This window comes from Ascidia mentula, chromosome 3 (genome assembly GCF_947561715.1).
Source record: "Ascidia mentula chromosome 3, kaAscMent1.1, whole genome shotgun sequence".
In the NCBI taxonomy this organism is placed as follows: Eukaryota; Metazoa; Chordata; class Ascidiacea; order Phlebobranchia; family Ascidiidae; genus Ascidia; species Ascidia mentula.
This window is the reverse complement of record NC_138568.1, coordinates 19,291,027-19,548,185: the sequence shown is the minus strand read 5'-3', so window position 1 is coordinate 19,548,185 and position 257,159 is coordinate 19,291,027. Positions and strand designations below refer to the sequence as shown.

The following is a 257,159-nucleotide window of genomic DNA, read 5'->3' as shown; positions in this document are numbered from 1 at the left end:
ATACTCTAATGTGGGTTGGGCCTAGATTTTAGTTATGGTGTACCATGGAAGCATTAAATACTGTAATGTGGATTGGGCCTAGATTTCAGTTATGGTGTAGCCTGGAAGCATTAAATACTCTAATGTGGGTTGGCCCTAGATTTCAGTTATGGTGTAGCCTGGAAGCATTAAATACTCTAATGTGGGTTGGCCCTAGATTTCAGTTATGGTGTAGCCTGGAAGCATTAAATACTTTAATGTGGGTTGGCGCTAGATTTCAGTTATGGTGTGGCCTGGAAGCATTAAATACTCTAATGTGGGTTGGCCCTAGATTTCAGTTATGGTGTAGCCTGGAAGCATTAAATACTCTAATGTGGGTTGGCCCTAGATTTCAGTTATGGTGTAGCCTGGAAGCATTAAATACTCTAATGTGGGTTGGTGCTAGATTTCAGTTATGGTGTAGCCTGGAAGCATTAAATACTCTAATGTGGGTTGGCGCTAGATTTCAGTTATGTTGTAGCGTGGAAGCATTACATACTCTAATGTAGGTTGGGCTTAGATTTCAGTTATGGTGTAGCGTGGAAGCATTAAATACTCTAATGTGGTTTGGGCCTAGATTTCAGTTATGGTGTAGCGTGGAAGCATTAAATACTCTAATGTGGGTTGGCCCTAGATTTCAGTTATGGTGTAGCCTGGAAGCATTAAATACTCTAATGTGGGGTGGGCCTAGATTTCAGTTATGGTGTAGCGTGGAAGCATTAAATACTCTAATGTGGGTTGGGCCTAGATTTCAGTTATGGTGTAGCTTGGAAGCATTAAATACTCTAATGTGGTTTGGGCCTAGATTTCAGTTATGGTGTAGCATGGAAGCATTAAATACTCCAATGTGGTTTGGGCCTAGATTTTAGTTATGGTGTAGCCTGGAAGCATTAAATACTCTAATGTGGGTTGGGCCTAGATTTTAGTTATGGTGTACCATAGAAGCATTAAATACTGTAATGTGGATTGGGCCTAGATTTCAGTTATGGTGTAGCCTGGAAGCATTAAATACTCTAATGTGGGTTGGCCCTAGATTTCAGTTATGGTGTAGCCTGGAAGCATTAAATACTCTAATGTGGGTTGGCCCTAGATTTCAGTTATGGTGTAGCCTGGAAGCATTAAATACTCCAATGTGGGTTGGCGCTAGATTTCAGTTATGGTGTAGCCTGGAAGCATTAAATACTCTAATGTGGGTTGGGCCTAGATTTCAGTTATAGTGTAGCGAGGAAGCATTAAATACTCTAATGTGGGTTGTGCCTAGATTTCAGTTATGGTGTAGCGAGGAAGCATTAAATACTCTAATGTGGTTTGGGCCTAGATTTCAGTTATGTTGTAGCGTGGAAGCATTACATACTCTAATGTAGGCTGGGCTTAGATTTCAGTTATGGTGTAGCATGGAAGCATTAAATACTCTAATGTGGTTTGGGCCTAGATTTCAGTTATGGTGTAGCGTGGAAGCATTAAATACTCTAATGTGGTTTGGGCCTAGATTTCAGTTATGGTGTAGCATGGAAGCATTAAATACTCCAATGTGGTTTGGGCCTAGATTTTAGTTATGGTGTAGCCTGGAAGCATTAAATACTCTAATGTGGGTTGGGCCTAGATTTTAGTTATGGTGTACCATGGAAGCATTAAATACTGTAATGTGGATTGGGCCTAGATTTCAGTTATGGTGTAGCCTGGAAGCATTAAATACTCCAATGTGGGTTGGCCCTAGATTTCAGTTATGGTGTAGCCTGGAAGCATTAAATACTCTAATGTGGGTTGGCCCTAGATTTCAGTTATGGTGTAGCCTGGAAGCATTAAATACTCTAATGTGGGTTGGCCCTAGATTTCAGTTATGGTGTAGCCTGGAAGCATTAAATACTCTAATGTGGGTTGGCCCTAGATTTCAGTTATGGTGTAGCCTGGAAGCATTAAATACTCTAATGTGGGTTGGGCCTAGATTTCAGTTATGGTGTAGCCTGGAAGCATTAAATACTCTAATGTGGGTTGGCCCTAGATTTCAGTTATGGTGTAGCCTGGAAGCATTAAATACTCTAATGTGGGTTGGCCCTAGATTTCAGTTATGGTGTAGCCTGGAAGCATTAAATACTCTAATGTGGGTTGGCCCTAGATTTCAGTTATGGTGTAGCCTGGAAGCATTAAATACTCTAATGTGGGTTGGGCCTAGATTTCAGTTATGGTGTAGCTTGGAAGCATTAAATACTCTAATGTGGTTTGGGCCTAGATTTCAGTTATGGTGTAGCGTGGAAGCATTAAATACTCTAATGTGGTTTGGGCCTAGATTTCAGTTATGGTGTAGCCTGGAAGCATTAAATACTCTAATGTGGGTTGGGCCTGGATTTCAGTTATGGTGTAGCGTGGAAGCATTAAATACTCTAATGTGGTTTGGGCCTAGATTTCAGTTATGGTGTAGCATGGAAGCATTAAATACTCCAATGTGGTTTGGGCCTAGATTTCAGTTATGGTGTAGCCTGGAAGCATTAAATACTCTAATGTGGGGTGGGCCTAGATTTCAGTTATGGTGTAGCGTGGAAGCATTAAATACTCTAATGTGGTTTGGGCCTAGATTTCAGTTATGGTGTAGCATGGAAGCATTAAATACTCCAATGTGGTTTGGGCCTAGATTTCAGTTATGGTGTAGCGTGGAAGCATTAAATACTCTAATGTGGGTTGGGCCTAGATTTCAGTTATGGTGTAGCTTGGAAGCATTAAATACTCTAATGTGGTTTGGGCCTAGATTTCAGTTATGTTGTAGCGTGGAAGCATTAAATACTCTAATGTGGTTTGGGCCTAGATTTCAGTTATGTTGTAGCTTGGAAGCATTAAATACTCTAATGTGGTTTGGGCCTAGATTTCAGTTATGGTGTAGCTTGGAAGCATTAAATACTCTAATGTGGTTTGGGCCTAGATTTCAGTTATGTTGTAGCTTGGAAGCATTAAATACTCTAATGTAGGTTGGGCTTAGATTTCAGTTATGGTGTAGCTTGGAAGCATTAAATACTCTAATGTGGTTTGGGCCTAGATTTCAGTTATGGTGTAGCTTGGAAGCATTAAATACTCTAATGTGGTTTGGGCCTAGATTTCAGTTATGTTGTAGCTTGGAAGCATTAAATACTCTAATGTAGGTTGGGCTTAGATTTCAGTTATGGTGTAGCCTGGAAGCATTAAATACTCTAATGTGGTTTGGGCCTAGATTTCAGTTATGGTGTAGCTTGGAAGCATTAAATACTCTAATGTAGGTTGGGCTTAGATTTCAGTTATGGTGTAGCATGGAAGCATTAAATACTCTAATGTGGTTTGGGCCTAGATTTCAGTTATGGTGTAGCTTGGAAGCATTAAATACTCTAATGTGGTTTGGGCCTAGATTTCAGTTATGGTGTAGCTTGGAAGCATTAAATACTCTAATGTGGTTTGGGCCTAGATTTCAGTTATGTTGTAGCTTGGAAGCATTAAATACTCTAATGTAGGTTGGGCTTAGATTTCAGTTATGGTGTAGCTTGGAAGCATTAAATACTCTAATGTGGTTTGGGCCTAGATTTTAGTTATGTTGTAGCGTGGAAGCATTACATACTCTAATGTAGGTTGGGCTTAGATTTCAGTTATGGTGTAGCGTGGAAGCATTAAATACTCTAATGTGGTTTGGGCCTAGATTTCAGTTATGGTGTAGCTTGGAAGCATTAAATACTCCAATGTGGTTTGGGCCTAGATTTCAGTTATGGTGTAGCCTGGAAGCATTAAATACTCTAATGTGGGTTGGGCCTAGAGTTTAGTATGGTGTACCATGGAAGCATTAAATACTCTAATGTGGATTGGGCCAAGATTTCAGTTATGGTGTAGCACAATAACTTTATACTCTGTGGGTTGGTGTATGACTGGAACTATTATATTTTGGTTTTGCTTGGCTTACTTTGCACAAACTCAGACCATCAGAACGAAGCATGTTGTCAATGTGTTTGGATCCATTAACATAATTTAGGTCATTCTATTTTGACTATGTTGGTTTCAACAAAAGACAAACATTGACATTTGGAGCGACAAGTCAAACAGAAGACACAAATCTGATATATATATCCTGAACAGGAAGGCACCAGCTTTTGTTTAATATGTTATGCGGTGCTTTGGAGCCTCCACTGTGTTTTGACAAAATTAACAGGTTTATGATGAAGAAGATGGTAAATTTATTTCTTGTATTTTAGTTTGTGGCAACGGGAAAATTAAATAAACTTGTAGATCCCAAATACAAATTAATTTAAAGTTAATTTTGAAATAAATGCGATGGTTTTAAACAAAACAAACAAAATTACGATTTGTATTTTGTGGACCGCAGACTTGAATTGTTCACATCATTAGGACATGCGTTGATAGGTTTCAATGAAATTTCTGAACAACTTGGCTCACGGTTTTGAATGATTAAATGACTAAATTGCTGCGTTTTCGGAGTGTACTTCACTCGTTCTTTAAGCTATTGAATGATTCACTTTGCACCCAACATGCACATTTAACCACATAACGCATTTTTTCACATCCTGCTTTATTTTTCGTAAATAGAAATGAACATACAGTTATAACACATCACATTATAACACTGAAAGAGTTGACTGCACTCTTAGCTTTCATATCAAGGCAATTAACCTCAAAAATGTTGCAAAAGGTGGTTAGTATTCAACATTGCAAAAACAAAATAGGGCTAAAAGTGTTTCAAACGCCAAGAGAATGTCATATCCAACTCCCACTGGTGTATGGTCCATTCATATTTTAGTCGTACAGTTCTTTGGACTTGTTCCAAGCATATTTGGCCACGTTGACGCCTGCCTTTTTCCTCAACCCAATGCTTTGGCAGGATTGTTTGACCAGCATTCTTAATTCTGTTCGCATGTGACTTTAACTAGTATAGTATCTAGGTAAACAAGACATATAATTAAGATAAAGTGTCCCTGTCAAACAAAAACTCTCCCAATGATGGAACACGGTAAAGAGTTCTTATCAAAACAGCTTCCAGCTGCGGCGTTGTCCTACATGCGGCTTTGTAATGCAATCGCGAGCACATTCTCACTCCCTCAAAACAGTTACTCACACATCAAAGACGGTTCACCGCACACGATCACAATTCCGAACGAATGACGCTGCAATGATCATCTTTATTTAACTGATTAATTATAATTTATTAGTACAAAATAACAAATTAACTTAGGCTACTTCTCAATTACATCTTCATAGTATCGTCAATTTACTGTTTATCCTTCAAAACGGTAGCAGCTCTTCAATACTAAATCGTTAAATCTCTGCCTTCGACGTTTCAAATGGACTAGCTTACGCTAAACGGATAATTTCTATCAATAATCCAACTTAGTGATAATGCTCGGGCCTTCAAAAATCATATCCCGCAGTTTTCGCGCAATAAATATGTGAAGTGAATGGCGTAATTCAATTTCGATTTCCTCCTTTGCGCCAGTCAATCACGTTGTCGATTGCGGAGCGCGCGATTTTAAAAAAGAGACAAAGGTTCTTCTATTTCGATGCGAGAAAACGAGTAAGCGACTGGCGGGAATTTCGCTGACTGCCTCGCGCCGGAGAGAAGAAAGGAGCAAGTTTTTTGTAGTGACTTAAATTATTGCTGCTTTCATGGTACAAGCTTGGCCGTAAAGTTTGTTATGAAATGACGTAGGAAAAGTTAAGTTTTAAAAAAGGATAAAGTTTGCGGAGTGGTTTTCACACTCAATACAGGATGCAAACTTATAGAGCAAGTTCATCGGAGTTTATATCAGATACTTCTTTAAATGACACAAATAGTATTCTTGTGACCTTTGATCGTTAAATATTGCAGGAAAACAAACGAATTCTTAACAATGCTTTTCACTTCCAGGATATATTTAGCGCAGGTTCTTATATAAGTGACATTGTGCAAAGTGAAATCAGAGAGTAGGGGTTGATCATATGTTGTCTGGAAATATGAGTACATTCTTGTAACGCGGAGTAAACAAAAAACTTTACACAAGCAGACAAACCCATAATTTGTGAAAAAACGTGCACTCAAATGGAAATTCAAACAACAGCAAATCGTTTTCGCTGTGATATTTGTGAAAAGTTGTTTAGCAGTGGAAAATGTCTGAGGAAGCATATTCAAGTGCACACTAGAGAAACATCATTCCGCTGCAACGTATGAGAAAAAACATTTCCCTCATCAAGCCGTCTAAACAAGCACTTTCGGACACATACTGGTGAGAAACCATACCAATGCACGTTTTGTTCAAAGAGATTTTCCCAAAAAGGCTAAAGAAACACGGTAAAACTCACACTGGAGAGAAACCGTTCAAGTGCAACATATGTGATCATTCTTTTTCTGAACAAGGCAGTCTTGGAACGCACTTTCGAACTCATACTGGTGAAAAGTCGTTTAAATGTGAAATATGTGATCAATCTTTTTCTGCAATAGGCGGTCTTAGAACGCACTTTCGAACTCATACTGGGGAAAAGCCGTTCAAATGTGAAATATGTGATCAATCTCTTTCTGTAATAGCCGGTCTTAGAACGCACTTTCGAACTCATACTGGAGAAAGGCCTTTCAAATGCGAAATATGTGATAAATCTTTTTCTATAAAAAGCAATTTGAAAAGGTACATTCTATTTCATACCGGAGAAAGGCCGTTGAGATGTGACATTTGCGAAAAAACATTTCGAGAGAAAAGCAAGAGAGATATTCACCTTCAAACTCATACCAGGGAAAAATCATTGAAAATCATACAAGATATGTAATGGACGTTTTCTGTAAGGAATGCATCGTGAACGTTTTCCGTCGGATCCACTCTGGAGAAACATCGTGAAGAAGGGATGAAACCTGATCAACACAGCCTCGAGATTTGCATCGTCCAACTTGCTTTTGACACAAGAGAAAAACCAGCGGATTGCAACATGTCAGATAAAGTTTTCAAGGAACTTAAACAGCACAAAATATCGTTTTCTGAAATTCTCCGCTGAATTTTGTCATTTCCTTTCTTTCTTTCAAATGTTTGCTTCTAAGTTCTGTGACAGGTGTTCTTTTTTGTTAATGCTCGCAACGTGGACTGCTATGTAACAGGAGATAAGTTATCGTACCTGTATTGTGTCTGTTACGTCTTTTTAATGTCTGACTGATAGGTTTTCTATAGTCGCGGGTAAATTGCGAAGTCAACTTTTAATGCCAACATAACACGTCCACACATTAGCCACTCAAACATAGAATGAATCATAAACAATGAACCTTGAAATGCTTTACAAGTGACTCTGTTACGTCACAGATTGATGCGTCAACAACACATGTATGTATATGTACAAGATATATATGCGATGTATATCATTCCCCCCGCACAATTTAGTACTACAGCGGAGAATAAAAATCGGGTCGCCTTCGCTCGCGTGTGGGATAACGTCCAGCGCGGTTGTGTTGTTGGGCGTCCTCACTAGGACACTTTTCTGCGTGGTCCTGACCAGCATTATCACTTGTATCGCTGGAAATCTCCGGCAATCGTGGTTGAAGTTGGTTCACGTGTCTTTTCCACTTACCTCTGTCGGTTTGTACTAAGTAGAGAACATTTCCTCGTTTTTTAATGATTTTGCCAGGTAGCCATTTTGGTTGAGTAGTTGCGGGCATACACAAGCGGACCGATGGCTTGTTTCATTTCTGGCGTATATTGATCTCGCCTGTGATGAGGTGCGAAAAGTGATAGCAGAGTTCGCGGTTGACGCCCATGTAGAATTTCAGCTGGAGTTTTAAATTCCAGCGCCGGATGGGGCGTACACCTGTACGTTGTAATGAGACATCGAGTTGCTGTAGTAAGATCATCTCCTGATGTCTTTCCTCCCGCACAAATTTTCTGCATTCCCCGCTTAAATGTCTGCACGAAGCGTTCTGCTTCTCCGTTCGAAGCGGGGTGAAATGGGGGTGATGTGACATGACGAATATCCAACTTGGTACAAAAATCTTGAAACTCTTGTGACGTAAACTGAGGTCCATTTTCGCTTACGATAGTTTTGTGAAACCCTTCAATGGCAAAAATATCTTTCAGTGCGGCAATGGTGTGGTCGGACTGAAATCGGGACACGTAAGGATACTTCGAGTGCGCGTCTACGCACACCAACCACATCTTGTTCAAGAAAGGCCCGGCATAATCCACATGTATGCGCTCCCAGGGCTTGGATGTCTTCGGCCAACTTCTGTATTGTTTGTCTGGCGCTTTTGCTGCTTGTCGACAAGGTGTGCAGCCTTTCACGAGATTCTCAATATCAGCATTGATACGCGGCCACCAGACGTAACGGCGGGCCATTTGTTTCATACGTGAAATGCCCCAATGTGCTTGGTGCAACATTTCTAATATTTTGGAACGAAGTACCTTTGGCACAACCACTCGGGTGTTGTTGTCTCGTTGCAATATAATCACATTGTCGTGGATCCAAAGCGACTGAGCGTAATTATAGTAAGTGCTTAGCTCGTCATTCGTAGTTAAGCGTTCTGGCCAGTTCCCAGTAGAGATCCACTTTGCAACTTTATTCAAGTTGGCGTCAAGCTGGGTGCTCTTTGCTATTGTTTCAAGTGTAAGCGGCATGCCATCCATTGAATCTTCCACAGCATGCGAAATTTCTTCATTTTGTAGACGGTCCATGTCGTCGAACTTTTTATCCGGACCAAAAGGCAAACGTGACAAGCCATCTGCATTCCCATGCTCTTGCGTTGCCTTGTATCGAATGTCGTACTGGTACGCCATTAACTTTATCGACCATCGCTGCAATCTTTGCGCAGCGAGAACGGGAATGTTTTTGTCTGGCGAGAAAATAGCCAGCAGCGGTTTGTGGTCGGTGACCAAGGTGAATTTCCTTCCGTACAGGAACTGATGGAACTTTGTTACACCGTAAATTATCGAGAGCGCTTCTTTTTCTATTTGTGAGTACCTTTTTTGATGCTCGTTGAGCGTCTTTGACGCATGAGCGATCGGATGCTCGATACCATTCTGTTCCTGCATCAGCACGGCACCTATTCCATACTGCGATGCGTCGGTTGCCAGGATGAGATGCTTCGATGCGTCATAGTGACCCAGAGTCGTTGCATTGACAACATCGTCTTTGAGACGTCGGAAGGCGTCGTTGCACGCTTTGCTCCAGTAAAATGATTGCGATTTGCGCAAGAGAGCGTATAGGGGTGCTGCTTTCTCGGAGAGGCTTGCAATAAAACGGCCATAATAGTTGACTTTCCCGAGGAAGGCCTTCAGTTGGTGAAGGTCCTTGGGACATGGTAGCTCACGTACGGCTTTGATTGATGAATCTGACGGACGTTTTCCGTCTTTGTCGATGATATGTCCAAGATATTCCACTGAATCTTTAAAGAATTCACATTTGTCCAAACGAACCCGGAATCCAAATTCTTGCAGGCGTTTAAGCAGATTTTCGAGGTTCTGAGCGTGTTCATTTTCCGTTGAACCTGTAACAATGAGATCGTCCAAGTATGCCGCAACACCGGATAGTCCAGCAATAACAGTGTCCATGCAACGCTGGAACTGTGCGGGGCTAGAGGCCACCCCGAAACACATGCGATTGTACTTGAACAACCCAAAAGGTGTGTTGATCACACAAAGTTTCTTGGCATTTTCTTCGAGCTCGAGCTGCATATATGCGTCAGCTAAATCCAGTTTTGAGAATTTGGTGCCTCCTCTCAATTTTTCAAACAACTCGTCGAGGTTGGGAAGAGGATGCTGATCCACTTCAATTTGTTTATTCAGTGCTTTAAAATCCCCACAAATGCGCACAGAACCGTTGGGTTTGCTAACTGCAACGATTGGTGCAGCCCACTCACTGTAATCCACGTGATCCAAAACGCCAAGCTTCACTTTTCGTTCAATTTCTTCTTTTACAGCTTCTCTTCGAGTAAACGGAATTGGTCTATGCTTTGAAAAAACCGGCCGTGCGCCAGGCTTTAAACGTATTGGCACTTTCATCTTCGTGCAGAGACCTAGATGTTTGGAAGCAAAAACCTTGGGATAACGGCGAATTAGTTGAAGAACCTTATCTTTTGCCGTCGGGCTTTGCTTTACGAAAGCACACATATTAACCTCGTCTGTAGAGACGGAAAATCCGATGGCTTTTTGTGAAAGCTGCGTTGGCGACGTTGGGTTGTTGTGAAACCACCCAAAGGCATCACTCCAGGTAAAACCAAACAAATTGGTGGCTTTTTCGTCGTCGACCACCAGCAGACGCATGCTTTCCTTGCTACGTACTCCAACAGTTACGGAAACAAAGCATTGGCCTTTTAGCGGTAACTGTTTGCCCGAATATACCTTCAAAGAAGTTTCCGTTGGACAACATGGCGGTGATCCAAGTTTGCGATATCCTACTAGTCCAACCATTGAGCAGGTAGCTCCAGTATCCCACTGGAAATCTATTCGCTTGCCGTTGACTGTGGCACGGATCCACATCTGATTACCTCTTCGGTAGAACACGGCAGGTTTGGTTGTGCGGCTCATATTCGGTTCCTTACGAGATGACACGTATGCAGTGTACTCCGAATTACTATTTGGACTATGTGGGCGGTCTCCAATTCGACTTGTCATTTCCTTAGATTGACATACAGATTGAATGTGACCTTTTCTGCCACATCTATGGCAAATTGAGTTTCGCCTTGGACAGTCTTTTCTTTGGTGCTTCGCGAAGCACTGTGGACAAGATTTGTATTTTCCTTTATTTTGAGTCTTTGAGGGCTTGATATCCTCCTTTCTTCGCTGCCGCGGCTTATAACCTGAACTCATTTTGTGGACAACCACGGGATCTTTCATATTTTCCCCTTTTAAGACCTGGTCTGTCTCCAGGGTCCTGACGTAAGTTGAAGCCTTCTTCAATACGTCCTCTAATGATGGGTCAAGATTCAACAAACATTGACGGCGCACATCTGCGTGTGGTGTCGAATTGATAATGACATCTCTGATTTGTTTGTCGGCATAGCTCTGACTACATTCGTTTCTTTCGCAAATGAATCGGCAGTTGCTTGCCAGTCCACGAAGCTTCGCAGCCCAATCGCTGTAGGATTGTCCAGGCTCCATTTTGCAGTTGTAGAACTCTCGGCGTGCAGCTTGGATATGCACAGTGTCTTTGAAATGCCGTGACAGTCGTTCTGTCAGATCATCAAAAGATTTGGACGTGATGTCTTCTCCCCCATAAAGGTTTTGCAGCAGTGAGTAGGTGTCTGATCCTACCCATGACAAAAAGTTGGCACGCTTCTTTTCTGCACTTGATATGTCATATACAGTGAAATACTGGTTGAAACGTTGCAAATATTGCTCCCACTTCTCTTTCGTTTTATCAAATTGTTCAAATTTGGGTGCAGTTTTCTCTTGTACGGGTTGCACGTTATGAGTTGTCTCCAGAAGCTTCAGCATCAATTCTTGTTGCTTTGCCATCTGCTGCATAATAGCTTTGACTTCGGCGTCGATTGGCATGTTGTTTCTGAATCCCCTGTCACCACTGTTACGTCTTTTTAATGTCTGACTGATAGGTTTTCTATAGTCGCGGGTAAATTGCGAAGTCAACTTTTAATGCCAATATAACACGTCCACACATTAGCCACTCAAACATAGAATGAATCATAAACAATGAACCTTGAATGCTTTACAAGTGACTCTGTTACGTCACCGATTGATGCGTCAACAACACATGTATGTATATGTACAAGATATATATGCGATGTATATCAGTGTCCTGTTAAACGGAACTAAGTAAGAATAAAATTGTACGTATTATTTGGAAGACTGGGATCATTCATAATCGAATAAGGTCAGACTGAATGACCAAAAATATAGCTTTGCAGAAAGCGAAGTGACACCTACTGTGCCGATTGTTATATGCTGCATGTTGTGCAACGTTTGTTAGCCTAAATATTCATTTAAATTTTCGTATCAAGCACATATAACCCTGTACGACTAATTTGAACTTGTTGTTTGCAAATTCATTTAGAATGCTGAAAATTCACCTCAGATATAAAAGTCACTTTGTATGTGCCTACAAACATTACACTACTTTATATATAAATAATGGGTGTGGTTTAGATTTCCAACAATTCATCGAACCAGCGTGAGTTTGGCTTTCGAAATGCTTCAAATTAGTTAGGGGCCATTTAACTGTAGTTTTTTGATATTTGGTTCGTATGTCAAGCAAACGCTCAACGTGCTGGCATAAGTGAAGCGGTATGTATGTGTTTAAATGCACGATGCAGCGCACTGAATAATGTGGTTTATAAATTTAGTTAATTGAAAAATCCAACACTGAATCGTTAAAAAAATCAATCCACCGAAAATGTCAATCACAATTAAACGATGAATATTTGAGGAAAAATTTGATAAGATGCGAGGACATTGCATGCTATGTGGTAAATTAAACGATAATTACGCAAACCTGATGGATCCAAACATTTAATGTGAACATTCTTAAATAGATTTATAATATGTGAACGGCGAACTTAAATTGTTCACATAATTGGCACATGCGTTGATACGGTTCGATGATTTTCTGCCTCTGGCGGTTGTAAAGTTGTGTGAGCTATCGCCACTGATCACAAATTCAATTATGGCTGCTTTTCACGGTACGAGCTTGGCAGTAAATTTTGTTACTGAAATGACGTGGGAATTAAACTTAGGTTTCAAACAAAGTATAAAGTGGTTTGAACAAGACAGTTTGGACAAACTTATAGAGCAAGTTTATCAGAAGTAATATCAAATACATATTTAGATGACAAAAATAGTATTTTTTGTGACATTTGATCGTTAAATATTGCAGGAAAACAAACAAATTTTTTAACAATGCTTTTCACTTCCAGGATATATTTAGCGCAGGTTCTTATGTAAGTGACATTGTGCAAAGTGAAAACAGAGGGTAGGGGTTGATCATATGCTGTCTGGAAATATGAGTAGATTCTTATAACGCAGAGAAACCAGAAAATCTTTACACAAGCAGCAAACCCATAAAAAGTGAAAAGTCAAATGGAATTTGAAACAACAGCAAATAGTTTTCGCTGCGATATCTGTGAAAAGTTATTTAGCAGTGGAAAAATACTAAGGAAGCATATTCAAGTGCACACTAGAGAAACATCATTCCGCTGTAACATATGTGAAAAAACATTTCCTTCACCAAGCCATCTAAACAAGCACTTTCGGACACATACTGGTGAGAAACCATACGAATGCACGTTTTGTTTAAAAAGGTTTTCCCGTAAAGATGCTCTGAGGCGACATTGTCAACCTCACACTGGAGAAAAGCCGTTCAAGTGTGAAATATGTAATCAATCTTTTTCTTCAAAAGACAATCTTAGAACGCACTTTCGAACTCATACTGGAGAAAAGTCGTTCAAATGTGAAATATGTAATCAATCTTTTTCCACAAAATGCAGTCTTAGAACGCACTTTCGAACTCATACTGGAGAAAGGCCGTTCAAATGTGAAATATGTAATCAATCTTTTTCTTCAAAAGACAATCTTAGAACGCACTTTCGAACTCATACTGGAGAAAAGTCGTTTAAATGTGAAATATGTAATCAATCTTTTTCCACAAAATGCAGTCTTAGAACGCACTTTCGAACTCATACTGGAGAAAGGCCGTTCAAATGTGAAATATGTGATCAATCTTTTTCTTTGAAAGACAGTCTGATAAAGCACTTTCGAACTCATACTGGAGAAAAGCCGTTCAAATGTGAAATATGTGATAAATCTTTTTCTGTAAAAGGCAATCTTAGAATGCACTTTCGAACTCATACTGGAGAAAAGCCATTCAAATGTGAAATATGTAATCAATCTTTTTCTCAAAAAGGCAGTCTTAGAACGCACTTTCGAACTCATACTGGAGAAAAGCCGTTCAAATGTGAAATATGTGATCAATCTTTTTCTTTAAAAGGCAGTCTGATAAAGCACTTTCGAACTCATACTGGAGAAAAGCCGTTCAATTGTGAAATATGTGATAAATCTTTTTCTGTAAAAGGCAGTCTGATAAAGCACTTTCGAACTCATACTGGGGAAAAGCCATTCAAATGTGAAATATGTGATCAATCTTTTTCTCAAAAAGGCAGTCTTAGAACGCACTTTCGAACTCATACTGGAGAAAAGCCTTTCAAATGTGAAATATGTGATCAATCTTTTTCTGCAATAGGCGGTCTTAGAATGCACTTTCGAACTCATACTGGAGAAAAGCCGTTCAAATGTGAAATGTGTGATAAATCTTTTTCTGCAAAAAGCAATCTTAATACTCACTTTCGAACTCATACTGGAGAAAAGCCGTTCAAATGTGAAATATGTGATCAATCTTTTTCTTTAAAAGGCAGTCTGATAAGGCACTTTCGAACTCATACTGGAGAAAAGCCGTTCAAATGTGAAATATGTAATCAATCTTTTTCTGAAAAATCCAGTCTTAAAACTCACTTTCGAACTCATACTGGAGAAAAGCCATTCAAATGTGAAATATGTGATCATTCTTTTTCTCAAAAAGGCAGTCTTAGTACGCATTTTCGAACTCATACTGGGGAAAGGCCTTTCAAATGTGAAATATGTGATCAATCTTTTTCTGCAATAGGCGGTCTTAGAATGCACTTTCGAACTCATACTGGAGAAAAGCCGTTCAAATGTGAAATGTGTGATAAATCTTTTTCTGCAAAAAGCAATCTTAAAACTCACTTTCGAACTCATACTGGAGAAAAGCCGTTCAAATGTGAAATATGTGATCAATCTTTTTCTGTAATAGGCGGTCTTAGAATGCACTTTCGAACTCATACTGGAGAAAAGCCGTTCAAATGTGAAATGTGTGATAAATCTTTTTCTGCAAAAAGCAATCTTAAAACTCACTTTCGAACTCATACTGGGGAAAGGCCTTTCAAATGTGAAATATGTGATCAATCTTTTTCTGCAATAGGCGGTCTTAGAATGCACTTTCGAACTCATACTGGAGAAAAGCCGTTCAAATGTGAAATGTGTGATAAATCTTTTTCTGCAAAAAGCAATCTTAAAACTCACTTTCGAACTCATACTGGAGAAAAGCCGTTCAAATGTGAAATATGTGATCAATCTTTTTCTGTAATAGCCGGTCTTAGAACGCACTTTCGAACTCATACTGGAGAAAGGCCTTTCAAATGCGAAATATGTGATAAATCTTTTTCTATAAAAAGCACTCTAAAAAGACACATTCTAATTCATACCGGAGAAAAGCCGTTTAGATGTGACATTTGCGAAAAAACATTTCGAGAGAAAAGCAAGAGAGATGATCACCTTCAAACTCATACCAGGGAGAAATCATTGAAAAACATACAAGATATGTAATGGACGTTTTCTGCAAGGAATTCATCGTGGAAGTTTACCGTCGGATCCACACTGGAGAAACATCGTGATGAAGGGGTGAAACCTGATCAACACAGCCTCGAGATTTGCATCGTCCAACTTGCTTTTGACACAAGAGAAAAACCAGCGGATTGCAACATGTCAGATAAAGTTTTCAAGGAACTTAAACAGCACAAAATATCGTTTTCTGAAATTCTCCGCTGAATTTTGTCATTTCCTTTCTTTCTTTCAAATGTTTGCTTCTGAGTTCTGTGACAGGTGTTCTTTTTTGTTAATGCTCGCAACGTGGACTGCTGTGTAACAGGAGAGAAGTTATCGTACCTGTATTGTGTCCTGTTAAACGGAACTAAGTAAGAATAAAATTGTACGTATTATTTGGAAGACTGGGATCATTCATAATCGAATAAGGTCAGACTGTATGACCAAAAATATATCTTTACAGAAAGCGAAGTGACACCTAATGTGCCGATTGTTGTATGCTACGTGTTTTATAACGTTTGTTAGCCTAAATCTTCATTTAAATTTTCATATTAGGCACAGATAAACCTGTACGACTAATTTGAATTAGTTTTTAAAAAATTCATTTAGAATGCTGAAAATTCATCTGTGATATAAAAGTCAATTTGTATGTGCCTACAAACATTACACTACTTATATATAAAAATAATGGGTGTGGTTTAGATTTCATACAATTCATCGAACCAGCTTGAGTTTGGCTTTCAAAATATTATCAGTTAGGGGCCATTTAACTATAGCTTTTTGGTATTTCATCCGCATGTCAACAAACGCCCAAAGTGCTAGCATAAGTGAAGAGGTATGTATGTGTTTCAAGACACGATGCAGCGCATTGTATAATGTGGTTTATAAATTTAGTCGAACGTCCGACATTGAATCGTTAGAAAAATCAATCCACCGCAAAATGTCAATCACAATTAAACGATGAATATTTGAGGAAAAAGTTGATAAGCTGCGAGGACATTGCATGATATGTGGTAAATTAAACGATAATTACGCAAACCTGATGGATCCAAACATTTAATGTGAACATTCTTAAATTGATTTATAATATGTGAACGGCGAACTTAAATTGTTCACATAATTGGCACATGCGTTGATACGGTTCGATGATTTTCTGCCTCTGGCGGTTGTAAGGTTGTGTGAGTTATCGCCACTGATCCCAACTTCAATTATGGCTGCTTTCCACGGTATGAGCTTGGCCGTAAACTTTGTTACTGAAATGACGTAGGAATCAAAGTTAGGTTTTAAAAAAAGTTAAGTTTGCGAAGCGTTTATAACAATCAATACAGAATAGACAAACTTATAGAGCAAGTTTATCAGAAGTAAAATCAAATACTTCTTTAGATGACACAAATAGTATTTTTTGCGACCTTTAATCGTTAAATACTCCAGGAAAACAAACGAATTCTTAACAATGCTTTTCACTTCCAGGATGTATTTAGCGCAGGTTCTTATATAAGTGACATTGTGCAAAGTGAAAACAGAGAGTAGGGGTTGATCATATGTTGCCTGGAAATATGAATACATTCTTGTAACGCGGAGAAAAACAGAAAAACTTTACACAAGCAGCAAACCCATATTTTGTGAAAAACGTCAAACTCAAATGGAAATTGAAACAACAGCAAATACTTTTCGCTGTGATATTTGTGAAAAGTTATTTAGCAGTGGAAAATCCCTGAAAAAGCATATTCAAGTGCACACTAAAGAAACATCATTCCGCTGTGACGTATGTGAAAAAACATTTCCTTCACCAAGCCGTCTAAACAAGCACTTTCGGACACATACTGGTGAGAAACCATTCAAATGTGAAATATGTGGTCAATCTTTTTCTTTAAAAGACAGTCTGATAAAGCACCTTCGAACTCATACTGGAGAAAAGCCGTTCAAATGTGAAATATGCAATCAATCTTTTTCTGTAAAATGCAATCTGATAAAGCACTTTCGAACTCATACTGGAGAAAAGCCGTTCAAATGTGAAATATGTGATCAATCTTTTTCTGAAAAAGGCAGTCTAAGAACGCACTTTCGAATTCATACTGGAGAAAAGCCGTTCAAATGTGAAATATGTGAGAAATGTTTTTCTGAAAAAGGCAGTCTTAGAACGCACTTTCGAACTCATACTGGAGAAAAGCCGTTCAAATGTGAAATATGTAATCAATCTTTTTCTGCAACAGGCAGTCTTAGAAGGCACTTTCGAACTCATACTGGAGAAAAGCCGTTCAAATGTGAAATATGTGAGAAATCTTTTTCTGAAAAAGGCAGTCTTAGAACGCACTTTCGAACTCATACTGGAGAAAAGCCGTTCAAATGTGAAATATGTGATCAATCATTTTCTGAAAAAGGCAGTCTTAGAAAGCACTTTCGAACTCATACAGGAGAAAAGCCGTTCAAATGTGAAATATGTGATCAATCGTTTTCTTCAAAATGCAGTCTTAGAACTCACTTTCGGGTTCATACTGGAGAAAAGCCCTTTAAGTGCGACGTATGTGATAAATCTTTTTCTGTTAAAGGCAGTCTAAGAAGTCACATTCTAATTCATACCGGAGAAAAGCCCTTTAGATGTGAAATTTGCGACAAAACATTTCGACATAGAAGCACGAGAGGTATTCACCTTCAAACTCATACCTTGGAGAAATCATTGAAAAACGTACAAGATATGTAATGGACGTTTTCTGCAAGGAATGCATCCTGAACTTTTAACGTCGGATCTACACTGGAGAAACATCGTGAAGAAGGGGTGAAACCTGATCAACACAACCTCGAGACTTGCATCGTCCAACTTGCTTTTGACACAAGAGAAAATCCAGCGGATTGCAACATGTCAGATAAAGTTTTCCAGGAACTTATATAGACAGCACAAAATTTCGTTTTCTAATAATATATGTCTGATGCAATATGTTTTTAAAACACGTTGCTTATAATGCTATATATGGATTGATAATTGTTTTTGATGTTTTCCAAATAGTCATGATGTTACGTAACCGGTAACATCTGTGGCAACGCGAGCGTAAACACAGTGTTATAGTGTCTTCAGACGCTGTTGACATTCTCCGCTGAATTTTGTCATTTCCTTCCTTTCTTTTAAATGTTTGCTTCTAAGTTCTGTGACAGGTGTTCTTTTTTGTTAATGCTCGCCACGTGAACTGCCATGTAACAAGGGATAAGTTATCGTGGCTGTCTTGTGTCCTATTAAAAGGAACTTAGTAAGAATAAAATTGTACGTATTGTTTGGAAGACTGGGATCATTTATAATCGAAAAAGATCAGACTATATGAACAAAAATATAGCTTTGCAGAAAGCGAAGTGCCACCTACTGTGCCTATTGTTGTATGTTGCATGTTGTACAACGTTTGGTAGCCTAAATCTTCATTTAAATTTTCATATTAGGCACATATAAACCTGTACGACTAATTTGAATTCGTTGTTTGCAAATTCATTTAGAATGCTGAAAATTCATCTGTGATATAAAAGTCACTTTGTATGTGCCTACAAACATTACACTATTTATATATAAATAATGGGTGTGTTTTAGATTTCATACAATTCATCGAACCAGCGTGAGTTTGGTTTTCAAAATGTTACAAGTTAGTTGGGACCCATTTAACTATAGCTTTTTGGTATTTCATCCGTATGTCAACAAACGCCTAAGGTGTTGGCATAAGTGAAGCGGTATGTATGTGTTTCCACACTGAATCGTCAAAAAAACAAATCCTTCACAAAATGTCAATAATTATTAAACGATGAAAATGTGAGGAAAAGTTGATGAGATGATACGCGTGTGACCCGTTCACATTCATTCTGCCACCCAGTTAGACTCGGACACTTAACTAACTGCCTATAGCACAGCAGTTATTCGCTCAGTCAGTCTAGTGTTTCGCATTATCGCGCTCTTACTCAAGCACGTGTTACGGTAATTAGCTCGTTACAATTCTGTCACGTGTTTCATTCTTTAAAATTTACTCGTTAAGTCATTAACGCGCTTGGACAATTTAACACACTCTAACTGATACTGCAATGTGTTGTTCAATTGATATATAACTCTGCTCACGGATTCAATTTCAGTAGCCTAAAGTAAAGAACACGCACAACAGACTTAGTTTGAGTTATAACAGCATCAAGCAAAACATTTGAAAGGTGCAGAACTGATAGATTGAATTGAAGAGTAATTTTTGCCAGCTTTATTCGTTAAATATTACAGGAAGGTGTACAATTCTTGAAAAATGTAATTATATATTAAATTCCACGAAGGGATTTGTGGACAGCTCAGACAGAAAGGAAAAAGTTACAAGTACCTAATGAGAAAAGTTACGAAAATTAAAAATAAATAAAAAATTAAATAAAAAGTAAAAAAAGTATTCGATTTTTAAGCAACAACTAAGAAATAATAAAAGTATGCAATAACTGCATGGGGTTCAACCCGTGATTTTAATGTCAGATTATCCATCACCCAGATGCTTTTATAAGTGACATTGTTCCAAGTGAAAATAGATTTCATGGGTTGATCGCATGTTGTCTGGAAGTAAATGTGTGTTCTGGTAACGCAGTGAAAACAAATTACTTTTTTGGCATACCGGTAAAATACACGCTGCCAGATCCAAATTATCCGGATTTGATTGATAACTATCCGGATTTGGCCGACCCGGGTAATTTGGAACTGGTAACATGACTAGTAAAGATACAAACTTTTTAAAATGCCAGCTTTACATGTGCCAAAGGAGACTAATATAGTCACTTACCCTCATAGATTAAACCAGGGATAAGCAACCTTTAGCACAGCCGGGCCAAAGCTGCACTTGATTTGGTGACAACAATATGATGACTTGGTCTGTAAATCTTACATTTACGAACCGCTTGGTAAAATATCTGTGTAATTTAACTGTGCAATATTGTCAAACTATAAAGATTTAATACGTCGCAATTTCATTGTGTTGTGTTCGCCAAAGGCAGAGTTGATTGCAGTAAAACCTCACGTTGCAAGTTCCTGCTGGGGTCACCAGACATTAGGAATATTTATTGTCATTCGCGCCAACTCTGCCTTTGGCGAATATTTATTGTCAGTCGCAAAAAAATGCGGAGTGGTCTAGACTAACAACAAAGTAAACGGCGCGAACTACAGACTATAGATGGATACATGAGTGATATTTGCAAAAGTGAAAGCAGAAAACATGATGACAGTATAAGTAACTTTACCTACGATTATGTCACTATCGACCAACTGAACATGTGCTCACGTTAATTAGTTACGAGCACGTTAATAAGTTGCATGTTCGTTAATTAGGTACGCGTACATGAGTTTGACATATGACACGGTTGGCCATGAAATGCATCCTATTAAGGTACATGTACACTAATAGCAAACGTGCTGCTTATTAACGCGCGCGTACCTTATTATTCCACATGATGTCGCTCTTATTCGGATTTTGACAATGTTAATTTGTAGTTTTGCACGCTTCAATGGTTTTAAGGACACCATCTCTATTTTTAGTGTTGGTTGTATTCGCACTTGCAGGGAATTCGACTTGTCATAATTTTGTCGCGTAATTACAGCATTTATCTATTTGTTTCTGCCTCATCTTTGATGTCTTCCTATATATTTGCGACTCTTTCCACAAATAAACAGATCATGGTTTTCGGACTAACAGAATACAATGTGATCTCTCAGATCAGGTGTTCGGTCCCAGATCTCGGTTTTGTTCTGACAGGTTTGATGTTGAGTTTGCGGTAATGCAATTCCGTCTACACCTTTCGACATACCAACTGCGACCCTTCATTTCCGGTGCTGCCCTCTGTGATCTCGAACACAACGCCTTCTGATGCTGGAGTCTGATCAAATCAAGCGCGATGCCTTCTGATGCCGGAGTCAATTCAAGGGCAACGCAAAACAGCTTTGAAGTTTGTTTTGTAATGTTAAAGAACTATATTTTCCTTCTTTTCGTCACAAAATGTCTTTCTTAACTTTACTACTTTTCCCTTCTAGGTAATTTTAAGGTATAGGTTTGTTAACGCATGTCGCCGAAACGGTATTTTTTGATTTTTTTACTGCGTGTTATATTTCCTCACATAATTTTATGCCAGAAGTCCACATGCCTTAAACAAGCGGACCAAAGTGCCGCGATGGGTATGCTTTCGAAAGCTTTCCGAAAGCGAGAAGCACTGCTGCAAGGCCACCTCTTCACTGCCTGCATTTTTACAATTTTTTTGCCTCATAGGGATCAAATTTCTTGCTCCATTTTTAGTTAGGGATTGACCAGTTGTCACAGCCAAGGTCAACGGGCTGTGGACGGCAAAAGTTGTGCTGTTGATATATTCCATGTATGTTTTTTAACGATTGGGCAATTTTGTTTACCTGCATGCGTGAAGCTAATCTAGCCTAAAATTATCACCTTTCCTATTTTTTGTTAATGGACGTTTTACTCTTTCGTACCATTTTGCCCTCTCAAGTTAAACTTCACCCGTTTCAAAGCATTTTTACGACGATCGACTACGCCTATTCCACTCCAGTTTCCCCGAAACCGCGGCGCAAAATCGACACATCCACGTCCAAGCAACACAGATTAAGTTGTGGTGCTCGTGAATTCCCACTTTACGGCCTTCGTGAATAAAGGCCTCGTTACGATAAAGTTATTTATACCTACGACGCGCTATGTAGGGATTTGGGCTTGTCATAATTCGAAACATTTTAATATTTTGTTTAAATCTGGTCTTGTCGAGACCTGCTGCCAACATGGTGTCAGAAGCTTGATGTCGGGTTTTGACCCACGCAGAACCCTTCACACTCATCTGTATTGAACACTATGGGACCCTTATCAGTATTAAATGTCCCAAATCAAGTTTTCTTGTGTTGTTGTATTTTCCATGTTCAGTTGCCTGCCTACCTCAGCGCTTTCTTGGTTGAAACTCTTTCTGAAATTGCACTGATGATGGACGCAGTCGTGTTCGAAACGTTTGCGCATAATGTATAGCACCTACATTAGCTTTGGCTTTCATGTTTAAAGTTTTGAGGCTTTTCAGCATTGATACACATACTGAGTAACTTGCGTTTTTGCCAAAGAATGTAAATTCGGCTTGTCATACTTTGAAACATTTTATTATTTTGTCTTTCAAAACTGCTTTCTACTCATTTACATTTACATCCCGTCTTTCTGACGTCATCGCTAGTTATCTCGCTTGCCTAACTTCTGATAGTTCACCTTTATGGCGTAATCGCAGCAATTAAGTGGGTGTTTCTGCTTTGATATCTCTCTATATATTTGCGACTCTTTGTACAAATAAACAGATCCTAACATTCGGTCCAACTCAGGTCGCAATGTGGTATCTTGGGTAACAACATTTGGTCTCCTAGATACTAACATGGTGTCAGACCAAGACTTTCTTGGCATACTTGCTGATGGGTCGCACTTTTTAAAAACATTTTGCTGTGGCTTTAGGCTCACTAGTACTAAATATTCAAAGGAAAAAAAAAACAATAATTGCAGCTGCATTGGAAAAATACTGCAAGGATCTGAGGAGCCTTCAGGGGGATTTTATGCCCTATCTATGGGATAGCAGAAACAGCTCCCAGGGGCCAACCAAAGTAACTTTCCAAGCAAAAATGTTTTTGCCATTGCATAGAATAGGGCTTGAGGCCAACATTGAATTGCAAATTGCATGAGGTTTTTGTTCATTGACTTTTTCACAATCGACACTATTGAAGCCTTTTTAACTAAATTAATGTCCTCCTTGAGGCAAAATACTACTTTTACCCGATTACGTAGACAAGAGGCGGGCCTAACTCGGCAAGTCAAATCAAGGCATACTTCTGTAATTCAATTTCTACGAAACTTTACTCTCTCCATGCCATCTACATTCTGCCATGAAATGTACCCGACAGACGCATCAGACGCGTCTGTTTCCTCCACAACTGCTGTGTTAAGGTTATTACATTGGAGTGTATGAGGTCTAACCTTGGGAGGTCACAAGAAAATGATTTGTGTGGGAAAGCCAAAGATTGTATGCTACTCATGTCTAAGCAAACGTTTTAAACACCACTGTTATATTCATCATCAGTGCCAGGTAAGAATGAGTTGCAGCAAGGTGTGGGCAGAGGTAGGCAGGTAACTGAACAGACAAAAACAACAAAACAAATAAAACACGTGACAGACGCCACTCGAAGGCCCACGACCGTGACGTCATAATTTGGGCAGCAATGGGGGCCTGGGTGTTGACAAAAAACCTTGTTACACAATTTACCCTCACATAAAACCTTTTCCAAAAGTCGGTGAAATTACGCCGCGATATCCGCGCATTTCTGTAAATATTTGCGTGAATGCATGTTTGGGGATTTACTGACATTCTCGAATCAGAAATCAACTGTCAAATCTGATGGATCAATGTTTATATTTACATGGATTATCAACATACAGCATAGAAACATTGTTTGCGATATTACAACAACGACATGATATACAAGGAATGATAAAACGGAATGTGTTGTCAATATCTAATCGACACGTTAACATAATTCTATGGAAGAAGTGGCATCCGAAACACACAAAATGTTATGATAAGTAGTGTTGACGTCATATTTGCAATTATTATGTTGTGTTTTTCTGGCATCAACCGGCTTTTTTATTAACGTCGGATAATAATCACTCTGTAAACCAAGTTCAACTCATTTACGGCGAACGTGCTATTCGTTCGTTGACACTTCCAGCAACAAGCCGCCTTTACAAATGAGTCACGTGGTAATCTGAACTTAAACAACCTGGTATGCATTTTCTATATAGGCTACATGTGTTTTTAGTAAAAAAGATACGAAGAGACAGGACAAAGGACATACAGGACAGAGAATTTTTGTACGCGTGGTTTGTAACGTCTTATTGTTAATCCACGTGCGCTTGTTTATTATGTAATAAGTAACGCCCTATACAACTACCACGATAATAACAAACATGCAGCAAGGAGAAGTTCGCTATTAACACAAAAATTGTAAGGATTTGTGAAATAAATTCGGTTTGGTACAATTGCTTTCCTCTTATTTACGATTTAAAGCCTTTATCAAAACTGGTGAAAGTATTTACAATGTCTGTCAATAATTGTAAATCAACACAACGTTGCCATGGTTACTAACGACGCAATGTTAATTTTCGTCACTTTAAACCTCCCCAACAATTATTCGCATTTCACTTTCATCTTAGAGCTCATAATTTTTCCAAATGAGTTCTTCCAATAAAACCAAGTCATAGTGTTGTGATGAGCAGAAGTTCTCGACCACAGACCATTGAGTCGGGCACGCGCACAATTTTTACGATGCCACCAAGCTCCGCCACCATCCAAAGTACATTTACCTCCTACCCACCTACAATTATAATTAAGTCGGTTGTCAACAACTCTGTGTCACAACTTATTTGAACTCAGTAAAAACTTGCGTTTAACTAAAACTTTAACGCAACCCCCTGTTTCAGAGCAACTGATTTTTACAATTGTTGATTTAGGGTAGGCGGTTAACTTTGTCAACGAAAATCAACTATTTGAGGAAATGCATTTCATATTTTATTAAAAACATCTCTAATTACTTCGTTAGTAAAACAGAAATTTAATCATACACGTTGTATCATTATTACTCACGCATCATTGTCTCTGTTGCGAGTTGAAAATCTCACCCCGTTTAGACTTTGGTGCGACTTATCAGTCATGGAATCTGATACATTCCCCGAATATCCGGATATAGTAATTGTGTAAGAACTTCCTTCATCGCCAATGCTGAACTTACTGAAATCAACAATGTCATAATGCTTGATTTAATGCTAAGTTTAAATCAACTCGCTTACATTGGTTCGGAAATTATAGTTAAAAATAAAACACTTTATGACGTAATATACGAGTGTCATAAGATGTCAATCAAGCCTACGATGCTGACATTGCAAGATATATTTGGAGAAGCAAAAGTTAAATGAGTTTTTGCCGAGACTATTCTGTAACCCACATTTAACTATGTTGTTTGTGACAGAGTTTCTTGATGTTTCTGATCCTACGTCACTTGCAGGGTACGTGTACCTCGGTTAAACGTTCATTTAAGGCGATTACAAAGAGGTTTTATTGTAGCTGAAGAACAAAGCGGATAATTCCAACTTTCCAGTCAAGATGCAACGTTTTGGTAAAGGATCAGTACAAGATTTTATACAGATCATTATATTTCTTTTCGACTACTTTCGTGTATTTCGGTGCCGACTAAGTATCAACCTACAACCCTAAAATTTCCCACTGGATAAGAACCACTGGCCTATGAGGAATTAACTCTGCAGGCCAATGCCCCATTTTCTTGCATAGAGGCCCAACAATATCCAATCAACCACGCAACGACCAGCAGCTAACCCAGGGGTGGGCAAAGGGAACACAGAGAGTTTACGCTATACAACTTATACACTGACAATCAAGTTGCGCCAGCGTCTTACACGTCGCGATTACGGGATTTTTGTTGCCCCATTCAAAACATTGGGAGCCGCAGAAAATCAAAACACTGGATTATGCATGGGTGTTAGCTGGAGAATATAATAATATTTTTATCCCATATATCGATGCGGGACACAGCATTAGTATTCACTGGACTGCTGCCACCAATTGTGAAACGGCTTGGCCGTGGTTAATTTCGCTTGAACTGTCTTCCAGATGCTTACGTTCCAAAAGATTTGGAATCAAGGGAAAGAAAATTTTCTGCAGCCACATTCTCTAAGCGCACAAAGGTGGCGTTCGACCCAATCCGAGCCCCACTGAGCTCGGTCCCGGCAATCCGCGACCAAGCGATCGCACAAACCTCAAGAGCGGTGATGTGGGGTCGTTACGAGTTGATTACCATCCCTATGTGTGTGCGGTATCTAAACTTTTTATTTCATAATTATTCCGAACCGAATAAATGCATTGAAACACAGCAAGAATATTCTGGGTTGCTTTAAACGTTTTTAGGAATCTGGCATAATAAGGGGGGTATTCCCCTAATGTGTTTTAAGATTTTGTTAGTTATGACGACCTGGCAGCATCGGGTAAATTATCGTTGGAACAATGACATTAAATTGAAAACGTTAAATACGTCATAGTCTTACCTATACTCGGCAAATCCTTGACCTCCGAAAAAATCCTGTAGGTCAACACGAAGGCGACATCTAGCGGACGAATTGGTGATTTGATGCAGTTTCTCCAAACCTGATAAAATTTGTTCGTTGTAATAATTTTGCTAAAAACACTGGAATTTAAATTGGATTAGCTATACTGTTATATTGACTCTAGTATTGTTACGTAGCGTGCTTGAAACGTTTTGCTACTTAGGCCAGTATATTTAACTGGGTGTGCACAAGCTGTAACACTCAGTAAATGTTCAGTAAATGCATTAAATTTAAAAACAACTATTATTCAAAATTTAACATCAGTTGTGTTTAGTTTTTATTTAAACTTGTAAGACGTTTAGTTACGGATTGCTTTTTTGGAATACAAACCCATCCAAAATTCTGTTGATAGATTCCCAAACCCGTTCTTGTAATCCACCCAATCTCTATCGAAACTCACAGATCCATCATAACGACGCTGGAACACCTGGTATTTATCATAACCAAGGTAAGGTGTTCAGACGTTAACTTTACATGTAAACGACCACCGAACGCTTCCCAACCATTAAACTTAGGATACAGTTCTAGCCTCGAGAGGCAAACTCACCAGCCAACCGCCATCCATGTCGCAATATCCCTGGAAAGTCAGAGGAGAATTTAAGTTGTAGACTCCGCTTACGTTATGGCCGTTTTGTAATGCATCCTTGCAGGTTGGAAACGAGCCTATGTTTTGAACACCATTAACATTGTTAATAAATTGCATCCTTTTATCCAAATAAATCAAACACAAAAACTACAAAATCTTACGTTTTTCGCAATGTGGTCCTCTGTACCCGTGGGCACATGAACAATTGTAGGAGGTTTTTGTGTCAATGCATGTTCCGTTGTTCTGGCAAATACCAGGATTTTGTGCACAGAAATCTGGATCTAAAATGAATCAAGATTAATAATCAGAATTGGCAGTCTTACTCACATGAAAGAGTTGAATATAACGACATTCCGGCCCTGCAGAACACCAGAGTTATTAGTTGTGAAAAAGTAGTTTATTAAGTCTGTGATTCCATTATAACCACAGTTAGGCACCCGAGGTAATTTCGTTTAGCTGATCGTCATACAGCATGTGATATTCTCAAGTGGAGGCCTTCATTTTGCTCTTCTACTGACCGATTACAAATGCATCACGGACCCAAACTGGTTCGTGGCCCGGAGGTTGGAATCCCTGTATTTGAATATTGTAAAAACGACGTCAAACTTACAACAATCAATGCCATCTCCGGTGTAGTTTGCGTTGCAAGAACATTGAAAACTGCCGACGGTGTTGATGCAAGTTGCATGTTGATGACAGTTGTGCATTACTTTCACGCATTCGTTTATATCTGAATATGATAATTACGATCAATTTTTGTGGACTGTCACATACTGAGTGGCATTTATCTTCGAAGAAAACGCAAGCATGAACTTCAACAAGAACAGCACTTTCAATTACGGTGAAAGTTTGTAAGGTCGAAAGTTCAAAACTATCAAATATTCTGCTGCTTAAACATGAAAAACATGAAATGATTATCATTTTGTTGGTTAACGTCAGCTAATAATTTATTGGCGCCAGAATCAATGTGAGTTGTAGCGTAACCTTTTAAGCAGAATTTGCATTTTTAAGTATTTTGCGATTTTCCTGGCACATTTCTCTTAGTGCCAAACATTCCAGCTTTCAGGGCAGTTTCTCACCTATGTCACAGTCAGAACCGGTCAATCCGGGGTTGCAAGAACAGCAATGTTGGTCGTTAACTCCAGACAAACATTCACCGTCGTTAGAACAAGTTGTCAAATAATCTTCATCTGAAATATTGATTGGAAAACGAGCGTTATTTCATTTATCACGTATTTTCTCTTTCAATTCCTGTTTTTTCGGTTAGAAGGTTAATTTACGAGTGAACGAAAAGTATTGACTTGATGAACCACACGATTTGCTGGTTACACCACCCTTGGTCGAACTAATAAATGCGCGTCTTCCGTTTCTTGAATAAAACGTCACGTATCCTCCACTTTCTGAAAATATTCATGGTTGATTCAAACAAACCACAAAGTGTTAATTACACCAACTTACGCGACAAGATACCAGCGTGAATGGCAGAGGCACAAACCGATGAATTCTTGGTGTACGAATTTGTTCCACAGACGTCTTTGGACGAACAACCAGGTGGACAAAATACATCAGTTACAGAAAACTCACTGTTTCCTGTCGTGCTGCATTTCACTATATTCAGATAAAAGTGATTATTTTTTCTAACCAAAACGCTACCCGGAGCATAGCTTACTTTCAAATGTGTACGACCATCTTGCAGACGAACAAGATTTGCTTCTCAATCCGTTCCTGTCCAATCCTTTATATTCATGTATTGGTTCACTTTTGTATACTTCAAAGTAGCCTCCATCATCTTTACAAAAATATTTGGTTTGAGTTCATATCAAAGAAAATCCGGTAAACATGCCAGGGTACTGTCACTGTAACTTACTATCCATCAGTCCTGCATGCATTGCAGCCAGACAAAGTGGACCAGAGGCGTAATTATCACTTCCACACAAATCCGAATATTCTCTCAAGCAGTTGGGTGGGCAGATTACTTTTGAAATTGAGTGATTTAAATCTGATAACTTTGTGTCACACGTTGCTGTGGAAACGAAATATTTAGTAGACTTATAAGCAGTACATATAAAAATTTATGAGTAAATTTGGAACGCAGCTTACCTGTCAACGAATTGCATTGATTCTTAAATTGCAGATAACAAAGCAGGAAAGCTTGCAAATAATACTTTAACATCATTGCTACACAAAATAAAACAACATACGCTACAAGTAAATGAGAAATTTAAAGGTTTAAAGCAAATTAAAAATCACAATATTAATAGTGCTATCTCGTATATATTTCCGAAAATGAGTTTGCTTTGTTATGTTTCTCTCCTAAATATTCCTCTGTTTATAAAAAGCTCTGTACACTGAGTTCAAAGCTTCGTATCTATTGCAAAACCTTAACCTACTGATATCTGTTCATTTGTTTCAATAAGCTTTAACCGTTAATTGCAATTGTTTATAAAGATGACGAAACAACCAAATCATTCTAAGCTGACATAATGATTTTTGATTTAATTTGCCAAATATAAGAATATATTAAATAGGTTTAATTTCCCACAATTCATTATTCAGCCATATTCGATCTGACCTATTAATCGTCCGCAATTTCACTGATACTTTCAACCAGCACACAGAACATAACACACTCTTGCATTCAACAGATAACCGACAGCAAGTCACCGGAACTGGAGAGGTTTCTAATTAAACCAGAAACACAATGTACGCACAACCACCTTTAAGCTGAACAAAATGGCACATTGACCAAACTGTTTTGCTAAATCATGTGATGCAAAACATTTGTTCCATTCAACGAAAATTTTTTGCAAACGCGCCTAAAACACCTCCCAGAGCATTACCCAGAATATAGAACACAACATAGAATTACTTTGGACATTTTGTGATTTAAATCTGACAACATTGTATCACATGATGATGCGTTTAAAGAAGTAAAAGCTTTAATTACTTCATAATTATTTAACAGGTTTCTGCGCCATCGCTATTTTCTCGACTAAATTTACACATTGCTGACCGATCAATGGACGTTCATTCGCTTCGGTACAGTGAGTAAACCGTCAGGATTTGAATAATTTGCAAGTAATACTTTTTGATTAGAAAAAGGAATCCTGTCTCTCCATAAATATTTCAAACCCAATAACCATATTACCAAAGTGATGGTTTATTACGTTGTAATCACATCGCATACGTTTCACAATAGAATTTGATCCAACCACTCAGTTGAAAGCAACGTATATCCATAATCAACTTATTTTAATTTTTATGCAAATTATCGCAACTTCAAGCTTAATTTTATTGATAATTATTTATTTATTAAGATATTGAATTCCATGTGAGGGCAGTAACTATTATGAGTGAAATAATTTATTAGGAAACCATTAAATCATGTTACTTTTGATCTCACAATGTGTTCAGTTTAATCTTCTCTATAAATCATAGATGTTGTTTGTACACGGCAACATTATAAAGTGTTCATTATTTGACTGATCGGTAACCCCACGCGCCACACTGCGCTTCCCGTGTTTTCATCGCAAAATGTCTTGCAAACGCGCTCTAAAATTCCACTTATGCCTTCACCCAGCACACAGAACATAACACAATTTTCAGAACAGATTAGCGGAACGCGACAACCAGACACCGGAACTGGAGAGGTTTCTAATTAAACCAGAAACACACTGTATACTCCCAGGACCACCTTTAAACTGAACAAAAATTGCACATTCACCAAGCTGTTTTGCGAAATAGTCTGACGTAAAACGATTGTTCCATTCAACGAAAAATGTGATGCAAGCGCGCCTAAAACACCCCCAGGACATTATTCAGAATATAAAACACAACATACAATTACTTTGGACATTTAAGGATTTAAATCCGACAATATTTTGACACACGATGATACGTTTAAAGGTAATCAGACTGAAGCGTTGCCAGTAACTTGGCAATTACTTTTGAAATTAAGAGAATTCTCGCGATGCTGCGTTAACGTAAAGAAAGTAATTGGAGCTTTGAACTCTAATCTTTCAAATTTAAAACCATGTCTTCCCTACCAAAGAATTGCATTCATTTTGGTGTTGCGACAATAAACTAAATATCTTGCAAACGCGCTCCAAAGTTCCACTTATACTTTCACCCAGCAGACAAAGCAGAACATACAACGCAATATGATGGCTGCATAAAATGACGGAACATCGGATACAAGTAAACAGGAAACTTAAAGACATAAAGCAAATTATAAAGTTGTATTGCGCTGAAATAAAGGAAAAGCTCTCTTTAAATATTTTCAATTCACCAAGCAAGCAATCGCAATATTAATAGTTTTATCTTATATTTTGTTTCGAAATTGAGTGATTTAAATCTGATAACTTTGTGTCACACGTTGCTGTGGAAACGAAATATTTGGTAGACTTATAAGCAGTACATATAAAAATTTATGAGTAAATTTGAAACGCAGCTTACCTCTCAACGAATTGCATTGATTCTTGAATTGCAGATAACAAAGCAGGAAAGCTTGCAAAAAATACTTTAACATCATTGCTACATAAAATACGCAAAACCTTAACCTACTAATACCTGTTCATTTGTTTCCATAAGCTTTATCCGTTAATTGCAATTGTTTATAAAGATGACGAAACGACCGAATCATTTGCACCTGACGGACTGATTTTTGATTTAATTAACGCCAACTGAAATTGTTAATCATCATCACTCATTCGGGAAAGGCGCTGTGTGTATAACTATAAGTTCAATCAATTACGTTGGTTCACGCAACGTACATTTGATGATGTTTATTTCAAACGGATGAGGTTTGCCAAATATAAGTATATATTGAATAAGTTTAACTTCCCACAATTCATCATTCAACCATATTCGATCTCACCCAATATTCGTCTACATTTAAACAATTTCTTCCACATCAACGAATTGCATTCATTTTGGTGCTGCGACAAAAACTAAATGTCTTGCAAACGCGCTCCGTAATTTCACTGACACTTTCAACCAGCACACAAAACATAACACACTCTTGCATTCAACAGATAACCGACAGCAAGTCACCGGAACTGGAGAGGTTTCTAATTAAACCAGAAACACAATGTACGCACAACCACCTTTAAGCTGAACAAAATGGCACATTGACCAAACTGTTTTGCTAAATCATGTGATGCAAAACGTTGTTCCATGCAACGAAAATTGAACACCTCCCAGAGCATTGTCCAGAATATAGAACACAACATAGAATTACTTTGGACATTTTGTGATTTAAATCTGACAACATTGCATCACAGGATGATGCATTTAAAGAAGTAAAAGCTTTAATTACTTCATAATTATTTAACAGGTTTCTGCGCCATCATTATTTTCTCGACTAAATTTACACATTGCTGACCGATCAATGGACGTTCATTCGCTTCGGTAGAGTGAGTAAACCGTCAGGATTTGAATAATTTGCAAGTAATACTTTTTGATTAGAAAAAGGTATCCTGTCTCTCCATAAATATTTCAAACCCAATAACCATATTAACAAAGTGATGGCATATTACGTTGTAATCACATCGCATACGTTTCACAATAGAATTTTATCCAACCACTCAGTTGAAAGCAACGTATATCCATAATCAACTTATTTTAATTTTATGCAAATTATCGCAACTTCAAGCTTAATTTTATTGATAATTATTTATTTAATAAGATATTGAATTCCATGTGAGGGAAGTAACTATTATGATTGAAATAATTTATTAGGAAACCATTAAATCATGTTACTTTTGATCTCACAATGTGCTCAATCGAACCTTCTCTATAAATCATAGATGTTGTTTGTACGCGGCAACATTATAACGTGTTCATTATTTGACTGATCGGTAACCCCACGCGTCACACTGCGCTTCCCGTGTTTTCATCGCAAAATGTCTTGCAAACGCGCTCTGAAATTCCATTTATGCCTTCACCCAGCACACAGAACATAACACAATTTTCAGAACAGATTAGCGGAACGCGACAACCAGACACCGGAACTGGAAAGGTTTGTAATTAAACCGGAAACACACAGTATACTCCCAGCACCACCTTTAACCTGAACAAAAATAGCATATTCACCCAGCTGTTTGGCGAAACCATCTGACGTAAAACGATTGTTTTCCATTCGACGAAAAATGTGATGCAAGCGCGCCTAAAACACCCCCAGGACATTATTCAGAATATAAAACACAACATACAATTACTTTGGACATTTAAGGATTTAAATCCGACAATATTTTGACACACGATGATACTTAAAGACATAAAGCAAATTATAAAGTTGCATTGCGCTTAAATAAAGGAAAAGCTCTCTTTAAATATTTTCAATTCGCCAAGCAGGCAATCGTAATATCAATAGTTTTATCTCGTATTTATCCCGAAAATGGGTTTGCGATGCATATTTTTTCATAAAAATGTTTCTCTGTTTATGAAATGCTCTGTACACTGAGTTCAAAGCTTCGTATATCTACTGGCAAACCTTAACCTACTGATATCTGTTCATTTGTTTCAATAAGTTTGAAGATGAAAGCCAAAGCTAAAATGCTGTTATACATTAGTAATAGTAAACGTTTCGAACACTAACTGCGTTCATCATCAGTACTACAATGAGTGCATGCAAGAAAAGCGTCAGGGTAATAAAGGACTGAGCAGGCAGAAGGTTTCAATAAGCTTTACCCGTTAATTGCAATTGTTTATACAGATGACGAAACTACCAAATCATTTTCACCTGACGGACTGATTCTTGATTTAATTAACTCTAACTGAAATTGTTAATCATCATCACCCATTAGGGACAGGCGCTGTGTGTTTAACTATTAATTCAATCAATTAGTTTAGTTCACGCGACGTACATTTCATGACGTATATTTCAAATAGATGAGGTTTGCTAAATATAAGCATATATTGAGTAGGTTTGATGTCCCACAATTCATCATTCAGTCATATTCGAAAGTATCAGTGAATCGAAAATTTGGAAACTGTGGAAAGAAGGTTTAATTTCCCACAATTCATTATTCAGCCATATTCGATCTGACCTATTAATCGTCCGCAATTTCACTGATACTTTCAACCAGCACACAGAACATAACACACTCTTGCATTCAACAGATAACCGACAGCAAGTCACCGGAACTGGAGAGGTTTCTAATTAAACCAGAAACACAATGTACGCACAACCACCTTTAAGCTGAACAAAATGGCACATTGACCAAACTGTTTTGCTAAATCATGTGATGCAAAACATTTGTTCCATTCAACGAAAATTTTTTGCAAACGCGCCTAAAACACCTCCCAGAGCATTACCCAGAATATAGAACACAACATAGAATTACTTTGGACATTTTGTGATTTAAATCTGACAACATTGTATCACATGATGATGCGTTTAAAGAAGTAAAAGCTTTAATTACTTCATAATTATTTAACAGGTTTCTGCGCCATCGCTATTTTCTCGACTAAATTTACACATTGCTGACCGATCAATGGACGTTCATTCGCTTCGGTACAGTGAGTAAACCGTCAGGATTTGAATAATTTGCAAGTAATACTTTTTGATTAGAAAAAGGAATCCTGTCTCTCCATAAATATTTCAAACCCAATAACCATATTACCAAAGTGATGGTTTATTACGTTGTAATCACATCGCATACGTTTCACAATAGAATTTGATCCAACCACTCAGTTGAAAGCAACGTATATCCATAATCAACTTATTTTAATTTTTATGCAAATTATCGCAACTTCAAGCTTAATTTTATTGATAATTATTTATTTATTAAGATATTGAATTCCATGTGAGGGCAGTAACTATTATGAGTGAAATAATTTATTAGGAAACCATTAAATCATGTTACTTTTGATCTCACAATGTGTTCAGTTTAATCTTCTCTATAAATCATAGATGTTGTTTGTACACGGCAACATTATAAAGTGTTCATTATTTGACTGATCGGTAACCCCACGCGCCACACTGCGCTTCCCGTGTTTTCATCGCAAAATGTCTTGCAAACGCGCTCTAAAATTCCACTTATGCCTTCACCCAGCACACAGAACATAACACAATTTTCAGAACAGATTAGCGGAACGCGACAACCAGACACCGGAACTGGAGAGGTTTCTAATTAAACCAGAAACACACTGTATACTCCCAGGACCACCTTTAAACTGAACAAAAATTGCACATTCACCAAGCTGTTTTGCGAAATAGTCTGACGTAAAACGATTGTTCCATTCAACGAAAAATGTGATGCAAGCGCGCCTAAAACACCCCCAGGACATTATTCAGAATATAAAACACAACATACAATTACTTTGGACATTTAAGGATTTAAATCCGACAATATTTTGACACACGATGATACGTTTAAAGGTAATCAGACTGAAGCGTTGCCAGTAACTTGGCAATTACTTTTGAAATTAAGAGAATTCTCGCGATGCTGCGTTAACGTAAAGAAAGTAATTGGAGCTTTGAACTCTAATCTTTCAAATTTAAAACCATGTCTTCCCTACCAAAGAATTGCATTCATTTTGGTGTTGCGACAATAAACTAAATATCTTGCAAACGCGCTCCAAAGTTCCACTTATACTTTCACCCAGCAGACAAAGCAGAACATACAACGCAATATGATGGCTGCATAAAATGACGGAACATCGGATACAAGTAAACAGGAAACTTAAAGACATAAAGCAAATTATAAAGTTGTATTGCGCTGAAATAAAGGAAAAGCTCTCTTTAAATATTTTCAATTCACCAAGCAAGCAATCGCAATATTAATAGTTTTATCTTATATTTTGTTTCGAAATTGAGTGATTTAAATCTGATAACTTTGTGTCACACGTTGCTGTGGAAACGAAATATTTGGTAGACTTATAAGCAGTACATATAAAAATTTATGAGTAAATTTGAAACGCAGCTTACCTCTCAACGAATTGCATTGATTCTTGAATTGCAGATAACAAAGCAGGAAAGCTTGCAAAAAATACTTTAACATCATTGCTACATAAAATACGCAAAACCTTAACCTACTAATACCTGTTCATTTGTTTCCATAAGCTTTATCCGTTAATTGCAATTGTTTATAAAGATGACGAAACGACCGAATCATTTGCACCTGACGGACTGATTTTTGATTTAATTAACGCCAACTGAAATTGTTAATCATCATCACTCATTCGGGAAAGGCGCTGTGTGTATAACTATAAGTTCAATCAATTACGTTGGTTCACGCAACGTACATTTGATGATGTTTATTTCAAACGGATGAGGTTTGCCAAATATAAGTATATATTGAATAAGTTTAACTTCCCACAATTCATCATTCAACCATATTCGATCTCACCCAATATTCGTCTACATTTAAACAATTTCTTCCACATCAACGAATTGCATTCATTTTGGTGCTGCGACAAAAACTAAATGTCTTGCAAACGCGCTCCGTAATTTCACTGACACTTTCAACCAGCACACAAAACATAACACACTCTTGCATTCAACAGATAACCGACAGCAAGTCACCGGAACTGGAGAGGTTTCTAATTAAACCAGAAACACAATGTACGCACAACCACCTTTAAGCTGAACAAAATGGCACATTGACCAAACTGTTTTGCTAAATCATGTGATGCAAAACGTTGTTCCATGCAACGAAAATTGAACACCTCCCAGAGCATTGTCCAGAATATAGAACACAACATAGAATTACTTTGGACATTTTGTGATTTAAATCTGACAACATTGCATCACAGGATGATGCATTTAAAGAAGTAAAAGCTTTAATTACTTCATAATTATTTAACAGGTTTCTGCGCCATCATTATTTTCTCGACTAAATTTACACATTGCTGACCGATCAATGGACGTTCATTCGCTTCGGTAGAGTGAGTAAACCGTCAGGATTTGAATAATTTGCAAGTAATACTTTTTGATTAGAAAAAGGTATCCTGTCTCTCCATAAATATTTCAAACCCAATAACCATATTAACAAAGTGATGGCATATTACGTTGTAATCACATCGCATACGTTTCACAATAGAATTTTATCCAACCACTCAGTTGAAAGCAACGTATATCCATAATCAACTTATTTTAATTTTATGCAAATTATCGCAACTTCAAGCTTAATTTTATTGATAATTATTTATTTAATAAGATATTGAATTCCATGTGAGGGAAGTAACTATTATGATTGAAATAATTTATTAGGAAACCATTAAATCATGTTACTTTTGATCTCACAATGTGCTCAATCGAACCTTCTCTATAAATCATAGATGTTGTTTGTACGCGGCAACATTATAACGTGTTCATTATTTGACTGATCGGTAACCCCACGCGTCACACTGCGCTTCCCGTGTTTTCATCGCAAAATGTCTTGCAAACGCGCTCTGAAATTCCATTTATGCCTTCACCCAGCACACAGAACATAACACAATTTTCAGAACAGATTAGCGGAACGCGACAACCAGACACCGGAACTGGAAAGGTTTGTAATTAAACCGGAAACACACAGTATACTCCCAGCACCACCTTTAACCTGAACAAAAATAGCATATTCACCCAGCTGTTTGGCGAAACCATCTGACGTAAAACGATTGTTTTCCATTCGACGAAAAATGTGATGCAAGCGCGCCTAAAACACCCCCAGGACATTATTCAGAATATAAAACACAACATACAATTACTTTGGACATTTAAGGATTTAAATCCGACAATATTTTGACACACGATGATACTTAAAGACATAAAGCAAATTATAAAGTTGCATTGCGCTTAAATAAAGGAAAAGCTCTCTTTAAATATTTTCAATTCGCCAAGCAGGCAATCGTAATATCAATAGTTTTATCTCGTATTTATCCCGAAAATGGGTTTGCGATGCATATTTTTTCATAAAAATGTTTCTCTGTTTATGAAATGCTCTGTACACTGAGTTCAAAGCTTCGTATATCTACTGGCAAACCTTAACCTACTGATATCTGTTCATTTGTTTCAATAAGTTTGAAGATGAAAGCCAAAGCTAAAATGCTGTTATACATTAGTAATAGTAAACGTTTCGAACACTAACTGCGTTCATCATCAGTACTACAATGAGTGCATGCAAGAAAAGCGTCAGGGTAATAAAGGACTGAGCAGGCAGAAGGTTTCAATAAGCTTTACCCGTTAATTGCAATTGTTTATACAGATGACGAAACTACCAAATCATTTTCACCTGACGGACTGATTCTTGATTTAATTAACTCTAACTGAAATTGTTAATCATCATCACCCATTAGGGACAGGCGCTGTGTGTTTAACTATTAATTCAATCAATTAGTTTAGTTCACGCGACGTACATTTCATGACGTATATTTCAAATAGATGAGGTTTGCTAAATATAAGCATATATTGAGTAGGTTTGATGTCCCACAATTCATCATTCAGTCATATTCGAAAGTATCAGTGAATCGAAAATTTGGAAACTGTGGAAAGAAGGTTTAATTTCCCACAATTCATTATTCAGCCATATTCGATCTGACCTATTAATCGTCCGCAATTTCACTGATACTTTCAACCAGCACACAGAACATAACACACTCTTGCATTCAACAGATAACCGACAGCAAGTCACCGGAACTGGAGAGGTTTCTAATTAAACCAGAAACACAATGTACGCACAACCACCTTTAAGCTGAACAAAATGGCACATTGACCAAACTGTTTTGCTAAATCATGTGATGCAAAACATTTGTTCCATTCAACGAAAATTTTTTGCAAACGCGCCTAAAACACCTCCCAGAGCATTACCCAGAATATAGAACACAACATAGAATTACTTTGGACATTTTGTGATTTAAATCTGACAACATTGTATCACATGATGATGCGTTTAAAGAAGTAAAAGCTTTAATTACTTCATAATTATTTAACAGGTTTCTGCGCCATCGCTATTTTCTCGACTAAATTTACACATTGCTGACCGATCAATGGACGTTCATTCGCTTCGGTACAGTGAGTAAACCGTCAGGATTTGAATAATTTGCAAGTAATACTTTTTGATTAGAAAAAGGAATCCTGTCTCTCCATAAATATTTCAAACCCAATAACCATATTACCAAAGTGATGGTTTATTACGTTGTAATCACATCGCATACGTTTCACAATAGAATTTGATCCAACCACTCAGTTGAAAGCAACGTATATCCATAATCAACTTATTTTAATTTTTATGCAAATTATCGCAACTTCAAGCTTAATTTTATTGATAATTATTTATTTATTAAGATATTGAATTCCATGTGAGGGCAGTAACTATTATGAGTGAAATAATTTATTAGGAAACCATTAAATCATGTTACTTTTGATCTCACAATGTGTTCAGTTTAATCTTCTCTATAAATCATAGATGTTGTTTGTACACGGCAACATTATAAAGTGTTCATTATTTGACTGATCGGTAACCCCACGCGCCACACTGCGCTTCCCGTGTTTTCATCGCAAAATGTCTTGCAAACGCGCTCTAAAATTCCACTTATGCCTTCACCCAGCACACAGAACATAACACAATTTTCAGAACAGATTAGCGGAACGCGACAACCAGACACCGGAACTGGAGAGGTTTCTAATTAAACCAGAAACACACTGTATACTCCCAGGACCACCTTTAAACTGAACAAAAATTGCACATTCACCAAGCTGTTTTGCGAAATAATCTGACGTAAAACGATTGTTCCATTCAACGAAAAATGTGATGCAAGCGCGCCTAAAACACCCCCAGGACATTATTCAGAATATAAAACACAACATACAATTACTTTGGACATTTAAGGATTTAAATCCGACAATATTTTGACACACGATGATACGTTTAAAGGTAATCAGACTGAAGCGTTGCCAGTAACTTGGCAATTACTTTTGAAATTAAGAGAATTCTCGCGATGCTGCGTTAACGTAAAGAAAGTAATTGGAGCTTTGAACTCTAATCTTTCAAATTTAAAACCATGTCTTCCCTACCAAAGAATTGCATTCATTTTGGTGTTGCGACAATAAACTAAATATCTTGCAAACGCGCTCCAAAGTTCCACTTATACTTTCACCCAGCAGACAAAGCAGAACATACAACGCAATATGATGGCTGCATAAAATGACGGAACATCGGATACAAGTAAACAGGAAACTTAAAGACATAAAGCAAATTATAAAGTTGTATTGCGCTGAAATAAAGGAAAAGCTCTCTTTAAATATTTTCAATTCACCAAGCAAGCAATCGCAATATTAATAGTTTTATCTTATATTTTGTTTCGAAATTGAGTGATTTAAATCTGATAACTTTGTGTCACACGTTGCTGTGGAAACGAAATATTTGGTAGACTTATAAGCAGTACATATAAAAATTTATGAGTAAATTTGAAACGCAGCTTACCTCTCAACGAATTGCATTGATTCTTGAATTGCAGATAACAAAGCAGGAAAGCTTGCAAAAAATACTTTAACATCATTGCTACATAAAATACGCAAAACCTTAACCTACTAATACCTGTTCATTTGTTTCCATAAGCTTTATCCGTTAATTGCAATTGTTTATAAAGATGACGAAACGACCGAATCATTTGCACCTGACGGACTGATTTTTGATTTAATTAACGCCAACTGAAATTGTTAATCATCATCACTCATTCGGGAAAGGCGCTGTGTGTATAACTATAAGTTCAATCAATTACGTTGGTTCACGCAACGTACATTTGATGATGTTTATTTCAAACGGATGAGGTTTGCCAAATATAAGTATATATTGAATAAGTTTAACTTCCCACAATTCATCATTCAACCATATTCGATCTCACCCAATATTCGTCTACATTTAAACAATTTCTTCCACATCAACGAATTGCATTCATTTTGGTGCTGCGACAAAAACTAAATGTCTTGCAAACGCGCTCCGTAATTTCACTGACACTTTCAACCAGCACACAAAACATAACACACTCTTGCATTCAACAGATAACCGACAGCAAGTCACCGGAACTGGAGAGGTTTCTAATTAAACCAGAAACACAATGTACGCACAACCACCTTTAAGCTGAACAAAATGGCACATTGACCAAACTGTTTTGCTAAATCATGTGATGCAAAACGTTGTTCCATGCAACGAAAATTGAACACCTCCCAGAGCATTGTCCAGAATATAGAACACAACATAGAATTACTTTGGACATTTTGTGATTTAAATCTGACAACATTGCATCACAGGATGATGCATTTAAAGAAGTAAAAGCTTTAATTACTTCATAATTATTTAACAGGTTTCTGCGCCATCATTATTTTCTCGACTAAATTTACACATTGCTGACCGATCAATGGACGTTCATTCGCTTCGGTAGAGTGAGTAAACCGTCAGGATTTGAATAATTTGCAAGTAATACTTTTTGATTAGAAAAAGGTATCCTGTCTCTCCATAAATATTTCAAACCCAATAACCATATTAACAAAGTGATGGCATATTAAGTTGTAATCACATCGCATACGTTTCACAATAGAATTTGATCCAACCACTCAGTTGAAAGCAACGTATATCCATAATCAACTTATTTTAATTTTATGCAAATTATCGCAACTTCAAGCTTAATTTTATTGATAATTATTTATTTAATAAGATATTGAATTCCATGTGAGGGAAGTAACTATTATGATTGAAATAATTTATTAGGAAACCATTAAATCATGTTACTTTTGATCTCACAATGTGCTCAATCGAACCTTCTCTATAAATCATAGATGTTGTTTGTACGCGGCAACATTATAACGTGTTCATTATTTGACTGATCGGTAACCCCACGCGTCACACTGCGCTTCCCGTGTTTTCATCGCAAAATGTCTTGCAAACGCGCTCTGAAATTCCATTTATGCCTTCACCCAGCACACAAAACATAACACAATTTTCAGAACAGATTAGCGGAACGCGACAACCAGACACCGGAACTGGAAAGGTTTGTAATTAAACCGGAAACACACAGTATACTCCCAGCACCACCTTTAACCTGAACAAAAATAGCATATTCACCCAGCTGTTTGGCGAAACCATCTGACGTAAAACGATTGTTTTCCATTCGACGAAAAATGTGATGCAAGCGCGCCTAAAACACCCCCAGGACATTATTCAGAATATAAAACACAACATACAATTACTTTGGACATTTAAGGATTTAAATCCGACAATATTTTGACACACGATGATACTTAAAGACATAAAGCAAATTATAAAGTTGCATTGCGCTTAAATAAAGGAAAAGCTCTCTTTAAATATTTTCAATTCGCCAAGCAGGCAATCGTAATATCAATAGTTTTATCTCGTATTTATCCCGAAAATGGGTTTGCGATGCATATTTTTTCATAAAAATGTTTCTCTGTTTATGAAATGCTCTGTACACTGAGTTCAAAGCTTCGTATATCTACTGGCAAACCTTAACCTACTGATATCTGTTCATTTGTTTCAATAAGTTTGAAGATGAAAGCCAAAGCTAAAATGCTGTTATACATTAGTAATAGTAAACGTTTCGAACACTAACTGCGTTCATCATCAGTACTACAATGAGTGCATGCAAGAAAAGCGTCAGGGTAATAAAGGACTGAGCAGGCAGAAGGTTTCAATAAGCTTTACCCGTTAATTGCAATTGTTTATACAGATGACGAAACTACCAAATCATTTTCACCTGACGGACTGATTCTTGATTTAATTAACTCTAACTGAAATTGTTAATCATCATCACCCATTAGGGACAGGCGCTGTGTGTTTAACTATTAATTCAATCAATTAGTTTAGTTCACGCGACGTACATTTCATGACGTATATTTCAAATAGATGAGGTTTGCTAAATATAAGCATATATTGAGTAGGTTTGATGTCCCACAATTCATCATTCAGTCATATGCTATCTCACCCATTCTAATATCCAAAGTGGCAAAAAGACAAACTTCTTCAAAATCGTTCGTTCTATTGCTATAAAAGGCCTTTTCGAAACTGGATACATGCGAAACTTCGCACAAACAACTATTGCGTGACGCCATCTTTCCGAACTCCTATTATGTCTAAACCATTCTACCAAGTTTCGCTGCTTTTCACTTTTGCAGGGTTGTCGATAGTCAGTTGCTTTCTTGTGTAAGTTGATAACAGTTTTCAACAAGATTGGAAAGATGAAGAAAGAAATGTTGATGTTATTTTTGTTGGCAACTCTTTGCAGTGCTCACATGTGAGTGTGTGCCATTTTGAAATCAGTTAACTATGTTTTACATGCTGACAATTTTGATGCAACAGCAAAACACATTGATCTTTTAACCGTATACGCAATTGTCGATTAGATTATTCTACCCAGGAATGTCATTGCTAGTGCATGTATGACATTACAATATTACTTGTTTGCACTCCTAAACTCGATAGAGCATCGTTATCCTTGCCGCCCAACATAAAATCAGGTGATAAGCCATTTGTCAAAGATTAACCACTGATATAATGGTGAGGATATCGGTCCGAGGCAGAACGTAGTAAATGTTTAAAACCCAAGGCTGAATCGGAAAGTTTAAGAACCTTAAGACAATGGTTCTTAACCAGTGGTGTTGTTGGTGCAAGGCCTGCTCCTAGGGGGTGTACGGAGGCAAAGGGTTGATCATATAAATACTTTTTAATAACATAACAGAAGGGAATGCGACAACTGGTTGGTGGTTTTAAAGGTACATGGAAAAAGGCAAAGAATCAATGCCTCAATATAGCAATAGCCAATTAACGGTTAAACCCTAGTGAACAACATGTTTCAAGCAACGCTTAAATTTAACTATAAAACGAGTAACGAAACTACTTGTAACTATGGTCGGATGAAAGCAAGCCGTTGGGAAAACGACGTCACGCATTTTTAATCGTGTGAAGTTTTGCATCTAAAGACGCCGTTTATTTCAGTATAGAACGTATGACAGGAATAGTGTGAATGATAACCCTGATTAAAACTTAAACGCAGTAATATATCATGCAATGGCATGATTGGCAAGATCGCTCCACTACGCTGGCGATCATTATTAAGAATGTTTACAGCAAACGTTTGGGTTCATTAGGTTTGAAAGCTTGACAGCCCAGGCATTGCAGCCAAGCTGGATCAGTCACTTTTTCCGACGGAGCAAGATTTAAAAAATCAAGCTCCCGGTGAGGTTTAAACTCACGACCCTGGAGCAATCAGGCCCAACGCTCCTCCAACTCAGCTACAGGAGCTTGTCAGGAAAAATTGACTGATCCAGCCAGGCTGCAATGCCTGTGCTGCCAAGCCTGCAAACCTAATGGGCCCAAACAACTCTGCAAACATTCCTAATACGTTATAATTAACTTACTCCCTTACTTTTCTAGCATTTTAAACTTTTATTTCGGTTTGATGGAACAAAAAATTGCATCATAACAAAAATATTGCAACAAAAAAGCAAAACACAGTGAAACAAAAAAGGAATCGAAAATTTGGAAACTGTGGAAAAGGTTTTTTGATAAACCGAAACCATAACATATTCTGTGGCAAAAGCATGGCGGTTTCTAAAGCAATCGTATATTTTAAATCTTTTCGCAGAGATGACAAGTTTACGGCCTATATAGTTTGGTTTGGTGTAACGAGAGAGGAAATCGACGTAAATCATTTCAATTTGAATTTTTTTTTATAAATTGAAGTTCGCTACGCCTACAGGTAGTGACGTAAGTTCTCTTCGCTTTAGCACAAATGTTAAAAACATTTTTTGATCAAAAACTGTGCAAAGTATTTGAACACCAAAACTTGTAATTGGTGGTGGGGTTATGATGAGTTAGGCTACTGGTTTTCGAGCACGTGAACAAGACGAAAGTAGGCTTTATTTGGCGAGTAAGGCGAGATAATTTCTTCGCACTCACGCAGCCAGCGTTCTTCGTTGTAGCGATTTGTAACCGCGGTGCTCATCGACTCATTGTGGACACCTAGCGGCGAGTGGTATGCCTCGTTTTTCATGTAATCCTCGTACAACTCCAAGGAACTGACGTCTTCGAGCAGCGTGTGGTAACCGGAAGACTGAAAATCGTCATCCTCCTCGAAACATGACGTCACTGGAAGGAAATTGGGGGGCGTTCGAGTGCGCTGATTGTTCGTTGCTTCTAATTCGTTTGTGCTGGCTGTGTCTGAATCGTTACCCGTCGAACGCGTTTCTGTAAATCATATATCCTCGTAAATATTCGGTAAACCAAGTAAAAGTCATTCTGCTATAAATTCGGTTCAGTAATACCTAATCGAAAATAATAGAGGGATCCCCTTTAGTGCAAAGGTCATTCGCAACAAATTGAGCAATTGTAAATGTTACACAGGAAGTGTAATTGCTTGTTTTGCAACGGCAGTAAGATAAACAAGCAGGTGACATACAGATATAAGTGCCGGATTAACCATAAGGCCTTACAAGGAAAATGCCTTTAGAGCCAAGCAAAAATCCAGGCCAATAAAAATGACGTAGAATCAGGATCAAAGAAATCTAACGGTTATCAAAGTCTTCCTCACTTTAAAAATTATTTCTTTACAACAGTGATTCCCAACCTTTTTGTGGTTGTACACCACTTAGAGGTAAACAATTTCGACGCGTACCACCTAGTTGAATGTTACAAAGTAACTTAAGGGATGAAGTAACGAACATTTCGAGATCACTTACGATTTTTAAAATTCGAACTATATCCGCAAATTTAAGGAAAGGTGCTCACGTACCACCTGGAATGTCACCGTTCAGGAAACAATGCTTGACAACCTTGACTTCTAAAATTGATTGACAAATTCGCTTGTGGTTTTCCCCTTATTGTCCGTGAACACAATATATGTGTTTTTAGGTCACTTTTGCAGAGCTTTAATCTGGTCACGAGGAAACCATTGTGATCTACCTCGGTTTCAATTACGCGACAATGTTTGTACGCCTGATAACAGGTTTCAGGAAATCTGGCAAGACAATATTGTTGGTGTTACGTCATGTTTCGATCGCGCTAGAGGTCGTGTTTAGGTTTTATTAACATCGATTTTTTGTAGTTGTACTTGGTTTTCCGGCACCGGCACGGAATTGGCCTACAAGCAATTCCGAATCAATTATTCGGACTGTAATCTGGTAATGGATTATTGGACGGAGTGTGGGCAATCCTCTGAAGTCTAATCGAAACACGGAGGAAGTCAAGTTTGGACAAATCTCTACGGCACCACGCGGCAGTTGCACACAATAACAATTTACAATCAAGGAACAGAAAGCTGGTGTTCAGCTTGGGATTGAAAGTTTAGACGCCGATACAATTTGAACCACTTTAATTTGTTACAAATTTGCCATTTTAATCGTAATGTTAACCGTTATAGGGAAGTTGTCGGATATTTCCGATATTTTTCATACAACAGTTCTACTAAAAAAAAACATATAAGATACATTTCCGAAGAAATGTCGACAAAACAAACCGATGTTAACTGCATTGTGGGCCAGCATTTTATTACCAACTAACCCTCGTATAAGTCTAAATTTTGAAGACTCCAATCTCCTCCGATATAACCACCACCACCTCTAGCCTTGAGATAGGAAAGGGGAAAATATCGCCGTTCGTGCTTGAGTAAATTTGTATACACATTATGTACTTTTATGTGAAAGCTTACCAACGCTTTCTCCAAGTGAGTCCCGACTGTTATCGTTGCTTATTATCGTGTGACGATTGATGTAGTTTTGATTGTCGACCTCGCGCATCTCGTAAAAATCAAGGACATTTTCATGGCGTGAATACTGAAACAAATGCACTTGTTGGGGGCGGGAGTTTATTTTTATTGCTAATAAATTTAAAACAAGTATGAAGATTGAAAAAGAAACGTTTTATAAAAGGTCTCCGATTACCAAAAGAAAGACCACCTTATGTTGTGTATTTTAAACAAAATTAATTATCATAAAAATTGAGGTCAAATTGTGTAAATATATTAAGTCGACTTATTGAAGCAAGTTTGGAACAATTTACCTGAGTCGGAAGACGGATAAGCGCTCGTAAAAAGGAATCAACAGCGGCCTGGTGGCGTACCATAAGTTTAACAGTGCTCCAATCAAAAAAACCTCTACCTGTGCAAAATGCAACAAATCTTGATGAAATCTCGCCCAATAAAATGAGTTGTTGCAAAACTCGTTTCTTCGTCGATAGACATTATTTTTGATGTAACTCATTTTCAAGAACAATTTTATTATTAACCATTATTATTAGCTTGGTAGGAATACACGGATATACGCATACCTGGAACTTTAGGTAGCTCCTTAAGAAATCTGCTTTTTTGCTTTTCGCCCGACAGAAGTTTGTACAGGAAAGTGTAGAGGCCAGCAACTTCGCCATAGGAACGAAATATCTAAACAAAAGTTTCTGTTACCAAAGGGATGCGTGCTTTGAGGAAGAAACATGGCGCAATCGTTTTTAGTGTAATTGAGTGGACAAGATGAAAATGATCTGTTAGCAATGTTGCTGCAAATTTCGACTTAGAACTATAGTTAATGTGATTCTGTACGGTGTGTACAGTTTATCTTTACAGTAATAACAATAATGTCCAGATGACGCCTTTCTTATGAGGTTTTGAATTTTCGATTTATTCGTTTTTAACTTGTTTTTTGTTAATTTTAACTCACTTTGTTTTCTCTTGTGTCCGACCACGTGACCCCGACTACGTACATCCATTCGCTGTAGCGATTTTTATCCGTCTTGACCTCGACAATGTCCAGCACAGTGACTTGTTGCACAAAAACGTTGATCAGCGACCGACTTCGACACAATGACGAGGCCATGACGTCACGCGTTACGTCATAACCACAGATTTTCAATCAAAGTGTCGGTGTTAAATCTGTACATTGTTTTTTTTTGTATATCCTAATGCATCTGAATCAGAGTGAATTTGAAACAAAAGACTCAATGTTAAACAACAATATTTTTCACGCTTTCTTTACTCCTCAGGTGTTGCACTACAAGACTCCCCACTGCATGATACAGTGATATGAACAGTTGTAACTTCCTCATTTATTACGTTATCTGTCACACCTCAAAGGCCGTGGAAACACTACTTGCATAACACCAGTCCGCGGTGCAAAAAAGTTTGGAGATCTCTGCGGTACTGCATGCCGGTACAAGTTTACGAATATCACAGCAAAAGTGACTAAGCAGTATTGATCCTGTATCGACGTCGAAGCCGTAACATGCCGACATGTGACGTCATGAAGCCAGCAAAGGTTACATTGTGACCTACATTAGAACCCGTTTGCTTTGCTATTGATCGAGCAAGTAGCTTCTTTATGGCTCAAGCGTAATATGTCTGTCGGATGCGATTACTGTCAAATGATCTTGCCTCCATCCAGCAATTTGTTCATGACAAAACATTTCAGGAACCACGTGGTTGTTTTTAAGTTTTAACTATTTTTCTTGCTAAAAAAAGTGCTGACTTTTGTTTTTGGTTCGGTCAATGTCTTATTTTACATCTTCAAAACCCTACTGTCAAGCAAGTCCTTATTCTGATGCAGAATTGGTGTAATTTTCACATACGCCCACGTGAAGCATTTATCAACAGGGTGGCCAATGCCAAGATAACAACAGTACCATGTTCGCAAAGTGCTGGCACAACAAATGCGAAAATTTGCTCGACAAGATCTTAACAGAGTTGCTTTTTAGCTGCATAGAGCAATAATTATACAGCTTTACTGGGATAAGGAAAAGGCACTGTTCCTTGCAAAGCTAAAACAAACTGTCAAAATAATGCAAGGCTTACGTTTCTTCGGCAGCATTATTGTAGTTACAACTTGTCAGACTGAAGTAAATCAACTGCATTAACATCTAGCGGGTACATGTCGCAATCAAAACATTAAACTGTAAAAGCAAATCACGACGATGATTCATAATTACGTAAAACAGTTCACCCTATCGACATGTAAGCATCGAAAAACAAAATTCAATCTGCGTCATCAACATAGTATAAAGCAAAACTGCATTCAAATTCAATCCAATAAAATGTCTATACGCCAAGATGCATCACGTTCATATTAAAGGCACAGCGGCGAGCAGGATCAAATGATCGATCGGCTCGTCCCAAGGGTAAGTCTGCGACGTTGCGTTCTTTCAACGCAAGCGCCAGGATCGAAATTCACTGCCACAAAAAACTTACATCGCCCACCGGAAAAGCTTTCAAAGGACGAATGCGGGTTCCCTGGTACCGGGAAATTCCTCCGGGAAACACTAATAAGGCGTTGATTATGCATGGATAAACGCTCAAGAGGAGGCACATCAACATTGCAAGGCTTTTAGCTTGTTCGTCAAAACCAGTGTTTCCTAAACTTTTTTCACTTATAAATTTAAAGGTTCGAACACTGTTCGCGAACACAACCGAAAATTCTCTTTAAAATATGTAATTCAAAGCGTAAACAAGTAAGCTATATAATGCAATCTCGAAAAAAAGCCTTTGTGTTTCTGTTAATCAACGTTCAACGTGTAAAAAAAAAAAATAATGACACAATAACTAGGTTTGCAGGCTTGGCAGCCCAGGCATTGCAGCCTATAGCTGGATCAGCCACTTTTTCCTGACAAGTCGAAGCAAGATGCCATTGCATGAAATATTACTGCGTGACACAATAACTATCGCAGATTCTATTACTTTGTTCAAATTCTTGTTAGTGTAAGGAGCTCGCGCAACGGAAAGACCTTTGCAAAACTAGTTTAAAAACGGCAGAGTCAAGACGGTGTGACTGGTCTGGTTGGGCATCAATGGCAGTGTTTGCACCACATATTCACCTGAACATCTTCATAGAAAATTAATGAAACTAATGAATTTCAGTGCATATTTCCCATCAAAAGAATATTGTTTTATGCAAGATACGCACAATACACACTATGAGCCTTGGACGCCAAGTAATAGACGAGAAGTTCTTTTATTACAATCTCATTACAAAACATGTAAACACATCTACTACCGACCTATCACACTTTGAACGGCATTTCATGACCTGCTAAAGTCACTTGCGTCGGTTTGCGCTTCTGTCCATGCATCACTACATTATACGCTTTTAATTATGACGGTATTCCGGTGAGTTATAATTAACACTTTAAAGCGACCACTTTTCAAGTAATCACTGTATAAGTTGGTTTGTAGCCTACGATTCTGGTTACATGGCAGTGACATAGACTTATCATCAGAAAAAAATCAAATTGCCAAACACTGCAGCCGTATTAGAATGACCTGACTATTTTTTTCTTGCATTGATTGATAAAAGCATAAAAGCTGTATTGCAAATTAACACTTATTGTTCTGCTATACTTTGCTAATGAATTATAAGTACAACAACATACACTCATTTGACATTGAACACATTCCATGAAAACCGCACGAGACTAAGGTTTTGACTTGACAGTGCCAATGTGCAGCATCTCTACTTAATCAATAACGCATTAGACGGGTCGATATTTCCTTAGCTATGTTAACGTAAAATACGAAGCTTTTACCGTATTATGGCTGGGTTAATTCGATGAAAAGCGCAGTGGCCTAATGTGACATCATCATGTGACATATAAAGATCCATTCGCCGAGTCTAATCGATGAAATCATACAGCAGGTCACAGTTAGTTTGGACGTTTCGTATATTTTGCACTCACTAATTTTAGACAATTGGTCGCTGACGCTACCAGGCATAATGTTCAATATTTTTAATTTTAACCATTCTTTCATGAGCCCTAATCATCGCAGTAATTGCGCAACGCGAATTATTTCAAACGTTTTAAACTGCCTGAAATATTACCCATGTTATAAAATTCTCTGATACACCACTTGTCAAAGGAATTTTGCCTGCTAATGCATCGTCTTGCTCTGCCAACCAGCCCCAAACACAAAACCGTTTGCACAGAAACAAGTTGTTAAACGGCTGACTCTAGTGTCGTAACTTCAGGTTCATGCTAAAGAATCAGGGTAACACTTTAATGCGATAATCCCCTGTGACAAGCAAAAACAAATTGAAACAACGCTTTGCTTGACAATTCATTAATTATTTACCACTGCTGGCGCCGATTTTAACGAAGTGGTGGCTGTTGTTTGTTTAATGACTGATTGACTGGCACTGCCCGGCGCAGTTCGTTTCACACCTTCTAGTGTTGACACACAATGCCCTTTCTCAAAATATTATCAGTTAGGTTCAACCTTTGACCGTCTTGAAGGCTTCAAGGGCATCAAAATGAACTAAACCTTGCCATTCTTACATATGGTGAAAACCCCAGGCCTTTACACATGCGTGTTTAACTATGACGTTATTCACTATTTGTGTAACGGAGCCACATCTGCTTACAAAGGGTGCTTCATTTTTGATCACGAAGGCGAAACCTAGGCACTAACCCTGTTGTTACTCGGCCTCCCTGACAATCATGACTCAATACCAGATGTCTCAGGAAAATCGTGATAACTCTGCAAGGCTGTATTTGATAACTTCAATTCTGTTATAAACCGATAGAAAATGACGATGACTGTAGTTGTTAAATTTTTTGCTGCAAAAGATTCCATTGGTTAGGTCAGCTTTTGACACACTTTATGTCGTATGAACAAGTACAATACCTAAACACTTTCTTTCAGAGCACACGATACTGATACATTATAGCTGTACCTGTGTAGTTAGATCAAATCACTTGAATCGCGCTCATCTGTTCTGTCACAATGGCGCTTTGTTAGGCGACTGAACCCACAACAATGATGACAGTTACGTCACATAAATATGTCTTTAGCGACGATGCGCCTGATCAATTGCCTCACAGCTAAGCCCTTATGACTGCGTAGTCGATGAATAACTTAATGCTTAGGATTGTGTGTACACATAGGGTAAAATCAACATTCGCCATTTTTTTCTGGTTCAAACGTGTGAGGTGGAATCACCGTGCAAGTGAATGTAAGGAATTTGACTGCAACAAGCAAGTGCGGATCCAGAATTTTTCTATAAGGGGCGGTTGCTTCCAAAACTCATTGCGACGTCCCGTTGCATCAGGAACACAAGCACGCTAGTGATAATCGGAAATTAATCTCAAGACATGCCCTTTGTTTTGGTGTATATAACATATTCTACGGGGGCTTCCAGACATTAAAACCGCAAAGCCGAAAGCGTCACAGACTTTTTTTTTTAACGAAAAACATAATAATAGAACAACTGTATTCAAAGTAGAAGTCCAGGTTGGAGGCCATCCACAGTGTTTTCAAATGTATGTGTGCAGACAGCACGCAATCTCAAGTTAACGATTGGTTTGTTGCCATTCCTGGGCTTTTCCCTAGCACTTGGTCTACCAGTAGCCGCTATTATCATTATTCGACAACGAAAGCGACCACAACAAAACGCATGTTTTTATTCTGTTTTCTGCTTCTGCGCCAGAATTTGCCTCCGAGAATCAAACAACAATACACTGGCTGATGTCATCACACTTGGTTTGTCTGTCGGTGACGTCACAGGTAACGTCACGGCTTTACATTGTGTACCGAGCGATCGCTGGGTGATGCAGAAGTTATAGCCGTCGCGATCAATCCGCCCAATAACAATGATGTTGGATTTGGGGGAGAGCGCCATCTCGTGGTAGGGAATACTGGGAATTTTTCCGCTCACGATGTCAGCGTCGTCCGTTTTTTCGTTCGCATCTCCCACTATATCGCGATACAGGCTAAAAAATAAGTGAAATAGAGAAAGTTTAGCAAACCAGTATTTGTGCGCTGACAAGCTGGTGTAAATTACACCGTCAAGGGGGCTAACAGATAGCTGATAACTCGTCCCAACGGCAATAGTTTGCAAATTGATCCACATACCTCGTTCTTTCCACTATATCCTCGTATTGCGATTCCGACGTAACGTCTTGTAACGATATCCCATCCAAGTTATTGCTTGCGATGAACAGGTTATCGGGCTTCTGAATTTTCGCAATTTTTTCCATTTTCTCCCAGTCCATTGAACTGTGAACAGGAATATTGAAATGGGCTCCGTTTCCTGTTTTCAAAACCTCCATATTCCAAATGTCGACGCATCCATCCATGACGTAAACCTAATGTGGAGAAGGCAGTGAAGCGGTTCAGTTTTGTAGGCGTTCATGTTAACTACACATTATTCTTGCAGTAACATGTCATCAACGTATTTGTACATTTCGACAAACCCTCTATAGTCCTTTTCTATCACAACACATGTACAGCAAAAACGTATTGCAGGTAAAGTGAACAAGGACAATTCGCTTACCTCTTTGCATCCAGTAACGTTGGCAACACCAAGCACACATCCCATAGTTCTGGCGTCCAATATTCCAGTGCAAATTAACGTCAATGGAAGGTATATCGCTTCTTTGTTCTCTGCTCTCCTGCAAAACATTCATATTCTTCAACGAAACGTATACTTGGTGGTAAAACTTTCCATGGATTACTATTGGAACTATTGGAACCTAGAGTTTATTGCACCTAACATGTATTTCAACAACAAACAGTGTAAACCAGTGCTTCTCAATCTCTTTCGCGGGTGTTAAGCATTTGTAAAGATTCATAGCACTTGACACACAAATAATATATCTATTAGGGAGATTAAAAAATTCTGTCCTATCGTGATAAATTGGTGTCGCTGACAGAAAGACTATTTCCAGTGGAGGACTAGATTCTGGAAAATTGAGAAATCAGTCTATCTGGGAAATTTGTTTACAGAGCATCGTAAAGCAGGAATGCTATATTGGATGAAGTTACTTGTCAACGATTTTCTTTCTGGTAACTTCGTCTTGTTGCGTCATCAACGCATAAACCCCTTCAACGTTTTTACTTGAGAATTCGTCAAGAACCCTTTGTGACACCATAAACAGGTTTGTCTTGCGTAGAACGTCGATAGGGAGACCCTGTAGGAGATAAAAAAAAACTACGTTGTTACTTTTGCTAGTTTTCACTGGTATCTTGGTTCTTTATATAACAAGCACTTTGGAAGCACGTCAATCGCCCCGTCGTCAAATCTGAGCCTTTTTATGCACGTGATAATATGCAAGCATAACTGTTGAAGTGTTTTTTTTTCAGATTTCCTTACTAAGACAAGTACATGTTGTTATAAGGGCATCGCCTGGTGTCTTACTAAAACACATTATATAAAATTGGTCCAAGAGGTGAAAATCGTCGTGTTACCATGCTTTCGCATAGTAAGGCAGAATCGCCCAACTGCGCAGGCCCTTTATATTTGGCGATCTCAGCTCTGGTATTTCGATCATCAGGTTCACTGGCATCCAGCCAACCTGGATCAGCCATTCTTCCCGACAAGTCAGAGCGAGGTACGAAAAATCAAGCTCCCGGTGAGGTTTAAACTTATGACCCTGGGCAAACCAGGCCCAACGCTCTACTGACTGAGCTACAGGAGCACAGCGGTTTCACGGAGTATATTGTGGCCAGATATGGAAAATGATATAGTCTTATGTAAATACACATAAGTACTACGTGACGTACATACAACATCTAATCAATATGCTGAAATCCAATACCTCGAGATGTTCAAAGCGACTGAAGTAGACACATCTCACGTACGACCCGCTCCTCATCGCTTCTCTGATTAGGGACTTCCCATGCAAAGCGCATACTTTGTGCGTGCTCCGGTATCTCGACGTTTTTACGTTGCACATCATGTTGGAAAACTTATTCCGCGAGTCTTTCCCCAAATTTTCGTAGCGGAGATCAAGAAGGCTGGTTGCTATCGGTGGCTTTTCTTTCTTCTGTTGTTCTGGTTGCTTCGCTTTTGCCTTTTTAAGTTTTTTCGCTTCAAGTTCGGACTCGTATTGTTCGATGTTCTCGTATGCTCCGTACACTTTTCGACTCACACTGAGGCGTTTGTGTCGTGAACACGTGACCACACCGGTCCGCAGTGACGTCAGCAGGTTGGATAACACACCTAAGCTTGTCATTTTATATGTAATATAGTGCGCGGCCTATAGAAACAAAGGTATATTGTTGAGGGATTATTAAGCAATAGAAGTGATCGACTGAAGCAAATACTACTTTTTCTACAGCAAGGGGAAAATAAAAACTTACTAGACAAAAACATAGATAGCTTTTGTTGCAATTCAAGCAACCTCTCTTTATAGAAGTAAAGTTAAATATACACATGGCTCACACACGTAAAGTCTTGATAATGATGGTATTACAGGTTACACAAGCTTTAACCTCCGTTTGATGTCACATAGCTCCAAGACATCGTAAATGGATAAAACAAGCCGTAACACACATATGAACCTGACCATAACTTACTATCTGAAACTTTAGGCCAACATTTTTAGGCATGTGTTTACTAAAAGAAACACAGGTCATGTAATGTCGGCCACTACTGGCGTGGAACACATCACCACATGCAAAACAACTTGTTCTTTAATAGGCGCGGACAACTTTAAAATATATATTGCACGCACTGAAACTATATACGTAAACACATACATACTGAATACTGTGTTGGTAATAACAAGTCTACCAGCACTTGAAATTTTTAATGAAAAAGTTATGGCTTGGGATGCAGCAACAAGTACACGTATGATCTTACTAATGCTGTTCCTTTGCAAACGTTACGTTTTCACGATATATAACATGTACATATTTGTATTAAAAATCGACGTTTATAGGGTATAGCTACCATGAGAAGCAGGGGTTATTAACTTGAAGTTGAAATGAGTGTTTAAATGACACAAAAATAAACAGCAAGACAACTAAGTTGGGAACTGGAAAGCATTGTCAATGGCAACAGATATAGCTTCAAATTTGTATGTGCAAACGGCTGCGGTGGCAAAAAGTTTAGGATACCGGTGTGCGTTGAAGCCTTTCAGGCTCAATAACTACACGATGCATATGTTTTCCCTTTGCACTTTTCTGTAAGAAAGAATTTTGCGTGAATTCCCTTCACAAGGCAGCGGCCAAAATACGGCTTGGAAAGGAGAAGAATGTTTCCATCAAACACTTGTTCCAAAACAAGTTCACCCACTAAATCATGAATTACAAAACCGAAAGCAAATGTTTCAAATTCACTGAAATGTTCACTGGTACTTGGTCTACTGAATTGTGATGAATATTATCAGCAGACCAAACATCTTCAGCACGAATTGCAAGCATTAGTACACACGACTGTTTGACATGGTGTTACAACACTGACTAACCAAAATGCGAAACACAAATCTTCAATTAGAAAAGATCGAGATGATTTTTTATAATAGCTACGTCATCTCTTCAATTAGAAAAGATCGAGATGAAGTAGCTAACCGGCAAGTCCATATACCAGGTGAACTGGTGCATTGATGGCTCGAACAATTGATACTGTGGAAAGCTCTTCCGATTTGCTTTGTAATTTGAAATGGAAATAAAACCTTTGACCGACAAACCAGTTTCTTGTAGCATTAAGTAGTATGACCGGCACCGTCTGTTAATTCGAGTTACGGCAAGACTTGGTGCAAGTACATGAGAACTTCCTTCACAATTAAAGCAGAGCAACAGCTTCCAAAACGAGTTCCACGACTATCTCTGTGCCAAATCCGCCCATTCATAAAAATACATAAGCGGGACTTTCCCAATGGGAAAAAACCAACGAGAAGGAAACAGTAGTTTGTTCATTCGTCAATTTTGTTGCGCAGAAAAACTTCCATGAATTTGTTGGAGCGAATCCGTTCCATTCTGGCCTCGTGTCCGGCCCGCCGATTATTGTTCTGAGTTCTTAGAAGCAACCCACTAAAAATTGTGGCTGCAACAATGTATGGAGAAAAGCTTATTTTGCGATCACCATAAAGAAAGTTACTTTTAAGCTGAGCAACATTCTTAATGGGTCGAAATTTTAGTTTGTTGACAGCACTTGCGGGCGTTGTTTAACCAACGTCTAAATTTTTTTTTTTGCTGATGTAGAAATGTAAAATGACAAAATGTAAGTGTTTTTTTTGTAACTACAACGTTTTGAACAAAAAATTACGCCCATTCCTGTAGGAATCATAATTATGTGAGTGATATGACATTGAAAGCAAGCGGTTACATCTAAACATTACTACATTACCTATACAAATAGATTATTACGCCTAAAACAAACACTGCCATCTGTCGTTTAAACGAAACGCAAGTATATGTTGTACCTGTTTGATATACAGTGAGACCGTTGTCGTCTTTATATTTAATGAGTTCTTGAAGAAAGGCGAGCAGGTAGTTGAATACATTCCTGTGTCTTATCGGCATGGTTTTCACCAGTTCTTTGGCGCGGTTGAAATCATCGGCCACGCTAATGCAGGGGGTGTAATAATTGAATGGAATCACTGGTTCGGGGAGGGCAACGAGGAAATGTAATAGCGTCTCGGCTATCGAATGGTTGGAACCTGAAGATAAATATTTTGAATTGATTGTCGTTACTGATGTGAAAGGAGGTGTCTGAGGTGGTACCTGGTAATGTGGTATCTGTTGATGGAAGACTGGAATCAAGAATTTCTTCGATTTTCTGAACTTCGTGATGCAGTCCAGGTTGCTGGAACAGGTCAGACTGAAATACAGAATATAAATTTCATTTCGATTATGGTTTTATGGCCTGCATGTTGCACCTTGTATTTAAATCAGCCTTAAGGAATAGAAGGTCAACTAAAAACCTTTTTGTTCAAAAAAAATTTTTTTCGAGAACTTATTGATTTCTCACTTCAATAGAAATCATACCTGATGTTTTGCATGTCTATGGAGATGATCCAGGATCCACCAAAGCTCCTTGGGTACTTGAAGGGCTTTGTCTGATGCGTCATACTGATCAATAGAGCACTGTGACAAAAAAATAAACCAGTGAAACTACACAAACAAACCAGAACTAAAAATCCATATAAAAGATGGGCCAGACTTTTTGTTCTCAGAATCATGAGTATATCTGCAATAGTGTTCCTATTTTTGTAAGAAATGTCTAATTTTTACAAATTTTTACACAGGGCTAAGCCAAAAAATGTTAACAGTTACTTGAACAATGGATGTCTTACAGGACAAAGTTTTTTATGACGATAACTCACCAATCTTGTTATCTCCTTGCGATCTGTTTGCTGAATCGGTTTGTTCATTCGACAGAGAGCTTCAATTGACATTCCAAAACAGCTCGGAACATATTTACCAGTTAGCGTGATGAAAAAGTCCTTACCTGTGTCAAGTAAAAACTATTCTAAAACAAATGGACGAAAAAAAGTAGCTAACATTTATTCAATGAAACAAATTTTGCTATGGGTGCAAAATAAGTGGAGTTAATAACTTTCATTATACTTAAAATGATTAACAGCATTTTAGCTTTGGCTTTTTTTTTCAAAATTTTGCTAAGTTTAGCATTATTGTTCCAAAAAATATGTCATATATTTTTAAAACTGCATTTATCAACCAGTAAAAACTGACGATCCACCTGTTTATCCCACATTGAAAAAACAGCTATGGTTAACTTTGAACATACCGTACTTAGATTTGCTTAAAACTGGTCTACATATAAACCTTATTTAAATGCAAGCACCAAGCACATTGTTATAACTGCCAATCATCCTAATATAATTTGCAATAAGTGTGTGCAACATTACTTTACAAAACTGTTGATAGAATTGGAAAACATGTTTTTACCTCCAACAAGATGCAATATAAGAATATCATCCAGTTGTTCTAGACCTTTGTTTAATGCTGGGGCAGTAATTTTATTGACGTAAACCTCAAATTCCAGCTCTAGTTTTTCACCTTCAACAACAATGAAGTGCATTTTTTTTCAATGGACAGTGGTCCAGGTGTCAGTCACAATATTCATTTGTTGAGGATTACATACCAGGCATAACATAACCCTGGCTTTTGGATACCGTCAGCCATGGTTTGCAGAAAGTTTTGTCCCCGAGTTTGCTGATGAACTCAAAGTGGCAAGGAGTCTGTCCTGTGTTATGTAACTCAACTGTTTGTGTCGAGGGCTGGTGAAACTTAACTGTACCAAAATCAACCTAAAAACAAAAATATGTTCTCTTAAATGCACATTTTGATTTTTAATCTTCAATTTACTAAATCAGTGTCTCATTTTTGTTCGTTTTGTCTCATTCGGTTACGGTGGCAATGACACTTTTAACCGGAAATATGTAAAAAAATCATAAATATTTTTGACATAACATAACACAACTTAATTTAAAGATTTTTCATTTCGTTATATACGCGAATTGAGCAATTGATAAAAAAGTTTAACCCAGCTTTCATGGACACATTATTTACAGTGTGTTGACTTAAAGTCATGGTGGGGAGCCAATCGTTTTCCAGGCGATCAAGTTTACGAATTTCCTCCTCGTAAACTCTGCGGTGCTTGTCTTGATCAATAATTTTTACCTGTTTAGTTAAAAATATGATTGTTCTTCGTTTATAATCAATGTCACAATAACAACAACAACTTTGGTTTTGCCAAGTTGGCGACTACACTAGCTATGAAATCAATACACTGGTGCATTGAACTATCAGGGTTTAAAGTAAACAGTTATCAACATTATCATGGATAAAAAAGTAAATGCAAACATATATGATGCAGGCATAAAATTCAAAGCAACATTTGCTGAAAGGTAACTGCCAAGAAAAACACAATACCTGTGTATTCTGTGTGCTGTACCACGCAACAAGTAACAAAATCAATTCTAATCTTATCAACTATGTTAATAAGGAGACTTGCCTATTTATCATTCAACACAACTTGTCTCACAATCATTTGTACACATGTTATACTATTAAACTTATCTCTTTTATATACTGTGTGGTAAATTTAGGTTTCTGCAGATAACTTATAGATAAGACTTACCGCAATATCAAACAACACGCTGACTGGCTTATGGTCACTGATCTTTAAGGCAGGATGTGATCGATATTTCAGGAGATTCACTGCCTTTGTTGGCTTCTTAGCTGCAAAAACATGCAAATAATATGCATATTTGGTGGCTAATGTTTTGTTTCAATGGACGGCACTTAACAGTCTTGTAAATGTATTTAATGTGTATTTGAATAATAATACAGCTTGGGAGGGATTGGAAACAATATGAGGTATAAATATATTGGCATATTGCTGAGTAAAACTTTTAAGTCAATCTTTTAGAAATATTAGCATTGTATTTCAATTAATCTGTTCTTTTCGCAATTAAACAAATATTTTTATACACTGATGTTTTGTCTGTTATTCAACTAGGCGTCACCAGGGTTACAGATTAGTTGAATAAGTATAAACATATGAATGGAAATATGTGTCAAAAATCCATAGCAATCAGTATGTGAAATTTCTCATGTTGTAACACCTTAGAGTGGATTAAACCACCAAATCATGATCCCTTGCAATATTTGAGCAAATTGACAGAAACTTCCTTTCATAAGAAATGTTTTAGTAGGGATTTGAGGTGAACACTTTTTAGTAGGCAACCAACAATAAAAACTTGTTTTAAGTTTCAGTACAAGTAGAGAGAGAGATGACATTTTATGGCACACTTGGAAATTTAAGATGTGTTGTAACAGTGAGCAAACAAAGAGTCCATAAGTTGTGAATGTTACAAAAACTGTAACCAACGTTTGGTCAGGAAAAACTATGTTGCACTTAATCAAACCTTCGAAAAGGCTGGACACAATGCCACTTACCGGATGTATTATTTTGCTGGAGGGCAACCTCCCTCCAAAGTATTCGGTCGCACCAAGCAGGTGCTCGACATTTTTCGCTTGTATCCCATTGGTCAGTACCAGGGTCATATTTGTATGTTGGTCTGAATTTTATGTCACCTTCTTCAAAACCTTTGAATACGGTGCCCAAACCCCTCTGGCATTGCAACTGCAAATAACATAACTCTGCTATCAGTTTAACATTTGAAAATATTGACACCAAAACATCAATACTAATTAAGCTTTTATAAAGTGGCCATCATTAAATTACACAAGATCTTATTTAGGTTTTCTATATTGGGAACTTGCTTTAATCAGCAGACCAAAGCAAATATTTTGTGCATGAGGCCACTATTGTTTTTCTAAACACACCTGATCATTTTCAAGCATAGGTTTATAATGCTCTTCAGTGGCAAGTTCCTTAACAAGGTCCGGATGCATGCTATCAATCCTGTAGTTAAGATCTCCAAGCCAGATCAGCACACTGCCAATAAAATAACCTTGGTTATTGTGCAAAGCTTGGAAAAGGGGGCCTGTTGACATAATGTGTTTAAAGTTTCAATGCGCACAGCACAACAATGGAAGAATGCACTTTTAGATACCATGTACTTTTTTTATAGTTGACTTTTCATCACATTATAACTGATATATAATATGTGTTAACTGGCATTGTTATTAATGCAACTGTTTATAGCTCACAGATGACTTGCAGCAAAGGTAACAAACCACAAGAATCATGTCAAAACACAGGATGAGGGCATGGGTAGGCTTGCCAAACATTTATTACTGTTTGCTAAACTAAGTTGAACTCCGCAAAACATGTCCATAGGGCCATAGATAATGCTACAAGTAAAGTTACAGGTGTTATGCATATGGGTAAAATTATTTCAATTGTAACTTTTTTCACTTTTAATGCATTGCATAATCCTAATTTTGTTGGGATTTAAGATAATTTAATTGTACAGCCCTGTTAAAAACCTTCTGTTTATTAAGTTCAGTGGGTGGTTTAGAAACGACAATAAATAAAAATGAATTGGGGGTAACCCACGCTTGCCCTGATTAAACTTACCATTTTTCGCCTATTACAATAGGGTAATAAATCATTTTGTCAGGCAAATTGTTGGAAAATAATGGGAAGTCAGTTAAGAATAGGTGTGTGCAGTCAGTTATTATCCATTATAACACAAATAGTCACACTATTTTTAAGAAAAGCAATTTTTACAAGTTAGCCCAACAGATTTTGTTAATGTGCTGTTTGGAAATAATATATTACATGCATCAATTTGGATACATAACAAACAAAACAAGTTTCAATTAAACCCTCATCAATTTGTTACATTTGTCACATGAAAATGTGTAATAAGGCAGTGTTCCTTACTCATGTTGAAACACTGTCAGGTTGTTTTCTTGTATGGAGTCAACAAATCTCATTCTGGAACAGATATCGGAATAATCCTGATTGCGTCGTTGCACTTCCTCAGAATGTGCAGCGAGGTGAGAATTGACTGCACATATTGTGGTGCTGTGTATGTTGAACCGCACTCCAACTCCGCCCTTATTACCCTGGAAAACAAAATGCAAGAAACCTCTCGAGACTGTTTATACTTGCACATAAAAGGTAGAGTAAAAAAGATGCAATTTTCTATTTTATTTTTACACTACTTCAGTGCATACCAGTGTCTACTGAAAGGGTTATAGTATACATACATATATATATAAATTTGTTATTGGCAATTCTAAATTACTTTAAATAAAATCTCTTTTACAAAAACAAATATATTGTTGTTTAATCAAGGTGGTTAAAAAAAAACAGGAAAACTATGCAAAACTGCACACATGTGCATCATGAACTTATTCTTCTACTTTAAACAAGTAAGGAAAATTGAGGTCCTTCCGAGGTCAAAACCCACCATTTTTCCAAGCAGTCCCGTCCCAACCTGATGTGCGATGACGTTGGTAATGTGTGGTACATGATGTTTCGATGCAAATACCAATAACATCATACCAACTAACCGGTTGAGTTTCATCTGCAAATGTAATCAGGTAAGAGGAGGAAACGAAAATGTCAAACAGTATTGGGGGCAGTGGATGATGTAGGGGGAGTGTTTTGTTTTCAGAACACTTAACTCAGCAATTTGGCACATTTTTTTAAATGGGTGTAAAAGTGTCCACGCAGGAACGAACTCTACAGCCGAGTGTTCGTCTCCGCAGTTGCTTTGTTTTTCGGTTGTGCGTGCTGCATTCATGTGGCGATGACCTCTTATGAAACTATCATTTGTTGTGCAACTAAAAAGTTTTGTATTTTGCAGAAGTTGTTCCATATTTCGCTTAACTACTGTAATGCACTACCTGTTTTTTAAAGCTTAATTTACATAGTAAATGTCGAAAATTTTTTTTAAATGCATCTACTGGCTTCATAAATTAAATACCGAAACCGAACATCCACCTTATATTTTCTAGATCAACCACTTAGGGGTGTTTATTTATTAAAGTAAGGAAGTAAAAGCAAGTGGCACCACTTCCCTTGGCTAAAAAACGATGAATAAATAAAATTTAGTTTCTGTTTGGCACCATCACAACCCGAACTACATATGACAGTGCCACATATGAATAAAATATGTATATATGGAAGGCAAATGCTAGTCATTTAGTCCATATTAACTGTATGTACCAGGACATATTCTCCTTTTGGGTGAAGGGCTTGTCGTACACGTTTAAGCCATTCATCCTCACGAGCAGATTCTGCAAACACAAATGCTTCTTTGCTCAAATCAAGTTCCTGGAACCTGGAAAAGTAAAATCACTTCATGTTAAAATGAGTGGCAGAAGTTGTCATTTTGTAACAATTTAACTGGTTTCAAAGAAAAAATAGCACAAAAAATAGGGTAGCATTGTTTACATAAGCAGGCAAACCATTATATCGGCAAATAATATTTGATATATTAACAATAAAATATGTATATACCCAATAATGTAAATATCAGGTGGCTCTTCATCGCAAGCAGTCCAAGGACCCAAAGCTTCTGCTGGAAATTGGCCGTTCACATTCCAAGTTCCAACAAATATTCTGAATTATACACATATTTTTTAGGGCATTTATAGAAAAATATGTGTCCGGAGTTAAAATCTATTGACTTTCGTGTAAGACAAATATATTTCAATAAAAATGCATCATCAGTGTCTAACTCAAATAGAAACTTGTTGATTTGCTTTTTTCTTCAAGAATATTTATGTGGTAATAGTAAGTCAAAGTTCAGGTTTGTCAAACACCACCCATTTCAAATTCTCGAATGTTAGCATGAAATAGAGTAAACACAAACAACACTTTTACTTGAACGGTTTCCTCTTCGTGTAGTCATCCTGTCTTTTTGCCATGTACAGCTGCATGAGTTGTTCTCGTTGCCCAAGAAACTTGCTTGCCATCTCATTTTGACCGGTTGCTCCACTAAAAGGTCCGACGTTGAAGTGAGATTTTCCTATGTGCTGGACATCAGGGGTTGAAACACTGACAATGTGAAACAGAACAATTAATTTCAGCAAAACAGCTACCTTTATTTTGCAACAATCCGAATAGATGTAAAACTGCATTATGTGTAATACATGCTAAAATATGTAATTAAGTACCTCCGGTTTGATTCAAAACTTTTTTGTTGAGTTACACTGTCGGAGATGTGGTTGTCATTGTCATTAGAGTTCAAGTAACTCACAAATGATGAAGACTTATTTTTGAAACTACCCAGATCATCTTTTTCATTTTGAGTTCTGGATGGCTGTCTGCTGATAACCGCCTTGTTGTCAAACTCCAGTAAAATAGAATCAGCTGAAGTTCCGCTTACTGTTTGCGAACGTGGTGAAAGAGGAGGGGCTCTTGAAGTTGGGGGTGGTGGCGGGGGCCTAACGGGCCTTCTTGGTTGAGTTGGTTTTACTTCATTTGATTTCAGTGGGTCAAATTCTGACAGGTCATTTAGGTTATGAAGGTCAGCCAGTTCAATCAGATTGCTGCTCGGAGCTCCATTGTTTTGGTTAGTAGAACTTGTATTTTCCATTATGTCAATATCATTTCAAGTAGCTTTGTGCGATATTGTTTGATTGGATCTACATCCCATGAATAAGCTATTTTATACCTATAGGTTTTATCCAAAAAATAAGTTATTTGAATCTATAGATTAAATTCAACAACATGCATAAGAATAAGATCCAACCAACGCTTTGTCAACTGAAAATTCAAGTAAACAACAGTTGTATTCGACTTCTCTTCAACATGAAAGCAATATATAAACACCTACCAACTGGCCTCAACATTCGTTTCTCACTCAGCAGCAATTCTTGTCACGCCTGAAATTGTTTTCTTTTCTCAATTTCCACTGAAACTAAACCTTCTTAAACTTGTAAACACAAACCACCGCAGATTAATATTCCGATACTGCAGGACTGCAACAAAATATTTTCAATGTAATGTTTTAACGAATATTCATTTTTTATTTGTAATCTTTTATATGAATATTGCAACAAAAATTTGTTTTAAGTAAATATTTTTGTAAGGATATGTCGGTCGTTTGAAGGCAAAATCCAAGTAATCGGTTTAATGCTCATAAAAAATTTCGTAGTTTATTTTCAACGAACTATTTACGGGTACAAAAAATAAATCGCACACAGCTACACCATAGTATACTCTTATGATAAGAGTATACTATGGCTACACAACATCCAACATGTTTTTTTGCCTTCGAAAATTACTTTTTTACCCCAGATAAAAAAATTCCAATCTTCGTTTCCATAACAACCAAACACTATTCTATTCTGTTCCTTTTGTTTGTGTTGGCACAGGTTTAGTGTGTTTTTAACTTTTTCATGCAAATGGGGTAATTGGAAATGTTGATCTGACACAAGGCTAAACAAAATGTCAAAACAATTAACTTTCAAGTGCTTTGTTTTTATCTTGCATCTCGTTTTGTATTGATGGGATTTTGAAATATAAAACAACTGTAAAACCATCTGACTTCAATCTAAAACTTTTGAAAGTTTAAAATTATTGACAGTCTTAAAACTTGGTTTTTAGGTTGCTAACTCAAGCCTTTGTATGTAAGTAATTTCAGCGTAATAAAATGTAGTAATCTGTTTGCAACTGGGACACAACTACAATGAGTTCCAATCTTACGAACAACGATGACGCTTACGAGGAAGATTCACCTCATGACAGTCGGCCCATCTCAGCGTTGGCACCCACTGTTCGCATACAAGAAGAAAGTCAAGTTGAAGTAACAGCCAGCCCTGCATTCCAATGCCTCGAAGAGGTACTGTAGGGATTTTACAACAAATTTTTCTGTAAAAAAAAATTATTTTGTCTGTTTTTTGTGTGATAGACCTATTAATCTCTGGCTTGCGCTAAAAATGTAATGATTTGATTATTTTTAAATATTAAAAAATCAATAAAAATACTGACATATGCAAAAATGAACTTAGCTTTAAATGAATGATGCTGCAAACATTTCATAATTTTTTAGAAAAATGTCAGCACTATAAGTGGCCAAAATTTCTTATAACTTGATGGTCTGTGTATAATCGATATATACAATGTTTTATATTCTAGCTATTTGAAGCTGGCAAAGTAACAGGAACAAGGATGGCTGAACTGAAAGCCAAATACACAGCTTTGCATGATATGCTAAAACAGTAAGAAAAATTTTTGCATCAGTATGTTATGTTGCATTGTGAGCCATTGGTATTTTTTTCTGTGTATTGATAAAGTAAACTCTGCACTGACACATATGCATTCTGAGGATATAATTTTTTCGCATGTCAATAGGCATGGTTAGTAAATTTACAGAATGTTTTAGGATATTTATATATGTGGCCATTTATTTTTTTGCTTTAGTTTGGCTTAACTTATGTGGTGTTCTGTGGGGGTATATTTGTTTTTACTAAGTGCTCTTAGTAAAATACTTGACATACAATGTATTTTAACACATGAAGGACAAGAGATTCTGAGAGCCAGTTATTACAAGATGCAAAAAGCTTCACAGTTGAGCTGGAAGGCCAAAGACAAGAACTTGAAAGGGTATGATTGTTGGAAAATTTCTTTTATTTACTGAATCATATTATTTATAAAAAAAGTTCTAAGTTCCTAAAAACGTATTTAAAAAAGTTGTTTTTAAGCTGTAGGATTAAAAAAGCACAAGGACAAATTAAACCATACAGCATTGTACGTCAGGTTTCCAGAATTTTGAGCCTGTCATACACAGAAATGACATCATACAAAATTTACAATTGTAAAAATATTTCCCCTCTGATGCAGGCTGACCACTTTCCTGAAAATATTGATACTGAAGTCGGCAAACTGCGACAGGAATTACTAAAGCGTCACAATGAAATTCAACAAATAGAGGAAAGAGAATATGAATTGCAATATAAAATCACAGCGTGAGTATCATTGCATATGTATGAATACCCAAACAGTCAAGTTTATGTTTTAAAACACCAACAGGCAAAAATTTTGTATCTTGGTACTTTAGTATGTTTTAAGTTGTTTATATCCTTGATATACTAAAAATGCGGAAAAATATACTATTGATATACTAATGTTACTGAAAACTGGGTTGAAACATACACCATTGTTTAGAAAAATATGTACCTTTCTGTCCTTTGATTATCTAAGCTTGTACAGAAAGTAAAACAAACACACAATCCTCTCAGAATCGAACATACCCCTTTTTTCAGACTCCAAGAGGAGAACCGGCTGCTCAAGCGAGAATATGAGCGAATTCCAAAACACGATGAAGTCGAAGCCAAAAAGCGTGAAATTGAAAATCAGACAGATTTGGCACGAAAAGAAAACTCCCAGAGAATAATTGAACTCAAAAACCTGAAGGTAAAACTCTGTTTATGTTTTTTATCTCTTATATCTTATAAAGATCTTAAACCTATTTCTGCGACTGAGGGAGAACTGATTATGTGAGATACGAGTTTGGATATGTTTAAAAATTTTTGGAAAAACATTCTTTGTTTAAAAATAGTTAACAGATATTAGTTGTGGTGCTGGATTCAGACCATGTGATTTTCATTTAACACCAAACTTTTAAAAATAAATTTTAAATTAAATGCAATAGAGCCGATAAGCTTATCATGTCTGCAGCTTCGATGTTGTATTGTTTTGGTTGTTGTTAATGCTTTAAAGAGCGTCATGTTTTTTTTAAATATTTCGTTAAAAAAAAATATTTTATTATTTGAAACAGGAAGATCTGGAGGCCAAGCAAAGGCAAAATGCATTTGATGCCAAAGAATTAGAAGCGAAACATGAAGAAATGGAAGTAATCAAGAATGATCTTGTTCAAATTCATGGCATTCCCACACAGATATCCAAAGAAATTGACAAAATTAATCGCCAAAAAGTGTATGACAATAAATTTTACATTTTTAAGTTTTATTTTAGTTTCTACAAAACAATTTGCCTGATTTTTATTACCTTTATATCAATAAATTTATCAATGCTAAGAGTTGACGAATCCATAAGCAACAACAGGTTGACTATATTGCTGAAACAAAATGTGGCTTTTGTAATTACTTAAAATGTGCACGTGACTGTTTTAAATTTCTTAAAATTGAACTTGATTTGGTTGCAGGGAATTAAACAAGAAACAAACAAGCCTGAATGTTACATGTAAAAATCTCGAGGCTGAAATTAAAGTTATTGAAGACAAAAAGTTTAAAATTGAAGAAGAAAAACGGGAGGTAGGTTTTGAGCTAAATATCCCAAATTTATCCACTTTGTGAACAAAACGGTTGTTTGTTGCCACTGTGATTTCAATGTTTTGCTTTGCCAAAAAGTATTAATTTTTTTAAACAATCACACCGCTCTTAACATGATCTTTTAGTGCAAGTGAACCACACTCCCGAATTTATTGTAAAATTTCGTGCCACACCAACCTTAAAAATATCAAAAAAACTAAGACATTTAAAAAATATCAGCAATAAATATCTGTGTCTGCATATGCGTAGTCTACAATTTTGCCAAAACACACACTGTCCAAATAAACTTTACAAACTTTTCAACTGTTAGGTGGAGGATGAGCTTGATTACCAGAGATCATTATTGGAGGGCAAGGAGCGTGAATTGAATAAACTGATGAGGGATTTTGATTTCGAAAAAGAAAGGGAGGCTGTGTTGATTAACGACAGGTAAAAGATAGGCTCCTAAAAATGTCATTGACAAAAGTTAACTTTTTTCCTATTCCTATTAGTACCAGACCATTGGGATTTAAAGATATTTGTGAGGACTGATTTGCTTTATGTATGGAAACTATTCCTGCAGAACATTAAAATTAATTTTTTCGCATGTTGTGGTGTAAAGGAACTCACGAATACATCATTTCTTTTTAAATTCATACGATGGCCGAACGCTTAGTCAACATTATTTAATTTAACCTCAAAGAAGTATCAAATCCCTAATATAACTAGATTATTGACTAATTTACATCACATTTATGAGTTTTATTTGCATAGGGCATCGTTAGACCTCTCCCTGCGTCACTCCCAGCTTGACAAGAAGACAGGCCACGACACACTGACCAGAAAGCAACGAGAGAAAGACAGAGACTTGCGACAGTTGAAAAAGTTGGAACAGCAGCTGAAAGTTGCCACTGACGCACTTTCCCATCAACAAACCATATACGAGAAAGTGAAAGACCAGGTAACAAAAAACTACCACCCAAGTTTATTTCCAACATACCACCAGAGGGTTTTGTGCATTTTTTGGAATATTTTGTGGCACTTACAACGACATAAGGCTGTGTACAGAAATAGGACCGTGTTATGAACACGTCAATGCTCTTAAGTTTGGCCGTAGATTTGGACTCAGTTCAAACTTGTTTTAATTCTTGTGATGTGTTTTTACCCTGAAGGTGATTTGTTTTTTTGCAACTTGCCTTAAACTCCACACAGGTCTAACTATGCCCTAACACTTTTTTTTCATTTTTTACAATTGTCATGATGGAAATGTTTATTAACCGTTTCGTCTTACTTACAGATCGATATTCTTCCGAAGGACGACGGTTCGTTGCAGGACAAACGAAAACAGTTACAGGCTGAAGTGGACGAGGCTAAACGGAAGCTTGGGCAACAGGCGAGGCTTAATACCTAATGCAACGACAAGTTTTCAACAGTGTGATCGAATGTTTTTAAAATAATGCAGTATTGTTTCATGCAATCGCATGATTGACAGGATCGCCCACTCCGCAGGTCCTTACTTTTTAGTATAAGGCTCGATTAGCTTTTCTGGACTCAAACTGTGCCGAAAATGTACCAAACGGAATACCGATTTTTCTTGATTAATAATCGTTGAAAATATGCACAGTTCTACATTGTGGTGATAAATGTGTGACACTTTTCGTGACCTGTATTTATTAATTTCGCATCCTGTAACACATTCCAACACTAATTGAATTGCCTGGTTTTCTTGTACACGGACTCAGGCTAGATAAAGACAAGAATACAATGTACATAAACAACAACGTTATCTGACCTTAGCTTACTAAATGCAAACGATGCTTTTTCTTTGCAGAACTCGTTGACGTCAGTAGAACAGGTGAAAGTGGACGACTGCGTTCATGAAGAGGAAAGATTGATAAAAGAACAGGAGAACCTTCGCTCTGTCGTCGGAGATTTAACTCGACTCTCCCAGATTAAAGCGGATGAGAGGGAACAGAAGTCACGAGACTACATGAGAGCAGAGGTTAGTCACCACCAATGTAAATGCTTTCGTGTTACCGGGATGTTTTTGCCTTCGTACGTCCCTCTAACCATAAGTTTCCTGCTGTTTGGACATCAAGCATGTCCACTGACTTGCTTAAAAACACGAAATGTTATGAACTACATGGGAATTCTTCATTATCTCATCATATATTGCATATTAGCGTTATTGCAGATGTTCGAATATTGCGTGATTTAAACTGGCAAAATTGCAAAAGGCAGCAGTCTTTGTACTCCATAAGTAAGCGGAAATTTTGTCTGCTGTTCGCCAAAATACAATTTCTCAGTCTTGCGCTGTGCGTACAAACGCGGATGACCTGATTTTTTGCCTTCGTGCAGCAACGAGCCAAACGAGCAGAGCAGGAATACAAGAGCAAAGTTCTCGCCATCACCGATCACAAGAAAAAGTGCGCAGAAGTGCAAGTCAGACTCCAAGAGTTCGCCAAACTCTACGACGTCATCAAGGCAAGTTGTTTCCCGCCCTTACGCTGTTCATGACGTCACAGTGACGTAAAAATCATCCCGTCTTTTGTCGTACAGAACGAACGCAACAAGTGCGTAAACCAAATACAAGCAAGTTCACAGAAGTCGGCGGAAATGAAAGAGAAAATTAAGATTCTGGCGAACGAAATTGAGATTCTAAGAACAACTGTGACCAATATCGAAAGGTGTGTGTTGATAGAATCTAACTAATTATCATATATGTTCGTGATGACGGTATGTTAAGATATTAGGATATTATGAAAGCCGTTTCACCTCATTAGCAGCTACTTTCAGTACATTTTTTTCTAATTTTAACTAAAAACAAATTTTTATCACCAACAACGACATTTCGTTTGGCATGTAGAGCAATTATATTGATGCTTATCCTTCATAGCAATAGCTTCATACGTGGTTCAATTTAATCGCACAACATTAAGTGAAGGTCATAGACTTATAATGAACTCATAGGTCGAAACAGTGTACATACCGACTGTAACTCTCAATCATTATTATAGCTCTTTTGCATATATGTAAAAAAAACCTGTTTACCGCTTCCTACAGAAACTTGCAGAAGGCGAAGTTGAAGAAGATGAATTCTCTCGTCCTCCGGGACTCCCTGAGGAACGAAAGAGCGAAGGCTCTCGCACTGGAGAACGAACTCAACGAGAAGAGGGAGCAACTGAAGATGCAGATCGGAAAGCTTAACACTCTCAACAATCAAGCCGAGGAGGGAATGGTTCAACTAAGGAAGAAATATGAAACTGCAGTCCAGCATAGAAACGATAGGTCAGTTTTTAAACTTTGATGATGTTGGATTTTATGGGATCTTCTTGCTTGAAACACAGTGTGCAGTGTTTGCCGCTCCATTATTATGATATGCTCATTGGCTCCTTGAAGTTTCTTTTTACCTTCAAGTAATTTATGCATTAAAACGTAAAGTAAATCATTTGCCTTGACAAAAATTCCTCGATATTTTTACGTGACCGGAAAAATACAACAAAATTAAGAAAGGACAGAAATTTCTTGATTGTCATTGCCAACATTGTGTAACTAAATATAAGCAACTTTTTTTACCCTCAACAACATGTGTTTAAAGTTGTCTTGATGATTCTTACAAGGTGGTTGTCCGCCGCAGCCATGCTAACAGTTATATAAATAGACAATAAAGATATACATGTATGTGATAAAAGTTTAATGATTTTACAGAGGAGTGCAGCTTGTTGAACGTGAAGAGGAAGTCTGCATCTTCTATGAGAAGTTCAACATCCAGGAGACGATGATAAGGAACGGGAACGTTTCAGTGCAAGCAATGGAAGAGGAGATCAGGTACAATTCATACTAAATATGCACACCCTGTAACCGTACTTACATTCCTGTAGTTTGTCAGGTTGTTTTTTTGCTTTGATTAGCTTATTAGCTTAATATTAATAATAATTGTTCTCTGGCACATAAGTCACACGAGTAACCAACATTTTTTCCACCATCCGGCTAGACTTCCTCAGGGTTATGTGGCAACAATAATACATCAAGTGTATAAAACACAAAAAAAACATAAAAAAAGAATAGCACACTATAAATTGTTATCATTCTTAGTTTAATCGCCGCAAAAGACGTCTTAGTCTCACTGGCGTTTGTTGTGCTTTTCTTCTGTAACTTATCAATGTGCTTGAAACTTGTATAAAACACTTTTCCCCCTTGCAGGTTTTTGAAAATGCAATCAGCAGAGGAACAGAGGCAGATCAACCTTGGTATAAAGAACAAACCCAATATCAAACACCTCCACGACGAGATGGCCACTCTGCAAATACAGGTTGGGGGTTTGTAACAGTTGGTTGCTTTTATTGATTTCAAAGCTTCCAAACATTTAAACAAGAACGCCAAAGATAAAATATACATTATGTGCTAACGTTTCGAGCACGACTGCGTCCATCATCAGTGCAATTTCACCATATTAGCTTTGCTTTCTTGTTTAAATTAATAAACTACAAGTTTTTTGCACCTAAGTACTTCTAAACATTTGCACAAAATTCCTAAATCTGTGGTTTTGCAGCTCTCCCAGTGTCAGGATCGGATGCGAGACCTTGAAAAGCAGCTGGAGGACCCGGATAAACCGGGAAGAGTCAGACTCCTCCAGGGTAGAGATCCAACACCGACCGACCTCCGCGCAATGATTGAAAAGGTCATTTGATTGTTTCAATGGATTTTGTTCAATCCCAATTATCATTCTCCGCAGAAAATAATCTTATTTGTATTTTGCGCGAAACGAAACTATTAGGATAAACGATAAGCACAAGAAATAAAATGACATCGGCACCGATAAAATCACAGAGTTTGTGGAGCCATACAGGCGCCCATAAGAATGTGATTTCCTCACGGAGAATCACCACCTGTCGCAATACCACAGCGAGTTGCACTGGGAGTTCACCGCAAGAAAACCTTGTTGTTTGTAATGCTGTGGATATGAAAATCAAAAATTTTGCTGCACATTTCAGCTTGAAATCCGATTGGCTGAGAAAGAGGAACATTTACTGGAGCGTGACCTCGTGTTCGAACAGTCGTCACGGCTGACTGAACGTGTCAACAATAAAGTGAATGTTGGCAAAGACGATTCTCTTGTGCTGGCTAAAAAGGCGAGTCTCGCAATGTTATTGGGTACAACACCACTGAGGCGTTTTTTGTGCCTCTTTAGCATACAGATACGATATTCATACATGTACAATCATGCATATAATATATGGTGGTGTGTGCAAAATGATTCGAACTGCTCATAACTCCCTAGAGAGGATTTTCTGAATAGTCTTGTCTTGTTGCAACATTTGAATGTTTTGGACGCAATACGGGCTCGCAAAGCTTTTAATTATACTTGGATAAAGACGGAACAAAATTATTGCTGTGCTAATTGGTCGATTAACTCTCCTCACTCTCCTATACCACAGGTTAACAATTACCAATCCCGCATCAAAGATGTAACTCGCAAAATGATGAGTCTGGTATCAGAGCTCGCCATGAAGCAAGCCGATGCAATGAAACTCCAACAGCAATCAAAACAAATGACCAACGACCTCGAGCAATGTTACGTCAGAATGGAGCAGGTGTGTTGCTATGGTGACCTGCCAAATCGGTCCACCGTGATGTTTCGAGATGATATTGAGTAACTGCATCTGTTTTTAAAACCTTGCATTCCTTACATTTTTGGATGTTGCTGCTTCAGTAATATTAGAATGGTAGTTTATACATAAAACATTTGTAAGAATACTGGAACACACTGTTAACCTTATAGTGAACCTGTATAAATTCTAGTGCTGAAAAAATGGTTCATATTTTGTGTTTTGTCTAACCTCATGTATTCTGTTTGCTTTAAAGGGTGAAGCCCCCAACGAGGAAATAGCGATTGAATGGGAAAAATCCCTTCGATCTGATGACCAACGTAGAGTGCAAGCTGCTGAGAAGGCTATGGTATGTTTTTGTTTGTACTTGACTGTTTTCCTCTGCAAAGATAATGTGTAGCGCATTATTCAGCCAATATAATAGCCGCAGTTTTCCCACAGAATACTAAACTTTAGCAGTTGTTTTTGCCCGGTTGCAAGGCGATCCGTTAGAAATATATTTTTGGGCAAAACAATCTGTTTCGCATACATTTAACACGACTTTAAATATCCGCTAGGTGGAGCAAGAGGAGCAGCAGTATCAGCTGGCCGGAGGTTCGACCACGACTGCAGAACCTCGACCGAACGCTTACATACCAGACGATGAGGCGGAATTGCCGATACCCCGTCCTTACGGCTCCCTCGCCCCATTCAAACCCACTGAACCAGGATCATCCATGCGTCACATCCGGAAACCTGTTCTACGACCGATCGAGATATGATTTCTATGCGTGTTATTGTGTTTCGATTTAAACAAGTCGACATTTTTGATTTTTTGATGTCTTTTATTGAAATTTATTTTGAGGAAATTATTTTTAGGAAAAACCTGGTAATATGGTTGAAATTTTAAATAAAAGAGCCAAAGCTAAGATGCTGTTAATCATTTTTTAGTGAACGTTTCGAACCTATAGGCCTACTTGGTTCATCATCAGTACCACTACAGCTGACGTTTACTAAAAAATGATTAACATCGTCTTAACTTTGGCTTTTTTATTCAAAGTTATTAACTCCACTTATTTTGCACCCATGGTTGAAATTGATTTACGTTTTTGAAAAGTTTGTGAATTTTTCATGACAGCGTAATACTAAAGTTATCGCCCTGCAGAAACTGATGTGCTCGCTGTGGTACAATATTCCAAACACTCTGTTGCATATGTAATACAACGATTTTTACGATTAGTGTTATTCAGTACAAAACAGCTTGTCAAATTGCTTGTCCGCCTCCTCCAATTGGCGTTACTGGTAAAAGTTTCTCAAGATAGGTTCTTCAAAATGTCAAACTTTTAGCTACCGTAATACTATAGTCGTTTATACTTTATTTGACCAAGAAATTTTAAAACTTGCTTGCCTACACTTGTAGGATACTTTCCCCCATCCCAGCATTTAGGGCTGATTACGCCACTGCCTACACTAACCCTTTTTGGGTAACACAAGAAGCCGATCAGCTGCAAATTCTAACTAGGCATTTTGCAGTTACCACACAAGGCGGAAGTCAATGCAATGCACAAAATAGCTCTGATTTGTTGCCGATCCAAACGTCGATGACGAAGATATGACATTATGCGATTGAACAATTTCTTTCGGAAGCAGTGAAATGGACTTCGGTGTCATGACTTTAACTTTGTAGTTGGGAGTTGCAATACTTTTAACAATTCATACATAGAAAAATGAAATGGGTTCTGTACAGATTCTACATGACAAAGAGGGAAACATTTATTTTAATATATTTGTAAAACAAGTATTTGAATAGAATGATCAGATGGAAATCCCAAACACAACGGAGTTTTGATACATATAGCCTACACCTTATATAATGGCTCATGTCCTAAATACCATTCCACAGGTAGTGTTGCAACACTGCACTAAGGTAAACAATCCTCACATTTATATACGCTGTGGAATTGTGATTGGTTTGCTATCTTGAATCGGACTTTTAATAAACATACTTTCAGTAATGCAAATTGGTTTTGCTGTTTTGTTTGCTTGGTGCATTTTCCCACTTCCGCTGAAAATGTAAACAATTCTTTCCTTAATTCTCAAAGCATGATTCATTTTTTCACACCTTTTCATTTATTACATTTCCTAAACCACGTTGATTATAAAGACGAGTAATAAGATCGTTTCGCAAAGGTAAAGCATATAGCCTATATAGCAAATTTGATTAAGCGTAAAGCAGCAAATGTGTTTTCGTGAGACAATATGACGTACTTCAGCACAAACAACAAATATATTTGGCTAACAAGTGCTACCGTGACAAAAACAGGAAACGCTGGTTTGGTAACCGTCAAGTTATCTTTTATCTTATTGTAAATGCCGCTGTTGGAGTAGGTAATAAAGTTATAATTTTGCACAAAATAAATATGATAGTGAAAGGATTCACAAATTACAAGAACAATATAGTCTTTGTCACGGCAATACTTCACTACAAGTATATACATTTTTCGAAAATTTGCCAGTTTTAATTATTAAAAATATTTGGAACGTGCTATACAGTGAATATATTAATACTTCTAACACAACAGTGCAATCTAAAAGCTTTCTTCAATTTATTAATTATATAGTGTCAACGCAGCTACGATGGATTGGGCGGTCGCGCCATGCGCAAGCATTGTTAATGCACTTTCTACCAGTGACATGTATATCAGTGATATGATATTGTTAATTAGAGGGAAATCGTATTACTTTGGTTGAACAATGGCACGGAACCACGTTAAATCAAATGAATTATAAAGAAAATATGTACCTAAAAATGCTACACGCAGTTTCTGAACCTCGGCCGAACGCCTACATACCAGACGATGAGGCAGAATTGCCGATACCCCGCCCTATGGCTCCGTCGTCCCATTCAAACCCACTGAACCAAGATCATCCATGCGTCACATCAGGGAACCTGTTCTACGACCGATCGAGATATGATTTTTATATTGTCTGCAAAACTATAATCACTACGATAAATATGCACAAGCTACAAGAGTTGGTCAACTAACTGTTTAAATATTTAAAAAAAATGTAAGTAACTGAACAAACTGCATTAGTACTGGTGCATTAAAGGAATGTTCAATTGATTCGAAAGAAGCATTTAATGAGAAAAAGGCATTTGTTGCTTTTGATGAGAAAAAGGGCATTTATTAATTTGGTTAGGAAGATGTGTAGGGCGTTAATTAAAACGTCTACACAAAATATTAACACTGCCGTATATCTGACTCCTGTAAAAAGGCTACTCTCTAACCCAAAGTCAATCTGTCAGTTTAATACATAAATAACAGTCGCACGAGTATTACAACAAAACATTACAAACCACGCGAACTAAAGTTTATGTCTGTTTGGCTTGAAAATTATCGACTTAATAACTCTAAAATGACTCTATCTTTTACCAAAAGATGTGTGGCTTATATAGAAAATACATACAGGGTCGTTTGGGTTCGGCCCGATCCGTGACTCATTTGAAAAAGACAGCTTGTTGCTCGAAGTGTCACGAAATAGGCCGACCGGATATTTAGCTGTCTTCCGTGCATACAAATGAACAGCGCGTTCGCCGTATGGGTTGAAATGGGTTCGTGGCGTATTACTCGACGTTTATAAAAATACAGTTCATGCCACGAAAGCACAACATAATATACGATTAATATGACGTCGGATACATATACATTTTCTGCATTTCAATAGGAAGAGGCACTTGCTGCATTTGAATAGGAAGAGGCACTTGCTGAGATAAAGACATTTGTTGCATGTGACCATTAAGAGACATTTGTTGCATGTGACCATTAAGATACATTTGTTGCATGTGACCATTAAGAGACATTTGTTGCATGTGACCATTAATATACATTTGTTGCATGTGATTAGGAGGAAGTGGAGCGTAGTTGCTTGGTGTTCCATACATAAAACCTGCCAATGAATTTTTTTTCGTGATTTCCTCAATTGTTTTGGAGGGCTTTGAATCTTGAACCATGTGGGGAATTACCGAGGGAATTTGGTTCAGCTTACAGCATGCAAAGACCTTTTTTTCACTTTGTGAGGATTGTGCCATGGCGTTTCGAAAAGGATGCTCAAACTCCGAAAGTGGTGTTGGGCATCTACGTGGAGCACTGGATTTTACTCCAGGATTTAAACTGTAATTATCTTCTGATGTTGTATGTGGAGTAGTAATTTCAAATACGACATCCAGGGTTGAAGAAACTACAAAACCTTGGTATTAAAATTAATTTCATATTACTAAAAATTAACTATTTTTGCAAAATTAACTACCTTCACCGAAAGTGGGACGATTAGAGGGATGTACGTCCCAACACTTCTCCATGAGATCGCAAATTCTTGGGCCAATAAAATTTTCACTGAACGGTCTGACACCCAATATAATAATGTCACGCAGAAGACTCTCATTTTCTGTTCTTTCGTCATAAACTTTGCTTCCACAGATAATTTCGTACAAAACCATACCGTAACTGTAAGTAAAAAATATAGAATTTCAAATCATGTTAGAAATTTGTTAAGAATGGTTGACTAAGTTTCCCAAACACATCAGCGTTTTAAATGAAACAATACATTTGCATTTTGTAATGAACGACGTACCTGTAAATATCCATTGATGGTTGTAGTTTGGCACCAAGAAGAAATTCGGGTGCTTGATATAACTGGGTAGAAGGATTTGTGAGAGAGAAGCATTCATTAGGCATTGGATCTTTTTTCAGGGTGAAAGAAGTAAAATCAGTCAATTTTACTTCCAAAGTTGAAGTTAGCAAAACATTTTGTGTTGTCACTCCTCCATGACACAGGCCATTCGTGCCATTTTTGTATGTATGTAAATACTCCACAGCATTTATTAAACCTTTGGCAAATCGGTACTGCAAATCATACCCGATTTGATTTCCCTGTATATTCTTGGAACTTAGGAAGTCAGCAAGGTTTGAATCTGTTTTCTCCAGAATGTAAGCAAAATTATCTTTCCAAATAGTAAAGCCAAAAATCCTCACTATGTTTGTGTTTGTAATTTGTGCCAACACCTTCGCCTCATGCTCAGCACTACAATATAAAAATTAAACAGGTCCTAAGTTAGCTATTTAGTATTATTACATGTTTACTTACTTGTTTATAATGTTTTTACTAGTGGCAGCGAAACAATTTACCATTACATCTGATTTATTATGTTGGCCAAAGCGTTTGGTGCCAAATGCTCCAGGTCCAACATAATCAGTTTCATCGCAGCTTGTGCAAATTTCCGAGGCATTATATTTGTTATTCTCCTGAGGAAAATATAGTTTCAATTTTGACTTGACTGGCAATAATCAGTAAACTTACCATGGCTGGTCCATCAAGAATTATAATCTCTACATAAAGTCTTAACCCTCTATGGACAGTATTTTTAAATTTAGAGAAAGAAATAATTCTGTGTAATAATGATTCAATGACAGACTAATATACCTGCATAAGACAAATTATTAATCTGGGGTGGGGGGTTGGGGTTTTTTGTAACATGACAAATTTGTCACACACATCCATTAAGGGACAAATTTCAATGAAAAAAAATTAATTCCTGCATTTCTAAAATAGTAAAATGACCTTGAAAATGGAACAAAAAATGATACAACACTTGAGGTACTATATATTATAATTATTATGTTTGTTTACTTGTATTATTTTTTTTTGTCATGTGCAGTCGTGCATAACATTTCAAAACGCATATATGAAACTTGCATTTGCCACAAGAAAATAATAGAAAAAGGAAAATTAATTGTTTATGATCCAATTGCCACAGCATCCTTTAGCAAAACAACCATTCTGGTGATGGCAGTCATATAGAAAAGTGGAAAAATGTTATGCCAATATTTTCAACCAAGTTGTATTCTGCTCAGACCAATGTGAAAGGCCAATCAATTGACTCCTCCCATGAATGGCTGTAATTTAGGATGTCTTGTTTTCCATTTTGTTTCCTTGTTCCATCTTACAGGCCGCATCTCACAATTAAATCCTAAAAATTGAGTTTTAGAAGTCATTTGTCATTGTGCACCTGGTTACAGTTTCTCTTGTTTGCCAAAAACTATTTCCGGATCTGATGACTCATGAATGGGGGACTACTATTGCTGAACAGAAAAAAATTGATTGCAGAAGCATTAAGACAGCACTGTAGGATACAGATCCTTAATTGCCGTGTACTTTTTTATATGCGTGCAATTCTCAACCTTTTATTCCAATTTGCAGTTTCACAGCAAACAGATAAATAAAACTAGAATAAACACGATTTAAAACTAAATGCCTACACGGCTCCACCTTATTCAAATAGAATGCAACTTATCACAGCCAAGAAGGCATTAAAATAACGTAGAAATAACTAGATTGCAATGGATACACTAACTCAACATCACAAGCACGCGCACAACCCAAACACAAAATAAGTTTCCGCGCATGAGTGCACCCACAGAAATCATACTCAGTTCTGTCCATTACATTCCGACCCCTAAATAATAACCACATAATTATTTACAATCAATAAAACGGCAGAACAAACACTAAACAACACCACACACAAGTCATGCTGCCTCCAGGAGACAAATCTTACGTACATCGCGTTTGAATACAGCACGCGCAGTACGAACACACACTCTGCGAACAGATCCTTCCTTGTCGGGGAAGACCTCTTCCAAGCTAAACACAGAGAGGCCCCATATAATCTACACCAGTACTTGAAAACGGAGGTTTTCCAATTGTAACTCGCTCCAGAGGCACCTGTCCCAATATCTGCGTCCCGGGTTTAGCGCTCCTTAATTTGCACAAAAGGCATTTCCGCAAAACACTCCTCACCGCGGAATGTCCTTTAATTATCCAGTACTTGAGTCTTAGAGAAGCAAGAACATGTAGCACCCCACAATGTCCTTCTCTAATGTGGCAGTCCATGACTAGCAATTCGGTGACATGGTGCCGATACGGCATGATGATTTGATGCATACGTTCTTGGTCCAAATTCGCTCGTTGCAGTCGTCCTCCAACATACAGTACATCCTTAACGCGACACGGGTTGAGAGGACACAAATTAGATTTGTAATTGGGTGTAGTAGTATGGTGCAAAGCTTCTGCAAAACTCTCATAGTTCAACAAACATCTTACATCCTCCGGAAATGACTTTCGTTGCACAAGTCGAACAATGCTCAGTGTCGCATTTGTTATCTCGTGGGTTGTAAGTCCCTCAACTTCAAATGTTGGTCTTCTATCCTCTCGGCGAGAGAATTTCCAAATTATCCACCGTTTAAAACGCAGCAACCACGCGACCGCCTTCTGTAGCCTTTTGAAACACGAATAGCGAAGCAGCAAAAGATGCAGCACATCGGGAGACGCAATCGTGACATACACACGCCCCTGCCTCTTTATCTCCAAATCGTCCTGGAATAAACCAATTTCCAAATTCGGCCGGCTTGGCCAAAATTTCGCCTCCTTCTGCAAGAACTCCGGTCCTTCAAACCACGTCCGTACATTACTGTATTCCTTCGGCATTACACCACGCGAAGCAATATCCGCCGGGTTATCCTTGGTACCAACGTGATGCCACTGTGAAGGCTTCGACAAGTCATGAATCACAGCAAGACGGTTGGCGACAAATGTCTGAAATCTTGTTGAAGTGTTGTGGATATAGTGCAACACGGTCAACGAATCGGTCCAAAACATCACGTTGTCGATGACGTAATCCAACTCGCGCACCACCATAGCACCGAGCTTCGCTGTAATAACAGCAGCTACCAACTCCAGCCGCGGAACGGTAACGGGCTTTAAGGGAGTGACTCGGCTTTTGCCGCAAACTAATGAAATACTGACATGACCAACCGAGTCAACAAATCGAAGGTAGGACACCAAACCATATCCTAAATTACTAGCATCCCCAAAGCAATGTAATTGTACAGAAGTAAACCCTAAAGGTGGCCTTAAACAACGAGGAATGTGCAGGTGCTCCAACAGAGGCAATTGTCTAAGCCACTCTTCCCAGTGCACTAATGCATCTGAAGGAAGGGGGTCATCCCATCCTAAACTTAAGTTACAAAGACCCTGCAGAAGGCACATGGGCAGAAGAAAAGGCTGCATGAAACCTAAGGGGTCGTACACTTGACTCATCATTGACAAAACCCCTCTACGGGTATATGGCTTGGGTGATATGTTTACTCTAAACCCAAAAGAATCCTTAACTATGTCCCATCGGACACCCAGTGTACGACCAACTAACTGGTGTTCAAAGTCTAAATCAAGGAAGGAAATATTGTGGTTTGAGCCAGGAAGTGACTCAAGAACCTCTGAAGAATTGCTTACAAATTTAGTCAAATGAAAGCCCCCCATATCCAATATTGTGGTAACGTCCCTTACCAAAGTAATTGCTTGCTTCGTAGAAGCGACTGACACCAGCCAATCATCCACATAAAAATTGTTTGAAACACTCTTTGCAGCATCTTCACCAACAAGATGGCTGTTATCCGACACGGTCTTTTTCAATGCAAAACTTACACAGCTGGGAGAACTTGTTGCTCCAAACAGGTGGACCATCATTTGATAATCAACTGGTGGCTTTGTGAAATCACCTGCAGGCCACCAAAGAAACCGCAAAGAGTCACAATCCACAGGCAGGACTCTAACCTGATGAAACATGGCTTTAATATCCGCTATAATTGCCACAGGGTCTTGGCGAAAGCGTAAAAGCACACCAACAAGAGAGTTGGTCAAATCAGGGCCGTGAAACAGATTGTCATTAAGAGATGTTCCTTTGAACGTTGCTGCACAGTCAAATACAATGCGAAACTTCTTCCCAGTGGCATGATGAGGAATATACCACGTTTTATCAGTACGCTTCAGACATTCATCCGGAATCCGACGAGCAAATCCGTTTTCAATGTAATTGGCAATCTTCTTCTTATATTGCTCACAAAGCTTCTCGTCATTCTGTAAGCGACGCATAAGGTTCTTTAGTCTCCTCTCTGCCATATTTCTATTGTACGGCAGCTTTAGGTTATCAGACTTCCAGGGCAGGCTCATTTGGTAATGTCCATCCACCAAAGTGGCCGTGCTTTCCATCACAGCAAGAGCCTGCTTGTCCTCCAATGAGTATGTGGGCTTATGACCTCCCTGATCCATGAAGTCTCGTCCAAATATTTCATCAAGTTGACCACACTGATCACAGCTAGTCTGTACAAAATTTACTGATGCTTGAGGCTCTCCCCTGTTGCGTTCTGTACCAAACAGACACCATCCAAGCGGTGTATGTAATGCATCAGGTTCTCCATGACCTCCACGGATAATCTCTGTATATTCATGAACTTCAGGCAGATCAGCTGCCAGCAATAAATCAACCACACCATCTCGAACCACGGGTAAGTCTAAATGGCTAATATGTGGGTATCTTAAACTGTCTTCGCCAACAGGAATGCTCCCAGCCAAGCTGGGTAATTTCGGAACAACCCTAACATCAGTTAGGTCATAGGCAACATCAGCGTGTTGTCCCACACCATGAACAGAAAGAGTCACACAACAACTATCAATCTTATGCGTCCCTGCTATAGTTTCAATAGACAAAGGATTCAACCTGCCACTAAGCCCTGAAGCAACAACACCGACCCCATTTACCGTATCTGGGTCAATGGAGTTTCGCCCCTTCTGTGACTGTCCCAATGCATTGTTAATCTTGCTCCAATGTAGCAGTGTATGATGCGACTTGCTACAACCTTTTACTTGGCATGTCTCTTCAGATGGACATGCATCAATGTAGTGTCCAGTCCCAAGGCACTTAAAGCACAGTCTGCAACGACGGGCCAACTGGTATTTCTCCTTGAGGGACCGTCCTATAAATGACTTGCAATCCTTTAAGCTATGTCGTCCACTGCAATCTCGACATTCCACCAACCCTTTACAATGATGTCCATCAGACTCCGTGTTCGCTACAACCGTATTAAACACACTTCGAGATTGTTTACCAAACTGTTTCCTAACCTTTGTCTTTTGAGTGTCCCGTACAAGGTATTTCATCATCGGCGACAGAATGTCTTCACACTTAACTTCCAAGAAATTAAGCAAAGTCTGGAACGTTGGAGATATTCCTTTGAGTCTAAGTTTCGAACACTTTGTAATGAACTGTGCAATATAATCCGGTGGCATTCTCTGAGCCACAGCCTCCAAATTCTGTGGCAAGTCCAGCGTGTAGCGACAACTCCATCTTCCAAACAATTTGTAACTTTCGGCTGCCTGCGCACGAAACATTTGCAAACCTCGAAAGTCATTTTCTCGCAGCTGGTTCCTTCCAATCAGTTTGTCCATATGTGCACGTACCACCAATTCAATTCGTCCATGACGATGGTGAAGTATTTTCAATGCTTCAGAATAGCCCATATCAGATGGCAAACTTTTGCATTCTACAATGTTAGACCTTGCACGTCCAGTGCAAAATTCACAAAGGTAACTAAGTTTTTCAGAGTTACTTAGGTTCGTTTGATTGATCTGACGATCAAAGTCATTCAGGAATTTGTGATAGTTGTACGGGTCACCATCAAACTTCTCTATGGTCAAGCTTGGCAAATTAAAACTTTGTTTGATCATTTCAGCAAAAAACACCATATCTGAAGTCGGTCTAGTACCTGATACTGCAGGTCCAAGAGGTTGGTTCATAGGGCTTTGATCAAGAGTCCCATATTCCACGTCAGCGTTTCTCCCTTTGCCTGGAATATTAGTATCGGTTGGAGGCAAAATACCAGTTTCCCTCCGAGACGGCGGCAAATCTTTATGCGCCTCGTCCAATTCTAACAGTGGACCCAACGAGTTTGATGCAACAAGTGGTGATTCGTGATCAGCACGAACATTTATAGATGCAGCATTAACATGTGGTCTTCCTAGTAGAAATGGTGATGTTGGCGAAACATCATGAACCGAAACTTTTCCGCCACGCCGCTCATCGAAAGCCTTAGTCAAGCACGTCAAACGTTTCATTGGCAACCTTTTGCTGGTGTACCATCTAACGCAATATCAGACAAAGATTCTGATGAAGAGCAACTTTCACTGACATGTTCAGCAGCCAGTGTGGCCTGTGCCACCTCTTCCCTGGCTTTAGCCATTTGCTTTTTCAATTCAAAGCTCTTTATTTTACCTTCAAGTTCTATACGTCGACGCTCAGATTCCATAGTTAAACGACGTTGTTCATCTCTCAACGTTAAACGACGTTGTTCATCATCCAACGTTAAACGACGTTGTTCATCATCCAACGTTAAACGACGTTGTTCAGCTTCAACAAGCAGTTTTTCTTCCTCAATGGCAACTTGTTCCTGAGCATACTTTAGTGCCAGTGATTTTTCATCAACAAGTCTACGTGCAGGCGAGCTGTTGGAACGCAAACTTTTTCCAAAGGAACCACGGTTTGTTGAAGCGTTTGATCTCCCTACAGAACCATTTCCCGAGCGCACAACGTCCAGTATTTTAAACAGTTCCTTAGAAACATTGGGCTCCTCGCCTGATTCATCCATTCCAATCAACTATGCACGTTGCGTATTACGTCACAATGTGAACAGATCACAGACGTAACTCAAAACAATGCAGTTTTGACTTTAGTTTTAAATTCAATGTAGGATACAGATCCTTAATTGCCGTGTACTTTTTTATATGCGTGCAATTCTCAACCTTTTATTCCAATTTGCAGTTTCACAGCAAACAGATAAATAAAACTAGAATAAACACGATTTAAAGGACGCATATTGGTATTTCTATGAAAATTAGTTTTGGTGCTGGGAAATGCCCACCGTGTAGACCTGTGTCACAATGCAAAGTCATGCATCACCAAGCAAAGCAGTGACGCAATTAAGTTAAATTTACGGTTGAATGAGCGCACATGTGCGTGCTGTTGTCATGGCGAATTTTAAGGTGTTTGGGGCAGTTTTAGTGTGGTTTTGAGCTATTCCAATTAGGTAGTAACTTGCTGGTGGGTGCTGCTGAAATTTATGTTGAAAATGGAGCAAAAAAATCAGGCTGTGTTTGTGGCAAAATGAATCGTTTAAGTGTCCAATCATTTGTGATTTTATGAAAGATCCATTTCATATCTACAAATCTTGATCAAAATTAGTCTCCGAAAAAATGGTTTAGCCACCCCCCTAGGGCCATTTGCCCCCCTGGTTACTCAATATTTTGGTTAAAAGAGCAACCAAAAATGGAACTGGATTTTGCAGAAAAATGAATCGTTCAACTACCCACTCATTTGCATTTTTTTGTAAGTTCCAACTCTTCTCTATGCGATGGCATCAAATTTAGTTGTTGAAAAAGTGTCAATGCCCTCCCCCAAGGGCTGGGTATACCCCCCTGTTGGTCATATGATCTTCCAGGAGGCCCAAAAAGTCCTTGCTCTGTACAGTCTCATCCAGGAGCAATTTTTTTTTTTTCAACTTTGTAGAATTCCAGGTCCCTATGTAAGTCACAAGACCCATCAACGGTCATTGGGAAACAAGCGGAACAGTCGCTAGATGCATTACAGCCGAGGGCCTTGAACACAGGATTTCTCCTATCTAATACCCATATAGGTCCTTAAATAGAAGGTCAATGGACCAGATTCCCAATTGGCCTAAGCCGCAAAGTATATGGGACATTCACCTATCACAATGTGAAGTTTCACACCTGGTTGATCATCGATCCCAGAGTTATGGCTGTTTTTGCCAACACCCCCTAAACAACAGAAAATGGCCTTATCAGCAGGGCTACAAGCAGTACAGCTAATAGGCAGAAAATGATGCCACCGACCTTAAGCGGTTCACATAAATTACACCGAAACATCATGCACCAGTCATGGCAACACCCATTTGTATGCACACATGCTCAATGACACAACAAAAGTTTCAATTAATCAATATTCGAGGCTAATTAGTCACATGCATAATGGCAAGAAATCATGGCTATCTCCAAAGCATGAAAATGACATGAAAAAAGTGCTGTTAAGTGGCCCACAAGACCTTGCAAAGTGTTTTGTATTGAAATTTAATGGCCCAAACACAATTAGGAACTACTGTACATGTCAACAAGTGCAGTACATACAGGAAATACATTGTTGGTTGCGGCAGTTTCAGCAGTGGGTTTATTGGAATCCTTTCGTCTGAAGTATCACCCACCGGCATTGGACCACTTCTTTCTGTGGCAATAAATACAGTACTTAGGCCACAAAATAATTATATTTCATGTATTATGACTATACAAGATGAAAAAGCCTTTAATTCAAGATTTTGCAAAATAGGTCAACAAAAGAATGGATGCTGTGAAAGACAGCACATGCAACAAATGCCATGACGAATGAACAATACATTGCAAAAACTATGTGTTATAAATGACTCAAAATGTGTTGCGGAATGACAATAGAGGAAATGCCTGCATTTTAAGCTATATTTCAAGTTGTTTGAAAGCTGAAAGTCAAGCAACAGACCCCATACTTTATGTACATTAGGGCATTGAAAAAATTCATTTTTGTCACTAGGTGGCGACTGATGACTGGAGCTGGTTTAAAATCCTCCTATGATGTTTAACTTACATAAATAAACATATTTCAGTGTAAATTTAATGTCTATTTCACCATTTAAAAAATTTGACATTTCGCCAGGACGCATATTGGTATTTCTATGAAAATTAGTTTTGGTGCTGGGAAATGCCCACCGTGTAGACCTGTGTCACAATGCAAAGTCATGCATCACCAAGCAAAGCAGTGACGCAATTAAGTTAAATTTACGGTTGAATGAGCGCACATGTGCGTGCTGTTGTCATGGCGAATTTTAAGGTGTTTGGGGCAGTTTTAGTGTGGTTTTGAGCTATTCCAATTAGGTAGTAACTTGCTGGTGGGTGCTGCTGAAATTTATGTTGAAAATGGAGCAAAAAAATCAGGCTGTGTTTGTGGCAAAATGAATCGTTTAAGTGTCCAATCATTTGTGATTTTATGAAAGATCCATTTCATATCTACAAATCTTGATCAAAATTAGTCTCCGAAAAAATGGTTTAGCCACCCCCCTAGGGCCATTTGCCCCCCTGGTTACTCAATATTTTGGTTAAAAGAGCAACCAAAAATGGAACTGGATTTTGCAGAAAAATGAATCGTTCAACTACCCACTCATTTGCATTTTTTTGTAAGTTCCAACTCTTCTCTATGCGATGGCATCAAATTTAGTTGTTGAAAAAGTGTCAATGCCCTCCCCCAAGGGCTGGGTATACCCCCCTGTTGGTCATATGATCTTCCAGGAGGCCCAAAAAGTCCTTGCTCTGTACAGTCTCATCCAGGAGCAATTTTTTTTTTTTCAACTTTGTAGAATTCCAGGTCCCTATGTAAGTCACAAGACCCATCAACGGTCATTGGGAAACAAGCGGAACAGTCGCTAGATGCATTACAGCCGAGGGCCTTGAACACAGGATTTCTCCTATCTAATACCCATATAGGTCCTTAAATAGAAGGTCAATGGACCAGATTCCCAATTGGAGTAGTTATCTCGATTAAAAATTTTGCCAGAATTCCTAGACAAGGGTCGGGACTAACAGAAAATCACAAATTGACCATACTTTCTGTGATTCATTTTTCCACAAAATCTACGTCAATATTTGGGAAGTTTTCAGCTACACCACTTTACTGCCTGACTAATAACCCTGAAAACCATAGTAAAACTGCCCCAAACACGCTGAAAATCGCCCTGGCAACAGCCTGTTCATCTGCTCATTCAATCAAAACACTGGCGCCCATTGCATTGTTACACATAATTTTACTCTGTTACGCAGGACACAGTTCGAGAAGGGCATTTCCCAACCAGTTACCATAACCGACTTCCCGTCTGACGCAACCCTTTCATATTCGTTCACCGCGTGGCACGACGACACTATCGCGAAACCCGGCCACGATTCTAGAATATTCTTTCAGACGTCACACCTGATTCTAGAAATTTGATTTAGCTCTTGTATCACAGGGCGGCCTAAATCCGCACACAAGAAGTTGCTAAAGACCATGACCGCTGCGCCTGGTAGCAATAACAATAGTTTTCCAAATATCTGACGTTGTTCTGGGCGTTGTACGGTTTACAAAACTCCAAACAAAACGTGTAGAATATTCCAATCCGACCTTACCAGACTTGCCGGTATTATCTTGTAATAAATATTATCACTTGGCAACGTTACAATTTTACTGCCAAATCGTAATTCTTTTCTTTTGTTCCCTCCATAATGCCTCGTTATAGAAAACCTCCCAAAACGGTTGAAAAGTTTAATAATTCCCTGCACAAAACCCAGCATCTCGACAATGAACTCCAATGTAAGTTGTTCGCTATTGGACCAATTACGGCCTGGCGTTCCAGCGTTCGTGGTTACGTCATATCAACCAAAATCGCCGGTGTAAAACACCGAGTCAGTCTTTTCAACCGTTTTCAATTTAATCGTAATTTTCATAAACTGCGAACTTATACCAGTAGCCTTTCTGCAGCGCTCTAAAATATACAAAATCAGGGGTTTAAATGTCCGTTTAACTATCACGTCAAAGGTGGCACCACTTTGTGCAGTGACGTTTTGTAAAACACACAAAAAGAAACACTACCGTATATCTGACTCCTGCTAAAATAAGTCTATTATCAACCCAAGGTCAATCAAATAATTTAATTCTACATTGTCAAACGCACAACGACACTTTAAAACCTCACTAAGTACATCCAGATTATATGACACCGTTTAAACAGTCGGTCGCACTCACAATATAACACGTTGCTATAATGCTGTGAGGTAGGTAAGTGTAGTTCACCACTCGAAACCTGCGATGCTGTCATGATTATTGCCTAGCAGGTGCTGTACGGTGTCTACCGCTGGACATGCGGCCGAACTTACGAGAGGAGCAGGTCTGGTCGCACGGAAGTGGTTCCGCGTTTGTGAACATTTGTCTCTCTGTGTAAAATCCTGGACACCATAAAGTATTAAAAAATCTCCAAGTTCGTTAAAAATATCACAACGCATTAAATCTCTGCATAAAACCCAAGCAGACAAACAACAACCCATATTAGACGAGGGTTCATTTTTAAGGCTGGTCACACATGGCTTAGCAAGCTTGCCCAACGCAGAAACCTAACACATTTTGCTCCTCTCAAAATCGTTTCTCTTTTTGCATTATCTATTAAACAACGCATCGCAACTCTGTTGTATCCTCTCTCTAGCCCATTGCTTTCCACACGTGTGGTAGCGAGCCAAAGCTTGGATACCTGAATTTTGAGTTTACGAACTATGTTTTCTGGTATGTGTTTTCTACTTAAATGCGCACTACATTCAACTGCTAACACATTTAATAACATATCATCCAAGTTGCGTTGACAAACCGGTTGAGACACATAGTTTTGGGACCCTGATCTTACCATAACCGACTTCCCGTCTGTCGCAACCCTTTCATATTCGTTCACCGCGTGGCACGACGACACTATCGCGAAACCCGGCCACGATTCTAGAAATTTCTTTCAGACGTCACACCTGATTCTAGAAATTTCTTTCGGATGCCACACCCTTTTTCTCTTGCCGCCCCCATGATTTAGCTCTCGTATCACTGGGCGGCCTAAATCCGCACACAAGAAGTTGCTAAAGGCCATGACCGCTGCGCCTGGTAGCAATAACAATATTTTTCCAAATATCTGACGTTGTTCTGGGCGTTGTACGGTTTACAAAACTCCAAACAAAATGTGCAGAATATTCCAATCCGATCTTACGAGATATGCCGGTATTATCTTGTAACAAATATTATCACTTGGCAACGTTACAGTTTTACTCCCAAATCGTAATTCTTTTCTTTTGTTCCCTCCATAATGCCTAGACAGCATCTTCGTTTCATTTAATCTTTGTGCGGACCTTCATCAAGTTATGGCTAAAACAAAATTCATAACAAACTTCACATGGCAACAAAACAAGTAGCTTGGGCAAAACAATATTATTGTAACGCTACAGGTTAGGAACTTGTACAAACAGTCGCGCGGGGATCTGATTCAATCCTAGACATATTGCCTTAGTCTGCAAACGAAGCGGAAATTGTCTTTGAAACGTTCACAACGTCTCTTTTATTTGGTTCCTTGAGTGGATGCGTCTCCTCCATGCTGCCGAAGCAACGCGGCGATAAATCAGCCTGTTTACAACTGTGTGGACTGAGCCTCTTGTCAGGCTGGTAACTGTTTTTGTTGAGGTTTGGTTTCAAAGAGGTAATAATCGCAAAAAAATAAGTCATAGTTTACATTTAACGAGTTCGTCATCGTAGCCTCAATAAAACGTTACTCCATTGAACCTGTGTCTGTATGAGATTTTCGTGTTGTTTATTGAGCCTTTCAATGTCAGAAGGTGTGTTAAACAATCTACCTGCTGCTATTGCGCAACAAAAACGCCCAAAATGTTTGTGTCACTTTGTCAAACTTTCATAGTTCCATAAACACACGCAACAACTTTCAAGGGTATGTAATATCACTTCACACATTTTAAATGGCACGATTCTGGTGCAGCAGCACCACCAAGCGGTTGAAAATTTTTATATATCGTTGTGCTATTATTTGTTGATCATACGAGTTGAATTTCAATGGAAAACGACAATTTTAGTGAAAAATTTTGTCTTTTTTTCTGAAATAGTGATTAAAACGATCCCTTTTAAAGTAAATGAAGTCGATATAGGCCATTATAATGTTTGATTGTGGGTAAAATTTGCTGCGGAAAACCCGTTGTTGTTACAATACAAAAACTTCAACTAAATACGGAATGAAAATTTCAAGATTTCAAGATTGCCATTGACGCTATTCCTACGTATGTCATGTTTGGTATATATTTGATTGTGATAGATGCCAGAATTAGCAGAAGAATTACTAGGGAGCATACAAGTAGCCCGAAAATGAGCATTATGCGAACTCCATACTTGCTCAGTAAAAGAGTACCAAGTAAGGTTGCTTGTATCATAAATCCAAAGATACCTTTTTCAGACGTTACCACGTGACTGCTCATTATTCGGTCGTACGATTTTTTTGAACCCCAGCATTAAAAAATGCCTTCGCGTTCACAACGCTTGAGTGGCAAAAAAAATATACTTTGCGTTACACAGCTTTATTCCGTTGCAAAGTTAGAATGACTCAACGAGTCTACGCAACAGCGGCAAAAGAGAAACGCGGCGAAAAAGGCAATTAATCCGCTTCGCTAAAATGCGGTAAAGTGAGCGCTACATAACCCCCCGCCAGAAGCGGACAACAAAATTTACAAACAAAAACGGGCAGGAGGGCGAGTAATGCGACCAGAGCGCGTGCGTTGAATAGAGTCTGGTGATAATGTTGGTTGCCCGTTGGACGGAACTCGACCCTGTTTGCAAGGCCTTCCTCGACGCGGTGGTTGAGCCGTTCGGACCGGTTGTGTCAGGTCGACGTGGGCAGGTTTTAAACGGTCAACAGAAACTGTCTGTTGGCGTCCACCGAAGTCCAGCGTGAACGTTTTGTGTGTTCTTGCTATGACCCGGTATGGCCCTTCATACGGAGGTGTCAAAGGCCGGCGATGTTTGTCTGTGCGCAAGAATACATAAGCGCTAGTGTCCAATGACTTTGGAACATTATCATGCGGATGTGAGTGACGCGACATTGGTGTCGGCAGGAACCTGCCAACAGCCGACCGCAAAGCGGGCAAAAGTTGACGCGGGGACGGTTCGGTGGGTGTTGAACCAATGAAATCGCCAGGTACAGTCAACGGTGAACGGTAAACGAGCTCAGCAGACGATGTCCCGAGATCTTCTTTTGGAGCGGTGCGGATTCCAAGCATAACCCAGGGCAGAGCGTCCATCCAATTGCTGTCGGTGAGCCGAGCCATAAGGGCACTCTTCAAGTGTCGATGGAAACGTTCGACCAGACCATTTGATTGGGCATGATAAGCCGTCGTGCGATGAACCTTGACACCAAGAAACCTATTGAAAGATGTCCATAAATCAGACGTGAATTGTGGACCACGGTCGGAGGAAATGTCCAAAGGTACACCAAAACGCGACACCCAGTGGTAAACAAATGCCCTAGCACACGTTGGCGTGGTAGCATCAGGAAGAGGCACAGCTTCTGGCCATCTCGTAAAGCGGTCGACCATTGTAAACAAATAGGTATTGCCCTGTGAAGACGGAAGTGGACCGACTATGTCCACATTAACATGAGCAAAACGAGCCCGTGGAGGCGGGTAGTTTTCGAGCGGTGAACGTACATGTTGTTGGATTTTCGATTTTTGACATTGTATGCAGTTCCGTGCCCATAATCCAACCTGCTGTTTCATCCCATGCCACACGAATTTGGAAGCAATTAGCTGGCGGGTGGCTCGAATAGATGGGTGCGACAAACCATGCACAATTTCAAAAATTTTACGCTGCCAAGACTTGGGTACAATGGGGCGTGGGACGTTTTTAGAAACATCACAGAGTATGGTGTCCTCGGAAATACCATACTGTATGTCTTGCAACTTGAGATTGGTCACAGCCGTGCGGTATGCTTGAACTTCCGGATCAAGCTGCGCGGTTGCTAAAGCGGAGTAATCCAAGTCCAAAGGAAATTCAATGGAGTCGATGGAGGCTCGGGATAGAGCATCTGCGACCTGATTTTGCTTTCCTTTGATGTATCGCACATCGGTAGTGAACTCGGAAATGGCGGTCAAGTGACGTTGTTGTCGCGCAGACCAAGGTTGGGAAACTTTTGTGAAGGCAAAAATCAACGGTTTGTGGTCAGTGTAAGCCGCAAAACAGCGACCTTCCAGAAAGTAGCGAAAATGTCTGATGGACAAATGCAAAGCGAGAAGTTCTCTGTCAAATGCACTATACTTTACTTCTGGTGGTCGAAGACGTTTACTAAAAAATGCTAACGGTCGCCAGACACCATCAATGAATTGCTGCAACACTGCTCCAACCGATGTTTGTGACGCGTCAGTAGTGAGGGCAGTTGGCGCTTGAGGCAGAGGGTGGTGTAAAAGCGTCGCGCGCACAAGTGCTGCCTTCGCTTTTTCAAATGCTGAAATCAGGCGATTGTTCCAGACGAGTTGTGTTGCTTTGCCCGAAAACGCTTCATAGATTGGGGACATTATGCGTGCTGCGTTTGGTATGAACCTGTGGTAGAAATTTATCATACCCGCGAATTCCTGAAGGCCCTTGATGGTTGTAGGACGAGGAAACTGCTGGATTGCTTTCACTTTGTGAGGCAACGGACACGCACCATGCATATTGACTCTGTGACCGAGGAAATCAATTTGGTCAACGCCAAACTGACACTTGGCTACGTTGATGACCAGACCATGATCTGCCAACCGTGTAAAAAGTCGTTTTAAATGGTTGTAGTGATCAGCAGGTGTTTTGCAGGCTACTAAGATGTCATCTAGGTACACAAATACAAAATCAAGAGACTGGCAAACTGTGTCAATTAAACGTTGAAATGTTTGGGCGGCATTTTTTAACCCAAATGGCATGCGCAGAAATTCAAAAAGACCGAAAGGTGTAATTACCGCCGTTTTGGCAACATCCGCGGGGGCAACTGAAACTTGGTGGTAGCCACGCACAAGGTCGATTTTGGAAAAAATGGTAGATCCTGCCAAACTTGCTGAAAAGTCCTGAATGTGAGGAATAGAATAACGATCTGGCAGAGTAGCAGCATTTAATCGCCACACGGCCTCCAACCGCCTGTAGACTTTGGAACCATGTGTAGTGGCGAAGCCCAGGGGCTGGACGAGCGTCTGACAATCCCCATTTTTAACATATTGGCGAACTCATTTCTTGCCAAAGTGAGTTTCTCAGGAGGAAGGCGCCGAGCACGCGCGTGAACTGGAGCTCCACTTGTTGTGATGAAATGCTGCACGCCGTGCCTGGGGAGCAATTCAGAGAAGTGAGGCGCTGTAACTGCGGGAAATGCGGCCAGCAAACGCGCGTAATCACACTTGTCTGAGGTAAGAACATTTATGCGTTGAAATAAAGATCCGGCTTTTCGAATAGGAAAACTTGCAAACGTTTGTGCGCTGACCAAACGCTGTCGTTGAAGATCAACTAACAAAGAATGTGCTCTCAAGAAGTCGGCGCCGAGCAGTGGCCTGGAGACATCCGCCAAAACAAAATTCCATTTAAACTTCCCAGCGGGCAAATTAAGCGAGATCAGACGTGAGCCGTACGTCCGAATACTGCTGCCGTTCGCAGCCACAAGGGTTTTGCCGGGCCTGTTTGTGTGGCGCTCAAAGCGAGTCGGTGGAAAAACGCTGATTTCTGCCCCCGTGTCGACAAGAAAATTACGCCCAGATATGCGGTCCATTAAAAAAAAGAGGCTGCTCGTTTTGCCGGCCGTCGCAGCAGCTAAAGACGGTCGGCGTGCTCGTTTCCCCGAAACGCACATGGAGGACAACACTGACGTGCGTTTTTACCGAAACGACGGTGGTAAAAGCAAAATTTTTGAGCGTTTCTTACTTGTTGTGGTGTAGTAGAACTGAACCTCGAGCGTCGCACCTTTAATACCTCGTATTCCTCGTCTTTTCTACTAGCCAAGAGCAGAGCATCCGCCTGTTGCGCTAAAACGCGAGCACAAGGAAAATCCTTTCCAGCCAAACCCGTGCGTACGGCAGCGGGCATCTTCTCCAGGAATAATTCTTTGAACAAAAAACAAGGTTCCTCACTCCCAAGCAACGCCAGCATTTCGTCCATTAGGGCAGTTGGCAGCCGGTCACCCAAAGTTGGCATGTGGAGTAATTGTTGAGCTCTTTGTGACGGTGTTAAAGTAAAAGTAGTCAGCAATCGCTCCTTAATTGCTGCATACTTGTCTTCATGCGGCGGTTGTTCAAGTAAATCAATCAAACGACTAGCTGTGTTCTGATCGAGAGCTGTCACAACGTAAAAGTACTTGGTTTCGTCAGCTGTCACTTTCTTCAAAGCAAATTGAGCTTCCGCTTGCTGGAACCAAACACGTGGCTGCGACATCCAAAATGTGGGGAGTTTAATAGCCACAGCGTTTTGATCACTACCATCCATCTTAACTTGAAATTTATGTCAAGAAATATACGTTTCTGACTCGTCGGGGTCACCACTAATGCGTTACACAGCTTTATTCCGTTGCAAAGTTAGAATGACTCAACGAGTCTACGCAACAGCGGCAAAAGAGAAACGCGGCGAAAAAGGCAATTAATCCGCTTCGCTAAAATGCGGTAAAGTGAGCGCTACAACACAAGCATTAAAAAATCAACGCTTCTTAAACAATTTATTTGTAAAATGAAAGGTATAACATAAGCGATGTTTTTCGTTATTGGGATACAGTTGTCGATCGATACAATGTAACACTTTCTTACTGAATATTTTCTGATGCATTTCACTGATCGCGTCACTTTAGTTGAACAATGGAATCGCACCACGGTAAAACAAACAGGTTATAAAGAAAATGTTGACCTAAAAATACAGCGCGCAGTTTCTAAACCACGCTTACATATGAGGCAGAATTACCGATAGCCCTACGGCTCTTTCGCCCCATTCAAACCCACTGAACCAGGATCATCCATGCGTCACATCCGGAAACCTGTTCTGCGACCGATCGAGATATGATTTCTATGCGTGTAAATGTGCGTTGGGTAAAATATTGAATCTTGACTTTTTGTGTCATTTTTAAGTTCCAGACTATATCAAATATTCGAAAAAAATACAAGGTAGATTGGACAAATAATTTTTACAGCTTAGTTTTATATTTTTTGAATCCCGCAGCTTTATTTGCTGTCGTACGCATATGTAATGCGATTTCACCACTAATGTTAATTACATCGACGAAGCAGGTACTTTTTACGCAACTTTTAAATTCAGAATGTCTTCCAAGCTAGGATTTAATTTAAGCAAATGTTCATTTGTTACAGCAAGACAACAAACTCGGAAATGTCAGTTTAAATTGTCAGACGGGAAAATCACACGTCGAAAATCAACTTTTTTCATCCCATATTGTTTTCTTCCATAAGTAAATATGTCCAACCCTACGGCCTTGAAACCGCTACGAAGAATTTGCATGTTGCTCTGTCAGTTATAAAAGGCTTTGTTGAACGACACAAAAACTAATGCAAGTTTAGTTTATCACACTGATTGTAGAAAGCAATGGAGTACACATGTTTAAGGTTTATCACTAAATACATTTATATAATACAAAAAAACGCGAAAATTTTATATATTGCTCATCTTGATTGTGAAAGTCAAATATCAAAATATAAAAAGATCATTTAGCGCTTAAATTTGGTTTCGCAAACTCGTATTGTTAATAACGTTTTGACGCTGTATTGATACTTATGATTAGTTTGGTAATTTTGGAATACTGAATCGGTTTCTTTTATCTTCCTCATCAAGCAGGGGAACTTCCTGTGATACATCTACCTTCTTTCCATCCGATGAGCGATTGCTGTGAGTTATTTTCAGAAATTTGGGGAATCGAAAGATCTGGCTTTCGTTTGGTTTATTTTCACTTCTGAAAGAAAAATTTGCCATGGATTTACATTTTCAGATATTTCTTTGCCAATCATTTAGAATTAAATAACAAATATGGCCTGTCTAGTTACTCTAGCACACATGAACGTCACCTGTGCGGCGAAGGAAGGTAGTTGGATGCTACTTTTGTTGGCTTTGTAGCGGGTGCCCTAGACTGAACATGATCCAACTGATTGGATGCATGGGCATCTGTCGTAAGGCTTTCACTTCTCTGCTGGATCGATTCCGACGATTGGTTTAAGCTTGCCGACCTGAAGGGGTAAGTGAAATTGCTGAGGCTGGTCATACGACTTTCTGCAGGACTTGGTGGGCGTGGTTGCTGATTTACGTGTTTTGCTTCTCCCAATTGTTTGCATTCCAATTGCTGCAAAACTGAAAAGTGCTTCACATTAGCTGGTAAAGTTGCTGAAAAATTATTCACAGATAACGCTTTCTTAGAAGTGAGGATAATTCTAAATTCGTGTTGAAATCTACTCAAGCTATCAAACCGTTTAAAATTTGGGAATTACAAAAATAAAAAAAGTATTTAATTTGTAACTTTCTGGTTTACTTTCTTTGGCCTTGGGTCGCATTGCAGCGTCACCGTTCCAACATTTTTTCATGAAGTTTGTGAGCAGATCAAAAACACATCTGTCGTTATTATCTTGTATGGTAACACCAGTGTTTTCCAAATGCTTCTCGTCTGGTCTTACACCACTACAGATCCGAAGCATTAGCATGTGGATCGGGACAGTGTGACCGCCAAAGATGGGCTCAGTGGTTATAATTTCATACAACACCATTCCGTAACTGCAATGTAAGACTTTTCTGACGTCCTTTTAATAAACAGTGTAAGAGCTTGGACAAAACAACATTTTTTTCCGACAGTGATTTGAAAACTTTGAAACATTTTTTTCGGCACTAGGATTCGAAAATATTTATTATCACGTTTTCGTTGCCCTCCACAGGCATAAAAATAAATCATCAGAAAACAACAATTTCAATACCCATACCCATTTAGTTTACCGTATAGCTTTCTGTGTTTACTTGCAATTTCGTATTTGCAGAAACTGAGGATGCCCGTGCAGGCGAAATTGATTTTTTAAGATTGTTAATAATTCAGCTGACTGCAGTTTGAAACATCTGATAGTTTCATAACATTCACTTATTATCAAAATAGAAAATTCGTGTCGCTGACAAAATAAAACGCCAACCAGAGGGCTAAATTCTGCAAAAACTTTTGGAACCAGTCATTCCATACCAAGTGTTCTTATTTTAATGACTACACGTTTGGAGCAGCGTTATGCTTACTGAACCAATGCCTGATGTACGCCAACACGATCGCCTTCCCCACAATAGAATAATCAATAAAATGGGTCATTAATTTTAACAGAATTATTTGGTCATCAAACCTGTATATATCGCCAGAAGGTGAAGCAGTCTCGCCGTTATAAACTTCTGGTGGGACATAGAGCAGCGAATATTGCCTCTGTGGGGTCATTCTCATTGAAGTTGTTGCCATACCCGAAGCTTTAATTACATTAACTGCACCAAAGTCGGTCAGTTTCACATCCAAACCAATAGTAAGCAGAATATTTTCGGGCTTTAGGTCACCGTGGCAGAAAGAGGTCCCATCATTGTAGTTATGCAGATAGACCAACGCGGCAACAATTTGTCGTGCGAACCGATGTCTTAAGTTCCAACAGAGTTGTTGGCCTCTGTGTTTCTTAAGGAAGGTGTGCAGACTGCCACCGTCCACGTACTCGAGTATTATGGCGAACTCGTTGTTCCAATTCGTAAAACCACAAATGCGCACGACATGAGGGTGCTGAAATCGCGCTAACGCTGCTGCCTCTCGTTCAGCGCTGTGCAAACATCAGACAATTAGTCCAAAGTTAGCAACGACTCGTTGCGCTGTCGTAAAAAAGTCGACGCCCTTCTATCGTCATATCTCTTTTAGTATTTAAAAGATGTTTTTTTGTATATAATTTGGAAGTTGCAATAAAACGTTTTTACTTCATGAAATCCACCTAACCAGCAACACTTCTTTCGTCGCGTCTTTCGCAACATGTTTTCTAAAACTAGGAGCGTGAACACAAAGTTGTTCTAGTAACGTTTAAAAATTCATGGTAACAAACCTCGCAATCCGTTTGCGTATGTCGTCACTGGTTCCAACCACCACAAAGCATTTTGCGGCCACTTTTCCCAAAGTTTTGTGTCGACATTTCCTCACTGCTCCAAATCCCCCCACTCCTATAAAATCTTGCTCATCTGTGCTCGTTAAAATCTCCTTTGCATTGTAACATTTAATTTTTGAGGATATCCGTACTGGCAGTGACATTTGAAAGGTATCCGCACTGGCAGAAGACAAGAGGTATTACCATATGGTTGCTGCTTGTACTAAATTCACATCATTGTCCGACTGTGGTAATCAAAATAAACCTTCTAACGATCCGGCCTGAAAAGCGGTAGAATTGTTGCAGGCCTGCAAACAAACAAGTTGCTCATGTACAAGTTAATGGTTAACAAAAAAAAAACACGTTTGTATTTAGAATTTGACGAGTGATCTTTGAATTCGCCAATATTTTATTATACGCAGACGTACAGAAAAACCTTGGACAGGAAACTATAAAGTACAATACCTTATAATGCTGTGGTATATTCTGCATTTATACAAAACTCTGTCGATTAATAGTGGTTAACTTTCGTAAGGCCACCAAACACTTCCATGGTCGTGTCCATCTAATTTGAATGCGAATGTTTTGAAACCTGCGTTACAATGATGTGGTCAAATTATCACGGGCAGTGTCCTGCTAAATATGTGATCAGAGAAGGTGAAACACGTACTTTTTACTTTCACAGAATGCCGCACAAGGTATGTGATGAAACAGTACCGAGTTGTATGTGGTACAATTACGTCGTTTAGGTTGTAAGAAAGGCGCTATGCAGCGATGTAGTATAGAGCGCTAAACGGGTTCTAATCCTCTTGCGTATAGTGACAAGAACCCAGGGCAGCTTGCTGATCCAATTCTGATTAACCAATCTTGTCATGAAGCTGCTTACAGGCCTGCCTCTATCTGCAAGAAGATATAGCGACACAGGTGTAGGTACAGATTTGCAACGAAGTGATTCAGCTGCCAGTTCCGGGTTCAGGTTTCATCCTAAGGTATTCACTCTGTTGGCAATATGGATACCACTAACATAGGCCTCCATGCCTGGGTCGCCTTGATCAACTAACAATATTGGGACGTGTTGTTTTATCAAAAATGCACGTGATTTGTGCAGCCATATGCTGATCGTAGAACCCTGTAGCGGTAATTTTTTTTTATATATAGAGAGGTATTGATTCGGATTTTTTTATTGCTACGCTATTCCATTAACCAATTGAATGAACATACGAAGTATTTGGGATCGAACGGCAGTAGGTTGGATGATGTTGCCGAAATAAAAAAAAAAGAAATAAGTGATTAGAAATGAATGTAAGCGTTACATACGATACAATGTTAAAACAATGCGACTTAAAACATGCTTTGATAAGAGGATAGTCACAAATATTTTCATTTCACATCCAATAGAACGAATTAACTAGTAGTTTTTTGCAATTTAGTTTTATTGTGACACAGGCCTGAAAGGAACCACTGGTTGAGCTTCCCTTGGCCATAGTGTTTCCAACTTGTTTCTCCGTGTTTGTATATTCACCACAAAGTGGAAGCCTTTGCTTGGGTATTTGGCGAGCAGGATTGTCCATTGTATACAAAGATGTACCGACGATACATTGGACGTTTGTTTGTGCCTCGGAAAGTTATACGTTACTCTGCTGTGGATGAGGAATATTTCAAATGCTGGGCTTCGCTTCCTCGCATTCTTCCAATTTGGTTCTCTTGGAAGCAGTGAGAAGTGAATCCGACGACACTTCTTGTAGTTGACCGACAATTGTTGTTAATTTTTCCACAAGACTTCTTGATAAGGACATTCGATTTTTTAAAGCCATGCGACAGAGCGTTTCGCTTGTTTTCACATTAGCAGTCAGATTTCCGCGCATTACCGCCCTCGCGTGGTTGCAGCAAGCCCACGGAAATGAAGTGGTAACTTCAGGGGGGCGTTTAAGCCTTTCATTACTTAAAGCGAGTTCAAATTCCTCTACAGCTCTACTGTAATCTTTTTTGGAGGCCCAGTATTTTCCACAATATACCAAACACTTTGGGGAAACCACCCACTCGTCGATATGTTTAACTGCAAGTTCGTGCAAGCGTTGACATTCGTTGTCTGCTTCGTTGTGATTGAAATCATCTCCAGGACCCAGAGAGATAAGTTTCGTGTTAATTCTCACCACAGATCGCCTGTGACGCATAAAATCCAAGTCATCCAATCCCATTCTCTTGAAAATCCCGTGTTCCGAGAAACTGGTCTGGCGACAATCGTCCCCAAGAAGGTTCTCTACGATGAATGCTTTAGTTGATTGAAGAATGTCTTTTCGTTCGCCAGGCGGAAACGTTTTCCACCCTTTAAGCTTGATGCTGACCAAACTTTCGGCCGCCAGACGAAGAAACAGGAGAGATATTCCAGATTTGTTTAAAACGTCTTCGCAAATGGACAAAGACAATTTAGAAAACCAAGTAAACTTTTTGGTGATGTCTGACGTAATTTCTCCGTAATGGTGTTCTATTAAGCGACTCATAAAATACAGGACTGAGGCCACACGTTCTGCAAAATATGATTCAAACAGAAATCTGTTGCCTAAAAACGGTTGCTCACTGTCTGATCTGTACTTTTTTAACTGTTTAGGATCCATTGGCATTTCATTATCCCAACTTGCTTTTAGATATTCCAATACTTCTTGCTTAGTTTGGGAAGCGTAGTATTGCATCATGTTTACATCAGGATGTATTACAATTGTGATGTAGCTTTCAATGTCAAAACCCTGTTGCTTAATTTTTTTTCCAGCTTCAATGCATTCACTCACAATACTTTGGGTAAGAGGGTGTACGTTTTCATCTGTCTCCCACTGAGTCAGAAAATCGTGCGATATTTCACTGCCAGTTAGACTTCTCACTACATCCAGCCAACTCTTTATAGATTTAAGAAGAAATTGTTCTGCTTCAGATATATTTTCATCAGGTTTTTGATGGGCATCAAGCACAACTCCCATAACTTCGTAAATATGACACAATGATAATCGCATAATAAGACAATTGTTCTTTCTTTCATTGCAGAGGAGAGCTCGCATATGAGGAACCATTTCTATCATGAACTCGTTGACCTTTGGCTTGCTCAAATTCGTTTGTACGACGCTTGCAAGAGCTTTGGTGGCGACATGGAGAGCTGTTTTGTTGTTCTGCTTAACGTGGAGGTTGATGGCGATGAAAACTACCTGATGAAAAGTGACTCGTTTGTCAGCATTTCCGTTCCTTTCAGTCACTTTGCACAAGCCAGAATCAACCAATTTTGCAATTAGATTGTCCGTGTCTGCTGAGAGAAAGTAGTAAATCGATTCTTCATCTGTCTCACTCTGCTCCAAATAGTACATGACTCGCTTAACCAATATCAATGGTATATTTCCGTGGTGAAAACACGATAAAGCACAAACGGCTTTCCACATTTTTTCCGCTGCTCCTCCTTCGCTGTCCGGTTTCAAAAGTATTAACAAGGCTTTGTAAATATGGATTTGTTTAGAGAATTTCTCCTCTCGCTCTATTACTCTGTGGGCACATGTCTCGTTTTCCAAATGGTTAAGATACATCTGGTAACTGATAGACAGTGTTTTCGCAGCTTTTACGGCACATAAACCCAATGGATTACCACTTAACCTTTCAACGATACAAGATGCTGCTTGTCTTGCTTCATCTTCGATGGAAGTTGCAACTCCAAGAAGCTGAAGGCCTTCCGGAATAGTAAGTCCAGTTATTTCCAGCAGTAAAAAACAGCTCGAATGTATCATGTCACACGTGCTTTTGTACCTGGACGTGATGTACACGTGAAACTTTTCGCTTCTTGTCTCGATATCGGCCTCACACGATAGAAAGTTGGTTAAAAATTCTTTGTCGTTTTCACTTGGATCTTCAACCACGATAAGAATAGGATATGGAGACTGTACCAAAAGATTAACAAACTGTGTGCTTCTATTTTGTTTCATGCTATCCAAAGCCGTTTCCAGTACACCTATGGGGTTGTTTAACATACCATGTTTAACCATGCAGTCCAGTAGTCTTTCAAGTTGATCTTTGATAACATGCTGCTCGTCGCTGCACTGAATGTGCCATTTTATTTTACATTTTTGCTCTTCGTAAGGAAATTCAGCGCCCAGCTTACGAACTATTTCGGACTTCCCCGATCCGGGCATCCCTTGAAGGTGCAGCACCGAAACTATTTTATTTTGTTGACTTCGTATTGCATCCAGGTAGTCTTCACTCTCAATGAATCGTTGGGTAACTTTACCGACGTTGTCAATGGGGACGTTGGTGCTCTCGTGTGAAGTCCCTATAAATAAAAACGTTTAAGGGCAGGAGACAGGTTTATGTGACCAATGTTTGGCATTGATCTCAGGAAATTACCTGGTATTTCCTCTATACTGCTACCTGAGCCGATTCTGGAGGAGTGGAAACTTGAATCACTGATTGTTATAAACGTTTGACCTAAAAAAATGAGGAATTACATTTGGTACTTGTTCATTTGTAATACTCCCAACTCATCGTTTTTGTAAATGCTGGACATTTGATGGGAAAAGGCATACTTGATTTATTTCTTTAGAAGAAAAACTCGAGGGAATTAAATGATTACTTTTTGATTTTTGTATTACAATGGGCCAACCGCAGACCTGTACATGTATCATCTTTCAACTGTGTCCTATTGTTCGGTGAATAACGAAGTGTGTCTAGTTGTGTGACCGGGGTTGAAAGGAAACAATATTCTTTCCAGAAAGATTAAATTTTCAAAAGAAAAGAACATTGTGTTTTTGCGAAATACGAGTGATTTCCTAAATAAGTGAATAAATTTACTAAATTTAAGTTTCTAATAAGTATTTGGGCCACTACAGCCAGAACGATGTACTGGTAAGAATTATATTACATAAGACCGAGCAAATTGCAATAAACTGTGTTGTTATCCCCTCCACAAATTCTTCTTAAACGAGCAAAAAAATTATCATCGGATGAAAGGAAATGTGTTGTCAGCGAATTTGGCCAAAGCTTAACCATCAAAACTCTTTTTTGCTGTGTAGTTTTTTACCCAAAACCTGACAAAATTGCACGTTCTACAGTTCAAAACCAGCTAACGTGGCGAAGTAGTTGTGCCGCAATCACTGGGTTTTGACAAATAATTGTACATAGTAGGACAATAATAAGAAGCCACTAACCTGGTGGCGAAGAGTTCATTCCGTATCAGCTGATTTCGGTATGATTCTACTTGAATAAGAAACTGTTGCCAGTGTAGACGAAATTGATTTTTCGACGACGTCAGTGACTTCAACCTGAAACTTCCGAAAGTTTTCAAATTACTAATTCCGGTTTGCGACAGTTCGGGACAATGTTTGCCGGAGCCCAATAGGTTGCTTGCAAACTTCATTAAGCGCAATATCGAAGGCAGAGGTAGCCCGACGAAACAACATTTCCGCCTTGAAATATGCTCTTGGATGGAACCTAACAAAAACAGGCGCTTCGGTTTCTTTTTGTCCGCTGATGGGTTTGGAACGAGGAACAAATGACTTTTGTTAGTCAACAAAGCGCAGGATAATATTTCAACACCAGCACGCGCGACCAAGCTTTGAACTTTCTCATTGCAACGAAGGTGGAAAAAGTGTAGAGCTCTGCGTGATATATTGCGTTTTATATCTTGTATTTCATTTCATATGTTGCATTATGCAATGACCTACCAATGTCAGAGGGAATGATATTACAACATGTTTTTTCGCTACAGTACGAGAGATGTGGGAAAAAATAGGAAGTGCCTTTTTCCTTTTTTTAACCTTCTTCGCAGACTTCAGGAAGATACTGTTACACCCGGTCACAAATTTTTCGCCAAACTTGATCCACATATAAGCCTATGGAACATAGAAATCTGTGCGAATATTTAACGCTACGATTGTGTAGTATTTCAATTCAAATACATGACCATAAATAACAGGTGCTGGTTTCCCTGTTTACACCTAACAATTAAAATTCGCACAGATTACTATTAATCACAGACTTATTCGTGGATCAAGTTTTCGAAAAGTTTTGACCTGGGTGTAGTGGTATTTCCCGACTTCTCACGCTTGCCACTTGTTGCGGTTCGGTTGAGCCCAAAACGTTTGGTCCGTGTTTTGCGTGTAGGGATAATTCCGTCTGTGCTGCTACCACCCCCACTTTTCAGTGCGATGCCGTGTTTTTTTGCTACTCCCATGAAGCGCTATATGTAATCATACCACACTCTCCAAGTGTCTTAAAACAGTTTAGATGTATTGCAATTAAATGGTTTTTGTACTTGCTGTTGTTTAAGCAGAAAACACTTTTGTGTTTTTAATCGGAGATATGTAGTATATTTGTTGTGAGGCATTTTAAAACATCAGCATACACATCAGTGTAACCTTCAAATTGAACATGGCGAGTAATTATTAACCTCTGATCATGTGCTGTCGGGTGAACAGCATTAATAATTTGTTCCAGCCAGGTTGAAGTGTCATAGTAAATATCACAAGGTAAACAGCAATAATCGACAGAGTGCCAGGCTTTTTGTGTTGCGACTTTAGTTTATGGGTTTATCTAACAAAGGTGTATTTAAAAATATTATTTCATTTATGCTTTTGGAATGTAACGAACTTCCAAAGTTTTATCTTAAAAAACACTTAACCTGTCCTGGTTTAAATTTACAGCCAAGGTATACCTTTGCCGCTTATCAAATGCCTATTTACAATGCGTATGAAGCACTGTGCAAACACTACACTGGAAATATTACCTTGAACTTTGCTCTTATGCGTGCTTTGCGTTTAATTTAAAGAGCTTATAACGTCATGCAGTATAGTCTCATGGTTCAATCCTGAATAGCCGAACGACTTTTGCTTGTATAGGACTGCTTGCACTGCGCGCAGCTCCACCGACAAAAGCCTGTGAATCGTAAAATATCGAGTTCTGCTGCGGAAGCACTGCTGTCACCGGAGGCAAAATGAGTTCTCAACAGGGTAAGTGGCTGCTTAGTGATATAAACAAATGTTTTTAGGGGTACTGGTTACCGTGCAGTAAAATCAGAAGCAGAAATCGGAATAAATAAAACAGTATATTGGAAAGCATTACCACAAGATTAGTGTACGTATGTCGATGCCCAAAATAATTTTACCTTTGTTTGTTTCAGTTGGAACAGAAATACACATTACAAATTCCAACATCACCTCTTCTCAAATTGGCCCAAGCGGTGAGAGAGGCGGTAACGAACATGGTATTTTTATTTTTAATTGATGTTTATTTACACGAAAAAAATTTTGATTACATACAAACCAATTTCGTGCAAATAAATTAAGTGCCTATATATCCACTTGTTTACAGTGGCAACGACGGTGACCATCAAGGATTCAGTTTTATTCTGTCCTCAAATCGCACCAGGATGGAATGAACCCGGTAATTGTTTGTTTTAGTTTTTATGTATGAACAATCAAATTCAAGAGGGAGTTTCCACAAAAACAAAAACTTGCAGCGTATGATGTTTTTTTCATCAAGGTACTTCACGTGACATCGAGCCTGTCCCCATTGACAACGTCGGTAAACCCAACCAACGATTCATTGAGAGTGCAGAATACTTCAATGCAAAACTAAGTCAAGAAAACAAAATAGTTTCGGTGCTGCACCTACAGGGGTTGCCCGGTATGGGAAAGTCCGAAATAGTTCGTAAGCTGGGTGCTAAATTTCCTTACGAAGAGCACAGATGTATAATAAAATGGCACATTCAGTGCAGCGACAAGCATCACGTTATTAAAGATCAACTGGAAACACTACTGGACTCTATGGGTAAAAACGGTATGTTGACTAATATGGGTGGTGTAATGGAAACGGCTTTGGAAAACTTAAAACAAAATAGAAACACTCAGTTTGTGCAACTTTTAGCACTGTCTCCATATCCTATTCTTATCGTGGTTGAAGATCCAAGTGAAAACGATAGGGAGTTTTTGACAGATTTTTTATCATGCGTTGTGGATTTCCAGACAAGAAGCAAAAAGTTTCACGTGTACATCACGTCCAGGTACAAAAGCACGTGTGACATGATACATTCGACCTGTTTTTTATTGCACCCGTTAGAAGGTCTTACCAAGAATGAAGGCTTACAGCTCCTTAAAGTTACTGATGGCACTGAAGGAGAATTCAAAGCAGCATGCCGTATCTGGAAAAGGTTAAAGGGGAATCCATTGGGTTTATATGCTGTAAGAGCTGCAAAAACACCGTCTATAACTTTCCAGGAATACGAAGAACGTCACAAGGCGTGTATTCTCAGTGTTATAAAAAGAGAGGAAAAAAAGATCAAACAACCCCATGTTTTCAAAGCTATTTTGATGCTCCTGGAACCGCAAAAGGCTGACGAAAACGAAGAAAGAATTTGGGAAGCCGTTTGTTCTCTTGCTTGCTTCCACCACGGAAATATACCATTACGATGTATATACAGGGTCTTGCACTACTTGGAGGAAAGCCAAACGGACGAATATCATGTCAAAACAGTGACAGACGACCTTATTTCAAAGTTGACAGACTCTAGTTTGTGCAAAGTTACCGGAGATGATCTAAATGACAAAAGAGTTACTTTTCACGAGCTGGTATTCGATGCTGTCAATCTAAAAACACAAAACAATAAAAGAGTTTTTTACGTCGCCACCAAAGCCCTGGCAAGCGTTGTACAAACGAATTTGAGCAAGCCAAAGGTCAACGAGTTTATGATAGAAATGGTGCCTCATATGCGAGCTCTTCTACGTCATGAAACAAACAATAGTTGTCTACTAATTCGATTGTGTTTTTGTCATATTTATGAAGTTATGGGAGTTGTACTTGATGCCCATCAAAAGCCTGATGAAAATATATCTGAAGCAGAACAATTTCTCCGGCAATCTATTAAGAGTTGGCTGGATGTAGTGGGAAGTCTAACTGGCAGTGAAATGTCGCACGATTTTCTGACTCAGTGGGAGACAGATGAAAACGTACACCTTCTTACTCAAAGTATTGTGAGTAAATGCATTGAAGCGGGAAAAAAACTTGAGCAACAGAAATTTGACATTGAAAGCTACATCACAATTGTGTTGCATCCCGCGGAATACATGTTGAAGTATTACAAGAAGGAATCGCAGCCGGATGTTGTGGAATATCTACAGGAAGGTGTTGATAGCATATTGCCTTTGCACCCCAAAAAGATAAACAAGTTTAGAAGAGACAAGCTCCAACCGTTTTTAGAAAGCAAAGTTCTGTTTGAATCGTATTTCGCAGAACGCGTGGCTTCAGTTTTGTATGTTATGAGTCGACTTATAGAACATCATTACGGGAATATCACTTCAGATATCATGAAGAAATTTGCATGGTATTCGAAATTATCGCTCGAGATTTGCGAGGAAGTTTTGCAAAGAGTGAAGGTTTCTCCTCTGTTTTTTCGCCTGGCAGCCGAAAGTTTGGTCAGCATTGGGCTTAAAGGTTGGAAAACATTGCCAGCAGAAAAACAAAAACATTTTCTTCAACTTAATAAGAAATTCGTTCTAAATCACCTCCTTGGAGAAGTTGGAGGTCAAAATAGTTTTTCCGAGCATGGAATTTTCAAAACAATGAGATCGGATGACTTGGATTTTATGCGTCACAGGCGATCTGTGGTGAGAATTAACACGAAACTTATCTCTCTTTGTCCTGGAGAAGATTTCAATCACAGCGAAGCAGACGACGAATGTCAACGCTTGCACGAACTTGCTGTTAAACATATCGACGAGTGGGTGGTTTCCCCAAAGTGTTTGGTATATTGTGGGAAATACTGGGCCTCAAAAAAAGATTACAGTAAAGCCGAGGATGCGTTTGAAAACGCTTTAAACAACGAAAGACTTGAACGTCCCCCTGAGGTCACCACTTCGTTTCCATGGGCTTGTTACAACCACGCGAGGGCAGTAGTGTGTGGAAAGCTTACTAGTCATGCGGAAAGGAGCAGAGTACACTGTCAAAAGGCTTTGGAACAGCAAAAGTCAATTTCAAGCAATCTTGTAGAAAAACTGACGGGTATCGTTAGTCAACTGCAGCAGGTGCCGTCGGATTCTGTACCCCATGTCTGCAAGACAACAACATTGGACTTACGCGAAGAACCAGGGGATGCTGTTTGAACACTCCTTACCAGCACCAGGATAATTTAAAGCGAAATGTTTACCTGTTTCTGAACACGATTAAAAATATTAATTGATTCGTTATTATCACTGATCGTGTATCATGTCGTGTTCACCAGCTGAAGTTTATTTCATGTCGCAATTGTTTCAACCTTTTTCTTCCATTGTATATTACGCATTTGTCCATATTTACGCATTAATTTGCCAGCAAAGCCCTGGGAAATTCAACGCACTGTTGTTCGCCAACAAATGTTTTGTGTGTTGGTTCAACGGATTAATGATTAGTGGTCATGTGTAAATGTAATACACGTTATTGTAGATTTGGTGGTTGGTGTACAGAATTAAAACTGTGCTGAACGTTAACAAAACGTTGTACATATGTTTAACAAAGAACTGGAAACCTTGAGACTATCCATTGTTATTTGTACATAAGACGACGATCAATCAGAAACAACAATAATCAGTTACTTTTTGAGAATTTACAAAGCGTTTATTTCAATGTAGATTGCTTTCTGGTCCTGACCTAAGTTGCGCGTCTGTCTTCGACTTTCCCATCCAGTCTTTTTAGTGCCTATAACAGTGTCTTTTCATAACGTTCTTGGACCAGGTCATGCGGGCTCATACAAGCTGCTCGATAAAAACGTTGTGGCAGAGAAAACGGCAAGTTACACGTCAATGCGGTTTATGCTTCAACTTTTCCCGTTTTAGCAGTTTCGTTGCAAGCACGTAGAAAAGAATGCCAGACATAGCACTTGCAAAAGTGAACAACAGTCAGAGAGGAAATGAACGCGCCTGTCGGGACTGTGAAACCGAGTTTTTTAAACATACAAGCTTGCGTTTGCATGGCAGATTTGGTTTTAAACTTCTTGGATGGAATTTCTCCTCACTTGTTCATTGCGAACGTTTTCTTCTCTGATCTGATATATAGCCCAGTGAAACGCAGACTCGCTTTTTTTATCCTCCCAAAACCTCCGTCTAGATACGCAGGAAAACGCCAGGCAGAAACACTACGAAAGAAACGTCATAAAGAAAAAGCAGCATAAAAGATAACAAAGCAGAAAACACCAGAAATTTTTGACATGCATAGCAAAGTACGTTCAAATCTTATCATACGTTTTATTGTTTTGTATTTTTCAACAAAACTTACAGAACCACACTCCCAAAATTGGGGAAAAAGTAAATGCACGACACTGCCATTCGTGGCGTTAAAATCAACGCCATACATGATCCGAACAATACGAAAGGTTCGATAAAGACTGCATAGCCACCGAAACGTTGATAAATATAATATTGCCACAAAACCCTTTTATTGACATAATTTGTTGTAGCAAGTGTAAAAAATAAAAATCTGAACTGAACTTCCGGCAGACTTAAAACGTTGATTTTATTCAACCGATTTTATTTTGTTGTCCACGAAGTATCAGATATTGCAACATGCCCGACAGCACCACAATATAAATGGACAAATTCATTTAGGCGGTACATTATTGCATCTACATAGCAAAAACACAACTCAAAATCCTAAATAAAGTTCTTGGTCGATTTTGGTGTCTAACGCATGAGTGTTACAAGCTATCGCATGCCTCGACAGCGATGCCAGTGCACCTTATTTCGGTATCCAAGCACCTTCACTTGCGAACATGCTCCGTAGCGCACCAAGTGTCGATTAGTTTGGAGCAAATACGTCCACTGTGATGTTTGTGTATGTTGCATGCAAATCACGTGATACAAGCTGCAAATAAAAGTATACGGTTTTGATTTTTTTGGAGGGAAATGGGAAAGGTTTTATGCACAATAATCTCCCAACATGTCATTAATAATAACTTAATTCGCTTATCAAATGTGCCGTATCAGTCTTGTTTCTTTGAACTGAAATATCCTGGTTTGGCATTCATTTACAACGGATGATGCGAGAAATACTCGCAAAAGCTGTGTATTTTTCCAAACACAACCTCTTCTTAAAGAGTATCAAACCGCTTAGTTTCTTGTACGAAACGGACAAAAAAATCCAAACAGGTTTTATAAGTCTTGAGAAAGTCAACTTCTCTCAGTCCAAACAGTCATGAGCGCGGCAGCAATATTATATTAAAACGTATTAAGTGAGAAAAGCGATGAAAAACATCCCAATGAGGATGGTGCTGTGTGTAACCGGAAGGCGGAATCAGTTCTTTTAATCTTTCCTTTGTTACTTTTGAAACGAACAAATTCAACTGATAGTAATGATCTTATTTTAATCCTTGGGGTTTGTGTAAAAAACAGTTGGCCTTTGTCAATTATAAAGCGCTTCCAGTAAAGGAAACTTGTTAATTGTTTCACGTTTCGGTCGTCATACAACCGACCTTCTACAGGGCAAAGTGTGTTGCATGACGTCAGAAAGGTAGATCAAATCAATAGTTTCCTTCACCAGAATGTTTAAAATTGACTAAATACTACGCCTGGTAGCGGTTTACTTGGCGTTGTTTAACTTACTGTATAGTTAAGGTTGTTCAATCCATCCTCTCGCATCATCTGCTTAGTTAATTCCATCATTTTGAATCTTTCGGGATTAGCTTCGTTGGCGCTATCCCGTTCATGAGATATCATCTTGTAACTAAAAAGGGTAACCGAACAATAAATGCACAACTGACGACGAGTATCATCCAAATCTCATTGAAATTGTGGATACAAAGTTGACAAACCGCGCAATGTCGACGGAATATTTAATAACTTTCATTCCCACGGCTTCGATCCGTTGGCAAATGCTCTCGTCCTCTCCGCCCCACCCCCAGAAAGAGTTTGGATACCCGTTCACCTCCAAAAACTGACATTTCGTCATTGCAGTAACGCCACCTGTAAAATATCGTGGCAATGTTTATGTGTTAATGCACCACTATTTGTAAAACAAACGATAAAATACCACTAGAATTGCCTATTGAGATTTGCAGACAGTAGTTCAGTATAGGCACCAAACAACAGACCCGAACCATCGTGTGCACGCACCACTGTCTGCAGCTTTCAATGTTTGTTATGGCTCTTATGCATATGTATGATTTTGAGTGAAACCCGAGCCGGAAGCACTGCCGATTATTAAGCAGTCGTTTGGCCATAGTGCTCTCCACGGTGGTTCGTCTCTGTTGTTTGGTACCCAACGGATAGAGGTTGACCAAAAAGTAACACAAAGTGAAACATTGTGTACTGTTGTCTGCAGCTCACAATTATAATTATGTTTTTTTGCACAAAGTCTGGGTGGATAACTTACCAAACCTTGCATTGTTTGCATTGTATTTGAACTTGTCAACAGCAACGGACAAGTGTCTTGGACTGGGAGGGCAGGTATACAGGCACTTGTCATTCTCTAAGATTAAGTCAACATCATGAAATACGAAGCACTCGAAGTCATAATCTTCGAGCGCTTCAGCGAATCCAATGTTCATAAGCTTGGCTCTGTTGAACTTCCCACTTCCAAACTGTAAAACAGAAACCATGTTTATATTCATCTGGTACAATTCGGCATAATTAGTATTACTTATTCCTGGATAATTTTTTTCTAATTTATATGTAAATAAGTGATACTGATGTTGCTTAATTGTAGGCGAAATGTATATATCAGAAATAAAAACACCAGATTTTGATATTTTATCTAAACTTATAATTTTTTAAAATAGACATGGACAAACTACATTCCGAGGGCCAAATTTGGTCTGTCAGGTTCTTAAATTTGGCCCCCAGGGTTTGGTAGAACTGAAAATGCCGCTTACAAGAACATTTTCCATACTGAAGCCAAACGTTAGTTTGTGCGCGTTATTTTGCTTTTCAGTTACAAGTTTCAAACGTTAATTATTGGAAATGTTGGTCAGTTTATTTACTGTGATTTAAACACTCTTCGTACACTTTACATTTGTATGGATAATTTTTTTGTTTATTACTGGCCCTTGAGTCGAAAAGCTGGCCAAACTTATAGATTAACTTTATATGGTTTGAATACCTGATTAATTATGTATATCCTAAAGTCCAATTGCTGTCGCCGCAGAGTAGGAAGCATAAATTGCAAAAAATATTTAAAATGTTGTTCACGATTTCGGTAAGGGATTATGACGGCGACCTAAAAATACATTGTAGTTATTAAAACATACATCAGACAATTCGGTAGGGAAGTAACATTAAAGTCCTCGGTGTCTTGATTTGCTGTGAAAACAACTTGTGAGTTGCGAAAATCCATATACAAACAATGAGCCAATAATGATCAGTGAGCTGTAGACGGCTGTCCAAACTGTCGGGTCTCATCAGTGAAGCAGGTGATTAACGACCGTTTTGCACCTAGCTGGCCTGACCTAAAAGAATATTCTACTTTTCTGGTGACTTTGAATTCGGCGTTGTTCCGCCAGAATCCCAAACAGCTCTTGTGCCATAGTGTAATCTACTGTGGTTCCTCTTCGGTAGTTTGTGACTAGTTTGGAATCTAGCGGCTCTACGTCGACTGCAAAGTCACCACAAGTCTCTTTCTGGCGAGATACCTGACTAGTTCTTTGCTAGTTACCAGCTGCACTGATGGCGCCTGACAGGTTCAATTAATTTAAAGTTGATCGTTAAAGGATAGTTGTTGCTGCATAAACACCACCTGCCATTTCTTAAAACCTTTGAAAAAAACTAACCTTAGAGCGAGCTTGGCAGAATTGTGGTTTGTAATGCCCTCCTTCGCCACCTAGTGGGTTGTCAGTAGCAATGGTTTCAAAGGACAACGTGTCGTTAGTGAACGAGATATTAAGGTTACCCTGAAAAGTAGTTTCGTATAATGACGTCATTATTAAACCAACTAAAATTACCATAAATACCTGAAGATTTGGAGGTTCTTCTGGACAGTCTGGCAATAATTGAGCACTTCTGTTATTTCCAGTAGCTAATGGGCACGACCAATTTTTTGTCCGCCCCTGGTTTTTAACCAACCTAATTGGGTGCAGCCGAGCATCCAACTGCAAACAGTACATGTTCAAAAGACAGAACCTTAACTCATACAAATATTGCGAAAACTCACCGTATAAATAGCCCACAAACCATAAAGTACAGGCACTAAAATGATCACATACACGAAAAGTGCGATTTGTTTTCGTGTACATAAAAAGCATGCTGCGGTCACGTTTCTTTTCCTTGTTTTTCCGGACTCGACACGAACATACGACATGTTGCGATGCACTGTATACGTAATACATAATATTTAGATATGCATTAATGTTCTCACGAATCAAAACTTTTTTTCTCAATTGCAACATTCAGTAAAATTAAATTTATTTCTGCATTGTGTGGAGACCATATGCAACGAGTAGTAACATGTTTTATTTAGCCTTATCTATACGGCCTGTGAAGTCGAACAGGTCAGCTGTAACTGTAGAGCCGGACTAACCACGCCATTTTAAACTGATAATGTTTAAACCGTTGAAATAAATGCAACATGTCAATATTTTCAGCACGTTGGGATAGTCTGTTGATTTTTTTTGAGTAAATCCGTTATTAGTGCTCATAACGATTATTAAATAATGGTGATATTACACCTAAAAGATAATTTTAAAACCTGTTACCGCCCAGGTATACAGTTGAATCTCTAATCCCATGCATGCCTAACCTGGTGCAGTCTTTCATCTGTGAGAAAGCTGAATTTCAGCAAATCATGCGGAACTTGCAACTTTTACTGCAAACAACATGCACTTCCTAACATGCTCTGCGAATACATATCAACAAGTTGTAGGCTGTAAACAGGTTATAAAAACACTGCCTGGTAAAACCATCAGCCAGCTGACTGGCAATTGCTCAAAAACGTGTCTAAAAAGTTCAAACCAGACGTTTTAACAAAAAGTTCAAACAGTACCGTGAATGCATATGTTCTGATGTGAACATTTCTTTGCCTACTTGTTCTGTAACAATTAGCGAGCAAGGCTGCTGGAAGCGTTGGTTTGAACCAGGGTTGCCATTTGGCCGTCTTCACGGCCAAATTCCAGAAATTTGGCCGTTTGAAAATCGGCATGGCCGCGAAAAAATCGTTTGGCCGTAAGGCAGATATTTGGCCGAATTTGGCCGAATTTCACTTGGTACTATATAAATCCACAAAAGGCATTGCTGGTTTCAGGTTATCAATAGATTTGTGGACGATTGTGTTGTCATAAATATGTCTCCGAAAAATTGTTACGTCATAAACTAATCTTGACTGAGTTTGTGAAGAATTATGCTGCAATCGTAATGCTTTAGCAACATAACCGGTTTTGAAACCACTGATGAGCATATAGATGACAGTGTTTTAAACATACAATTTACGAATTTATTTCCGGCTATATAGTCGTTTCTATAGAAATCATCAAACTTTTAACGTGATTTGGCCGTAAGAGAAAAAAAAATCAAAAAAGTGATTTGGCCGAATTTTGGCCGTGAGAGAAAAAAAAATTGGCCGTCAAGTGTTTTGACCATCTGGCAGCCCTGGTTTGAACAATAAACAATGAAAATTGAACCTGTTCGACGCCAAAGCGCCCTTTTTCCTTTTGATCCAGGATTGACAAACCCATTGCATGCGTGACAATTATCCATGGTAAGATTAAAATGTACAAATTCATCGCCCAAAATCGTTTAAATGTAATTAAAATTGAAACTATTTCAGTCGTGATTTTCTGTCACATTTTGTCACATATCAATTTTGTCACTTAATTGCACACGACCATGGAATCAAAATAAACATAGCGGGATAAACTCGAGTGGAAGCGAATACCCTACTTGTCTGAATAAAATAAATATAATCTCGACCAAGCAAATCTCATATGGCATCTAAAAGTGTGTTTAATTCCTACCATGTGGCATAACCTCAACGCTCACTAAACGTTTCACTGACATTTGGATACAGCAACAGTAACGACATCTTCTTGCAACAAAACACTGTGCCTTTCATAACATAACACTGTCCTTGTGCTTTTCTCGTTGCGGGTTTGCTCTGACAGTATGACGTTTCTTCGCTAAAACCAACGGACTTACACAATCGGCCTGCGTCATTTGAGTCACTGCCATATTTGGAACATGGCACGAAAGCATGGACAAAAGTCGATACAAGTAAACGTGGCATTTTTAACAAAACCGAAACTGTCTCAACGCCGCTGAATGTTCAAGGCGCATACGTGGCATGCTTCAAGCAGGCGATACAAACTAGAGGTGCGTGATACCCACATATACACTGAATGAAGGCATGTTATACAGGTTAACTGCTCAGAATGTGTTCGTACTGGGATAGAAGAGAACTTCATGCCAGCAAAGTCTATCGGTCATTGGGTAGGTAACGGCTTAGAGTTTTTCTCGAAACTTCGTACCAGCTGTCGTTTTTACAATGCCTGATTTGAACAATTCTTTGCAAAATTACTGTATTACAATCAGCAAACATGACTCCTATTCGTTTGTGGCAAGCTCCGTTTTACTCGACAACGCAGGTGTATTGTCTGTGTTTTGACTTCCATTCCTATTTTGTCATAATACCTTTGGTTCCTACTTTTTCGATGAATCCCTTACTTTTTCAGAACCTCTTATTTATTTTGACATTAGTTGTTGATTTGCGTCTTTAAAAATAACTCATGCTCAACCTTGAAACAAAAACGTTATTGTGGCTTTAGTTGACGTTGGCTGAAGACGAGACCAGTTCAATTGACAGACAGGGAACTGCGCTATCACCGTACGTATGTGCTGTAATAGCCTTAGCCGTATAGCACACATGCTTCCTTGCCTAAGCTAGAACGCAGGCAGAACCACAGATGTAGACGGCGTTAGGCTTTCCTCAAGAACTAGCGCAGCCTTTTGGCATCCGGACTGATGACAGGCGATTTTTAACGCAAATGGTTATAAATAAGGTTCACAGGCTTCGCAGTCAAAGCATTGCAGCCAACCTGGATCAGCCACACTTTAAAATAAAATACGAAAGCTGAGATCGACAAATATAAAAGGCCTGCGCAGTTGGGCGATCCTATCTTGCTATGCAAAAGCATGGTATTACATCAACGTTGTTATAAATGTCTGATGTGTTACCCGTTGGCAAACAGAACACACAATAGCCTGACATTAACGACCTAACTGGCACTCGCTTACTTGAATAGAAGTAGCATCCGGTCGCTATTGCATTATAACGCGCTAGGATACTTTAATTGACCCTACTCATGTTGCAACGCGTATTTCTATTCAATAAAGTAAGTCTGCTCACTGAGTCTCGTTTAGTTGGTTATGTAGACTTAGTTAAAGCAGCCAAACGAAAACCATCGAAATCGCCCGCCACCAATTATGAAAAGCGCTGATTGCATGGCAAACATTTCCATCTTGCCGTAGGTATTTGTCAATATCGTTTGTGACGAAAATTGTATGACTGCATGATCACTAAACTATTAACTACTTCGCAGTGCAAATCAATAGTTAATTTTTTTTAATTGCGATGCCGAACTACCATAACCACGAGTATGAGTTAATTTACACAAAAACCGATCATTGAAGTCATCTCGGGCACAGTTTCTGGAATTTCGGCAATGTTTCCTGGAATGTAGAGCTCGTTGGTCCTTGCTCTCACGATCACAAAAACTTTTTTTTTATTACGACGTATGGATACGCATCATCGCTCGCCAAACGTCACTAAGAAACAAAATACCAAGAATTTTGTGAGCAGCATATAGATGGCCATTGTTTCGACCTGTAAGGGCTCATCAGTGCAGCTTGTGACTGTAGACAATCTTGCGGCTCCATGAAAAGAAAAAAGTACCACGAAAGGAAATACATCACCAAGCACAGTGCAGCAATCTTTTTTGACGTTTATTGCAAAGTACCAACGCGCTCATACCCACGTTTCTCAACATAAGCCTATAGTTCCACAAACCCGGGAGTACTCAAAAACACACGACGCTGACATTTCTGACATTCCAAAATCAACGCACAGTTATACGACGAGAAAGATTAAGCCGTAGAAAAATTCATTTGTTATTTTAACAGTAAAAGGATTTCTTATGGTGCAAAGTGCTTACTTTTGCCTTTCGTAAATTTCTTTTGCAATTCATGCGTTGTTTTCATTACATTTGAGCTTATATTTTACAAATTTGGAAGTTTGCACAAACTTACAGTTTAAAATATAAGTATTTGGTATATTATATAAAAAACGGGGCTTCAAAATGAGTACAAAAAGCTACAGAAGACTTCGAAGGCGCTTTACGCAATGAAAGACTCAAAAGACCCCATGAGGTAGCACCTTCATTTCCGTGGGCTTGTTACAACCACGCGAAGGCGATCGTGCGCCGAAACTTGACAAGCGTGTAGGGAAACCCATATACCAAGAAAAAAAACTGATCGGGATTCGTGCCCAGGATATCCTGAGTTCAAATCCCGGTGCGGTCAAAAAAAAAAATAAAAAAAAAATAAAAAAATAAAAAATAAATAAAAAAAAGGCAGTGTCATCCTGGGTGATTTGCAGCATTGGTAAGCGACCGACCCGTATACCAAGAAGAAAACCTGATCGGAATTCGTGCCTAGGACATCCAGGGTTCAAATATGTTGTGGCCAAGAAAAAAAAGGGCAGTGTCTTAGGGCACGGATAAACGAATGGTAATTTTAAAAGCCGTAAACACCACCAATTATTGATCAAATGATCCAGGAAAACGAAACTGGTTCTAATCATGGTAAGAAAACAAACGTATTTTTTGTTTTCATATTGAATTATAATTTAACTGGCTGATTCTTTTACAAAAATCTTGCACATTTAGCATTGTGTACTCAAATTGTGACTTAACTTGTACGATTTTTCCTCTTTACGGTTCGTTGCATTTTTTGGCGTCGCGTATCGTGTGACGTGTACATTCAGATGTTGGACTTGCTCGCGAGTTTTGTCAGGTTTTGGGCGACATATATTTTTTGTTGGAATTATACTGGCAGTCAGTTACTAGTTCTTTTCTTACATATCCAGGTTTTTATTTGCATTCTCTAATTTTTAATTTTTTAATATTAATTTTTTAATTTTTATCAAGGTTCTTTCCTTTATGTGGCAGACGTCTACTTAGTTATTTTACGCTGTTTTGTACACTTTGCAGAAACTGATGATGCCCTGTTCAGGGCGAAATATATTTTTCTGATAAAAATAAAAACATTTTAAAAGAGCTGTCTGAAAGATTGACTTAAAAGTTTTAATCAGCTACTACAGATACGGTATCGATCGACAGCCTACCAGGGTGGCTTGGTTTACCGATCCGGTGTTGTTTATTGTTTTTTCATTAACTTGTACGAGTTATCAAAAACATTCTGTGTAGAAGTACAAGAGAAGAAAATCGATAAATGATTTATTTTTATTCCCCAAATGTGCGGTCGTTTTAGTGCACTTATGTCCCAAACCCATATAGCACCCTACATAAAGGGTAAACGCACCAACTTGTTCACTGAAAGTGCGTCCCACGATTGTGAGCGTTTTCACTTGTTTTTTTTGTGTGGTAGAACTGCCTGGAAATTAAAAACATTTCTTTGACTGACTCTTGATTGGGAATTTCCTGTCGACTTCACACGTGTAAGATAAAAGTTATCGATAACTTTTTGTTTATTGGCTTTGTGCCGAGGAATTGTAAACCCCGCATTACTTGCACAAGACGCCATGGAAAGTAAAGTTTTGAGACTTGGAGACAGCAATGTAAAGTAATATAATCCAATTACACCAATGACAATGCGTAGGCAGCCGAACCTTATTCGTGGCATAATAAAAACAGCAAGCAAAGGCTTACATGACATTTGCAACTACATCTAAAACAACTTTTTATCCAATATATTAAGCACATTTAATGTCTTCCACTATCTCAGAAACTTTCGTTTCATGCTGAAATCTGTCAGTCTTGTTAAATGACACACATTTAATGTTTATCATTTAACTGATGCAATGTCACAAACTTAACAAAACCGCACATCTACAACCCTTCGAATTCGTCTGTTCCAAGTGGATTGAAAGCAAAGCGAATTCAATACACCTCCTTGGAACGAAAAATGCGCTTCGTCGCTCCTCTATGTCTTGCCCAAATAACGGAAGGGGCGATTGATTTATGCGCATTCGATTTCGCTTTAATTGTTCATGTAAACGGGTTTGTTCACTGTCACGTGACTGCACATAAATGACGCAACTATACGGTTTCCTATACGTCATTTACTTCAGTACTTCTTCCGGGTTTGCTTATCCCCACGCACGTTTGCCGATTTAATTCAGCCAAATGTTGTATACGCTGCAGTTTTCTGTTCAATACACATAACTTATGTGCAAAATAACATCAGATATTTTTCGACCTTTCTTGGAAGTGATGAACGTTACCAGTTGTCGCAATGTTAAAATGATAAAATGTCGGTAATTCTAATTGTAATCTGATTTGGAAAAACTGAGTTGGCTCCAGTTCTTGTTCTAATTTAACATTTCGGTGCTACTTTTTATTCGGGATGATTTGCCACCAAAACCGGTGAATTGTACAGGATAAAACCTGCCAATATTGGCATATGAATCGTTTCCACTCTCGTTGTAATGCCAATATAATATGATTGAAATTGACGTTTTAATGGTAATTCTAATCTAATTTATAAACTCCAAAATAACGCTTGTTCCAGTTTGCTCGATATGCAGGAAAAGGCGCTCAAATACAGTGAGAATGATTGATACGCGAAATACACACATTCAGTTCAAAGTCGCTACAAGCAGCAAATATATCAAGTTTGAATTTGGTAGGGCGTTTCACGGACAAACGAACGTTTAAAAATGCGGCATAATACAACAGCAGACAGAATTAAAAAAATGACAATCATTGCAACTAATGGTAATCCGATCAACAGAGCGCTGGTTGTTGGCGTTGCAATCGCTTGCGCTGTTGTTTCCTCGGTGTGATGGTGCTCGAATGACTTTCCCTCCAATGCTGTAACAGCCTTGAATAAACACATGCTTGACAACAGAATCGCAATGCAATTTTTCATAGCGCACTTCATATTTACTCTGTTGCTCGTAACGTCTTCTGGAACTGTTAGTATGAGAAGTCCACCCACAGGTTTTACGCCATTCGTCACGTTGTTTATAGTTCGTGGTACACCTGGTGCTGATTTATTGAAAAGTGTGATTAATGATAGAGAGTGATCAGGTCATGAAGAGACTTACGCCACGATGAGCAGGTTCAACATCCATCAACCATGTGCTCCAAAACCCAGCAACCTATGAGAGAGGAAAGTGGTCGCCAACATGGATCAAACACAACACTCCAAGTAACATGATATAGAAAGACTACCCACGCAGCAAATTGTGGCACTGACAACTTTCGTTTGCGAGTACAACAGGCGCTTCCGCATAGATGACATTTTGTGCGGTTCAACAATCTTGGAATTATTTAAAACTTAGTTTTGATACAACTATGTCGATAGCATAAGCGCCCAACTCGAAATTTTTCGTGGGGCCAACAGTTTTATTGGTTAAAGTTTTGGCTTTAAAAATTGCGCAACGCAACATTAAACGATTATTTTATCATATATTTAGCAGCAAATTGTTCACTTCGAAAAACGCAAATATTTGCTTCAAGCGCCGCAAAGGCTCGCTGTATACGCTTTGACGAACAATGCGCTGACGGGATTTACCCAGCGTGACCGCGGTCAAACCCATTTCATTGCGGTATACTTTATAGGTGTTCAAAAAACGCAATGGTAATGTCATATACATGTTCTAAGTCTTAAATAAGTAGGGCCTACATGCAGTCAATTGCATATAAAATCTACCTGGGCATGATAAACTAAAAAAACGGAATTTTGGTGTAAAAGAATTGACAGAAAAAGGAACCTGCTACAGTTATACGTCAACAGACAACCGCAAGTGTTCAATGTCATTTTAGGATTTCTATGGTGAATAACCGTAACATTCCGTGGTTGTAACGTCATAGACTCTAAACTTTGGATTTGAGACCAACAAACGAATGCATTGAGGCGTTAATAAAGTGCAAATATAACACAAAATACCTTACCTTTAACCATATTACTTAAAGCTGGTCACCACGGAGTAGAACATGTCATGACGTCAGCATTGATTATGTTGAAGAAAGTGATACCAATAAAAAAAAACAGCTCAATATGTTCACTATGTCGAGCGTATGATACCCTCTAAAATGTCCACTTCAAATTGCCCTCAATTGTAAGACTGCAAATACATATACGGAGTAAAGTCGATGACCAAATTTCTTCCTTTACATAGTAGACATATGGGGTAATTTTGTTCACATTGTCAATCGAAACCAAAGAGATCGAAATGAAATCAATGGCGCAACAAAAAACAACGCCTTTTTTTGCATAATCTTGTCTGGGGACCGTTAAAATATTTGTTTGTGGCTTGGGGAACTTCCCGTGTGTGATTTAGGTGATTTTTTTTGGGACTACACGAAGTGGTGAAGATGGGGATTTCTCGCCGTCTTTGCTATTAAAGCAGTCTGTCGAAATGCGGAACTAAGGCTTATGTATGAGTTGTTGCAAGGGAACTGGATAAATGTACTGCATTTTTGTTGCAGGTGACTTGCGGTTTATAAACTTTTTATATCCTAACATATGCTATCCACCATGCCGCGGTAATTTTTACATTAAATTGTTGAGTAGGCTACAGGGTCTGGACTTGATTAAATGCAGATTTATAGCAAGTAAATTTTTGTTACCAAACAACCTTGTTGGACTTCATACAATGGATCAAACTGCAGGTACTTGAACAAAATAACAATTGTATGCTTGTTTTTGCATTTCTACTTAGTCACAACACAATAGTCTGCAAGTCACAAGTCAGTGCTTTTTGACATGGGTTTGATAAAATTATTTTACTTGAGCTGTTTCAAGACATGAGCAAATAGTCTCAGGGTCGCAAAGATAGTGTCTTTTAGTTTGTCTGCTTTTGGTTAGCATTTTGCAAAAGTCCAAGGAATGCTTAAAAGTAGGTGATCATAACATGTAGATCTGGATTTTGAAGCACAAACGCTCTATTAAGATTGGTGTTAATGTATTAAAAAGCTGCCCTTTTCTATATCCCTTTGTCACCTTTTTTTGACGAGTTTTTTTGTCTTTTTGTTTTATTTTCAATAATTGTTTCATGAATTGCAATGAAATTTATATAAAATCATCAAACAATTTAAAATTATTATGCTTAATTGTTTAAAGGTTGTGCGGCAAACCTCCAAGGTCAAGCGGGATATGTGCAATCTGCTTCTATTGTGGCATCCAGTGACTCAAACTATATCACCCAAATATCAAGTAAGTGAAAGTGATCATTTTAGAAACACTGATCATCTGTGTTCTTGATTTGTGGTTACGAAAATACTTGTTGTATTTTGCATGGTGATTTTCAAGTCTATTCCAGGGACGTTAAACATATTTAGTGCTGTTGGCCTGATTTGCCCGACAAGAACTTCTTAAACCTTGCAAATAGTCACGCTTATTTTTTATTTTATGTGGTTCTAATGCAAGCGAACATTCCTGTTGCCACAAAACAGGGCAGTGTGGCCCAGAACCATACAATGCAAGTTTGACACCCCTGGCCTACAGTATCCTTGGTACCTATATGTACGATTTTGATGAATTGGCAATATATAGAGTTTCTGTTTGCTGCAAACAATTTTAGCAAAAATACTCTGTACTACCAATATTTACTTTGTACGGTTTATGCCAGGGGTGTCAAAAACTTTTAGTGCTGTTGGTATCATTTGCCCACTCAGAAATTGTAAAACTTAACGGGTAGTTACTCTTGTTTTGATTATCTTTTGTTCTAACAGAGGGATGCACAACTCAAACAGTGATACATACTGTTTTTGTTGTGCACAACTTACCTTGTGACAAATATTTTTGTGAAGTTTGCAATCTAAATGCACTGATAAGAATAAAACTAATGTTAATTTGGACCTTCCTGTTTCATGTCTATATTTACATTGTCCAGGTGCTTTCAGCGAGAGCGTTGTGCTGGACCTGACTTCAATAGACAATGTTGGACAAGTCAGCCCTCACTACATCGACAATGAAAACTACAATAAAGCAAAACGAAAGCTGGCAGAAAAACTTGTGTCAATTCTTCACTTGTATGGAATTCCAAGCTCCGGGAAGTCTGAGATTGCCAGAAAGTTGGCATGTGACTTCTCCGCGGACCCTCAAACAATCGTTATTAAATGGCACATTCAATGCAGTGACAACAATCATGACATTAAACTTCAACTGAAGAAACTCCTGGAGAATATCGATAAACATGGTATGCTGAAAGTATCCAAAGGTGTAACAGAAACAGCTCTTGAAAATTTGCAAAATAACAAGTGCAAAGAATTTGTCAATCTTCTTGTTGCGACCCCGTTCCCAATTCTTCTTATAGTGGAGGACCCAAGACCATCAGACAAGACGCTTCTAAATGATTTTCTTACTTGCATCACTCTAGTCAAAGGCAGAAACAAAAAGTTCCACATCTGTCTAACTTCAAACTTTAAAAGTACGTGCAACTTGCCAATATCTGACTGCTTCGACGAGGAAAACATTGATGGTCTTGATCAGGAAGAAGGGTTAAAATTGCTCGGTGTGACAGAAAGTTATTCCCATGACGAAAGACTTGCAGCTGCAAAAATCATTAAAATGTTGAGTGGTTCTCCCTTGGGTTTGCTAGCTGTCAAAGCATCAAAAATGTCTGGTTTTGTAGAATACCTTGAAGAGTTGGAAAAGGACGATTTAACCTACATCATTGCACGTGAGGAGAAAAAAATTGAACAAAGGCATGTCTACAGATCAATACTAATTCTACTCAAACCCAAAATAGGTGACGAAGAAGCACAAAAGTTTTGGGATGCAATTTGTTCTATTTCTTGTTTTCACCATGGCAACATTCCTCAAATCCTTGTCAGCAGAGTCATGCACTATTTAAGAGAAAACACAGATGATCTTGATGCCTGTGGTCTCTACAATAAAGCAGAATCAACTGACTTCATCGCGCAGTTAACCAACTGTGGCATGTGCAAAGCATCGGGCAATAGAGAAAATGTAACTTTCCACCAAGTTGTGTTTATCGCTGTCAGGTTGCATCTTCAAGAAATGAAATTACTTCAGCCTGCTATGGATACCAGTACAAAAGCGCTGGCCAGTGTAGTGCACAAAGATATAAGGAGACCAGAAAATCACAATTTTATGAGAGAAATGGTCCCACATATGTACTCAGTGCTAAAGAGTGAAGATGATTATCAGTCCTCTGACTTTCTTATTCAGTTGTGCCAGAGTCATTTACATGAAGTGATTGGAATAGTTTTGGGACCACAACAAAATCTTGGGGATGGAATGTCCAAGGCTGAGGAGAACCTGACCAAATCCCTAACTATTTTGTTTGGTATAGTTAGTGTCTTAAATGGCAACAGGATTGGTGTTGAAAGAGTGACTGATCCAGTTGGAAAGGACTTAATTGCTACAAGGACAAAAAATATTGTAGACCAATTTGTAAATGCTGGAAGGAAGATGCGGGGCAGTACTTTCAATATCAATGATTTCATTTCTATTATTCTGAAGCCACAACAGAATGAAATGGACCATTACTCGAGTGAATCAAACCCGACAGTTGTCAGCTACTTCAAAAAGGCACTGAAAAATCAAGTTCCATTGCATCCATCTGCTATTAGTAGCTATCGCACAACCAATGTTGCACTCTTTTTGGAAGAAACTTTGTTGTATTTAACCTATCTTCTGGAAAAGGTAGTATCTGTGCTTCACACAATGGGTCGCTTGATTCTTTACCACGATGGAAAGTTAAGTGTGAAGCAAAGGGAAAAATTTCACTGGTTTTCCACAATTGGCATTGCTATTTGTGAGGAAGTTAAGTTCAAATTTGGAATTGCTCCTATATTTCTGCGACTTACCACATCAAGTGTGGCAAGCATCAGACTGAAGGGCCTGCAAGATATTCCAGTAATTCAGAAGCTGGCGATTCTGAAAGATCTGAAACAATTTATCAAAGAAAAGCTCATGGATCCAGAAACATATGGAACCCTTTTTTATGAACATGGAATTTCGAAGAGGGTTACGGTGAGAGAGTTTGACGCTTTGGCCTACATTAGGTCAGTGGTGAGGATCAACGCAAGGCTTATAGCACTTGGTGTAAATGACGGAGATGACTTTGATATGAATGAAGCAGATACATTGTGTTGGCGCTTCTATACCACAGCACGTTCCAACATGGAATGGGAGATCTCTCATAAATGCCTGGTGTATTGTGGGAAATATTGGGCTGCAAAAGAGGATTACAACAAGGCGATTGAAATCATCGAGGAAGCATTAGAAAGTGATGGAGTTAAAAGTGGGGCTGAGCGAACAAGGTCATTTCCGTGGGCTTGCTACAACCACGCGAGGGCAGTAGTGTGTGGGAATATACTGAATCATGCATTTTGGAGCAAACAGAAATGTGAAAAGGCACTTGAGCAACGGGTCGGCATTTCAAAGGACCTTGTAAAAAAACTCGATGAGAGTGTGAAAAAGCTGGATGAAATGTTGTCCGTTACCAAGGCAAAGGTGGTTGCCTAAATTCAATTTGTCAGGCCAGAAATACTTTTCCTGGTGTAAGTTGTATGCAATGAGTGCTGAACTTTTTTAATGGTCCGTAGATTACAATTAGTGAATTATATGTGCCTATTGTTTGTTTTGTATATTTTATGCCATTGCATGTATGAGATGTTGCAATCCCCTCTTTCATTGTAGTGGTGTTTGATGCCAGTCCCTGTATGTATAAATTTATTTCTAAATTTTTTTGGGCAGTTCCTGATGCATTTTCACTTTAATAAACCTCAAGAAGAAAAAAAATTACACAAAGCAACGCAGTTTTTTTTTATTTGGTTTGGGTTACTTTCGCTGTTTGTATGAATCATATATTGTACCACATTGTTTTGTGCTGTTTGTGTAGCATTTACATTCTGCGCCTACTCTCTTCATCTCTGTGTTTTTATTATCTCTTCAATTCTTGCCGTCTTCTTTTTATGAACTGATTGAAATGCTTAAGATGACAATTTGTAGCAAAGCATAAAATAAAGTGTGCTTTCTATTATACAGAAAACCTTTTTTAGCATTTGTTAAGTTATTCATTTTCAGTAAACCTGACTAATCCATTGAGGAACGGTAAAGTTATGGGCGTTTAATGTTTTGTTGACCAGTTTCCCTTTTGTAAATTTTGTTCCAGTAATGAGGATTGACTTTTGGCCAAGTAATATCAACAGCATTGTAATTACAATAGGCAACTACTTGTTATTGATCACTGCATACCATAGTGATTTTCACTTTAGCTCGTTTGTTAGTGTGTCCTATTCATGGTTCCAAACCCACGTCATCAATGGGTCTGACGTCACTATGCCGCAGATAAAGGACTAAAATTGCAATGGTTTAGCCAGGAGTTAAAAAAAGGATTTGCTGTTGCGCTAAACGCGTTATGTGGAAGAACACCTATCAAAACCATTTTTTGCTCGGAGAGGGATATTACAAGTTACAGTTTGTCTCGCAACTATGGTCTTAAAAAGTTCCTTTACAAATCTTGAGATTTTTGTTCCAGTCGCTCAATATGCTTTGGAAAAGATGGAACACTTCGGAACAACTGTGGCTATGGTAGATCCCATCTACGATCAATCATGGACCTTTAGACAGCTCTGTCCATAGTCCATTGATGTTGCGCTCAAACTCTCTTCTATTGGAGTGAAGAAGGGCGATGTCGTTATGTTTTCTATATATATTTCTATATATATGTTCGTTACCAGAGGGATGTTAGTTGACAAAAAAAAATCGCCAGTTAACAAAAGTTTGAACGCGCGTTACTCGGCCACCTTACGAGGTAGCGACATGATATTTGTACACGATATAGTTCATGAAGTTTGTAACGATGCCAAAATTATTAAAAAATGCATATTCATATTCGGTATCTGATAAGTCGGCGAGCCGAGTGATCGAAATCAGCGAGGGCCAAGATTTGTGCAAGGTTTTATCGACGAAAGTGTAAGGCGCGTATGCATATGGCTTGGTGGCTTGAACGAGCGGCGGGCGACGGTCGGGTTGGAGTAAGTTATCGTTGAATTTCGCATAGCCACCCTTGCTTAATATGTTAAATTTTGATTTCATTCGATAGCAGGAGGGTATAAGATTGTTTTTGCAAAAGAACAGCTTGGGCCAAGGTTTGTGCGAAGTTTTATCGACGAAAGTGTACATCGGACCACCGTTTTTTCATGTTTGTAAAATATGAATTCATATTTCTTCACTTCCTCTATCGAATTTTTCAAATATTTTTATATCGTTTGAAAGGTTTAAGCGCGAAGAATGCTCTGCTTTAAAATTTTTGCCAACGAATCTTGTTTTCGCAACTTATGTTATAATACGCAAATCATATTCATAACCGAATATGAATATGTTTTTTAAAAATAATTTTGGTATCGTTACAAACTTCCTGAACTACATCTTGTGCAAATATCATGTCGCTACCTCGTAAGGTGGCTGAGTAACGCGCGTCCAAACTTTTGTTAACTGGCGATTTTTTTTGTCAGCTAACATCCCTCCGGTATTTTCGTTCTGAAAATATGTTTTCGTTGATCACATTTGTATTTGTTGGGCACTCGTCTGACCAATCAGAGCAGTCGCCGAATCCATTGAATTTATATGTACAGAAATAACAATTAATTGGTAAACTGGGAGTTTTCGACTACTGGTGGCAAACGTTAAGATGTGCTTGTGTGGTTAGGTGGAAAAATATGATTTGTGCAGTTGCTCGCACTTAAACTAATTTTGATCGGTATTGGGGCTTTTAACATTGGTTGCTTCAATAGTATTTTTTCACTTTGACGTTATTTTATTTAATTATGTATAAAATAAGTATCCGCCTCTGTAGATTGGCTCAAAACTCTTTTTTTGACAGTGAGCCGTTAGTGCAGGGTGAACTGAGCGTTTACCATAGCTGGCTTTGGAGGCCCGCGTAAGTACGTGGATCAGATTGGGGGTAAACGGTTGGTTTAGACCAGAGATTCTCAAACTTTTTTAGTGTTCACAACGGATTGGAATGGGTTGATTGCAACCAACTGATTCCCATCCATTATTCTGCAATTTCGCAAGAGTCTCCAGTTTGTCAACAACCCGAAGTAGGTTTATATCCAGCACACGAGAAAGATATAAAGTTTTACCGATCATTAAATTTAACGACTGCTTTGATAAATTTTGCTGCCAGCGTAAAACCGCCTACTGTGCGTAAAGTTTAATCCCTTTTCCTGTTGATACCAGATGGCTTTTACAACTCTTCTCTTAACGGTTTCTGCCGTTGAACATTTATGGTATTATCACCGATCTAATAAATTACCAAACTCTGCAAAGATATTTGGATCACGGGTCAAAATGTCGCAAGTTTATTGCATTTTTGGACCAAAAACAGTTTCTGTCGCAGCATAACATAATAGTAATGGACACTTTGCAGTTTTTTTTTGTTTGAAACTGATTTAATTTTTTGGGGGGCTGCGAATTCACATCCAACCGGGGCCAGATACATTTTTTATTTTTTAATCTAGCTATGATTTCGATGTGTTCTTGTAAAAGTAATACACAATGTGGGTTACCGAATGCAGAAATCTATGACAAAGCTTTACGATAAATTTGGGTGAAAGTTCTCCATTGTTACAAACAATGGGAACACGGTAGAAAAGAAAACAGTCGTTCTGCTGGGTTTACTGGTTTTTACGACTCACGTTTTCGGAATCACAGTCGTCTATAAACCGTATAATGATCGCTTTAAAGTCGTAGACGAGCGAAACATGTAATGATGGTTAGGATGTGTTTGTGCTTTCCTATGGACTGGAACGTGCATGAAAACAATGTCGTCAAGCTTTAACAGCGTGGTAATTACTTGAAGAGGAACGCGTGATTTTCCTATATAAGCCGAATTTCAAAGGTTTTAATCCAGAGTTAGTTGGCAGCAAGTCTCCTTACGGATCTTCAAGTAGCACAAAGATGATTCTTGGAGGTAAAAATTTCCTGCGATGTGTTTCGTAACTTTAACAAGTTAATAAAACATTTATTATATTTATATATATATCATAAACGTTTATATATCCTAATAGGTCTGCGTCACACACATATTTGGTATATGTAGCTATGTTCTTTTGGTGGGAAACAAATAACATGATGTTGGAATTGTTTCTTTGTTTAGGGACATTCTTATTTTAATACGTTTTGTTCCAACTCGCACCCGCTATAGTCAGAGAGACGGAGTTCTTTACCGCAGTTGCATCACTCAATTCATTAATTGTTTTTAGTGATCTACATGGTTGCCTATCTTGTGTGTTGTGTGGAATCACATGGTCGTCTGATCGAACCCCCGAATCGATCAACTCTGTGGAGGTATCCAGACGATGACGCCATCAAACCTTACTTGTCGATTGTTGAGGAGAATTGGAGCGACAATCAGTTGTTCTGCGGAGGCTTCCAGGTTATTGAATGTAACTTTATGTGTTCAATAAACTCACTAAGCTATTCGGGCAAAAACAAATTAGGTTTCGGTCGTTATGTTTGCATTTACGCACTTTGTCCTAATGAAGGCCAGGACCCAGTGAATTTGAAACCATTCTTCGGCGCGACGTAAAATTGTTTTGCATTGTTTAATTTTACCAGGTTATTTTATTGGTTAGTTCTATTTGGATCCCAGAAAACACACACAGGTGTTTGAAGTCGTATTATTTGTTCCCGTGTGTTAACTATTGCATACTTTAACAGTACCAACAGAAACTGGGTGGAAAATGCGGAATTTGCGGTGATCCCTGGGATGGAGTTCGTGAGAATGAGGCAGGCGGAAAGTACGGGAAGGGCATCATTGTTCGTCAGTACCTACCCGGTTTGTAAATATTCTGCAGTTGTATAAAATCCTATTCGTTATGTACAATAATTTAAGTTTCTTTCTAGAGTGAGCAGCAGACAGGGCCACTGTTTCGACCTAACGGGTCTCAACAGTGCAGCATCAGTGCATCATGCTCACTATAAAAAAACATAACTGTATTTTTCAATTTAAGTCTCGTTTCTTTCTACAAACCACACCGGCATTCGAACCCTCATTATTCAGTGCTTCAATGCAGACAAGATTTTCTACTTTTTTATTTGTTAAAGTTTTGTCTAGAATCGTCAATCTGGTTTAAAATACATACAAACACAAATAGCGATAAAGAAAAATGATGCATTTTAAGCAAGACGTACTTTTCATAGCAAGTCTGCTGTGGATTTTGACAGAAATTGTTGTTGTCGTAGACTCAGAGATTGACATCACAGTGGAGTTGACGGCCCACCATCTTGGTTTTTTCGAGTTTCGATTGTGCGAGTGGAACCAACCAGAGGTTCCAGCCACCCACGATTGTCTCAACACGTAATATACGTTGTTTTTAACACATAAGTAACTAGTTGTTGGTCATTTTTTTTATTAACAATGCCTGTTTGTGCGAAATATATTTTTCTGATGTTAAACAACACCACTGTCTTATTCCGTATTTTCAGAAACTCTTCATACGTTTAACAAGCGACTTGGTTCAATCATCTACTGTCTTTTTTACTATAAATACATATCTGCATACAAACCTAATAAAGAAAGCACCTCCAAAGGTTATGGGCCAATCTTTTTTGCATCTACAACCTCCTCACATTTGGAAGCAAAAGCAGAAACCAAACTACAGAAGCAAATTTATTTGTAGGATTTCCAGTTTGCATAACTTTATCTTAAACTTATTTCCTTTGTTAGAAACTTGTTGGAGTTGGTTGATGGGGGAACCCAGTATAAAGTCACCACAGGAGGGGGAAGTCCTTGGATCTTTAACATCAAGGTCAAACTTCCTACTGGTTTGACCTGTGACCAGTGCGTACTCCAGTGGAGATACCACGCCGGTGCGATGCCGACCTCCGCCAATACGAAAATAATCGCATAATAAAATCTCGCCTCATTCGGTTGAAACCGAACCAAATATAAGAGTAAACTTAAAAGAAATTGAATGTCAGTGACAAACTATTTCCTATGTCTCCTTGAAGGTAACTCCTGGGCTTGTGATGAGGAGGGCGAATGCTGTCTGGGATGCGGACCCCAGGAGGAGTTCTACGGGTGTGCGGATGTTGCCATAGGAACGGGACCAACTCTTGCTCCTCCAAACTGGGTGAGTGACTTTCAATCAGTTCAAACGCGGGTTGACACAAAAACTACGTTTTAATCCAGAACCCGCAATCAACCACGACCACTGATGCAAATGAAGTTCCGGCGACCACCACAACTAGTACTACGACCAGTATATCCACAAGCACAACAACCAGTACTTCAACCACTACTACAACACCAATTGGAAGTGGTCCTTCTTGTCAGGTTAATGTTGGTTGCAATGATTTACTTAATTTATGCAAATAACAAGTAGGTAATTCTCAGATAGTCGTTACATACAAAGACTCCTTGTAAAAACTGTTGTCAACTTAAACTGAAAGTTTCACTACATGAAGATTATTGATGGCATGACGAGTTTGCCAAAGATAGAATCCCTGTTTTCACCAAGTGTCCATTATATGCAAAAATTTAAACATTTGTGTCACATAAAGTTCTCGGAGTTTTAACATTTTTTGCAACCACATTTGTGCATGAAGAGCTTGGCGCCTGGAAAGTACATGTACGACTGCACCACGTACTACACGTGCACAGTTTCGGGAGGTCCTTACGTCTACGACTGCCCACCTCACACAGTGTTTGACGAATATCGTCAAATTTGTGACCATGAATACAACGTTCCTCCTGAATGCGGGGTGAGGTTACGATTATTCAACACATTTCTCCACGATTCCAAACTTCCTGCATCCAGTTGAACCTCATGATTTAATAATCTGTAACTAGGCAACACGAAAATATGAGGAAGTGAGAGCTGTAGACAGGTGTACACACTGTTTCGACCTGTAAGACCTCATCAGTGCAGCTGTTGACCGTGTACACCTGTCTGTAGCTCCTAATGGTTATTTTGGTTCTTTTGCGCATATATGAGGAAAGTCCTCAGTTGGAGAAATTTTTAAAAAATAATATATTTTTAGACAAAGACTGTCGGATAAACGGAACGACCACCAAATTTGGATATGTACAGAAACGGACGACATTTGTCAATATTATCACAACATAGCTCAAAATTTTTGATCAAAGATGTAAATGATGTAATTTTTGTAACCATACATATTAAATGAACAGAATCCGTCCAACGAAAATTTTGTTGTAATTTTTGATGTTATGAAAGGAGATTGCAGGCAGATACTGCTGGAACCCCCTCACACAAGGTTATTGATTTTAAAACAATTTTTTTTAGTGACGTTGCACATTTTTGCCACCATTTATAGCCAACAGTATTTTCCCTTTTGCGAAAGAAGATTTACATTTTCAAGGTCGTTATTGCCTTCGCTTTAATGCTTTCTTTGTGGTGAAATCGGAGGCTTAGATATTTATGGGATAGGACTTAATTTATAGCAAAGTTTATGGGTCAACTTAAAAGGTTCCAAACTTTTAATGCGAAGGTTGTGTTTTGTGCTGGAACTTTATAGCTTTTAAGACGACTGTATATAGTGATCTATAACTTTTTGCTACACTTTCACTGCCCCATAAAAAACTATTACCAGGACACTGACATCTCGTTATCCAGTAAACTAGTCACCATAATGTGGACGTCTTCGCCTGGTTTTTACACATCAAACAGCAAGCTGAACGGATGAGAATTAAATACGCCTCAAGGTAACCGCAGCTCACTCCAATCACTATTGGTTCCAACACAAGCATTTGAACGTATATTGGATCCATTCTAATAGTGTACTGACTGTCCTTGTCACAACGCAATATATTTGCCTTTATTAGAAAGCTGACTGAATTAACATGTTGCAAAACGTTTCCGTGCTTCTGTTATGATGAGGTATAAGAGTTTATATTTATCATCTTGCTGTAATATTTATGTTTTGTTGTCACATTTGTTATTATTCCACATAAACATTACGTCAACAGATATTAACCTTAATTGCTCAAAAATATTTTCAATGTTCGTCATAAAAATGTGTGACCACAAAGAATGGACGCAGCCAGACACATCGGCTACCTTGACCACACATAGCTTGATTAAATTTTAAACTAGGATTCAGCAGGTTTAACATTCGATCTCAAACTTGCTGTTGGTTTGCTTTTTATAACAGATATTCTAGATTGAATTGTTATTTTTTCACCACAACGGGTTTCAATAATTCTTGGATTCCAATTCGCAAAAAAATCTTTGGCGCGAATTTCGGCGGTTATCCTGTCCAATAATTTCGATCATGATATAGATCGAGTTCCTAATTGATTTTAACAAGCTCATTAATTCGACAACGGAATTCAATTCAATTTTATTTCCGCACAAAAAGAACTGAACGCGTATGAACAGTGATAATGCAAACAAAACGGAGGACCGACAACATCATTAGGGGATCGATTTCATGTTTATTGCTTTATGTAGCGTCGATGGAGGCGAAATTCAGGCGATACAAGTGATGAATGGATTCAGATTCCCTTACATCCTCACCACGTATGGTTGCAACTTCTACCTTTTTATAAAGTTTAAGAATGCACAAACATTTACAATCTCTACACTGGGTTTATTTGTGACGACGATAAGTGGCACAAAATATTCGCAATCAACAAACATTTGACAAAACGTTTTTCACTCTTTTCGATGAATTTTTTGTAGGTGGCAGAATGTATTTCCCTCAGCCGATAGTTTTTATTCCATGAGTTAGTTGCACGAAATGTTTCCAACATCATAACATCATATTTACAAGTCAACGATCATTCAGCAACACGATAAGTTTATATCCGTCGTTAAACGCACTGATTTCCATTATGTTCCAACTTCATCATATTTCATCTCATACGATGGTGGTACTTTGCACGCCACAAATGCACTCAAATGTCCTCCAATTCGATAGAAAACAAAATAAAACGGGGAAGTCACTGGAAGCAAGGGGAATCCCCGCATCATTGTAATGTCCAAAATAATTCTACCAAACTCGATGTCAAGCGTTCCAACACTCACACATGATAAGAGTGTCCATGTGTTGGATGACGTGTGACGTGGACGAAGAGTCCGACCAACTCATCACGTGACTCATACTATGGTACATAAAAAAATGATGACTCATAAAATAGAACCAAAAGGCATGACCAGGCATTAATTTTGTGTTCGAACTACTCTGCCATCACAAATAAAATTCTACGCATGAAAGGTAAGCGGTGTCAGAAAAAAATACTTCATGTTTTGCACAAAACTGAATGCAAGATTTATTTATTGTTTATTTACAGAGCGGATTCTGCTTCAACCACATGTAAGTTTTCTCGGTTAGCAACCACAACCACATTTCCCTGTTGCTCTTCCTGTGGTTGGCGTCTGAAAACGGCGCGTAGGCCATCCCGGACTCTATCATAAAGTAGTTTCGGTGCGTTAGAGTAGATGAGGGGATTTAGAGAGCTGTTGATGGGGAGCAGGATAATTGCTGACAAAGCGTACATCACTGGAGGCATAGGGACTCCACCGAAGTTTAAAAATGCCATGATGGAAATTGGAACCCAGCAGAGAAAATCGGTAATTATCAGTCGGAGGATTTTCTTTTGCATTTCTGTCGAAACAAACAGCATTAATGGAATAATATGCATGCAAATACGAATGTGCTTACCTTTGTTTTGTCTTGCCGCCCTTCCATCTCTTGGCCTCTCGTTCACTTGTCTGGCACTGGCAGTTGTCTTCTTGTAAATCCAAAAATACGTAATTGACACGAACATGAAGGCCAGGAAGTTAAGAGTAATGATGGCGATTGAATATCCCCATGCCTTGTCGTTGGTTGTTACATACATTTTGCTGATGCAAACACTGCTGCTGCTGTAATATCTACACATAAACAATTTTGTGGCGATATAATTAAATATTTTGCGCGAATAAAAACGAACCCCAAATATCCAGAAATATCAAATAGCTCAGTGTAATTGTAATCCTCTAGAATATCCATAAAATCCATCCAGGAATTGGCATCATTCACTCGCATGAGGGCAGTGTTAAGTACTTGGGAATCGTTGCTTGTGAAGTTGTGTTGGAAAGTTACAAATCGATCCATGAAGTTATTCATGCCTGTATACGCAACGCTAGTGTCATTTGAAACTAGTTTCACCACCAACATTTACGACAATTTCTTACTAGAGAAGTCGACTGCAACATTGTCAAAAAACGGATTCTCATTCATCCAAGCTTTGGTTTCGAACAAATGTTGTAGTTGAGTTGTGAGTGGAATAAAAGCAATTGTAAACGAGAATGCCCAGGAGAGGATAATGGAGAGGATGACAGTTTTCAATTCCGGTTTCAAGGATGCATCGAGTGGCTGAAACAAAAGAGAACATTCACGTATTTTCATCAACAAAGTTGGCAATAGCTGACTTAACCAAATACAATTGTTTCACTTACATTTTTCACAGCATACAGTCGGAATATCGTCAACAGAACCATTGTAAAGACCGATGTTTCGCTTGAAAGCAAAACCAATACCCCCATTGTAGTGCAACTTCCGCTTGATCTCCAAATAAGGTCATTGGCACAATAATTTCCGGAGTATCTGACACCAGCGGTGCCCAGCATGGTCAGATAAACTCCCATGAGTAGATCGGAAACGGATAGATTCAAAACGAGCAGATGGTTTGTGCGAAATGCAGCAGATTGCGATTTTGTCGTCGCCAACGTTTTGCCTTCCATCACCATGACAACCTCAAAACAAATTGAAACAATATAGCACGTGTTCTTATTGTGCAACTAATACAAAACAAACTTAGTTTAATTTACCAAATTTCCGGCAATGGCGAGCATCCCCATTATCCACACAATGGCTCGTAAAAACGGGTTTGCAATCAACTCGTATCGTGATGAAAATATGTTTTCGTTGATCACTTTTGTGTTTGTTGGGTACTCGTCTGACCAATCAGAGCAGTCGCCGACTCCATTGAATTTCTATGTGGAGTAAATTATAGAAAACTTTGTAGTTAAGTTGGTCATATTAGCGTCTGTAAACAGCACAATGCGAAATTACTGTACTGCAATATGCATGTGTAGTTTTGATTAACGTCGCGCTGATTGGCCAGATATCTGGCGACAAAAATAAGAAATAATTAGTAAACTGGCAGTTCTCATATGATGGCAAACGTTAAGGTGTGCTTGTGTGTTTACGTGTAAAGGACATGATTTGTGCAGTGGGTCGCACTTTATTCTTTGATATTCGTCCTTTTAACATGGGTGCTTCTAAGGTTTAATTCATATTAACGTCATCTTATTTAATTATGATAGTATCCGCCTCTGTAGTTCGGCTCCCAACTTTTGTTTTGACGGTGAGTCGTTAGTGCAGGGTGGACTTAGCGTTTACCATAGTTGGGGTTGGGAAATTAAGCGCTAAAAAACGGAGAAAAGATCTTTCTAAATCGGTCCTAAAACTTCCACACCCTCCCTCCCAATAACTTGATCCTGAATTCGGGATCATTGAATTAATTTCCGTCACGACAGTAACATGCACGGAATCAAAACATCTTTGCCACATGACACAAAACTTTACATATCGTCAACACATGTGTTTACCTTCTCCTTCTTAACGAACAATGGATCTTTGTTTTCGCAATAAAACCTTCCGTCATTTGTGCAGTTTATTTCGTCACTTTGATCATCGCAGTTAATTGTGAGGTCACAAACATCCGATTCGTTGACGGAAATCTGTCACAAGAATCCGTAGAATACTTAAACCGTCTTTGTGGTTAACTATGTGCGAAAGATTTAACAAAAGGCATTATGACAAACAATACTGAACAGCAGATACCAATAATTTGCATTTTATAGTTAAAGTACAGCCCTAGAGTGATTTTACTCTTACTCTAACAATTGAGGTGTCTTTAATTTTTTAAAGAAATAACTTTACTTTGGCTCCATTTAACGTTGGACAGTAGAATCTTCCTTCCTTTGTGCACAATTCTTCTGGATATTCGTCACTTTCATCCTTGCAATCGATGAAACCGTCGCATACTTTGGACATAGGAATATTGAGAAGTTCGTCTTTAGGGTGGCAGTGTTTCCGATGTTTGCAAAGTTGAGGATCTTCATCGTGGTCGAAGAATCGACGTGTGTCATATTTGCGGATCCAACCACTGCAATCCCACCTCCCATCGCACAGTAGTTTGTTGTCGAACCTCTCCCACAACGATTGGTATGTTTTTGTGCGAACGATTTGTTGCTCATGCTGGAAGGAAAATTTTTGTTATTATTTTAAACGAATCTTTTATCAGTTATTGTAAGGCTTGTCAGGTTTTCGTGGCATGAGGTTTTTATTATTAGTAAGTTTTTGAAACAGATAACTCTCTGTAAATCTGGTGACGACAGACCAGCAGTGACCGTATACTTTCTATCCGCCGTGGTCGCAGTACTTTGAGTATCCACAAAAGGGATATGTCTACTGGTATTTTGTGCCAATTGTTAAAAATGTAGGTATTACATACGAGTACTACATGTCGTGTTGGGTGGTTTAGTGCAACCCAAATACCACATAAATTCCACGCATGTCAACGTTGCACAGGAAACGTCTGGGGAACTCGGTACAAGTACGAGTTTGAACTGTTAACGACCTTGAAGGTATTTCTTTAGTAAGGTAATTGGATTTTGTAAATAAATATTATCACGTATAATTTTGAATTTTTTTTTTAATGTTTCAGAATGAGCAATCTTGCATGCGAAACTAGTCTTACTCGCCACCACATCACATAGTTGGTTTTAAACAATGGAATGGAATTACAAACTCTGAGCTTTTGAGATTTAAGTACATTACCAACAGTTAACAAATGTGCAATGTGTCAAAGAGAGCGAATAATCTTCCATGATGATAAAGAATCTGATTAAAAATATCTAAGAGGTTATAACTCGAGATAAAAGTATTCCAACGAATCGGTAACGATATTACGGGGATCTTTTTCGGCTACGACGGTGAAGTTCGGTATTACGAAGTGGCTCAACCTCATGAGACACCGGGTTCGTACATCGTCCGTGAAGATAATGGCAAAGTGAGATGCGGCGGAAGTCATATCCACCCTAGTGCAGCCGAATGCAACGCGCTTTGGAGGAATTAGTTAAAACCTGTGTTTTGTAGCAACGAAGTAGGTGTAGTGTGGTTATTGTGTATGATGTCACTTAATGTTGCCCACCAATTTATAACAACGTCTGTACAACGTAAACTTTCTACATGCAATAGTGTTTGAAGTGGTCACGATGGCGCCACAGACCGACCAAATAATCACGTTTAAACTGGAGTTTGTCCAGCAAGTGAGTAAGTACAATGTGTTGGTAAGAATCTACAATCGTACGTAAACATCCAAACCGCTTATTTCCGACAAAACAATAAGTTATGTATTCTCACTTACCCAACACTCCCACTCCCCCTCTATGTAGTTTGTTGTTGTTGTTGAACAGTCGTTCTTCACTTCCTCGTCTACACTGAAAATATTTGAATGTTTCGCGTTTAGTTTATAATTAAAATTTCAAATTGAATGCAGATGATATTTACTTGCGACTCCTGTAGTAATTGAACAAACGTTTTTAAAACCTATACATGGCAACTCATCTCAAAACTGACCCCAAATTACGAAAAGAAGTTTAACCTCCAAACACCTGCTGCACTCCACTGAAGCAAAAATGCCTCACACTGGATTTGTTACAACATCTTGTCATAACATCAACAGTATGTTAGGAAATATAAACAACAAACCGAAATTTCCTATGCTTCGTCGGGCATTATTGAAACACTGTTGCGTCACAGAGGTTGGTGACTTGTAGTGCCCAGATATGCGATGACTTGCATTTAAAATATTTTTCGACTACAATACTTTGTAATCAAGGTCAAAAACGTAATCGACAGTGAAGGAATGGGTATTTTCCTGCAGCGGCGAAACACATCCTTATCACCTACATTGGAGTCATGCCAATGGAAACAAGTCATGTACTATTTACAGACACTTAACACACCTTACACTATTGCAAGTCATAGATTTCTGGTGACGCATTGGATGTCAGTGGTTTCAATCCAAAGAATAAACTAATGCTTTATCACTTACTAATGAAACTTGCCACAATCTTTGGTTTTCCCAGTTTGACAAAAACATTCGTCACTTTTATCAGGACAGTCGATGACGTCATCACACACACTTGACCTTGAGATGATCATGGGGTCATTTGTACATTGAAAACATGAACGATGATTAAATGTCTGAGAACTTCGAATGTCTCTGCAAATGACACTAGTCAATTCTGTTTTATCTTAATCTGTAGGAATTTTTAACCAACCACAACAGTTCACAAATACCTGGCATCTCCATTCTGCGAGGTGTAACACAAATCAGTTTTATCATCACAATCGGCAATGCCGTCCCATAGAAAACTCTGCGGAAGATTGCAATTCCTTCCATTCCGAACACATTTAAATCCATGCCAATTATTCCAGTATTGGAAAGCTGGACAGTCATTGCAAGGATCGCCATCACAAATAGTCGAACGTTTCCAACAACCTGAATTCGGACACTGGAAGTGGGAGTGGCAGAGGTACTCACATGGCGAATTACCCAGACAATGAGCAAGCTTGTCGCAGATTTCATTTTTCGAGTTACAGGAAATGTTGGCTGGATCCATTGAGTTGTAACAGACCCCATTATTGTCGAAACAATTACAACGTGGTTTTGAACTAAATAAAATTAATAGATAATTTGCATCAATGAAATAAAAGGTCTTTTCATAACTACCCAAAATACCCTTTCTCGTTGTTGCTGCACTGTTGAGGGAATTTCCCGTTACAATTGCATTCATCACTCATATCAGGGCAATCTATGACGTCATCACAAACACTTGACCTTGAGATGATCATGGGGTCATTTGTACATTGGAAACACAATTGTTCGTTCAGGGATGAATAAGTGCGAATATCTCTGTAATAACAAATTTGTTTATTGATGCAATTTTTGCCACAAGCAAGAAGTTATCGCCGTTCTTTTTAATATTTATAACCATTAAGATAAACAACAAAGCTCATTATCTTTGCAACCGTTTTAGTTTTTTTCGTTTTCACTGCAATAGGAAGAGTGACGCCCGTAGATACACCTATCTAATGGCGTCGAAAAGAAAACGTGATATAAAGTAAGATCAGGAGCACAGAGGGAGAGGAGAGTAGGTCAGTGCTGGCAAGTACGCATATGCAAAAAAAAAAAAAATTAAAAAGGAAATACCTGACATCTCCATTCTCTGAGGTGTAACACAAATCAGATTTATCATCACAATCGGCAATGCCGTCCCATAGAAACATCTGCGGAAGATTGCAATTCCTGCCAATACGAACACATTTGAATCCATGTCCATTATTCCAGTGTTGGAAAGCTGGACAGTCATTGCAAGGATCACCATCACAAACAGTCGAACGTTTCCAACAAGCTGAATTCGGACACTGGAAGAGGAACTGGCAGTGAAGGTCACAAAGTGTTTTTCCAAAACAATGCATTATTCCTTTGCAAAACTCCATCACTCTTGGGCCGCATAAATTGTTAGGATCAAATAAGTCAAAGTCGTTGTTGCAACTGAAAGTAATGTACGTCATACAACAATAGTTTTGGATTTGTGTTTGTATAAACGTGAAGAGTCGTCATGGCTGATAATTTGTAGATGTTAGATTTGGTTTTAAATAAACCAGATTACTTGTCATGCGCGATTGTGTATGCAAATATGTGAATAACCAAACACAACGTACGACTGACTTCAAAAATTGAAATATTGGGATCTGCCCAAAACTGCAGATGCAGGCCTAGCGATCACTGTAACTTATTTTATAATACCAAAAAAAGCAGTAGCTTTTTATTACAGGATCAACCTGGCTTATAATCAGGAATATATATTTCGCCCCTTGGGCATCTTCAGTTCCTTGCAGTAAACAAGTAAATGTATTATGACTGTAACGTATTTATACCACCTACAATATCAAAAATATTTTAACTTTCGTTCTGCGCCAAGAATGTTTTATTGAAGAAACTAGTAATAAAGGCACAGTACGTTGTTTCTTTGTATTGCCAAATAATACCACATGTGTGGGAATAATGCAACGTGTTACGTAACAATGTGCCATGTGTTTGGTAACGATGCTCAATTTAAAAACAATGGGTTAAATTGGCAAACATTAATGAAACTTTTACGTATCACGGCAAATTATGCAAAAAGATTGACGATTACGTTTATTTAAAATTTTGTAAAGTCAACGCAAACTGTGGTGCGATCGATGTGTTGGCCACCTCTGATATAAACCTTTACTAATTTTAGATTCACTCTTTGCGCCTCCCACTGGCCACTTCTTACCTCAACAACATTATTGTTGCGTGGGAGTGTTTCGCAATCAATTATTCCCTTGAAATATTAAATTAAAAACACTTCTAAACGCGTTGGGTTTTAAAACTGTCTTATTTAACCCGACTTGAATATAAACTGTTCATAGTTGGTTATTTTAATAGAAGTCAAACCCTGATAACATCGTCTATTGGTTGGTCAACACTAATACAACGAATGTAGGGAACATATTTAAGTGCTTTCACCTCATGTAAAGGCTGGTGAGGTTTTCAGGATAAGTGGAAAAGTTGGCCGGTTTCTCATCACTTCTGTCCCAGCAACCGAAGAAGGTAGGATATTCATCACAAAACTGCCAAGGCCCTAACTTCCTCCCATCTTCGCAAGTGAACTCTGCACAGAAAACATGAACGTAAATCGATTTGAAATCCATCAAAATCTGTATAACGAACCAAAATATTAAATTAATTTAGAGTTTATGATTTGTAACAAAATACTTACTTTTGCCAGGTTGATACTGTGCTGAAGCAATTGTGATGAAGGAGAGCAGGATTCCAACCACCATCAACCAATACCTGATAAAAACACAAAGAGTTTATATCTTACAATGATATATTTCTCTTATTCGGGGGAATGACGTCATCATGGAATTTAGTGGAGTTTTACAAACTTTAAGTCCAAGGAACACTGCAAGGTTATATAAGTTAACTGGCAATCGCCAAAATAGCTTTTATATAAACTGTCCGCTTGTTGCTCAAACGCTTAGAATAAATATTCAGTAGTTTTCGCCAAATCTCGACAGCTCACGGAACCATTCGTATTGTTTGACAAAGCTTATTCAAAGGGTTTTATTGTCTTTTTTGGTAAAACAAAAGTTTAATCACCACACTGGTTCAACCATATGTCTGATATAAATACACTAAACCACGCTTAGTTCATTTCTGCCAATCTGGGTTTTCGTCGCTTGCAAAGAACCGGCTAATATTGTAAGCGACCGTTTATAACCAGATGTCAGATTGTGACCTGGCATAATTTTTGCACGATATTAACGGACCAAAATTCCGTTCCGCACTCACAGTGCGACTGGCGAAGCGTGAGACACCGGGCAAGTTTATGAGACAAATTGATTATTCACTTTGATTCACATGCTAGGCCGAGTTTAACCTAACTCAACAAACCCTAGTCCCAGCCATGATAAGACTTTGCAGAGAAATAACAACATAAATATTTAAAAATGTCCGCGCTTGGCTTGACCCGGGAGAATTTTATTTTCATTATTATCGCGCAAAATGTTTGCCTATTTATGTTTTTTCGTAGAAAAATGTGGCTATTTATTAACTTGGAGATAATTTAAAAAACTTACAAACCTTGGTTCCATTTTTTATCTGAGGTCAACACCACGGATCCTGCCCTGATCCGTCTTAAATCCTCCCTCTAATCAACCAACGACTTCTACAAGGCCGACGACATTGTGGTATAATGTTTGTTGACATAGATTTATTGCAGGCAAACTACCCATACCTGTATAAGATTGAAAAGTTTGTTTGCAAATAAGCTGTCCTAAATCACAGCAAAATATCCTAACTCCGCAACACAAATATTTGCAGACGTTTTTTAGGAACGGAAATCAAAATGAATATTTTTACTTCACTGAAGAGAGAAGCCTAGTTTGTATTTAAACAAACTTTTCACTTCCTATAGGTTTAAATCCGCACCACATAGGCGGCAATTAAACATATCCACATATTGCCGCACTAATATATGGATTTTACGCATTCTTCCTTTATATTCTGACATTTAAAACTGACAGTTTCAAATCCACTGTCTTTCACATGTCTCAAAGACATCCTGTGGAACAAAGCATCATTGTGTGAAATTAAAAAATCCAAATTATGACAAACGTTGAAAAGGATTTCCTCGATTCATGCAGTCTGCCATTGCACTAGCTTGTTCCGGGGTTGTAATACTGATGTATTGAGACGCACGCAACCACCGTTGACTCAAACATTTGTGTTCCAACAAACACTTCGTGAAGAATGAGAACTACACTTATCATAATTAACTGGCTCGTACACGCCAAGTCCTTACAGAAAAACCTGCACTTCTTCTGCTTTCTAATGAAATTCAAACTTAGCTTAAATATCCTTGAGGTTGGCTGTTCGGTGAAACACGTGTACCAAGGTGGTCTAATAGGAATTTCTTGCGTTTAGCGAACGTTACATAAGTACTGTTCGGAAAGGCAATTTAACTTAGCCTATTTGCATTTGGTCCGTCAGCGTTGCGTGTTAAGCTTTGGCCCATACCCACCCATTGAACATGGTTGACTAATAGAAGGTATGCATTCATTTTGGTCTTTGTGTGACTGAATTCGGTATCATTACACATATTTATTCCATGTTATAAACTTGGATTTTGCAGTGACAACGTGTAATTATATTGTACATATTTGTTGATACATCAGCTCTCATTGATCGGTTGAGTTGTAATCGTACAAGATATTGTATATATTTGATTGAATAAATCTATTTTGCAGTCAGCGGACATCTGTTTGAATCAACGCAGGCTGAACACGAGCCAATGCAAAGTATTGACATCTATAAAATTCCTCCCGTCCCTGGGAAAACAAAACGTGGATGTGCAAAATGAATATATTTATCCACTAAAATATCCAAACCGCTACAAACCTCACTTTTATGCTCCGATGTTATAATCTATGGTCAACTCACCATCAAATTTCCTCGGTTTTGACGAAATAAAATCCATTTTGAAAAAAAATTAAAACCACCCAACGACAATTTTGGTTTAAAAGTCAAAGTAGCAGATAACATTATAGAAGTTAATAAAGACTTGTTTTGTGGTGGCGCGGATTAAAAGTGGATGTTGTAAAATAACTGTGTTGACTTCTTCCGTTTCGAAAGATGCATCGTATAAAGTTAAGGAATATAGGCAGTGTAAAATTTCAACGTCGGGGAAGATCTTACTTTGCTTCCCGCAGATATTTATTTTCACGCTCAGTGTTCCTCCTGACAACTGATTTCCTGCTCAGCATTTAAATATTTCCATAATTATGACGTTGCAAACATGGTTGCAAGTTGATTGACAGCTTCGTGCGCGGCGCTCGCCTGCCAATAAAATATTGACACGTTGACTTGAAATTTGTATTTTTCCGCATACATCGAACGGGAAAACATATATCTATATTACCGTCCAGTCATCGAATTTTTGTGTATATTTAGCCCATAATTCAACAAAAGAACAGAAGGTAATAGATATATATGTATTTTTTGGCCTTTGTGGGATTGAACTTGGGGACATAACTCATGTTTATTTCCCTACGGTTTAAACTTGGTTTTTGCCGCGACAATCAGACTTATTCCGTAAATGGTTTCATGAACCCATGACAGGCGCCACGATAGGTGATTTTCTTACTTTCAAAAACATTACAAACGAAGCTGTATTGGAAAAAACAACAGTTTTAGGTATCTTATAGTTGGCAGGACATGCATACCAAAAAGTTTGATGCAGAAAGCAAGTGATAAGTTTGGTGTGATTGTAAACTGTTGTTACACTGGTTCTGAATTCGGGCTGGTTACATGTTCTCTAATAAAAAAACCTCCATTCGAAAGTGCAGGAAAGCTTTTCCCCAATGTTCAGCTTAAAGTGATCGACGTCGACAACGGAACAGAACTCGGTGCTGGTAAACACGGAGAACTTTGTGTGAAGAGTCCTTGCGTTTTCAAAGGATATTCAAACAACAAGGATGCAACTGAAGCAGTGTTGGATGAATGTGGTTGGTGTCGGACAGGAGACGTGGGATATTATGACGAGCAAGGATTCGTTTACGTGGTCGACAGACTTAAGAACGTCATCAAATCCCATGGAAATATGGATGTTTTTCCAGCCCAGCTCAAAGAAGTACTTTTGTCTCATCCAGATGTGTTGGAAGCAGTTGTTGTTCGTACAGCTCATCCAGTTTACAACGAAGCGGCAAAAGCTTTCGTTGTCAAGTCTGACAAAGGAAGAGTTGTTTAAATTCTTCAACTCGCAAATGGCAGGATACCAGCAACTCTTCGGTGGGTTGGAGGTTATTGATCATATTCCGAAGACTGGGGGTCTTGGAAAACCCAACAAAAATAGACTAAAAACACTTTAACTTAATTTGTGTCCTGTGCTGTAATTTTAGAACACTCAAACTACATAAGAACACACACATTTGTTTTCAAAATGCCGTTGTTTAAAAAAAAAACATGTCAGGTTATCACGCTTTCAATGACCCTTGCGCCATGTGCGCATCAACCTGGTGTATCTACTGCAAGTATTGATAAAGCAAACATGTTCATGTTCTGTCTATAGGTTTTACCCAAATATGAGTCGGTTTGCTGGTGCTACGATCGTTAATTTTTTTCCATCTCATGCTCTTCTTGGATATCGCAAGAAAAAATGTTAAAAAGTGTCTAATGTTTTGTCATAAAACCCAATAAGACACATAGAATTTCCACAACCCTATATAAAAGCAACACGTGCGGAATGTTTTTGAATTATCCGTTTGAGGTTTAGCGTAAAAATTTTCATTTTGATATCTGATCAAAACTCAATGCGGAAAATATAGCGGAAAATTCCAATACAACGAAAATCCAATAGTTTCATCCAAAGGGTTCCCTTATCTAAACAGTTATTTCGGCTTTTTTTGAAATGACATAACTTTACTGGCCTTTGATTGTAGTGATTTAAGCTTTGTTGCAATATACATTTCTGCAAGTGGAAATGGAAGTAGCCTAATGATAAACACGTTTGTTAGCGGCCAGTACTACTCAGCGAAAATGTCTGCAACGAACTATTAACAAGAAGTAAAAAGAATGTTTGGATTATCGCGTTCAAAATCGGCTTGGGTAATCGTTTTTAGGTATTTTATTTTCTCGCACCCCAGCTAAACAATGATCTCATATGATGGAAGTGTTGGAATGTTGTTGGCTGATTAGCGTTTTGTCTTGAACCACTGTAATAAACTTTGACTAATATATTAATATATTTAACTAATATAACGACAAATTCCATTTGGATTTACTTATTGTTTGGAAATCCCTTGTGATTTAGCTTCCTGCTTGTCACTGTGACAACTTGTAAACTATTTATAGTCCTTGTGTATAAGCTGCAGACAGATGGCCACTGTTTCGACCTAAAAGGTCTCATCAGTGCAGCTGGTGTGACTATCAGACGACTTTGCTGACCAAACGGCCAAGCAATTTATAGTCCGTATAGTATTTATAGTATTTATAGTCCGTTTCTAAACCCTTTCTTTATACATCAGTAGTTCTTAACATTTTCACCAACCACTTCTATTAATTTAGATGGAATGCAGTTTATGGCGAAACCTAGAGACCTCTCCCCCCGGCCCTAAGATCAGATCTCGCACGCGAGCATCCTTCGTTAGAATTAATTCTCTACCAGCATCACACATAGCGTAGTTTGGTGACGATTTGTATATTTCGATACATTGGATACGAATTACAATAAAGACGATCACTGCCTTCAAAAGTGTTCATAATGCGTTGCAATTGTTTGATTGTTTGATTGGGAAATCAAATAACATGTTCTTTTTATGCAACAGGACAAGTCTCTGGAATACTGTAGCTTGCTTCTCCGTTTAATTCCGCTTTGTCCATCGTCATGGCAACGGCGTAATCGACTGGACAGATGCAGTTATTGTAAATCGCATCCATCTCATTTCTCAAAAGCGCTCTTGGCCACATCATAAAATTGCTGATTCTGCCACTGTCAATAAAACATATTTATATCGGGTTATCGAAGTTTTTCCAGGGTTTAAAAAGGGTCAAAACAGACGGAAACAAATGTAATTAACTCACAATAATGACGGTTCTATTTAAACATTTTTTCGAGCATAAATGTGATCAGTGTGATCAACCTGTTGCAATAGTGCTATGACCAGTGTGGGCACTACCCAGTGATCGCTATAGGCCAGTATCTGCAGTAGTCTGTGGTAGGTCCATTTTTCTCTGTTAATAATGCATGAAAATTATTAAAGTACCTCAATTTTTATTTATTAAATCCAATTAAAACATGGAATAATCAAATCCTGTTAAAATGATTTACTTACTGACTGTTCTCGAATTTTCCGTGTGAGATTTCAATTCTTTTGTAAATGTTTTTATCGCAAGCTCTAAACTTCCCGTGTCTTTAAAAAAAGGAAAATCGTCCAAACCAATGTTTATTTTAGCAAAAACAAACATTTTTCTTACTGCCAGGTGGTCCCATAGGTCCGGGCATCCCGTCCATGCCATTCATGCCGTCCATTCCGTCAATGCCTGGAGACCCGTCCATTCCTATGAACAACACAATAAAGTTATATCTTCGCCTATGTAAATGCTAAACCACACATCAATAAAAATTTTATCTACACGAAATTGAATATGAGTCATGTGGTACAAACGAATGATTAGATGTTACGTCACACTTGCTAATATTTATTTAGCGCAATCTAATATGCTGACCGTTGTTAAGCAAATGTTTCGAACACTTCTGTGCTGTGCTCATCATCAGTGTTGTGAACTAGCTGAGTTGCTGTTACGACAAAGCGCCCACAAAACCGGACAATCGAATGCACAGACAAGCAAAAAACAGTAAACAGGACTGAGCTATCACGTGACAACAGCTCTCCTGAGGCGCACTGCAGTGACGTCATCATATGACATACGCCGGGCTCTACTGTCAAATCTAAAGTATTATTTTGGAAACTCTCTAGACTCAACATCACAGCAGGCCATCACTTAGTGTTGATGACAGCTCCAATCATTCTTCATCTTTATCTCCTTCTTTAAGTTCATGTCACTGATGTTGATCACAGCAGTGTTCGAAACGTTTGCTTAATATGATCAGAGTATTAGCTTTGGCTTTCCCATTCAACATAAATAACTCACAAAGTTTCTCTCATCTAACTTAATTTAGCGTTCAACGCACATTGAAACCATGGATCAAATACCTATTGGGCCGACTGGTCCTTGGGATCCTGGATCACCTTTAGGACCACGAATTCCTGAAAGCAAATTAGATTTGGAGTAAGTTAGGTGTGTGATATTTTACAGCCAACACATATTGGGTTTTGATTTTTAAACAACAGAATCTTCGAATGGTTCCTTAATTTTTCCAGAATCTAGCCCTCTTGTTGGCATTGTATTTTATCAGCGACACCAATTTTCTATTTTGATAATAAGTGAATGTTATGAAACTATCAGAAGTTGCAAATTGCAGTCAGCTGATTTATTAACAATCTTAAAATATAGATTTCGCCTGCTCGGGAATTTTCCATCAAAAATGCACGCATTCTGTTTGGTCTGCATGTACCATTCGTGTGCTACTTGTTGTCCACATATACACATATGGTTTTGTTTACCTTCCAATATCGCTGTTCCATCTTGAACTTCAACAGGGGTGCAGAACATATTCTGTTGAGTGGCACTTTGACTGGCAGGGTTGCCGTTGACCAATGTTGACAAAATATCAATCGTTAATAGCAAAAGAAACGAGAACATTTTCAAATTCATTTTGCCTCTGCTGCAGAGAAACATTTCACCTTGGTTGCGATGTTGTTGCAGACTGATCAACTTGAGAAATCAAAGTCCGTATTTTCCTTTCAACAAGTCTTGTGCAAGCAAATGAGCCTGAGCACTCATGACGTCATTTATCGAATTGCAAACATGGAGAAAAAAGATTATTTTCAGGGTCGGGTTAACCCATTTCATATCACAAGCTACATCAGCTGTGACTAAAGATTGCAAAATAAGAACAAATTGCCCTGATTGACTTTTTCTTTAGGCTTCACAATTGCATAGAAAGTGCATTGCGCGAGAAAAGTTGTAGAACCATTTAATTTAAATGCCCTGTTTTCATTCCTCCCAGCTCTTCGTTGTTTTAATGAAAGGGTGTCGCTGTTTACCAGGCAGCCTACAAATGATCATCACCGGGGACATAGAAAAGCATATACTGTGTAGGCCTGAAGCAAGCGAATATATTGTGACAACATCGTCACTGACTGTTTGTGGAAATACCCTTAATTGCGTCACGATTAGCCAACTGTCACCAATATCTGTGTGTTGGAGTGTAATGTATTACCAGGGAATCGGCAGCGAACATTTGTTTGTCGACGTACCTAAGCTCACAATCATTTTTTTCTGCAGGGGAGTTACGTCGCAACTGTGCGAGGAACTGGCGAACCATGTAAAGTGAAATGTAAACACAGTTACGGGCCTGTGAGAATTGTGAGTCGATTGTGCGGGCGATCACTGCGATGGTTTATTGGCGACTGACAGCTTTTACAGGCTCGTTTGATCCGTACTGTGTGACGTACGAAGTGGCGCTAAACTTCTTTTTTGAAGGCGAATAGAACAGAAACCTCTTGCTAAAACCTACATTATACGTGTATTCGATATGAGGAAAAGCAGATAGCAATCTTATTTGACAATTGAAAGAGTCCTAAAAAGTAATCAATTAAATTAGTTTATTCCTGACATACTTTTTCCAAGGAAACAGTGTCGTTCTTTTTTGAAGATGGTCGTCAAACCTTGACTTGGACGAAAATATCAAAGCTTTCTTTTCAATTACATTCAAGGGGTTCAAACAACAAGACTGGAGGCTCTTTTGTCGGTAAGCTCTTATAGAACGCCTAACGTCTGAATATTTTTAAAAGAAACCTTCAATATGATGCTACTATTTTTTCTGATACATTTACGCGTAGAAGTTGTCGTCAGTGCTTGCAAAGTTTGAGGCATGCGAGTTTTCGACGAGTGCCGACTTGGAGGATTACTTGGCTTGTGGGAGGTTTGGTTCCGTTCGACGGTGCGGCCACCCGTTATTGAGGAAGGTCGTTGCTAAATGTATTTCGTTAGCTGGAGAGAAGGACGAGCTCAATGCACGTATTGCAAGGTAGGTTCTTGTTCATGTGAATTTTCCAAGATAGTCCAAAACTGAATACGATGTTGGGAAGCAATAAGATATTCTTTTTGTTTATTTTGTTGCAACTCTCCGACTCCAATTTCACTCAAAAGCCCTTTTTGCGGTGTTTATAGACAGCCTATAGTTTGAAAGAAGTTGTTGTTTCTTAAAAACAAAGTGTTTGAAACGAAGATGAAGATTTTCGCCGATATAGTATTGTCTAGTAATTTCGTTTACCTCTATCCCGTTACTCCCTTGTCAAATATTAAACAAGCGTCGAACTATTGTGTGCAGCATTGAGCGCGAGGTTGGATGCCTTGTCCGCGTTCGCCACGCAAACATCTTAAAAATCTACGGTTTTATAAGTTGGAACAAAGAACTCGCGATAATTCTCGAATACGCGTGCGGAGGGAGTCTTCGTAGTTACCTGGAAAAACACTATGGCATCAACATCCGCTGGAAGCAAAGACTCCGCTTCGCTCGTCAACTCGTTTCAGCACTCTCTTTTTTGCACAATTACAATGAAAACGAGCAGTTCTGCCATTGTGACGTCAAACCGGAAAACGTTTTGCTCACGCAAAACTTGGATGTGAAGTTGGCCGACTTTGGTTCCGTAAATTTCATTGGAGAGCAGAACTCTTTGCCCATTTGTGGAAGTCAAACAAAGCAATGTACACCTCTTTACGCAGCGCCTGAGTTTTACAACAATGGGCAGGCGCACCCTACAGTGGACATTTACAGGTATGTAATGGTATAAAAATTTGCTTGCCACTTGGATAATTGATTTGACTCCGATTAAAATCCGTTTGGGCCGAAAGACATTTTAAATAATGTAACATTTCGTGATTTTAAAAAATTCTCCGATTTCAAAATTGTGCAATATTTTATAACTGTCTTCTACACCTTACGTTGTTTGGCTTTCAATAATTTTAGCTTTGCCATGGTTCTGTATGAGATCGTCACAACATACCCCGTTTATCACGGACACCAACGACCAGCTGACGTCATGATGTTGGTCATTACCATGGGACGAAGACCCGATGAGAAATATATCTTGGAGGCAAAGCAACTGATCGATAAGGAAAAAGACCACCAGACCTTCATCACATTGACCGAAATAATGCGAAAATCGTGGGACAGCGATCCTCAAGCTCGACCAACATCACGCACAAGTACGACCGACTGTGCTTTACAGTAGCAGTAATTAAGTTTAATCTAGAATAGCGGTGATTTGTCTCTGTTGATTGGTACCCAGTTGGGTACCCAACGGATCTACGTTGACCGAAAGGTACCACCGAGTGGGAATCTGTGTGCCTACTGGTGTAAAAGCTAGCCACAGTGCCCCAGTGTCACAGTCAAGAGCTGCACCAAGACCTTACATGTTAAAACAGTGCGTACACCCTGCCCGCAGCTTTCAGTGTTGAATAAGTTATGTTAAAACTTTAGTTTATCTGTTTATCATTTCACGACCACCCAATGCATTTCAAGTACAAATAGTTTTGCAGAAACTGGTACATGTTTCTGACGACCAAGGACAACCAACTGTAGATGTCGTTGAGGATAGTTCATTCTATGTAGTAAATCCTCAATCAAACCTCAGCCTTTTTACATTCCCGTTTAAATTTCCTGCTCAAAGGGCGTACAGTCCTCAGCCATCCACATATGCTCCACCTACCATAACCTACTCAAGTGCGCCGCACGTCATTTTGAAACCCGCCCCTATTCGAAACGGACAACACCAAGGTAACACTGCATTCACTCTATGGTAAATGAAAGAACGTTAGGCTATCAGCCAAATTACACAAAAAGTGTCAGTTTTAGTGTTGTTTACATAACGAGACAATAGTTACTGCCAACTCAACTGTTAATATTTATGCTTGACATTGCAGTTTGCTCAGGTTGTAGACCTTGTACATTGCACTTTAAAGAAAGTTATCTATATCGTAAAACTCTATTGCAACTGTGCTCTTATACATTTCCAACATTTTTTCTAGGACTATCGCCATTATTTCTTCCGGGGTCTGCTCTCCCCAACGTCCCTCACAGGCAAGTTCATTACAATTCATTTGCGATATATGTATGTCAGGATGGAAGGCCATAGATTCTGTTTCATGACAAAGTCGATCCTGGTCTTCAGTGTAGAGTTTTGTTAACAATGTTTTAAATATATTTAATTTTAAATTCAGTAGAAGTCTTGAGGTTTGTAATCGAATGCATATTTTATAAAACAAATTAAAAATATTATGTGCGCAAAAGAGCCATAATAATCAATGAGAGCTGCAGACGGGGTGTATACATTGATTATTATATATAATATGATTTGGGTGAAAGCCGAGCCAATAGCGCTATTGGGTCCCAAACAGTTGTTTTGGCCATAGTGCGCTCCACGTGGTTCGTCTGTGTTGATTGGTACCTAGTTTGATACCAAACATATCGACGATTGACCGAAAGGTACGACAAAGTGGAAATCTGTGTGCCTGCTAGTCTACCAGCTAGCACAGTGCCACATCAACAGCTGCACTGATGAGACCTTACAGGTCGAAACAGTGCGTGTATACACCCTGTCTGCAGCTCTCAAATTAAAATACGCATAACGTGGAAACTATACAGTTAGCGTTATAATAAAGGGGGATTCTTGTAAAGTACTCCTATGTTTTTTGCACAAACAAAAAACAGCTTTTTTGACACCAACATATCCGAGTTTAACAGGAATTCACTGGAGATTCACCGCGGGAGAACCAACTCCGAAATTCAGCGTCGACGCAACAGCATCACCGATACAGAAGTCAATAATATTTTTCTTCAAGAACCCAACTCCCGGACAAGAAGGCACTCAATTTCTGCACCGTATGGAAGTCGTACTTTTACCGCAACTACTGATTCTGTTCGGTCAACTTCCCCTTCCACGCCGAAAGAGGAGATAACAACAACAAGTCCCTCGCCGGTAGGTGGAGCCAGATGCTATCCTGCCACCACGACAGAAAGAGATCAGCACTATTCCAGATCATCTCCGCGTGTTGCATCCGATACTGTTTTTAAGTTTTCTTAATGTTTATGTTATAGTTGCGATTCTTCTGGCCTTTTTGGTGGCGAACCTTTTTTTTCACGTGTGGCGCCTGACTTGTTTGTGCCTTTTGTAGCCTTTGTGGTTTTGTCGGTGCCCATGCCGTTTTATTTCTTTTATGTAATGCTCATCTGAGTACGCCTTGTTGTTTTTTTGCGCAAAATACAAATGATTTAATTTTGATAGGTGGCCTTAAAGACTTTAACCTGAGAACAGTCAATGCAAATTTCATTCAACAAAAATCTTCTTTCTGGAAATGCCAACTTTTTAAACAATTCATCATTGGTGCTTGCCAGATGGGCCTTTATGCGTTGATAAAGATACGTAAGGGAAAACGATTTTCGACAATTTCTAATGAAGTAGTACCTGAAGCATTTTCTTTGATACTCTTAAACTTTCACTAAATTCATCTTCTTGACTAAGAAATTTCAATGTTTGCAACAATTATGTGTTTGTATGAAAATCCCATGCGGATAGATTGTTGCTTTATTTAAAACAAAATGGTGTCTTTTAAGCACAACAAAATTTTATTACTGGCACATTAACTATAACCCTAATGCATATCGTACCACTGCATTGTAATCATTAGACAGGTAGTTGCACAATAGGTACGCAATAATAAGAATATACCAGCTGACTACAAAAAACATAATTGGCCATATTGCTTTGAAACAAGAATTTAGGTAATATTGTGTTGTTGGAATGTGAAACCAACAGAGCATGGTTGAAAAATCTTATAGGGAGATAAGTTTAATAATCACAAATATTCTGAGTCAATTTCATAGGGCGGCAATTCTTTTCTAACTCCCGCATCTTTCAGGATTTTCCGTACTTCTCTGATTCCGTCGTTTATAATTTCCTTCAACTCTTTGCTGTACGGGTTTAATATTTTCTTTGGCTCCCTCCGAGCCATCCCAGTCGTATCTTGACTCAAACAAGCCAATCTTTCTTCAAGATTTGGCGGTGGTAGAATTGAGTTTTTCGAAAACTTCACCATCTTTCGGATGTTAGAAATGGGGTTTTCGACAAGATCCTCATAGTAAATCACAAGAAATGGCTTCCCGTCGTCTATTACGGCTTGTGGAACAAACTTCCAATGTTTCAACATGCCTTCAATTTTCCTTTTTTTTGTAAACTCTATGAATTAAATGGTTTGTTTATAGCCACTAGTCCATCAACTCATATTCAAATATTATGCAGTTGATCAGGTTTGGTTTTGAGCAAAAACGAATAAAAAATATTGCAATGTATAAATAGTTGTTGTACCTTTTCTGAACACATCTTCTGGGGCGTGAGCAGTGTGAGTCTTGCCATTGGATTTTTCAAGGTTTATAAGTGAGATGAACGCCTTGTACGGATTCCGTATTAAAACCACAACAGCATGGACTGTAAGTAGTGACAATGTATGCGTACGCTCGAAGTAGAAGTGTTCCTTTATAAAATCGACCCTTCCTAGGTTGTTCATATTTTCTCCTAGAAACCCTGGAAAAAAAAAATTTGAGAGGAAAACCAAAGATATACTGCTCGGTATTAAAAATAAATAAATTGTATCACTTTTATATCGACCTTGAAATTTAGATTTTATCTTCGTTGTTTTTGGTCATCGTTACCGCTATGTGGAGGTGTTATTACGATAATAAAAAATAGCTATAACACATTTAGGTTCCCTTATCCCATTTCGGAGAGCTTGTGTGGGCCAAATGTGGCACACCAATGGTCACTGGTTGGACAACCCTGCCACACACGATACACATCGATTAATTACCCTATTTGTTTACCAGAGTTAAGAAGGACTTTCTCTCCGTAAACACTTCCAGTGTAAAATCCTGTTGCTCTTTCAAGCATGTATCGAACCCACGTGTTCCCGGAGCCGGGATATGACGCAAGCAATGTCCTTCCCCGGGAGCCAGGTGGAAGAAACAGGGATTCGCTGCATCGTTTGTCCTCCACCAACGTACGGAAGAGCTCATGAGATGATGAGGAATTACAGTCAGATGTTTGGTGGGTGAGATTGAAACTGCAGAAAAAATAAACTAGGTATGCAACAGAACGAATCCGAATGTTCGGATTCGGATTTGGTAGTGGCTATATTTGAATATTCGGATTCGGATCTAATAGTGGGTATATTTGAATATTCGGATTCGGATCTCATAGTGGGTGTACTTAAATTATTTGTCCGAATCCGAACATTGACCTTGAATTCTACATGAAATGTACAAGTATTAAACTTATGACTTTTGGGTTATTGCACGAAAATGGGAATTAACGCAAGAATAATTCAATAATCAAACAGACCACCGCGTATGACCAGAAAAGTCTTTGCCATAGCAATTTTACCGTGCTTTTTTGCTAACGAAAGCAATATAACTATTTTTAATCGACCATTGTTATGGCATCGGTCAGATACGAAAGGAAGACTCAACCTCCATTGTTTTCTTCCAACAAATCCTCACCTATCCGACATGTGACCGCAGTAACATGAACTTGGGTTTCGGTACAACGCCACTGGGTGGCGATCAAGTTCACAGGCCAGAAAGCACTCTGAAATGGATGTGACGTCATCATATCGCAGCAAACTGGACGGTGGAAAGTTAAAACAACCCTTGCTTCTGGTCTTGAGGTAAGACTGGGTAAAGGGTTCTGAAGATTTAGGAGTATTATTTCAAGCTGTTTACAACATCTTAAAGTGTAAACAAAAAGCCTTGACGAATTGTATCTTGATTGGTAACGAATATTTTATGGATGATGTTTGGTTTTGAAAATATAAATTTTTTTGTAACAAGTTAATTTTATCTATTTGCCACAAGTACGTTTTTTGAGAGCAGAAAGTATAATACTGAATAAAAAACTTGCTGATCGTTTCGAACACTCCTGTGCTCATCATCCGTACTGTGAACTAACTGACTAAGATGCGACTGTCGAAAATGTTTGCTTATAATGATTAGCAAATTAGTTTTGGCTTTTCTGTTCCAGGTAATCAACTTAAAAGGTTTTTGCACATTTGATGGAATAACATCAAGATGAATCTTACCTTTCACACAATCCCCCTTCACTAGATGTAAATTGGCAACACCTTTTCCTCCACAAGTTTCGTTTGAATTCCCAGGACAGGGGTGAGAGCATGCATGCGATAGAATAGGTTTTCTATGTTCAACAAGTTGGTTTACGTCATTTCCACACATGCATGTGTTGCCCGCAGTAATAGCAGCAAGCTTGGTATTGCTGTAGAAATGTTTTAAAGCTGTAACATGATAGAAAAAACTATACGGACCCGATAAAACGAGAATTTTCTGTTTTCCATAATAGCGTTCATTGAAACAAAATCATGTATTTGATCGAATTTTGCGATGTAATTAAACACTTTTCGATGTAATATGCACATATATTGATTAGATTTAAGTATGACGTAAATTCTCTGGTACTTGAGAAAAAAGCAATAATTTGTCAAAGGCTACCAAAAGCACACAAGAGCGTCGTTTGAACTAACATACCTAGCATTCGTTTGACAAAAACAAAAAGATATCGCTAGAGAAATACGCGAATTCAGTAAAATGTTTTGCGCAACAGGGATAGGTACCACTGCCTTGCACTTAATTATATACACTTCTGCTGTATATTTTTTGAATCCAACACGTTAACTATACTTACTTCAACTTGCAGAGGGTCGCACATCGATGGATGGTCATATACTTATAATGGGCGACGAATGCGTGTGCTTTGTTTACGCTTATTGTGTAGCAACCAAGATGCATGGCTAGAATTCAAAAACAGTCGTATGGACTTGACGCTTTATCAGGTAAAAAATCTCATAGTTTAGCCACTGTGTTAAATATATAGTTTGGAACTAGTGATGTGTTGCGCCGGATCCGGGTACCCGGACCCGGCCGGATATTGACCAATTTTCAATACCCGGACCCGGCCGGATAATACACTTAATTTTATCGGATAGTTGGGAAAGCATTTTTGTCCTAAAAGCTGACAAACATTTCGCAAATTACTCGTTTTTGGGACCCAGTCTGTTTTACTCGCCGACGTAAGATTTTTCTGTTATTTGTTATTAAGGATTTCGTGACGTGTTATACCATATTAACAAATGCCCACGTTTATTTGTTCCACTCATGACAGGCTAACCTTAACATAGCATTCTGTTTGGCAATCAAACATTTTTGCCATAATACACGAATCGGTGTTAACAAACTGCCGGATCCAAATTATCCGGCCGGATTTGATTAATAACTATCCGGATCCGGCCGGGCTGGATAATTTGGAACTGGGAACATCACTATTTTGAACTAGTGGCCTGCCTTAAATCAGAAAGGTTCTTTGCTTGTTGTTATGTTAAGGAAATGTCCAATTAACCAAACGACAGGTTGCGGTTTTGGTTAAAGTCTAAACAAATCACAGTTGGTCGGGTGAAAGGAGACATAAGTTAGTTAAAGCCTTAACAAGCCTTTACGTCGTCTTTTAAAGGTAAAATTTGTGAAACTAATCAATACAAAAAAACTTCAATTGTCAAACCAATGTGATTAAAGAACAAAAAACTGAATAAATTTGAAAATCAAAGGCCCCCGACAGGTTGTCGATCGCTCACAGATCGCTTTGTGGAATTTAATATATAATTATATTGTCAAACATTGCATGTACTTACTTTCACAGAAAACTTGTTTTTGTTTTCTCTGTGTAATTCGTCCCGCCCTACAAATATACATAAACACTGTTAAAACTAAGGCACGATACACCGACTACCGAATATTTCATGCTTATAAAGAAGTGATTCTCAATCTTTACGTCATGGAGGGGCCCTTTCGATTACGTCAGAATAGTCACAGGCCCCTTTCAACTGCAACTGTTCATTTGTTGTTGATCAGAAAAAGATAAAAAAAAACTACTGGAATCAACATGTGCTGCTCGGTGGCGACCAACTGATATCTCCTCACACTCAAGCCTCATTACGTTTCGTTAAGCAATAGTTTTTACCTTTTATGGTAGTATTTCATTCCAAATTCTTTGTGTGAGAAGAACACACACATCGCAAAAACGTAAACTGCTAAAACCACAAAAATCATCCTCTTTCGAACTAGCAGCATTTTCATGGCTTGCCCAAAAACGGAGTGCACTGGTTTAGAATTTCTGGTTTTAAGCAACACTAAAGAACTGCTTGCTGTTTAGACGATAAACTGGCACGTGCCTCTTCTGTGCTCTACAAGCGTGGCAATTAACAAAGCGCGATTGTTTCAATGCGCGATGGAACAATGGTGTAGATTGTCGATATGATGCTATTGTGTTGTGCAAAGCAGCACTTCGTAACTCTGCGCGGAAGCGTTCATAATGTATCTATACGACTTAATAGTTTGGTTCGGGTTAAAATGGTTTGTTAGTTGGGGTCGTCAAGCTTTCGAGGTTGTAAATGTTAAGTAAATTTACATTGCTTCTGCGTAGGTTGACAATATTGATACATACCCCAGCATACACAGAACTATATTGTATAAGCTGCAGACAGATGGCCACTGTTTCGACCTAAAAGGTCTCATCAGTGCAGCCGTGGTGACTATCAGACGACTTCGCTGACCAAACGGCCAAGCAAAGACTTCCACTTTGTGGTGACAATATACAATCACCGTCATCCTTTGGCCACCAAACTAGGTGTAACCTTACGGAGAGAACAAGGTGGAAACACTATGGTCAAGCAAAGCTCAATCAATACTGCCGTCAGGCCAATGCAATATATTTTCAAACTGTCTTCAACACCCATGGCAATCTCCAGCAACAGATTGTTTTTATGAAAATATTTACATATGATGTACGAATAATCTGATTAAATATGATTAATAATGTCGGCTGCTATAGAAATCATAACTCAGTGGTAATTAAATAAAGACAGTTTTGTTAATTTTAAAAATGATTCTTTGCGTAATAAATATACAATTTAGACTCAAGAATAAATGCAATGACGATGTGAACTGATTATTTTGCTGTTGTTGTAACTCCATTGCTTCGGAATATCTCGTTGAAAACTGCGTGCATTTCCAATACGTAAGCGAGGAGATAGTATACGATTCAGTTTGATACAGTGACAAACTTATTTTGAATAAAAAAAAAAAAAACAATCTCCAGTTTTTCGTTGTCAAATAATAGATGATTTTATCCAATCAGCGCGCAGTACAAGCGTTTCATCCCGCTTTAATTTTGATTTCACTGTGGTGGCGTCGACATTATGCGGCAGCTGGCATATCTTCAAACAGACATAAATTACATAATGTGCCTATTTCCAGTGGATTACAAAGGCTTAAATGGGAGCGAAGAAAGGTTAAGTCGTCGATCGCGGTTTTCTCTACGCTGACCTCGACCGTCATTATTTTACCGCAACTACGTAATCTCTTCGATTAACATCCCCTTCCACGCCTGAAGACGAGGTAACAATAACATACCACTTGCCGGTAGGTGGGGCTAGATGCTGCCCTGCAACAGCAACAGAAAATGATCAACAATTTTACAATGAAACTGGAATGATGATAGAAAAGACGTTTTGTAACGAAAATTTATTAGAGGCAATTTTAAATGGAAATGTAAAAGATGAATCTACACCACTGAAGCAAATTTCACCCTTGCGATCTCTGCGACCCACCGTAGGAGCTTGCAAAAAGCTTTTTGAAACGCTTGGTTTGCAACCGAACAATCTATCATTGTGGCTCACTGCCCAAGTAAAATACAATGCAAAACCCGGCTTCATGGATGCATTTATTTTCATTTCAGACAGACATACTAAACCTTAACGGGGAGTATCTCGCATACGATACAAAAAACTGCGGTTTAACGCCAACAATTAGAATTTTGTTGAATTTATTAAGCTTGTCCCGAAATTCCATCCCCCCCTCGAGTGGGATATGTCCCACTGCACAACTCCCATGTCAATATTATGATTCAGACTTTGCATGCCCGAACCAAAACAAAATATATGTATGCCTTACTTTAACAAAAGCCTCTCATTAACCAAAAGGGCAAGATATCTGGGACAAAAGGAAAAGGGAAGAGATTCCATGGGCCCTTGTTTATAAACATGTCTACGTATTAACCATAGAAACCAAACTATTTTAATGTCGTGTCGTGACAACTAACGAGCAATTACATTTTTTTGGGAAAATAAATATTAACATGTGGATATTTTGAAAGAAGCAAGTGGAAACTGTGCGTCATGATGTTATTTTATTTTTAGGCGGTAAAATAAGACAAAATATAAATTGATCAGATTCCAAAACACTATTTGGAATACATTTTTATATACCAAGCAAACTTTTTTCAAATAGTGCGATGATATGTGCAAGATATGTTATTTACATGAGCAAGTACACGGAAAAAAAACGACCTTTCCAAAATGTTAAAACCCAGTAGTCCAAATTGACGGGATCTGACTGTGCTGCAGTTGCTAAGTTATTAACAATGGAAAGCGAACAAAAACTGAAGCAAATTAACTTACAAAATGTTCTAATCACAGCACAACTATTCGAATAGTACTCAGTATGTTTTGGCAAAAATAACACGCACAAATTTTTCTGGCTGTTGCGCAACATCTCGCGAGCGTTATTTAAGATTTCCAATAATTATCACAAATATTCTGAGTCAATTTCATACGGTGGCAATTCCGTTTCAACTCCTGCATCTTTCAAAATGCTCCTCACTTCCCTGATTCCGTCGTTTATAATTTTCTTAAGCTCTTCGCTGTACGGGTTCAGTATTTTCCTTGGCTCCCTCCGAGCCATCCCAGTCGTGTCTTGACTCAAACAAGCCAATCTTTCTTCGAGGTTCACAGGTGAAAGAATTGGGTTTTTCGTAAACTTCACCATCTTCCGGATGTTAGAAATAGGGTTTTCGACAAGATCCTCGTAGTAAATCACAAGAAAAGGCTTCCCGTCTTCTATTACAGCTTCTGCGACAAACTTCCAATGTTTCATCATGCCTTCAATTTTGCTTTTGGTAAACTCTACAAATATAATTGTTTGTTTATAGCCTGTGGCACTGGTAACGTATTTACTAACACCTATTCAACTATTATGTAGTTGATCAGGTTTTAACTTTTGCCAAAACGGTACAATGATATGGGTGAAATATAAATAGTTGTTGTACCTTTCCTGAACACGTCTTCTGGAGCGTGACCAGTGTGAGAATTTGTTTTTCCAAGGTTTTTGGATGCGATAAACGCCTTGTAAGGGTTCCGTATTAAAACCACAACAGCTTCGACTACACTTAATGGGAATTTATTCCCGAATACCAAGTGTTCCTTAAGAAAATCGACCCTTTCCAAAGTCATAGTTTCTCCAAGAAACCCTGAGAAAAAAAGATTTTATTCGAGAGGAAAAGCAAATATACACAGTCTGCATTTCTAAGATAAACTATATCATGTTTAATTGACTTCCAAATTTATGTTTGTTAATTTTATCCTTATTTTTACCAGAGTTAAGAAGGGATTCATCCACAAAAACAGTTCCAGTGTAAATTCCTGTTGCTCTTTCAAGCATGTATCGAGTCCACGTGTTCCCAGATCCAGGATATGATGCAAGCAAAGTACTTACCCGAGAGCCAGGAGGAAGAAACTTGGCTTCGCTGCATCGTTTGTCCTCTGCCAACGTACGGAAGAGCTCATGAGATGATGAGGAGTTACAGTCGGATGTTTGGTGGGTGAGATTGAAACTACAGGAAATAGATCTTAGTAGTGAATGGGAATTGATCCGAGCTAAAAGTTATCGTATTTAAATATTCAATCGAATCATTGACCAAGAATTCTACATGCATTTTACAAAATTTAAATTAAGGGCTTGGAATTGCGCAGTGTCGCCGGCTTTATTGCATAAAAATTGGAATTAACGTAAGAATCATTCATGAATCCAACGGGCACCCCGTCTTATGACCAGACATATCAATATTATAGCAGTTTTAGCACGTGTTGTTGTTGACGAAAGCAATAAAACTATCCTCAATTGACCGTTGTTATGGCACCGGTTAGAAACAAATGTACGACTAAAACTCGTGTGAGCTCAGCATTGTTCAAAACGTCTGCTTGTCCTTAAAAACGCATAATTAATTATTTCAACATGTCCTCACCTATCCGACATGTGCCCGCAGTAACATGAACTTGGGTTTCGGTACAACGCCACTGGGTGGCGATCGAGTTCACAGGCCAGAAAGCACTCTGATGTGGATGTGACGTCATCATATCGCAGCAAACTGGACGGTGGTAAATTGAAACAACCCTTGCTTCTGGTCTTGAGGTAAGACTGAGTAAAGGGTTCTGAAGATTTGGAGAATTATTTCAAGCTGTTTACAACCTCTTAAAGTCTAAACAAATAGTCTCAACGATGTGAGCATTGATCGGTTACGAATATTTTATGGATGACTTTTTGTTTCAAAAATATTATTTTTGATTGTTTGATCTTGTACCTATGCATTTACTACATGTAGTTTTTAAATTGCCGAAAGTATAACACTGAATAGACCGCTTAAAGCTAAAATGCTGATCATTATAAGCAAACGTTTCGAACACTGTTGTGTTCATCATCAGTACTGTGAACTAACTGACTGAGTTGCGACTGTCGAAAATGTTTGCTTATAATGATTAGCATATATTAGCTTTGGCTTTTCTGTTCGTGTATTTAACTTATAACATTAATAACATTAAGATGAATCTTACCTTTCACGCAATCCCCCTTCACTAGATGTAAATTGGCAACACCTTTTCCTCCACAAGTTTCGTTTGAATTTCCGAGGCAGGGGGTAGAGCATACATGGGATAGAATAGGTTTTTTACGTTCGACAAGTTGGTTTACGTCATTTCCACACATGCAGATGTTACCCGCAGTGAGAGCAGCAAGTTTTGAATTGCTGTAAAAATCTTCAAAGCTGTAGCACACAAGCAATAATTTTCCAAATGTTCCCCAAAACACACAAAAGCGTTGTTTGAACCAACATACATAACATTATTTGGCCTGTCTATTCGTCGAATCGAGCCTTTTTTGTAGTTGCAGTGACAAAAAACTATTGTTTGAAAATTTCGCCTGGGAAATTTAGGAAAATATTTTAGGCAAAAGGAATAGGTACCACTGCCTTGCACTTAATTATATACACTTCTGCTGTTTCTTGTTTTGAATCCATCACGTAAATTGCACTTACTTCAAATTGCATAGGGTAGCACACCGATGGACGGTCATAGAGGTATGATTGGCGACGAATGTGAGTACTTTGTTTACGTTTATTGCGTAGCAACCAAGATGAACGGCTAGAATTCAAAAACAGTCGTATGAACTTGACGCTTTATCAGGTAAAAAATCTCATTGTTTAATCAATGTGTTAAATATATAGTTTGGAAATAGTGGTTTACTTTAATAACAGAAAGGTTTTTTTTGCTTGTTGCTTATGTCAAGGAAATGACCAATCACCCAAACGAGAGGTGGCGGTTTTGGTTAAAGTCTAAACTAATCACAGTTGGTCGGGTGAAAGGAGACATAAGTTAGTTATATGCTTAACAAGAGTTCGCGTCGCCTTTTGAAAGGTAAATTGTCTCTTGAGCTACGAAACTTCACAGACCAATGTGCGAAAACTAATCACCATAAAAATAACTGCTTGTTGTCAAACATTACATGTACTTACTTTCACAGAAAACTTGCTTTTGTTTTCTTGGTGGAAACCGCCTCGTCCTACAAAAATACATAAACATTTTGCTAAAACAAAGGCAGGTTACCCCGACTACCGAATATTTTATGCTTTTTAGTTCACAATCGACATGCGGGTCAGTTTTGATTACGTTTTTTCTTTTTTTTTGGCCACACTGGGGTTTGAACCGTGGATATCCGGGCCACGAATCGCGATCAGGTTTTCTTCTGCATATGGGTCAGGCGCATGACCAATACTGCTAATCACCCGCCCGGTTTTTCAAAAAAAATCGGCAGTGTTTAAAGTCCGGGTTTCACGTCACTATAGGTTTGTTTGTCAATAATAAGGCTGTAAAGTGCTTATGTAAACCATATGTTTCCGCAGGTCTGTTGCAAACTGCTTATTTTTTCAGACTTTATCTAAAGTAGGGATTTAATCATTCACACTGCACATATTTAGAATTGCCGACGATCTTCGGTTGGCGAGGAAGGTTGGAAACCATTGATACAAAGTTCTACATTAGCGCTAACCGGCCGGAAAACTTCTTGATTCAACGCAACAGTTTACCTAAAGTATCAAATGTTTTTTATTTGTTAACAAAACTACTGAAATCAACATGTGCTGTTCGGTGGCGACCAATTGATATATCCTCACACCTAATAGTTACGCTTTCGTTAAGCAATAGCTTGTACCTTTTACGGTAGTATATCATTCCAAATTCTTTGTGTGAGAAGAATACACACATCGCAAAAACGTAAATTGCTAAAACCACAAAAATCATCCTCTTTCGAACTAGCAGCGTTTCCATGATTGCCTTAAAACGTAGTGTACTGGTCTAGAATTCCTTGGTTTAAAGCAACACTGAAGAACTGCTTGCTGTTTAGGCCAGTGATTCCCAACCTTTTTGTGGTTGCATACCACTTGGAGGTAAATCTATTTGAGGCGTACCACCTAATTGAGTGTTACAAAGTAACCTGAGGAGGATGAAGTTGCAAACATTTTGAGATCACTTAGAACTTTCTAAATTCGAACTACATCCGCAAATTACGGAAAGGTGCACACATACAACTTGGAATGCTGTCGCGTACCAGTAACACCAGTTAGGAAAGATTGGTTTTGACCAGGGCTGCCAGATGGTCAAAACACTTGACGGCCAATTTTTTTTTCTCTTACGGCCAAAATTCGGCCAAATCACGTTTTTGATATTTTTTTCTCTTACGGCCAAAATTCGGCCAAATCACGTTATAAGTTTGATGATTTCTACAAAAACGACTACATAGCCGGAAATAAATTCGTAAATTGTATGTTCAAAACACTGTTATCTATATGCTCATCAGTGGTTTCAAAACCGGTTATGTTGCTAAAGCATTACGATTGCAGCATAATTCTTCACCAACTCAGTCAAGATTAGTTTATGACGTAACAATTTTTCGGAGACATATTTATGACAACACAATCGTCCACAAATCTGTTGATAACCTGAAACCAGCAATGCCTTTTGTGGATTTATATAGTACCAAGTGAAATTCGGCCAAATTCGGCCAAATATCTGCCTTACGGCCAAACGATTTTTTCGCGGCCAGGCCGATTTTCAAACGGCCAAATTTCTGGAATTTGGCCGTGAAGACGGCCAAATGGCAACCCTGGTTTTGACGTTAAACCGGATGTGCCTTTTCCGTGCTTTGTAAGGGTTACAATTAACTAAGCGCGATTGTTGTCAGAACAATGGAGTATATGTTCGATGTGCGATGCCATGGTGTTGTGCAAAGCAACTCTTTGTAACTCTGCGCGGAAACGTTCATAGTATATCTATACAGCTTAATAGTTTGGTTCGGGCAAAAATGGTTTGTTATTTGTTGACAATATTGATAAATACGCCAGCATGCACAGCACTTAGTGTATACTTAAACATACATTATATTTTCAAACTGTCTCCACGCGCAGCACGCATGGCAGCTCCAAGCAGCAACAAATTGTTTACATGTAATATTTACATATGATGTACGAATAGGTATTTGAAGTAAGTCCAATTAACCATGATTTATTACACGCGGCTGGTATAGAAATCATAACTCAGTGGTAAATAGCGAGAGTATTTGTTAATTTTTAATAAAGTTATTCTTCGCTCAAGTACAATTTAAAATCAACAGTAAAAGCTATGACGATGTTAACAGATTATTTTGCTGTTGTTGTAACTACATGATTTCAGGATATCCCGTTATAAACTGCGTGTATTTCGAATACGTAAACGAGGAGATAGTATATAACATGTACTCACAACAACAACAAAAATACCAGAGAAAAATGATTCGGTTTGATACAGTGACAAACTTGTTTGGAACAAAACAACAATATCCAGTTTTTCGTTTTCAATTAACAGATGATTTTATCCAATCAGCGCGCAGTACCAAAGTTCCATCCCGCTTTAATTGTGATCTCACTGTGGTGGCGTCGACATTATGCGGCAGCTGGCATCTTTAAACATACGTAAATTACATAATGTGCCTATTTCCAGTGGATTACAAAGGCTTAACCTTGAGGGCGAAGAATGGTTAAGCCTCTTACTCGCATCCGTTACTAATTTCCAAGTAAACAATACCGGACCTCGGTCAATTGTATGGTTTTAAATTTAAGGCAAATAAATATTAAGTACGCACTGTAGTATTACGTCTTCCTGGTATTACATTAAGGTTGGTAGTTTTTCTGTTACATAAAAAAACATAACTTGATCACTAACTTGTGATTGAACTCAGCTTCGGTTTTTCCGTCAATCGAGGTTTTTTCCGCGCTGACCTCGACCGTTTTATTCACCGTTTTAACAATTATGTCCTCAGGGGGAAAGTCCCCGACGTTCACCACCATTTCCCAGCCCATTTACTCTTTATTTTGCCAAGCCACCTTTTCAAACAGCAGCAGTAACGTTACGAATCTCGACTTCAGATCAAAACAGCAATGGGTAACGTCTTATCGCACAGCGCTGACAGACTACGTTGAACGCTAATCGAGCTTGCATGGGCTAATCACGTCTCCCTAGAGAGCGAACGCGTCACGAAGTATGTCCTTTCATGTCAATCAGACTGTTGTTGGTGATAGCGTGACTGGGTGTAACGCGACAAAACCGAGCAGTTTCCGTTGATTGTTGACAAAATTTGGTCTGCAGTGAAATAAGTTTGTCGGTGTTCACATGTGTGCGATGTTGCCAATAACCTTTTAATGGACTCCTTCTTTGTTTTATTTAACCTTTTCTTTCTTTTTCCCACATCACGAAAACAATTATAAATTGGAAACAAATGCTCTAAAAAATGAACTTAATTACTACTTGGAAAACACTGGATAAAAGTTTCAGAAACAGAACAATTTACGTCATTTAGTTGTCTGTCACAATATCTATCAAACGTATCGCAGTTTTCAGTTAAAACCGCCCTCATTCTTACATTATTTATCATAGAGTTTAGACTAAGATATGAAAGGTGAAGTTAAATTAGATCAAATAAAATTCAAAACCCCGGGGATGATAAGCACTAAAAAACGTTTTGTTTTTTGTTTGTTATTGGTTTGTACAAATTAGCGTATATTACGCAAAAATAGTTCAGAAATACATATAAGCACATTTGTTTTGTGCTTATATGTTTTTCTGAAATAATTTTGCGTAACATCCTTAAACACGTGAAGGAAACACTCCGATTTTAGCAAGTCAAGCGGAACGAGGTTCCCAAAAGCAAAACAAGTTTCACCATCAACGTTTCGAACATTCGTGAATTAATTATTTCTCTGTGGTTTTGAGTGTGATGCACAGACCCGAACTATGTTGCCATCACTACTAATTCGCCGAAATATCGAAAAAGGTTCAAAGAAATTCCAGTCGCACACAGAACAGATTCAGTTAATACTTTGTTTTTGTTGTCAAGGTTATTCGGAAGGGATCCAAAAGCAGTATGATTTAGACCTTTGAAAGTCCTTTGTGAATAAATGTTAATAGTGTGGAAAACAACAGTAGATGTTATGGACACTATGAAGCTTATGTATATAATGTTTTTTTAAGACTTACTATGTTTGTTAAATTTTATAACATTTTTTGCAGGCGTTCGTAAACTATAACTTTGAGATTTAAGGGCACACATTTATTATTTAATTTAGTATCTTTTGTTCCATTTGCTGCAAATATTTATGCGACTGAAATTTGATCCCACAGTAAAATTGCACTACATATCCTAGAATCTGCCAGTTGTTGTTAATTTCAGATGTTCTTTTGCATATTTTCTCAGCCATTCTTTACCAGCAGCACCCATTGTTGATGCAATGTTAGAAGTCAGAACCATGAATATGCGTTTAAAGCCACTTTGTTTGCAAAACTATGTTTGTGATTATGTACAATCCAGATTGGAAAGTTTGTTTTTTGTGCTGAGGAATTTGTTTCGGCGATCATTAATTGCTTGGACGATCACAACGTTTTTCGTGTGTTAATGTATTACTTCAATAATATTGCGCGGATTATCAGTAAATTTTAGCAAAAGTGACTTTTTTCAATCTGGTTTATAATGTTTAGGACATTTCAATAATATTTATGGAATTTGCTGAAATGTCGTAAAATGGTTTTCCAATATTATGAGTGACAGAAAAAAAATTCCAGTTGACAAATTATTTGGTCAAACAGTATATACAAGGTGATGACTTGAGATTGCATTTAAAAAAAGGTAATGTAAATAAAAGTAGGACATGGACATTTGTCAACAACTTTAATAAACAGCAACGAACATTGCAATGGATGACTCCGTTGATGAGTTTGTTGTGAGCAGCAAGCAAGTCAAGATTTTGGAAAAAACTAAAGATCAAGTGGAAGACCGATTTACTGTTGTGCTTACTTTAAAAAGGTCCGAAAAGTTTGAATTTGTTTGGATTAAATTGAGGGGAACATTGGGCTGCATTAGACGTGGCAAGGTAAAGTTGCTGTGCCATTTGTTTATTTTTGAAAATAAGCAGGTATTCTGTCCTGCTAAACCAACTGTATATTTGTATGGGTAAATTTCTAATTGATAAAAAAAGTGTATATTATTTGAACTGCAAACATGCCCACTGTATCAACCTAATACGACTCTTCAGTGCAGCTACGGTGTGACTTTAAATGATCTTGTTTTCGGTGGGTTACACCTAGTTTGGACCTCCATGCTTGATGGTAGCTGTATGGTCACCATAACATGAAAGTCTTTCTTGGCTATTTGGCTGTGACAAGATCGTCTCACTGTAGCTGCGCTGATGAGACCTAAACAGTTCACTATAAAAACATTATAGGCTGTATTGCTTATATACAAAGTGTATATATATTATGTTAAAATCATCTTGTTCTATAATTTTCACTTAACAAAAGACTGATATGTTTTATTGTGAAATGAAAGTCAAAATGAAGTGCCAAGTTTGTTGCATGTGATGACAATAGAGTTAAGATTTAAAAACCTTTTTAATACCTACTTTTATATGTCTCCCATCCTGTACTTTGCCCTTGATACTAATTACTGGTACATTCATATATAGACTCCATATCACATTTGTTAATTTGAATACCTGAACTATCTTCCAGGCTTACATTAAGGCTTTGTGCAGCCCAGAACACCAGGAGAGTGTTGACTTTGTTGACCTTCCACAATGTATTGTTTTGGGATTTCAGGTATATATACAATTATATTATGTATAATATATGTGATATAGTGGAATGCAATTTTTTCCTAAATACCACGAGACAAGAGTTATTTCCAGTATATGTATAACTTGTAATTGAAACTAATTGAAAAAGTACATTGTTGAATTCTCTGTGTATATAGAAATGTACTTTAGAACATTTTGTAGTGCTATGAGTTGTTGCATCATGCTCTTTTCACCAACAATCTAAAATAAACAACAAAACCAACTATTTGTCGAACATGTTATTTTTCAGCGGTTTTGGTCCAACTGGGTGGAATACACATGTGGGGCTGTGATTGAAACTGGAGCAAACCCAAGCAATCTTAAAATACAAGGCTCCCAGCTAAATGTTACCAAGTCTGTGTCGATGTTGTTGCATCTCCAGGATATGTGTGGCAAAAAACACCAGGTTGGTGATCTTTTGTTTGTTGTTTTTGGCCTATTTTATTGCTGGAACTGCTGTTTGTATATATGCTTTGTATTTTAATTGCTTTCAATGTAAACTGCTTTTCGGCTATCATTTTCAAGCATTTTTTAATTTGTATATATTTTATATGGTGATGGATCTAGAAACAATATGATGGGGGTGTTCGGTTTCGGTACCTAATTAATGAAGCCGTTAGATGCGTTTTTTTCCGAACATTTGCCATGCAAATTAAGCTTTAAATACAGGTACCGCACTAGTAGTTAAGCGTAATATCGAACAACTTCTGCGAAACACAAGATTTTTTAGTTACTTTTTTAGATGTGCGCTTGTCCAGCAAAAACAAACACTACGTTACCAAACAATGCGATGTTATCTGTATCCTCGACGGGTATTAAGTATTGTGGTGGGATTGTTTTGAAACTGTGCCTATTAAAAATAAATCTGTCATGGTCTAGGACGTGGTCTTGTAATACTAAATATACATCGATGTTTTGGCGGTAGATAAAATTTGCGAAATATATTAAAACAGACGAAATACAAAATACTTGTTTAGCTACATACATAGGCGTAGAGTTTTGTACATCAACGGGGGTGCGTCGAAAAAAATACAAACATCAGATGGTCGTTTGTACGCCAAATATAAAGTTATAGCGTCGTCCATACATATTTATTGGCCGAAAAAACTGGACGAAACGTGGTTTTGGGATAAAGTCGATTTCTCTATACACGCGATAAAATCTTCCTTTTTCACGTTCGTCACCAACGTAATTTCGCTTGTGTTGCGTAATTGTAGATCGCGAATACGATGCAAACGAAACCGTGTGTTAAGTACCTTTATGAGTGTAATCAGAAAAGAAATGCGCCTTCATTTTTGTTGCGGTTTAAAACCGGCGAAAGCCGAAAGAACGCGGTGCGATTATGTGGTTAAATTGAGAAAAGGTCGGGGGTGCGCGGCACCCCTGCACCCCCGTACTCTACGCCAGTGGCTACATATATATTAAGCAATTATAACTCTTACAGCGTGCAGCTTCCCGTAGAGAAATTGTAGCAGAAATGAATAAACTTACAAGATCGCGCTTTCGAAACCGGTATTGTTGACGGGTTATTGACCAACGGCACGACAAACGATTGTTTCATAAGCGGTCAACGCCGCGGGAATGCAGCGCGCGACCGAGAAACAAAGCAACTCTGGAGACGAACACTTGGTCCAGTGGCGGATCTAGGGGGGTGTTTGGGTGTCAGAACACCCCCCTCAGCATTGTGCTATATTGTTTTGAGGGATGTGAAACTGCGGTTATTATTACGCAACGCAGGAGCGAACACTTCGGGCCAGTGTGCGTCTCCGCAACTTCCTTTTTTACCAGTCGCGCCCGCAGCGCTCACGCGGCGTTGACCACTTTCGAGACAATTATTTTCCCTGCCGTTAATACTCGAAAAAAAATAATTATTTCTGCAGCAGTTTCAATACAACAACTACAAAAGTTATGTTGTTTATTGTAGATCCGCCACTGTCTTGGTCGTAGTGTTCATTCCTGCCTAGTGGGAAATTAACCGCACTTTCACAGCCCACAAAACAATGTGCCAAAATGCTGAGGGGGTGTTCTGACACATAAAACACACCCCTATACCTGCCACTGATTATACATATTTATATATCACATGTTATATATAGAGTTCGCTTCGACTATGTCTAATTGTGGGTAAAATGTATGAGAGAAAAAACACGATCACAACAAACATAACTTGTTAAAAAAAATCAGATGCCAAGGCTTCGCTGCCAATAAGACTGTTTGGTGATTCTGATATCAAAGAGTTCTCTCTATATGTGATGTTGTAGTGAAATGTTTTATTTGAATTAATATATATGCATTGTAGGGCCTGAAAACTTTTCCAAAGTTTGATGAAATTGTATTAAAATGCAAAGATCCTTATGAAACTGACCTGATTGGTCTAAAGTCTGGAGTAAAAAAGGTATTTAGTAACAAGAAATAAATTTATTTTGCATAGCAGTAAACTATATTCAACATTTGTAAATAATTTGTGTATCGGTTTGCAATGAAAAAAACTAAAAAATAAAATATGTTGTTTGTAAAATTGATATTTAATAAATTTATCTTGCAAAACGGTTCTCTAATGTAAGCACAAATTTATTTACATAATATTTACATTCTGTGAAGGTTTAAACTCATACAACTTGTGTTTTACAGTCATTATGATCAATTTCAGGTGCTGTTGGAAATGATTGAGAATGCCGGAAAAAACTTTAATGCTTCAAAAATTCGTCAGGAAAATATGAAACAATTTTCATCTCCTGTTGTGTTCGTGAAGCCGAAAAGGTACATTTGCGTTTTTTTTCTTTTTTCTTATAAACTAGTTATTTTAAAGAAAAAAAATTACTGGGTGCAATGAGCTAATTAGAAACGATTCAAACTGTTCATGTGCTTACTAACAGTTTGGTGAGGTTGCCACCCACAGACCAATACATTTTATGTAACACCCACTAAATTTGACAGGTCGGAAATATTAAGCAATGTATTTGCACCACACGGTGACGTACAAGATAATCACAACAACTACATCAATGATCAACCAATGGTGGTAAGTTCATTGCTGTGCAACACCCGGTGGCAATTACATTTTTAGTTTGTGGTCACTAGTGGGCACCAGGGAACCTATTGTTGTTTTCTTGGATCACCAAATTTTTAAAATCCTTTATAATGCAAACGTAAGTTTACTGAAATGGGAATCATTGTTGTTTGATTTTGTTTCAATCCACCAAACCAACAGACTGGACGGAACTTAATCTAAAACATGGCATGTAAATATATTATATAATCAACCATATCAGTCCTGTGACACTGAACTGTACATTATCTGGTTTGACACCGTTAAACACAAGCTTTCACAAGATCTCTTCCTTCATGGGGTTTACATGAATATAAGATATGTGGGTGAAGCAAAACCCTGTTTGTTAAATGTACAGAAACTGTGTTTCAATTTTTCGACAAAAAAATACAAGCAATTACAAAGGTTTACGGGACACACACTCACAAATATTTGGTGGAGTTGCCGAGTGACTGTAAAAACCGTTGTACTTTCAGTGACTTGCTTGAGTGCGGGAGTAAGTTCACAACGGCAGTTTACAGAGACACCATTACTAAATTTTTAGGGCAGATTTAATATTGAGGTTCTTAAGTCTGCGAATAAAGCTGCAGGTACGTTTGCTCATGTCAGAACAACCTACCGGGTACACCCTGTGCGGTTTTCTTTGAAAGTGCGCAATTCAGCCGTTGCGGCTCATGGCTATTCCAAAACCACCACCGCCCGTGCTTTTAATCATTGCGAAACCTCTGTGATTGACGTCTCCCACTTCCTGTACCGCACATGTTCGGTTCGGCTTCATTTGTTTTTTTACTCTCGTCACGAAAAGTGACAAGACTACCCGAAGCACGTGCTTGATCCAACATCCTATGCGCTTTGTTGTATCGTGTGATAAATCAACAAGCATGCACGCAACATCTAGCGCCACTTCCCTGCTCGTCCTCGAAACTATTTTCCTGCTGTGCCTAACAATGATGACTATTATCCTGCTGTACGTAACCATAATGACTATTTTCCTGCTGTACCTAACTATATGTATTGTCACGCGGACAACTTACAAAAGTTTAACATTTTATATGTCAGATTCTCTTGAACTTGCAAGAAAAGACCTTCCCCTGAAAGTTTGCTACAGGCTTGAATTTATTTTCTTCCCACATTCGCTTTGTAGCGTGTACATTGCACTTTAATTGGATTTTTCGCTGTACACAAACAACGCTAATATGTGGTGGTGGTGGACCAAGTCTTAAATGGTTGCTAGGTTGCGTGGTGGAAACGATGAGGCTATGGTGCAAAACAATGCGATAGAATATCTGTAAAGGTGGTGTTCCACAACGTGTATTGAAACTTGTGGTTTATATAAAAGTGCGACAACGCCAACCACGTTAACAAATGATTAAAAAGCTTCGCGAAAAGGATACGGCTTTTATTTGTTGAAACTTTACAGGGTCACAGTTTATACGAATGTTAGCATGCATGGTGACCTGCAATGGCGTAAATTATAACAGAAATCCTACAATAGAACAATTGTGAAACTTTTTACTTTGGGTCAAACGGACAACGTTTAGAAAAAGTCGCCCGTCCCTGAGGCGAAAATGTCTTGGCTCGCCAACCCCCTATCTTTAACCATTACGTGAAGTCCGAGGCTCGTTTCGCTCGGTCTGCCCGGTCGCTTGGAGTTGGTCATGCCAGGGAGCGGGTTGCCTGATGACTTGCGTCGCCCAACCTGCGGGAATTTGTCCTCGCAACATGGGAAACAGCACATGAGCCACGAACGCAACATCACACACAAGTTCTTGTACATATTCGGGATTCTCCAGAAGTAGAAGAACGGGTTTAGGATGGAGTTAACGGTACTTATTATCACCAGTATCCGCATGATGAAGTGCAGTTCCCGCCCGTTGTAAATGTATGACACGAAGCAGCAAACAGCCAGAGGTCCGGTCGTCGCCACGAACCCAGTAAGGACTATCAACATGGTCTTAATCATCCTCAGTTCGGATTTCCTTCTGCTTCTGTGTATGACGCAGTGACGTTGAAAATGAACCTGTTTGCGGGAAAACACGGCGTTTAACAACGCACCTGCAATTCCTCATATGAAAACCATGTAAAGGGGTAACTTTGAATTACGTACATTGTGACGGTCTTTGAATAAGGAAATATTTTTGGTAACTTTAAAACTTAAAGCGCCTTATAGAGGAATTGTATGCCGAGTATCCTAACTGCATAGTTAACCGCAGTTAGCAAGAGGTTTCTCACTGGGTGGTGGTGAAACTAATGATCACTTTCATTGTTTAGTCAACGCCTTCGTATAAACCTTTTGTTGGTGATATCACAGTATCGACTCATTACCATTCAGACACGTCATAAGCGGATACAGCAATATCCTACAGCGCATCCCGCTACTGCCTAACACCGTATAATTATAATTAACATAGCTTGTCGGTTGATAGATAAATTTGTCAAATTAAGACAGATTTGGGTTGTTATTGATGTTGTTATTGACTTTCCACTTTGCATAAATCTGTGCAAACGGGGACTATCTTTGTGGTGGGGCAATTCCAAAACCGATTGCTTTGCGATGCTGTTTGTACTTTTAATATTCGAAACAGCAATTTTACCACGATCCGGCCAGCAAATGTTCTACGTGGGCGCAAAACAGTCTCCTACCTTGTAAAAGATCCGCGTGTACAACGCAATGGATAATGCCAGCAGGGAAAGGAGGCAAATTCCTCCGACCAAAACCGTTACGCTGCGAAATGGGGTCATCATCTGTGAGCAGTTATCTCCGAAGCAATATTGTGCCGACGAATCGCTGTTGTAGATTCTACAGTCGCAAGACGCCACGCAGTTCCAGCCCAGCACTGGGGCAACAATAAAGAACGCGAACGGAATGACAAACGCAAGCGCGATCGCCGTTCCCACTTTCTTTCGCGTCATAATGGACTTGTAGTGGCTGTGCTTGGTGATGTAAAAGTATCGGTCCACCGCTATGAACGTAACGCCCAGAGTGGATGTAGAAGTCGTGAACGCCAGGCTTCCATATACGTAAATACTGCTGTTAAGCGTCACCATAGGTAGCAGTACCCGCGTAAATGTCCCTATCCACAAAAGCAGGGCTCCGACCCCCAAATCAGCGACAGCCATTTGTACTATAAACCAGTTCATCGGTCGGAATCTTTTTGCTGGAAACTTGATGAGAACCAATATGACGAGAATGTTTCCCACCACAATCACAGCCGCCGCTACTGTTGTGATGGCACTTCCCCACGATTCATGGTTGAGGCAGTGAGTTTTGGAAAAATTTCCAATCTCTGTGGCGTTCGCTACCGCCATGTTAGCTATTCGCAAGTAATATTACAGCTTGCGGTATGCTATTTGAACATGGCCAACTGCAAAAGATTTCATTGTTAATGGAAAATATTTTAGCTGCATTATTGTCATGATTGATTCAAAAACATAACACAAATACATATGGAAATATCTGTATATTATCTGTATATCCTTAAAACTGCAATCTAATTTTTAGCAGTTTTGCATATTGTGTGTATATTGTACCAAAATTGTAAGCAACGTAACGTAATAATAATAAGTCAACATCGAATGAGCTTTTGAGCGAATGATGATCACAAACGTTTTTTTCTCTTTCTCTGCCGTTTTAACTATTTGTTTCGCAACGTTTCTGGAAAGTTCTATTTTTTCCTATTTTCAATTTTACTTTTTACCGTTCCAAACCCTTTCATCCTGACCGCCTGGCGAACGTCGTCACCCTAACTCCACCCTGCACCACCAGCACCACCGCACCACCACCAGCAAGCGCCCAAACAAACAACAATACTTGTTATTCACCCTTGCAACGCATCAATGTGACGTCACCATGCAATAGCGTCGCAATTCGAGTCCTGACACACACGATGCATGTTGTCATTGACAGCAGTATTTTTTATTTGGCGGCCTGGTCACAACCCGCGCCCACCCCGAAACCGCCGCTCTGTCTCGGCATGATTTACTTTCATGTTATTCGTTTCCTGTGGGTTCCGCGTCATCCCTGCTTTGCACGTTTCCTGTATTCTTCACTGCTCGTCTCTTGCTGGGCCGTTGTGACCCTGGCCGAAAAGGCTAAGTTGTCATAAAGCTACGCAGCTTCGGCCCAGAAAAACTGTGTTTTCAAAACAAAAAAAATTTCTGTTTGTGAGAGCTGACGCTGCCGTGCTACCAACGGATGCCCTTTGTTCTGCCAGTTTCAGGCACATCGCTTTTCCGTTCTAAAACTGTCACATCTGTCCCATTTGATAGGGCAGAAATGTTCAACTTCTTGGACTTTGCATGTATGCATAAATTTGAATATTCAGCTTCAGGAAGTACTTGCTGAATACAATTTGTTACTGACACTGTCAGGCATAATATTCAATACTTGCCTTATGACTTCAAAAACATTTGGTTTCGCCTATAGGCCTAAATTGGGGTAAAGTCCAAACTGTCGCAAACAATTATATTTGGCCAGGAGTAATTGAAAACTATGTAAGTGGGATTGGAGTTCTTGAAAAATGTTCCTTGCCCCTGTTGACATGCAAGTGCCCTTTTTTCCACAAATATGACTGCTTATTTAAATTTCTGTATTTTTCGTTTCCTTTCTTGCCGGCTGCCTATTTGCAATCTATCGGACGTAATAACCCCGTCCACTTTCCTGTTAGCACCACAAAAACTCAACCCACCTCGAATACAGTCAATTGAACCTATTTGAACTCTTGGTCATATTTTTATTCTACCTTTTATTCCGCAGGACCTCGGAGATAGTGGCGAGACGTCGAGATCGTCCTTATTATCCACACCAGTGTTCCAGCGCGGGGGAGGTATTTACACATTGAAACGTCTGCGATTAGTGGTACTAAAACCTGACACATCAGCAATTGTGACCCGTCAAATGTTCACATCTTTCAATACTTCCTATAATCATGGTGGGATCGACAGGCGCACAAATGTATACACCCTTCTAAGGAAGCCACGTATATGCTGTGTATTTAGGTTAGACACGCCTTCGTAGCGTTGTTTACTCCCAACCCAGAAAACTGGTTGTCATTTTTTAGGTTTTTTTAGGCATGGTATAAAATTTAAAAGATGAATTTCCATCCCACACAGGTCATTAGCATTTAACAAAAGCCCAATCACCAACTTCAAAGGAAAATAACGTCACGACTTTGTATCTCGCTAACGTTTTCATTAACAGCAATTGTTTTCAATATAACACTGAAATCCCGCAAAACATCAGGTATTTTTAATTCTGTATATGCGATTGGCAATTGCAGAAGAAATTCATCAACTAAAACTAGTTCCAACTTCCTCCTGCCGAAGTCGGTTGGCACAAAAGTGTCTCCCTTCCCTTCGATTTGACCACCAAAGGGGTTGCGGAGGTCAAATTGATCGATATTATTTTAGTAGTTTGTGAAAGTTTGCCACGAAAGTATGCGTTGAAAATAAAGCACTGCCTTGTCAACGGCTTTCAAAAAAAACCATCTTAGCAACTTATCACTAGAAACGGAAAACCTGAACTCGGCGGAAATCTTAATTACCTTATGAAAGTATTGGAGCCCAATTATTCTTATTGGTTGCCTATGAACTCGCATCGCGGGTTTGTACGTGTAATGCGAAATAAGTATCACAACTTCCGCATAACATACTTGCACCTCCGTTCGTCCACAGTCTCTCCGTGACTAACGTCACGCATGACGCGCATTTGACTTTTTGGCTTGATGCAAATTTCTTTTCAGGCGAAACGTCATCGGAGCTTCCAAATCACCAACTACAGGCGCAGTGCGATTTCTTCAGACACAATATGAAACGTGTAAGTACTTGGACGTATGTCGGTACATAAGATCACTCAACTTTAATTATTCAATTTCTTCAATGTGCCGTGTCGGTCTCTGGTTTATAGCTATATTACTTGTTGGTGCACTGTTTTGATTAGAGACTGACTGTCAAACAACTCTACACAAATTAACAAAATTAATTTAGTTAGTAATGCGGCGTGTTTTGCAAAAATTTAGGGTTGAAATTTGATTTAAACTGATCGCTTTTTAACAGCCGACTTCGAATCAGATTGGTGGTTGGTAATTACCATTTCCTTTCGAGTGTAGTTACAGAGGAAACACAATTTCCTATACATCCTGTTATTTGGCAACATATAACAACACATAAAAATCTTGGGTCAATTTTCCAAACGCTAATAACACTGGATTCAAACGTTGCCACGAATACGCTAACTTAATAGCTTTTCTGCCCTGGGCCTTCCTCACTTATGCAAATTAAATGCAAAAGCAACATGATGGAACCATATGCGATTTCCTTTACACAACAGACTGGTCGTAAAATTTCAACGTACCAGTTTGTCAACCAAATTCACGTTTACATTAAACGCAGTGATCCGGTTTGCTACAATGCAATTCTGAAACATCCAGATTGAATAAAGAAGGGTCTTTTTGTGACAAGCTTTTTGGTAACTGTAAATAATTCCACACAAGCGCACAAGCAAATTTAATTGACAAAACTTGATCGACTGTTTATGTTTTTTGCTCAAATATGAGTTTAACTAGTAGCGATATTATGTTGAATATAAACGCCCAAAGCTAAAATCTGCTGGTTAAAATTGTACTCATGTAAACGTTTCAAGCACTAAACTGTGCTCATCAAAAGTGCGTCTAAAAATCGCAATACTTTCTACGTCTTAGAAATGAAGCGTTTTGACGCACCAAAAAAAAACGACGTAAAAACAAAATCAAAGCAGTTTCTAAACGTTTGCTGAAGAAATGCATTTTTAGGCCATTGCATGAGACTCTCTTGCACTGTTGCTGAAAATTATTCAGAACAAATTGTCCAGCAACACCCAACTGAGTAAGCGGCAACATCCTTCCACTCACCTCCGCCCTGTCCTGTTTTGAACAGGATGTTGTGATGGAAGGAAGGTCCGCTTTACCGCTTGCGTACTACGCAAAACTTGGCTGGTATGCAAAGCGTCGTAATAAAGTTCAGTTCAAAGTTGCGCTTCCCTTCTTTGCATTTCCTGCCACTTTACTGTCCAGAACCGACGATTTATGTGATTTTCGCGCGATAAGAGCTCACGCCTGATAACTATTTGCACCTGTGTGTTTTCACAATCGCGTGATTTTTTTGTATCCTAGCGGCTTTTCAGCAAAACCTAGACATTTTTGTTCAGTCAGCTTTTGTAGAAAACCCTTGAGAGACTCAGAAAAGAAGTTCATTTTGATGAATCTTAGATTGTGTGTTTTATAAGGAAGTAAGGGATACCCGATAGTAAGAGCAATTCTGTTCCTGTAAGAGTTGTATTGACCTTTCAAATTTAACCGAAAATGCGATTAAGTTTATCAAATACTCGTGTTAATCGATTGTATGCAGTGCATTGAAATTGCTCAAAAAGGTTCCAAGGTTCTGGCACAAAAAAATGCGACTAAAATACTTCATTGTTTGTTGTTGAAAAAAGTAATGTAAACTTTGTTGAGGTTTTGCGGTGAACGAAGCCACCCTGAAAGGCCGTCGATCGATCATTGTTGCTATAATAAAAACTCTGTTATTAAACAAAACGGCAATGCCTTTCCACGAGGCGAAATATATTTTTCTGCCTTTAAACATCAAAAAAGCTGATTGGTTTTCACAGTTTTACTCAGCATTATTGTTTGTTTTTAGTTTTTATTTGACATCCCTCCTGCACGATATAAATATCCTTACATAAGCTGATTATTTGGTAAAACTTGAATACAGATGGGCCACGAAGAGAGGCATATAGACAAGTTGTTGGAGAAACACGGCCCCAACCTCCCTGTGAAGGAATCTGTGAAGATTCTTAACGAGATTCGTGAAGAGGAGGAAGACAACGCACTTCCAATGTTAAACGTTCGACCAAAAAGTGAGTTGGAATATCTGGTTACATTTCCGCATTAAAAAATCATATTTTTCTGCATCCGTTTTTCATTGCATCATTTCCAACAGTGGGCTCCATAACACAATATTGAGGGTTCCATGAGGACGTATCTGGTTTAAATTTAAAAAAAAGTGTTTCGGGTTTCAATTCAATTTTATTTTGCACAAAAAAATTCATAATTTAAATCTTATTTTAAATTTCATTGTGATTTGAAGCAGAACACACTTTTGTCACTAACGTCCATACGTGAACGTGATAGTAAGTTTGTCAATCAAAATCGCATTTACACATTGTACAAACACTTCTGTCCTTTAATTGTCAAGGAAATATTGGAACTATACATTGTATACATGAAGTTATAGTTTAGCAGTACATGTTGTCTTTCATTTACTTATATATATCCCAACTGTAATTGTATTATCGTAGAGATCGACACCATCGTTATTTCCGACGACGAAACCGATCAAGTAGACGAAAACGACTCGATAATTTTCGTGAGTGAAACACAAGCCAGTGCGACACCTAGTGGCGACAGTAAGATTTTTGGTGGCCCCCCGAAGACGGTCGAAAAAACTTCAAAACCCGAACTACCGCAAATAATGGTGATCGAGAAATGGATTGAGGTTGGTGATGAGATATACTTTTATTTACTAATATCACAGTAATGTTTCATGCAAGATTTGGCATGATTGGCAGAATCACCTCTGCGCAGGTCCTTGCTTGGCGATCGATCGTATTGCGATCATTAGGTTTGCAGGCTTGGCAGCCAAGGCATTGCAGCAAAAGCTGAATCAGCCACTTTTTCCTGACAAATTGGAGCGAGATTTGAAAAATTAAGCTGCTTGAGAGGTTTGAACTCACGACCATAGACTAACCATGTCTAACGTTCTACCAACTGAGCTACATTAGCTTAGCGGTTTCACGGGGTATATTGTGGCCAAGGTACACTGGTGCGCAAGCGCACAACTTGCCAGGCAACCTTCACATATACGTAGGGGGTCTCTACCACTATATTCAAATATTGAATAAATATTCTATTGTTTAAAAATATTGTTGGCACAAAACAGAAAATGGGTTTTACTTTAAAACTGACGAACCCGATTTGTAAAGGATGAAATGTTGCTGTGCTAAACGCCCCATGCTGCAACATAATATGTTGTAACCGAAAACTCAATGACGTTTTCACATGCCTTAAGCAATGAAGCCAATAATGTTTTGTAATTAGCTGTTTACAGGAACACACTGTTCCAACCGTTTTTTATGCATTTTGACGTTGCTTCGGATATCCTGCTAATTATATTTTCATTTGTCAGAAATGTATTTCGAAAGCTCTCCCTAACAATGTTCAACATTGTGGCTTTGGCATTTATCATCAAAGGAAATGTCTTTTGCCATATCTTTAAATTCGCACTGTCCTAATATAATGACGAATGTAATCGCACTGTCCGAGTATAATGCGGACTTATCCATTGGGGCAATCACCATTCATTAATTGTGTTGATGGATAGGAGTGTTTCGATTGTGAAGGAAGTCTCATTCCCTCGCTTTGACGTCAATTATTAATGCGGACATTCGCTTAAGCGCCGCCGATAAGCATTTATACAAGCAATTAAGTCCTAATTATTGCGACCTCATTAATGGTCAAGATCACTTAAATCTTTTTGAGGTCGCTGGTTACCATTGTATAAGATGTACCTCAAGGGACCACCGCTTGTGTAACGAGAAAAAAACTTTTCCGTTATAACGTGGATGCAACTTGTTATACAGATGACGTCTGTGGGGTATCGTAATATTTAGCGTAAAGTTGCAGAAATATGAACGTAAAGTTGTACGAGTTACACGAGTCCTGTTATTTCCTTGCTTACCCCTCAACTTTACATTGCATTCAGTTGAATTATGAAGTCACCAATAACGACACCGACTTCGTTTACAAAAACGATTTGTTGGCGAAATTCCTGAACGATTTCAACACCCCGAAACACCCAGATCTTCCCAACGAGTTCTTCAACAAGTTATCTCAGTCTGTGTTTGATCGAGATCCAAAATATAGGTGAACACACTTTTTATGTTTCAATTTATGTGTGGAGAAGTCATTCTTGTTTATTTTAAATATGTAACAAATATGAAAAATTAGTTGTCAATTTTCGTGTGGTTTTTGGAAATATATATTGATCAAATAATTTGTAACCAATCTTCTCGCAACTCTGACATACCAATAAAACAACATTCAATATTTTCATTCCGAAATCGACCTTTTCTAACGCCACTTGTTGTGCTATTTGAATAAGAATTGAAGATGCTTATTTTGAGCGAAACATGTATTCTAAACAAGAAATGCGTTTGACACAAGGGTATTTTATATTGTAATTCTGCATACCAATAAAACAGAATTGGTGTTTCGAAACAATTACCTACGTAAATCACAGGTCTTTTATATATGGTCTTAGTATATACAATGACAATATTGGGTTAAACACCGGATGTTGATTAACAGCAACGTGAAGTCAAAAGGTGGGAGTGGAAAATCGGCAAAACGCAGATTAATCTGCATTCGCGCTAGGAACCATCCCACCCAACCATCAACCAGCAAATCAACCATCCCCGACCAGCAACAGCCATCCAACGCAATTTTGAAGGACTGGATTAATAGTGGGAATGACGTCACTCCTAAAAGTGTCGACGTCGTTAAACCGACTGACACTGACGTCAGATCTAAAGATACTGACGTTAGATCGAAAGATACTGACGTCAGATCGAAAGATACCGACATGAGACCGAATATGAGTGACGTCACAGGTCGAGGAGGTGACGTCAGATCGCTTCCAGCGCCTGTGTTTGTGAGGCCGATGCCGGGGGTGAATAGGTACCCAGGACCAAGTTATCTGCCTCCTTCAGTTGGTCATCCAATGCATGGAGGTAAGTTGTAACTGATGTTCTGTATTATGACTATGTGCGAACGTTGTTGTGTTAACATGTTTTGTGCTGAACAATTTAAGCAGAAATGTGTATTTTAGGTGCGAAAAACACTAATTTGATTACGTGAAATAGATAGGTCAATGCTGATCACCATGAGCATCTCTGTCATTTAGTTCACAGCATGATGAACACAGCAGTGTCCAAAACGTTTGCTCATAATGATTAGCATAATAGCTTTGGCTTTACTACACCACGTGGATTTTACTATGCGTATAAGTATTAAAATGTATGTAAATTATGATCGAGTATACCTTATTAGTGGACCTCAGTCCCGAACCAGTGAAAATCAAGTGGTTAATTGCATCTACATGAAAGCCAAATGCAATGTTTTAAACACGCATGTGAGACCCTCGCTACCAAACAGTAAAGATAGCACCCTGTTTTGACAGCACCACCATTCCCGCCGAGAATGCCACCTCCAATGCATGCACCCTTTGATGACGTCAGTTCGATGACGACGAGACAGATTCTAGACTTTCCGAAATCACGTGATGTTCCTGGTTTGAGGCCAATAGTGATTGATGGTAGCAATGTGGCTTGCGGGTAACGTTTGTTTTGATTTTTGCATAAAGCGATGAAATCACTAAATATTTAAACGTGATGCAGTTTATATTGCAATGCTTGTTGTGAGTACGTAATTCCCCTTAGAAAAGCTATGCAGTATGTACTAACTGTGTGTGCTTCAAATGCTGAATGAGGCTAGTTGCCTGTCGAGGCATCAACCACAAGATTTCTGAATCTGTAGGGTGTTCATATTTTTATATATATGGCATATTTATGCAGCAAAGTCGCTATGAATGGCCCACAAAGTTTGTTTGATTGGTCAATCGGTCCACGGCTTAGTTACATCAAAAATATTACTCGTGTGCTTTATAATAATATACTAGCCAGTGGTGTACTTTATAATGTACAAGTCAGTCTTCTGAAAGAGTGACAAAGCAGGACAATTTATCTGAAAGAATGGTTTTCACACGTTACAGGAAGTTAGCCCAGAAAATCGCCTTATGAACCATTCACATATGCGAGTGTAAACATGTCCGCTTACAATTACGTACGCCCCATATTCCACGTACTCTGCAAACACACACATGACGCATTCCACTTTCCCGTTAATCGTGTTTCTATCGTCGCTCGGGCTGGCGTGTTAATTAATGAACGCTCGTCGGTCGCCCCGGAAACCTCGGGATCAACCGATCATTAATTCCTCTTTCTCTATGAACACACAGGCACGGCAACGGGCGCACGTACTCGTGCCGAGGCATCGCGATATGTGTTCGCTACTTCTGGGCCCGGGGCCACCGGGAGATCACGTGCTTCGTACCCAACTTCCGGAAGGGAAACAAGGGGAATCCCCCGGGCGCGGACCAGTTCGTGAGTACAGCTGGATTTAGTTGTTGTTGTTTTCGACCAAACGGCCCCAAGATTAATCACTTTTAACATTTCCATTAAAACTTTCTGTTAATTTAATGTATGTTGCCAATGGTAACACGAGGTGATTGGTGCGGGTTTAGTTTCACTGCCAGCAACGTTTCCATGCAGTTCATGTTAATTGTTGGTAAATATGGAACTGACTCGTTCAGGCAGTTCAACTGTCGGTATACCATTCATGGCTGGGCAATCACGCTCCTATCTGTAATACTTCCTTTATTCAATTCCACTCCCCCCAATTCACGATCGAGCTTCCCCACGCCACAACGGTTTGTCCATTATGACGTCACAATTTCGTGTTTGTTGTTTCAGGTTCTGTTCGAGTTGGAAAAGCGGAACATCGCTAAATTTACTCCGTCGCGGGAACTCAACGGAAGACCGGTTGTTTGTTACGATGACAGGTGCGTTATTACGTCACAGTGCATAAAATCAACCGACCGAAGTGAATGTCGAACTGACCAGTGTTTCACATAATTTTTTTTTACAATTCTTTGTCGCCTGTTCTTGCAGATTCATCGTCCAGTTGGCGGCCAGAAACGGTGGCGTCATCGTCTCGAACGACCAGTACAGGGATCTGATGCATCAAAACCCCGGTTGGAAACACACTATTGAGACGCGTTTACTCATGTACGCTTGGGTCGATGACATTTTTATGCCCCCAGAAGATCCCCTGGGTAGGAATGGTCCCCCACTGGACATGTTTCTGAGGTTTGACAGGTAATGATGGCTTCAATATTTATTGACAGAAATGCCACGCCCTTCTGTTTTTTTTAAATTGAATTTGCGAAACTACCAAGTACCACATGTAAATAGTACAATTCAAGGAAAAACTGGTTCGATTTAAGCTCGGTATACTTGCTGATCGTGCAGTGTATCGTTAACAGTAGGCTGTGATCGTAATTCTCTTCGTATTTTATTATAAAATTAGATTTCGTCGTGGACGAAGAGATTGGTAATTCCTTTGCGGCCAATTGTATTTTTGTAATTAAACAACACATGTCGTGGGCATCATTAATTCAAGCGAATGTATTCCGTTACACATAACCCCTTTTAATTGCTTTGAACAAAAAAACACGTTCATACAAAACGGAACCGTTTAAAGGTAAAACGCCCCAAAATGCGTCTAAACCAAAGTAGGATCAGATCAGTTTGTAAAGCTAAAAACATTGTTGCAATATAGATGCGTGTCATATTATACCGCTGCAAACAATTTGCAACAACAAATGCCGACTCACAAACGTGTACTGACCACCGGAAGTTGTTTGTCGGACGGAAGTGACGTACTGGTCACTTGGCACGTTGCTAGGGAAAAAAAACATTGACAACCATCACGCGTTTTTCCTATATGTCACGTGTGTTTGGTTGTAAATCTCGTCGTGTCGCCGCTTAAATTTAGAACAAGCGAACAGTGGTCGTATATCAACTAGACAACCTAAAGTGGGGGCGATAAACATAATTTCTCTCGCGCGCCAGTCATAAACCCGCCCACATGAATTTATAATTAGTACAGGGGCGAACAGCGCGCATAAATTTCTAACCACAGCACGTGTTTATTTTCTTTTAAGCAGACAATAACTCGCTGATACTGTTACGACACAGTGGAATCGTTTAGTCGCTCGCTTGAGGCAAACATGTTTTCTTTGCTTGTAAAAGTATGTGAACCGGATGTTCATCTATTGATGCATGTGTTAATGTTTTGTTAACCAACTCTTACGTGTCCACTGTTTATAACTATTTATCTTGGATTGCGTAAGACGTATTGGTTTAACTTTTAACATTTGTTGGGCTCTCGTTTCGTACTAGAAGTTTGTTGACAGCAAAACGGAATGACACAAAAGCGCGTTTCACATTTAATCAATCCCGTTTTCCACGTATGATCGATGCGAACTCTTTCTTATTCTCAAAATCAACTTCGGATTAAGTTTCCCTGTGAAGGACACGTCACCTCGTTTACTTTAGTCGTCAAATTGCAGACACATTAGTGACAACAGAGTGTTACAAACTTGTCAAACATAAAAGAAATGTTCTTGGAAAAAGATTAGCCCCAAAAAATCCGTCCAACTTCCTAAGATTTCGAACAAAGCAAGAAAATAAGCGTATTAGTAATGAGGGACGCGTGTCGTCAAAAATGTGGAAGGACGTGTTTTTGGTGATGGACGCTAATGGACTCCCAGGAATGATTATTCTTCCTTCGATTGCCTTTGTCCTTACATAATCCGCTACGGCTGAAATCTTTTCCCACGACATAAAATCCTCTTAGGCAAAATGCAGCGATGCATGCACTGAAATTTATTCTATTATTACTGTCGGGGCCTCCTGCTAAATACCCTGCCCTCGGTCATCTTGTTCCGTTATGCATCTCACATGCAGTTTTTGTGTTGTTACTTATGGTTTTTTATTTTTGGAAATGCTATAGTTTTGGAAATAGTTTTTTTTTTATAATTATTCTCAAAGGAAAGTATGTTGTTAAACAATGCAAAAAAAGACATGAATTATACACACCAGTGGCCTAAACCATTGATCGAAAACTTTCTAAATAAGTTTCCCAGTTAACATATACCGTTTGAACGTGAATGTAATATTGTAGGCATTTACAATCGTCTCCGCATGTATTTGGTTGCGACAGTCTGCCAGGGTACCTTGGTGGACATGAGTTGTATTATTTATTGTGTAATTCTCGTGTATATTATCACACAACCGCAATACAATACCTTATTTGTTTGCAGGCCGTTTAACCCACCTCCACACCCAAACTCACGAGGAATGCAGCCCCGTCGGTTCCACCCCATGAACCCAAACGCTCCACTGGCACCCTCGAGACCCCACCAAAACCGGAACCAGGGCTCGACTCCAGGTAAAAGAAGGGCCGCAAAACGACGAAGTTTGAGCCGCGGGGCAGACGAGAGGCGCCCGAAACATTTGAAACTTGCCCCAGTTGAGAATCATGAAAGACGTCGTAGTGGACCAATGAGTCCGGTCATGTCCGCTTATTATCGGTCAAAGAAGCGCGCGCTTAAAGTGATGGCCGCCAACCACTCGATGTCGCAAAAGGGCGCCTCGCCTCGCAAAGGCCGAGTGAGGAAGCATTTCTCGAAACCGATGAAATTCCTCGCAAAGTTGTGTCAGTCGTAGTAAAAAATGCGTGTTGTTCTTCAAGCAAGAGTTAGTTAGTTGTTTGTTTTTGTTTTTTGTTCTGATTTTACCGCAACACTTTCACACATACATCACGATTATCTTTTACATGTCTTAATCACGTTCATCACCCAAACACAGCCTTCACACAGATTGCGTGCACCGGACCGGTGTTAGTCACACTGATGCCGGTTCTAAACTGTATTTGATTACTGACCGCTCTACACTGCTGCTCGAATTTGAGGAAATCGTTGCCATTCACCGTGGTTTTATTTTTCAAAGTTTATTTCGTCAATAAATGGGAAATTTTTTTCCGCACCTGCTGTCGTCTTAAAGTAAAAAGGTTAAAAAAAAGTTAAATAAATTAACACGAATTAAACGGAAACCTTATATGCAAATAATTTAAAATCACTAAAAATTTCGTGACATCTTAATCGAAAATGTGCGCTTGTTATATTCAAAGGCAGCATGAAGTAACATCAAATACAACGCTGGTTAATTGTTGGCAAGATTACCAACGTTATATCATTGGTTTATGAGCTGTATGCAGATGGCAACTGTTGCGAACTATCTCATTAGTGTAGTGAAAATTTACGATCTTGGCGGGCAAACGACCGAGCCAGTTGCTATCTGTATGCAGCTCACAGAATTCATATTATTGGCTTCATGTTTACATACGTTATACTATTGGTTTGTTGCACAGACCCTGAAAGGAAGCAGCTGGTAGCCGAGCTTCTCCAGATTTTTCCCGGTCAGCAAAAAGCCGTGTCTGAGGTTGTGGAAAAAAATCCAACGACTTGGGACCTGGGAATTTTGGCAAGCCGACTTCTCGACGTACAAAACATGTGAAGTTCGATGGTTGCTTGTGTGTTCAGTAAAAGCAAAGTACTACTGCATTGCGCAGACCAACTGTTAATCAGTGTTTGCAGTATTTTGCCCTTACAATGATACAATCTGTGAGTTTGGTAATTCTTCACTGTCGTAAAATGCTTTAGGCAGTCGATATTTTGGTTATTACTTGTGATATGCATTGTTTTATCGCCAAAATTGAGTTTTTAAACATTTTTTTTCGTTTCACTTCTGCTGCGTTTTGTTCCTTGATATTCGTTGGGTTTCGCAATCCATTCTCGGCCATTGATCGATTCAATGCCACGCGGGAAACAGGCAAGCACGCGGGAAACCGGCAAGCCTTTTCCCGTCAAAGTGTTCACTCACACCCAAAGCTGACAAATTGCCGACTTTTCTTTGGCATTCGGGCTGGGGCAAAAAATCAAATTTAAAACTGTATGACGTAAATGCGTTTGATGAAATATCCCAAATCGTTGGTTAAATTTTACATTAATCATGGGATTTCTCGGTACATGCGTAAGCAGTGAACAGACGCGATTTAAAAGTGGACGTGATTGAAAAGCAAACCAAACACCACTGACTCGAATTTCAGCTGACCGAAAAACCGCACAAAGCAAACAAATTCCATTCATAACCAGCTTTAACCCCATTAACGCTGAATAAAGCACTTCCTGATCAAACAAATGCCAAGCGTTTAAATGGCGTCAATCAACGCTTTGCCCCAGGGAGTCTATCGTAATACGCTTCCTTAATGACCTTAAATCCTATCCTGTTAAGCCCATTTGAAAGCTCATCAATGACCTTAACATTGTTCGGGTGATCACGTGAACATTCGTTTCGATCGATGGCCGAGTTTATTTAGTGAGGCTTAACGAATTCCTTGTCCTTTTACAAACGAATAAAGCGGCCATTGTTTCACTGCGTTCGATTTTCGCACGTTATGAAATTTTAATCATCCTCTACGACGAAAGACATCGAAAGGCGGTCGGTTGAGTTCCATAAAAGGTGGAAGCACCACTGACCGAAGTCACAATTTCTTATCAGTCCTAGCAGTCGGAAGGAGGAATTACCGAAGAAGAGCTTCGTCGAATTGTCGAGTTTCAGAAGATATACAGTTATGGCTAAGATATGGATTGTTTTCTGTCTCTTCGCAGCAGGTATATTGTAAAAAATTTCTTTGTCTAATTATAAAAGGTTAAAAAACATTTTGGAATTTAATGTCCGTTTTCATAATAATCTTGAAATGTTAATTTTTTCAATCAACATGAAGCGCACACAGGGGTAAAGACGTACAGGTGCAGAATGGAATAATTTATTATCCAAGTGTGCTTATACGTCCATAATCGAATCATGCCACTGTTATAACATATACCAGGGTGTGCCCCGCCTGGGTACTTCATGTGGCCCGCGGCAGTAGTTTTAAATTGTGTTACCCAGCCAAAGTTTCGATTAGTTTTTTTTTACTTTAATCAAAACTTCTTTGGAATTGTAATTTAAGTAAAATGCATCAGTGCCTTTGCTAGCTGTTCGGGAAAAATATAGATCGTTATGCAGTCGTGCAAAGACTCAAAACGCGGGCGTCTTTATCTGCTTAAAATTGGCCCTCATCAAAAAGTTTTAGACATACCCTGGTCCTTTTTATCCGAAACTTCCGCGTAATGCATCAAGGTTGACTGACAACTTGATTAAGCTCAAATTTAAGAAACACTTGATGGTTGTGCGGAGGAGCAAAAATCGTGTAGTTTAAACACTTAAAACGAATTTTAAAGTCCAGTAATGTTTACTAATTGACAGGTATTCAACGTATTTTTTTGCATAGGTGTTGTACAAAAATCTTGTTTGGTTTTATTTCAAAAGAATTTAGGGAGCATGAATGTCAACACCGTTAAATGTGTATTCCATCGAGACACGTTTTAAAGTCGCGCGACGCATAACCAATAAATGGTACGCGGTAAAAACTTGCAGAAACATTTCCAACTGTCCATGCGGTCCTTAGAGTATTGAAAGTCGTATTCCATGAAACAGAATCGAAAGAAGTGAAAAAAAACATTAAAAAAATTTTTTTAAAACTTTTATTTAGTCATTCCGCGCGATGCAAATCGATGATAAAATCGATTAATGAACATTTTGAAGAAGGTTTGCAAGCACATGTCATGCCTGCGTGTCAATCACAACCAAAATACACGAAGTTTTTAGCGAGAAAACGGGATTTGCAATGCCACAGATCGCGAAATTTTAAACAAGATTTCCGCCCTCAAGCAAGTGGGTGGGCCCATATCAACTCCATGATTGATTACCTGATTACGACCTTGAGAAGACCTTTGGGGGTCGTGTTTTGTTGCTTTAAGTCGATGTGAGACACAATTACTGTGGCCGACGTCACATGAATAATGAATGTAACTAAAAGGAAACGCGTCTTTTGTGTCCACTCAAATAGCCTGCATACAACCTGATACTCACTCCGTACAAGTTTAATGTCAAAATAATGCAAAACCATTAGTTGATGTTACGGACGTTACAAGGGATAATTTGCTTTGGATAGGACACAAAATTGATTCAAATTTAGTATATTTTCAATTCAAAACCTTGTGAAACTTTATTTGGATTTATTACAGAAGTTGTTGAAATTTTCTGTTACTAAGTCTTTGTTGGCCATAAAGCTATCAGGGGATTTTGATAATATAAACTCCCACTGGTTTAAACTTGAGAGAATAAGTTTTAAAATATTTTTTTAAATTTCAAGATCAGACCAAGTTTTTTGCAAAATATTACTGGCATGTCGGATTGTGTGTCTTGTGGTCCCCAGTCAAAAAAAGTGTGCCACTTGTTTTCAGCTGAAGTCAACATCTGTAATAAAATCGGTTATTAATCGCAATCTATCGGCGACTATTTCAAAATACCGACGCAGTAAAAAAAACTAATATTGAACAATCAGTAAACCAGCGTGATAAACAATAAATTTTACTACATCGACGTAGACGTGAGTCTTGTTCCCGCAATTTTCATCTCCACTTTCCAATTAATCGTTGACAAAATTGAATCATCAATGGCTCGTGAGACCTCGCCTTAAAATTCATGTGTCGATATTATTTGCAATTCCGTCAATCCGCGATGAGTTTTCAAACAAAAATTCCGTTGTCGTTTTCCACCTCCGCGAATCGATGTGAAATGACAACAAATCCATTGTTACGCTTAGAAATCAACGCGCAGCCCTCTAATGGATTATCCTTGTCATAACCAATCTGTCAATAGCGACCTGTCCTTGAATAATAATGTAGCTAACAGCAACATATGTATCATAAATGTTTTTTTTATGCGGTATCGCATGTGAGAGGTAGCGACAAATATGATTAATGAAGGGGACGTTCTGCTGATGTTGTTCAACAGATTCTGTTATTCTGTTGTTATTATTATATCCAATGAACCACAGTGCAGAAAAAAAATTATGTTTATGAACATTTACAAATAAAGCTAATGTGCATCGATAACTTAGTTTGCTTATTCATCCATCCACATCTTTTGCACTTTCTTTGAAAGATGACTGGCGAAATTTATTAATTCGATTCACTTCAAACTTTGCCTTTTAGCTTAAAGCGTGTCAAATACCTTGTTGGGGAAACTCCTTAATTAACAAAGTTTGAAAACTATCGCCGAAATTCACCTGTTGGCCTCACATGCAAGTTACGTCACACGCGACTAACAACCGTGTTTTTTGCAGTTTTTTGTCAAACGGATGCTATGCCGTGGAAAGCGGACGTTGAGCTTTCTACAGAGCGCCAAGCGTTCGTTGATTGTTGCATGCGCTTGCAGGATTTCCTCGGTAGTCCTGACAACCGTGAAGAAAAGGGTGCATTGTGCCTTGCTTTGTGCGCGAACTCGTTGGAAAAGACGGAAGAAACAGACTCAAGGTCCGTATTCATGTTTACAGAGTTCTAAGGACATTTTTCTGTTTGTGACGTCAATTCTGGTATTGCTTTTAGCAACTTTTTGCCCGTGTATCTTGTCGACAAAAATAATACCAATATTTTAAGAGTCCGTAGCCTTGCACAAATGTTTGTTTCGCGGGAAAAATGGGTCGAGTTCGACTGTTCCGGACGATTGATTTGTCACATGACTCGAAACGGTTGAATGATTTTCACTGTGGTCCTATTAATTTGCAGATCGGAGAGCAGGGGTTTGCAGATGCCCAAGAGACTCGGCTGGCGGGAAGGATGGTTGCATGACAAACTAAAGGGTGGAAAGTAACTAGACCCTCTAACTGGATAAACTCAATCTGACCGAATTGTTTTGCTAACAGCGGTCGTATTGAAATTAATCGTATTCACATCGCTTGTAATTGATTGGTGTACCTTGTAGATATATTAACGTTGTGCATTCATGCCATCGCTTTTCTCGACAATAAACTTTGTCAGCTGTTTTTGGCGGTATGTAATTGGCTATGAAGAATGTTAATTGTGAAAATTATAGTAAAAGTCGACAAAACATTTAGGGCCACTTATTGTTGATGCAAAAAATCCTTTGCGAGCCAATGGACGCTATTTAAATATGACTGACATTCCGCACAATCACCATTTTGTCAATAAAATGTGTCATTAAAATTTCTATCTATGCAATGCCGATTGTGTTGCATTTCACCTCTGTTGCTACCTGTAGCCATGTAGCGAGGATTTTCTGCTTCAGTAACTATATGATAAAACAGCTGGCAGATTTCCTTGTTACTTCTACACAGTATAGAAGCTAATTGGTTTATTACAGGTATTGCCAAGCATATATTACCGTTACTATTTGAGTTAAATGTCATATCAGCGTAACATTGACATATTAGGAAATCGCTTGACTTCTGGAGATCTGGTTTGCAATCAACTTTTCAATGACAAGCTTTTCATCAAAAAACATGCATAACATCTGCATAGCATTCCACAATGCTATGTCCCATGCAAAATTATTTTTGATGTATTTGCTCTTATTGAGACTGATTACAAAAGACTTTTAAACCATAGGCTTTCGCGAAGTGCTCATTTAATCAGATGTAACAAATGGCGTAAAGCATCAAAACATGGGTTAATCTGCTATGAAATCAGCGTATCTCAATAAGTTCCAATAGACTATATGTATATAGAAACGAGCAGACAAATAACAACATACTTACACGGCTTACTATATTATTTTACATCATAAAACAACATATGTGTTCATGCGTCACAAATCTGTATGCATTTGGTCATGTTTCTTTTAAAAAATCGAACACTTTGTTTTGTTTTTCAAGCCTGAAATTAAGTTCACAACAAAATCATTGGCAGGATAACTCAACTTGTTGAAAAATCGTCCAGTTCAGTCGCATAGAAACGAAAAACTGGCGAGTTAACTTTACGAAATAGAAAAGCCAGAAACTAATTGTTTTCTGTGTCGGGAACTTCAGTCTCCCTCATCTCATCGTTCCACCATCGCGTGAGGGCAACAACGAAAATGATAAGAAATATGAAGAAAGTGACAACGGTGCCAATTGTAAGCTGGAAAATAAACAGGATTGGTTACAACCGTGGCGAAAGTCCAAATATAATGGCACCGAGTTCTAGTAGATAGAACACAATAAAATGGACGAAACAACACAAGGTAAAATGTTTTTTTTCTATTTCGGGCATTAAATTTCCGGCTTTTTAAATCAAATGCAGGCTTTGATTTCGCTTTAACCATCAATAAGAAAAACTTATTTGCCACAAAAAAGTGGCTTAAAATATTTTTTTTTTTGTAAAAAATTGTAATACAATGTTAAAATATGTGAACCTGCATTGGGAGGTTTAAAACATTCACCGACACGGATTTGGAGAAGGTTTGGTTTCTGTATCGAGCCTTGCAATGATAAACTCCACCGTCATTTACCTGCGATTGAAATGAATGGAAGTTCTGGGTCGATTTAAACGTTAAATCCAAGCCGATAATCCACAGGATCACGATTTGTTAAGTCAACTGAATATTTCCCAGTTTTTTTCAAGCAATTAAATTGTCTCATTTGGAAATTGTTTTAACCATGTTTATTGTATAAGTTACTGTTAGTCTGTATTTATATGCTATTGTTGGCCACGTGACTCTTCTATTAGTGCAAATTAAATTATTTAATATTCCAGTATTTCGATTGCTAAGCGGGTTAAATGTTTTCTTGCAACAGTTTATTGATGATGCTGCCAAGCATGTTGTCAAAGTAAAGGGATCTTTTAACAAGCCGTTTATTTTTTGATAAATTTGGCCAAAAGAGACTTTTGTGGACAATTATTTTTAAAAACTACGAGTGTTATTTAACTATTTTATTCGTTGTGCTGTATTTTAAAATTAGTGCTTAACCACAATTACTGACACCGTTAGCTTTTGTTCAATTAACATTTACGTCACGGTATTGAGAAGGTTGAGAAACACTTTCACACCTCCAAGTCCGCTAAGCAGAGGCTCCCGTTGTCATGACGAAACAACCTGTCAACATTGTGGGAATGGGAGGGGATTTCCCAAGTCACATTGGGTTGTTCTGGGTTTTCGTCAATGTCGTAATCTACAAACAATTTTAAAAGTTATAAACAGTTATTTAGTTTTACAGGCTTAGCAGCCCAGGCATTGCAGCCTAGCTAGATCAGCCACTTTTTCCTGACAAGTCGTAGCAAGATTTAAAAATCAAGCTCCCGGTGAGGTTTGATCTCGCGACCCTGGGCTAACCGGGCCCAACGTTCCAAACTAACTGAGCTACAGAAGTTCGGCGGTTTCACGGTTTATATTGTGGCCAAGGTACACTTGTGCGCACGTGAAACCTACACACATACCAATCATGCAATTGCATGAACATTACTGCGTTTTAAACACTTTTATTCGTAAATATCCAAATTGTCTTGTACGTATTTAGGTAGGTTGCCTATACGGATCGACATTTATTACCAAGTAACCACTAATTGGCAAAATCTGTACCTAGTTTAAAGCAGCAGTCAGCTGAACTGATGAAAAGGGAGAGCTTATAGGTGAAAAGAGTGCCCTCTGTATACAGCTCTCTGGAGTAGTTTATATCATATCAATTGTGTTAAATATTCAGGCAAGTTAATGGGGAGTGATTTCCTCTAACTAATTATTTGTATTATCGTGAATTTTATTATATTTAGATTATGTAAACCTTCTAGTCCTGAACCGTTGATTGTGAAGTACGTGTCGTTCCGTTTGGCGATGCAATGAATACAAATCTGTAAACAAAATTATGCAGGTTTAGTATCGATATTTTATTGCAATAAACCAGGTCTTGTTTCAAACAAGTTATTTTATGTTGCAATATATTGAGGTCGCAGCCAGACAATAAAAAGCTTGTACATGCGACATTTGCCCTTTATTAGTTTGGAAAAACAAAAAGTTATAATGTGAGTAATAGTGTCAATGCAAAACCAAACGTACGTAATCGCCGGGATTAACGGAAACGTCGGATGAGATGAAGCAAATATCCACGGGCAACGAGCTCCGGAAATCTGCACAGCTCTCATTCATTTCGTTGTAATTCTCAATGATTTCTGGTGACTGAGTTGGTTCAGGCGTATTTTCAGCTTTCCAGTCTTCGGCACAAAGTTGCTGAAAGTCTGTCCACAATTATTATATTGCTGTTGCTGCCAGGCTTGTTATAATATAATAATCTGCCCTGCTGGCACAATTAAACTATTATTGACCTACGTTTCAGCTATTCAGTTAGGCTTTTCCTGAGGAAGATTTCTTTCGACAGATTATTAAAATGCAAAAACTGGGCATAGTTTCGTGGCACAAATTTGAGCTGATGGGTAGGAACCGACAAGAGAAGAATTGTCTGATTTGGGGCAAAGATTACAAATATTTTTTGGGGGATAAATGTTTAAATGAAGGGAATATTTGTTTTAAAATATCATTTTTCACAAGACAACTTTCTTTACAAACTGAATATCCACATAATTATTAATTACGAACACGGTTTCACGGTTACTTGCCTTTAAATGTGAAACCTTGTATATTTCGCCCCGACATCTTGGCTGGTTTAGAGCAAGTGGGGGCTTTCCCTTGTATGGTTTTTCCCGATTTTATCCAAACAAACAGTCCAAGTAACCTGCAGTTCAAGTTTTAATTTGTTTATTATTTTTCATGTACACTAGTATATTTTGCCACTGGAAATTGCATAAACCGTGATTTTATTGGTGAAAACAATTATATCAGCGATAGCCAATGTGGATCTCAAAAGCTGCCATGTGGTTTGCAGCAAAAACTGCTGAACCTGTTCATTTAGGCAACTAAGCCAAAAAGATAAACGTGAATCAGTTTGGATGAAAAACGTTTAGCTTGACTTGGCGTTTTGGGGGTTCCCTGATATTGATTGTTTGGGTTGATCCCAAGTCAAAGAAAAAGAAAATCGTCTAAAACAGTTTTGAATCAAGTTATTTCATTCTTACTCGCAATTACATTTCCACGGGTTGTTGGACAACGTGAGAGAGTTAAGACGATGAACTTGATCGAAAAAGTTGCTTGAAATCGTCTCGAGGTTATTTCCATCCAAGTTGAGGGAATTCAGACGCGGTATCTTTGTGAAAGCAGCCTGCAAAAACGTATATAATCCACGAGCCTGCAAAAACGTGTATAAACCACGAGCCTGCAAAAACGTATGTAAACCACGAGCCTGCAAAAACGTATATAATCCACGAGCCTGCAAAAACGTGTATAAACCACGAGCCTGCAAAAACGTATGTAAACCACGAGCCTGCAAAAACGTGTATAAACCACGAGCCTGCAAAAACGTATGTAAACCACGAGCCTGCAAAAACGTATGAAATCCAAATGAAGCTCTGTAAGTAAGCAAGGGCAAAAACGACTTTGGAAGTTTGTTAGACATCAAGGTCGGGTTATGTCAGTTTGTCATTTTTGCTGTTGTTACCAAGTTAAACAAAGCAAGTATCAGATTAATCAGTACTGTCCTAACCGGTTCCAATTTTTCGATTCTGTTGTCTTTTAAGTTTATCACTTCCAGTGACTGCAAACCGTTAAAAGCTCCTTTCTCGAACGAGGAAAGCTGGTTGGAGTTGATTGTAAGTTCCCGTAATCCGGTAAGGCCGTTGAAAGCGTCGTTCTTTGGAAAAAAATAGTTTTCGTGTTGAAGTTATGTATCCTAGGGTTCAATCACAAAACATGAAGCCACAAACTAGTTTATGCAATTTCTTCAATACACCGTGTCAGTCTCAGGTCTGTAACTTAGAAATTCCTGGTGCACTATTTTGGATAGACTGACTTAAAAAAAAAGCTCGTGCGAATAAAGTTTTTTAAGTCAGTCTGTTTAAAACAGTGCACCAGCAATTACAATAGTTTTGAATAAAAAAGCCAAAGCTAAGATGCTGTTAATCATTTTATAGTAAACGTTTCGAACCTATACTTGGTTCATCATCAGTACTACTACAGCAGGTTGCAATTACTATAGTTTTATGTATAAATTGGTAAATATATTAGTTGAACCGATGGACAACTATGGGGGTTCCTTATTAACCTATAAAGCCTTGCAGTGTTCCAGGAACAAAAAATTTGGGGAAATAAAGCAACTTGAACGCCGCCAAACGTGTTTAAATAGGAAAAGGGGACATCAATAAATCAGCTTCAACTACTTCCGCAAAAAACACTTTAACACAATTTTCGGGTTTACTCATCAAAATCACCAAATTGTCATAAATGTTAATTTTCGATATGACGGATTAACACAGGGATGTCGAACTGGCGGCCCGCGAAATAAATAGGTCCCATTTGTCCTTGTGGCCCGCATGGCCCGCATGGCCCGCATGGCCCGGAAATGGTCGCTCACGGCTCCGTAGACAACAAACAAACTATTGTAATTTCTATGCCAATATGGGAGACGAAAAGGTCTTTCAAACCTTGGCGTTTTCTAAGACCCGCGTAAAATCTGTGAGGAATTTACCACTCATGGATTAACGCGAATGTTTGGGTTAAGAGAGTCCACATTTGGAATTCAAGCACCTTTATCGTTTTAATTGCGTTGTATGAGAAAGTGAGAGCCGACACGCTCCGTAATTCCTCCACTTTAAATCCGTTCTTCGGCAAAGAGGTGAAGCGGTTCTGCTCGAAGCTGATTCTCTGTATTCCGTACGGCCATTTCTCATCGGGTAATGAACTGGTGAATGACATAAAAATGCGATTTGCTTCACGGCAAAGCGAGAAAGTATTTTTGAAACGCGTATGCGGTACAAAGCAATGGAGCCTGTAGTGCTTTGTAGGAAGCTGCAGACAGGGCCAGGCCACTGTTTCGACTAAATTTGCCACATCATGCTACGTTAAAGAAAAAAAACAAAAGGAGCAGCATCTTTTTTTAGCAGTTGCCTCCGAGGTTGCACGCAAAACTTACCTTAAACCTTTCTGGGCGCAGTAGGCTTGAGATTGTTGGCAATAACAAACAGTGTTGCAAATAGTTCGTTCTTGAGGGCCTGAAATGTATGTAGAGGGGTTACGTGAAACGTCCTCTCCCATCAATGAAATTTAAGTCAAGTAGATCTGCTAGTTTGTCAAAAAGTATAACTACGTTGGGCTCGACCAGCAAAGCCATTTATAACACTGACGATGGTTTAATTTTTTGCCGAAACGTCTAAATAAATAATACATGGCAAAGTTTTCTGCAATATGGGCCAGAAAGTTTGCTGTCAGAAATGTTTTGAAACTTTTACGCTGAGGTTGTTGTCGTCCACGACCTTGCTGCCCCCGGTTCTGTGGATATTGGGGCTGCTGGGGTTGGCGCTGGCGGGGCTGCTGGGGTTGTTGGGGCTGCCGAGGTTGCTGGGGTTGCTGGGGTTGCTGGGGCTGCTGGGGCTGCTGGGGCTGCCTATTCTGTTGTTGACCACGCGGGTTATTTTGAGGTCCCTGAAGAAGCAACTTTGTTATGTTAATGTTTTTAACTTTACGTCGCTTTAGTTATGCATTGGATCAAACCGAGTTATTAGAATTGTTTGAAAAGAAATTGTTTCTGAATGACGGATTTAGGAGAGACATTTCCTTTCAAATGTCTTTTGTTCAACTAACATTTACAAAGTTTGGCGGTGAAAGTGACATAAATTTCGCTTTAAAGACCTGAGATAGCCGTGTCTAAAAGTTTCTAAATGCTACTACATTTTTTCCTATATCTTAGAATTTTTTCCACAGCGTTACGCAAACTTAGTCCAATCTTTTCCAAAAGCCGCGATACAAAAAATATAAAACTGTTTACCTTCACAAACTTACACAGCAAATTATGTTGACTTACCCGACCTTGTTGAGCGAACGCACATAGAAAGAGACATAATCCACAATACAAAAGTAACGCTTTCATGATGCAATAAATTATACTCCCATTACACTCTTACCACAGCATCAAGTGCAACGCATTGGAATAAAACGTTCGCATGTCAATACGTTCGCATGTCAATATGATCTAACATTTAAATTGGAAGTATTTTCAGTGCAATGTACGTCAGCAATATGATTGTCATAAGAAAATTTTTTCCTCGAGATTGGGGAAAGACAAAGGCACGAAGTGGACTCTGTTGCGACGAAACAAATTTGTTAAGGGCCCTTCGAACGTAGGTAGGCACTTCCTTGCATCATTCACATCCTCGGGTTTCGAGTTTTAAGAGTCACTTACGCGTTTTGACGAGTCACATGTGGATACACATCAAGCGGGGACGGGAGTATAAATTAAAATGCTCATTCCAGGGTTAAAAGTAAAAAAAAACATTCTTTCCGAAAAGACTTTTCTGTCAGAATCTATTCCTCTAATGAGCATTGTCATTCTATACCAGCGACAATAATTTATTCCGATAGGAAGTCAATAACTTATTTATAATAAACCTGCTGGCTATAACAATCTGAAACTTCCGAAAGTTTCAAATTATTGACTTCTAACGGGAAATTTATGACAAAAAAAGTAATCACCGTGTTTTCGTATAGGTGAGATTTTTTAAATAAGTGAAAAAATTTACTATCTATGTTTTTCTGGTAACATTTTGGGACACACACCAGCCGTCGAATTCTTACCGGTACGTCGTATTTGACCATTTTACCTTACTTTCAGCACTGGTTTATTCACATTCGCATCCATAACTTTATGGATGTGCGTGGCCGTTAATTTTGTGGAAATTTTTTTTTTATATATTTCAGTCAGGGCCTGCCATTATTTCAATAGTTGACTACGTCATCAAACTGTGCCCGTTGGCAAAAGGGGCTCGCAGTAGTTTATGACCTTTCTGGCTGCTTTATTTTGCCTGTAAATAACTCTAAGGGTCTCAGAGATATTTAACAGTGTCTCGATGGCCTGAGCGGTTATTGAGTCTCTTTGATGGTTAAACCTGCTTCTGCCCCGTTCTATAAAGCACCCAGAACCAAGATATCTTCCCGAATAATTGTATTCATTTCTGTTATCTTCTTCATTACGACGGTACATTACAACTTTCAATACAACGTTGATAGGATGCCAGCAAATAGAATGGCAGCAAATAGAATGGAATCAAATAGAATGAATTAGAATGAATTTACCGGTCTAACCTGGACTTTTTAACGCTCTCCATTATGAGAGCTGATTGGTCAATAATGTCACGTGATATCATGAGGCGCTTGAAGTAATATAATACAAGAACATAGGTGTGATGTGACATAAGCATAGGAGAACATTTTATGTGGTAAACAGGATGTTGAATGAATCACTTTACTCGAGAATATTCGATGGCTCAATCATTTGGGTCACATTGTGGGATTATGCAGTACATGTGCAAAGCTGCGCGCAAAACATTACGCAATACAAGCACTGGTTTCTGTGACGTATGTTACACACGCAAAACATTACGCAATACAAGCACTGCTTTCTGTGACGTATGTTACATGCCCAACGCCAAACAAAATAATACGTTTATAAACAAATTCTGGCTAGCTTAATTATGTCCTGGGAGATTTTTTCGGTATTTTCCAGACTGCGTGCTCCTTATTTTTTTACGCTATTCTTTCCATTGCAATTGTTTTAAAACCGCAGTATTTGTCTTCACCATGAAAATGCCAGTAAAAGTTGGCACAGAAGGCCGGTGTTGATTTTTGGACGAAAAAGCAACTTTTATCATATATGCTACTGTGACAAGCTGTTCACCAGAAATACGTAAGTCGATTTTAAACAGTCACGTCAAAAACATGGCCAAGAGGCTGAAGCTTTATTCAAATCAATGTATATTTTAACATACAAGCCAACAACAGAGAATAACAACCAAGAATCTATTCTGAATGTATAAATATTGTACATAACAATTACGCAAAGTAAAACAAGTAACTGTAATATATATTACCAGAACGAAAGTCCACTTTATTGTACTTTTCCCAAAACACCACTAATAAAAGTGTCTTGTGCAAATTTATTGAGAAGTTTTTGAGAATTCTTGCAGGGGTTTTACCTTTTTACTACAGGCAACAGGTAGCATATGAAGTAACTTATTGTGTACTGACGAATGTCGTTAATTGCAATATATTCATTTTTAGGGCACAAAACGTTTTCTGAAATTATATTACCGATGTAGGCTATACGCGCTATACCATACAAGATCTACAACACATGAAAATGTTTCGAAATTCCTTGCATATACGACAGTAACATTCTCCATCGTAAGTCAAATGCGTTCTGCAAAACAAAATAATTGTTTACCTGAAAATGTAATTTGTGTTTGGACTATAATGTGTTGAAATCCATGGTTACCAAGCCTCTCTAAAAAGGTAAACATGAATACTTACTTCCAAAATAGAAACTGTATTGACCGCCTCGCTGCGAAGCGGACACCACGCCATTGTGAAAGGAACCAGGAAAATAATTTTGCAATCCTCGTTTGTAAACGGTCACAGGACCTCCAGCCGCACCTGGAATATACAGTTATAAGAATAAGCCGTTTGACTGAAGTTCCAAATATTTTTCATTGACTTAGTAAAAGTGATAAATGATTTCGAAACTTGCAATAACAGTGAACGTAACTTATAACGAGAATTCAGGTTTTGCAAAAGTAAATCAGATAAAAACACGCGTAAAAACTTTATAAAATTTTGAACGTAAGGAACAGTTGATTCCATGCAGTTTGTCGGCCAGCCTTGCATTTTTGATCTCGATTTTTAAATGTTTTGCAGCCAATTGATTCAAATCGAGTGTTATGCAGAATTTTTACCGCTTAATATCCTCTACTCGGTCGTTCATACATCTTCAATTCATTGTGCTTTCATTACATTTTCATACCTGTGATCTTTCCGTCGTGTATTGCCGCTCTGCATATACTTGACTCGGTTGTGTAAACGATCGTCCCCCATATCGTAATTTCATGCAGGATGTGACAGTTGGGAGGGCAAATAGCAGTAAAACTTGGGGTCCAAAACTCGCCGAAAGTTGAATAACAATTTGCTGCATTCACGTAAAAGTATGTTAACTTCCTCTGTTTCCGCACAAAAGTCGAAATATTATCGTAGGCCTACTATACGGACAGGCAAATAAATGTGTTGATTGTATGCTTGCAGTTGTTATGAATAGTCAGATCTAAACGATAATATCGTAATTTAATACCATATCGTGCTATGTACATGCACTAAATAGCAACACCATCAAGCCAAGAAAACCGCTACTTACCTTGTAACTGGGGTTGAATTACAGAAATAACGCGCAACAATCTGCCTGTAATATTCAAATATGTCACAGTCAAAAACGCCTCGGTTTATATTGAAAATTTTACCTTTCAATGTTTGCATCTCTGCCAATGCAGTTTTCAATTGTTTCTCGGTCTCCGTTAGTGGTGATGGTGCTTCAAAACACAATCAATTAATTGTTTGCAATAACGTATTTTGTAGTTTCTTTTCATTCGAGTTCAATGTACTCAGTCAGTAAGACTGCGTAAAATGGCATATTGTGGCCTTTCACATATTTTACAAAAAAGCGTCTACTAGTTTTGCATGCGTGTCCTGTCTTTATTTACAATATTTATTCTGCCTTACAGAAAAATATATAGGCCTACTTGGTCACGAAGAAACTTACACTATATTTTCCGCCACAACAGAAATATATTCATATTTCACGAGGTGCGCAAACTAAAGAACCGCGGTTTGTCTGCTTAAGTTTGGTAACAAATTTGCTCGTTCCTCAACTTACGTTTCTCCAAGCAAGTTCCACAGCAATCCGTCATGTAAGGCCGCAAACGACAAAATCCCATCATTTTTTTCTCAAGACACAAATTTCGTGGCATGGAGTCGGTACATTTTTGTCCACCTTTAAATTTAGTAACATTTTAAACGAAACCATTTAAAAGCGTAAAAAATATATGACCAAAACATAGTATCGGCAACCATTGCAACAACAGCTCACGGGGTCTTACGTATATGAGAAAAGTACAGTCTAATTATTTCATCAGACTAATTTGACAAGCAGAATATGATATATTTGCTGTCATTTTGAATCGGTCGTACTTAAAGGCAGTTTTCTCTGCCGCCGGTTCGCGAACCTGTTCATTTTTTGTCATAGCTTTGTTGTTAATCGCACGACCGTAAAAGTTGTTGAAAAGTGCCAAACAGGCTTTATACCATTAGGCTACAAGTTAAAAAGCAGAGTTCGATTGTTGCTTTGCAAACAACCATCACAAAGCTTACCTGCAAATGTTAAGCATGCAAAAACAAACGTCACCATCATTAAAGAATGAAACCAACCCATCGTCGATAACAGGTCCTCCTGCTATAGCTAACCTTGTTGAATATAGTAGTGCGCCTCACTTGCAATTTGACTTGTGCAAATAGAACCCTTACACGTGGTGGTTACGTGTCTGCGTTGCGCAGCGCACTTAAACCCATTTGTATTTGCTTGTTGGGATATGAACGTGACTAATTGCATATGTTAGTCAATGTGTTTAGCTCATTCAATTAACTCATGTCCGCCGTTATATTTTGTCCCAAACATTAAAAAAAAACATCATCACCACGAGCAAATTTGTTTAAGGAAGCATTGACAAATTTCACATTTATTGCATAACAGACGCTATATTAAAAACAATTTGCAGAAAGAATTGCATTATGAATATAGATCTAAATTTTTACCGACTATCAAAAAGTATGTGATATTATTATGATGTTATAACTTGATAATACAAATTAGTGTCCTGTTGCTACTAATAAAATGTAAATATTAATCTACTAGTATTTGCAAAGCTCACATAAAATCCTATACATGTAATATAGCCTGCAGCAATTCAATATCCCTGGTTAGCAATAACTGATTAGAAGGTTTTTAAAAACATAATTATAGCATTAAACCAACATTGTGGGTAACAGCAAGAAAACCAAACATTAAAAAATTGCAATCAAAATATATACCACCAAAATATGAAGCTGTTATGTTTGGTTAAAATACAAAAATGACAATTATAGAAAACATTGCATTTTGCATGAACTTTAGAAAAACATAGTGCAGAAGGAAGAATTTTCATTCAAAAATATGAAGTCATTCAAACACTTTCCCAGGGTTCATAAGATTGCATGGATCAATGCTGTTTTTTATCGACTTCATCAGTTTAACACCAGTCACACCCACTTCATCCAACAAAAGATTGCGCTTTCCAACACCTATACCATGTTCACCTGTACAGGTGCCACCAAGCTTCAGGGCATGATTAGCAATGGCGTTTGACAGCTGCTTGGCTTTTATAACTTCTTCATTACTGTCAATATCCATACCTAGCACACAGTGAAAATTACCATCACCAACATGTCCTAAAATGCCACCCAAAAGACCAGACTTTTTCATTGCTGCTTGCGCATGGGAAACAGCTTGTGGCAGTGCAGACAATGGTACACACACATCTGTTGATAAAGCCTTAGTTCCAGGCCTTAGAGCAATAAGTGCATACAAGAGGTCATGCCTTGCCTTCCATAAATGATTTTGTTTTTCCTGAGTGTCTGCCCATTCGAAATTAGACCCACCGTTCTCTGTTGCTATTTCTGCAGTTAAATTCACCTGTTCTTTTGTCCCATTTTCAGACCCATGAAATTCTAAGAACAAAGTCGGTTTGACAGCTTTGTCAAGCTTACTAAACTTATTCGCAGCATCTATGGTTATTTCATCCAGCAACTCAATCCTGGCAATAGGTATGCCAGATTGCAAAACCTGAGTTGCACTGTTAACTGCATCCAAAACTGATGGAAAAGAGCATACGGCAGATAAGGTGCATTCAGGAAGTGCATGAAGCCTTAAGGTGGCTTCTGTGATAAATCCCAAGGTTCCCTCTGAGCCAACAAACAGTTCAGTTAAGTTATATCCAGCAGAAGATTTTCTGCATCTTCGGCCAGCACCGCCTGTGTTTGTAATTGTACCATCTGCCAAGACAACCTCTAAGTTTAAAACATTTTCTTTCATTGTGCCGTATCGCACTGCGTTTGTGCCAGATGCCGAAGTGGCAGCCATGCCACATAAAGAAGCATCTGCACCAGGATCAACTGGGAACCACAGTCCAGTGCTTCGAAGTTCATTGTTAAGCTGCTTTCTGGTAACTCCAGGTTGGACTTTTACATCAAAGTCCTCTAAATTGCACTGGTTGATTTTGTCCATGTTGGTGAGGTTAACACATATTGAGTCCTGTAGGGGAGCGACCCCTCCTTCCAAACCAGTGCCAGTTCCGTAGGGTGTCATGCATATTTTGTGTTTGAAGCACAGTTTAGCAATTTCACTGACCTCCTGAACTGAATTTGGCCAAACTACAGCAATAGGGGACATGTATCTGTGGTAGGATTCGTCGTGGTTATATTGTTCACAAGCAGCATTCGACGTGGCCACACATTTTTCACCGACAATGCCTTTAATCTCATTGGCGACCTTTAGGACGGCTGCCCTATTGGAACTGTAACGCAGGACATTGCGAATGGGAAATTTTAAAGACATGCTCGAGTTGAAAAATGAAGGCAACATGGCAACAAACAGAACTGTTTACAAAATAACAAAATATAATATGACTTTAGGGGAATAACCTAAACATAAAAATGTTATTTACCTTCAGTGGACCATGTTACTTGGATTTTATGTATGCCATGGTTAGACTATTTTGTTATGAGATTCTAATCGTTTTTACACTTGAGTGTGCAAGCTGGTTTGATTCGCAAAAGTTATGACAGTTTATTAAATAGGTCAACACCGACCTTACACAAAGCATGATGGGCATGTTCGACAACCTATAGTTTTTCCGTACTGTTGGGGTGTTTTTGGTTATTATCCTAATTTCTAATCATGGAAATAGAGTCACGGAATATAATGTGCAAAGCTCATAGCATTGTAACGTAATGAAACATGTCACCAATGCAAAAATCAAGCCTTATTAAATACCCTCTACGTATTGCTTATATTATGAGTCAAAAATTCCGTGTCTTGTTGATTGCAAAAACTCTTTCGCTTTTCTGTTATGTGAGGTTATATCACGTTTCAAGTTCCTGACCGCCGTTGACAGTTGCCACGCAGCCGACCACTTTGATTCAAAAGTCTCAGTAATTTTGTCCTTCTACTTTTTCGCTACTGTCAAACTGCTATTTTACCCGCTTGCTGTTGATTCAGTCAACTATACAAACAACACCTGTAGGCGAATTGGCAACACCAGTACCAGTCTTTTTGTGATAAAGATTGCCAGTAAATGTGGTTGCTAACAAAATTATCACATGAAACGGTGGCGTCACATCATCAGTCTCGCGTTCGTCATAGAGAGGTTTTTGGTGGTTGATATCTGTCGTCTCACCGTAGCAGTTATGCCCGTCTCCAAGCTGTCCTTGGCAGCAGGAGCATCGGAATACTCCTTGCAGGTTCAGGCAAGTTGCGTTAGCATGGCAAGTGTGCGATTGTCAGTCAAATTCCATTCACGTCCATAGCACAAGTTATTGCACACGTTGGTAAAATATTCGGTTAGTTGTATGGAATTTGTGTGCAAAGTCTGATAAGTTTGGTGTATATTTGCCAACTCATATAATTTATTTTTATAATTTTAAATGTGTTTGATGCATATGGACACCAATTCCTGATCCAGGACTCAGAAGAGTGTATCAGGATTCAGATGCATTGAATCAATAACAGTGACAAATTTAACTGCATGGGGGATAAACAAAAGTCCCCTTGGCATGCCGTGGTGTATCCGGTATAATATTTGAGGTAAAATGGCGTCACCACATATACCAATGCCCACACCAACCTCACAAATACCACTTTTTATTTACCAGTCAGTCTCCTACAAAAACAGTGCACCAGCAAGACTGACACGACAAATTAAAAAAAATTGAACTTTTTATTCCGTTAGTTCAATTCAATGGAAAAATTCGCCCAAATTCCTCAGTTAGCTACAAAACCCTTCCCACCTTCACAGTATGTTCCATTTCCTGCAAAACCGTCAAGGCAGACGCAAGTGTAGTTTCCTTGTGTGTTGACGCATGTGGCGTTATCGTGACAACCGTGGGTGTTCATTATGCATTCGTTTAAGTCTGAAAGACACGCAATATCAGGGTTTACATGCTATGTCCGCGCTTCACTCAAAAACAACCCCATTTCAATCAATCGATGACATTTCCTAATAGCCTTATTTCGCTTCAAATGTTATTGCAATTTCAATTCAAGGGATAACACCACATGGTGTTAATATGTCTTTATTAATGCCAGGGCAATCGAGGAGGGGTATCGTATTGCATGGTCCCATTTAAATTATGTGGAAGTTAATTTATCGTGAAAAGACTACACAGCCATGCAAGTGCATTTTTTAAAAATCGTTTAGGCACCTTACATCTCTACCTATACGTTGAATAGGCAAGTAGATTTTTTTGGAAAAACGCAAATTTGTTTGCTCTAGTTCACAAGCCTCATCGGGATATTTTGTAATGTCTTACCACTGCAGTCGCGACCATTTCCTGTAAAGCCGGACTTGCAATAACAAGAGTATGTACCGAGTTCATTGGTACACGCAGCGTGTTGATGACAGTTGTGCGATCCATCTGAGCATTCGTCAACATCTAAAACGTATAAGACTCATTGTACAAAATTTACAATGATACGATTATTTTTTCGTCTTGTAACTGGTCCCCTGTCAATACAGACACCTTTTTTGGTAAGGACTAAACCTTTAAATCAATTAAATGAGTTGTCAACTTTTTTTTGCAACACAAAACAAGGTAACAGAACAAAATTTAAGTTTTTATTTTGAACTTGCAGCTAAAGCAGTAATTGTTTGCGTTATCGCATAACGTTACCGCAACGCGAAACTAGTAGTTTGTCGCATCGATACCATTTTACCCACTAAAATCATACAATTTTAATTTTTTTAGTAAATTTGGGCATGAAAACATAGTAAGCATTTCCGTTTACATAAGCACAGAGAAAGAGTTTCAACGCATACTAAACTACACTTAAAACCCATGAACTTAATAGTCAGAAAACGTTATAATTACGCAAAGGTAAAATATATAAAATATCGCTGCGGCCTTAATATAAACATTTTGTACCTGTGCACTGAGATCCCATTTCAGTGAAACCAGTTTGACACTGGCAAGAATAACTCCCGATTGTGTTGGAGCATGTCGCATGCAATTGACAAATGCTTGGTGAGTTTTGGCACTCGTTAATGTCTGTAGAAAACCAACACGTTAATATGCAGTGATATGCAAATATATGCAGGGACTTACCCACACAAGCGACACCGTCCCCACTGAAGCCAGTCTTGCATGAACAGGAAAACGAACCTATACGATTTGTGCATGTGGCGTTTTCGTTGCATATGTGAGTACCCGATGAGCACTCGTTGATATCTGTGAAAGAAAGTATTGGATAAAGTGACTTTGAATAAATTGTTTTTGCGAAACATGAAATATTTGGCTACAAGCAGCGAGCAAAACAATAACATTTTGAACCCACTAAGCGGAAAGTAGTTTGTTATCAAGAAAGTTAAGTTTTCTATCCTGTATAATGGAAATAATTAAGTTTTCCCGTGTGCATCCTTTTTTCAGTTTGGTAAAACACTCATAATTAGGCCATCGCAGCAACGTCTGGACGTAACGCTATACTACATTATGATGATTGCCCCTATTATGGTCAACCGCAAAAGTGTAGTTTCACATTTTTCCTGTTTGAAGTAATGGCGACTGCGACGGTCAGCACAAAACCTCTAAGGCTGAACATTTGTTTTCTTCTGTTTTAAATGTTTCCTTGGCACGTTGAACCGTTCATGGCAAATCCTGAAAGACAAACACAGGCTGAACTGTTCCACGACGAGTTCTCGGGACATCCTCGTTGCTTTGCCTCGCAAACCAGACCGTCTAAAATTAGTTCAAACCATTACAAATCAAAGCTCACGACTAAAAAGTGTCGTCTATGATGTCAATTGTTGTCGAAACTATCTAATGCTATAACAATAAGGCGGAAGAAGTTAAGTTATGACTATGTATAGCTAAAGCTGCAGTAACGCACGGAAATCTTACCAAGACATGTTGAGTTAGCTTTGTCGCATCCAGCTACCTTAAATTGTGGAATAGTCGTTGTCCCGTTTTTACCCGAAGGCAACTCTGTAAAAACGTAAACTCTTAAAACCAAACCGTCTATTTAACGCATAATTAACTCACCAAACCTAGCAGTCCAGTTAAGAAACACCCCTGTTTGCCACCAGGTCGGAAGTCCGCCTCTGGTCACCACTGCAGTAAAGCCGCATTTGCCAGTGGCGTTTACTTCGGCTTGAAAAGTGTCCGTATACACAGATTCCCCAAAAACTGCCGTCTTGATAAGCGACGGAATTTGACAGAACGCTTTCTCGAAAATGACCGTGATGTATTTTGAATCGCTCCGTTTGTTGTCGCCCACAATTACGCTGCCGCTGCATGACCCTGCTAGAAGTAAAATATTTATTTGTGCAACTATTCAAAGCGGCAAAAAAAAGCATCCTTATGTCTTGGAATCCACAAAAAAAGACGAACGAAACGAAACCGTTTTCGCACCAAATCGTTTTTTAAGAAAAAGCCCCAAAGATAAAAAATCGTTTGTTGACTCTAAAATCTATGATATCCATGCTGCCGTTAAACGTACACGATTTACCCAAAGCATGAACGTGTGTAAGGGTCGAAACGATAAGTGGCCACGCCCCGATTCCTGAAAGCTTGAATGATATTTTATGCGCTAATGCCCCAATGCTGATATTGCGCCAAGTTTGATTTCAGTTATTTGTTAAATAAACAAACAAAACGTCTGTTAAAACTTGCTGTCCGAGATATCCCCAGTCACGTCCGATGTTACCCCGGTACCGGGATGACTTCGGACATTTGAGACCTGTTTAAAAAATGGGCTGAATAAACATTTTTATTGAGCTAAAACGAACGAAAAACCTTTTGTTTTTTGAGTTACTTACAACAAAATTACTTTACTACTTACAACAAAATAAAATTTAAAAATGAGGTTCATAATTTAAAAAAGATATGAGCAATTTTCCCAAAACCGTCAGAGCTATCCCCGGTCTCCCCTATATGGGCAATATTGTTCATATTAAAGATTCCCAAAACCGGTTAACGTTTTTCGATAAAGTAAATTTTAATGGAGTGGTTTTCTCCATTGTGTTTGTTAAATTGTCCACTGGACTTTCAAATCAGTAACTTAAAAAGCAAAGCCTTTTGGTCGAAACCTAAACATGTGTATTTAACGCTTCCCATCCAATAGAAGCATGTTGAAATATGAGAGTAAGTTTGTGGAAAAGTCTACGGTTTATAGGAAAGCACCTGATGCAGTCTAATGACAAATCCCAAGGAAGGGTAACTAGTTGCTCACTGTACGACAAAAAGTTTAAAGGCATCGCCGACACGACTCTATAATAGGTGTCTTTTTATATGTCGGACTAGCGATTTGAATAACACGACTTAATAATGTATAAATTATAGCAATATAGGAAAAGATACCTTAGCTATATGTTTGAGTGTTGGTGTAAATGTTAATAGTAAATGCAGCCAACTTAGTTCAAACCTCAGGTAATCAACCAGAAAACGAAGTTATTATTTATTTGGAATCGAACCGAATCCTACATTAAATTTGTTTCACCAAACTTTTAACAAGTGCACTTGGAATTGAACATTGCCATGAGGATATATGCACGAAACTTGAATTGTACGAAACAAACATTGGGAAATTTATTTCACAAATAACGGCATTAGAATAGAATTAAGTCGCTACAGCGAAATTACAAACGGTGCGTGTGATTTTGTATTTAGGCAAAAGTGCACATTGCGCTTTAGAAGAATTCCGTTTAACGTGAAAATCGCTCCAGTCTTCTTCATATAAACTGCGCGAAACACGACTCAAACGATGTTTCTGAAAGATGAATTGGCAGCAGAGCCAGAATGCATTCAGTAAGAAACAAACAAGCACACACACACGTGACAAGGCAGGCGCAGAAATGACACAAATTCACGAGTCGTCGTTAACTCACAGTAAATTATTCTTCACTTATAATATGAAGATGAAGTAATTAAAAAATAAAATTATAACATGAGTATTGAGGAAAAAACAATTCTATCATCCAGTGTTTGAACAATGTCATAATTTTATGGTTGCAAGGAATCAAGTAAGGATTGAATTGGAAAACAACAAATGGAATATTGGAATTATTTCGTGGATAATTACTATTTCCATATCACAACAAATGGAAGACACTGATATACAAATTTATAATGACGTTTATTAAAAAATATATCACTCAGAAAGTGCTGTTAAAGGAGAAACAATTGGTAAAGACGATATTTGGGATAAAAACATTTATTCCGATGATCAATCTCAGTTAAATATTACACCCAAATATGGAAACATATTAAACAGCAACAACAGTCGCATTATAAACTGGTTTGTCAAGATCAAAAGCATGTTTCCAAACATCTGAGGTTGGATCGTAAACTTCAACTGATGTGATTCTTTGAAACAAACATGATACAGTTTTATGAATCAGACACACAACAAACACAGGCAAGTTTTCTACAACATTTTTTTTAAGAAAAATTATAAGTTAACAAAAACAAACCAACGTACACCCGCAGACCCCTACACCACTAAACCAAACCATACATACAACCTTGTATAACACAAAGAGTTTTAAGTTTAAATTTAACAAACATTTTCTGCATGTTGTTGATCAAGTATAACATCGTATATCTCACTTGTCCCAGTTACGGTACTCAACATTTACATTTTCACATAAAACGGGAAACAGTGTACTATAGTGACGTCATAATATCAATTATTACCTCGATCCACCCACAACATAAATCCTCCCATCAATAACACAAGCAGAGTGAAGGCAACGAGGTTTTAGGAGAGGAGAAACATATTTCCATTTGTTGACTCTAGGTTCGTATTCATTAACTGTTTGCAGGTCACGACCACCATTCCAACCTCCTGTCAGATTTAAAGTAAAACTTTTTATTGTTTTTAGGTTAATACTTTATAGTTATATCTACCAGTTTTTATGTTTAGGATTCTTTTCAGGAAACTCCATTATATTTATCACGTGATACATTTACCGGTGACGAATATGAATTTGTATTTTATAAAATTTCTTAAAAAATCACTTCCTGTTAATTTTATAACTTAACTTTTCATCACTAACCAATTGCATAGATCTTCCCTTTAATTTCTTCACATGCTAAACCATATCTTGCTTCATTGAGAGAAGCGATTCTTGTGGAGGTTCCAACACGAATATCGCGGAATTCACATGATTGTAAGAATTGTCTGCCATCACGTCCGCCCACAGAAAACAAAACATCTGAAGAAAAATCGCTTGTGTTAATATTTGTTGTGACGTCATATCACGATTATGTTGTAATGTTACGTAACAATCATTGAGGTAAGCTCTGCGTTTTTTCACGTACCAGTAAGTGATCAGCTTTAAATCAAGGTTTTAATTGAAATTAATCAATATTAAAGTTAAAATTCATGTCATAAAGAACTACAAAATAAAGATGGAATATTTCCTGCATTTCTGGTAAGTTTGAGGTCGGCGTTTCACAACATTTTCATGTCCAAAAGTGAATATTGTTGGGGTAAATACCGTGGATTTACTGATTACTTTAATTTATGGTTTCTGGTTAATTATGTTGTTGTTTCAGATGCATGCCAACTATTTGGGACTGGGCCCAGTAATGAGGCTAATCCTATACAAAAATGAACTCAGATGTATTCTTACTGTCAATTGAAGCCATTCCATGTCCATATCTTGGCTGTAACATGTTGAAATTATTTCTCCATCTGTCTTCTTGTACAGAATAACACAAAGTTGATGAGAATGCTCCTTGGTTTCCATCACCGCCCGTGAGATACAAGTCATCTAAATTTGTTTGTAATTAGTAAAAACAAGGTTGTCTACAAAAGTTATAATTGTTGATCAACATCTAAATATTTTCCAAATATTTACAAGTTTCCAAAAACATAGTTGAACAATTTTCTGTTTAAGAATTGGTAACTTGTCAGTAAAGTGTCAGTAATACTGTTAAAAGTACAAAAAAAATTCGCAAATGCAGTCATGGCAGAATTCACAAAATTTCTCTGAGGTATTACTCACAAAAGTTATGGTGAGCAACAAGAATGAGTTGGTTGAGAGATGAGAAGATAGTTATACACCACACAAAACACACTAGTAACTAACGGAAATAAATATTAACAAAACCTTTTGTCTGCCACCGCGTTAATTTTTATTGCTATGACAATATGTGAGGGGGGCTTCCCCAATCCTTTATTCCTGGAACAGCCCCTGATTTAGTAAACAACAATTTCAGAAATAACCACACCAACCTCCAACAACAGCAGATGCAGCATAACTTCGACCTTCCGATAAATCAGCAATTTTTATCCAGTTTTTCCTTTCCTCCAAATTCAACATCTCACAACTTTGTGTTGGACCATCTCCACCCATTACATAAACATTTTCACCAAATTTGGCTGAAGTGGAGTTCACTCTGTCTGTGATCATTTTCTTAACAAAATTTGATGACAATGAAACTAAACATTAAGACAAAGTGATTTACATGTTTCTCTAAATAAAAGAAAGTCTCTATCTCAAAACATATAACAGAAAACATGATTTACTCTGGAGAATATTTAGTTAAGTCATTGACAGGTTACACTAAACCAGGGCATGTTTGTTACATTTTCTTGTGCAATTAAATTTAAGACAAAATTATCAGTGGCCAAATATTGCATTAATCCTGAATGCTACTGGACATTTGCTGTCTTGCTAACTTTACTTCAAATTTACATTTACTTGCACATACAAAACGCATGTACATTTATGGGAAAATATGTTAAATAAGCAAAACCATATGACAGCAAGCAATGTACATACTGGGTAATGTTCATGTTGTTTTGTGGTAACATTCCATTTTACACAATCTCGTTTTGAATTATTGCCACCAATGAGAAGAAATCCTGACAAATCTGCAACATAAACATTGCTTGTTACGGTTTTTGTATGTATAAATTAAATAATTATTGTGATAACAATGGAAACATATTTTCCATTTAGGGGAAGTTGTTGCTTCGTGAATCAACCAAATTCATTGGAGTTTGTATTTGCGTTAAACAACCTTCAGTTAAGTTTTTAAATTCAGCTATGAAACTAACACATTTTGTAAGTTATGATGAAGCACATCTTTCTGCATTTGGAGTAGTTTTATTTTAGGACTTTTGTTTAATCTCAGGCCACAGAATTGTATCCTTAACTTGTTGGTAGTTGACTGTCTCTGGATTCTGACCACATGTTTGCAATATTAGTAATTGTGAAGTGGGAAATTAAGTGGAACCTAAAGCTTTGGGAGAACAAATACTACAAGGGTTGTATAAATAAGGTGGATTATTTCATAAATAATATTACCTTTATGTGCAAAAAAAGCCATATTATTCCAAAGCTGCAGACAGGGTGTGTACACGCACTTTTTTGACCTGTAAGGTCTCATCAGTGCAGCTGTTGAGTGGCACTGTGCTAGCTTTTACACTAGCAGGCACACTAGTCTCCACTTTGTGGTACCTTTCGTCTCCACTTTGTGGTATTGGTGTTTTTGCCTTTTGCACTATCGGTTACCAAACAGATCCGTTTGGCCATAGTGCGCTCCACAGTGGTTCGTCGTCTCTGTTGTTCGGTACCTAGTATAGGGTACCCTGCAGATCGATGTTGACCGAAAGGTACCACAAAGTGGAGACTAGTGTGCCTGCTAGTGTAAAAGCTAGCACAGTGCCACTCAACAGCTGCACTGATGAGACCTTACAGGTCGAAACAGTGCATGTACACACCCTGTCTGCAGCTTTGCAATATTACCTTTTTTTACAGAAGTTGCTTTTCCACTTGCTCCTGGCTTTTCAATGTTTGTTGATAAAGCATCCAAAACTGCAATGGCACAATCCATATTACTTCTCACAAGAGGCTGAAAGGAATAAAATCTCTAAACCCATTATATTTATACTAACTGTAAACAATTTACTTCATTTCTAACTGTAGTTCTTATAAAGTGGTTGGAAATAGATGAAAGATCAAGTTGTGAGAAAAGATTCACAAACAAATCCTCTCGATGGGAAGGATTAAAATTGACCCATCGAACCATTCCAATAAAAACAGATTCTTCCATCTACATTCAACAATCGATATGTAATAACAAGTAACAGTTTAAACAAACGGTGAAGTGTTCAATGTCACCGGTGACTACATCAAATACTAAATTTACACCAAGAGAATGAATCGAAAGGTGAAACATCACAGAGTTTAAATCACTATTTAAGCTTGTTTAAATATAGAAATAATAATTTTTTTGAAAAAATTTGGTATTATTATTTTTTTACTGAAAAACAAAAAGTTTAAAATATTTATAAAACAACATTAAATGCAGGTATGCAGCAAAATTTAAATTAATCATAATAACCCCTTTGTTATTCTGTTTGATGATTGCAGACATATCACCAACATCAAGTTGCATGAAGTCATCATGTTGTACAACTGTTGCAATGTTATCAACAATCATTTGGTTTGTTTTCTTTTCCACATCAGCAAGATTGTATCGAGTAGCATAAGCTCTTAGCTTCAAACAGTTGTCGGTTGAAATCATTTTAAGGATGACTCGACAACAAAATGACTTCAACTCTGAAAGTGTGAACAAAACAAAGTTCAGCCACACCTAATTCAGAAGTAATATCTGTGCTCACTTCTCCATTAATCACAAATAATTTGTTTTGTAACACATTTTACACATTACAAACATATCAATATATATCACAGCAAACTAACAATAGTCAAACACAAAAATATTAACCTAAAATATAAAAAATGTCGTAGTTGACAAATAAAATGATATACATGTAGAACACATGTGTTGGTTTGATCATTCTTAACACATTAACACCACTGAAGCTCAAAACTTGCAACACTTACATACCTTTCATCTGTGTATAATCAGCATCTTCCAACACTTCCAACACATTTTTCTCTGTTACTTCAATATCACCAGTGTAAATATAATCCAATACACTTTCCAGTCTTTTTGGTGGAATATTGTCAACCTTGATGAAATCTGAATATTTCTCGCGCATCTGAAAGAAAACAAAGTTAACCAATCACAACAACAAATACAATCTGGTCTAAAGAACTGAGAAAAATTTAACTTTGCTGGTGCAGGAATATGGTATGTAATTTACAAAAAATAACATACATCAGACCTGTTCAAATACAAAATATCACATGGGCCATAGCAAAAAATAAATCAATCTAAAAGGTTTCATTCTAGCACAGTTGCAAAAGTTAAGCCAATGTAATTAAAGTAATAACAAAAAAACACCTTACCATCTTAAAAATTTAAACCTTAACATTGCAACAACTTAAACAAATGTCTATCAGATTTGCAAACACTAGACTAAACTGTTGCAACTGAGCCAATTGTGTCAAAACATGAGCTGGATGTCGGTATCGAGCCATATGTTATGGAGGCCTGGTGTAAACTAAAGGGATGAACAACTCTGGGTACGTATGTTCATAAAAGACAGGTATAAAATATTATGGTATGTTCCTCAATTGTTGATATATTATACCACATGACCTATGAGTTTTGTCACCAAACTAAATTAATTTTAAAAAGTAAAGAGTTGTTGTTGTTGTTGTCTAAATGACATTGTTTGCTTGATTGCAGCAATGTATTTACGGACAGGGGACAACTAAAGACAAACATTCAGGTTTCATATTATTTCTACATAACAAACACTTACCTCAACACCAAGTAAAGCATTAAAATAATCTGACATAGAACAAACAACAGCATCATGTATTGAATAGTTTTCTCCTTGGGAACAAAGTGTTCTGTTGCAAAATCGTTTCGTTTCTTTTCTGTCACTGAAACATCAATATTTTAACTTCAGTAAATCTCCATTAATTAAACTTACTTGTTTAAAAAATTCATCACTTTCTGGTGATGCAAGTTTATTTCTTCTTGTGTTCGCTTCATTATGAAGACAAAAAGTTAAACTGACAGTCAATGAAATACCGGGTCTAGTGTACAATCCTAAAGTTTTGCACACAACTTCTTTTATTTTTTTGCAGCATTTCCGAGAACGAAACTAATGTCACACCGGAGGGGAACCACCCAATACCACGCTTGAGTGATCAGAAAGTAATAATTGATTTTTTCAGTTAAATTAATTCAAAATTTGTTTTGACCATCAAATATTGAGTAACACATAAATTTTCAAACAAACTGATGCTTTTAATTATTCAAACATTGCACGAGAGCTATTTCATTGTGTGATCGGTTTTTAAATGCTCGTGCAACTATGTGCCGCTATGTGGAGCTATGTGCAACTATGTGTCGATATGTGCAACTATGTGGAGCTATGTGCAAGTGGAGCTATGTGCAACTATGTGGAGCTATGTGCAACTATGTAAAGCTATGTGGAGCTATGTGTAACTATGTGTCGCTATGTGCAACTATGTGGAGCTATGTGGAGCTATGTGTCGCTATGTGCAACTATGTGGAGCTATGTGCAACTATGTGGAGCTACGTGGAGCTATGTGCAACTATGTGAAGCTATGTGGAGCTATGTGGAACTATGTGTCGCTATGTGCAACTATGTGGAGCTATGTGGAGCTATGTGGAGCTATGTGGAGCTATGTGCAACTATGTGCAACTATGTGCAACTCTGTGGAGCTATGTGCAACTATGTGGAGCTATGTGGAGCTATGTGCAACTATGTGGAGCTACGTGGAGCTATGTGCAACTATGTGGAGGTATGTGCAACTATGTGGAGGTATGTGCAACTATATGAAGCTATGTGTAACTGTGTGAAGCTATTTGGAGCTATGTGCAACTATGTGAAGCTATGTGTCGCTACGTAAAGCTATGTGTCGCTACGTGAAGCTACGTGGAGCTATGTGCAAGGATGTGGAGCTATGTACTCGTTGCCTCCAACCCTACTTTACATCAACTGCTAATTATTTGATTATATTGGATAAGAAAATTACTTTCGCTTCAGGCTGTACTTCAGCAGTTGATGTAAAGTAGGGTTGGAGGCAACGAGTACATAGCTCCACATACTTGCACATAGCTCCACGTACCTTCACGTAGCGACAAATAGCTTCACGTAGCGACACATAGCTTCACATAGTTGCACATAGCTCCAAATAGCTTCACACAGTTACACATAGCTTCATATAGTTGCACATAGCTCCACATGGTTGCACATAGCTCCACATATTTGCACATAGAGACACATAGCTTCACATAGTTGCACAAAGCTCCACATAGTTGCACATAGCGACACATAGCTCCACATAGTTGCACATAGCGACACATAACTTCAAATGCTTACACATAGCGACACATGGTTGCACGAGCACATTTTAGAAGGACCGTACTTTCAGTGGAAGATACTTTTACACCGGGTCACAAAGTTTTTTCCAAACTTGATCCACATATAAGCCTATGTAACATAGAAATCTGTGCAAATGTTTTCGTGTGGTATTTCAAGTCAAATTTATACACAAAAATAACAGGCTGTGGCCCTGTTCACGCCTGATCACGCAATCAATCTACGCAATCTACGCAATCTTTGAATTAATGCCCCCGCCATTTTCGAACAGATTGCGTTGGTTCTGAGCAACGTACATTGCGTGTGTTGGACGAAAGATGGCGCTAGATCCATGGTTTATAGATATTTAATTTATTTCCTATGGGCCTATGAAAAGATATAGTTCAGGTAAAAAGTCAGTCTGGGTATAGATTGTGTAGATTGCGTATACTTTTTACACCGGGTCACAAAGTTTTTCTAAACTTGATCCACACATAAGCCTATGTAACATAGAAATCTGTGCGAATATTAACGCTACGATTTCGTGTAGTATTTCAACTCAAATTTATAAACAAAAGTAACAGGTGGTGGCCCTGTTTACGCCTAATCATTAAAATTCTCACAGATTTCTGTTTTACACAGACTTATATGTGGGTCAAGTTTAGAAAAACTTTGTGACCCGGTGAAGTAGTATTTTCCTGGCATGTTCGACAACCTAGTTTTTCCGTACTTTGTTGGGAAGTTTGCGATTATTATCATTATTTCTGATCATGGACATAGAGTCACGAAATACAATGCGCAAAGCTCATAGCATTGTAACGTAATGAAAAATGTCACCAATGCAAAAATTCACAGTAGGAAAACATCAAGGCTTATGTGTGGCTCTAACCAGGCCCTAACTGTACATAGGTTACAATTAAAGACCCTAAACTTAATCAAATACCCTCTACATATTGCTATAGTATTTTGTTGATTGCAAAAAATCTTTCGTAATACTGTTATATGAGGTTGTCATGTTTTCTCTTTTGGCATTTTGTCGAAGCTCTTGACTGACGTTGACGGTTGCCACGGAGCCGACCACTTTGATTCAAAAGTCTCTGTAATTTTGTCCTTACTTTTTCGCAACTGTCAAACTGCTATTTTAACCGCTTGCTGTGGATTTAGTAAATTATACAAACAACACCTGAAGGCAAATTGGCAACACCAGTACCAGTCTTTTTGTGATAAAGATTGCCAGTAAATGTGGTTGTTAACAAAATTATCACATGAAACGGTGACGTCGCATCATCAGTCTCGCGTTCGTCATAGAGAGGTTTTTTGGTGGTTGATATCTGTCGTCTCACCGTAGCAGTTATGCCCGTCTCCAAGCTGTCTTTGGCAGCAGGAGAATCGGAATCTTCCATGCAGGTTCAGGCAAGTTGCGTTAGCATGGCAAGTGTGCGATTGTCGGTCAAATTAATTTACGTCCATAAGCACAAGTTATTGCACACGTTGGTAAAATATTCGGTTAGTTGTATGGAATTTGTGTGCACAGTCTGATAAGTTTGGCATATATTTGCCGACTCATCTAATAAATTTTTATAATTTTGAATGTGTTTGATGCATATGGACACCAATTCCTGATCCAGGACTCAGAAGAGTGTACCAGGATTCAGATGCATTGAATCACAGTGACAAATTAAAGACAGTGACAAATTTAACTGCATGGAGGATAAACAATCCCCTTGGCATCCCGTGGTGTATCCGGTATAATATTTGTGGTAAAATAGCGTCACCACATATACCAATGGCCACACCAACCTCACAAGGACCACTTTTTATTTCGTTAGTTCAATTTAATGAAAAACTTCGCCCAAATTCCTCAGTTAGCTACAAAACCCTTCCCACCTTCACAGTATGTTCCATTTCCTGCAAAGCCGTCAAGGCAGACGCAAGTGTAGTTTCCTTGTGTGTTGACGCATGTGGCGTTATCGTGACAACCGTGGTTGTTCATCATGCATTCGTTTAAGTCTGAAAGACACAATATCAGGGTTCACATGCTATGTCCGCGCTTGACCCAACAACAACCCCATTTCACTCAATCGTAGACGGTGACATTTCCTTTTCTAATATCCTCATTTCGCTTCAAATGTTATTGCCATTTCAATTCAACCACATGGTGTTAATACGTCTCTATTAATGTCAGGGCATTCGAGGAAGAGAAACGTATTGTATGCTGGTCTCCTCTAAATTATGATATAATTTCACAGCGTGGTAGTCAATTTATTGTACAAAGACTGTACGTCCATGGAAGTGCATTATTCAAAATCATTTAAGCAACTTACATCCATAACTATACATTGAATAGGGAAGTAGATTTTTATGGATAAACGCAAATTTGTTTGCTCTAGTTCACAAATAGCATCGTGATATTTTGTAATGTTAGTCTTACCACTGCAGTCGCGACCATTTCCTGTAAAGCCGGACTTGCAATAGCAAGAGTATGTACCGAGTCCATTGGTACACGAAGCGTGTTGATGACAGTTGTGCGATCCATCTGAGCATTCGTCAACATCTGAAACGTATAAGACTCATTGTACAAAATTTACAATGATACGATTATTTTTTCGTCTTGCAACTGGTCCCCTGTCAATACAAACACCTTTTTTTGGTAAGGACTAAACCTTTAAATCAATCAAATGAATTGTCAACTTTTTTTTGGCACTACAAAACAAGGTAACAGAACAAAATGTAAGTTTTTATCTTGAACTTGCAGCCAAAGCAGTAAATTGCGTTATCGCATAACGTTACCTTAACGCGAAACCAGTAGTGTGTCGCATCGATACCATTTTACCCACTAAAATCATACAATTTTAAACTTTTTATCAAATTTGGGCATGAAAACATAGTAAGCGTTTCCGTTTACCTTAGCACAGAGAAAGAGTTTCAACGCATACTAAACTACATTTAAAACCCATGAAACATAATAGTCAGAGAACGTTATAATTACGCAAAGGTAAAATATCGCTGCGGCCTTATAATATAAACAGTTTGTACCTGTGCACTGAGATCCCATTTCAGTGAAACCAGTTTGACACTGGCAAGAATAACTCCCGACGGTGTTGGAGCATGTCGCATGCAATTGACAAATGCTTGGTGAGTTTTGGCACTCGTTAATGTCTGTAGAAAACCCAACACGTGAATATACAGTGATATGCAAATCTATGCAGGGACTTACCAACACAAGCGACACCGTCTCCACTGAAGCCAGTCTTGCATGAACAGGAAAACGAACCTTTACGATTTGTGCATGTGGCGTTTTCGTTGCAAATGTGAGTACCCGATGAGCACTCGTTGATATCTGTGAAAGAACGTATTGGATAAAGTGACTATTGAATAAAACATGAAATATTTGGCTACAGACAGCGAACGAAACAATAAAATTTTAGAACCCACTAAACGGAAGGTCAAGAAAGTTAAATTTTCACACTCATAACAACGTTGTTGTCTAAATATGTGTGATTAGGCCATCGCACCAACGTCAGGGCGTAACGCTACTACATCATGATGATTTCCCTATTATGGTCTCAACCGCAACTGTGCAGTTTCACATTCCTTCGTGTGAAGGAATGGCGGCTGTGACTTGCTGTGGGGGATGAATATGTGGGCCTGACGAAATTATGGAGTTGTCTCTATACGTAATTCCTTACAACTTTATCATTGTTTTCCATAAGGTTGGCAACAGAACACAAAACAAATTACAGGCATTGAAGACCTATATGCGCATGTACATATTCCTTATTTCCCCTTGTGGGTTTATTAGAATTGGCGGGATTAAGAACCCCAATTCTCTCCTATGTCAGGATTGTCGAGTCCGAATATTAACCCATAAATATTTTAAAAGGATTAAGACAAAATTGATGTTAATTCAGCAAGCACAAAACCTCTAAGGCTGAACATTTGTTTTCTGCTGTTTTAAATGTTACCTTGGCACGTTGAACCGTTCATGGCAAATCCTGAAAGACAAACACAGGCTGAACTGTTCCACGACGAGTTCTCGGGACATCCACGTTGCTTTGCCTCGCAAACCAGACCGTCTAAAATTAGTTCAAACAATTACAAATCATCGCTATTTCGTCTGCCGCGGGCAAAGCACCCGACTAAAAAGTGGATTTGTCGTCTATGATGTCAACTGTTGTCGAAACTATCTAATGCTATGACAATAAGGCGGAAGAAGTTAAGTTATGACTATGTATAGCTAAATTTGCAGTAACGCATTCTTCCCAGAAATCTTACCAGAACATGTTGAGTTAGCTTGGCCGCACCCGGCTACCTTAAATTGTGGAGTCGTCGTCGACCCGTTTTTACCCGAAGGCAACTCTGTAGAAAAGTAAACTCTTAAAACCAAACCGTCCATTTAACGCATAAGTTACTCACCAAACCTAGCAGTCCAGTTAAGAACCACCCCTGTTTGCCACCAGGTCGGCGGAAGTTCGCCTTTGGTCACCACTGCAGCAAAGCCGCATTTGCCAGTGGCGTTTACTTCAGCTTGAAAAGTGTCTGTATACACAGATTCCCCAAAAACTGCCGTCTCGATAAGCGACGGAATTTGACAGAACGCTTTCTCGAAAATGACCGTGATGTATTTTGAATCGCTCCGTTTGTTGTCGCCCACATTTACGCTGCCGCTGCATGTCCCTGCTAAAAGTAAAATATTTATTTGTGCAACTATTCAAAGAGGCAAAAAATAAGCATCCTTATATCTTGGAATCCACTAAAAAAGACGAACGAAACGAAACCGTTTACGCACCAAAGCGTTTTGTTTCAAAAACCCACAGTTCACAAAAACATTTGATTTATTTCGGTTTTCTATACTCAAGATTTCTCTGTAATAGCCCATCAAATATTGAGAACGAATTTTAAACACAGGTACATCCTAAGTGGAGATGTATCCCTCACATTGCGGTTGCCATATAATTGAAATGATAAAAAAAAATCATTTAAATTCAATCGCACAAATTCGCAGTCCCGCGAAATAATTTGAACACAGTTTGCGGTGCACAGCTTTGAGACACAATAATTGGCGCCATTGTGGGATTAAGTGCAACTTACCTAGAGCAAAATTGCGGTTGTCTAGCAGGAAATACACGACAAAAAAACACAAGATTTTCATGTCTCGGCAACAATCAATCGACTTTAAGTTAACGTTGTACCTGTGCTGACATTCAAGAAAATCAAAAAATGTAACGAGAAACAAAATTTTCTTCGTAATATAAAACATCTATCAACAAGTAAGTCGATCTATCAACAAGTGAGTTTGCCCGTTTCAACGCATGCTTCTCAATTGTTCAATCCAAATTGCCACAAGTACAAAACAATCTTGAGTCGGTTGCTGTAATAACGGACAAGTATAACAATGTTTTTTTCTGTTGGAAAAGGTTTACTTACACCATGATCGTTGTTATTTACACGAGATATGCAAAACAGCGGTTTGTGGTCTTGTTAAGTACGCAAGCAGGTCACACGCAATGCTGTATGAAGCCAAGAAATTAGTAACTACACCTGGCCAATGACCGCCCTTTTTCCGTTAATTATAATGATGCACTTCTTTTTAAAAAGTTGTTGCTGCCGCTGCATCTCACGTTTCGGTGAATATTACTACCTTTCACTTCGATCGGCAACCGCTCTGGTCTAACTGCGTTCCTATGGTAAGTCCCATATTAACCATTCTGACCAGCGTTTTACGCAACCATCAATAACTTTCTTGTTTCTTAGGAGAAAGCTCGTGGTTGCCTCGGATAAGGGTGACATACGCGAATTTAGAAGACATAAGCTGGTGGGTTCGCTTTTCATAAAGTTGGCTGCGTCTCGGATGCACGTTCAATACCGTACGTGACGTATATACGTATAGTGCAAATACATCCGTAACGTGACATGACAAATTTTCGGTTCTGCTGTTCACGCTGGTTTCGGGATATTACACTTTGCACGCTAGCGATCATCCGGTACTTAATCACACAAATTTTCTGAAACAAATTCGTTTTGAAACTGATGATGACATAAGTTTTTGTCGAAACGTCTTATTTTAACATGACAGTGTTAATAACAATATGGGCCAGTCTGTTTATACTCAGAAATTCGTTTTGTTTTTAAACCTATATTTTGTAAAACGTTTTATTTCACCTCCGTTTTTTCATACAAAAAAGGACGAGTTTCATTCACAAGTACTTCATGTGTGTAGCGGTATCCAAACGCCGGTTTCGGCCTATTACATTTTGTACGTAAGCGATCATACGCCATTGCAATATACCCCGTGAAACCCCTGAGCTCCTGTAGCTCAGTTGGTAGAGCGTTGGGCCTGGTTAGCCCAGGGTCGAGAGTTCAAACCTCACCGAGAACTTGATTTTTCAAATCTTGCATCGACTTGTCAGGAAAAAGTGGCTGATCCAGCTGGGCTCCATTGGCTGGGCTGCCAAGCCTGAAACCTCAGTTGTTTTGTATTCACACTGTTTCATGCTTTTTTGCACTTCTGACATGAACGACGTTAGAGTTATTCAATTCAAGGCAAAAGAACTATGACTTAACATAGGCCGATTTGTCACCAAACGCTAAAACAATCTTGTTGGCTGCCAGTGTTAATGCAAGATCGCCTTTTACGCATTTTTGTTACATTGTTTGTGTTATGTCACCAGATGAATGAAGCCAGGAAACACTTCATCACGTATATATTTCAAACAGGGCCTAATGTAAAAGTCAGTTCTGAAGGAAACTCTGGGATTAACAATAAAACCACTAGCGCGATAAAAAACAGTATACAGGGTATAAAGTGAGGTGTGAGTGTCATTAAGGCGAAATTAACATTTCTGTTGAAAGATCTCCATGACGCTGATCGTCTGCCACAAGTATTTTTGTATATCCGACAAGTAAGCATATATACGATCGGTCGCCACAAAAGCGGAACTGACATATTCCTGTAGGTTTATGACATTTTTTCCGATACGCAGTAATTTAGATATGAAGAACAAAATACATTTATGTTGGCTGTGGAATTTCACCACACGTTGAATCAGAGACAAAATAACCAAACACCCATTCTTCCTTGATCAGGTTTTTGGTCACAAGCCACTCTCTCGATCCTCATCTTCACCCAATGCTACAAGCAGCTCATTGTTGACGTCAGCAATGTCCCGATTTAGATTAGAAATGACGAAAACTCCAGTGACGTCACCAAGAATGTTTACAATGCCACGAATCCGTTCTCTTATAATAATTACGAAAAAACGTATAGAATTGCATACTAACACTTTAACGAGTAAATACTTACAAAAACCAGTCGATTGTATAAAGTAACCCAATGGTTTCCACCGGTAACCCGACTGATTGAAGGACGAAAAGCACGACCACAATACCGCTACCTGGAATGGCTGCTGCACCAACCGACGCCAATGAACCTGTGATGCTTAAAGATAGGACAACTGAGTGAGGATTTCGCCGCGGAAACATTAACACCAGTATTACGGACTCTGTGTATGCTGCAAACAGATGGCCAATGTTTCGACCTAAAAGGTTTTCAGACGACTTTGCCGAAACAAACGGCCAAGCAAAGACTTCCACTTTGTGGTGACTATACAATCACCGTCATCAGTATTATGGACGTAAATGAGTAAGACGTGCACTTTAGTCAATATTGTCAGTTAAACCAGCACCACGTATTTAAATCAAACGACCGAATTTCTGCTTGCATTAATTGTTTGTTTCATGTGCCGTTTTCACAGTTAATGTCGGGAAAATAATCATAATGAAGCATGTATTTCGCGTGTAAACACACGTACCAGACGGTGAGGATTTGACCCACTGATAGTGAAATCCCGTTAAGTTGAGCTACGGTAACTGCCACAACGCTTTGGAACAGAGCTGTCCCGTCCATGTTAATTGTGGCTCCGAGAGGAAGAACAAGACGAGTGAATCGCTTGTCGATCTTCAGGTTTTCTTCCGTGCAATGCATGGTGACAGGTAAGGTTGCGGCACTGTGGTTACAAGAAAACCTAGTATAAGGGGGGTTTGCAACTGTACACGAAAGAAACTGGTGCCATAAAAAATCGCTTCATGAATGTAAGGTTAACAGTAATGCATTGATACATTCCAATTATTTTAAGAGTTCATGAAGGAAAAATTTGCCGACAAACGGTTATAATATCAACACAAATAATATCGACATCTCAACAATAATATCAAAATGTCTTCAAGTCAATTCAATCACAGCAAGATTTCACGACATTTTATGTTTCTAATATCTATGATCGCATTCTCACCTTGAAGTTGTCCCGATCATGGTTAGAATTGCTTGAAGAGAGCTTGTGTACAATCTAAGCGGATTTTTTCTGGTAGCAATCCAGTATATAGCGGAATAAACCAACATGGATTGTATCAAAAGGCCGATGATAACAGTGGTCTGGAAAACAAAAAAGTTGAGGAGTGCGTTCTACAGAGGTCGGCATCCTCACCTAGTAAAGACCGAGGGTCCTCATTGTGAAAAGCATGTCACCAACTTGGAGTAAGTTTCCGGCTATCAGACTGCAAATTCCAATCGGTGAATACCTAAGTTGTATTTAGATATTATTTTTCATCGACATCAGCAGACTGTTTGTTACCACTTTACTTCAATTACTGTTTTTCTATCATAAGGCAAAACTTGGTTGTTGCTTTTTGTGTAACAACAGCCGATGAGCAATGATGAAACAGAATATTTCTTTTACCACATAATGTTCATCATAATGACCATGAAAACATTGAAAAGTTCGTTAAAGAAACGATTTAAAATTTCCTCTTCAGGTTTCTTTCGTTTTCCAAGTGCGATTCCCAACATGACGCAAAATGTTATCAAACCTTCAAAAACATGAGTGAATATGTTTCATAATTTCATAGTTTTTTTTGTGGAAATACCCAAAGCATTTGATCCGTTTGTAGTTTCTAACGTTTTGATCGTTTTTGTGGTGAAATTTGATAAGGAATTGAAAGAACTGTTGGAAGGTTGTTTGACCAAGATTACTTTTGTCGTGTCCTGAAAATATTGTATTTTGTCTTTTCTAAGCAAAAACTTAGCTTGGAATTACTTACAACTCGAAACCACGCTTCCACCAAGTTTTATCGGAAACAAGTTCCTGAATAGAAAGAATTTCGGATATATTATTATGTTATATGGTTCACAAGGCTTCGCAGCCAAGGCATTGCAGCCAAGCTGGATCAGCCACTTTTCCCGACAAGTCAGAGCGAGATCTGAAAAATCAAGCTCCCGATGAGGTTTGAACTCTGGACCCTGGGCTAACCAGGCCCAACGCTCTACCAACTGAGAGCTATACAGGAGCTCAGTGGCTTTACGGGGTATATTGTGGCCAGCGCAGTAGGGCGATCCTGCTTTGCTATGCGAAACGTTTTTTGCGTGTGGCACAAACGATGAGGAAGTTTAAGCAGATGTCGAAGAAGCGATAAAAGCCTAAAAAATTATTGCTGTTGACAAAATGCTAAGTTCTCTGGCTATCATTTTTTTCAATTGCTTTTAGTCTTCCGTTGTTTACAACGTTTTTCTTGTTTCGCCCTAGCAGGTCCGGAATGTTTTTGTTTCACGCCCTATGTGCAGAAAACATCGCACGAATTTGTCAATCGGAAATGTAGATTCTGCGCATCCTGTTATTGTTCGACTGGTTTGTGCGGTGTCTTCGTCGTGGTCTATGCATAGGAGACCCGTGTTTTTAACGACTGTTGACGAATGCTAAGTAACAAACTTGCGCAAGACACACGTGCTCCTTAACAACGTCTGTTCGAAGTTAAAAATATATAAACATGAAAATGATATGAATTATGTGAGCGGCCGTCAGAAGGCCACGCTTTCGACCTTGATGTGATTATGGACGATCTTGCCGTCAAAACTTTAAACCAAGCTGCACTGATGTGACCTGACAGGTCGAAACAGTGGCCATATGTCTGCAGCTAACACAAGATAAAAATATCCGTTCCAACTCACCATTCTCCTCATCATGTACACCTTGGGCCCGAAGTATTTGAACACGAGGTAGACTTGGAAACACCTTATGTACATTGCGAACAAAGCAATACACAGGAATATTTTACCCGCGTACCATTGTCGCCAAACGCCGAGGACCACATTATTCCCTGGCCTGGAGAGACAATACTGAGGTTATATGGTAACACAACAATGTATTAATTTTTATACAACCACGCCTATATTCGTTTATTGTGGATTGAGAATTATTGAGGATCGAAACTTCCACCATGCAAATTTTACATCAGCTAGCCTATATGGGCAATATTGTTCATATTAAAGATTCCCAAAACCGGTTGACGTTTTTCGATAAAGTAAATTTTAATGGAGTGGTTTTCTCCATTGTGTTTGTTAAATTGTCCACTGGACTTTCAGATCAGTAACTTAAAAAGCAAAGCCTTTTGGTCGAAACCTAAACATGTGTATTTAACGCTTCCCATCCAATAGAAGCATGTTGAAATATGAGAGTAAGTTTGTGGAAAAGTCTACGGTTTATAGGAAAGCACCTGATGCAGTCTAATGACAAATCCCAAGGAAGGTTATCTAGTTGCTCACTGTACGATAAAAAGTTTAAAGGCATCGCCGACACGACTCTATAATAGGTGTCTTTTTATATGTCGGACTAGCGATTTGAATAACACGACTTAATAATGTATACATTATAGCAATATAGGAAAAGATACCTTGGCTATGTTTGAGTGTTGGGGTAAATGTTAATAGTAAATGCAGCCAACTTAGTTCAAACCTGAGGTAATCAGCCAGAAAACGAGGTTATTATTTATTCGGAATCGAACCGAATCCTACATTAAATTTGTTTCACCAAACTTTTAACAAGTGCACTTGGAATTGAACATTGCCATGAGGATATATGCACGAAACTTGAATTGTACGAAACAAACATTGGGAAATTTATTTCACAAATAACGGCATTAGAATAGAATTAAGTCGCTACAGCGAAATTACAAACGGTGCGTGTGATTTTGTATTTAGGCAAAAGTGCACATTGCGCTTTAGAAGAATTCCGTTTAACGTGAAAATCGCTCCAGTCTTCTTCATATAAACTGCGCGAAACACGACTCAAACGATGTTTCTGAAAGATGAATTGGCAGCAGAGCCAGAATGCATTCAGTAAGAAACAAACAAGCACACACACACGTGACAAGGCAGGCGCAGAAATGACACAAATTCACGAGTCGTCGTTAACTCACAGTAAATTATTTGTCACTTATAATATGAAGATGAAGTAATTAAAAAATAAAATTATAACACGAGTATTGAGGAAAAAACAATTCTATCATCCAGTGTTTGAACAATGTCATAATTTTATGGTTGCAAGGAATCAAGTAAGGATTGAATTGGAAAACAACAAATGGAATATTGGAATTATTTCGTGGATAATTACTATTTCCATATCACAACAAATGGAAGACACTGATACACAAATTTATAGTGACGTTTATTAAAAAATATATCACTCAGAAAGTGATGTTAAAGGAGAAACAATTGGTAAAGACGATATTTTGGATAAAAACATTTATTCCGATGATCAATCTCAGTTAAATATTACACCCAAATATGGAAACATATTAAACAGCAACAACAGTCGCATAATCAACTGGTTTGTCAAGATCAAAAGCATGTTTCCAAACATCTGAGGTTGGATCGTAAACTTCAACTGATGTGATTCTTTGAAACAAACATGATACAGTTTCATGAATCAGACACACAACAAACACAGGCAAGTTTTCTACAACATTTTTTTTAAGTAAAAATTATAAGTTAACAAAAACAAACCAACGTACACCCGCAGACCCCTGCACCACTAAACCAAACCACACATACAACCTTGTATAACACAAAGTGTTTTAAGTTTAAATTTAACAAACATTTTCTGCATGTTGTTGATCAAGTATAACATCGTATATCCCACTTGTCCCAGTTACGGTACTCAACATTTACATTTTCACATAAAACGGGAAACAGTGTACTATAGTGACGTCATAATATCAATTATTACCCCGATCCACCCACAACATAAATCCTCCCATCAATAACACAAGCAGAGTGATCGCAACGAGGTTTTAGGAGAGGAGAAACATATTTCCATTTGTTGACTCTAGGTTCGTATTCTTCAACTGTTTGCAGGGCACCACCATTCCAACCTCCTGTCAGATTTAAAGTAAAACTTTTTATTGTTTTTAGGTTAATACTTAATAGTTATATCTACCAGTTTTTATGTTTAGGATTCTTTTCAGGAAACTCCATTATATTTATCACGTGATACATTTACCGGTGACGAATATGAATTTGTATTTTATAAAATTTCTTAAAAAATCACTTACTGTTAATTTTATAACTTAACTTTTCATCACTAACCAATTGCATAGATCTTCCCTTTAATTTCTTCACATGCTAAACCCTCTCTTGCTTCATTGAGAGAAGCGATTCTTGTGGAGGTTCCAACACGAACATCGCGGAATTCACATGATTGTAAGGATTGTCTGCCATCACCTCCGCCCACAGAAAACAAAACATCTGAAGAAAAATCGCTTGTGTTAATATTTGTTGTGACGTCATATCACGATTATGTTGTAATGTTACGTAACAATCATTGAGGTAAGGTCTGCGTTTTTTCACGTACCAGTAAGTGATCAGCTTTAAATCAAGGTTTTAATTGAAATTAATCAATATTAAAGTTAAAATTCATGTCATAAAGAACTACAAAATAAAGATGGAATATTTCCTGCATTTCTGGTAAGTTTGAGGTCGGCGTTTCACAACATTTTCATGTCCAAAAGTGAATATTGTTGGGGTAAATACCGTGGATTTACTGATAACTTTATTTTATGGTTTCTGGTTAATTATGTTGTTGTTTCAGATGCATGCCAACTATTTGGGACTGGGCCCAGTAATAAGGCTAGTCCTATACAAAAATGAACTCAGATGTATTTTTACTGTCAATTGAAGCCATTCCATGTCCATATCTTGGCTGTAACATGTTGAAATTATTTCTCCATCTGTCTTCTTGTACAGAATAACACAAAGTTGATGAGAATGCTCCTTGCTTTCCAAGACCACCCGTGAGATACAAGTCATCTAAATTTGTTTGTAATTAGTAAAAACAAGGTTGTCTATAAAAGTTATAATTGTTGATCAACATCTAAATATTTACCAAATATTTACTACAAGTTTCCAAAAACATAGTTGAACAATTTTCTGTTTATGAATTGGTAACTTGTCAGTAAAGTGTCAGTAATACTGTTAGAAGTACAAAAAAAATTCGCAAATGCAGTCATGGCAGAATTCACAAAATTTCTCTGAGGTATTACTCACAAAAGTTATGGTGAGCAACAAGAATGAGTTGGTTTAGAGATGAGAAGATAGTCATACACCACACAAAACACACTAGTAACTAACGGAAATAAATATTAACAAAACCTTTTGTCTGCCACCGCGTTAATTTTTATTGCTATGACAATATGTGAGGGGGGCTTCCCCAATCCTTTATTCCTGGAACAGCCCCTGATTTAGTAAACAACAATTTCAGAAATAACCACACCAACCTCCAACAACAGCAGATGCAGCCCAACTTCGACCTTCCGATAAATCAGCAATTTTTATCCAGTTTTTCCTTTCCTCCAAATTCAACATCTCACAACTTTGTGTTGGACCATTTCCACCCATTACATAAACATTTTCACCAAATTTGGCTGAAGTGGAGTTCAATCTGTCTGTGATCATTTTCTTAACAAAATTTGATGACAATGAAACTAAACATTAAGACAAAGTGATTTACATGTTTCTCTAAATAAAAGAAAGTCTCTATCTCAAAACATATAACAGAAAACATGATTCACTCTGGAGCATATTTTGTTAAGTCATTGACAGGTTACACTAAACCAGGGCATGTTTGTTACATTTTCTTGTGCAATTAAATTTAAGACAAAATTATCAGTGGCCAAATATTGCATTAATCCTGAATGCTACTGGACATTTGCTGTCTTGCTAACTTTACTTCAAATTTGCACATACAAAACGCATGTACATTTATGGGAAAATATGTTAAATAAGCAAAACCATATGACAGCAAGCAATGTACATACTGGGTAATGTTCATGTTGTTTTGTGGTAACATTCCATTTTACACAATCTCGTTTTGAATTATTGCCACCAATGAGAAGAAATCCTGACAAATCTGCAACATAAACATTGCTTGTTATGGTTTTTGTATGTATAAATTAAATAATTATTGTGATAACAATGGAAACATATTTTCCATTTAGGGGAAGTTGTTGCTTCGTGAATCAACCAAATTCATTGGAGTTTGTATTTGCGTTAAACAACCTTCAGTTAAGTTTTTAAATTCAGCTATGAAACTAACACATTTTGTAAGTTATGATGAAGCACATCTTTCTGCATTTGGAGTAGTTTTATTTTAGGACTTTTGTTTAATCTCAGGCCACAGAATTGTATCCTTAACTTGTTGGTAGTTGACTGTCTCTGGATTCTGACCACATGTTTGCAATATTAGTAATTGTGAAGTGGGAAATTAAGTGGAACCTAAAGCTTTGGGAGAACAAATACTACAAGGGTTGTATAAATAAGGTGGATTATTTCATAAATAATATTACCTTTATGTGCAAAAAAAGCCATATTATTCCAAAGCTGCAGACAGGGTGTGTACACGCACTGTTTTGACCTGTAAGGTCTCATCAGTGTAGCTGTTGAGTGGCACTGTGCTAGCTTTTACACTAGCAGGCACACTAGTCTCCACTTTGTGGTACCTTTCGTCTCCACTTTGTGGTATTGGTGTTTTTGCCCTTTGCACTATCGGTTACCAAACAGATCCGTTTGGCCATAGTGCGCTCCACAGTGGTTCGTCGTCTCTGTTGTTCGGTACCTAGTATAGGGTACCCTGCAGATCGATGTTGACCGAAAGGTACCACAAAGTGGAGACTAGTGTGCCTGCTAGTGTAAAAGCTAGCACAGTGCCACTCAACAGCTGCACTGATGAGACCTTACAGGTCGAAACAGTGCGTGTACACACCCTGTCTGCAGCTTTGCAATATTACCTTTTTTTACAGAAGTTGCTTTTTCACTTGCTCCTGGCTTTTCAATGTTTGTTGATAAAGCATCCAAAACTGCAATGGCACAATCCATATTACTTCTCACAAGAGGCTGAAAGGAATAAAATGTCTAAACCCATTATATTTATACTAACTGTAAACAATTTACTTCATTTCTAACTGTAGTTCTTATAAAGTGGTTGGAAATAGATGAAAGATCAAGTTGTGAGAAAAGATTCACAAACAAATTCTCTCGATGGGAAGGATTAAAATTGACCCATCGAACCATTCCAATAAAAACAGATTCTTCCATCTACATTCAACAATCGATATGTAATAACAAGTAACAGTTTAAACAAACGGTGAAGTGTTCAATGTCACCGGTGACTACATCAAATACTAAATTTACACCAAGAGCATGAATCGAAAGGTGAAACATCACAGAGTTTAAATCACTATTTAAGCTTGTTTAAATATAGAAATAATAATTTTTTTGAAAAAATTTGGTATTATTATTTTTTTACTGAAAAACAAAAAGTTTAAAATATTTATAAAACAACATTAAATGCAGGTATGCAGCAAAATTTAAATTAATCATAATAACCCCTTTGTTATTCTGTTTGATGATTGCAGACATATCACCAACATCAAGTTGCATGAAATCATCATGTTGTACAACTGTTGCAATGTTATCAACAATCATTTGGTTTGTTTTCTTTTCCACATCAGCAAGATTGTATCGAGTAGCATAAGCTCTTAGCTTCAAACAGTTGTCGGTTGAAATCATTTTAAGGATGACTCGACAACAAAATGACTTCAACTCTGAAAGTGTGAACAAAACAAAGTTCAGCCACACCTAATTCAGAAGTAATATCTGTGCTCACTTCTCCATTAATCACAAATAATTTGTTTTGTAACACATTTTACACAGTACAAACATATCAATATACATCACAGCAAACTAACAATAGTCAAACACAAAAATATTAACCTAAAATATAAAAAATGTCGTAGTTGACAAATAAAATGATATACATGTAGAACACATGTGTTGGTTTGATCATTCTTAACACATTAACACCACTGAAGCTCAAAACTTGCAACGTTTACATACCTTTCATCTGTGTATAATCAGCATCTTCCAACACTTCCAACACATTTTTCTCTGTTACTTCAATATCACCAGTGTAAATATAATCCAATACACTTTCCAGTCTTTTTGGTGGAATATTGTCAACCTTGATGAAATCTGAATATTTCTCGCGCATCTGAAAGAAAACAAAGTTAACCAATCACAACAACAAATACAATCTGGTCTAAAGAACTGAAAAAAATTACAACTTTGCTGGTAAAGGAATATGGTATGTAATTTACAAAAAATAACATACATCAGACCTGTTCAAATACAAAATATCACATGGGCCATAGCAAAAAATAAATCAATCTAAAAGGTTTCATTCTAGCACAGTTGCAAAAGTTAAGCCAATGTAATTAAAGTAATAACAAAAAAACACCTTACCATCTTAAAAATTTAAACCTTAACATTGCAACAACTTAAACAAATGATTATCAGATTTGCAAACACTAGACTAAGCTGTTGCAACTGAGCCAATTGTGTCAAAACATGAGCTGGATGTCGGTATCGAGCCATATGTTATGGAGGCCTGGTGTAAACTAAAGGGATGAACAACTCTGGGTACGTATGTTCATAAAAGACAGGTATAAAATATTATGGTATGTTCCTCAATTGTTGATATATTATACCACATGACCTATGAGTTTTGTCACCAAACTAAATTAATTTTAAAAAGTAAAGAGTTGTTGTTGTTGTTGTCTAAATGACATTGTTTGCTTGATTGCAGCAATGTATTTACGGACAGGGGACAACTAAAGACAAACATTCAGGTTTCATATTATTTCTACATAACAAACACTTACCTCAACACCAAGTAAAGCATTAAAATAATCTGACATAGAACAAACAACAGCATCATGTATTGAATAGTTTTCTCCTTGGGAACAAAGTGTTCTGTTGCAAAATCGTTTCGTTTCTTTTCTGTCACTGAAACATCAATATTTTAACTTCAGTAAATCTCCATTAATTAAACTTACTTGTTTAAAAAATTCATCACTTTCTGGTGATGCAAGTTTATTTCTTCTTGTGTTCGCTTCATTATGAAGACAAAAAGTTAAACTGACAGTCAATGAAATACCGGGTCTAGTGTACAATCCTAAATTTTTGCAAACAACTTCTTTTATTTTTTTGCAGCATTTCCGAGAACGAAACTAATGTCACACCGGAGGGGAACCACCCAATACCACGCTTGAGTGATCAGAAAGTAATAATTGATTTTTTCAGTTAAATTAATTCAAAATTTGTTTTGACCATCAAATATTGAGTAACACATAAATTTTCAAACAAACTGATGCTTTTAATTATTCAAACATTGCACGAGAGCTATTTCATTGTGTGATCGGTTTTTAAATGCTCGTGCAACTATGTGCCGCTATGTGGAGCTATGTGCAACTATGTGTCGATATGTGCAACTATGTGGAGCTATGTGCAAGTGGAGCTATGTGCAACTATGTGGAGCTATGTGCAACTATGTGTAACTATGTGGAGCTATGTGCAACTATGTGGAGCTATGTGCAACTATGTGAAGCTATGTGGAGCTATGTGTAACTATGTGGAGCTATGTGTAACTATGTGTCGCTATGTGCAACTATGTGGAGCTATGTGTCGCTATGTGTAAGCATGTGAAGTTATGTGTCGCTATGTGCAATTATGTGGAGCTATGTGGAGCTATGTGCAACTATGTGGAGCTATGTGGAGCTATGTGCAACTATGTGGAGCTATGTACTCGTTGCCTCCAACCCTACTTTACATCAACTGCTAATTATTTGATTATATTGGATAAGAAAATTACTTTCGCTTCAGGCTGTACTTCAGCAGTTGATGTAAAGTAGGGTTGGAGGCAACGAGTACATAGCTCCACATACTTGCACATAGCTCCACGTAGCTTCACGTAGCGACACATAGCTTCACATAGTTGCACATAGCTCCAAATAGCTTCACACAGTTACACATAGTTTCATATAGTTGCACATAGCTCCACATGGTTGCACATAGCTCCACATAGTTGCACATAGCGACACATAGCTTCACATAGTTGCACATAGCTCCACATTGTTGCACATAGCGACACATAGCGACACATAGCTCCACATAGTTGCACATAGCGACACATAACTTCACATGCTTACACATAGCGACACATAGCTCCACATAGTTGCACATAGCGACACATAACTTCACATGCTTACACATAGCGACACATAGCTCCACATAGTTGCACATAGCGACACATAACTTCACATGCTTACACATAGCGACACATAGCTCCACATAGTTGCACATAGCGACACATAACTTCACATGCTTACACATAGCGACACATAGTTGCACGAGCACATTTTAGAAGGACCGTACTTTCAGCGGAAGATACTTTTACACCGGGTCACAAAGTTTTTCCAAACTTGATCCACACATAAGCCTATGTAACATAGAAATCTGTGCGAATATTAACGCTACGATTTCGTGTAGTATTTCAACTCAAATTTATAAACAAAAGTAACAGGTGGTGGCTCTGTTTACGCCTAATCATTAAAATTCTTACATATTTCTGTTTTACACAGACTTATATGTGGGTCAAGTTTAGAAAAACTTTGTGACCCGGTGAAGTAGTATTTTCCCGGCATGTTCGACAACCTAGTTTTTCCGTACTTTGTTGGGAAGTTTGCGATTATTATCATTATTTCTGGTCATGGACATAGAGTCACGAATACAATGCGCAAAGCTCATAGCATTGTAACGTAATGAAAAATGTCACCAATGCAAAAATTCATAGTAGGAAAACATCAAGGCTTATGTGTGGCTCTAACCAGAGCCTAACTGCACATAGGTTACAATTAAAGACCATAAAACTTAATCAAATACCCTCTACATATTGCTATAGCATCTTGTTGATTGCAAAAAATCTTTCGTAATACTGTTATATGAGGTTGTCATCTTTTCTCTTTTGGCATTTTGGCATTTTGGTCGAAGCTTTTGACCGACGTTGACAATTGCCACGCAGACGACCACTTTGATTCAAAAGTCTCTGTAATTTTGTCCTTGTACTTTTTCGCAAATGTCAAACTGCTATTTTGCCCGTTTGCTGTGGATTTAGTCAACTATACAAACAACACCTGTAGGCAAATTGGCAACACCAGTACCAGTCTTTTTGTGATAAAGATTGCCAGTAAATGTGGTTGTTAACAAAATTATCACATGAAACGGTGACGTCACATCATCAGTCTCGCGTTCGTCATAGAGAGGTTTTTGGTGGTTGATATCTGTCGTCTCACCGTAGCAGTTATGCCCGTCTCCAAGCTGTCCTTGGCAGCAGGAGAATCGGAATCTTCCTTGTAGGTTCAGGCAAGTTGCGTTAGCATGGCAAGTGTGCGATTGTCAGTCAAATTCCATTCACACGTTGGTGGAATATTCGGGTAGTTGTATGGAACTTGTGTGCACAGTCTGATAAGTTTGGTATATATTTGCCAACTCATAATTTATTTTTATAATTTTAAATGTGTTTGATGCATATGGACACCATAATTCCTGATCCAGGACTCAGAAGAGTGTATCAGGATTCAGATGCATTGAATCAATAACAGTAAATTAATCAATAAATTTATCTGCATGGAAGATAAACAAGAGTCCCCTTGGCATCCGTGGTGTATCCGGTATAATATTTGTGGTAAAATAGCGTCACCACATATACCAATGCCCACACCAACCTCACAAGGACCACTTTTTATTTCGTTAGTTCAATTTAATGAAAAACTTTGTCCAAATTCCTCAGTTCGTTACAAAACACTTCCCACCTTCACAGTGTGTTCCATTTCCTGCAAAGCCATCAAGGCAGACGCAAGTGTAGTTTCCTTGTGTGTTGACGCATGTGGCGTTATCGTGACAACCGTGGTTGTTCATTATGCATTCGTTTAAGTCTGAAAGACACGCAATATCAGGGTTTACATGCTATGTCCGCGCTTGTCTTAATAATATTTCAATCAATCGATGACATTTCCTAATAGCCTCATTTCGCTTCAAATGTTATTGCAATTTCAATTCAACCTATAACACCACATGGTGTTAATATGTCTTTATTAAAGTCAGGGCAATCGAGGAGGGGTATCGTATTGCATGGTCCCATTTAAGTTATGATATAATTTTACAGCGTGGAAGTTAATTTATCGTGAAAAGACTACACAGCCATGCAAGTGCATTTTTAAAAATCATTTAGGCACCTTACATCTCTACCTATACGTTGAATAGGCAAGTAGATTTTTTTGGATAAACGCAAATTTGTTTGCTCTAGTTCACAAGCCTCATCGGAATATTTTGTAATGTCTTACCACTGCAGTCGCGACCATTTCCTGTAAAGCCGGACTTGCAATAACAAGAGTATGTACCGAGTTCATTGGTACACGCAGCGTGTTGATGACAGTTGTGCGATCCATCTGAGCATTCGTCAACATCTGAAACGTATAAGACTCATTGTACAAAATTTACAATGATACGATTATTTTTTCGTCTTGTAACTGGTCCCCTGTCAATACAGACACCTTTTTTGGTAAGGACTAAACCTTTAAATCAACTTTTGCACTACAAAACAAGGTAACAGAACAAAATGTAAGTTTTCATCTTGAACTTGCAGCCAAAGCAGTAATTGTTTGCGTTATCGCATAACGTTACCGCAACGCGAAACTAGTAGTGTGTCGCATCGATACCATTTTACCCACTAAAATCATACAATTTAAATTTTTTAGTAAATTTGGGCATGAAGACATAGTAAGCATTTCCGTTTACATAAGCACAGAGAAAGAGTTTCAACGCATACTAAATTACACTTAAAACCCATGAACTTAATAGTCAGAAAACGTTATAATTACGCAAAGGCAAAAAAATATATAAAATATCGCTGCGGCCTTAATATAAACAGTTTGTACCTGTGCACTGAGATCCCATTTCAGTGAAACCAGTTTGACACTGGCAAGAATAACTCCCAACGGTGTTGGAGCATGTCGCATGCAATTGACAAATGCTTGGTGAGTTTTGGCACTCGTTAATGTCTGTAGAAAACCAACACGTTAATATACAGTGATATGCAAATCTATGCAGGGACTTACCAGCACAAGCGACACCGTCCCCACTGAAGCCAGTCTTGCATGAACAGGAAAACGAACCTTTGCGATTTGTGCATGTGGCGTTTTCGTTGCAAATGTGAGTACCTGATGAGCACTCGTTGATATCTGTGAAAGAACGTATTGGATAAAGTGACTGTTGAATAAATTGTTTTGATAAAACATGAAATATTTGGCTACAGACAGCGAGCGAAACAATAACATTTTTGAACCCACTAAACGGAAGGTCAAGAAAGTTAAATTTTCACACTCATAACAACGTTGTTGTCTATATATGTGTGATTAGGCCATTGCACCAACGTCATGGCGTAACGCTACTGCATTATGATGATTGCCCCTATTATATGGTCTCAACCGCAACTGTGCAGTTTCACATTCCTTCGTATGAAGTAATGGCGACTGTCACTTGATGTAGGGGATGAATCTTATATGTGGGCCTGACGAAATTATGGAGTTGTCACTCTACGTAATTCCTTACAACTTTATCATTGTTTTCCATAAGGTTGACAACAGAACACAAAACAAATTACAAGCACTGAAGACCTATGAGCATGTACATATTCCTTATTTCCTCTTGTTGGTTTATTAGAATTGGCGGGATTAAGAACCCCAATTATCTCCTATGTCAGGATTGTCGAGTCCAAATATTAACCCATACATATTTTAAAGGATTAAGACAAAATTGATGTTAATTCAGCAAGCACAAAACCTCTAAGGCTGGACATTTGTTTTCTGCTGTTTTAAATGTTACCTTGGCACGTTGAACCGTTCATGGCAAATCCTGAAAGACAAACACAGGCTGAACTGTTCCACGACGAGTTCTCGGGACATCCACGTTGCTTTGCCTCGCAAACTAGACCGTCTAAAATTAGTTCAAACCATTACAAATCATCGCTATTTCGTCTGCCGCGGGCAAAGCACACGATTAAAAAGTGGAATTGTCATCTATGATGTCAATTGTTGCCGAAACTATCTAATGCTATAACAATAAGGCGGAAGAAGTTAAGTTATGACTACGTATAGCTAAATTTGCAGTAACGCATTCTTCCCAGAAATCTTACCAAAACATGTTGAGTTAGCTTGGCCGCACCCGGCTACCCCAGCAGGCAACTCTGTAAAAACGTAAACTCTTAAAACCAAACCGTCCATTCAACGCATAATTAAATCACCAAACCTAGCAGTCCAGTTAAGAACCACCCCTGTTTGCCACTAGGTCGGCGGACGTTCGCCTTTGGTCACCACTGCAGTAAAGCCGCATTTGCCAGTGGCGTTTACTTCAGCTTGAAAAGTGTCTGAAAACATAGGTTCCCCAAAAACTGCCGTCTCGATAAGCGAGGGAATTTGACAGAACCCTTTCTCGAAAATGACCGTGATGTATTTGGAATCGCTGATTTTGTTGTCGCCCACGTTTACGCTGCCGCTGCATGTCCCTGCTAAAAGTAAAATATTTATTTGTGCAATTATTCAAAGCGGCAAAAAAGTAAACGTCTTGGAATCCACAAAAAAAAGACGAACGAAACGAAACCGTTTTCGCCTCAAATCGTTTTGTTTTAATACCCACAGTTCATAAAAACATTTCATTTCATTTCGGTTATTTTGTACTCAAGATTTCTCTGTAATAGTCGTAAGGAACGAATTTTTATCACAAGTACTTCCTGTGTATAGCGGTATCCCCCACATTGCGGTTACCATAACATATAATTGAAATGATAAAAAAAAATCATTTAAATTCAATCGCACAAATTTGCAGTCCCGCGAAATAATTTGAACACAGTTTGCGGTGCACAGCTTTGAGACACAATAATTGGCGCCATTGTGGGATTAAGTGCAACTTACCTAGAGCAAAATTGCGGTTGTCCAGCAGGAAATACACGACAAAAAAACACAAGATTTTCATGACTCGGCAACAATCAATCGACTTTAAGTTAACGTTGTACCTGTGCTGACATTCAAAAAAATCAAAAATGTAACGGGAAACAAAATTTTCTTCGTAATATAAAACATCTATCAACAAGTAAGTTGCCCATTAAACGCATGCTTCTCAACTTTTCAATCCAATTGCCACAAGTACAAAACAATCTTGAGTCGGTTGCTGTATTAACGGACAAATATAACAATGTTTTCTTCTGTTGGAAAAGGTTTACTTACATTATGATCGTTGTTATTTACACGAGATATGCAAAGCAGCGGTTTGTGGTGATCTATCGATCTATTTAAGTACGCAAGCAGGTCACATGCAGTGCTGTATGGAGCCAAGACATTAGTAACTACACCTGGCCAATGGCCGCCCTTTTTCTGTTAATTATAATGATGCGCTTCTTTTTAAAAGTTGTTGCTGCCGCTGCATTTCACGTTTTGGTGAATATTACTACCTTTCACTTCGATCGGCAACCGCTCCGGTCTAACTGCGTTCCTTGCTTGGTAAGACCCATATTAACCATTCTGACCAGCGTTTTACGCAACTATAAATAAGTTTCTTGTTTCTTAGGAGAAAGCTCGTGGCTACCGCGTATAAGTGTGACATACGCGAATTTAGAAGACATAAGCTGGTGGGTTCGCTTTTCATAAAGTTGGCTGCGTCTCGGATGCACGTTCAATACCGTACGTGACGTATATACGTGTAGTGCAAATACATCCGTAACGTGACATGCCGATATTTTAGGATCTGATGTTCACGCTGGTTTCGGGATATTACACTTTGCACGCTAGCGATCATCCGGTACTTAATCACTGAAATTTTCAGAAACGAAATCGTTTTGTTTTTAAACCCATATTTTGTAAAACGTTTTGTTTCACCTCCGTTTTTTCAAAAAAAAGGACGAGTTTCATTCACAAGTACTTCATGTGTAGCGGTATCCCAACGACGGTTTCGGCCTATTACATTTTGTGCTTAAGCGATCACACGGCATTTAAAGCATCTACATTTGTCACTTCATTAAGGTTAAGCTTTCAGAAAAAAAACGAATCACTCAAACTTCCTCCTGATCTTGATATCGAATATGCTGTGCGAGATAAAGTTCCGGTGTCTTAGCAAAACTTAAAACTATAACTTTACACAGGCCGATTTGTCACCAAACGCTAAAACAATCTTGTTGGCTGCCAGTGTTGATGCAAGATCGCCTTTTACGCATTTTTGTTACATTGTTTGTGTTGTGTCACCAGATGAATGATGCCAGGAAACACTTCATCACGTATATATTTCAAACAGGGCCTAATGTACAAGTCAGTTCTGAAGCAAACTCTGGGATTAACAATAAAACCACTAGCGCGATAAAAAACAGTATGCAGGGTATTAAAGTGAGGTATGAGTGTCATTAAGGCGAAATAAACACTTCTGTTGAAAGATCTCCATGACGCTGATCGTCTGCCACATTTTTTAGGTACATTTGGATATCCGACAAGTAAGCGCAAATACGATCGGTCGCCACAAAAGCGAAATGACAGATTCCTGTAGGTTTATGACATTTTTTCCGATACACAGTAATTTAGATATGGAGAACAAAATACATTTATGTTGGCTGTGGAATTTCACCATACGTTAAAACAGAGACCATTCTTCCTTGAACAGGTTTTTGGTCACAAGCCACTCTCTCGATCCTCATCTTCACCCAATGCTTCAAGCAGCTCATTGTTGACGTCAGCAATGTCCCGATTTAGATGAGAAATGACGCAAACTCCAGTGACGTCACCAAGAATGTTTACAATGCCACGAATCCGTTCTCTTATAATAATTACGAAAAAACGTATAGAATTGCATACTAACACTTTAACGAGTAAATACTTACAAAAACCAGTCGATTGTATAAAGTAACCCAATGGTTTCCACCGGTAACCCGACTGATTGAAGGACGAAAAGCACGACCACAATACCGCTACCTGGAATGGCTGCTGCACCAACCGACGCCAATGAACCTGTGATGCTTAAAGATAGGACAACTGAGTGAGGATTTCGCCGCGGAAACATTAACACCAGTATTACGGACTCTGTGTAAGCTGCAAACAGATGGCCAATGTTTCGACCTAAAAGGTATCATCAGTGCTGCTGGTGTGACTTTCAGACGACTTTGCTGACCAAACGACCAAGCAAAGACTTCAACTTTGTGGTGACTATACAATCACCGTCATCAGTATTATGGACGTAAACGAGTAAGACGTGCACTTTAATCAATATTGTCAGTTAATCAGCACCACGCATTTAAATCAAACGACCGAATTTCTGCTCGCATTAATTGTTTGTTTCATGTGCCGTTTTTCCCAGTTAATGTCGGGAAAATAATCAAAGTGAAGCATGTATTTCGCGTGTAAACACACTTACCAGACGGTGAGGATTTGACCCACTGATAGTGAAATCCCGTTAAGTTGAGCTACGGTAACTGCCACAACGCTTTGGAACAGAGCTGTCCCGTCCATGTTAATTGTGGCTCCGAGAGGAAGAAAAAGACGAGTGAATCGTTTGTCGATCTTCAAGTTTATTTCCGCGCAATGCATGGTGACAGGTAAGGTTGCGGCACTGTGGTTACAAGAAAACTTAGTATAAGGGGGGTTTGCAACAGTACACGAAAGAACGGGTGCCATAAAAAATCGCTTCCTGAATGTAAGGTAACAGTTGCATTCCAATTATTTTAAGAGATGGTGAAGGAAAAATTTGCCGACAAACGGTTATAATATCAACACAAGTAATATCGACATCTCAACAATAATATCAAAATGTCTTCAAGTTAATTCAATCACAGCAAGGTTTCACGACATTTTATGTTTTTGATTTCTATGATCGCATTCTCACCTTGAAGTTGTCCCGATCATGGTTAGAATTGCTTGAAGAGAGCTCGTATATACAATCTAAGGGGATTTTTTCTGGTAGCAATCCAGTATACAGCGGAATAAACCAACATGGATTGTATCAAAAGGCCGATGATAACAGTGGTCTGAAAAGCAAAAAGTTGAGGGGTGCGTTCAACAGAGGTTGGCATCCTCACCAAGTAAAGACCAAGGGTCCTCATTGTGAAAAGCATGTCACCAACTTGGAGTAAGTTTCCAGCTATCAGGCTGCAAATTCCAATCGGTGAATACCTAAGTTATATTTAGATATTACTTTTCATCGACTTCAGCAGACTGTTTGCTACCACTTTACTTCAATTACTGTTTTTCTATCATAAGGCAAAACTTGGTTGTTGCTTTTAGTGTAGCAACAGCCGATGAGCAATGATGAAACAGAATATTTATCTTACCACATAATATTCATCATAATGACCATGAAAACGTTGAAAAATTCGTTAAAGAAACGATTCAAAATTTCCCCTTCAGGTTTCTTTCGTTTTCCAAGAGCGATTCCCAACATGACGCAAAATGTTATCAAACCTTCAAAAACATGAGTGAATATGTTTCATAATTTCATAGTTTTTGTTGTGGAAATACCCAAAGCATTTGATCCGTTTATAGTTTCTAACGTTTTAATCGTTTTTGTGGTGAAATTTGATGAGGAATTGAAAGAACTGTTGGAAGGTTGTTTGACCAAGATTACTTTTGTCGTGTCCTGAAAATATTCTATTTTGTCTTTTCTAGGCAAAAACTTAGCTTGGAATTACTTACAACTCGAAACCACGCTTCCACCAAGTTTTTCGGAAACAAGTTCCTGAATAGAAAGAATTTCGGATATATTATTATGTTATATGGTTCACAAGGCTTCGCAGCCAAGGCATTGCAGCCAAGCTGGATCAGCCACTTTTCCCGACAAGTCAGAGCGAGATCTGAAAAATCAAGCTCCCGATGAGGTTTGAACTCACGACCCTGGGCTAACCAGGCCCAACGCTCTACCAACTGAGAGCTATACAGGAGCTCAGTGGCTTTACGGGGTATATTGTGGCCAGCACAGTGGGGCGATCCTGCTTCGCTATGCGAAACGTTTTTTCGGTGTGGCACAAACGATGAGGAAGTTTAAGCAGATGTCGAAGAAGCGATAAAAGCCTAAAAAATTATTGCTGTTGACAAAATGCTAAGTTCTCTGGCTATCATTTTTTTCAATTGCTTTTAGTCTTCCGTTGTTTACAAAGTTTTTCTTGTTTCGCCCAAGTAGGTCTGGAATGTTTTTGTTTCACGCCCTAGGTGCAGAAAACATCGCACGAATTTGTCAATCGGAAATGTAGATTCTGCGCATCCTGTTATTGTTCGACTGGTTTGTGCGGTGTCTTCGTCGTGGTCTATGCATAGGAGACCCGTGTTTTTAACGACTGTTGACAAATGCTAAGTAACAAACTTGCGCAAGACACACGTGCTCCTTAACAACGTCTGTTCGAAGTTAAAAATATATAAACATGAAAATGATATGAATTATGTGAGCGGCCGTCAGAAGGCCACGCTTTCGACCTTGATGTGATTATGGACGATCTTGCCGTCAAAACTTTAAACCAAGCTGCACTGATGTGACCTGACAGGTCGAAACAGTGGCCATATGTCTGCAGCTAACACAAGATAAAAATATCCGTTCCGACTCACCATTTTCCTCATCATGTACACCTTGGGCCCGAAGTATTTGAACACGAGGTAGACTTGGAAACACCTTGTGTACATTGCGAACAAAGCAATACACAGGAATATTTTACCCGCGTACCATTGTCGCCAAACGCCGAGGACCACATTATTCCCTGGCCTGGAGAGACAATACTGAGGTTATATGGTAACACAACAATGTATTAATTTTTATACAACCACGCCTATATTCGTTTATTGTGGATTGAGAATTATTGAGGATCGAAACTTCCACCATGCAAATTTTACATCAGCTAGCCTATATGGGCAATATTGTTCATATTAAAGATTCCCAAAACCGGTTAGCGTTTTTCGATAAAGTAAATTTTAATGGAGTGGTTTTCTCCATTGTGTTTGTTAAATTGTCCACTGGACTTTCAGATCAGTAACTTAAAAAGCGAAGCCTTCTGGTCGAAACCTAAACATGTGCCTTTAACGCTTCTCATCCAATAGAAGCATGTTGAAATATGAGAGTAAGTTTGTGGAAAAGTCTACGGTTTATAGGAAAGCACCTGATGCAGTCTAATGACAAATCCCAAGGAAGGGTAACTAGTTGCTTACTGTACGATAAAAAGTTTAAAGGCATCGCCGACACGACTCTATAATAGGTGTCTTTTCATATGTCGGACCAGCGATTTGAATAACACGACTTAATAATGTATAAATTATAGCAATATAGGAAAAGATACCTTGGCTATGTTTGAGTGTTGGTGTAAATGATAATAGTAAATGCAGCCAACTTAGTTCAAACCTGAGGTAATCAGCCAGAAAACGAGGTTATTATTTATTCGGAATCGAACCGAATCCTACATTAAATTTGTTTCACCAAACTTTTAACAAGTGCACTTGGAATTGAACATTGCCATGAGGATATATGCACGAAACTTGAATTGTACGAAACAAACATTGGGAAATTTATTTCCCAAATAACGGCATTAGAATAGAATTAAGTCGCTACAGCGAAATTACAAACGGTGCGTGTGATTTTGTATTTAGGCAAAAGTGCACATTGCGCTTCAGAAGAATTCCGTTTAACGTGAAAATCGCTCCAGTCTTCTTCATATAAACTGCGCGAAACACGACTCAAACGATGTTTCTGAAAGATGAATTGGCAGCAGAGCCAGAATGCATTCAGTAAGAAACAAACAAGCACACACACACGTGACAAGGCAGGCGCAGAAATGACTCACAGTAAATTATTCGTCACTTATAATATGAAGATAAAGTAATTAAAAAATAAAATTATAACATGAGTATTGAGGAAAAAACAATTCTATCATCCAGTGTTTGAACAATGTCATAATTTTATGGTTGCAAGGAATCAAGTAAGGATTGAATTGGAAAACAACAAATGGAATATTGGAATTATTTCGTGGATAATTACTATTTCCATATCACAACAAATGGAAGACACTGATATACAAATTTATAGTGACGTTTATTAAAAAATCTATCACTCAGAAAGTGATGTTAAAGGAGAAACAATTGGTAAAGACGATATTTTGGATAAAAACATTTATTCCGATGATCAATCTCAGTTAAATATTACACCCAAATATGGAAACATATTAAACAGCAACAACAGTCGCCCAATCAACTGGTTTGTCAAGATCAAAAGCATGTTTCCAAACATATGAGGTTGGATCGTAAACTTCAACTGATGTGATTCTTTAAAACAAACATGATACAGTTTTATGAATCAGACACACAACAAACACAGGCAAGTTTTCTACAACATTTTTTTTTAAGTAAAAATTATAAGTTAACAAAAACAAACCAACGTACACCCGCAGACCCCTGCACCACTAAACCAAACCATACATACAACCTTGTATAATACAAAGTGTTTTAAGTTTAAATTTAACAAACATTTTCTGCATGTTGTTGATCAAGTATAACATCGTATATCCCACTTGTCCCAGTTACTCAACATTTACATTTTCACATAAAACGGGAAACAGTGTACTATAGTGACGTCATAATATCAATTATTACCCCAATCCACCCACAACATAAATCCTCCCATCAATAACACAAGCAGAGTGAAGGCAACGAGGTTTTAGGAGAGGAGAAACATATTTCCATTTGTTGACTCTAGGTTCGTATTCATTAACCGTTTGCAGGGAGGCACGACCATTCCAACCTCCTGTCAGATTTAAAGAAAAACTTTTTATTGTTTTTAGGTTAATACTTTATAGTTATATCTACCAGTTTTTATGTTTAGGATTCTTTTCAGGAAACTCCATTATATTTATCACGTGATACATTTACCGGTGACGAATATGAATTTGTATTTTATAAAATTTCTCAAAAAATCACTTCCTGTTAATTTTATAACTTAACTTTTCATCACTAACCAATTGCATAGATCTTCCCTTTAATTTCTTCACATGCTATATGATATCTTGCTTCATTGAGAGAAGCGATTCTTGTGGAGGTTCCAACACGAACATCGCGGAATTCACATGATTGTAAGAATTGTCTGCCATCACGTCCGCCCACAGAAAACAAAACATCTGAAGAAAAATCGCTTGTGTTAATATTTGTTGTGACGTCATATCACGATTATGTTGTAATGTTACGTAACAATCATTGAGGTAAGCTCTGCGTTTTTTCACGTACCAGTAAGCGATCAGCTTTAAATCAAGGTTTTAATTAAAATTAATCAATATTAAAGTTAAAATTCATGTCATAAAGAACTACAAAATAAAGATGGAATATTTCCTGCATTTCTGGTAAGTTTGAGGTCGGCGTTTCGCAACATTTTCATGTCCAAAAGTGAATATTGTTGGGGTAAATACCGTGGATTTACTGATTACTTTAATTTATGGTTTCTGGTTAATAATGTTGTTGTTTCAGATGCATGCCAACTATTTAGGCCTGGGCCCAGTAATGAGGCTAATCCTATACAAAAATGAACTCAGGTGTATTCTTACTGTCAATTGAAGCCATTCCATGTCCATATCTTGGCTGTAACATGTTGAAATTATTTCTCCATCTGTCTTTTTGTACAGAATAACACAAAGTTGATGAGAATGCTCCTTGGTTTCCAAGACCACCCGTGAGATACAAGTCATCTAAATTAGTTTGTAATTAGTAAAAACAAGGTTGTCTACAAAAGTTATAATTGTTGATCAACATCTAAATATTTTCCAAATATTTACTATAAGTTTCCAAAAACATAGTTGAACAATTTTCTGTTCAAGAATTGGTAACTTGTCAGTAAAGTGTCAGTAATACTGTTAAAAGTACAAAAAAAATTCGCAAATGCAGTCATGGCAGAATTCACAAAATTTCTCTGAGGTATTACTCACAAAAGTTATGGTGAGCAACAAGAATGAGTTGGTTGAGAGATGAGAAGATAGTCATAAACCACACAAAACACACTAGTAACTAACGGAAATAAATATTAACAAAACCTTTTGTCTGCCACCGCGTTAATTTTTATTGCTATGACAATATGTGAGGGGGGCTTCCCCAATCCTTTATTCCTGGAACAGCCCCTGATTTAGTAAACAACAATTTCAGAAATAACCACACCAACCTCCAACAACAGCAGATGCAGCGAAACGTCGACCTTCCGATAAATCAGCAATTTTTATCCAGTTTTTCCTTTCCTCCAAATTCAACATCTCACAACTTTGTGTTGGACCATGTCCACCCATTACATAAACATTTTCACCAAATTTGGCTGAAGTTGAGTTCACTCTGTCCGTGATCATTTTCTTAACAAAATTTGATGACAATGAAACTAAACATTAAGACAAAGTGATTTACATGTTTCTCTAAATAAAAGAAAGTCTCTATCTCAAAACATATAACAGAAAACATGATTCACTCTGGAGCATATTTTGTTAAGTCATTGACAGGTTACACTAAACCAGGGCATGTTTGTTACATTTTCTTGTGCAATTAAATTTAAGACAAAATTATCAGTGGCCAAATATTGCATTAATCCTGAATGCTACTGGACATTTGCTGTCTTGCTAACTTTACTTCAAATTTACATTTACTTGCACATACAAAACGCATGTACATTTATGGGAAAATATGTTAAATAAGCAAAACCATATGACAGCAAGCAATGTACATACTGGGTAATGTTCATGTTGTTTTGTGGTAACATTCCATTTCACACAATCTCGTTTTGAATTATCTCCACCAATGAGAAGAAATCCTGACAAATCTGCAACATAAACATTGCTTGTTATGGTTTTTGTATGTATAAATTAAATAATTATTGTGATAACAATGGAAACATATTTTCCATTTAGGGGAAGTTGTTGCTTCGTGAATCAACCAAATTCATTGGAGTTTGTATTTGCGTTAAACAACCTTCAGTTAAGTTTTTAAATTCAGCTATGAAACTAACACATTTTGTAAGTTATGATGAAGCACATCTTTCTGCATTTGGAGTAGTTTTATTTTAGGACTTTTGTTTAATCTCAGGCCACAGAATTGTATCCTTAACTTGTTGGTAGTTGACTGTCTCTGGATTCTGACCACATGTTTGCAATATTAGTAATTGTGAAGTGGGAAATTAAGTGGAACCTAAAGCTTTGGGAGAACAAATACTACAAGGGTTGTATAAATAAGGTGGATTATTTCATAAATAATATTACCTTTATGTGCAAAAAAAGCCATATTATTCCAAAGCTGCAGACAGGGTGTGTACACGCACTGTTTTGACCTGTAAGGTCTCATCAGTGCAGCTGTTGAGTGGCACTGTGCTAGCTTTTACACTAGCAGGCACACTAGTCTCCACTTTGTGGTACCTTTCGTCTCCACTTTGTGGTATTGGTGTTTTTGCCTTTTGCACTATCGGTTACCAAACAGATCCGTTTGGCCATAGTGCGCTCCACAGTGGTTCGTCGTCTCTGTTGTTCGGTACCTAGTATAGGGTACCCTGCAGTTGACCGAAAGGTACCACAAAGTGGAGACTAGTGTGCCTGCTAGTGTAAAAGCTAGCACAGTGCCACTCAACAGCTGCACTGATGAGACCTTACAGGTCGAAACAGTGCGTGTACACACCCTGTCTGCAGCTTTGCAATATTACCTTTTTTTACAGAAGTTGCTTTTCCACTTGCTCCTGGCTTTTCAATGTTTGTTGATAAAGCATCCAAAACTGCAATGGCACAATCCATATTACTTCTCACAAGAGGCTAAAAGGAATAAAATCTCTAACCCATTATATTTATACTAACTGTAAACAATTTACTTCATTTCTAACTGTAGTTGTTATAAAGTGGTTGGAAATAGATGAAAGATCAAGTTGTGAGAAAAGATTCACAAACAAATCCTCTCGATGGGAAGGATTAAAATTGACCCATCGAACCATTCCAATAAAAACAGATTCTTCCATCTACATTCAACAATCGATATGTAATAACAAGTAACAGTTTAAACAAACGGTGAAGTGTTCAATGTCACCGGTGACTACATCAAATACTAAATTTACACCAAGAGCATGAATCGAAAGGTGAAACATCACAGAGTTTAAATCACTATTTAAGCTTGTTTAAATATAGAAATAATAATTTTTTTGAAAAAATTTGGTATTATTATTTTTTTACTGAAAAACAAAAAGTTTAAAATATTTATAAAACAACATTAAATGCAGGTATGCAGCAAAATTTAAATTAATCATAATAACCCCTTTGTTATTCTGTTTGATGATTGCAGACATATCACCAACATCAAGTTGCATGAAATCATCATGTTGTACAACTGTTGCAATGTTATCAACAATCATTTGGTTTGTTTTCTTTTCCACATCAGCAAGATTGTATCGAGTAGCATAAGCTCTTAGCTTCAAACAGTTGTCGGTTGAAATCATTTTAAGGATGACTCGACAACAAAATGACTTCAACTCTGAAAGTGTGAACAAAACAAAGTTCAGCCACACCTAATTCAGAAGTAATATCTGTGCTCACTTCTCCATTAATCACAAATAATTTGTTTTGTAACACATTTTACACAGTACAAACATATCAATATATATCACATCAAACTAACAATAGTCAAACACAAAAATATTAACCTAAAATATAAAAAATGTTGTAGTTGACAAATAAAATGATATACATGTAGAACACATGTGTTGGTTTGATCATTCTTAACACATTAACACCACTGAAGCTCAAAACTTGCAACGTTTACATACCTTTCATCTGTGTATAATCAGCATCTTCCAACACTTCCAACACATTTTTCTCTGTTACTTCAATATCACCAGTGTAAATATAATCCAATACACTTTCCAGTCTTTTTGGTGGAATATTGTCAACCTTGATGAAATCTGAATATTTCTCGCGCATCTGAAAGAAAACAAAGTTAACCAATCACAACAACAAATACAATCTGGTCTAAAGAACTGACAAAAATTACAACTTTGCTGGTAAAGGAATATGGTATGTGATTTACAAAAAATAACATACATCAGACCTGTTCAAATACAAAATATCACATGGGCCATAGCAAAAAATAAATCAATCTAATAGGTTTCATTCTAGCACAGTTGCAAAAGTTAAGCCAATGTAATTAAAGTAATAACAAAAAACACCTTAACATCTTAAAAATTTAAACCTTAATATTGTAACAACTTAAACCAATGCTTATCAGATATACAAACACTAGACTAAGCTATTGCAACTGAGCCAATTGTGTCAAAACATGAGCTGGATGTCGGTATCGAGCCATATGTTATGGAGGCCTGCTGTAAACTAAAGGGATGAACAACTCTGGGTACGTATGTTCATAAAAGACAGGTATAAAATATTATGGTATGTTCCTCAATTGTTGATATATTATACCACATAACCTATGAGTTTTGTCACCAAACTAAATTAATTTTAAAAAGTAAAGAGTTGTTGTTGTTGTTGTCTAAATGACATTGTTTGCTTGATTGCAGCAATGTATTTATGGACAGGGGACAACTAAAGACAAACATTCAGGTTTCATATTATTTCTACATAACAAACACTTACCTCAACACCAAGTAAAGCATTAAAATAATCTGACATAGAACAAACAACAGCATCATGTATTGAATAGTTTTCTCCTTGGGAACAAAGTGTTCTGTTGCAAAATCGTTTCGTTTCTTTTCTGTCACTGAAACATGAATATTTTAACTTCAGTAAATCTCCATTAATTAAACTTACTTGTTTAAAAAATTCATCACTTTCTGGTGATGCAAGTTTATTTCTTCTTGTGTTCGCTTCATTATGAAGACAAAAAGTTAAACTGACAGTCAATGAAATACCGGGTCTAGTGTACAATGCTAACTTTTTGCACACAACTTCTTTTATTTTTTTGCAGCATTTCCGAGAACGAAACTAATGTCACACCGGAGGGGAACCACCCAATACCACGCTTGAGTGATCAGAAAGTAATAATTGATTTTTTTCAGTTAAATTAATTCAAAATTTATTTTGACCATCAAACATTGAGTAACACATAAATTTTCAAACAAACTGATGCTTTTAATTATTCAAACATTGCACGAGAGCTATTTCATT

The 257,159-nt window shown here is 38.3% G+C and overlaps 28 protein-coding genes and 2 pseudogenes across 33 annotated transcripts; 8 read left to right on the top strand and 22 right to left on the bottom strand.

Annotated features, from left to right (window-relative positions):
* Positions 1-14,774: 14,774 nt before the first annotated feature.
* Positions 14,775-18,033, top strand: LOC145895898 (uncharacterized). The gene is made up of 3 exons (XM_082984677.1): positions 14,775-14,847; positions 14,932-15,267; positions 17,462-18,033. Exons 1-3 carry the CDS (start codon positions 14,775-14,777, stop codon positions 18,031-18,033), a joined length of 981 nt encoding a protein of 326 aa, XP_082840803.1.
* Positions 18,034-23,818: 5,785 nt separating this feature from the next.
* Positions 23,819-29,268, bottom strand: LOC145895897 (uncharacterized). Its single transcript, XM_082984676.1, has 13 exons — positions 29,196-29,268; positions 28,963-29,118; positions 28,765-28,884; positions 28,554-28,703; positions 28,376-28,495; positions 28,175-28,279; positions 27,706-27,825; positions 27,257-27,376; positions 27,057-27,172; positions 26,840-26,936; positions 26,450-26,549; positions 24,978-25,121; positions 23,819-24,708 (listed from the first exon to the last, which is right to left on the bottom strand). The coding sequence occupies exons 1-13, from the start codon at positions 29,266-29,268 to the stop codon at positions 24,522-24,524; spliced, it is 1,608 nt and encodes a 535-aa protein (XP_082840802.1). The 3' UTR covers positions 23,819-24,521.
* Positions 29,269-44,605: 15,337 nt separating this feature from the next.
* Positions 44,606-47,979, bottom strand: LOC145896127 (uncharacterized). Its single transcript, XM_082984985.1, has 5 exons — positions 47,740-47,979; positions 47,357-47,465; positions 47,090-47,187; positions 46,740-46,863; positions 44,606-45,280 (listed from the first exon to the last, which is right to left on the bottom strand). The coding sequence occupies exons 1-5, from the start codon at positions 47,893-47,895 to the stop codon at positions 44,913-44,915; spliced, it is 855 nt and encodes a 284-aa protein (XP_082841111.1). The 5' UTR covers positions 47,896-47,979; the 3' UTR covers positions 44,606-44,912.
* Positions 47,980-52,149: 4,170 nt separating this feature from the next.
* LOC145896124 (rRNA methyltransferase 3, mitochondrial-like) lies at positions 52,150-55,319 on the bottom strand. The gene is made up of 5 exons (XM_082984982.1): positions 54,599-55,319; positions 53,826-53,971; positions 53,335-53,452; positions 52,914-53,146; positions 52,150-52,771 (listed from the first exon to the last, which is right to left on the bottom strand). The coding sequence occupies exons 1-5, from the start codon at positions 55,013-55,015 to the stop codon at positions 52,462-52,464; spliced, it is 1,224 nt and encodes a 407-aa protein (XP_082841108.1). The 5' UTR covers positions 55,016-55,319; the 3' UTR covers positions 52,150-52,461.
* A 160-nt stretch (positions 55,320-55,479) lies between these two features.
* Positions 55,480-64,880, bottom strand: LOC145896120 (inositol polyphosphate 5-phosphatase OCRL-like). The gene is made up of 17 exons (XM_082984975.1): positions 64,356-64,880; positions 64,063-64,236; positions 63,697-63,798; positions 63,403-63,517; positions 62,642-62,758; positions 62,110-62,294; positions 61,104-61,215; positions 60,714-60,900; positions 59,893-59,993; positions 59,322-59,432; positions 58,894-59,059; positions 58,698-58,808; positions 58,112-58,236; positions 57,774-57,872; positions 57,510-57,606; positions 57,209-57,445; positions 55,480-56,829 (listed from the first exon to the last, which is right to left on the bottom strand). The coding sequence occupies exons 1-17, from the start codon at positions 64,775-64,777 to the stop codon at positions 56,699-56,701; spliced, it is 2,592 nt and encodes an 863-aa protein (XP_082841101.1). The 5' UTR covers positions 64,778-64,880; the 3' UTR covers positions 55,480-56,698.
* A 915-nt stretch (positions 64,881-65,795) lies between these two features.
* On the top strand, positions 65,796-75,260 carry LOC145896117 (coiled-coil domain-containing protein 146-like). The gene is made up of 21 exons (XM_082984970.1): positions 65,796-66,025; positions 66,322-66,404; positions 66,705-66,789; positions 67,027-67,151; positions 67,449-67,599; positions 67,964-68,121; positions 68,351-68,459; positions 68,788-68,906; positions 69,231-69,417; positions 69,754-69,849; positions 70,288-70,458; positions 70,815-70,940; positions 71,016-71,143; positions 71,520-71,744; positions 72,165-72,284; positions 72,660-72,768; positions 73,009-73,137; positions 73,451-73,588; positions 73,895-74,050; positions 74,322-74,414; positions 74,623-75,260. Exons 1-21 carry the CDS (start codon positions 65,873-65,875, stop codon positions 74,824-74,826), a joined length of 2,865 nt encoding a protein of 954 aa, XP_082841096.1. The 5' UTR covers positions 65,796-65,872; the 3' UTR covers positions 74,827-75,260.
* Positions 75,261-77,334: 2,074 nt separating this feature from the next.
* On the bottom strand, positions 77,335-80,428 carry LOC145896123 (dual specificity protein kinase shkD-like). 2 transcript variants are annotated; one of them, XM_082984979.1, is made up of 5 exons: positions 79,403-80,428; positions 79,190-79,347; positions 78,677-79,126; positions 78,353-78,549; positions 77,335-78,292 (listed from the first exon to the last, which is right to left on the bottom strand). In XM_082984979.1, the coding sequence occupies exons 1-5, from the start codon at positions 79,403-79,405 to the stop codon at positions 77,727-77,729; spliced, it is 1,374 nt and encodes a 457-aa protein (XP_082841105.1). In that variant the 5' UTR covers positions 79,406-80,428; the 3' UTR covers positions 77,335-77,726. The 2 variants fall into 2 exon arrangements, with proteins under 2 accessions (XP_082841105.1, XP_082841106.1); XM_082984980.1 differs by having other exon boundaries at positions 77,335-78,283.
* A 318-nt stretch (positions 80,429-80,746) lies between these two features.
* LOC145895896 (uncharacterized) lies at positions 80,747-85,051 on the bottom strand. Its single transcript, XM_082984674.1, has one exon. It carries the CDS (start codon positions 85,049-85,051, stop codon positions 80,747-80,749), a length of 4,305 nt encoding a protein of 1,434 aa, XP_082840800.1.
* A 10,354-nt stretch (positions 85,052-95,405) lies between these two features.
* Positions 95,406-96,074, bottom strand: LOC145895895 (uncharacterized). Its single transcript, XM_082984673.1, has one exon. It carries the CDS (start codon positions 96,072-96,074, stop codon positions 95,406-95,408), a length of 669 nt encoding a protein of 222 aa, XP_082840799.1.
* Positions 96,075-101,003: 4,929 nt separating this feature from the next.
* Positions 101,004-105,135, bottom strand: LOC145896119 (uncharacterized). The gene is made up of 3 exons (XM_082984974.1): positions 104,887-105,135; positions 104,087-104,167; positions 101,004-104,012 (listed from the first exon to the last, which is right to left on the bottom strand). The coding sequence occupies exons 1-3, from the start codon at positions 104,903-104,905 to the stop codon at positions 101,371-101,373; spliced, it is 2,742 nt and encodes a 913-aa protein (XP_082841100.1). The 5' UTR covers positions 104,906-105,135; the 3' UTR covers positions 101,004-101,370.
* A 1,535-nt stretch (positions 105,136-106,670) lies between these two features.
* Positions 106,671-109,833, top strand: LOC145895893 (uncharacterized). Its single transcript, XM_082984672.1, has 4 exons — positions 106,671-106,686; positions 106,857-106,940; positions 107,048-107,119; positions 107,219-109,833. Exons 1-4 carry the CDS (start codon positions 106,671-106,673, stop codon positions 109,831-109,833), a joined length of 2,787 nt encoding a protein of 928 aa, XP_082840798.1.
* Positions 109,834-111,445: 1,612 nt separating this feature from the next.
* Positions 111,446-115,525, bottom strand: LOC145896126 (beta-1,4-galactosyltransferase 1-like). Its single transcript, XM_082984984.1, has 9 exons — positions 115,430-115,525; positions 114,845-115,002; positions 114,645-114,782; positions 114,465-114,584; positions 113,798-113,914; positions 113,072-113,279; positions 112,512-112,662; positions 112,303-112,423; positions 111,446-111,565 (listed from the first exon to the last, which is right to left on the bottom strand). Exons 2-9 carry the CDS (start codon positions 114,989-114,991, stop codon positions 111,500-111,502), a joined length of 1,068 nt encoding a protein of 355 aa, XP_082841110.1. The 5' UTR covers positions 114,992-115,002; positions 115,430-115,525; the 3' UTR covers positions 111,446-111,499.
* A 7,712-nt stretch (positions 115,526-123,237) lies between these two features.
* On the top strand, positions 123,238-127,871 carry LOC145896115 (uncharacterized). Of its 2 annotated transcripts, XM_082984969.1 has the most exons (4): positions 123,238-123,353; positions 123,439-123,536; positions 123,988-124,080; positions 124,760-127,871. In XM_082984969.1, exons 1-4 carry the CDS (start codon positions 123,301-123,303, stop codon positions 127,360-127,362), a joined length of 2,847 nt encoding a protein of 948 aa, XP_082841095.1. In that variant the 5' UTR covers positions 123,238-123,300; the 3' UTR covers positions 127,363-127,871. The 2 variants fall into 2 exon arrangements, with proteins under 2 accessions (XP_082841095.1, XP_082841094.1); XM_082984968.1 differs by having other exon boundaries at positions 123,315-123,536.
* A 2,932-nt stretch (positions 127,872-130,803) lies between these two features.
* LOC145895892 (uncharacterized) lies at positions 130,804-133,671 on the top strand. Its single transcript, XM_082984671.1, has 8 exons — positions 130,804-130,816; positions 131,109-131,281; positions 131,566-131,683; positions 132,091-132,205; positions 132,575-132,717; positions 132,859-132,980; positions 133,040-133,183; positions 133,456-133,671. Exons 1-8 carry the CDS (start codon positions 130,804-130,806, stop codon positions 133,669-133,671), a joined length of 1,044 nt encoding a protein of 347 aa, XP_082840797.1.
* Positions 133,672-146,762: 13,091 nt separating this feature from the next.
* Positions 146,763-147,275, top strand: LOC145895891 (luciferin 4-monooxygenase-like). The gene has a single exon (XM_082984670.1). The coding sequence runs from the start codon at positions 146,763-146,765 to the stop codon at positions 147,273-147,275; it is 513 nt and encodes a 170-aa protein (XP_082840796.1).
* Positions 147,276-156,010: 8,735 nt separating this feature from the next.
* On the bottom strand, positions 156,011-158,435 carry LOC145895890 (sialate:O-sulfotransferase 1-like). The gene is made up of 5 exons (XM_082984669.1): positions 158,285-158,435; positions 157,707-157,893; positions 157,032-157,270; positions 156,520-156,735; positions 156,011-156,390 (listed from the first exon to the last, which is right to left on the bottom strand). Exons 1-5 carry the CDS (start codon positions 158,433-158,435, stop codon positions 156,011-156,013), a joined length of 1,173 nt encoding a protein of 390 aa, XP_082840795.1.
* A 4,419-nt stretch (positions 158,436-162,854) lies between these two features.
* LOC145895889 (sialate:O-sulfotransferase 1-like) lies at positions 162,855-165,086 on the bottom strand. Its single transcript, XM_082984668.1, has 5 exons — positions 164,936-165,086; positions 164,350-164,536; positions 163,700-163,938; positions 163,375-163,575; positions 162,855-163,231 (listed from the first exon to the last, which is right to left on the bottom strand). Exons 1-5 carry the CDS (start codon positions 165,084-165,086, stop codon positions 162,855-162,857), a joined length of 1,155 nt encoding a protein of 384 aa, XP_082840794.1.
* Positions 165,087-167,575: 2,489 nt separating this feature from the next.
* On the bottom strand, positions 167,576-168,866 carry LOC145896130 (heat shock protein beta-7-like). Its single transcript, XM_082984989.1, has 2 exons — positions 168,632-168,866; positions 167,576-168,369 (listed from the first exon to the last, which is right to left on the bottom strand). The coding sequence occupies exons 1-2, from the start codon at positions 168,766-168,768 to the stop codon at positions 168,264-168,266; spliced, it is 243 nt and encodes an 80-aa protein (XP_082841115.1). The 5' UTR covers positions 168,769-168,866; the 3' UTR covers positions 167,576-168,263.
* A 1,514-nt stretch (positions 168,867-170,380) lies between these two features.
* LOC145896118 (uncharacterized) lies at positions 170,381-191,793 on the top strand. Of its 2 annotated transcripts, XM_082984973.1 has the most exons (18): positions 170,381-170,832; positions 171,470-171,556; positions 171,824-171,979; positions 173,873-173,968; positions 174,224-174,333; positions 174,511-174,595; positions 179,379-179,448; positions 180,364-180,437; positions 182,369-182,513; positions 182,955-183,151; positions 184,418-184,578; positions 185,023-185,444; positions 185,894-186,047; positions 186,731-186,875; positions 187,245-187,333; positions 187,443-187,649; positions 189,659-189,786; positions 190,768-191,793. In XM_082984973.1, the coding sequence occupies exons 1-18, from the start codon at positions 170,656-170,658 to the stop codon at positions 190,911-190,913; spliced, it is 2,649 nt and encodes an 882-aa protein (XP_082841099.1). In that variant the 5' UTR covers positions 170,381-170,655; the 3' UTR covers positions 190,914-191,793. The 2 variants fall into 2 exon arrangements, with proteins under 2 accessions (XP_082841099.1, XP_082841097.1); XM_082984971.1 differs by lacking the exon at positions 190,768-191,793 and having other exon boundaries at positions 189,659-190,316.
* On the bottom strand, positions 175,857-177,964 carry LOC145896125 (adenosine receptor A3-like). Its single transcript, XM_082984983.1, has 2 exons — positions 177,266-177,964; positions 175,857-176,642 (listed from the first exon to the last, which is right to left on the bottom strand). The coding sequence occupies exons 1-2, from the start codon at positions 177,929-177,931 to the stop codon at positions 176,160-176,162; spliced, it is 1,149 nt and encodes a 382-aa protein (XP_082841109.1). The 5' UTR covers positions 177,932-177,964; the 3' UTR covers positions 175,857-176,159.
* Positions 191,794-191,958: 165 nt separating the features above from the next.
* LOC145896129 (uncharacterized) lies at positions 191,959-195,176 on the top strand. Its single transcript, XM_082984987.1, has 3 exons — positions 191,959-192,070; positions 194,632-194,821; positions 195,074-195,176. The coding sequence occupies exons 1-3, from the start codon at positions 192,031-192,033 to the stop codon at positions 195,156-195,158; spliced, it is 315 nt and encodes a 104-aa protein (XP_082841113.1). The 5' UTR covers positions 191,959-192,030; the 3' UTR covers positions 195,159-195,176.
* Positions 195,177-196,303: 1,127 nt separating this feature from the next.
* On the bottom strand, positions 196,304-202,973 carry LOC145895888 (uncharacterized). The gene is made up of 12 exons (XM_082984667.1): positions 202,953-202,973; positions 201,605-201,803; positions 201,295-201,373; positions 200,910-201,063; positions 199,870-200,016; positions 199,346-199,488; positions 198,890-199,005; positions 198,333-198,511; positions 198,061-198,127; positions 197,333-197,454; positions 196,698-196,793; positions 196,304-196,423 (listed from the first exon to the last, which is right to left on the bottom strand). Exons 1-12 carry the CDS (start codon positions 202,971-202,973, stop codon positions 196,304-196,306), a joined length of 1,443 nt encoding a protein of 480 aa, XP_082840793.1.
* A 1,372-nt stretch (positions 202,974-204,345) lies between these two features.
* LOC145896128 (discoidin, CUB and LCCL domain-containing protein 2-like) lies at positions 204,346-206,202 on the bottom strand. Its single transcript, XM_082984986.1, has 6 exons — positions 206,074-206,202; positions 205,661-205,729; positions 205,558-205,602; positions 205,174-205,335; positions 204,684-204,806; positions 204,346-204,573 (listed from the first exon to the last, which is right to left on the bottom strand). Exons 1-6 carry the CDS (start codon positions 206,165-206,167, stop codon positions 204,563-204,565), a joined length of 504 nt encoding a protein of 167 aa, XP_082841112.1. The 5' UTR covers positions 206,168-206,202; the 3' UTR covers positions 204,346-204,562.
* A 741-nt stretch (positions 206,203-206,943) lies between these two features.
* Positions 206,944-208,881, bottom strand: LOC145896122 (D-lactate dehydrogenase, mitochondrial-like). Its single transcript, XM_082984978.1, has one exon. The coding sequence runs from the start codon at positions 208,870-208,872 to the stop codon at positions 207,412-207,414; it is 1,461 nt and encodes a 486-aa protein (XP_082841104.1). The 5' UTR covers positions 208,873-208,881; the 3' UTR covers positions 206,944-207,411.
* A 5,182-nt stretch (positions 208,882-214,063) lies between these two features.
* Positions 214,064-220,516, bottom strand: LOC145894065 (kelch-like protein 12). The gene is made up of 12 exons (XM_082982505.1): positions 220,366-220,516; positions 220,192-220,315; positions 219,369-219,522; positions 218,859-219,076; positions 218,424-218,567; positions 218,261-218,366; positions 217,292-217,383; positions 216,742-216,922; positions 216,137-216,277; positions 215,558-215,716; positions 215,196-215,346; positions 214,064-214,865 (listed from the first exon to the last, which is right to left on the bottom strand). Exons 1-12 carry the CDS (start codon positions 220,425-220,427, stop codon positions 214,766-214,768), a joined length of 1,632 nt encoding a protein of 543 aa, XP_082838631.1. The 5' UTR covers positions 220,428-220,516; the 3' UTR covers positions 214,064-214,765.
* A 2,410-nt stretch (positions 220,517-222,926) lies between these two features.
* LOC145895887 (uncharacterized) lies at positions 222,927-226,955 on the bottom strand. Its single transcript, XM_082984666.1, has 9 exons — positions 226,858-226,955; positions 226,183-226,446; positions 226,042-226,125; positions 225,732-225,842; positions 224,984-225,106; positions 224,803-224,925; positions 224,198-224,320; positions 223,654-223,776; positions 222,927-223,162 (listed from the first exon to the last, which is right to left on the bottom strand). Exons 1-9 carry the CDS (start codon positions 226,916-226,918, stop codon positions 222,927-222,929), a joined length of 1,248 nt encoding a protein of 415 aa, XP_082840792.1. The 5' UTR covers positions 226,919-226,955.
* A 1,905-nt stretch (positions 226,956-228,860) lies between these two features.
* LOC145895886 (excitatory amino acid transporter-like) lies at positions 228,861-230,889 on the bottom strand (annotated as a pseudogene).
* Positions 230,890-232,689: 1,800 nt separating this feature from the next.
* Positions 232,690-239,138, bottom strand: LOC145894066 (kelch-like protein 7). Its single transcript, XM_082982506.1, has 12 exons — positions 238,984-239,138; positions 238,810-238,933; positions 237,986-238,139; positions 237,476-237,693; positions 237,041-237,184; positions 236,878-236,983; positions 235,909-236,000; positions 235,369-235,549; positions 234,761-234,901; positions 234,182-234,340; positions 233,823-233,970; positions 232,690-233,491 (listed from the first exon to the last, which is right to left on the bottom strand). Exons 1-12 carry the CDS (start codon positions 239,043-239,045, stop codon positions 233,392-233,394), a joined length of 1,629 nt encoding a protein of 542 aa, XP_082838632.1. The 5' UTR covers positions 239,046-239,138; the 3' UTR covers positions 232,690-233,391.
* A 7,555-nt stretch (positions 239,139-246,693) lies between these two features.
* On the bottom strand, positions 246,694-249,684 carry LOC145895885 (excitatory amino acid transporter 2-like; annotated as a pseudogene).
* An 885-nt stretch (positions 249,685-250,569) lies between these two features.
* LOC145895020 (kelch-like protein 21) lies at positions 250,570-256,949 on the bottom strand. Of its 3 annotated transcripts, none has more exons than XM_082983759.1 (12): positions 256,803-256,949; positions 256,629-256,752; positions 255,806-255,959; positions 255,296-255,513; positions 254,861-255,004; positions 254,699-254,804; positions 253,737-253,828; positions 253,187-253,367; positions 252,579-252,719; positions 252,000-252,158; positions 251,638-251,788; positions 250,570-251,310 (listed from the first exon to the last, which is right to left on the bottom strand). In XM_082983759.1, the coding sequence occupies exons 1-12, from the start codon at positions 256,862-256,864 to the stop codon at positions 251,211-251,213; spliced, it is 1,632 nt and encodes a 543-aa protein (XP_082839885.1). In that variant the 5' UTR covers positions 256,865-256,949; the 3' UTR covers positions 250,570-251,210. The 3 variants fall into 3 exon arrangements, with proteins under 3 accessions (XP_082839885.1, XP_082839886.1, XP_082839887.1); XM_082983760.1 differs by having other exon boundaries at positions 251,638-251,785; XM_082983761.1 differs by lacking the exon at positions 254,861-255,004.
* Between the last annotated feature and the right edge of the window lie 210 nt (positions 256,950-257,159).

Coding starts and splice junctions, on each gene's coding strand:
- LOC145896118 (XM_082984971.1), top strand. CDS start 170,656: ATGGATGACTCCGTTGATGAGTTTGTTGTGAGCAGCAAGCAAGTCAAG. Junction 180,438..182,368: donor TCAGACACAATATGAAACGT/GTAAGTACTTGG, acceptor ACTTGAATACAG/ATGGGCCACGAAGAGAGGCA. Junction 182,514..182,954: donor GTTAAACGTTCGACCAAAAA/GTGAGTTGGAAT, acceptor GTATTATCGTAG/AGATCGACACCATCGTTATT.
- LOC145896129 (XM_082984987.1), top strand. CDS start 192,031: ATGGCTAAGATATGGATTGTTTTCTGTCTCTTCGCAGCAG. Junction 192,071..194,631: donor TTTCTGTCTCTTCGCAGCAG/GTATATTGTAAA, acceptor TGTTTTTTGCAG/TTTTTTGTCAAACGGATGCT. Junction 194,822..195,073: donor ACGGAAGAAACAGACTCAAG/GTCCGTATTCAT, acceptor ATTAATTTGCAG/ATCGGAGAGCAGGGGTTTGC.
- LOC145895893 (XM_082984672.1), top strand. Junction 106,941..107,047: donor GAGAGGCGGTAACGAACATG/GTATTTTTATTT, acceptor ACTTGTTTACAG/TGGCAACGACGGTGACCATC. Junction 107,120..107,218: donor ACCAGGATGGAATGAACCCG/GTAATTGTTTGT, acceptor TTTTTCATCAAG/GTACTTCACGTGACATCGAG.
- LOC145896130 (XM_082984989.1), bottom strand. CDS start 168,768: ATGGGCTGGGAAATGGTGGTGAACGTCGGGGACTTTCCCCCTGAGGAC. Junction 168,370..168,631: donor GAAGCTGAGTTCAATCACAA/GTTAGTGATCAA, acceptor GTATGTTTAAAG/ATGCCAGCTGCCGCATAATG.
- LOC145895892 (XM_082984671.1), top strand. Junction 131,684..132,090: donor TGTTCGTCAGTACCTACCCG/GTTTGTAAATAT, acceptor TTGTTGTCGTAG/ACTCAGAGATTGACATCACA. Junction 132,206..132,574: donor ACCCACGATTGTCTCAACAC/GTAATATACGTT, acceptor TTCCTTTGTTAG/AAACTTGTTGGAGTTGGTTG.
- LOC145896117 (XM_082984970.1), top strand. CDS start 65,873: ATGAGTTCCAATCTTACGAACAACGATGACGCTTACGAGGAAGATTCA. Junction 68,460..68,787: donor TTGAAGAAGAAAAACGGGAG/GTAGGTTTTGAG, acceptor TTCAACTGTTAG/GTGGAGGATGAGCTTGATTA. Junction 71,745..72,164: donor GTCCAGCATAGAAACGATAG/GTCAGTTTTTAA, acceptor ATGATTTTACAG/AGGAGTGCAGCTTGTTGAAC.
- LOC145896123 (XM_082984979.1), bottom strand. Junction 79,127..79,189: donor AGTAAAAACATTATAAACAA/GTAAGTAAACAT, acceptor TTTATATTGTAG/TGCTGAGCATGAGGCGAAGG. Junction 78,550..78,676: donor CCATCAATGGATATTTACAG/GTACGTCGTTCA, acceptor TTTTACTTACAG/TTACGGTATGGTTTTGTACG.
- LOC145896126 (XM_082984984.1), bottom strand. CDS start 114,991: ATGTCGTATGTTCGTGTCGAGTCCGGAAAAACAAGGAAAAGAAACGTG. Junction 113,280..113,797: donor GGATATACATAATTAATCAG/GTATTCAAACCA, acceptor TCTGTTTTACAG/TTTGGAAGTGGGAAGTTCAA. Junction 111,566..112,302: donor TGAACAACCTTAACTATACA/GTAAGTTAAACA, acceptor TTTTATTTGCAG/CTTGTATCACGTGATTTGCA.
- LOC145895895 (XM_082984673.1), bottom strand. CDS start 96,074: ATGGATGGTAGTGATCAAAACGCTGTGGCTATTAAACTCCCCACATTT.
- LOC145895896 (XM_082984674.1), bottom strand. CDS start 85,051: ATGAAACGTTTGACGTGCTTGACTAAGGCTTTCGATGAGCGGCGTGGC.
- LOC145895891 (XM_082984670.1), top strand. CDS start 146,763: ATGCAGAAAGCAAGTGATAAGTTTGGTGTGATTGTAAACTGTTGTTAC.
- LOC145896120 (XM_082984975.1), bottom strand. CDS start 64,777: ATGGAAAATACAAGTTCTACTAACCAAAACAATGGAGCTCCGAGCAGC. Junction 60,901..61,103: donor CTATGCTTGAAAATGATCAG/GTGTGTTTAGAA, acceptor TGTTATTTGCAG/TTGCAATGCCAGAGGGGTTT. Junction 56,830..57,208: donor TCTCACTGTATATCAAACAG/GTACAACATATA, acceptor ACATTGTTGCAG/CCACAATTTTTAGTGGGTTG.
- LOC145896115 (XM_082984968.1), top strand. CDS start 123,332: ATGTACTGCATTTTTGTTGCAGGTGACTTGCGGTTTATAAACTTTTTA. Junction 123,537..123,987: donor TACAATGGATCAAACTGCAG/GTACTTGAACAA, acceptor AATTGTTTAAAG/GTTGTGCGGCAAACCTCCAA. Junction 124,081..124,759: donor CTATATCACCCAAATATCAA/GTAAGTGAAAGT, acceptor TACATTGTCCAG/GTGCTTTCAGCGAGAGCGTT.
- LOC145895889 (XM_082984668.1), bottom strand. CDS start 165,086: ATGTGTGGAAATGACGTAAACCAACTTGTCGAACGTAAAAAACCTATT. Junction 163,939..164,349: donor TGCGGGCACATGTCGGATAG/GTGAGGACATGT, acceptor TATTTCCTGTAG/TTTCAATCTCACCCACCAAA. Junction 163,232..163,374: donor AGAAGACGTGTTCAGGAAAG/GTACAACAACTA, acceptor TTATATTTGTAG/AGTTTACCAAAAGCAAAATT.
- LOC145896127 (XM_082984985.1), bottom strand. CDS start 47,895: ATGGCCTCGTCATTGTGTCGAAGTCGGTCGCTGATCAACGTTTTTGTG. Junction 47,188..47,356: donor GGAGCTACCTAAAGTTCCAG/GTATGCGTATAT, acceptor CATTTTGCACAG/GTAGAGGTTTTTTTGATTGG. Junction 46,864..47,089: donor TTATCCGTCTTCCGACTCAG/GTAAATTGTTCC, acceptor CATTTGTTTCAG/TATTCACGCCATGAAAATGT.
- LOC145896122 (XM_082984978.1), bottom strand. CDS start 208,872: ATGTTGCCTTCATTTTTCAACTCGAGCATGTCTTTAAAATTTCCCATT.
- LOC145894065 (XM_082982505.1), bottom strand. CDS start 220,427: ATGAAGCGAACACAAGAAGAAATAAACTTGCATCACCAGAAAGTGATG. Junction 220,316..220,365: donor GTGATGAATTTTTTAAACAA/GTAAGTTTAATT, acceptor TTGATGTTTCAG/TGACAGAAAAGAAACGAAAC. Junction 214,866..215,195: donor TATGTTGTGGGTGGATCGAG/GTAATAATTGAT, acceptor TTTGTTTCAAAG/AATCACATCAGTTGAAGTTT.
- LOC145895020 (XM_082983759.1), bottom strand. CDS start 256,864: ATGAAGCGAACACAAGAAGAAATAAACTTGCATCACCAGAAAGTGATG. Junction 255,960..256,628: donor ATGCTTTACTTGGTGTTGAG/GTAAGTGTTTGT, acceptor GTTTTCTTTCAG/ATGCGCGAGAAATATTCAGA. Junction 255,514..255,805: donor TGATTATACACAGATGAAAG/GTATGTAAACGT, acceptor TCACACTTTCAG/AGTTGAAGTCATTTTGTTGT.
- LOC145896119 (XM_082984974.1), bottom strand. Junction 104,013..104,086: donor CAGTATAGAGGAAATACCAG/GTAATTTCCTGA, acceptor TTTTATTTATAG/GGACTTCACACGAGAGCACC.
- LOC145895887 (XM_082984666.1), bottom strand. CDS start 226,918: ATGAAAATCTTGTGTTTTTTTGTCGTGTATTTCCTGCTAGACAACCGC. Junction 225,843..226,041: donor AGCTAACTCAACATGTTCTG/GTAAGATTTCTG, acceptor AACTAATTTTAG/ACGGTCTGGTTTGCGAGGCA. Junction 225,107..225,731: donor GAACGGTTCAACGTGCCAAG/GTAACATTTAAA, acceptor GTTCTTTCACAG/ATATCAACGAGTGCTCATCG.
- LOC145895898 (XM_082984677.1), top strand. CDS start 14,775: ATGCACTTTCGAACTCATACTGGAGAAAAGCCGTTCAAATGTGAAATG. Junction 14,848..14,931: donor TAAATCTTTTTCTGCAAAAA/GCAATCTTAAAA, acceptor TTTCTGCAATAG/GCGGTCTTAGAATGCACTTT. Junction 15,268..17,461: donor AAAAACATTTCGAGAGAAAA/GCAAGAGAGATG, acceptor TTTCTGAAAAAG/GCAGTCTTAGAACGCACTTT.
- LOC145895897 (XM_082984676.1), bottom strand. CDS start 29,268: ATGTTAAAGTATTATTTGCAAGCTTTCCTGCTTTGTTATCTGCAATTT. Junction 28,885..28,962: donor GCATGCAGGACTGATGGATA/GTAAGTTACAGT, acceptor ATTTTTGTAAAG/ATGATGGAGGCTACTTTGAA. Junction 28,704..28,764: donor ATGGTCGTACACATTTGAAA/GTAAGCTATGCT, acceptor ATCTGAATATAG/TGAAATGCAGCACGACAGGA.
- LOC145896128 (XM_082984986.1), bottom strand. CDS start 206,167: ATGCCACGAAATTTGTGTCTTGAGAAAAAAATGATGGGATTTTGTCGT. Junction 205,730..206,073: donor TGGAACTTGCTTGGAGAAAC/GTAAGTTGAGGA, acceptor TGTGTTTTGAAG/CACCATCACCACTAACGGAG. Junction 205,603..205,660: donor AGAGATGCAAACATTGAAAG/GTAAAATTTTCA, acceptor TGAATATTACAG/GCAGATTGTTGCGCGTTATT.
- LOC145896125 (XM_082984983.1), bottom strand. CDS start 177,931: ATGGCGGTAGCGAACGCCACAGAGATTGGAAATTTTTCCAAAACTCAC. Junction 176,643..177,265: donor ACACGCGGATCTTTTACAAG/GTAGGAGACTGT, acceptor TCCCGCAAACAG/GTTCATTTTCAACGTCACTG.
- LOC145895888 (XM_082984667.1), bottom strand. CDS start 202,973: ATGGTCAAATACGACGTACCG. Junction 198,512..198,889: donor ACAAGGTTTCACATTTAAAG/GCAAGTAACCGT, acceptor AATTGTGGACAG/ACTTTCAGCAACTTTGTGCC. Junction 198,128..198,332: donor CCGTTAATCCCGGCGATTAC/GTACGTTTGGTT, acceptor TTTTGTTTACAG/ATTTGTATTCATTGCATCGC.
- LOC145895890 (XM_082984669.1), bottom strand. CDS start 158,435: ATGTGTGGAAATGACGTAAACCAACTTGTTGAACATAGAAAACCTATT. Junction 157,894..158,284: donor GAAGGGGGATTGTGTGAAAG/GTAAGATTCATC, acceptor CTAAATCTTCAG/AACCCTTTACCCAGTCTTAC. Junction 156,736..157,031: donor GAAAGTCCTTCTTAACTCTG/GTAAACAAATAG, acceptor TTTTTTTTCCAG/GGTTTCTAGGAGAAAATATG.
- LOC145894066 (XM_082982506.1), bottom strand. CDS start 239,045: ATGAAGCGAACACAAGAAGAAATAAACTTGCATCACCAGAAAGTGATG. Junction 238,140..238,809: donor ATGCTTTACTTGGTGTTGAG/GTAAGTGTTTGT, acceptor GTTTTCTTTCAG/ATGCGCGAGAAATATTCAGA. Junction 233,492..233,822: donor TATGTTGTGGGTGGATCGGG/GTAATAATTGAT, acceptor TTTGTTTCAAAG/AATCACATCAGTTGAAGTTT.
- LOC145896124 (XM_082984982.1), bottom strand. CDS start 55,015: ATGACAAGCTTAGGTGTGTTATCCAACCTGCTGACGTCACTGCGGACC. Junction 53,147..53,334: donor ACGTTACTGGATGCAAAGAG/GTAAGCGAATTG, acceptor TCTCCACATTAG/GTTTACGTCATGGATGGATG. Junction 52,772..52,913: donor GATATAGTGGAAAGAACGAG/GTATGTGGATCA, acceptor CTTATTTTTTAG/CCTGTATCGCGATATAGTGG.